Source organism: Lycorma delicatula, chromosome 11 (assembly GCF_047948215.1).
Source record: "Lycorma delicatula isolate Av1 chromosome 11, ASM4794821v1, whole genome shotgun sequence".
In the NCBI taxonomy this organism is placed as follows: Eukaryota; Metazoa; Arthropoda; class Insecta; order Hemiptera; family Fulgoridae; genus Lycorma; species Lycorma delicatula.
The window spans coordinates 76136819-76383901 of NC_134465.1; the positions used below are offsets into that span (position 1 = coordinate 76136819).

At 30.1% G+C, this 247083-nt stretch overlaps 1 protein-coding gene and 1 long non-coding RNA gene across 7 annotated transcripts; one reads left to right on the forward strand and one right to left on the reverse strand.

The window, feature by feature from the left end:
• The first annotated feature begins 12768 nt into the window (after positions 1–12768).
• Positions 12769–113207, forward strand: LOC142332058 (uncharacterized). Of its 4 annotated transcripts, XR_012758139.1 has the most exons (7): positions 12769–12947; positions 30241–30371; positions 33794–33980; positions 35594–35734; positions 61357–61559; positions 98332–98592; positions 113098–113207. It is a non-coding gene; the product is annotated as an uncharacterized LOC142332058 (long non-coding RNA). The 4 variants fall into 4 exon arrangements; XR_012758140.1 differs by lacking the exon at positions 113098–113207 and having other exon boundaries at positions 35594–35728; positions 98332–98871; XR_012758138.1 differs by lacking the exon at positions 113098–113207 and having other exon boundaries at positions 98332–98870.
• yl (Putative vitellogenin receptor yl) lies at positions 45651–190216 on the reverse strand. 3 transcript variants are annotated; one of them, XM_075378232.1, is made up of 32 exons: positions 190086–190216; positions 177148–177281; positions 171854–171985; positions 166478–166602; positions 166261–166386; positions 162140–162254; positions 154597–154746; positions 151378–151488; positions 150137–150262; positions 144994–145209; positions 142278–142452; positions 139990–140191; positions 138956–139153; positions 135155–135434; positions 132225–132486; positions 128980–129179; positions 124330–124482; positions 104596–104723; positions 103370–103709; positions 99198–99419; positions 94460–94700; positions 89320–89513; positions 85566–85679; positions 83058–83300; positions 79557–79715; positions 74395–74858; positions 71557–71776; positions 67662–67783; positions 63703–63923; positions 61343–61469; positions 50158–50245; positions 46456–46549 (listed from the first exon to the last, which is right to left on the reverse strand). In XM_075378232.1, the coding sequence occupies exons 2-31, from the start codon at positions 177260–177262 to the stop codon at positions 50195–50197; spliced, it is 5532 nt and encodes a 1843-aa protein (XP_075234347.1). In that variant the 5' UTR covers positions 177263–177281; positions 190086–190216; the 3' UTR covers positions 46456–46549; positions 50158–50194. The 3 variants fall into 3 exon arrangements, with proteins under 3 accessions (XP_075234345.1, XP_075234346.1, XP_075234347.1); XM_075378230.1 differs by lacking the exon at positions 50158–50245 and having other exon boundaries at positions 45651–46549; XM_075378231.1 differs by lacking the exons at positions 50158–50245; positions 190086–190216 and adding an exon at positions 177486–177572 and having other exon boundaries at positions 45651–46549.
• Between the last annotated feature and the right edge of the window lie 56867 nt (positions 190217–247083).

The following is a 247083-nucleotide window of genomic DNA, read 5'->3' on the forward strand; positions in this document are numbered from 1 at the left end:
AAAATTAAAAAAAAATATGAAAAAATCATTAGTTATTAGTGAAATAAAATTTTACATACTTTTAAAAATGTGTATATGTAATTTAATAGGCGTACAAGGAAGTCATGTGGTATCCACATCAGATTTTTTTATTTCAGCTGTAGTTAAATTTGAATATAAAATGTATACAATGCATAATATTATAATTGCAAGTTCTATGGTATATGGTAATAATTAAATATACTGTAAATAAATGTAAAACTTGTAATACTTCACAGTTAATTGTATTCTACAAAAACAAACTATAGCAAATTTCTGCTTTCCAATAGTAATACAGATTACTTGTGTAAGGCAGAAATCTATGAACTTATGTTTAAAAAAAATTTGATTTTGTTAGTTGAAAACGTACCTTTCTCTCAGTCTAGTGAGTCTGCGCTCATTTTTTAATTGCAAATCAGGCCACCAGGTAAACATTTTGATTGTGGTAGAGGAGAAATTAGTTTGTATTAACTAAGGATTTGTTTTTGTTTGATTTTTTGTTTAACTGTTGATGTCATACAGTTAGATAGTGTTCATTTGCCTGCGAATCTTTTAAGTTTTGACAAATACAGAAAATACTCTCATTTGCATATGATAGCATAACAACAGACCAACATATTTTTTCTTTGAAAATGTTTAGTCTCTTTTACATTATTTAAATCATTCACAAAGAGTGATTGAAAAATTCAAAATTTAAGAAGATATAAAGATATTTCTTTCCAATTATTAACAGAACAAATCAATATAAAAATTCAATGAGCTTCAACGTCTGGTAATAGGGAAGATCATATATTTATCAATTTTGGGCTATTTAGCAAAATTTAGAAATATACATAGGCTAGTCTCTAATTGTAGTGCTTTTAGAGTTGTTTTTTTCTACCTCTTATACTTGCTATTTGTGTAAAAAGGACTCTAGTATAAAAAAAAATCAGTAAGTGAATCATTTACTCTTTAACAGGATAATTTTAAATGATATTACAAACAAATCTGACCATAGAATCAAACAGTTTACTAGATAAATTTATTCTGTTAACTGGAATGAGTCATTTTACAACAGAAGCACATTTAAAAAACAAAGTATCAATACCAGTTAAGCATTTTTTCTGTTACTTTAAACAATTATGTTCTCTGGACTAAGGTTATTGCAACTAAATTATATTTTCAATAGATTACTTTTTCAAAAAAAACAATGTGATACAGCAATCGTCTTTTATATGATCAGCAAAAACAGGTACCAGGTCCAGGCCTAATAAGATCTTCACTATGATCGATGTAATGAATTTTGTAGCATGTGAAAACTGGCATGCCTGACCAAGACTTGTATCTGGAAACCCCAGACAAAAGGTAGATACTACCACTATGCCACACAAAACCCACGGTTGTTAAGATAATAATGAATTTAAAAAAATATAATATTGATTGTCGACTGATGAAAAAGTGACACATATGGGATAATAGAAAAAGTTAAAATAAGTGTTAGAAGATATAAAAGTTGGATGAAGAAAGTAAGAAAGTCAGAGTCAGCTGAATATGAAAATGGAAGGAAAATCTTGGTTAAATATTTAATTTAAGAAAATTTTAATATCTGGAAAACCGAGAAAGATATAACTTGCAAAAAATAAAAAATAAACCTTGCTAAAGAGATGTATAATCTCTCATACATATATAAGTCTATATTTAGACTGTTATGTCTAAATTGCAAATAAACTATCGAAAATATGTATAAATGGTAATGATTTTGATGAAGGTGAAATTAATATTTTTTTAATAAATACTTTGTTGAATTACTTAATGAAGTTATCAGTAGTGCTGGTAATGAGAATGATAGAACAATGCAGAATTATCATGATCACTTTAATTCTCCCATTTCACTTAAATCCATCTTTTAAATCCTATTACATATTATAAGCTAGCTATATGTATATATAGTCTCTAAAACCAGATAAATGTCCAGGTATCAATAAGATCTCTTCTGCTCGTGTTAGAATTTCTGTTCAAGAAATCCCTATCTTATCTACTATATACAATAATAGTCTTGCTATGGGTAAATTTCCTTCCACCCTGAAATCGGCAGAAATTATTCCAGTTCATAAATCAGGATCTTTAGATGTGGTTGGCAACTATCAGTCCATTTTACTACTTTCAGTTTTTTAAATTGCTATTAAAAGCAATTAAAAAAAGTTGGTTAGTTATCCAAAAATAATTTTTTTAATCATGTCAATTTGAGTTACAGGGGAGTGAGCATTTGGTACAGTTGGTCATCAAATTTACATTTATTTAAAAGGTATAGCACTGAAATTAGAGGCTTAGCTTTACAATGGTTTGCGTATTATCTGGAAGACAGAAGTAAGTGCATAATTGTGGGAGATTGTGTAAGCAATAACCTTAAGGTGAATTGTATAATTCCCAGGTAGTTGTTATTAAGGACCTATTCTAGTTAAAATGAGCTATTTCACTTAAATTTTATGGTAAGAAAAAGCTATATATACATATTTTGCAGATGTTACTCTAGTACATTTGTCTAAGAATATTGATAGGTTGCAAACTGATCTGGAATGCTTTAAAAATCAAATATCTCATTTTTTCTTTATCATCTGCTTCCAGGTTATTAACTCCATTAATATATCACACTGTTAATTATGCTTGTATTCAACTACAATGTCACTTTTCAGTTATTTCTTGGGTGAATTCTATTAAATAATTATGCTTGTATTCAACTACAATGTCACTTTTCAGTTATTTCTTGGGTGAATTCTATTAAATACTTAGGTTTGATGGGCGATGGAAAATGATCAAGGAATTTACATACATATGTACAGATTTTTGAAGAGATATTTGTTTACATGGATTAAAAAGTGTTCAGTAATGTTCATCAAATCTATTTTGCTCTTTCATTCAAAATTAAACTATGGATTGCATTGCTGGGGGATAAACTTATTGGCTATCTTCAACTGATTATAATTTTGCAAAAGCTATTGTACAGGTAATGTGTGGTACGAGTAGGAAAACAATCTTTCCCTTTTTTCAGCAAATATCTGTATTTTGCATTAGATCCGTTTGTTTATAAGGTCTTCTAACCTTTTAAAAATGAAGTGGTAATGTCTAGGTGGTGATCGCTAAGGATGAAAGCTATTATATAACTAAGCAGACTTTTACACAAAATGTTACAGTTCCAAGGCCTTATTGTACATTGTTCCAAAAACCTTTCTTTTTCTACACTTAAGCTGTTTAACTAGCTGCTGGATAGTGTAAGAAGTACCAGAATCTTAATTTAAATTTTAACTTAAAAGAGTGGATTTTCTACTTTACAATTGATCGGATGGAAGCACTGTATTCAATGGTGATTTAGTCTAAATGAATCAGTAGTGAATTTTAAATTTAGATGTTACGTGTGAGTGAGTGTGCGTGTATGTATGTGTGTGTGTGTGTGTGTGTGTGTGTGTGTGTGTGTGTGTGTGTGTGTGTGTGTGTGTGTGTGTGTGTGTGTGTGTGTGTGTGTGTGTGTGTGTGTGTGTGTGTGTGTGTGTGTGTGTGTGAGTGAGGAAGATAACTGGATGTGTGTAAAAAAACGTTTTTTATTTTAATGTGTTTCTAACTACAATTGCTGATTTGGTACTATTATCTATGGACATGCTTTTGCTTTGTAGGTAAACTATTACCATATGCAACTACAGTAATATCCAAAAAACTGAGCTAAATTTATCGACATATTAATACGATTAAGTGTGGTACATTAACACTACCTTGCTTGAAATTTGACATAACCTACAAATGTCACCTGAACTTTAAAACAAGCACTTTCTTCTACATTAACACGTGCTTTTTTCATCACTTCCTGAACGAGTTTTTAAACTATATATTTGGTTTCTCGAGGTCTTTTTGTAGTTAACAACAAAAAAAAACAACAAACGAACGATCATCTCAAACTACTTACAGACATTCACACCCAGTGCTCACTTGAAACTGCAATAATAATTCTAGCAATGAGGCCAGAAAAAAAATTGTTTAACATAAAATACCCATCTGAAAGCCAGTATTAAAAATTATAAAAGTATTATTAATTTTTCAGAGATAATACTAAAATACGTGCAAGATAATCTTTCGGAGGAACAAAAATTCACCAACTGTGATACTAAGGGTGTAATCTGGGTCTTACCTGTAAAATTATACTTGAATTAGGGGGAAAAAAGGAAAATCAAAATAAACTACTAAATTTTGTGTACTACCTCCCTTTAAACCACAAGGTAAATTTGAAAGGAGACAGTAGTTGTAAAACTGCTTGACTTCTAAGCGGTATACTTATAATGTCATAAATCTATTGCAAAGATAAACTTGCAGTATCTAAAATATAAAATAACATGACTGTAAAAAAACTGCCTCTTTTTTTCAAAAATATATATATATATAGACAATGACACTCCCGGTAAAATAAGTATTCCAACTTTGGTTCATACGTCTAAACTGGCTCAACTGTTGAGCTGCTACGGTGGAACAAACCGACATACATCCTAAATACATTACCTCCTTTTTGGACAGTGTAAAAATACATACAGATATACACCAATATTCAATTTTCTTTCACAAAATGGATTTTACTTTCAGAAAACTAAAAATATCATCTAGTAGAGAGAAATTCAAATCCCTTCTTGCTCCATTAATTCTGTACCCTCCCTCCTACACCCGTATCTTCATATCCAACTTTACTGACGTTTCACACCCACTTACTGTTATATTCCAGTTTTGGATATTTCATTAATAAGAAAGCATTAATTCAAGCATTATTTCATTAATAAGTTTCCTTTTTGTTTATTTTGATATGTCAACATCGTTATTGAGTATCTGAATAATTCTAGGAAAATAAAATTGCTGTAGAAACACAAAAGACAGCATAAACCAGTTAAGATTAATTAATAACATTTGATGACAGTAATATTCGCAGTCACCGCAAAAAAGAAGACAAGGCAGCTCCAATTTGTGATCTGTGAACAATGCTCAATGCAAATTTATCTCAGATGTATAAGCCTATGGAGAATTTAATGATTTATGAGCAGCTATAGCATTTTTGAGGTCGCACAGGATTTACCAAATACATGCCTTCGAAGCCATGTATATGGAATCAAAATTTGATGGATTTGCGATGCTGAAAAACGCATATCCTTTGCACGGCATAATTTACACTGGCAAAGCGAATAACAACAGAGCAAAATATCAGGGAGAGAATGGTAAATGAACTTGCGTCCGCGTACCGAGAAAACATCTACATGGACAATTTTTTCATAACTTTGCTCCTTGCCAAGCACTTTCTATCGTAGAATCTCACCATTCATGGCACAATAAAATTTATATACCTAGTATCATGGCTCCGAGAGAGCAATACCAGACTGTTTTTGGTTTTCACGACATACTGACTATATGCTCTTACGTCCCAAAGAAAAATAAAGCTGCAATTTTTATAACAACCATGTATTCGAATATGGCCGAGTATCGATTTCAAAAAGAAACCCGATTTCATCAGTTACTACAACAAATATAAAACTGGCGTTGACACTATGGACTAAATGCTAATAAGATATACCATTAAACGTCGATGTTAAAGATGGCCGATGGCCGTGTTCAACATGCAATACATAAGTTCACTCGCGGCATTAATGTGAAAATAATAAAATGATATTGCAAAAAAACGTGATTTTACACGGCAATTGAGTGAATAACTAGCCAAATCAATGACTAAAGCTAGCACATTGAATGCTCAACTACACTACATCTACAAAAATTTCAATTGAGTCCATCAAATAGTATCTACAGAAGTTGCTGGTCCCCCTCTGTTGAGCGAGACACAGCAGGGAGGAAAAGGTTCTAAAATAGCGGATATAAATTGTGGAATAGCACAGGCGAAACGAGCCTTCTGTCAGAAATATAATTTGTTTACATCAAAAATTAATTTAAATGTCAGGAAAAGATTTTTGAAAATATATGTTTGGAGTGTCGCTTTATATGGAAGTGAAACTTGGACGATCGCAGTACCTGAGAAGAAAAGATTAGAAGACTAGAAGCTAGTCATGCATCAAAAATCTTAACTAGAATTCTATACAGAAGAATTGAGAGGAGAGTGGAAGAAGTGTTAGGAGAAGACCAATTTGGTTTCAGGAAAAGTATAGGGACAAGGGAAGCAATTTTAGGCCTCAGATTAATAGTAGCCATTTTTATTATAAAATTGTAAAACCAGTCAAATGACTGAAGACAAAAAAAAAAATTATGGAAATGTATATGCATTTAAAAAAGAGATGGCTTATTTGACTACAAAGAAAGAAACAAAGATTGTACAGCCTTTCTTAAAATAAACCATTATCAGTTTTATATCAACTATTCTAAACCTATCAGATTCAGGAGAGCCACTTAATTTTTTCTTTTCCCATTTATTTTCCCTTTCTCAGTCTCACAGTGTTCTCGATTTGAAAACAGTGATTGAATATGAAAACAGTTTTTACACTGGAATCTAAAACATCTTCAGTAAAAAGTAGCAGAAATGATGTCTTGTTTGTCTCTTTTGCTTTAGATTCATTGTATATATATGTTGCTAAATCTTCTCTTTTTGCTGAATAAAAACACTGATTAAATACCCACAATTGTCGGCTATAAAATATTTCTACAACTGGTAGAACATGCAAACAAATTCTGTTTATGGAAAGTTTTAATGTGAAACCTTCGATGTTAGATGATGGCACGGGGGTTGCACTTTCACAAATCGGTTAATTTTATAGTTGTGGGTTGTAAGTTATACTAATTGTGGTTGGAAGAGGACATATTAAGGCGATAGTAGATTGTGTAAATATACTGATCGAAATGTCTGCCAAGGCATTTGCATCGGTGGCATCCTGACAGAAGCCAAACTGATGACTGTGTTGTGTTATCAAGTTTAGAGGGTCTAAAATATGACCTCCAGTAAATCAACCTATGGCTCGGAATGGAGGGAGTGGTGTGGTGACCGGGATCGTTGGGTACCTTCTCCTTCGAGGGTTAGGATGTTGAAAGTACATAATATTGCCAATGTAGCATTTCAACAATGATACTGTTAATTACATACGGTGTACTCTACGTAAAATAAAGTTTACTGCACACTACGGTTTATTAATAGTTTTTCATTAAGAGCTTGACAACATCAATTACCAATCTGCTTTTTTATTGATAAATCTATTTTAAATGATTTTATAGGAAATAAATTATGATTATATGCATACTCTAGGCCAAAAATGTTTGTTGAATAACAAAACTGCCCTGGTTCCATTATACTAATATTAATTCATTGGTTCAAACACTAATAAATAGAGACATTGTTCAATTTATCTGATGTCCTATTAATATAGTCAATGAATAACACCTTTACCATAATTCTTGTTTTTACATTAACTGATGTAGTTGTATAATTTTTAGAAGCAGTGAGAGAATTGATAATCAGGTAGTTTATCAAAATTAGGAAAGCTATTAAACAATTTCCAATCTAAAAATGTGCAAATGATAAAAGGTTTAGTTCATTAAATTCCCATAATTACTGCTTACCAAACCTAACTTTGTAATTAATATTAACATACATGCAAATCACATTATTTACTTGCGTACTACTTGTCTTAATATAAAATATTATTATTGAAAGAACTTACCTAGTTTACATGTAGAATTCTTTTCTAAACGGTTGTTTAGATTCATATAAAATACTCCTGGATACGCTAATTATAAATAATCAAGTAACAATATTACTACTGATTCGACAACGTTAATGATTAATAATAATTAGATTAAGTTACCAGAAAAAATATTACTATGTAAGTTTTGTTTATTTTCATTACATCGCTTTATACAATGGAATAAGCTAATAATATTATAAAAAGATATAATTTTTCATCAATGCAATACACATTTTGACACACATAGTTGTTTTGACGAATTCGGCGCGAACCAGGTGGATGGACGAGTAAATCGAATACATACAGCAATTACGCTATCTGTTCCATTCTCTGTACACAATCACCACTATGTACAAAGTACCACAGTTTCAATTTTTTTTCACTATCGTTCAGAAGCTATTTTATACTGTTAGGTTTTTTTTTACTATTATTACCTTATTAATCTGAATTAATTAGTTTTAATTTTCAAGTTAATAGTTTTTATATTAAAATATTTTTAAACTATTTTCATATAATATATTTAAAAATGTATTTTTTAAATGTAATTAATAATTTTATCACACAAAAACAAAAAAATAATAGGATTTATAACTGACAGTTCGATTTGGTTCGCTTTTAATCTTTATCTATTAGAATTGCATTATCTTAAATAAATTTTAATGGTTTTCTGAGGAAAAGAAATTATGACTATTAAAAAAGTAATCAGGTATACTTAACTTTGTTGCTTTACAAGTTACAAGCTGTTAACTGCCACCTTGACTGGAATTAAGTAGCGTTTGATGATTTTGTAGTCTAGGAACTCTTTATAACCTTATTTGAAAATATATAATTTCACATAATAAGTAAATATCCTCGATGAATCGGGAGCTAAAAAAAAAATTAATTGGTTCTGAAACTTTTTCAAAATTTGTTGAAAAACAAAATGTTAAATTTCTCAGTAAACAAAACCTATCCATATTTAATTTATTCTGTAGTAAAAAGATTACTTAAATAATGACAATCTACCATCGTTTACGCTGTACTAAATATTTTACGATTCCATTTCAGTGTTTCCGATATGTAGTCCGATATAAACTAAAAAAGCTACTGGACCGATTTATGCGCGGGGAAAAAGGGAGAAAGAGAAGAATAGGAAAAGGGAAAATCGGGAAAGGAAAAAATCAAAAAAAGGGGAAAACGGGAAAAGAAAATTGAAATGAGTAAAAGAAAAGGAAATAAGGGAAAGAGAAACGGGGAAAATGGAAAAAGAACGTGATAAAATGAAAATGGGGTAAAGGAAATGGGGAAGGGAAGGGGAAAAGGATAAAATGGAAAGGTTAAATTTTGTGAAGTTCCGTAATGGTCATTTTAACTTTCTGTAATGCTTTATCTAACTTTCAATTGTGTTCATTTAATCTATATTTACTCAAATCTAGCATAGTGAAGCATGCGAGTGTGCTAGTTCAAATAATTAAATTATTTAAGATAAAATACATAAAGAATACTTGTTTTAATGCGGGATGAAGATAAAAGTTGTTGCCGCACTAGCCAGCGTGTCTTTGCTGACACAGTTATTTTGTAAACATTCCTCACTCCAACCGACTACGACGTTCAAGGTTAACAGAGTCTATCACTTTTATAGATCCCTTACGCAGTAGCAGGATTGACTGTTATCTTATAAAACAAATTAAATAAAGTCAAAAATATAAAATAAAGCATGCAACTTTACACTGTACTTTTTATTTATTTTATTATTATTTGAATTATTTTTGAATTTGTTGTCGCCTTAAGAATTATTTTTATGTGCAAACTAAGAATGAAATATTAAAAAACCCTCTAATTCAAAGCGGAACCCAGTATCTTCAGTTTTTTTAATCTGATTAACCTTTTAATTTTTTTGTTTAACCTCCGGGACTACCGTCAGGTATTTCTTTAGAGGATGAAACGAATGATTTGCAGCCTGTGTGAAAACGGCATGCCTGACCGGGATTCGAACCCGGGACCTCCAGATGAAAGGCGGAGACGCTACCACTCGCGCCACGGAGGCCGACAATTGCGAGGTTAACCTGTAGATTTATAAGATTACGTCTAAACTGAGAAACGAGCCTCAGACTTCCAGCGTATCCAATTGGTTCTTTTTAAAAATTTGTATTATCAACTTATTTACAGATGATTCTTACGTAAGTAAAATTTAACTGTGTGAGGAGTAAATCGATTCCGTATCTAGTATTTATATGAATATAAGCGATCTGAAACAGAAGCATTACGCAAGTAATTCTGTGCGTCAACTAAGAGTCAATCACAGTCTTAACGTTATGAACATTCTAAAATGATACTCGCGTAACCATATTATGCTACAAAGCTGCGACCTTTCTCCAAGCTGAGTAAAACTCTTCAGACTATGATTAACGTTTTTTAATTGACAATATCCAAATAAGCATTTAACATATGAGCTAGCGTCCAAGCCAAGAATCGAACCCAAAACCCTCAGTATATCATTCGGTTGTTCTATTACGGAGGTGACAAAATAGATTAAAAAAACCAAAAAAATCCGAGATCCGAGAAAATTTAATTCCATGTCACTTAATGACTTTAAATATAATTTTTGGATTAAATTGTTTCATTCATTGAGAGCCAAGTATTATTTAAAAACAACGAAATATATTGTACAAGATCTAAATAAAATTAAATTAGGCTTTACATCTATAATAAAGTGTATTAATAAATAGATCTGTGAGTGTATGTACGCGCGTACAACATACATTTATTTGAATATTGTAGACGGGCTTAACCGTAAAATATGGAGGTCGACTAGATATAACTTTGAAATTTAGATATAATACTAATCATTACCTCCTTACGTACCATTCCTGGTTTCTATAATCTATATCATAAAAAATGTGGGTGGCTCTGTTATTTACCTTTTTCAACTGATGACCTTATGACAAGTCATAAGGGACTGCGTTGTTACAAAATTTTCCAGATCCTAACCGGGTAGCGAATTCGAAACTTTTAGTCTGGCAGGTAAGAAGCTACCTCTGTAACAGAGTGGAGGTCATGTTACATCTAAAAAATTAATATACATCTTTTTAATCCCGGATTTGATCTTTAAACAAATAGAGTAATAATTACACAATTGTATATGCGCGCGCATATATAATATAATTTGTGCAAAATTAATAATAAATTTAAAAAATCTGATGTGGACACCACATGACTTCCTTGTACGCCTATTAAATTACATATACATATTTTTTGCTGCACTTCATATAAACTTATTTCATTTGAAAGTGAGTACGATCCTCTAATTTATTAATAAAGTGTTACACAATTGCTGAAATATTCGTTTTTATTCACATAAAATATTTATACAATTATTAATTCAACAATCTTACATGAAATAATAGAACAGAGTAAAATTCCTTTTATTATTCGTATTACTAGATCAGTATTATTAGTATCTTCGTGAGTTGCTGATTAACAAAAATTTTAGATTTCTGTTGTGTCGTATAAACAAAAGTTAATAATAATTAAACTATTCCGTTTAGTGAACTCCTGTATACTGGTTACAAATGTTAATTTCGACCTAGCTGTGTAAATTATTCACATTTTATTATTGGATTATTTGCTGAATAATCAAAAATAAAAAAGAAATAATCATACAGGAAAAAGAAAGATAACATGAAGAAATATATTTCAAAAAAAGAGGAAGAAAATGAATATGAAGGGGAAGAAAATGTTTAGAATACGGTAAGAATAAGAAAAATTAGGAGAAGATGAAAGATATAAAGAGGAAGAAAATGTTAAAACCAAATAAACAATAAAAAAAAAAAAAAAATATTGAGAGATGGTAAATATGAAGAGGAAGAAAACGTTAAGACAAGGAAAGAATAAAAATATTAAGAGGGATGATGAATATAGAGAGAAAATTTGAAAAATAGAGAACGTGTACACTAATTAAGAGCGGAAAAATTATATAAAACGATAGAGCGATTAAATGATTATCAACAAAAACAATTAAACGAAATGACGATCAACTCCGACTTAAGGAGAATATTGTCCGATAATATCAGAGGAGCAATGAACTAAGAGATAAGAATTTTTTGCAATTTATTAAAGATCGGGTATGCCTCAGTGTATATGTTGTTCTTGTGAGGGACTATTTTTCAGTCACTCTGTAGTTAACTTTAATGTGGATAAAATTAAACAGAAAATTCCAGAATAATTAAACAGAAATTAAACTAGAAAATCCAAAAAATAATACGATTTTAAATTATATTTTCAATTAATATTAAATAATCAGTTGTTTCACCAACATCTATTCATATACAAATACGAGTATTGTGTATATGTACGTATACGTATACATGTATATATATCGTATGTAATTCCTATTAAATTATATTTACACATTTTTAAAGTACATAACATTTATTTCACTAATAATTTTTGTCACTTTTTTTTATTATCACTGAATTATTATGTATTGTAATTTTTTTTTACAATCACGGGTTAATTATATATTAAATCAATATATTTAAATTAAAAAAAAGAAAAGGTAAAAAAAAAACAAATGGAGATGAAGTCTGATTCAAACCGATGTGTCTTCCCTTTAAGATCAAAATATTTTATTAATTAAAATTTTATTTTTAATTTCGATGGCAATCAAAAAGGGAGGTGCACAACTAGTTGTTACAACGTGCTAAATCCAAAATTTCAACATTCTACGACTAATCGTTTTTGAGTTATGCGATATACATTCGCACATACATACGTACTCGTACAGACGTCACGACGAAACTAGTCAAAATGGATTCAGGGATGGTTAAAAAGGATATGTCCGTTGAAATCTGAAAACCGAAACGTATCGCAATTACAATACTTCCTTTACTTCGCACAATAAAGTAAAAATAATTTAATATTAGACAACGTATAATGGATGGTCTGTAAAAAAAAAAAATAATGGTGAATGAATAGTTTGCGAACCAAATTTTAAATGGAATAATCTTTCATGATAATTTTGTTGTATAAAAGTAGCGGTGGAAGAAGTCTGTCGCTGACGATCGTTGCCGTAGTGAGGCGAGGCATAATGAGAAAAAAATTGATGAAATCCGGCAACACTGTTGTACTTGTCGGCGGGAAGTCATGGTAGATTACTTATACGCAGTACAATTAGAGCATCGATGGAACAGTGGTTTAACCTAACCCACTTGTAACGTCGTCGAATTTGCATATTTCTATAGAGATATTTGTTATTACTGTTTAAGGGTGAGTTTTATTTTATATTTTTAATATTATTAATTTTTATATTATTACAATTTTTTATACTATAATTTGCATTTGTTTTATCCTTTGTTTGTATTATTCAAATAAAATACGAGTAAATTAAATAATCTTTTTAACAGAAATTCTTTAGTAAAAAGATTAGAATTACTGAAAAGAAACGTACTTCAGTATAACGTAAATGTAATTCAAGCTACCTTAAATAAAATTTCAGACACCCAAGATTTTATTAAGTGCAATATTACATCCGAAACCGGTATTTATTCCGTTCTTTACACACAATAAACAAACTGCATGTCATTGTACTTACTGAATTAATGTCTACTCAAATATTCTAATTTTAAAATATTTATTAGATTAAAAATGTTAGAACCCAGTTTACACTCATTTGTACAATGAGATATATACAACAAATAATTCATTATCAGTTTTTATATTGTATCATTTTCCATATTTAATTTATCTGTTTTTAAGAATTAAAAAGAAAATCATAAAATTGTTGGAAATGTATATCCATAATTTTTTTAGAGGAAAATGATTTTTAACAAAAATTTAATGACCTTCCTTAGATCGATCGGTTGGTAAATTAATCGACTGATATACTGATAATTCTGGGTTGGAATCCTAGCATCATTCGGCATTCCTTATCAGTCACAAAATATCTCATAACTACTCATAAGTAATAATGTAAACAGAAATTACTCGTAAATTATACGAAGATTAATTTTTCCTTGAAAATATTCGGAACGAGCGTTAAAATATTTTAAATTTTATTCAACATATTATTATTTTATTCAACATTTACAATTTTTAGCTATATCTACGTATACCTCTCTCTCTCTTTCTCTCCCTCTCTCTCCTTCTATCTCTCTCCGTATACCCACACACCATCACACACACACACACACACACACACACATATATATATAGAGAGAGAGAGAATAAAAATAATTTTTCCACTTCATGATGGTAAAGCCTTTACTTTTTCATTAATATATATTTTTCTTAATTGTAGAGAATTTTAATTTTTCAGTAGGAAAAGAGCAGAGCTACCAATACAATTTTAAGGAAGTTTATAAAAAAAATGAGAAAATGTTATCAGTCTTTATTTTTATATTACAAAGGTTTTGCTAAAACAGACTTCGAGTGAGAAAAAAAATTATATATATATATATATATATATATATATATATATAATATATATTTTTATTATATATATATAATAATTTATAGAAAGACGTCTGATTCAGACGTGACGTCTGAACGTACATATATATCTGGCATAACTCAAAAACGATTAGCCGTAGGATGTTGAAATTTTGGATTTAGGACTTTTGTAACATCTAGATGTGCACTTACCCTTTTGATTGCAAACAACTGAACCGAAAGTGTCCAAAAAAGCCTAAAATTCAAAGAAATTTGGATTTTGGACATTTTTTTAACTGTAATAATAAGCCCTCATTGAGAGCTTTTCAATGACATATCATAAGTGGTACTTATTTTTATTCGTTCCAGAGTTATAGTTAAATATAGGTTTAGTTAGTGAAATATTTGGATCTTACAAGGGGAAGGCACATCGGTTCGAATCAGACATCATCTCCCTTTTTTTTAACTTATTTTTATTTAAATATATTGATTTATTAATAATTATTAACCACTATGATTGTGATTATAAAAAAAATTACAATAAATAATTCAATAATAACAAAAAATATATATATTTATATGAAAAAAATTCTTTATTAAAGAATTAGAGGATCGTATCTCACTTTCAAATGAAATAAGTTTAAATAAAGTGCAGCAAAAAATGTGTATATGTAATTTAATAGACGTGAAAGGAAGTCATGTTGTGTCCACATCAGATTTCTTTTTTAAATATGACAGTGAGGTGGTTTAATATTTTCGTACGTAAAAATTAACTGGATGCGGATCCAGAACCTTTTGGATATAAGTCAATTTCGTGATACATTTAATCTGATAAAGTAAAATGAAATTTACATTGTTTTGTCAACCAGAACGGTAGTAATTAAAAAAACCCAGAAAATTGAGTCCTGCTGCCATTTCAATATGTATTATGCGTTGACTGTTAGGTAAGCATGTCAATTGACCTGACAATTTCTAATGCAGTAAATTTTCTCCAAAAAAAGTACTCTCCCGTACGTTTTTTGGGTCGGTGAAATCAAAGAATGGATCTGTGATGTACAACAAGTATTTTGTTAAGTTTTGAGTCTGTTGTGTAATTAAGGAATAATGGAGGGCGCGCGTGCGCACGCGCACACACACAATATTTTTATGTAACACTTACTCGTATTTATTGTTAAAATGGGTGACGTTGCATCTGAAGTTCGTTTGAATTCCGTTCTTTTTATACAGTAAATAATTCTAGGTTCGATTTCCGGTTACGCTTGGCATTTATTATCAAAATTCATAACATGAAAAAATAAAAAAAAAAAACAATGTAAAAAATGCGTGATAGTAACTGACGTTTGTCGGCCTCCGTAGTGATCGTGTCTCGGCCTTTTATCCGGAGGTCCCGGGTTCGAATCCCGGTTAGGCATGTCATTTTCACACGCTACAAAATTACCATTTGATCTCATCCTGTGAAGCAATACATACCCTGAGTAAATGAAAAAAAAAATGTATACTTTGTATGTTGTCAATACGAGTAAAATAGATTAATTAAAAAAAAAAACTAGTTGTAAATATTCGTTTAATTTAGTGTGAGATAACTTTTTAAATCATACTGCAATCATAGACAGAACTGCTCGCCGACGCGCTGTCTACAATTCCCGCCTTCTAATGACACGTACAAGGTTAAACTGAGTTCAAGGTTAAACTATAATGCCGTCCCTTACACCACTGCGTAAAGCACATTTTAACTATAATAATTATTTACGAGTTTATAACGCTGAATAAAATAAACCGTTCGATTCATTTCTTTCTCATACACCGGCTTTTTATTTATTTATTTTTTTTTTTAATTTTTTTTTATTTTTGTTTTTAATTAATTTTTATTTATTTATTTTTTTATTTATTTTATATTTTAAATACACGTATAAGCAGCATGGATGTAAGATGGGTCGAAGCCGATAATATCGAACCTTGGTTCTTCAATATGTTTTTTTTTTTTTAAGTAGGTTTAAATAAATTTAACTGTTTGGAGACCAAATTGATTCTAAAGAAGTATTTTATAAATATTACAAATGCAATTGTGTTTTGAAATGTGATCATGTTATGAAAGTCGAACCCAGGATCTTCCACTTAAGCTGTTTTTAATAGTGATACTCGGATATTCATTACGAATAGAACTACAGCTTCTGTAGATATACAGCCTTCGCTGCGGTGAAAGAAGTGAAGGTGTCATTTGTACGACTGAACTTCATTTCCGTTTCGACACAATATTTTGTATTTATCTGGCCGTCTGATACTTTTATTTACTAGAACCTTAAATGTAATCGAATTAATTACGAATTTTCAGATTTTTTTTTTATCCTTATTGCTTTATTTCATTTTATATAAATTAGTTTACAACATTCTATCATATTAAAAACTGGCCGATATAGTTGTTAGCTTCTAAATCTGCTGGTCTCGGGTTTGATTCTGGGTAAGAATTTGGCTTTTTTTAAAGTATCTCACTAATATCATCTACCTCATATTTCTCGCTCGTTAAAATACACGTGTAGGATAATTCGAGGTCGTATTGTAAATAAAGTTGGAAAAAATAGATCTGTTATTATTTAATATTATGTTTGTTTATATATTACTTTACAAAACGGATAAACGTTATCGTAATATTTTTATTATACCTATTGAAATTAAAAGAAATTAATTAGTATTTTAATAAAATGTAATTCGTATAAAATAATGGACTAATCTTTATTTAATTTAATTATGTCAGATGTATATATAAGAAAAGGACTAATTTTTACCTCGCATACCAATAATGACCGTTATGTTTAGGGTTATATTTGAATTGCATCACGCGTGATGTCCGACGCTAGCCACCAGCCAGATGCGAAGAAAGACAGCTGGCCGTTCTGTTCACCATCATCCCCCCTCTCTAGACTCACACCATCTTCGCATTAGTCATCGACTGACAAATCTTTTCACTTGACATACCACAAAAAATTAAACAAAAAAAAAAATAATCACCTCTAAAATTCGTCTTTACAAAATACTCCTCCCATCAGCGTATGATCTATACAATTTTATAAATTATAATATTTATCATCGGCTATTGAACTATTTTTTTTTTGTATTTATTAAAATATTTATTACTATAAAAAAAATATTTTATTACATTTATTTATCATCAAACAATTTGTTTTAATCACAATCTTTTTATTTATTTAAATTAGCGCAAATAATGTATTTTCAATAAATTAAATAAAATTCTACCTTCAAAACTAGATTAAACTAATATACCGACGGTACACAAGAGTGATGAAGCTTTCTATTATTTAATCAAATGTAATGTTTCATCTTGATAGAACTATACGTGTACTGTCTTCATCAGTAATCCAAGAATTCACAGGTACATGTACATGCACGCGCAAAGGGAGAAATCTGTTACCAGATAATTACAATTTTTAATTTTTATTAAAATAACGTTTACTTCTTAACAAATGTTATATATTCATAAATAAATGCATGGAAACATCAGAATATTTAATTTACTAAACAATTTACACGAATCTCATTTACCGGTACAAAACAAAGTTCTGGTAGCCCATTTTAGTATATTTTTTTTACTTTTTCCTTCACTCATTCTGTAAATACGGCAAAAAAACTCATTCTTCTTTTCCGCTTATCCATTCCTAAAGCTTTCATTTCTTGATAAATTTCTTTGTTAGATTTTAGTCCGTAACCTTTCTCTGTTCTTTTGGGTCCAAAAATCTTCCTTAAGATTCTTCTTTTAAAAGATTTCTTACGTTAAACTTTCCTAAACACTCCCTTTTGCATATAAGGCTTCTGGGCAAATCGCTGTTTTGTAGCGTCGTAGTTTAACTTTATAGGTTCAGAATTTCATATTGTAAATTTCCACAGTCTAAGCTGTTCTCATTTTATGAATCCTACTTTTATTTCCTTCTTTTTTGAATACATTTGGTGATACTTAAATTTAAATTTGGTAAGATACTTTAATTTGCTTACTTTGTCTATTTTTTTTAATATTCATTTAAATACATTTCTCACTCGCATTGGAGGACTCTAAATGAATCTATTTATTGAGATATCAATTTCATTTTCTGATTTATACGTTTCACTATTGTAATCAGCTCGGCTAAAACAAAACATAGAGAGATTGCAATTTATATCTAATGCGCTGTAAAATTGATAAAATATTGACATTGAACATTTGATATTTCTTCCTGTAAAAATCTACATTACAAATAAATATTTTGAAAAATTTGTCTCTATTGAAATGTTTCATAATTAAATGCTTAAAATTATTCTATAAAAAAATAAATTGTTGTAAAACAAATTTCTTAACGCAAATGAATATACCTTATAGCACTTATTCAGTTTATGGACTGTTATTGTAAGTCATTACTTATTTAAATTCCTCAATTTGCTCTTTTAGTAGATTTTTTCTTTAAAAACCTTAGGTAACTAAAATCCTACATCTTAATAATTCAAGGGGAAGGATCTTCTCTTGACGCTTAACAAGCCTCACTTATATTTTAACTCGACTCCATAATTCTGTTACCCGGCTAAAATTTTATTGTTATTCTAATTAACGGCAATTAATGACCTTAAAATTAAGAAAATACAGCAAACTACATTTACTGCACAAATAAGAGACACAGATGTCTGAACTGCAATTCAACAAGACTACAAAAGAGTCAGGAAATTTTTGCTATTTCATATCAAGATTATTTTGTTACTCTTCCTTTCTTCTTATCAAACTTAATTTTCTGTTAACTTTTTGAAATCGTATTACTTTTCAATAGCGTTTTCAGAATTCAGTTATTTTTAAGTTAAAAATGTAGTAGCAGTAAATGCCAACATTAAAAGTTTTTTCTTACTTCTGTAATTTCCTTATTGCTTTATACGGTACGTGTTATAAAGAAGTGGGATTTACAGTTAATCAGATCTGCAATTTACTGTGAATTTTTATTAATAGTTGTAAATAATCCTTCTATCACGATCACCGTGTTATCTTATAAAAGCAGAATGGAATTAAATGAAAAATCTGCATTTGTCAGTGTCAAATGTGAAAAACAATGAGATAATTTATTTGTTATTACAGGATGAGTGTTTTTTATTAAAACAATATTTAATTATTTTTTACATTAAAAATCTTTCGCTTTGTTTTTTTTGTGTGTGTTCCATGTTAGAAAAGCATATCTTTATTGTACATTAGCAGGTATATATATGATCACCACACAGTTTTCATCTGATTGCTGATCATGTATCACCTGTTCAGAGGAATAGTAAATATTATTCCGGCACAAAAACTTATTAGCCAGTAGTTTTATTATGCACTGAAGTTTAGTTTTGTTCAAAATTAAGAAAAAATGTTTTCTAATGTTACCTTCTTTATTTTTCCCACTGAAATCAGAAAAACAATTGTTTTAATAAATCAAAGGATGTAGATTATATTTGTGGTTTTATTTTTTTATCTTTTGTTTTGATAATTCTAAAGAAATGTAATTGAAAAAATTGTTACGAGAGAATTGCTTACTGTATAACCTTCAGAAGTAAAATTCATTAAAATCAGTATCGATGATGTTATACGATGAGGAATTTTCCTTATCATTACTGAAATAATTCATATTAACTACTTAACAAGGGCCTATTTAAACAATTTTTTTTTTAACGCTAAGCCATGAATTGTATTGTAAGAACTTATATTTATTTTATATGTAATTTTTTTTATAATCGATCGGGATGGCAAGGAGAGCTTAAGTTGAAATGTGTTAAGTTTTTTCATATCCATAAAAAATAATGTTTCTTCAAAATCTGTACGCTAATGTCATGAAATTTGAATATTTCAGAATTAAAATTTTTTAAAGAGGCTAAGGGAGTTAGGTACCTTATCCCTTAAAAAAATTTGATCGCTACATAATTTATCGCACTTGAATTTTTTACCTGCCCGTGAAGGTACATCAAAATATTTAAATTTAGTAGTTTATTTATAGCTATTTGAGCTTACTAAGGGCCTTGAAACCTTTGACACTGTTATATGCGTCTTGTTTATCCTTTTAAACGATACGCGTTTTGAAAAACCATTCGTTCAAATCATTAATCGCAATATTTATTTTAAGTGAAAAGTGAGGTACTGTTACCTAGGAGGCAATTTTGATTTTTGTTAGTTCAGGAGATAGTAGGTCTTAGGAATGATTTTAAAATACCTTATCGGAATATTTTTTACTTTTCATTAAAAGTAGAACGCGATTTGAAAATCCAAATAATTTCAGTTTTTTTAGTTCACTATAAGTAAATTGCGTTTGGATATTTTTGTTAACTAAGGGGTGTTAGTAATAACTTCTTTTTTTTTTGCTTGATGTCGCTACATAAGCTTGAAGCTTATGTATGGGATATGGAAAATGGAATTTTGTAGCGTATGAAAAATGCCATGCGTGACCGGGATTTGAACCCGAAACCTCCAGATGTAAAGCTGAGTCGCTACCGCTCCATCACAGAGAACAGAGTTGTTTTCCAAATTCTATAATGCCGTGTGTTCTACTCTGCTTACTGAAAGTAAAATATTTTAAAAAATTTCATTTGAAATTTTTGTTAATCGGGGGCTTGCTCCCAAAAAATATTGCAATATTTCAGTATTTGTCGAGGGCTAGAGCAATTCACTAAAGGATAGGTCTTGAAACTTTCTGAACGATAATATTTTTTTTATTTTTTCCTTAAAGGAAACAGCAGGATTTGAAATAGAATAGTCTGAATATCAAAATAATTAATTTTCAATCGTTAATGGGAGTCGGTGGGGCTAAAGCACAGATGAGGGAAGACGTAAACCGTGAAGTGCTTACTTACCTGCCCGTGAAAAGCAATTATTACTCTTGAATAAGTAGTTTGAATATTTCATTTTTATATATTACGGGGACTGTGGACTACACAGACCGGGAAAACTACATTTTTTAACATTAAACTTCCTTTTTTTTTTTACTTCAGGGCAGAGTGCAATATGCGCAAGAACAGTTTAAATAATTATATTTTATTTTCAATTTAGGGGTCTAAGGGAGTTCGGTAAACTTGGACGGTATTTAGTTTCTTGCACGATCCAGAAGCTAGATGCGTATCATAAAAGAGAGAACAGCATGAACCGAATGTAATTTTAAATTTTGGTCGGTTGAAGCGACCAAGGAGAGCTATTAATTAGAACATTCCAGATATTATTAATTTTCACGCTTTCCTCTGAAAGTAGAATGCATTTAGAAAATAAAATTACTCGAATATATGTATCGTTTAATAATTAAAGGAGACCACGAGGGTTAGGATATCTGGAAGTAAAGGAGTTCTAAATCTATTCGTTGTACTTAAGTTTTTTGGCTCCTTGAACCGAAACTGTTATTTTTCCTCTTAATAATCTAAATTTTACCGGTATTACATTTTTAATCGAGGGGAACAGAGTGGCTAAAATTTTTTGAGAGTTTCTTCTTTGAAAGTTATTTAAAAAAAGAGCGCTTCAAATACTACAATATTTCATTTTTTCCCAATATTTATTGTGCAGAGTGGTTTTGGGAGAGAGGGTTCAAGGGATTTCAGACACCGTATCGGTCGATGATCTGCTTCTGGAGATCTCAACATTTTTGTGATAAACAGGCTCAGTAGATTTTGAGATTATCTTAGACAAACATAATAACTCTGTATTTGTATAACAGGGGGCATATATTAAATACCTTTATCAAAGTTCATGTTTTTTATTACGGTTATATTGTACGGAGATATTTAACATACTCGTAAACTGTGTATAGAAACACGAACAAGCGGCAGACTTTATTTTTGTTATTTCAGATACGGTTTATCTGTACAGTTGATAGTGAAAATTGTATAAAACTATCAATTTTTAACGGCAAATTGATAAAAATTATTTCAGAATAGTCTATTCAAAAGCAGCAATAAAACTTTACTTCTGTTTAAAAGTCGTGAAGAAAAACAGAAATTGTTCATTACTGTATTTAGTTAGTTAGAAATACGATGCTAACGGTTACCGTTACCAAAAGGCTTAAAATAAACACAAAATTACTTTAAATATCATTAAAACTAATGAAAATGCATAGTAAAGTACTATTATGTCCTTATAAAATTTTTTTCTGATCTCTTAGCGGGTCATCCCTTTTTAACATCCAGATTTATCACTGCTTTTAACTTCTTCATCATAAATCCACTATATTTTTATTTAGAATATCAACTCGAATTTCATACGTGAAAAAAATCTGTTGTTTATTTAAACAATTTTACAAAATGATCCTTTATAAGGGTAATAAGAGTTTCACTTATAAACACCAGTTAATGATCAGACAGCACAATTTTCTATCTTAAAAGCTCAATCTGACTTTGATGGAGTGCCAAGATTTGATATTAAACTTTATAGAGGAATTTACGTAGACGTAATAAACATTTCCTACAAACTTAATACTTCCTATCGACTGCAAAAACAAATCAATCTCTACCAGTCGGTATACAGATCAAGAATAAATGACTGAATGAAAACGACAGTAATTGTTTTGTGTTTTGTTGTCATAAACATTGTTTCATGCCGATCTCCGTGGCACATTAGTTAACTTTTATCACTCCTGATAAAAGTTAACTAAAGTTCTGGGCTCGAATACTGGTCAAGCATGTCATTTTACAACTATGCTATTTTGTAGCATGTCATGCTACAAATTCATTATCATCCATGAGTAAATGTAAGCAGCATAAGCTTGTGGTTACTGTAGAAATAAAGATTAATAAATAGTATATGATTATACCATGCCGTATTAATATTTTTAAATTTTGTGTACATTTTTTAACTACGTTAACCGTGTATAAATTATGAACATTTTTCAGAACTAATATAAACCGTACTTTTCTAAATTTCCCTTTTATTATTACTACATTATATAATACTCTAAAAAATTTCTTATGATATTTAATCAGCAGTTTAAAAAACTAACAATAACATACAGGAAATTAATGAAACTGAAAAATTCAAATACCCTGGGGAGATTATTGAAGTCAACATCCCTGAGAAACAAGCCATTAGGTCCAAAATCAGTAAAATGGCAAGCCTATCGATTAACAAAGAACACTTGCGGTAAAAAGTTAATATCACTGAATGCTAATCTATAGTACTACTGTACAGTCATTTCATCAGAACCTCTACATCCAACCGAATGTCTGACGTTTGACAAACTTCTAATCGACAAAAAAACAAAGAATACTCAAAAAAAAAAAGTATTTAAGTCCATCAAACACAGAAAAGAAGACAATAATGAACTTTACGTGGAGAAAATATCAGATTTAATCAGAAAAATAAGAATCACCTTTTATGGTAATCTACAAAGAATGAACCCCCTATTTATACACTTTAAAAATCTAAAAACTAATAACAAATGAAACAGAGACTGAAAAAGACATAGAAGAAATGAAAATAACACATCAAGTCATCAAAGAACACTTACTATAAGAAAGAATCGCAAAATATTTCAGGTTTCCAGGAGAAAAAACACTGAAGAAATATTTATCCGGACAGAAGAAAAAAGTAAAATACAGGAAAATTGTACATAAAAGCAATTTGATTACAGCAACATCAAAACTACAATTTAACCAAACACAAATTGTGTAAACCTATGACACCAAATACTGATACTAATTGTAGTTATTTACCCCTTAACAATTTTTGACAAAATAACTAGTCATCAACTACCTTGATAAAGGTTCCATTTTTACTCTAATTTAAAGCTGAAGTGCTAATAACACATTGTTTGTCTATTTTATATGTCTAAGAGCTGTTACTATATATTTGTTTTCATAGTTTTGATTGCTCCGTAAGTTGAGTTTGCGTTAATTTTATTATTTCTTTGTATAATCTATTATTCTCTAGTAACATTATTTCCCTTGTTCAAAGTTACAATATATAATTAGTAAACATAATACCTACAATTTTTAAATAAAACAGTTGTAACTAAAGGTTTCTACAAAATAAGTGAAAGTTCTTAAACAAAAAAAATGAATTGTTAAAGACCGAGATCAATTAAAATTTGAACTTACCATCTTAGAAAATGACAAAACAATAAAATTAATTAAACATAATACTACAACAAATGAACACTCGTACTAGTGCATTCAAATTCAATATTCTAGATTTAGTAATATCAAAAAGATACAAGAATATGAAGATGATGTAAATAATGTTTATATTGTAGTATGGAATATTCTATCACCTTGAAATTATATTCAAAACTCTTCGGTTCGTACAAGCCTGTATGGGTGTGTGTGTGTATGTGTAAAAAAATTATTTATCTAATGGTTGAAAGTGGCCTGATACGACACGAGTCACAAGTCGCTTATGAAAACAACGCAACCGACTTAAGAATAACAAGTCTCATGCCAGGCTTACAAGGAAAACTGAAGACTGGAAATAAATGGTTTCCCAAAATGCAGATAATATTCAGCCGTGTAAGAACTTCATATAGTGAACATTATCACTCTCAGAGAAAGTAATTCTGGCCGTTACATTCATAAAATAATGAACTATAACCAAAAATCCTTTTCGACACGCCGGAAAGCGGAGTAGATTTCAACGGTGTTAAGTAGGGGATAAAAAAAGATTTCCACCTTAAATTTAAGAAAAACTTCAAATTTACTCAACGGTTACATGTGAAAAAAAGTTTTATCTTCTTACAATTCTAGCAACATTTTGTTCATCTCTTGCCGTAATGGTTGGTCATATCAAAAATTGTTTCTTACAAAAGTTTTAGGTAATGTTTAGAGGACTAACGATTACTTTAACCGATTCCACACTGCGCCTATTACGGGAGATATATGATATTTTGTCTTCAAAACCTCATTTTTTCACCCCCTGGGCCAACGGTTGGTTATATCAAGAAACTTTACTAAGATAAGTTTTAGGCCCTTATCCGATGAATAGTAGGAACTTAAAACGAATTCGATATTTTACTTAATAAGAAAGTTATAACGATATTTTTTTTTTTTCGAAAAATCCCCCCATTTCCACTTCCATGGTCCGATTTTGCCAATTAAAAAACTTGACCAAAATTTTGAGTCGTTATACTTTATGTATCAATTTGAAAGTGATTGGCGCAAAATTACAGCAGTTATCGTGTCCACAAGAAAGTGAAATATATATATATATATATAAACTATTGAATTGACGATGGTTTTGGGGTCTGGGGGATGTGAATCGCGAAGATATGTCGAAATTTTCGGGAAGTTGAATCATGGTACCCATTACAATAGGAAGCATTCTTCTGAAATCTACCTAAAAGTAGGCACCGGAATGTACCGATCACTAGCTGAAAATCCCGATTAGTTAGTATCAATTCCTACAGTTAAATTTCTAAGAGCTAATCAATTTTTGACACCTAATAATGCCATTCCAAGATGCCGCCCGCTAGGGCAAACCGCCCAAAGGGCCTAGCCACGGAGACGTGCCTGAGGCATGCCCTGCAGCTAGTGAATATACAAGAATGAAGTATAAAATGTCTAAACAAATATAGATTAAACTTCACACATTACTTTATGTTGTTATTAATAAAAAATAGATGTCTCTCTCTCTCTCTCTGCGCACGCGCGTGTGTGTGTGAGGGGGTGCGCGCGCATTTGCATTGTAGATGTGCTTACTTTATACGTAGTAATCACCGTTTTTTTTTGTCTTCAGTCATTTAACTGGTTTGATGCAGCTCTCCAAGATTCCCTATCTAGTGCTAGTCGTTTCATTTCAGTATACCCTCTACATCCTACATCCCTAACAATTTGTTTTACATATTCCAAACATGGCCTTCCTACACAATTTTTTCCTGCTACCTGTCCTACCAATATTAAAGCGACTATTCCAGGATGCCTTAGTATGTGGCCTATAAGTGTCTCTTCTTTTAACTATATTTTTCCAAATGCTTCTTCCTACATCTATTTGCCGCAATACCTCTTCATTTGTCACTTTATCCACCCATCTGATTTTTAACATTCTCTTATAGCACCGCATTTCAAAAGCTTCTAATCTTTTCTTCTCAGATACTCCGATCGTCCAAGTTTCACTTCCATATAAAGCGACACTCCAAACATATATTTTCAAAAATCTTTTCCTGACATTTAAATTAATTTTTGATGTAAACAAATTATATTTCTTATTGAAAGCTCGTTTCGCTTGTGCTATTCGGCATTTTATATCGCTCCTGCTTCGTCCATTTTTAGTAATTCTACTTCCCAAATAACAAAATTCTTCTACCTCCATTATCTTTTCTCCTCCTATTTTCAGATTCAGCGGTCCATCTTTGTTATTTCTACTACATTTCATTACTTTTGTTTTGTTTTTGTTTATTTTCTTGCGTAGGACTTCATCTATGCCATTCATTATTTCTTCTAAATCCATTTTACTCTCGGCTAAAATTACTATATCATCAGCAAATCGTAGCATTTCATCTTTTCACCTTGTACTGTTACTCCGAATCTAAATTGTTCTTTAACATCATTAACTGCTAGTTCCATGTAAAGATTAAAAAGTAACGGAGATAGGGAACATCCTTGTCGGACTCCCTTTCTTATTACGGCTTCTTTCTTATGTTCTTCGATTATTACTGTTGCTGTTTGGTTCCTGTACATGTTAGCAATTGTTCTTCTATCTCTGTATTTGAACCCTAATTTTTTTTAAATGCTGAACATTTTATTCCAGTCTACGTTATCGAATGCCTTTCCTAGGTCTATAAACGCCAAGTATGTTGGTTTGTTTTTCTTTAATCTTCCTTCTACTATTAATCTGAGGCCTAAAATTGCTTCCCTTGTCCCTATACTTTTCCTGAAACCAAATCGGTCTTCTCCTAACACTTCTTCCACTCTCCTCTCAATTCTTCTGTATAGAATTCTAGTTAAGATTTTTGATGCATGACTAGTTAAACTAATTGTTCTGTATTCTTCACATTTATCTGCCCCTGCTTTCTTTGGTATCATTATTATAACACTTTTTTTGAAGTCTTGACGGAAATTCCCCTTTTTCATAAATATTACACACCAGTTTGTATAATCTATCAATCGCTTCCTCACCTGCACTGCGCAGTAATTCTATAGGTATTCCGTCTATTCTAGGAGCCTTTCTGCCATTTAAATCTTTTAATGCTCTCTTAAATTCAGATTTCAGTATTGTTTCTCCCATTTCATCTTCCTCAACTTCCTCTTCTTCCTCTATAACACCATTTTCTAATTCATTTCCTCCGTATAACTCTTCAATATATTCCACCCATCTATCGACTTTACCTTTCGTATTATATATTTGTGTACCATCTTTGTTTAACACATTATTAGATTTTAATTTATTTACCCCAAAATTTTCCTTAACTTTCCTGTATGCTCCGTCTATTTTACCAATGTTCATTTCGCTTTCCACTTCTGAACACTTTTCTTTAATCCACTCTTCTTTCGCCAGTTTGCACTTCATGTTTATAGCATTTCTTAATTGTCGTTTGTTCCTTTTACTTTCTTCATCACTAGCATTCTTATATTTTCTACATTCATCCATCAGCTGCTATATATCGTCTGAAACCCAAGGTTTTCTACCAGTTCTCTTTATTCCGCCTAAGTTTGCTTCTGCTGATTTAAGAATTTCCTTTTTAACATTCTCCCATTCTTCTTCTACATTTTCTACCTTATCTTTTTTACTCAGACCTCTTGCGATGTTCTCCTAAAAAATCTTCTTTACCTCCTCTTCCTCAAGCTTCTCTAAATTCCACCGATTTATCTGACACCTTTTCTTCAGGTTTTTAAACCCCAATCTACATTTCATTATCACCAAATTATGGTTGCTATCAATGTCTGCTCCAGGGTAAGTTTTGCAGTCAACGAGTTGATTTCTAAATCTTTGCTTAACCATGATATAATCTATCTGATACCTTGCAGTATCGCCTGGCTTTTTCCAAGTGTATATTCTTCTATTATGATTTTTAAATTGGGTGTTGGCAATTACTAAATTATACTTCATGCAAAACTCTATAAGTCGGTCCCCTCTTTCATTCCTTTTGCCCAGCCCGTATTCACCCACTATATTTCCTTCCTTGCCTTTTCCAATGTTGCATTCCAATCTCCTACTATTATTACAATTTCATCTACTTTTACGTGTTTAATTGCTTCATCAATCTCTTCGTATACACACTCTACTTCATCATCATCATCGGTGCTTGTAGGCATATAGACGTTAACAATCGTTGTCGATTTAGGTTTTAATTTTATCCTTATTACAATGATTCTATCGCTATGCGTTTTGAAATACTCGACTCTCTTCCCTATCTTCTTGTTCATTATGAAACCTACTCCTGCCTGCCCATTATTTGAAGCTGAGTTAATTATTCTAAATTCACCTGACCAAAAGTCGCCTTCCTCTTCCCACCGAACCTCACTAATTCCTACTACATTCACATTTATCCTATCCATTTCCCTTTTTAAATTTTCTAGCCTACCAACCTTTTTTAAACTTCTAACATTCCACGCTCCGACTCGTAGAATGTTATTTTTTAATTTTCTGGTGACCCCTTCCTTAGTAGTCCCCACCCGGAGATCCGAACGGGGGACTAGTTTACCTTTGGAATATTTTACCAAGGAAGGCGCCTCCATCATTGCTATATGAAAATGCAGAGAGCCACATTTTCTTGGAAAAAAGCAGCTGTAGTTTTCCATTGCTTTCAGCTGCGCAGTACTCAGAGGACTGAGTGATGTTGATATGGCCGTTTAAGTCATTCTGACTCACGCCCCTAACAACTACTGAAAGAGCTGCTGCCCTCTTTCAGGAATCATTCCTTAGTCTGGCTCTCAACAGATACCTCTCCGATATGGTTGCAACTTCGGTCCAGCTACTCTGTATCCCTGAGCACTCAAGCTCCCTCACCAACGGCAAGGTCTCATGATTCATAGAGTAGAAGTCTCCTTCTACCCACTGTAAATGCTTTAAAAACAAACAGGAAAATGATAATTATTTATACTAATGAAGGTTGTATTTTAGAGGATCATAACCGAATAAATGTTCATAAACTGTTCAAAACTAAATTTATGGAACTAAAGTAAAATCAGTAAAGAGTTATGTAACTCTGGCTACCGAGGGCTTTTCCCTTGACAGACTACCCCTTAGGAGGAAAATTAAATGGGAGATTAAAGTATACACGCATCCAAGTAAAAATTTATTCTACTTATTCTGAGATTTAGGATCCTTGGTGACCATATTTCCCCACTCTATGATCATTTGTAATCAAAATGAAATGGCATCAATGAATTCAGAAGTCTTCATACAAAATTTCATAAACATCAGTTAATCCAATCTGAATTATCAAGACTACACTTCATTTACGCTCATACATATCATCCTCATTCATCCTCTGAAGAATTATCTAAACGGTAGTTACCGGAGGCTAAACAGTAAAGAAAGAATTATCAAGCAAATGATAACTGATGAAAAAACAAAAGAATTAGGCCTCTTATTCCTTACCTCTATGAAATTGCTTAAACACATAACCAAAGTGACATACTAATGTAATGAAATAATAAAATTCAATATTAAAAAAAAAAACAAGATTAAAAATTAAAATATAACTTATGCAGTATCCAAGAAATTTATGGCAGTTGTAGAGTTAAACTAAACTTGAATATAACTTATTGTTGTGATATGAAAATAATTTATTGTGATTTAATTGACCAAACATTTTATACACATTTAGAATTACTTTTATCTTTGCCTGAAGACTGGACTTCAATTATTTGCTGATTAAAAATAGTAACAAGAAGCAACAACCTCTTAAATCTTTTCATTTTTTAAACATAAATACTGTTTATAATCTCAGGCTCATGCCCTTTTTTAACCCAAATTGAAATGGTAAATTTTCTAATTATCTGGATGTATTTTACATTGTCTACTATACATATTTCAAAAAATGAACACTTATCAACATTTCAAATACTGTGTTACTTACTCGTATGTAATCTATATATTTTTTTCTCTCAATATTAATATACTATAGTTTTGCAACAAATTTTACTAAATACTAAATGTTAATAAAACGTTTTCATTATGTAACTCATTTGTTGATCCTAACATCATTTTACATCTTTTTTTTTTAAGAATAAAAACCTAAAAACACAGATGGAAAGTTTAGAAATATGCAAGGTATGATGACAAATATGGAACCAGTTATAGAATTTTATTACAGAAGGGAACCAAGTAGTAGCTGCTCTCATTATTTGCACAGTTTGGTAAGACTTCAATTTTTCATGATGATTTATTTCTGAATATATATTTTTATTGACATATATATTATAAATAGTGCATTAACATTCTAAAAAATAATGTAACATTTTACAATATAGCAACATTTATAATCCAGTTCAATAAACACTATAAATAAATAAACATATTATTAACTAACCTCAACATCTGGCAGTAGAAGGACATGAATAAAAAAAGCATATTTTTTTTATAGCTCCAGGTGTACATTAACTACTTCCTAAATATTACTGAATGGAAAACTCTGATCAAACAAATAAAATTCATAGGCTGATAATTTTATTTATTTAATCTATTCAGTAACTATACAAGCTTTTATTTAATTATAGCTACTCTTCCTATTTCTTTTTCATTTTTTTTAAAGAAAAATATACCTTAGTGGGATTCCAACCCAGAACTTCTGGATGAAAGTGAGAGTTAGATTCCTCTACCATGAAGGTTAACACAACTATGAATTAATTTATTATTGCTACAGTCTATTAGAAAAAACAACTGTTTGAATTTTTTAATACACTCAAATGAAACAATGTTATATTTGCTACAAAATCTTAATTTATTTTTTCACATAGTCACCAATACACTTTCTTCCTACCGTGAAAAAGTTTTTTCATTCTGTCAATGAAGAACACTATTGATCTTTCCTTGAACTAATACCTTACGCCTACTTCAGTTCATAATCAAAGGTGAAATAACCCCTAAAATCACTTTTTAATAGCAAAAAGAAGTGAAAATTGCAGGCAAGAAATCTGTTAAGTATGAAAGATGTGGGGTAGGTTCAAATTTCAAATTTACAAGAACCTCGGCGCTTTGCACACCATGTGTATGAACATTATTATGTTGCAGAATTTTCAGCTCCATGGATTACCAAACATGACACATTCATTTCCTAAGGTGTTTTAATGTCTGTATGTCACATATATTCCAAGTAGTCCAGTCACGTACATGTGTTTGAAATCCCAAAAACTGTAACCGAGCTCTGCTGTTTTACTTCTGTGTCTTAATGTTGTAACAAACTTTTGTATCCTGTTACGATGTTGAAAATGAAGTCATCTTCTTCATCATAATAAATTTTCAGAAGCTGTTCACAACATTGCTTTCATTGTTGTTTGTTCCTTTTGATGCTTCTCATCGATCACAGAAACTGGTCAACCACTGTGAAGTTCATCCTCATTATTTATTTTATCAGATTCTAATGTTCAAAGTTTTTATTGCCCCCCCCCAAGTTTTACATTAAACTGTAAATACAGAAATTGAAATAAATAAATACTAGCTGTTATGGCTTGTATAAACAAAACCACCAAACTTGAATATTTACTACTATATTATTGTAAATTGAAGAGCTAAAGGATGAAAGTTGCTGGACTTGGTTGAACCATATTATCTTGTGCTGGGTTGGCATTACCTGTTTCTGAGTGAAACTTACATTTTAATTGAGAGCAATTAAACCGCATAATTAATCATATTTAGAAATATTTTTATTAAAGTTGCTTTCAAAAAAATTACAATTTTAGCTATATAGTTATTTAACAATAATAGTGATAACATATTCAATATAACAATTCAATAATTAAAACAAAGCTTTCAATTGAATTTTTTGTACTAGTGTAGTAGGTATTTAAAAACATTAAAACAGTAACATACAACTCTGAATGAGTTCTTAAATGTAATATATTGTTTGTTTTGAAAAAGCCATTAGAGTTATAGTTTAGTTAAGTTATTAAAAAAAGTTATAATTTCAGAAAAATATAAATTAAAAATTCTTGAGAAAATTGTTGATTTTTTGATCAAGTTATTTTAATTTGGCATCCTAATCTGAATGAAATTATAAAATGAATCTGTCTAACATCTTTTATTTTGATGTTCCTGATAAATTTGGTAATTACAATCATTTGATTAGGGTGGTTCAATGTATGTATGTGTGAATCCTATTGTCAGTGCAAAAAATAAGTGAACTAATAAATAAAATGTGCAGAATCAGTAGCCGTCAGTGTTGTAACAGATAGATTCAGTTTTGCTTCTGATAAGCTAGAGTAAATTTCAAAAGTTTATAAACATATGTTATTGTTATTTTATTTATTCATTTTTTTTTTGCACTCGGACCATCCATGCATAGTTCCGAGTTCTTTCTTATCCAGATTCTTTAATTTTTTCCCTAAACTTGTCTCTTCTTTCTTTGGTCCATTCCTTTGGTGTTTCCTTTTCTGTTTCTCTAGTAATGTAGATTTATCCACTAGTTTTCAGAAAGATTTCATCAAAAATTATTTCTTTGGAAGTATTTAATAATATTTTTTTGAACTAGCTTATTTGCTTTTCCTTTTTTAAAAAAAGTTAAATACTTGTTTTATTAATTTAATTTCATTCATTCCATTCAAGTGACCATAAAATTTGAGTTCTTTTTCTAATTGTATGGTTTCAACATTTTGGTAAATTTCTTCCGATTTGCTTAATTTATAAATATTATCTTTGAGTTTTAGTGGTAGTTTTCTTAAATTAATTTTTTCGACAATTACTAGTTTTTCCTAAGAAATGCTGTAGGCCTTCCATACTATATAAAGTAACAGTGGTAAAGCTATGGTTTTTTGTAGTGTCTTATGTGTTTTTAATAAAAAATTTTTATTTTTATGTTTAAGATGAAAGCCACTTTGATTTTTTGTGTTCTGGCTTTTATTTATTTATTTTTTTCTAAAACATTAGGGGTAATTATTTAACTTAAATATTTAAATTCGACTCTCTTGATTGAATGTTATTCTGAAATTTTCATGGTTTGGATTCTACTTTTATTGTTGAATCCATTATATGAAATTTGTAGCTTGATTTTGTTTGAACATTTTTCGAATTCTTTAATTTTCATTCTCTATCTAAAGTCTTTTACCAAAGTTGCTAGATCATCAGCTAATGGTAAAATGTTTACATTTAAACATTTAGATATTGTGCCCCCATATTTATAATTTCATTTTTATTAAGTATTTGTATTTTCCTATTCTATTCTTCAATTAATTTTTCCAGAGCACAATTGAGCAATATTGTGAGAGACCATCACCTTGTTTTTATTTGAAAGGGTTTGGAAATTCCACTCAAAAATTTGACTTCTGAGTATGTTTATTTTATGTTTCAGTATTATTGACATAAATTCTTTCAATATTTTAACCAAAGATTGTCGTTTGAATCGTATGCTTTTAGGAATTTTTGAAAATAAATACAGATTCTGGTTTTGTATGATTATTGTTTTATAATTAATTTTTTTTGCAAATACAAAAAAAATGTGTTAGAGATTTTTATGTTATTTATTTTCAAACTATCTAGTGGAAATATGTGAATCTTTTGAAGCTCAGCTCTATCAAACCAGTTGATATTTTAAATTTAACATGTGTTTTCAATTTTTTATTTTCAGTAAAGAATTGTTTTTAATCGGCTTTTAAAATTAACTCAAACTGAGTGGTACTACGTTTTTATCCGGAAAAAAATTAGATTTTTAGATTTTCTAATTTTTTACAAATGGACATAAAGTACCACAGTCACTTCTGAAAACGGTGTAGTAATTCTCAAAAATACATTTTTTAAAGGCAAAGATATTCCGTGTAAGTATATTGCAACTAGTATTTCAGTTACACTAAATAAATTTAAATTAAGAATTATTTAGACAATTAAGTAAAACTTATGAAAAACCTATACCTTTGTTTTCCTTTTGAAAAACTCAACATATTTTTTTTTCTTTTAACCTTGTACCATATGTCCATAAAGAACGTCCATAAAGAATGCCGCTTGTGCTATTCGGCATTTTATATCGCTCCTGCTTCGTCCATCTTTAGTAATTCTACTTCCCAAATAACAAAATTCTTCTACCTCCATTATCTTTTCTCCTCCTATTTTCAGATTCAGCGGTCCATCTTTGTTATTTCTACTACATTTCATTACTTTTGTTTTGTTTTTGTTTATTTTCTTGCGTAGGACTTCATCTATGCCATTCATTGTTTCTTCTAAATCCATTTTACTCTCGGCTAAAATTACTATATCATCAGCAAATCGTAGCATCTTCATCTTTTCACCTTGTACTGTTACTCCGAATCTAAATTGTTCTTTAACATCATTAACTGCTAGTTCCATGTAAAGATTAAAAAGTAACGGAGATAGGGAACATCCTTGTCGGACTCCCTTTCTTATTACGGCTTCTTTCTTATGTTCTTCGATTATTACTGTTGCTGTTTGGTTCCTGTACATGTTAGCAATTGTTCTTCTATCTCTGTATTTGAACCCTAACTTTTTTTAAATGCTGAACATTTTATTCCAGTCTACGTTATCGAATGCCTTTCCTAGGTCTATAAACGCCAAGTATGTTGGTTTGTTTTTCTTTAATCTTCCTTCTACTATTAATCTGAGGCCTAAAATTGCTTCCCTTGTCCCTATACTTTTCCTGAAACCAAATCGGTCTTCTCCTAACACTTCTTCCACTCTCCTCTCAATTCTTCCGTATAGAATTCTAGTTAAGATTTTTGATGCATGACTAGTTAAACTAATTGTTCTGTATTCTTCACATTTATCTGCCCCTGCTTTCTTTGGTATCATTATTATAACACTTTTTTTAAAGTCTTGACGGAAATTCCCCTTTTTCATAAATATTACACACCAGTTTGTATAATCTATCAATCATGTAGATGTTATGACATCCCTAAATCCAAAATTTCAACATCCTGCGGCTAATTGTTTTTGAGTTTTGCGAGATATATACGTATGTACGGACATCATGCCAAAACTAGTCAAATTGGATTCAGGGATGGTCAAAATAAATATTTCCATTGAAATCTGAAAAGTGAAATTTTTCATGATCACAATACTTCGTTTACATCATACAAGCAAGTAAAAAGAAAAAAAAAGAAAAATCACATACTTTACTAAGATTCAAAGAATCAGTGAGCCAAGGTCTGTGTGACATGGTCTCACAGACAAATTTAATGTGAGCCACATGGCAATCAATATGTTAATATTATTTGCCTGTTCTTATATTTTTAATAAAGAAAGCTTGCATTAGTATCAAGTATAACCTCATTCAAGCTACCATAAAGCATAAACCAGGGCAATCATTAAGGAATTACAAGTGAGATGCTTATGAACATTCTTTTTTTATACATATGTATTTTTTTATTATGGATGTTTATTTTAATCTTTATTTCTGTTTTTTGCCTTTTTTGTACAGATAATGGAATGGGCCTGAAAATAATACTTTTATTAATAAATCTATTCCTCTTAACAAAGATATTAAATTAGAGACTGATCAGCAGAAATGATATGCTTTTATTTACCACATCACACAACTGAAACTGATGCATCTGTGCGTGTAAGCTTTTTTAATTTTTTTTGTATGTTTTGCTGACTGAGGACCATGAAGTAGTATTTTGCATTCATTTCTTATTCTTCTGTATATTTTCATTTCTTGTTTTCTAAGAGTTCTTCATTCTTTTGCTTTAAAGAAGTCAAACAATTCTTTATCTAAATCATTAATTTATTATTTCTCCCACGTATATTTAAATTTTACTTATTGATTTTTCCATATTTTGTTTTTTGGGTCCTGGGGGGGATCTTGGCCGGTTACAAATTCTGCCTTTTTGAAATAAATTTTTAGCCTTATTTTCCGTGCAATTTATTTTAGCTGGTTTTCTTGTTCTGCTGCCTTTTTGAGGTTCTCCAAGAAAATTGTAACATCATCGGCTAAGGTTAAGCAGTTAATTGCAATTTCTTTCTATTTCCAATCCGATTCTATTTAGGTTGTCTCAACTTTTTTCATGTTCTTATCCCATTCTATTATTACTTTCTCTAGGACACAGATAAAAAGAGTTAAACCGATTTGTTGTCTTCTGTTTTAATTTCCATTTATCCTGATATTTCTAACATGAATTTTACTTCTGAAGTTCAGCTTTTTTTTTTGGCTGTTTTCATGATTTTTTCTGTAATTCTGCTGCAATCAAGCTTGCTACCTTGTTTATTTTCTGGATGATTTTGTCTATTTATATTTCATTAGGTGGTTTGGATTTTTTAGTTCATATTGCTGAATTTGGAATTGAAATCTAACCTAGGATTCTTGATAGTTTAATAATTTTCAAAGTACTTGTTAGAATTTTGTGATTGTTGTTTTTCCTAAACCAAAGGCTGGTTGTTTGGCATTTGGTAAGTGTTGTTAATTTTAATTCAGATAGACAAGCATAAATCCCATCGATACAAGATCACATTAAAAAAATAAAAAACATAAGTACATAACAAAATTAACATTCATCAGCTAGGATAGCTCTGTATAATGTATTACAGAATGTCCAAAATTCTGCCAGATATAGCCAGATGGACCGTATTTAGGTGCAACTCAATTTTGGTGAAGTTATTGCGTTTGGAACTTCAAATTTTTAATTCAGTTTGCAAACTTTTTCCATCCAGGATATATTACTCACACATTACAAACGTATGCAGGTGTGTACATATGCACGCTCAAACATTTGCAGATTTTTCATAACATATACAAAACTTTACACAGTAAGCTTTATAATTTTACCTACACACAAAATATTTCCATAATAATACATTTATATACTGGTATATTTATACATAATTTCACTTTATACAATATAATACACATATATACACATTTGTATAAATATATACACACACACACACATATATATATATATATATATATACATACATATGTGTGTATATATATACACATGAAAATATGTCATTTTATACTGTAATAAACAAACAGCTGGTGTTATCTATTATTGCAGAAAACTACCAAAAAAAAAAAAAAATTATGAAATGGTGAATTATTATGACAGAGAACGAATTGTCACCAGACAAAAAGTAGACGTCACATAGTTCCAATAAACACTTCAATTGTACTAATCAGCTACGTCAGAATATTCCGTCAAAGAGTGGTAAGGGGTTAATAATAGCGATTATAAGTACACTAGAAAAACACTTTGAAAATTGTGTTTTTTTGTAAGTACTTTTTGGTGCAGGACAATCAAGAATATTTTTAATACATTGTTGCAATTCATCTGCAAAAATTTCTATTTGAATATAAAGTCCCAGTCAAGCGTGGCAATTTTCTTTCGCTGCAAAATTCCATTTCCACGTTCCATTCAAAAGCTTCATGTTTAAGTGGCTGTAAAAAAATTAATATTATTTAGAACCAAACTCATCAAGGAAATTTGGTATCTTCCAAAATTTATATTTTTATAATCTGGTATATATTTTTAGATATAAGATAAGAATTCAAATTATGGTCAATGTGGTAAATGACATTTATCACGATAAAAAATTTCACCATAAGCAATATTAACACTAATGTCAGTAAGATTAGAAAAAACTAAATCAGGAGAATTATTGCAACAGTTTAACACTTATTTGATTGTGTCAAAACTATCAACTTGACACAAAGGTTCAAAATCTTTGTGTTTTGGGAAAAGTTTACATGGGAATACCTCTGGCAATGTGTCGTTCATTTTGCAGATTTTATTCATTAATTGAATAAATTCAGTCAACGCCAAACTTGCGTTTCGAGTTTTTTAATACTAGCAGGTATGTGGGAAAAATGAGTGCTAATCACAGCTGTTTTTTTATACTAGAATCGTTAAATGCTTCTTTGAACTGACAACTGTCAAAGCCTCCGCACCAACGAAGTCGTTTACTATACCTTTGACGGCGTCAAAATGTTCATTGTAAAACAGTACTGCTTCAATCCATGTTTCCCCATCGAGTTAACTACTTGTTCGAAAGGTAAAGACACATTTGGCAGTTTTTTTTTATAGACCTTATTGCAAGCAGGTGTCTTAAGAAACTCTTTCTTTGTTGATGAAACCAGTTTATTTACATTCCCAAATTTGGATTGTACTTCTTCAGCGAGTCGATGCACATCCGTGAGCAAAGCACGTCACATAAACCAAATTGAGATAAAATACTCAGAAGGCTTTGGCTGCCTTGAACATACAGGGAGCAGCATCTGAGAGAAATATGAACATTATTTCATCTGCAGAAAATTCAGGAAATATTTTTTTAATACCCTCAATCACAAATCTGGTGTTCGTAGAATAATTTGTCTTTTCAAGGTCTTTGTATGCCAATAGTAAGAAGGCGGCTCTAATTTTAATGCACGGACAATTAAATTGTAACGGTCACAACTGTCAGCAGTTTCATCAACTAAAATCCAAATAATTCTGTCTGAGTTTATTGCATATTTCTTCCAGAATATGTAGGTAAATTGTTTGTATATAATTTTTACACAATGTTGATTCATCTGCTATATTTTGATTCAAGAAATATTTTTGCAGAAAGTCTTTGAAATAGCATTTGTAAGTTTGTGAAGAAGAATATTACTTGTAAGCAATGTTTCACATAAAACCATGTGCTAAAGTGGGTTTTTTGTTTACCTTTGGAAGTAAAAATCATTGCTACTTGCTGCTGTTACAAGTTGTTGTAATGGGCCTTTCTTTCCTGCAATATGAAGACTTGTCTTGACATGCTGGTCTATTTGAAATTTTTTGATGCGCGAAATATTTTTCTCGCAAACCTGACAATATAAAACATTTCTGTCATATGTAAATATTCCAGGATAGTCAGATATTCAATAAGACTTTTTTTTGGGAAGCATGGTACACAATAACTTTGTACAAATAAATTAGACTGATGCACTGAGTGCATCAACAATGACACGCGTAATTTAATTGCCTAGTGGGAGTGCTGCAGCAGACTCACGCGACGCATGAACAGTATCGTCCATACTTGTCTCGCATGAGTCTGTATCTTACTTGACCTTATAATAATATTATCCTACAAAAACAATAAACATGTGGCTGCTAAGAGCCGTGTGGTTAATAGGTTTGCCCGGCTACAACGTAAGATTTCATTTATTAACTAGGTACCTACCGAAAAATATGCAATAACCAGTGAGAATGGGCTTAATTCTCACTGATTATATGCATTAAAATGCGTATAATCCGGTCTCTACTGATCACATTGGTCAAAGTAACATCAGAGAGACTGATTTAAGAACTGTGATTCTCTGCTGAATGTGTAACGTTAGGATAATTTTTAGAGATATTAATTTTTTAGAGTGCACAACCTAAATACTACAAATTAAATTCTGACAACATTCTTGTAATTATCTGAAAATGTGTAACAAAATAATTACAAAAGAGCACATAATAAATTTTCTGATAACTTATGTAACAAACAAAAAAAGATAATTCTGGCTGGTAAGAGACCCTACAAACATAAAAATAAAGTAAAAACCAAACTTTTATTATACCATAATAAGAATTACCATTGCCATTTATTGTTATCTAAATGATTAAAGTTTCAGTTGCTTAAAAATAATATTTAAATGGCGACCGTCATTGTCTATACACGACTGAAGCCTCACTCGGAAATTGTGCATTACTCTCGTCATCATCTCTTGTGGAATTTCCGCGATTTCGTGTCGGATAGCAGCTTTGAGTTCGTCGGTTGTCCTCGGTTTGTTTTTGTAGACTTTACTCTTTAAGTAGCCCCATAGAAAGAAGTTACAAGCAGCAAGATCGGGTGAACGAGCTGGCCACGGCATGTTACCTCGCAGTGAGATTAAACGCCCTTGAAACATTTGTCTTAGGAATTCCTTAGATTGTCTTGCTGTGTGAGCAGTTGCACTATCCTGTTGATACCATACAACACGATTTCCAATTTCATTCGGTTTCGGCTTCAGGAAGTTGTTTAGCATGTGTACATAACGTCGAGACGTAACTGTAACTGTTCGCCCTTCCTCCTCAAAAAAATACGGGCCTATGATTCCAAAGTCTGCTACAGCACACCAAACTGTAACATGTTGACTATGGAGAGGTCGCTCATGCAGTTGTCTAGGATTACTTTTTTTGCCCGATAACGAAAATTTTGCTTATTGACATAACCTGATAAATGAAAATGCGCTTCGTCAGATGAGAGTACGACTGCATTGTTTGGAACATTTTCAAGAATAGCGTGACAAGATGCGATACGACTGGCCCGATCACGTTCACTAAGTTCCTGCACAACCATTATTTTATACGGGTGGAAGTACAGGTCTTGGTGTAAAATTCTTCTCGCTGTTCCATCAGATATTCCCAAAGCTGGCAGCGTGCCTACAGGCTGGACGCCTTGGAGATCGTGTAACTGCTTGCTGGAGTAGTTGAACGTTCTGTGGAGTTCTACCTGGCGGGGGTTTTTTCATAGCCGAACTCTAAATTCTAAAATTTAAATCTCAACTCTAAAATTTCTAACCCATGTTAGAATGGTTTTCCTGTCAGGGATTGCACAGTGTCGACTTATCCCGAAGTGTGTACGAAATAATCGCTGCGTACAGATTACAGAATCACAATTTTTAAAATGAAGTTACGATGACGAACGCATGATGTTCACCGCTCCAAAATTGCACAGTGCTGAAAATTGCAACACCAGACATGCACTATGGAACCAGTCCGGACCCGCCTACTACCACTAGCGCTGAGCTACGACGGTGGCAAATTCGGGAGTTATTTCTGCCGCTCCCTGTATAAGAAAATATTTTAAATATTTTATTTATAAATATTAATACATACAATTAAATATGTAAATTAATATATAAATAGACAGGCGCACGCGCGCGCACACAGAGAGAGAGAGAGAAAGAGCAAGAGCGAGTGAGGGAGGTGATGTGAAGAGCTTGAGCATTAGAGAAATAGATTTTATGAAATTAAATAAATTTTGCCAAAATATCAATAATTTTAATGACATATTCAAGTCATATAACGTGCACAGTCAAGAATATGACAGACAATAACAATAATCCGAAGGGCATTCTGCCATATCATCTCATATATGAGATGATATGAAGAATCCATGCCTTAATCTGGTATATTCAAACGACCACTTCCTAACAACAATCATCTTAATGACTATCATGGGATTACATAGGGTTCATTTTAACAAAAAATGTTTCAAAAAGCAGGCATAATCAGAACAGACCTACAAAATTTGGCGAATTCTAAACTTCCTTAGTAATTACATCAGCTTTTGCCTGAGTTTCCTAAAGGGAACCCACCCACATATGTGGACTATTTACAGTAAATAAACCTCCAGTCGAGTAATAAAAATAAACTAAATAATTTGAAAAAAATTTTGTATATGAAAAAGTTACATTGATAATTATGTTACTTCTTGACATTGAATTTGAGAACAAACTGTCATACTATGACCTCAGCTTGTCTATTCCCTGCTCAAAGTACAGTGCCACCAAGTACCTACCCTTCTCTTTATACAAGAGTTCATCATTGTTTTTTAAGTGCTATATGTAGCCAATCAATTCCTCAATTCTGAGAACATATGAAAATCAAATGGTGCTAAATCAGAGCTGTAAGTGGGATAGCAAAACATCTACCACTAATAACTTGTTTAGCATACCATTAATTCTAACGATGTAAGGCTATGCATTGTCATAAAAAAAAACTAATCCCTTGCCATATTCTGTATCGTTCTCCTAAGCTTTTCAACATTTCACAAAAACTGACAATGAGTATTATCAATCCAGGTTCATAAATTCTGCCAACTAAATTCCTTTTCGATCCCAAACATGGTAGCCATCATTTTTTCTTTGTTAGAATTTGTTTTTTTTTATTTTCTGGGGTTGTTGAGTGGGCTTGTGTGTACATCACTCTTTAAACTCTTGTCTCAAAAACTATGAACCGAATCTAATGTCTCATCCCCAGTAATAATATTTTTTAAGATATAACTTTGGAATTAATTAAGAAGAAGCTTGGGAATTATTAAAATATAATTTTATTTATATAAAATCATAATTAACTTATCAGTAAAAAAAAATGTAGTTATTAATTATAGATTAACATATACTTTACATGTTTTTATTTTTTTTTCAACGTGTATTACAATATTATAAAGACATAAATTAAAGACATTAATTACAATAATCTGACTAGAATTACAAATTTTAAGAGTACAAAAATTTAACATAACTCATACTTTATGTCAGATACAATATATAATATTAATTAACAATAAATTACTTGAAAACTAATAAAAATGTATTATTTTTTAGTTTACAACAGTTAAAATTAATATCTAAAATAAAAAAAAAACAATAATATTATTATGATATTCTTCTTGTTAACTAAAGTCATTAACCGAGGTGGAAAATTAGTAATTATTTAACAATGATATAGAAATAAAGAAATAATTTTTTTTTGTAAATTATGCAATATGAAAATAACTGAACACAAAAGCGATAAGTTATTTTTGTAATATTGGAAGTCATTTCTGTATTTAAGATTTAATAATACTTAACCTCCATCCAGACTTATAATAAGTTCCAATGCAAAATCATTTCCAGGGATTTTCATACCACTTTAATTTAAGAAAACCTCACTTGCTATTTCTTATTTCAAAATATCACATAAAACTGATTATTTTATGAGGGGTAAGGAACGGGTATGTAGTTCAGTAGTACTCCTTACCTTGCATTATTGTTAATTTTTTACAGCAACTGCTATTTAACATTGCTGATATAAATATTTACATCCTGTATGAGTACAAATATCAAATAAAGGTGCATCAATGAATTTTTCTCTCTTTAAGTGAACCATTTTCTCCTTCTGACACATATTTATCAGAGATAAACCCTCAAATAAAAAAATAAAACAAAGATTAAAAATGCTGATAATAAAAATGTAATACTTTCCTGGCATCAGGTATTGATTCTTATCTAGTGGAAACATAATGATACATGAAAAAGTTACCTAAGGTTTCTTTTTTAAGTTTATAGTAAAATTGTCATTATATGTTTAAAGAAAATTTAAAAAAGTTTCAATTTTTGGGGATGATGGAATTTTTGGGAAAAATTATTTTAAAAAATAAGAAAGTATGCATGCATGTACTAAGCTTAATAATAAAGTGGGTTATGTTTGCAAAATTTTGAGAAAATTGGCCCCAAAAAATTATCTACCCCATCCCCAGGAGATATTGACTCCAAAATTTAATAACAAATTGCCCCATATACACGAGTCTCTGTACAAAATTTCATCGAAGTCGGTTTATCCAGTCAAAAGTTCTTCTTGCAACATAGTCTTAAAAGTTACGATGCCAGGAAAGTAAAAATATTAAGTCTAAGATTTTTAATTACAGGTTATTAAATTTTCTTAAGGTTAAATTTAAAAAAAAAACTCCATATTTTACTTTTTGTAAAAATATCTGAAATATTTTTTTATAATCAAACTAAATTTATTTAATAAAACATTTTAAAATGCTGTAATGCTGTCATTAATTTTTGTATCTATATAATTGTCTGGTTTAATAGTTAGTTATATACTCTGATATCAGTTGACAGTTCAAGTGATTATTTTTTTGGCAGTTATGATCTAAATGTATTAAAACATTATATTAAATAAATTTACTAAGATGTCCAAAAAAAAAAAAACTTTATTTGATTATTTTTATACCTGTGTACTTCTGATGATAAAAGTGTCTCACTATGGTGAAACTGTTACACAATCAATGTGTTTTCCCCTCTTAAACCACTTATTTTCAGTAAAATCAAACAAAATTTATGTATTGTTTTATATACAGATGGGAAATGACTGTATATGATATCTAAGAAGCAAACCTGAATAATATTTCAGTAGAAAAATCTGTGCATTCATATTAGAATTTTTTTTCAGTTCATTAATTTTATTGCTTAAGGAAGACAAATAATAAAGGTTTGGTATTACTTCAGGAACTTAAAGAATTTTCCAAGCTTTCCCTCATAGAAGATCCCTTCCTTGACTTTTTCAATAATGTTTTCTGTTTTGACATACCAAATTTTGAAAACCCTGTTAATAATTTCCAGATATTCTTGATTCTTTATATATTCAATTCTGTTATTTAGAAATGCTATTTTCAGAAATTATTAATCCTACTAGCCTTAAAAACAATAAAAAAATGATTACACTATCATTATTTTTTTAGGGTATATGAGTATTTATTAGAATTGTGATCTATTTGAATTGATTTTGTAATATATATATATATATATATATATATATATATATGTATGTATGTATATTAAATCTGATGTCAAAAAACAGACAGAAAGCTTTAATATATACAACAACAAAAATCCTTATTGTAAATACTTCTATCATTATGTTAAGTTATAATTTAACTTACACATTTAATGAAAATTCAGTTCAATGTAACTGTTTGGAACAATCGATAACATCGATCAGCTAAATATACTCTTAACGTAATGCATCATATAAATAACTAGAAAAAATACTAACAAGTTAGGTGAAGACAAATAATTATAATCTGCCATTAAAATACTAAATAAGTTTACATTTATGAGGCTACATTATGAATATAAATAAAAAAACAATGTTACCAAAAATTAATGTAAAATAATTAAAACTATTTTTAATACTTTAAAAATAAAATATATAAATGCTACATCAAATAATTACTAAATATGAACAACAGAAAATATAAAGTATAAACAATATTTGTTTCAACATTGTATCTATATGTAATTAAATATATATGTAATTAGAAAATAATTAAATTATAATGTTATAATAAATAATTTATAATAAATAAATTATAATTTATGTTGTAATTAAGTAATTATAATCATTGAAACAAAATATGCAAATGCTTCAATCGCACAATTAATTTTATCACAGAAGTTAAATTAACTGACCCGAGTTGATTTTTTGATTTAAAAGTAACTATTAAGATAAAATAAATACAATGATAAATTTGAATTCTTTTACTAAAAACTAGTTCGTAAAAATTATAACTAATTTGAAATTTATTATAATTAAAAGATAAAGAGAAAAGTTTGTTATTTAAACCGATATATCTGTACAAAATATTTGCCAATGTTATGAAAATGATTTCCTGAAATGAATTAATCACCATAAAAAAACAAATACCCATATGTACCTTGGATAATAGTACATATTAAGTAATAGTTCTTAAAGAACAAAAGAAAATTAATATGAAATAAAATTATAAATTAATTTTTATAATTGATTTTACATAATTTTACTGTTTGTTTTAAATTCTATTTTATTTTTTACATCGGTACTACTTTAAATAATAGCAAATGCAACATGACAAAAAAAATATCTAAACATAAGATCTAATCTATTTAAGGTACATTACAAATGACTTTTAAAGAAATATTTTGTAACTCCAGAGTGAATTATAAACTTAAAAGTTTATCTAAGTTTGAAAATAAAAGTTATTTCAAGTACAGAATATTTAAGTCATATGTACATTATAAACTTCCTTACCGTTATTATTATAGCACAAATATGTTTCATACGTAAACTATCACTCATCAAAATTTAGAAAATGTAAATGCATAGATGTGCAGAAAGAATCACACGAGTACAGTCATTAGTTCAGTAATCCAGCCCTACTCTAGTCATTAATTTACGTTCTCTGAACTTTGATGAGTAATACATAAATTAATATAAGTATTTTTAATCAGTCTATTTATAATCTTATACAGTAAATTTATATTCAAATCAGGAAAAAATTCATCAAAATTACTAAAAACCTTTAAAAAGTATTTCAATAACTGCTAATTATTTATTCATTTTAACATTACTTTATATAAATTTTAATTATAAAATAAACTGGCAAAGGCTAATATTTTTTTTTAATATAAAATGAAAAGGAATATAAAAATGTTTTTCCTAATAAAAAAAAGTTAGAAAATATTACCAACATTTAAATTAGGATTTTTATTATATTCAATTAAAAAACAGTAACACAAATATCAATTATCTTATTAATAAATACATTTATTAAAATATTCTATTAAAAATTTTTGCAACATTTATAAATAATAATATTACCAACAAAATTATAAATTAACTATATAATTATTAAATAAAATTAATAAACAAATTGTTATTATTTACAAACAACTTTATGAACTTAATAACAATGGCTCTTTTTGTTGGTCTAATTTTACATCTGTATATTCAATAGAAGATGTTTCTGATCCACTATCTTCCACTATTTCCACCGCATTTGACCAAAAAACACTATCATTATTACCTTTTATTATTTCTATATTATTAGCATTATTGCTATTTACTTCTCCATCTTTAGGCAACTGAAAAAAGATTATAAAACATAATTATTATTTTAAATTATATTTTTTCTACGATTCAACACACATAACCTTGTGCATCTGGAATAGACTGGACCAGCAAATGTAAAAAATTACATTTTGACGAGTAAATAAAAAATGTAGAAAGTTCTTACATCAGTAATAATTAAAAAACCTTAAGTGTCGGGTTGTCTGAGCATTCTGATCTCGGATAACAGGGTTGACAAGAGCTCACTAGGTTCACTAGTTGACCCTGCTACATTTCAGAGTCTGCGTAAGAAGAAGAAGTGGCCCAAAGGAAATCTCATTTCTCAAAATGATTCAAGAATTTTATTCAATAAACAACCTGGAGAATGAATGTATATTATGTAATTTCACAAAATAAATACATTTTATCTTATATCTTACTGGCCAAAATGGCTTAAGGATCCTGGCAGCTGATGTCAATAAGCCAATTAAAAAAATTGTTTTAATAAATTTCAGAGTATTTAAGTACAATAAATAATCGCAATGTCATTATTAATTACGTTAATGTGTTTCCATAATGTACATCGTTAACGTACAATTCTCACTGAAGATACAATATCTCTGTGTGCATTTTTTGTTCAAAGAAAATAAAAATTTTATTTATGTGTATGACAAATTATGTCATCTCTTAACAGATTAATTTTACTTCATAAAAAAATATAAATTTCAATTTTATATCATTACGACATCATAAAATTAAATTAAATCAAAATATTGTTAATATAACATTTTTATTTAACAACATTAGCTTAACGTGAGAATAATGTGTTATGTATTACACCGGGTGACCAACCTATAACCATAGCTCTATACTAAGCACAGGTTGCAACATGTAATGAATGAAATGAATGACTTTATGAATGAAATGAAAACATAAATTAAAATAAGTTCTGTTTTTTTTTTTTGGCTTGATGATATTGCCACATAAGCTTGAAGCTTATGGGGTATGGAAATGAAATTTTGTAGCGTATGAAAAGCGCCATGCCTGACTGTGATTTAAACCGGGGACCTTTGAATCAAAGATTGAGATGCTACCACTCCACCATGGAGATCGATGTATTTACATTAGCAAAGGTTATAATTTCTTTTCAATAAATAAATTATTATTTTCAATTTGATTCTACAAAAATAAATTTTAATACACATTTTTGTATATTTTAAGTTTCTCAAATTTAAAGAGTACGATATTACATTTATATGATTGCTATTTAATAATAATAAAAAAAATGAGATTTAAAATAATTTTATCACTAATATATTTATATCCAAAATAATCAAACTTAGTTAAAAAAAAATGGCCTCCATTTTGTGCATGTAAGTATACTGGACAAAAACTAGATCTATTAGTTTGGTGGCTCAGTCAAGATTAAATTAAAATAATAATAAAAAAATAATATAATTTTAAAAAATGCACTAAAAGTAAAGATTAATACTTTTTCAATTAAAATTTAATTTCAACTTTTTGAACTAAGCACACAATTAAAAACAAATGTCTATAAACTCTTAAATAATGACTAACTTCAAAATCAAAATAAAATGTATAGAAAAATTATTATATTTTACATTCTATTTTGTATCATAAAAATCTTTTTTTCTTTTTCTTCCGACCACTACGGATCATGTTTACATAATTTTTGACTTTTTTTTCCCAAAAGGTTTTCATTCTTTTACTCTGTTGTTGCCTTTCTTCTATCGATCTATTCAGGTTTATACTGTTCTTTTTCTTTCTCTTTGGAAATTTAGACTTTCAAATTACTTTTCTAAATTTATCTCTGTCTTTACACAGATACTTAGAAATGTTTTTAGAACCAGTCGGTCTTTGTGGCTCTGTTTATGTAGAAATTAAATATTTGTTTTCTCAATCTGTGGTTGTTCATTCTGCATAAATGTCCATAAAATTGTAATCTTCTTTTCCGGATTAAGTCCCTACTTTTTCTGTATATTTGTAAATGTTTTTTCACTTTTCAATTAGTAAATTCCATCTTCATTTTGGTCCTTAAATTTTTCTTAAAATCCTTTTTTCTGCTTTTCCTATTTCTTGTTCTGGAAAAACTACAGTTGCTGCCCCATACAGTGCTCTGTTAGGATTACAATTTTATAATACCTCAATTTGGAGTTATATGACAGGGATTTTTTATTATAAATGTCCTAGTGAGATGACAGGTAGTTTTCATTTTTTGTCCTCTATTCTTCATCCCATTTTAAAAAATTACATTTAGCATTATGATTTCTCCCAAATATTTAAATTTTTGAACTCTACTTATTTCTTTATCGTTGAGAATTTTAAGCGTTTGAGTTTTGCTCTCTTTGTCATTAAAAAAATCAGTTAATTTTTACATGACATTTGAAAAACAGCTTTGCTTGCACATTTGATTGAATTTTGGACGTTTTTGAATTTTTATTTTGGCCTCATCTATATCTCTTGCAAAAATTGCAACTCTTCTACTAAGGCCAGAATGTTTGTTTTTATGAATTTAGTTTTATACCCATTTTTTGGTTAAACATTATAAAAATATTTTATTAAATATAATTTTTTTTTAACTGTGGCATATAAGCCTAACCATTAATAACAATAAATAAAAGAGACAAATAGACACAGAAGAATAACTATTTAATAGAATAAATTAAAACTGTGAAATTCAACTGGCACCCCTGAAATAAGCAACAGAGAAGTAAGAACCTGCCCCTTGATAAAAATATGAAAAGAAATGACATAAGATTACTTACTATAAAGTGTGAACTAAAAATGGCTGAAATGCAAAAATATGTTCAATTTTAACTAAACTTTTTAACATTTCATTTGAAAATATTTTTACACGTAAAAGAATTATGAAAGAAAATTGTATACACTGACAATATAATTTATCTTTTAATAACTTATAAATGAATCACTGTAAGAAGTTTCTCTTTAAAATTAAAAAATAATAATTGAAAAATCCTAAGTCCTTAACTTACATTTAAAAATACACATATCAGAATTTGAGAACATTAACTTTTTTTTCTTAAGAATGGTTAAAAATAAAAATAAAAATTATTAATTTATTAATCTCAACAAAATTTTTTATAAAAAAAAAACAAATTCTAAAAAAATATATAAACTTTAATTTGTATAACATTTCATGTCATGAAGATAAAATGTGAAATCAGAATTAAGCTCTTTTTACCAAAGACATCTTATCTGAACCAACTAATCAACAGACCTGTGTTTTAATGCAAATAAAATAATCAAATATGAAGAAAATCAAGAAATTACACAAATCTTAATCACATTAATATAAATGGTTTATTATACACATTTTTGACACGTAAAGAAGTTGAAAAATTTATAATAAAAATATTCTGGAAAATATTCCAGTCATAAATTATAAACTTTGGGGAAGTAATAAATGAAATCTTTTGTTGTCCAGAATTATAAGAAAAGATCCTACTGTTAAATCGAAGTGAGCAATGTATTCAAGGAAAAAAATACTGGAGAAAAAATTTAATATATATATGAATATATAAATCTAGTTTGGATTAATGAAAATATTAATTTAGAAACTGTATGCTCAATTAAGGCAGCGCTATGATGAAAAAGTACTAACCTATATAGAGCATCAGCCACAGAATATTCCAACTGAATTAATGTGCATAGTTAATACGCATGATTGCACTGTGTGGAATCACGTCAAACTAAAACAAAAGAAAATTAATGACGTCTTCAAAATAAATTTGAATAGATTACCTACATTATTTTGTGTTATCATTAAATTAGTTTTTTGTTTTCTTCAGTTTAACCATTACTTTTGAAATTCTTCAGTTATTTTGTGCAGATATAAAAATTGAAGTTCATATGGATAAATTCAGTAACAGCAAATAATTAAAATAAAAAATTTATACAATGTAAAACAAAATTACTGTTTTTCAATTCTTATTTAACATGTTGGATGTGGTTTTTAATGTGTTTAATTTCGCTGTACTATAAGTCCCCATTCCCCAGTATTCACATTTCCACTGGTATGTTACAGGTTATCCAGGTTTGGAACGAACTTATTCCTTCTAATGTCAAAATTTAATTTTTAGAATTACTAAGTATGACAAAAAAATCAGTACGATAGGAAAAAATATACTTGCCACACAGAAGGGAAATTGAGGAAAGAATAGGACCATAAATGCTATTACAGGAGATATGTAATTGGTACCAAAGCCAACGTGTTTCTAATCACTGCCACGGATATGTGAATGTGTGAAGCATTCTGGCAAAGCCAGAAAGTTTTTGAAATTCTAACATCTTTTTATAAAACAATTATGAAATAATTCTTTTTAATTTTTCTGAATTTTTTATTATTTAAGGGGGCCTGTTTTATTGATTTTAATGATTATAAAAAAAAAAATTTAAGCAACAAAAATTCCAAAATTTCATAAAAAAAATTTTCAACTTTAGGGGCTTTTTTATTCTATAGTAAAAATTGAGTTAAGATTAATTTATAAGAAATAATCCCTAACAAAAAACTATGACCATACTTTCCCCTTTAATATTTACTATTCTAGCTATATATTCATTATGAAAGTAAAAATTAAGTCAAAAGAGAATTGTTTAAAAATATTGAAAAAATGAAGCATAACTTTTATGAAAGTAATGAAAAAAATTAATTCTCATTTTCAGTTCAGAATGTAATACAGTTAACTTTATTATTTATGCGATGAAAAAAAAATATGAAACAGTTTTATAATAAAAATTAGAGGTTAGCGCAAAAAAAAATTAGAGGAGGGGAATAAATTCTAAGAAACATTTTTCTAGAAATATCGGTATATTGGTTAGAGCTGTTTAAAACAGTGAGAGGTTGTGTTTATTTTTACACTTGATTTTATATTTTTATGGCATTTTAATATTATATCAAGAATTTACTATTGTGACTATTCAAAAGGATATTGTATTACAAAACTACTTTTTGTATATTTATTTAATTTCCATATTTGCCGGCTTTTAATTTAATTTTCAGATTAACCTACAGCCTGTAGTGAGAGATTAAATATGGATCAGCTACCAATCATTCCAATGTTGAGAATAAAACAAATGATTCTTATCAACTAAATTCTAGAAAATGTGAACCCTTAGCACCATCAATAGGGATCCCAGGAAACAATCTTGTCTTAAAATAATTAGAGATAAAGTTGTATTCGATCTGGAAGCGAGACAGATTGCAGATTCACAGTCAACTCCTACACCATAGCAGACAGTGCCAGTCTTGTGTACCCTAAAGAAATGCAACCTCCTGCTGCTGTCACTCCTGAATTACCTGTATCAAAATGTTACAAGGGCCTCCCGATGACAAATGATAACACTGAGACTTCTTGAAAGTTCACCATTAGGCCCCCACTGATAGTACTATACAGCATTACTGATGTTATGTAACTCTGAGTTGCTAGAAACGATGATTAGTAAATGTGACTATAGTATAAATATAATTAGCCCTAAGCAACTATGTATGATCGCAAAATATGTTAACATGTGCAAGAGGATAATTGATTTGTTTCGAGAACACAATTTGATTGGTCATACCTTCACAAGGAAAAATGAAGGCATTTCACACTGTTCTGAGGAACTTACACTTATTGGTTTCAATAGATATCATCAAGGGAGAACTTGAGGAACAAGGACACATCCGACTCTAAGAGGAATTCATGGACGAAATACGTGAGCACTATCTCACGCACTACTCCCACGTCTACTGTATGGAAGAAAATTCATGCAATTTTCGGATCACCAAAACAATCTATTCTCGGCCTTATTGATGAAGGAGAACCCCTTTCATCACCCTCAGAAGTGGAAATAGTCTAGCAAAATCTTTCCGCTCGGTGTCTCTCACCTCATCATATAATAACGATTTTCAACGGTACAAGATACAAATAGAAGTATTATCGTTAAACATTGGTGATTCGGTTGGTGAATTAAACACTCCGTTTGTATTTAAGGAATTGTTACATGCACTTAAAAACTCATGGGACACTTCCCCTGGACCGGACACATTCGCCTTTCCATGCTTTCACACCTTCCTAATTCGACACTACAACAACTTTTGAATATTTTCAACGGTTATTCTCCGAACAAGTCTTCCCACCCGGCTGGTCAGAAGCATTTATTATACCAGTACTAAAACCTGGTAAAGACCAAATCAACCCCTCAAGCTACCGCCCTATTTCATTAACAAGCGTTTTGTGTAAAATAATGGATAGAATGGTAAACCGCAGACTTACATGGTACTTGGAGAAACATGGCTTTCTATCTCCAGAACAGTGTGGTTTTCGACAAGGTGTGGTGTGGTTTTCTATTGACCATTTAGTGTCACTAGAAACAGCCATACAAAACGCTTTCCTAAATCGCCAGCACCTCATCACTATCTTCTTCGATATAAAAAAGGCGTATGACACAGCCTGGCCACGTGGTATTCTTAACACTCTCAAAGAATGGGGAATCAAGGGCAATATGCTTGCTTTTATCCGGGGATTCTTAAATCACCGAACGGCTCGTTTTCGTGTGGATGATTCGCTCTGATAGTGTCATCTTGGAGAATGGAGTGCCCCAAGGTAGTATATTAAGTGCCACCTTATTTTCTGTATTTTACATTAAAAATTGATTAAAAATTGTTGTCTGGCCTTAAAAGGGTTAATAAATATATTCTTACTCCAAGTTTTCAGTTATTGTAATAAATATTAATTGCTGTTTATTGTAGTTATAATATAAATTTCTTATCCTATATGTGGTTGTTTGAAAAAACATATGAGCTCCTTAATATGTTTTTAAATAAAATCAATTAAATATATATGAGGCGTAATTATAAATAACTGTGTAAAAACTAATTGCTACACAAATTTCATTTAACAGTAAAGTTAATAACATTTACAATTATTTATTTTTGATTTAAAAAAATTTCAGAATTAGAATAAACAATTCACACAAAAAACCAAAACCAATTAAAATGAAAACAATTCACACGCACAAACATATATTAAATAAAAACTGTCCAATTAAAGTTAAATTTTAAAAAACAAACGATTAAAAATATATTTTTTAATACCATTTTAATACATGCACAGATTAAGTTTTAACTCTAAAATTTACCATAACTGATCAATATCTAATAAATAAAATGATAAAAACAGAATATAATATATTATATTAGAAACAATATATTAAAAGTAGAAAAAATATATATATATTAAATATTAGACTATATTCGTAGGATGAAAAATAAGATGCATATGGTTTACTGAGGATAGGTTATTCTAGCTGATTGGACAGACACCCTTGAAAGACTGTTAACATACAAGAGCATTTGGCTTCATAAGAGCCAAACACTCTTGTGTGGAAGTGAAGCACGGACAATGACAAAGATTGAGAGGAACTGAATTGAGGCTTTTGAGATGTGGATATGAAGAAAGTAAGGAATAAGGAAGTAATGAACAGGATTAAAAAAGAAAGCGTACTTATGCAGGAAGTACACAAAAGAAAAGGAAACTGGTTAGGATATATGGTTAGTTAGACGAAGTGGAAGCTTTACGACTGCAGTGAAAGAGTTAGTAAAAGGAGAAAGTAAGGGAGGAAGAAGTTAATATATGAAGTGAAGACTGGAAACTACAAGAGGATGAAGAAGAAACCTTTGATGGATGTAGGTAGTGGTGCCACAGGCTTTAATGTTCAATTTTTATTTAAACTGAAAACAATGAAAAGCTCAAAAATTGTAACATATATATATATATATATATATATATATATATATATATATATATATATATATATATATATATATATATATATATACCTACAACATATATTCAATATTTTTATGAAAACTACATAGCTTTTTAAGAATGTCATATTCTGAATTAATTTGTCTATTAAGAATGATCAAAATTGCCTTAATTTTTTATATTTTTTGACAAAAAAATCTCTAAACTCCTAATGTGAAGAAATGAGAAAATAATAAATAAGTAGGTAGTAATTATTTTTTATTTACAATACTTAGATAAGCTACCTGTCTGTGTCTGGTGTTGAGGTATGTAAACAAGCACATTCTTATATTTTCAAACAAAAAGGGAACACTTGTATCACTCAAGTCAGACTGATTTTGTTATTTATTGGTCTGCGATTGCTATAAAATATTATTGGCTCAATAATGAAGTTGATACTAAAATATTAGGGATGCTGAAAGGACTGACTTTCTAGTAAAGAAAGAAAGTAGTACTTCGTTTATTGGTCCTGAAGCTATTTGTGGAGTCAACATAAACCTTGGATAGAACAGTAGTTAAACAATACATTTTTTTTTAAAAACAGACATCAGAAAACCCGAGCAATAATGAAAATTTGTAGACCTCTCTGAATTTTTATCAAGACTGAATAAATTTAGTCTTAAAAAAGTTATTTGTTTTCTAACTGCAAGTGTTATGTTTAGATATCATTTAAAATATTATAAAATTCTATAAAGAAAAATCTGTTTGTAGACTTGGCAAACAATTCAATGAGGTTTCTAGGCATATTTCCTACAATAAAAGTGGCTTCAATATAAAATAATTTTTTTTTAGTGTTCCTCCTTCCATGTGTAGGATCTCTACTAATAAGTCAGCCTTTCATCTGTTTAAAGATGTAAGTAATAACTAGGATTAGAATAGTAAGAAGTTAACAAACATTCTTTCAGGTTAAGACCATTGCTTTACCTGATTGATCAAAATATTTTTAAAGTCAGCGTTTTATAAATGCACATATAGTTTTTTACACAAATTGATAACATATTTTTTATTTTACTGCCAAAATATTAATACATATACATTTACTCATCATCTACCCTAACACTAATTACAGTTTTATATATATATTTTTTTTAAATAATGCCAATAAGAAATGAATTTTGTAATGTGTGGAAAATGACACCTAAAATATACACCCTTAAGAATCTCAAATTTTTATTGGTATATGATGTTAATTATAAAAATCACACAAATTACCATTTTACTACAGAGTTTACTATTAATTACAATTCATTATCACAAACAAATATGGTTAATACATATGAGTTAATTACATAAGTCACAGGCAGTAATTAAAATAAAAGTTAAAAACAACTGCAGTAAATTGTAAAATTATATAACAAAAAAAAATGAACGTACAGGTGTAATGATTTGTAATGAGGAATTTCACATGTAATGGATAATATGTAACGAATGAAAAACTTTACTTTAGCACTTTCACGAATCTAATCAAAGATTTATAATTTCTTTTTGAAAAAAATTATGATATTTAGTAAAAGTAAGAACAAAAAATCAATAATTAGTTAAAATAATTTAATCACATAGGACCTTCAAATTGCTGTTACTAAATGCATTTAAGATTAACAGAGAATAGATTAAATGCATATATTTTTTCAATTATGACCATTCTAGTGTGAAATATAAAATTATTACCGTTAGAAAATAGAAAATAAACTTCAACAATATGTATAATGAAAGATGAACCATGACTTTAGAAACTTGATAGTAAAATCATAATTTAATTTAATTCATGCTTTAAAAACTATCTCATATATAATAAACTTCATAAAATATATTTGAAAACCTTACAAATGTTAATAAATGAAGAAAATACATAATCTTTCACCCATTTTTTTTTTTTATATAATTCATTTTAAAGGTCATGCACACATGTTACTTCCAATAGACAAAATCCATTTTAGGAGGAGATATTTTAGAAACTATTTTCCTTACAGTGTAAAAAAATACAAAAATTACCTGTGTTTTTATAAAAAAATAAAAAAGCTATTATATTCTTCTCTAAAATGTTCAGTTAATGAAGTGAGGAACAAATTAAAAAAACCATTTGGTGAAAACTTAAAAAATCTAAATTTAAAAAAGTAATATTTTTTTATTTATTTAAATATACATAACATAGAAAAAAACTGCTCGAATGAAAATAACATACTTACAAAGATGTCACTACTGAGTGTGAGCTAAGATTTTTGAAATATATAAAAATATATATTATTCTTTTTATCCCAAAATTTACAATTATTTCTCTTAATTTTTTTGAAAATTTAAGAGAAATAAATTTATTTATTTTTTTTCAAAAAATATTTTGAATATTATAACATCAGACTATCATCATCATTACAAAGTAATATTGATGACAAAAAAAATTTAAATATTTTTCACTTAAGTTATCTGGATCGAAAATGTATAATGGGATCGCCACAAAAAAATAATACATCTGTCCATTTAGATAAGGATTGAATATAAATCTAAAACAATTTTTAAAAAAAGGGTTGAATTAAGGACATTCTTTATTTTGTTAAAAAAAAAATTACTTTGTCTACTAGAAAAATATCACTTTTAACCCTGAAAGAGTTATGAAAAACAGTTAAAATATTGCCATCCTTAATTAAACACATTAGTAAAAATAATCCTAATAAAAATACAATGCATGTGAGCATCTTACAAAACTGGAGAAAAAAAAAATTTTAGAACAAATTTTTGGGGTGTATTAGATCAGTAAAAGATCAAGTATAATTTAGTTCAAATGACTCAATGCAAAACCAAGATACTATGATGTTAATAGGCTAATTATAACCTGTTTAATCTTTTTTTTAATTATCTATTACTTTATGTGAACAATCAAAAAACATTTGTGTTGTCTTTCAATGCAAATATGAATAAACATTTAAAATAAATACATCTAATAAAACAATAAATTTTATTGCATAATTTATTCAAATCTTGTCTTAGAAGATAAATCTTCTCATGAACTACTCAATGGAAATACGGTATACTTTTATACCATATAAGCATTATCCTTTGCTACAATATTTGAAATTAAACTTAATTTAAATAAAAATTAAGATAAATTCTGTATTGAAGTTATTTGCTTATTACTTGATAATGTAATTTCAATATTACATAATTCTACTAGAAATTAAATTAAAGAATTCATATTTAAGAACAATGTCAGATAGGTTTTTTCTTATTTATCTTCTTATTTAGTCTTCAAAATCTTGTAGTCAGATTCAATGTGGCAGATATTTTAAGAAAGTTGTATTTTGATTTTCAATAAAGGTAAGAGATTTTCTTTTGTAATAAAGTTCGTGTTTTAATGTTACTATTGAGCAGTCATAGTTTCATTGTTTAATTAATCGCTGAATAAAAAAGGTAAAGAATAATTTCTGTTAATACAGGAGAAATTTTTTGGTTATTTGTTAAAAATGTTTCGTCACTTCACATAAGCATACAGAATAATAAAAACCTCTACTTATCTGTACAGCTGTTTCACTGTGGAGGGATGTGAAGAAACTATTTTCTCTATCGACAATAGAGATTCTCTCCCATTTTAATGGAAACATTATTTTCTTTCCCAACCCTTTATCCAAATCGCTGTTAATTAAAAAAATGAAAGTGTACATATACACACACTACATAGCATTCCTACAAAAACAGTTCACTGCAAATAGAAAATTTTTACCTTTAGTCTTAACTTAAACTTTTTTTTAATGACAACGTATTGAAACCGAAAAGCAGAAAAAACTTACAGATATCACTTCTTAAATAAACCTAATATACATTCATTTATAAATAGTCTTAATATTCACTTGATAAATACAATCTCTATGTTTAAATTATTGAATGTTATGTTTATTATTGAATAGTATTTGAAAGTATTGAATGTTGAAATCACACAATCGGGAAAGCATATAAAAAATGGGTTATTTTTTCCTTTTAGACAATTATTTACTATATAAGCTCCAGACTTATGCATGGGAATATGATATGAACTATTTTTAATATATAAAAAATATGAAGCCTGACTGGAATTGAACCCAAAACTTTTCAGATGAAAAACAAAGACACTACCCACTCTGCTGAGAAGGTCACCATTTCATGTAAAATTTACCATACAATTCCTACAGATTTCTTAGTAAATGAAAAGCTAAAGGACAGCATAAAAATAAGATAAAGGACAGCATAAAAATAAATTCAATTTTTTCATCTAGCAGTTCATAAGAAATGACTTTTCAGTCATGCAAGTTTTTTCTTTTGTGATGCATACTACGAAATTCTTTGCTCTGTTTAACACACTACATGTACACAATTACACATTGTTTACACAAGTTGTAAACACATTTGGTTTGTATCATCAGCTCACTAGAAAATTCTACGCATTTCTTCTAAAACATTAATGCAAATCTGTGTAGTTTTCCTTAACATTCTTTATGTAAAAACAGAAAATCCTTGCATTCAATTAATTTTTATTTATAATTTTTTTTTATTTCTTTATCAATATTAAGATAACATTAAAACAGGGGTCTTGGGGCACAGAAAAATTTTATTTTAAAATTCTGAGTCCTATGTAGTAGTAGGCAGAGTCAACGTGCTCAAAACTTATATGAAAATATCTTGATTGAAAGTCAATTATTAGAAATTAGATGGTCTTGGAGACCAGTAAAAGACCTGAACTAAAGACCAGTCCTTATATAAAAAAATTGTTGAAAAACCATTTTTTTTTTAAATTATAAAGTTTCCAACTTAAGTATTAAATAAAAAATTTAAATCATACTGTGAATGAATAAACTCAATAAGGAACAATCTTTAAATAACACAGGTCAACAAAAAAAAAAGTAATTTGGAACTGAGATAAAAGTAGGTGAATTATAATGTATTTTTTATGCTAAATCTTAAAATGAAATCAGCTTTTTTCATCAGCATCAAATTTTTAGTTATGACCCCCCTGATCCTTTAAAGTATTGAGATGAATGAAAAAATACTAAATAATAGAATAATAGAAAGGCAAAAAGGCTCTTTTTTCCTTTTAACTACTGGGTTAGTTTAACGTAGTACTTGGTGCATGCTATATGTGGAGCTCAGGATTTATCTTGGTCTTCCAAGGGATAGTCAAAAATTGTTTGTAAGCAGTTTTCAGCAGATTTGATACTGATTTTCATTGATTTTTCATAGAGAATTCTTCACAAACATAACAAAAATTATTTGAAGAATTTTTACAAGCCCAATTTTTATTTATCATAAAATTCAAAATGTTTTAATGAATGAAAATAAACTGAAATATTACAGAAATACTTACTTATAAAAATAATTAAGTTTAATTTATAAATACTTAATTACTTAAAATACTTCATAAGATTGTTTCATCATGGAGTGCAATAAAACAGAGCGCAAAACACACACATACACACAACCTAGCAGATCTTGATGTTCAATAAAATAATATCAAAAGTTGTTCTGTCATAAAAATCTTTCACTAAATTTATGGTATCACTTATGAAACAATCTTTATAATATGTGTATGATAAAACCACTACCACAACTAAAGAACACAGCAAGTCATATCAAGAGCTTAACATATAATGAAGAAAATTTCATCACATTGAATTACTCATTACTTGACACACTGATATGTCTACACATGTCTGGCTTGACATGAAATGACATCAATCGACTGTTATGTATCGAATATAGATCTACAGCATGCATCACAATATAAATCAGATGTGAATAAGCAAACATACAGATGTACTTTGTTTTGTTTACTCCATGAATGATGGAACAAATAAATTGTTACATGATTGGTTGTTTCAGAATACGTATTCAAATTCAGCATATCTTATACTATATAGAACACCTACTCCCTTTTCAGTTCCAAATGTTATGTTGACCAGTGTACTCTACATATTAATTTTTTTTAAAATGAACTTATGACCAACATTATTTTTAAAGCCTGACTTATTATTTTTTTACACACAACTATCTATAACTGAATATTAATTAAAATATTACTATACTGTTTCTAAGGGATAGAAGTGAAAAAATATTATACTATTAAACTATATATAAAATAAGAAATCTCATAAGAAAAAAGATAGAAGGATGATATATATATATATATGCATTCACCTTTGGATTGTTTAGTAACATTTGCCAGAGATAGGAAAATAAATTACCAAGAGTAGTGATGAAATGAGTATCATCAGAGAAGAGAAACAGATCATGTCCTAGGGGTAGATTTTTGGACAATACAAACAAGAAAATGGCAGCACGATGACTAACATAGTTCAATGTTATCTGAAAACGTTTGTCTTATGACTTCCTTGATGTTCTGGCAACCAGTTGTGATTCCTTTATCACATATATGTGTATATACATATATGTGTGTGTGTGTGTGCATACTAATGTAGAAATTATAATTAGTAAATTAATAAATATTTAGTAGGATTCTTTTAATTGATACCAACGGACCGGTAAACTGCCTGAAGACAATATACTAATCAGAGATGCTTACTTACTTATACAATGTGCAGATGTTCTGTAAAATTCAAAATAAATAATAACTGTAATGTTTTAGAACAATTAAGGAGTACATGTGATGATTAGTTGTCCATGTCGGCAAGTATTTTTGCTTAGGTAATGTGTTTATAAAAAAAGAGATCACCTGGTTCATGTGCAAGTAACACCATCCATTATTGTTAATTAAAATTAATGTAATATTATTAATCAACAGTAAAAGGTAATAGTAAAAAGATAAGAAATTCTAAAAAATAGGGATCTACCTTAAAAAGAAAAAAACTATTTTTAGTAATACATATAACAAGCAGCAGTACATGTTTGTTAGTGTTAAAAAACCAATAAGCTACTTCACAAAATTATTTTACAAATAAAATTATAAATGTAACTCATTATACTGTTAATTAGTAAATAAATATAACCAACAAATTAAACAGTAACATTAACTGTATTTACTTCTATATTTATAGGATTCTCATATTGATGTTCTCCTGGACTTAATTTTGTATGATGAAACTGTGATTTGGCATGAGAATTATTAATGACTGGTGAAAGTCCATAAGTTGTATTGTCAAAATGCATTCTGAAAAAAAAGAAAAACAAATTCAACAACACACAGCGTTAATCTCGTAACACAAGGAGGCTTGTATATCAATGATACTTTGTAATAAAAGTTAGTGGGATCTTATTTAATAACTTAAAGATGTTCAAATAACTTGTATTGCTGTTCCATGGCATCAAATCCCTTCTTCACATTACTTTTTTTTATGTTAATGTACTATAAAAAAGAAATAATAAAATCTATTAAAAGACATAATGGATATAAATTATGCTGGGAAAAAGGTTCTTCGTGTTTTAATGCACAAGTAAAATGCACAAGTTTTTTTTATATTTCAAATGAGTTTAAATGAATTTAACCAAGTATGTACAGTTTTGATTGACCATTATTTTTCCTTTTTGAGGTAAAATCATAAACCCGAGTCACCAAAGATATGTGGGGGTCTAGTAGAGTTGTCAGAACAGAAGAAAATACTTTTTCTATCGATCAATTCTGTTCATTTTATCTTGACTGTTTGGCACACTCTTTCTGGTTGTTGACAGCAGAGGTTAGAATAATCATTTGACAGCAGCTAACTGTAAACAATTCTTTTCCAATCTCATCACACACACACACACACACACACACAGTATCACTTTTCTTGGTGTCAATTGACTTTGCCACCATTTATGGAGCTTCAACTTGCCTCAGCTGCCATCTTTACCGTACATTATTATCACACATGATCCATTTTTCATTGCTCGTAAAGATCTGTTTAAAAAATTGTTTGATTTCGTTCCATTTTAGCGATGATAGGGGATGGAATTCAATCCATCAAATTTTTCATTATTAAATCAAGTGGCACCAAAATACAGAGTTTTTTTGTGTCCACTCTTCTTCAAACAACTTAAAACTCTTTTTTAGCTGAGGTTTAGTCTATTAACTGTATCATGATCGCTGATGTGCTGATTTTCCTCAATTTTTTTCATTATTTCATTGACTTTTTCAATCATTAGCAGACCAAAGTAAGGTGCACTAATGATATCAAAATATCTGAACCATCTTTGGAGCACATGCACTGATACTGCATCATGTAGATAAACGTAACATTTTTTTAGTATCTGAATTGGATTCTTCCCTTTTTTATAATAAAATTTTTAAATGTATTGAATTTCTTCTTTGATTTCACTTATTTTCAAAACACAATAACTTTTAAATAAATAAATTTGTATAATAAAAGAAAATCATAACCTTTCTGTCATGTCACCTTTCAAAAGCACACAAGTGTTGCCTGATTTAATAAGTATTATCAAAGTTATGTGATCCTAAAACCACCTACCAGGAGAATTTTCCTATAAAAACATTGTAGGAATATACAGCAGAAAAATCAATGAATAAAGTTTTATAGGGAGAAAAAGAAATTGATCGTGATTTCAGAGGAGAACCTATATTACTATTTGACTTTGAAATAGCTGTGAAAGATTTAAATAGGAATTAAGCAGTATGAACTGATGATATATTATCTGAATAACTGCGCTGTCTGGTAGAAGGAGTTCTAAATAAGCTTTACATATTAGTAGAAAAATACATGAGACTGAAGAAACACCTCAATTAAGAGAACAATTGTTACCGTACCAAAAAAAAAGCAGAAGCAGATGAATGTAAGCATGATCGCAGTATTAGTTTTACATCTAATGCATTGAAAATACTCAGTAGGGCAATTCACAGGTGAATAGAATGTGTAAATGGATGATGACCAATTTAGTTGCAAAGAAAGTAATTATGGCACAAAGAATAGTGCAAAGAAAAAACAGGTTTTAGAAGAATAAATCCATCTACAAGGTATTCATAGATCTTGAATTTATAATGTAGAATAATATTTCTAAATTTTGCAGAAAACTGGATTGTAATGTAAGGAAAGAAGATACATACAATTTGCATAAGAATCGGCTAGCAGTGATAAGAGTATACAAAGAAAGCCACGCTTTGATTCAGAAAGAAGTAATACAAGGATGTAGTCTGTTTTTACTCTTTTCAATTAAATATAAGGAAGAAACACAAGAATTGAAGTGCAAATGTAAGAGAAGAATTATCAAAGGAGAAAAAAAAATGAGATTCATTGATGAAATTCTTTTGGTAGAAACAAGAAATGAGTTACAGAAATTCTGAAGGCTTACTATCAGGTGAGAAATTAAATTTGAAAATAAAGATTAGCACAGAACAGAAACAAATGGAAATTAGTATTAAATAAATGTAAAGAAAATAACATGATACTTACGAATGAAATGATAATCTTTTTCTGCAAAATTGTGGTAAATAACAACTAGTTAACGCTCTGCTGTAATACAGGAACACAATAACGGATGGTACAGCCAAACATATGATTGCGATTAACAACCACCATAAATTGCTTTTCTCGTTTGCATTATTTAAAGTATTAAGTTTATTAATTTCTGATAATATACCTGTATTACCTTCAAAAAATACAACTCTAGTTTCCTAAAAACAATTAAATAAAGATGAATTAACATTTATTATTCTACATTGTTCCAAATTATTAATATTTAAAAACACAAAATTGATCTTTTCTATTATCATTAATATTAAATTGTTGACTACTATTCCGTAGATGCTAATAATTAAATTTTAACTATAGCATAAAGCTTTAGTTTTAATCTCAGTTGATATGTTAATCTCACACTTCTCCCTTCTAACTACTTTGCTACTCCTACTACAACCAGCAGCCAAAAGAACTTACGCACTGCTACATACATATATATATAGTATATTCAATACATATATGAAATAAATACAAAAATTGAGAGAGGTCCTTAAATCATTTTCAGTTTTAATTATAAATATTATGTTGTTTGTTTATTTTTCCAAATAGCTTACCAGCTATTGCCAGGTCTGGGTGTGTGTTTATATAGGCAAATGCAATTACAGTTACCAGCTTGCAAGGCCTGATGTAGCTGCAGACGTAATGCAATGTAATTGTAAACATACCGGTAAACATGTAGTCTGGAACAGACTCAGGTCGACCTCTTCTGAGACATGTACTTAATTGAAATCCACCCACCAAAGAACACCGGCATCCATAGTCTGACATTCAAATCTATATAAAAGCTATTGACTTCACAAGGACTTAAACTTTAGAATTCTCGACTTCAAAAATCAGCTGATTTTGTGATAAGTGTAAACAGTAAAATTACCCGGTGGGTTAAATACTATGTAATTAATATATTAGTAGGTAAAAATGTAGCATCTGATTACTTTTGGATTTTATCATAGATTGAGAATAATAAAATTTTAATGACCTCTTACAACTACTTTGAGTACATTGACTACTTATGAATATTATTATGATTCCTTTGAAGCAGTCCTTACAAATCCATAATATGAAAAAACTTACTAAATGCCCTTTCAGACAGAGAATTCCATCCTACCCAAATTCCTCATGAATTAAGGGTATCTTAACTCGGGATGAAAATGGCACATTATTGATTAACAATTTTTTGTCGATCAGCTCAATTATATATTTTAATACCTTACAGGTTCAGGCTTCCAAACTGAAAATCATCATCCATCAGTGGAATTGCATGATATTTCGATGTATCCAACCGAACTGTATGAATGAACGGTTAAATGAAATCCTTAATGAAGGATTAGAATCTTCTTATTCACCTGATGTAGACTAGCAGACTAGTTTATTCCTCAAATTATATGAAACTGAAGTTAAAAATGTAATATCCTTGATGTTATGTCTACAGTTCCTCAATGATACGAGTTCTTACTACTTTCTAGGCTTGTAAATCTGCCATCTCGAATTCCACTCCTTTGAATATAGAAAGTCAAGACAAAATATAAGTGCTTTTGTTGTTGCTAAAAAGTTTTGAAAGATCCAGTTTTTTTATAATGAAATTTGTGAATTTTGTATATAAATATTTTCATTTTAATAAAGTTGATAATTCATAATACAGATCTTTCATTAAAACATAATTTATTTATAATAAATACACTTTGATGCGATTTTTCTTTTTTTTTGCATACTTGAAATTTTATCATAAGAAATAAGTACCGCAATAATTGAAATATTGTTATAACTTAGAAATTCTTTTAACAATTTTCATGTGTTATAATTTAATATAAATTTTAAAATTAATGTGAAAATGGGAGTACTGTGATGGTGAATTATAAAAAATTTATACCTGTGTTTGTTCATTTTGAAAAGGAGGGTGGATTATCTTTTTCTATTGTGTACCTTATGCTACTTCTCTGCTTTATTAGGATTAATAAGCTTTTTAAATTTATTCTGATTTTTATTTTATTATTAAGCTGATGCATTTACTCAATCATTCAACTTGAAATTATTTTCCTACTTTATTCCTAGATGGACTGGATCAAAGTAACAAACAAGGTCTGTTCAGAAAATATTTTAATTAACATTTCAGAAAATATTTTTAACTACATGCCAACGTATTTAGTGACATGCAGTTGGCAGCATTGTATTCCACATAACTTTCTCTGTAACCACATGTTCTTGGATTGTTGATATCTTGTTTTTTTGTTATTATTATTTGAGTGCAATGTGTTGGTATTGATTTTTATAATGTGTGATTTTTGGTAACAATGATACAACGTAAAACTTTGCATGAAACGGGGGAAAACTTTCACAGAAACGTTTTAACTTTTGAAACAAGCATATGTAGATGATGCTCTGGGTTGTGCGCAATGTTACGAATGGTTTTCATGATTAAAAGTGGTCATCAGTTGATTGAAGGTGACCTTTGATCAGGAAGGCCTTCGACTTCCTGATCAATGATGATACTCGCATTCAGAAAATCGACGATCTGGTGCATGCAAATCGCCGATTGACTGTCAGAGAACTTGCAAGTGAGCATCTTAATTGGATCATGCCATGACATTTTGACTGAAAGACAGAATACGCATCGAGTTGCAGCTAAGTTTGTTCCTCGTTTGATGACCGACGAACAGCAGAAAGAACATCAAGTGGACATTTGCTGGCAACTTCTTGAACGAGCTGATGATGATGAAACATTCATGCAAAGGATCATAATGGGAGACAAAAGCCATGTTTACGGCTATGATATTTAGTGATGAACGGTTGACAGCATTTTGTTTCACATAACCTCCTCTGTAACCACATGTTCTTGAATTGTTGATATCTTGTTTATTTTTTGTGTTATTGTTATTTGAGTGTAACATTTTAAGTGTTAGTAGCGGTACATTTTTTGGGAGCAATAATACAACATAAAATTTTGTGTGATACTGTGAAAAACAGTCACAGAAACTTTTCAAGTTTTGAAACAAGCTTATGGAGATGGTGCTCTGGGTCATACACAATATTGTGAATGGTTTTCATGATTTAAAAGTGGTTGTCAGTCAATTGAAGATGACCTTTGACCAAGAAGGCCTTCGACTTCAACTGATGACATACACATTCAGAAAATCAACAATCTAGTGCATGCAAATCGCCGATTAACTGTCAGAGAACTTGCAGAAAGAGTTAGCATCTCAATTGGATCATGCCATGATATTTTGATTGAAAAACTGAACACGCATCAAGTTGTAGCAAAGTTTGTTCCTCGTTTGATGACCGAACAGTAGGAAGAACATCATGTGGACAATTGCTGGCAACTCCTTGAACAAGCCGATGACAATGAAACCATGCAAAGGATCGTAGTGAGAGACGAAAGCTGGGTTTAGGGCTATGACATCAAGACAAAAAGTTCATATGACTATGACATTGAAACAAAAAGTTCAATCATCAAAAAGTGGCACACTGCAAAAATCGCTCTACTAATACTTAAATAAGTTGCACTCAAATAACAATAACGTGAAAACTAAGCAAGATATCAACAATCCAAGAACATGTGGTTACAGAGGAGGTTATGCAGAACACAATGCTGCCAATGGCACATCACTAGATAACTCTGTTGGTGTGTAATTAAAAACAATCTGTCTATTTTTGAACAAACCTCATATAACTGTTTAATTTCCTAAAAAAGGAACCTTTGAAATGTATGTGGCAAGCAAAAACATAAACAGTAACAATACATTTTTTCACATATTCCTGAATGTGTTTTAAAATATATTTTTAATGATGAAATTCTGGCTGTGAAAAAAATTCTCTTTCAGTGTTCAATCCAATCAAACCTGAGAATAAGCTTAAAATATTTATAAAGAATAGAATTAATTGATAAAAGTAATACTTACAGAATTGAATGGGCAGTCTTCATTGTATGCTACTTTTTTCCCATCTTGACAAAGACAAACTGGTCCAGTTGCACTAAGAACACATAGTTCTGAACAATTTGCTCTTTTACAATAATTTGGATCTATAATTTTAAAAACAAACAAAAAAACTAATGTATTATATAAAGTTACATGAAGTTATACCGTGAGATAAAAATTCTATTGGATTTAAAAGTATGGAGAATAATTAATTAAAATTATATTACCTTACTCCCATTTAAAATATTAACAAAATACAACAATACTAATAAAAAAATAATCATCATTTCTTAGTGTCCATATTTTTGTTTTTACTAATGTCCTTAACTCAAGAATTACTGAATTGATCTTAATGATTTTTTTACCAATATATTTATTTAAATTGAAGATTTTAAGGGAAATTTATTTCAATAATATTGTTATGTTCCACTTTTAGTCGTCTGGTGCTCTTACCTAGCGAAATCTAGAGCTTCCCAGTAAGCTCTCATCATACAATAAGTTCTACATCATGATGCTGCGAGGAGCGGTCATGATCGTATAAGTAACCTGTATTCATTCGGCGCCATATTTTTCATTTTGTCCGGATGGAAAATTAGTGTTACTAGTAGTATACTTGATAATGTTCAAATCTAGTTATGTTAGAATTTATTATTGTCAGTTTAGTTTGTCATGTTAGTTATTATGTCAAGAGTAACAACATATTAAACATAACAATTCAAAGGCAACAAGGAGCTGTTTTATTTCTTCATCATCAAATAAGTCCATATTCGCTCTAAAATCTACCACAACATTTCATGGTACTCCGGGCCAAACAGTTAAGTCGCCGGATCATACCAAATACATTTATTGGATGAGTTGAAAAGTATATGGTAACAGAAAATCACATTTAAGTTACTTTTTGTAAAATAATATTTTATTTAAGTTGGTCTAATATTAGAAATTTAAGAAAGTTATTCTTAAAATATTTTTTTTAATAAGAAAAATGTTATGCTGAAAAATGTTACGTTAGAGTATTATGCTGAATGGAAACCAAATTTCTTTGAAAGTGAGTTGCATACAAGAGATTTCAAGAAAACTCCAAAAATGATTCTAAATTAACATGTTGAACTGTGCACCATTATTTTTCTACTCGTTTTTATTCTGTCTGCTATTTTGTGTTTTTTAAAGAAAAATTTATCTGATGGAGAAATCACTGAATTTATCAGTATATAATCAATATAATAATATTCAATGTATGAGGGGTCTAGATGCAAAATATAATGAGGTTAAGAAAGGATGATTACTATTAAAAAGGTTTACACCAAATAGTAAACGTGCTTTATTGCAAAACTTGACATTTCATATCAATTTACGTGTATGAATGTCTGCATTAGATACAAAGGTGGACATTTCCTACCTTCAGTGAGGAATGTTATGAAATTCAGTTTTGATCGTCAAAAAAACATGCCACTACCAAGGATACTTGACCAAGCTACATACTACTCAAGACAAAATTTACATTTATAATTTTAAAATAGTTCAAGTTTCTTCAAAAAGCGACCTGACCAAAGATAACGCTTTTTGTTATACATGGTCAGAACTTGATCATTCAAAAGGTTCTAGCGAAATCCTGACCCCATAGGGGGAGATACCCTCCATGTGGCAATTTTGGTCACCATGTCACCCCCTCTGTATCTAGCCCTTACGGGCTTTACTGGAGGTCATCTTCAAAACCTCAGCAAAAAACATCATTCAGCCTTGATCTACCCTGAGTCAGGATGCCACCGATGTGAATGTCACGTGTGACCTTCCCATGGTTCTTCTTAAATTGCGTTTTCTTGACTAGAAAAACCCCAAGGTACTTTTGAACCTGAATGTATTTTATGCGCTAGCCTGGCATCTAAACTTGGACTCGCTGACTCACTGCCAAACTGTCTTTGAGAAGCATCATCATTGTCATCTCCGGGCTGAATGTCATCTTACGCTGATGACCCCACAGGTCGAGTAACCTGGCAAAATATCTTCAGCAGTTTATCACAGATTAAAAAATTCAGAATTTACCCCAGAAATAGATGCAATTCAACTGGTCTCCAGTGGATGTAGGGCCAGAACAAAAATTCAACACTGTTATAATGTGCCAAAAGTGGCTTGCTCATGATGCTCCTACTAATATCAATACAGTAGAACTTGTGTTTCTTGTAACAGGACAAATTTACTTGCCAGCAGACCATGTTTTTGACCTAATAGAAATGGAAGTTCATCGAAAACCAGTATAATCCAACCGGATGACTATTTAGAAACTTTTAGTCATTACAGTATTGTGATTAATATTTCTGAGTTTCAGGTATGTGATTAGAAAACTGAGAAATAAAATATCCTGAAAATTTTGTCCAACTGGCATTTTCAAATAAGTAAATGCTTAAGAATCATAATAACATGTAAAAAGCTTTCACAAGATTACAAAGTTCTTAATAGAGGAGAGCCTATAAATCAGACATCAGCAAAACATTATCTCTGATGAAACAAAATAGAACATTAGCTGATATTAATCCATTGACATTACAAAAGGGAGTGAAAATAAAACAGTCAAAGCTAGATTTGTTGCTGTCAAAGCACTATAAGCCATTATGGACTGAGATAGCTGATTTTTGATTTTATTCATAATCAGTATTTAAACACAATGACACAGCTTGTGGAACAAAAGATTAACCCAGTCTATTCATACATTTCATTTACATTCATACATATCATCCTCATTAATCCTCTGAAATAATACGTTATGATGGTTCTGGAGGCTAAACAGAAAAAGGAAGACAGAGAGGTGTGTACCTGGACATTTCCAAATTTTAAACCAAAATAACCAATTTACATTGATTATTAAAATATTTATTTCATGTTCAAAAAATAAATTTGGCTGAAGAATTATTAGAAAAAATTTTATCAAGCTAGATTAAAAACTGTTTGTTTAGGAAGTTCTTTTTTAGCTTGTAGAAAATGGTGTGAAAGGGAAATGTCCAGTTTTGCATCTAGACCCCTCATATAATGAATATTCAGTAATATCAGCATATGCTTACACCTACATTCTCTTGTAAATAAAGAATTATGGTGTAAAAAGATTCACAAATCTCAAAATCACATCCACATTAATTATTATTAATCTTCTACATCTGGTTTATCATTAGATCTATCAAAACACATTTTATTACTGAAAATGTTAAAATTTTTATTATTAACATAGTGATTCTTAATTTCTGCAAATCAGTCAACAAACTACCAAGTTACTGCAGAAATTTGATGACATAATTTTCAGTCGGATTTTACCTCCACCACTAATAAATAATTATTAATATGAAATTAATGCATACACACATGTAACATTTTTTATCATTAATTTTTACAAAGGTCCTTTTAAAGTCCCTACAGCCCAAAATGCAAAAGTTGTTCAGAGGTCAACTTTTTTGATCAAAAGTAATATTTTCTTTTGCCGTAGTTAACAGTGAAAAAAGAAATTAATTGAAAATTTCATTAAATTGCTTTAAAAGTACAATTGGAAAACAATATTAGTAAATAAATCTGGATGAACTCTCCTGGCTTTATACTTTATATAAATGTATATTAATAAATTTAAGGTAAAAAATAATATGTATAAATCTGTACATTCCATACAGTTTCAGCTAATAATCCATGGCTTTACACTGATCCTTTACATACTTTTCTTAATTTTATTAAGATGAACAGGAATTTTTACCTCATAAGGTATAAGCTATTTATAGTAGCCTATTTGACGTTAAATAGTTGCTAATTTGTAGCCTGTTTCTATTATACGACAACAAACAAAACAAAAATAATTTTTATTTCTTTTTCAAATAACTTATAAAAAAATCATTTTTTTATTTACCCTTTATTTGAAGAGCTTCATGCATTATTTCAAGATGATATGGAATACCATAATTTTTTGGTGCTATGCGTTTTAATTCACATCTCCAGTTGACAGAACCATGTATACCACATCTCCAGACATTACCGTGTGATTCTAAGTAATGAAGTGTTACGGGATTATTTGATTCAACTAAGAAATAAGCATAATCTTCAAATATAGCCATATCCACAGGTTTATGCTAGATTAGATTAAAAAAAAAAGTAAAATTAATAAACATATTCGAAATGATGTGTATGTTAAGTGCCATAATTAATGATTGTAGATGACCTGACACGACTAGCAAGTTATTACTGAAAATGACATAGCCATTCCCAAGAGTAACAATGATTCTGCATTAGGTTCACTAGGGGAAAATGAAAAGTGAAATGGTTTCCTGTTGCCTTTTTACATCAAATCAAATCAAATATATGGTCACATATGTGCAGGTCTACTTAAATGAATATGAATTCAACCGTGGTAAGTGTTTCTTCGTTCTTTTACATCACAGAGTCCAAGTACACGATGAACATCATTGAACTCAACAAAGCAATTCTGCCTCTAGCACTTCAAATGTCTTATCTGTCACAGCCTCAAGAAAAATCAAGTCAGATAGTATGAAGCAAAAAATTAATAGACCCATTTCATTGGGAAAAAATGTGTTATATAAATACTGCCTCAACCCAGAGATGGAATCTAAAATAATAATAGTTTTTTTAATTAAATACAATAAACAATCTAGAAATAGATTTTTGTTTTGCCTTTGTGGATGATCTGGCAATAATTGCAAAAAAAAATTAAAAGTAATAACAGAATATAAGATGAATAACAAGAACAAAACAAAAGTAATGAAATGTAGTAGAAATAACAAAGATGGACCGCTGAATGTGAAAATAGGAGGAGAAAAGATTATGGAGGTAGAAGAATTTTGTTATTTGGGAAGTAAAATTACTAAAGATGGACGAAGCAGGAGCGATATAAAATGCCGAATAGCACAAGCTAAACGAGCCTTCAGTAAGAAATATAATTTGTTTACATCAAAAATGAATTTAAATGTCAGGAAAAGATTTTTGAAAGTGTATGTTTGGAGTGTCGCTTTATATGGAAGTGAAACTTGGACAATCGGAGTATCTGAGAAGAAAAGATTAGAAGCTTTTGAAATGTGGTGCTATAGGAGAATGTTAAAAATCAGATGGGTGGATAAAGTGACAAATGAAGAGGTATTGCGGCAAATAGATGAAGAAAGAAGCATTTGGAAAAATATAGTTAAAAGAAGAGACAGACTTATAGGCCACATACTAAGGCATCGTGGAATAGTCGCCTTAATATTGGAAGGACAGGTAGAAGGGAAAAATTGTGTAGGCAGGCCACGTTTGGAGTATGTAAAACAAATTGTTGGGGATGTAGGATGTAGAGGGTATACTGAAATGAAACGACTAGCACTAGATAGGGAATCTTGGAGAGCTGCATCAAACCAGTCAAATGACTGAAGACAAAAAAAAAAAAAAAAAAAAGATGAATATTAAAAATAAAAATAAACTGAAATTTCTAAAAAAGAAGTAATACATTATGACTCTCTGGAAAGATGCAACTCCAAAATGAAATCAAATAAAATGGAACTAGATTGATTATAAACTAACAAAATAAAGCTTTATTTTTAACATAGAATTTTACAGTATAACACAACCATAAAACTAGAATGCTAATATGCAGCAGAAACAATGATAACAGGACAGTCAAAGAATTTTAACTGAAAAAGCATAATTAAAAAGAAAGAAAAAATTTTAAGAAATTTAGAACCTAAATGTAAAAATAATCAAAGATCAAATAATCAAGATCAAATGCAGAAATTAGCCAGAAATTTGAAAAAATAAAAAACTAAGAAAAAGTAGAGGCTTTTATACACTTAAAAAGAATAGAGGACAACGGATTAACAAAAAACGATTTTTAATTATCTTTCTAAATTAAACTGGTTAGAAATGGAAAAAAAGATCTAAAGGCTTTAAATATATTTAAAACAAAAAGAAACTTTGGACTGAAATATTTTCAAAAATAAGATTAAAATTTCAAGAAAAAGAGAGAGAGAGAAAATTACTCAAAGAATGAAATAGTACTGACAGAGAAGGAAACAAATGCAAAATAAAGTTGTTTTTTTAATGTGATCTACAGACGGCTCAAACAAGAGAAAAGAAAGTTGGCATGCTTAGTCCTTCTTGTCTGCAGATGTTAATTTGCCTTACCAGAGATATTCAAACCAAAAGATAACAGATAAACCCACCAAATACATATATAGCTAACCCCTCCACAACCTTTTTATGCAACATAGCAACATCAACTGATGCCATGGTGAGAATATCATTTCACTGTAAATGGTTACAAAGATGAGTTAACAAATTTTGAAGTAAGCAACTGAAAATGTTTTATCACAAAATTTGGTTTGGTTTGTGGTTATTAAAGTTTATTTTAAAATTATTATCAGTCTCCCCATCATGAAAAAACACAGCAGAAGCAGAATAATTAATAGCAGTAATAAAAAACATCACAGAGAAGTGAATGTAAATGGCTTAATCGTATTTTAAAAACAGTTATATACAAAAAAGAAAAATAATAATAAAAAAATGAACACTTAATACTTTTCATAATTTATGAATATTAAAATTAAGTATTAATACAATTGCTATACTAGTGAGTATTCCAACATAATTTAATATAATGACAGTAATACAATAGCAAACAATGGATAATAAATTGTTTTCTTTTAAACAAATAAGATTATCAACAAAATATTTTATCAAAATTGCTACCACACTGAATACTTACAGGAGACAAAAAAGCAAGCTGTCTATGAGTTCCAATGAATGTAGCTCTTTCAATTTTCTGTGTAACATAATCAGTCCAGTAAATATGATTATGAATTGAATCAATAAATAGATCAGAAATGATTCCTAAATCTTTATCTATAACAACCGTTACATTAAAACCAGACAAATCAGACTTACATATTTTAGTAAATGTTTGATTTAATTTATATCTTTCGGTCCAAAACATTGTTTTGGTTACTGGATCAACTTTCAAAGCATCAATTTTCATATTAGATTTAATCGTATATATGGGTGCACACATTTTAATCTGAAAATTGCAAATGATTATTCGTGTATCATCTTCAACAACATAAATATTTCCAGTTATCCAGTCAACTGATATTTTAGATGGACGTGTTAACGTTGCATTTTGTATAAAATTGTGATTATCTGTGTTCAAACGGAATAAGGCACCGTTTACTTCTGAAAAAGAAAAAAATATAAATTAAATTGGCAGTTATAAACATAAAATCTTATCTCAAACTGCTAATTTATTTGAATTTTACCTATTTCAGTGATTTCTGGTTTACTCGATTCACTTTTTTAGCTATCTTGTTGTAAACAAATGGCATGGCGTTGTAATAGACTGTCTCAAAAGTTACGCATTCAAATAAGTAATTAACAGAAAATAATGTAAAAATGATTCATTTATTATTTGATGTTTTCATCTGGCGCTGACTGAATCGAGTTAATACAATTTTTTTTTTATTATATTTTATTGATAAAATACAATAAAAATAAAATAAAATAAATAAAATATAATGAATACTAGTAAGGATTAATAAATAGTCATTCTGTACATTACTACACAATTGCACATGCTGCAGTAAAATCTCACTACTACAAACAACAACTAGCATACACTGAACAAAGTGTAAACAACACGTATTTTTCAGAATAAAATTTAAAAATACAGGATGTAAAGATTTAACAAAAAACTTGCATTAAAACCAATTTTTATTTTATAAAAAATTATTATTTTCATTATGAAAAAAAAATAAGAGAAGTAAACTATTTTTACTGATAAAGTAATTCTTTAATCTAGAATAGGAGCTTTTTAAAGACTAAGTTATATTTTAAACAGACTTCTAAAAAAAGGGGGTTCAACCTGTATCTAGGTTCAAGCTTTACTGTTTACCAATCTAACCAATTTTACATAATTTTAAAAAGAAAGAGAGTCTGACAAGGATGTTCCCTATTCCCGTTACTTTTTAATTTTTACATACAACTAGCAGTTAATGATGTTAAAGAACAATTTAGATACAAAGTAACAGTGCAAGGTGAAAAGATAAAGTTGCTATGATTTGCTGATGATATAGTAACTCTAGCTGAGAGTAAAAAAGATTTAAAAGAAACAATGAACGGCATGGATAAAGTTCTACGCAAGAACTATCGCAAGAAAATAAACAAGAACAAAAAGAAAGTAATGATTGTAGTAGAAATAGTGTAGATAGACCACTGAATATAAAATATGAAGAGAAATGTTTATGGAGGTGGAACAATTTGTTATTTGGAAAGTAGAATTACAAAAAATGGATGAAACATGAGCGATATAAAATGCCAGATAGCACAGGCAAAACAAGCTTTCAGTCAAAAATATGATTTGCTTATATCAAAAATTAATTTAAACGTTAGGAAAACATTTTTGAAAGTATATATTTAGAGTGTAGCTCCAAACATATACTAAAACGTATGTACAACTACAAAGTTAGATGATAAAACAAATTGTTGGATGTAGGGATTTTATATCAAAATGAAATGACTGGCACTAGATAGGGAATCTTGGAGAGCTGCTCAAACCAGTCAAATAACTGAAGAAAAAAAAAGAAGAGAATGTTTCTCTAGTAACCCTACTGTATGTTTGTTAGGTAACATCACTGAATGACTGTTTAAATGAAAAATATTGTCTATTTAATATGACCTGAAAATATTTTGGTATTACTTATCTATTATTCCGACCTATCCTCCTTTACTTGACGTGCAATCCTATCCGTTTCAATTTTCTTTCCATATAAGAAATAATTAACTGATAAAATAATATAATATAAAACTATACTAGTCTTCTAGAATTAATTAATATTAGCAGTATTAACCAATAAATGGAATTTTTCATGGTCATTTGGTTGTTAAGTTTGATCGTATTTTGAAATTTTAGAGATTCAGTCTAAAATTGTGTAAAGTTAACAAAAATTAGGTATTGGTAACTAACTGCTTGGAAGGATGATGAATCTCTCTCAGAACTGCACATTTTAAACACTGTTAGATAAAATGACTAACATCATTAAAAAATCTGCATCAGGTAACTGAATGCCTGTATGGAAGCAATAATTGACCAAACTATGTATTTAAGCTAGGTTTTTGCTGTGTTTGTCCACAGATGAATCAAAAAATTGGTGGAAAAGGGCTATCATAGAGGTAGACAAGACTATTTACTCAACACAATCATTAGCCAGGAAAAATGGATTTTTGATGATACATACAAAGAAAAATCCAAATGTTCATTGTAAAAGTTCCTGATACACATCGTACTTAAAATGAAAGGGGGTCGAGCTAAGAGACAAATACTAATTTTTTTTTTTTTTTTTTTTTTTTTTTTGTATTTGATACACTTATTTTCCTTTAGAAAGTAATGATATATTACTTGATGTTATTGTAACATTTCAACTAGTTTTGGATTAAAATTCCACAAAGATTAGTCAGAAAGGGATAAGGCAAATAAAGATAATATCTTGTTCAAGAATTCCTGTATTCCGAGAGCCTTAGCCTACATTCAGTAGCAGAAACTTTTCCATTATTTTTTTGAACGTCTTTATTGATTTCAAAATATCAACAAAATATAGATGTATTACCTTTGAAATTCTTTCAGATTTTTTTTTTTAGAAGGTTACCCCCAATAATGCACACCAGCTTACACCTCACTTCTTACCTGCCATAATCTGACAAACACTGGACAACTATTGTACCCCCATCCACCCTACTACCCAGACTTGGTCCCAGCACTTTTTTTTGTTTCCAAAAATTTAAGCTAACCTTGAAAAGATGTCAAACCAAAAATGAGATTCAGGAAATACAAGAGATTACTGAAATTTAATGCTCATTGGGACATAATGTTAAAACAAAATGTCACAAAAAGCAACAGATGCTGCCATAATCTAGTTTCATATTGGTGTTTCTGGTGATTGTAGTATTTTGATATTGTAGTACTATGAGTAGATTAGAAAATAAAATTTTGGGCATCATAGCGTCTAATGCTTCTAAAACAAACACTGAAGATAAACTTTGCAACGCTCAACCAATCTCTGTCTCATGAGAAACACCAAAAGGAAGTGGATAAATCGATTCAAAATGACTGTCGCATCACATGACAATGCATCACCATCCGCATAGGCAAATCAAAATTAGTAAGACATGTTACTGCACAATTGGGCTACTGAAAAATCTGTTTATGGTGTTTCACCAGAAAAAAGAACTAACGGCAAAAGGAATATTGTGGACATCTTCTGAAACATTATTATGATGAAGATGATATTGTGTGATAGGAGACAAAACGCGGGTTCATAATTACAACCCAAAAAAAAAAAATGACTAAGAATATTGGCACTATGATTCAACACAATCAAAAAAGTTCAAAACACAAAAATCTGAAAAGGTTTTCTTAAAAGTGTTCTGGTATTCCAAATGTACAAATGACTTGGAACCCAGCTCGACTGTAAATTCTGTGCGACTCATAGAAACATTAAAACCCCTTAGGAGACGTGTATCATGTTTGACAATTCACAGAACCAGAGCCGATAATTCTCAGCACAATAATGCTTGACCACAAACATCGTGTGCAACCGCCAAGGCTAATATGATGTTAAAATCTGAATGTATTATCACACTCTTTCCTTATCAGATTTGATGCCCTGCGATTTTCACTTTTTCCACAATTAAAGAGGGTTATTAGGGGTATTCATTTCATCATGAATTATGAACTGCTATAATCCATGATGAAATCATGGATTATAGCTGTAAATGATGACTATGAGAAAAAAATAGAGTAAGTTTTTGTACCGAATAAAATTTACTTTTATGCTATATTTGTTTCGTTCGACTTCCTCTTTTCATTTGCAAATTATGAGCAATTGAGCATTACATTTCAGCAACCACTCATATGATGCAACAGCTGCATACTACTTCCAAAAACACATTACAGGAAACATTCCAAAAATGGAAGAAATGTTGGAAACAGTTTATTGCAGCAACAAAGACTATTCTGAAGATGACAACCTATATAAAGTTGTAAATACGTTAATAAAGTTCTTATTATACAAGTTTGGTATTTTTTTGGACATGTTTAATATATATATGGATGTTATTCATTCATATAATTTAATATTATTTGCTAAATTGTAATGAATAGAAAAGAGATCCACCATAATGCACAATGTTTCATAAAGTGGCATGTTAAGTGCTCCAATCTACAAACAGATATAATAAAAAGCTAAGACTATACTTCAGCACCACAAAGTACAATTCTAATAGTCTTGTGACAATATAAAAATTGCATAAAGCAATGATGACTGTTATAGGAACTAAACTAAAACTTCCATCCAAACAAAAGTACAGCTTCAATTTCCCATACATATAAATTACATATAATAAATTAAAAGTAATATTTATTATTTTCATTCAATATACTTCTTCCACACAGTGATTACTTTTACAACATATTGATTATCTAAAAAAACCACTTCCTTTGTAATCCCCTTCAGTTTGCTTGCAGGTCATCTGAATTTTTAAGAAATCCTCAAATTTATTGCTATTTCAATTAAGGAAGATTTTTGAAATTGTTTAGAGTGAATAAAACTTTATGGAAGCAATTTTTATACTAAAATATTTCAGACAATTATTAATAACTTACTTGCTAAATCTATTTTTATTTCACAGAAAAATATTCTTCACATACTGTACGTGAAAAATATTCACAGAGTACAGAGACTATCTCATATATACAGAGAACATATGTATCTCATATATACATGTGTACAGGAACTACAGAGTACTATCTCATATATAATCAACTTATTTAATTGCGTTCTATAATTATACTATGACTAATTTGTAAATGAAATATCTTACCTGAAGTCCAATAAATATATTTCCTTCGTACATCAACAGCCAATCCAGATAATCGGAAATTAAAATCCTTATTCATATACAGAATACCTAAATGTGAATGTGAATCCCACAGTGTACGTATCTGATTTTGATAGGCAAATAAATACTGCATTTCAGTCCCTGTAAAACAGCAGAAACCAGATTTCTGTATATAATTTCATAAGAAAATCTGCTGTAATAAAAAATGTGAGAAAATGGTTGAAAGAAGTTTTACAAGTGACCAAATATCTATAGCTTTATGGTACGAGGATTATGGAAAAAATCAAATTCAAAAAGCTCTCAAGCATAATTTGCACAAAAAAGAAGAAAAAGATTCTTAGTTTTAATGAATTGCTCATATAGCATCACTGAATGTACAATGGAAAATTAATATACAGCAATTAATTCATTACTGTTTGCTGACAACATGGTAATACTTTAGGAAACTGAAGACGAGTTGCAATATTCCATCTTAAAACTTAATAAGTTATGTCAAGATTACAATAGACAAATATCAACTACTGTAAGAAATGTAATGCCTTTCAAAGGAAGATATCACGTCAGATCTAAGATTGTTGTTGAAAATTTCATTATCAAGCACTAATATTTTTTAAATGTCTTAGTTGTCCTACCACATATGAGTGATTTGAAGATATAAATATGAAACTTGGAAAATTTAAAGCACTGTTTGGAACTATACAAAGAACTATAATAAACCAGCTTTAAAAGAGACAAACATTGGTGTTTAATAAAACAATGGCAGGGAAGCCTGGATTCAGGCATCCAAAAAGTGCTTTTAAAACTGGTTAAGGAATGTTTTGATCGTAGTAGAATATGTATCTTCATAGATAATCTTAACAGAGAGGAAATTTTAAAAATATTCTCAATTAACAAAAAATAAAAAATTATAAAAGTCTTGATAACAAGAAGTTCAAAAAATTAGAGAATATACTTTGCTTTATGATCCAGTTGATATCCATGATTAGGCTGGCTTCTGAGAAGTTGTACTGATTCTATCATATTAATAGTTTTTGTGGATTGGAAAAGGCTATGCTAAGGGTTAAGGTACAGCACTGTGGAAGTTATTTGAAGTTTGTAATAAATTTACTTAAATACCAGAAATGGTTTATGAAAACCTAATTTAAAACATTTTTTGAAATAGTAAGTAGCTCTGTGTAATCAATAATTGTTTATTTTTGAACAATTACAGGCTAAAGCATTATTTTTGGCATAAATTTTAATTAAACTTCTTGGAACTCTTTGGTCATTCAGGAAGTGTATCTTTTAACTTTTCCTTTAATAATGCAATCCAACTTTTCCCCTCACTCTGCACCATCAGAGATTTTTTAAATTTATTGTGTATGAAATGGAATTTTTGAGTTATTTCTAAAGTAATTTATGTTCCCTACTTTGTTACAGTATTTACCAAATCCCTTCCATTTACAGTTATGAAGTTGAAAGATTTTATTTCTTTCATATTATATGTAACTGTCTGTAACTGTACGAACTAGTGTAAGAAGGTCAGCTTTTTGTATCAAAAGTGTCAGACTCAATTTCTGATGTAAAAGGTGGGTTGCCATCAGTATAAGGTTTTTAATAGTTTCTGTACTGAGCTTGAAATTTAACCAGAATGAAGGTGGTTTTATATAAATTTTGTAAGTGAAATAAACTGCCACATATTTTACCGGCCAATCTCTACGGAATATTTAATTTTTTTGCTGCTTTTTCTACATTTTTGCAATTTGATTTTTTGTTCATGTCACTTTGAAGGCAAACAAGATGCCAAAATATGTTTGATTCTCACACTGCAAAATAGGTTTATTATCATTCCATAAATTTAAGCCAGGAGTTCTGCAAGTCAAACAGAAAATCATGGTATTAAAATATTTCTCTGTGTTGATTATAATCATAATTCTTTATACCACTTTCTCAAAACAACAAGCTTATTCATTTCTACTGAAATCTGACTAACATTACATTCCTTTCTGGCACTAAGATCCCCTAATGATATGACGAACTTAACTGGTAAGGGTGTAATGTAGATTGCCTCCATTTGGTAACACTAAATGCTAAACTTGCTGCTCTATTGCTCTGTGTGGTAACACTAAATGTACTAACTTTGATGTAATTAAAGATGACATGTCAAGTAAACAAAAAATTATGGGTGTTTATAAAACAAATTGTCATAAAAAAAATAAAAGAATCTTTTTATTCTATATGCTATCTTTCCGACTGAGTTCATATTTTTTCCATGCGATGACAACACTATAACACTCATGCATAACAATATTTTCCACTATATTTTGGATGTATAATTAAATTTGATAGCCGAGTAATTAGGATGTGCAGCAATCTAGTTTGAAAATGACAGAACAAGGGATTTACATTAAAATTTGCATTAAAAATGGAATAAAGTGCATTGAAGTGATGAAAACGTTAGAGAAGGCTTTCGACAAAGATGTTAAGTCAACACCAAGTATTTATAGGTGATGTAATCATTCCAAGAGGGCCGTGAAGACAATATTGTTGGATGTCCTTACAAATCAACAAAAGATGAAAACACTGACAAAATAGACTATGTTTGTGATTAATGATCATCAAATTACTATAAGAAAAGTTGCTGAAGAGGTGGGAATCTCTTATAACTCACGTGAAATATTTTACGCTTTGCTAATTTGATTATTTAGCTACAACTAACACAATACAAATGCTACAGCCACCAGACGTGGTACCCAGAGACTTTTTCTTGTTCCTACTGATTAAAAGAACAGGATGAACTGTGGCAATAGATAAAATAAAGAAAAATATCGCTAAATGAATTTAAGGCTTCAGAAAAAACCGCTTTCACAAATGTTTTGAGGACTGAAAGAAATGCTTTTAGCAACAGCAGGTCACATCACTAAGGACAACTTTGAAGGGAATAATATTAATACAAAACAATAAGTAAATTCTTTTTGATATAACTAAAACAGTTAATTTTTTATTACACCTTGTATACTAAAAATAATCAACATTTCTAGCAGAAAAAATGGCCACCAGCTTTAAAAGGAAACTTACAAATATTGCTGGAACTAGCAGTGCTATGGTAATGGAAAATTCAATATTAATGAACTCAACTACTTAAGAGTTTCAGATCATATTTTTTATAACTCAACTGCTAATAAATCCTGATCAACTTTAACTGAAATGTCCATTTCACTGTTATTTGTACTAGTTTTTTTAATATCTGCTGAAATTAGTTCGTATCTTTGAGAAAGCTGTACTCAAATTTTGTCAAGTAGTCCTGTTAGCTATTAATAACACAAATCTAACTGTTTCAAGTTTAAAAATTGTTAATTTTTAAATTTTTGAATATAAAAAACTCACAAACCTTTAAAAAATGAATGATAAACATAATTTGTCAGGAAACTAGGTTAACATACAAAATTAGGTAAATTCGGTGCTAAGAAAGAATCTTAGCAACTTTATTTTTAAATTACTTACCTTTTGCTTTACAACCCTTTCCATCAATTTTCAAAGCATATTCAGGATGTTTGCATGAACACTGAAATCCGCCCAATGTATTAACACAATACTGTGAACAGATTTGACCCATAAGGCACTCATTAATATCTGTACAAGTTTTAGAATCTCCCATTAACATATAATTTTCCGGACATTCACATTTAGGACCTGTTGGTGTATTGCGACATTTATCTGAACATCCTGCATTAATACAGCCATCATCTGAAAAAAAATTGAAGTAAATATTAATTTCTAATTAAAGTAGAATACGTAGAATGCAATGAAAAAACCTAATCTTCAAAAGATCATACATTACATTCATTATTATTAGACTTTCAACATAACACACCATCAAGATCATCAATACCGTCTTCTGCCCATGCGTACTTGGTTGGTATGACTGTGGTCATGCATCTGAAATTTGATTTCGATCATGTCATCCACCTTCCAGCTATTACAGTGTAAATATGTCTGCACCGCCAACAGTTTGCACCAAGGAGGAACAACAAGCAGTGATTGATTTCTCTGGTCGAAGTGAATAAAAGGGGCTGAAATTCATTGTGTTTTTTCATGGATTGAGAAGTTTAAAAGCGGCCGGATGAGTGTGATTCATGTAAACGGAGCAGGACATCTGTCAACCTCCACCATGAATGACAAAATTCAGCAAAATCTTGAGAGATGGTTCTGGTGAATAGGTGAGTTACCATCGATAAAGTAGTTTCATCTTTGAACATCAGTCAGATTCAATTGTGCCCAGTTCAGTCAATTCAGTTCATCAGTTCTCCCATCAAATCATCCACAATGAGCTTGGCTTTTGTAAAGTGTATGTTGAAAAAAGTATTGTTGCATGACAACACCTGCCCTCACTGTAAAAAATCATAGGATACTTTGCGAGATCATCGATTTTTTACAGACTTAAACATGCAAGGAAACAGTGCAAAAGTGGTGTCACAATCAACCAATAATCTTCTTCTTAAAGGAATATACAAACTTGTGAACTGCTGAACCAAGTGCATTGACAAGGGAGGTGACTGTGAAGAAAAATGATACGTGTTGAACTGCCAAACTTTATGTAAATAAGTTGTGGAATGAAAAGTATAGATAATTTTTGTCTCATCCTCGTAAATAGGACACAATTTAGTTTTGCACTCTTTGCTAATGAAAAACTTAGAAACTGTGTAATCGCACACAGCAACTTTCAACTCATTGAGTCATACCTTAAATGTAAATAAACAGTGGAAATTTAATCTTTTAATATGAAAATGTAAAATATGAATTGTATCAGTAAGTTTATCAAACGTGCCCTTTTTCTTAATATTTATAAATGGTCCCCTCAAAATAACAAACTGATCACTTTTAATTTACTCTCTTAAAAATTTCTGTGGTAGCATCTCAGCTTTTCATCTGGATCACAGGTTGAAATTCCAATCAGGTATGGATTTTTCATACGCTAAAATGTTTGCTATTCATATTCCTATGCAGAAGCTTAAAGAAGCTTACAAGGTGAATTAGTCATCTACTAAATGTTTTAATTAAAATTTGCAATGTATTTCTCAGGTAGATGTTCGATTACAAACTACTTGGATAGTAATGACATTAAAGATAATAGTGTACTTATAATTTCTGTACTTAGTGTAATTTTTTGCCCGTAAATTTGGATGATAAATAGTGAGTTGATGAAACTGATCTCATTTGTAACAAGATTGAACAATATTATTTCACTTTAAATGTCAAAATCAGTTACTAAATTGTCCTGATTATCAAATAATTGTTTATTACAGTTTATTCTCCTGCCTAAAATATAATATTACATTTTGGATCTATTTCAAAAGTTAGAATGAATTTTTCAAGACAAAATTGGGCTGATTGATCTTAGTTTGGTGTCAGTAAATGTAATTCATGGAGATAACAGATTTTTTATAATTTAAAAATTTTGATATTTTCATCTATTTATAAAAGTCACCATCAATTAAAAAAAAAAACCCCACCACTGGCCAATGAGAATGAGTCTTATGTTTTAAAATCTATTTTTAATAATAACAATACTTAGTAATCTAGAAGGTGTTCTGACAAAATTTACAACTAAATTAAAAGTTCAGATAAAACTGAATTTTTTTTCATAGTTGTTCCAACAAGTAATTAAATAAGTACTTAGATTTACTTAGCAATTACTTTATTCTGTACAGATTTTATTTATTTATCTTCCACATAGTTGCAAAGCTATAATTATATATATTAATCTTGATTATAACAATTTCCTGTTTATTCAATAACTTTACACTTTTTTTAATACCATTCTGATCATGATATCCATGGTTTCCCTTGATTATTCCAAGAAAATCCTTGGCAGATTTTCTATTTATGAGTATTACTATTAGTACAACTACATTTAAAATTTTAATTAGAAAGTTTGTCTCTATAAAACATAACTGATGCTGAGCTAAATAAATACAATTTAAAAAAATTAAGCAGCCAGCTTTCACTTACCACATCTTCCTCCTTCATCACTTCTATCATCACAATCATCTTTAATGTCACAGACACTATCTAAAGAAATACACTGGTTTTTGTTAGCACACAAGAAACCATCACATAAATCCTCTGAAAAAAATATAATTCAAATAATATATGGCATTATTATGACTGAAAAGAAACAAATAATAATTATTACAGTGAAACCCCTATAACAAGACACCTTTGACTTGCAGACAGTTTTACAATCTCCATTTTGAGGAAATGTAGATCTCTGAACAACAGTGAAAAAGCATGCCACTAAACATAATTTGTTTTAATTATTTGCACTAATAATACAAACACAATTTACTGTAATCAATGTGTTTATATTTCTTATTCATGATTTACATTTATTGTACTTCTCACATTCTTATTTATAAATAGACGCCTTTATTCTTTATGATCATTCATTCTTTATTTGTAGAAGATAGAGAATTATGTTGCTTACTGTATGAATCATCATATGAAAATTATAGTTAATGTTTGTTCAATATTCAATCAAATATGCAGCCACCAGTGTTAAATTTTAATTCAATACATTTTGCATTCATTCAAAATTAAATCTTCATAAATTGGCATTCTTAAAAGGAACCCAGGTAGAAAATAAAGAATACACCAGGAATACTGATATATTTCTAATGTAAATACAGTAAGTTGGCAATGCTTATGAATACTGTACATCCTAAGTTATAACAACATATAAGTAAACAATTTTGTTAATACTGTTAGAAATCTACATAAATAAATATAAATCTTTTAAATTTTATACCTTGCACCTTACAATAAAACTATAAGAACAGTTAAGTGTACTGTGTACTAAAGCAATCCTTATATATTATAACCAAAAAAAAGGGACTGGAATAAAAAAAGGGCTTCACTGATTTTAAGATGTTACATAATTACTTTAACCCACCACGTTTAGTGGTTAAACTTGTCAATGCAAAATTCAGGTCCTTGTGAAGGCAGATGCTTTTATATGATTTGAATGGTAGACTGAGGATACCGGTGTTCTTTGATGGCTGGGTTTCAATTAACCATACATCTCAGAAGTGGTAAGTCTGTTCCAGACTATATCTTTACCAGTACATTTACACTTACATTGCACTAAATCTGCAGCTACATCAGGCCTGGCAAACCAGTAGCGTAATTACATTTGCCTATATACATACAACCAGATCTGGCAGTAGCTGGTTGGAGAAAACAACATAATACTTTAATACAACAACATAATACTTTCTCTGGCAATTTTTCTGCTTCACTAGGAGATTTATCTAGCTCTGGCTCTAGCAGGCAGCGTATTGCTGAGAACATATGCAGACAGCTGGCTTACCTGATAACATACCATGACATACATGGTATGACTGCATACATTACATGGTGTGCAGTAGCTTACCATGTATATGGAGCTATACAAGATGTTTTCATAAAGGAATGACCATCTAACTGTTCCAACCGTCCTATCAGTTTATCTCTCTCGCATGTAATGTGCACAGATATATACCATTGCCTTACCAATAGCCTTGACAGACTACTACTTAGGAAAATTAAATAGAACATTAAAATACATATTTAAGTAAAGAATTATGGAAAAGAATTATTCTACTCTGAGTAGAATTTTGAATTACAGAATTCATAGTGACTGAACTTAACACTATCTGAAGCAATTGTAACTAAAATTAAATGGTCTTAATGACCCATACTCAGAAGTCATAGCAAAAAATTTCATAAAAAAAATGGCTATCATTAATCAACTTTAGATATCAAACAAAATAATGGATCAAAAAAGCAAAAAAAAATTAACCTTATTATTCCCCACACCTGAATGTAATCACCCAAATACAAAACCAAAATGGTAAAATAATGTAATGCGACCATCTAGTTCATAAAAGAAAGTGAAAGTTTGTACAGTAGAATGGTATGAGTAGCACAGTGGAATGGTGTGAGTAGCTTTTTATTAAATATTATAGGAACAACATAAAAACACTGACAATGGCACTTCTGTATGATAAGCAAGAGTTATTAGCTAAGGAAGCTTATGTAGAAAAATTAAAAATATATTAATAAGTTTACTTGGCATAACTTTTTATTTTATCTGTATTTCCAAACAATTTCAAATTAAAAATTTCTTATGAGTCTTGCTGCTAATATAAAGTACATAGACATAGAGAGTACGTCTATGTACTTTATATTATATGATTACTTTATATTTATCTATGTACAATATATAAACATTCATTTACTATTTCAGATTAAAATTAAATGTAAACGAGGTCTGTAAATAAAGTAATGAGGCTAGTTTTTTTTTTGGCAATTTAAGTGGCAACACTGTAAAGTTACTAGTAAACGTATGGTTATATTAACAGCTGATTTATATTAAATATTAATATTTTTAGTCTATTGTTGCCACGTGAGACAAAAACAAACTTTTCGTGCAACGAGTTTTTGTTGGGCGTTACAAAAATGAGCGATACTTGTGCAATCAAGATAAGCAACTTGTGCAATCAAGTTTTGTGTTTAACTTGGTGAGAATGCTACACAAACTTTTTCAAAATTTAAAGGGCATATGGAGATGACACTCTGTCATGAGCCCAAGTTTTTAGATAGTTTAAAGCATTTCAGATAGCCAGGAATCAGTTGCAGATGATCCACGCTCTAGAAGATCATTAAAGTCAAAAAGTGACGACAATGTTAGCAAATCAAAGACTTGATACACTACAACCAATGATTAATTGTCAGAGTGACTGCAGAATAACTGAATTTGAATCATACCACAGTCCATCAAATTTTGACAAATGAAATTGGACATGAAAAACGTTTGTGCAAAATTGGTCCCAATAAAACCTCACTGTTGAATAGAAAAAACACAGGATGGAAGTGTGCCGCGGTCTTCTAGGGCAAATTAAAACTGATCCTGATTTTCTAAAAAATGATTTTACTGGTGATGAATCTTGGATATTTGAGTTCAATCCAGAAACAAAACACCAGAGCAAGGAGTGGCACACTTCAAACTCGTGTCCCAAAAAAGTAAAAATGAACAAATAAAAAATCAAAACCATGCTAATTTGTTTCTTCGATAGTAATGGCATAGTCCATAAGAGGTTTTGCCTATAGGACAGACTGTAAATCGATATGTTTACCGAATAATCCTTGAAAGACTGCATAAAACAGTTGCTTGTGTGAGACTAGCCATCAAAGACAACTGGATGCAGCATCATGACAATGCACTCTCAGTTAATGAGTTTTTGGCAGAGAAAAACATTCCTGTAGTTTCTCAACCACCTTATTCACCCAACTTGAGTTCCTGTGACTTTTTCCTGTTCCTGACTTTAAAAAAACACCTCAAAGGACACCATTTTGGAACAGTAGAAAACATTTTTAAAAATGTAACCGACCATGTGAAGGATTCGGTCTCTGAGTTCCAACACTGCTATAAAGAGTGGATAAACCATTTTAAGCATTGCATGGCTTCCCAAGGGAACTATTTCGAAAGTCCATATATAATTGGATTGCAAATAAAAAGTTTTTCTGAACCAGTCTCATTACTTTATTAACAGAACTCGTATAATGTTAAAACTTTGTAAAAATGTATTAAAACAATTAATAATGACAGTTTTGAACTTCTTAAATACTAGATAAATAAAAATTCAGTAGTAATGGCATTTTGCAATAAAAAATTTCTGAACAATTACTACTTTACAACAAATTTTGACTGTACTAATTAAATTACCTGGTTTGTTCTTTAGTGTGTGTGGATGACATAATATAACTGCTTCATCAGACTCATCATCACAATCATCTTTACCATCACAAGTCCATTCAGTCGGAATACACTTACCATTATCACACTCAAATTCATTATTTTTACATATATTACAACCAATTTCATCTTCAGAACCCTGGCATTCAGCTGTGCCATTACATCTGAAAATGAAATAAGACTTATTAAAAAAAATCTATTAATGGAACAAAAACTATTTTTTTTTTCTTGTAGCACTATGAACTTGTGTAGGTATTTAGAAACTGAATTAGAAAACCTGAGTTTACCTGATAGGCAACTCACCTCCAGGATTAATTGTAATAGACCTTTTTTTTCTTCCTCAAAGCAGATGGATTTTTGTACAGCTAGCTGATAGAAAACAGAATGTCCCTGGATACATCCGTAAGAAGTCACCACTTGACACTAATAATATGAGGGTGCAGCAACTCAAATAAGTCCCTATATCATTAATTGTTGGACATAGAGTAAAAAATCTGCAGAATAGCACAAGGATGAAGGAAATACACATTGAGACACAGACAATCGACCAAAGATCAGTCCATAAAATAAGATAAATAAATTCTTTTAAGTAGTATTCAAGGCCTCTCCAGTAGTGAATATTTATCCCACTCACAATTCCTTGGGAGAAAGGGATTTTTTTACATAGACTGGGAGCAGTATGTTATTCATCAATGATTTCCACAAGAGTTTTTTGTTAAGTGAAAACACCTGCTACTCTATGAAAACATACACTAACATAGATAATAAAAAATTATAAGATAAAAATAGTTAAGATAAATATAATAAGATATATATTAATATAATACGATAAAAATAACACAATAAACTGTCAAATTACATTTGTAACATATCTACATGTAGAACACCTCATGAAGAAATTCCAGATTATACCCAGGCAATTGTATCTCTCAATTCCAAATGATCTTTCTATTCTACTCCTATACGTGAGATATATCCATGAGTTTCCATTTCCAACAACTATTGTAAAGTAAGTCAGTGTTAGTATTGTAATAGGTACCCATCGGGTTGGTCTAGTGGTTAACACGTCTTCCCAAATCAGCTGATTTGGAAAGTCGAGAGTTACAGCGTTCAAGTCCTAGTAAAGCCAGTTATTTTTACACGGATTTGAATTGTAGATCGTGGATACCGGTGTTCTTTGGTGGTTGGGTTTCAATTAACCACACATCTCAAGAATGGTCGAACTGAGAATTTACAAGACTACACTTCATTTACAATCATACATATCATCCTCATTCATCCTCTGAAGAATTATCTAAATGGTAGTTACCGGAGGCTAAACAGGAAAAAAGAGAGTATTGTAATAGGTAACAGGTGTATAATTACTTTTTGAGCACTATATAACTGTACAAACTGTATAACAAAAGAAACTACTTATTCTAGGAGGGACAAGGACCATTACATCCCAGATAAATCCCAACTAATTTTATCTAGTAAGTTATGTTTTTAACAGATGTCAAGTAATAATAAATAAAATTTTAAGATAATCTAATCATTTGTGTTCTCAGTGATTTTTTACTACCACAGTCTGTATACAGCCATTCATAATAACTTTGATGGGGCAAATATTTATTTTCTTAATATATTTCTTTTACACTTTTTATCACTTCTATGCAGAAGATAAGTATCTTACCTTTATATTTCAAACCCTAAACCTATATTACAAGCCTGTGATAGTTGTGTTTTTTAGTTTTTGATAGCATTGGTCAACATGCTTTTTGTCACACGAGTACCAATAGGTATACTTAAGGTTTTTTATCCTGTTTTCAAATATGTATTCAGAATTTCTCCATTACCCGAAGTCTTTTTATTTTAATTATTTTAAAACTTTATTCATCCATTTATCCATTGTCAAGTAAAACCTCCCAGAGCATTGTAAATATGATGGAACCAAATGAGCCAGCCAGCTCAAAGGATAGCGTTTTCAAAGATAGCATCAAAGGATGCCACTATTGTGTAGGTTCAGATAGACATTAACAAACATGATCTAGTGTAGCACACATTCATCAAAATGATGCCAGTTGTGAGATATTAGTGAACCAGTAAACATATCATTGTGAGTGCTTTTTGTATCTGAATTATTGTGTATTACATATTTACAACTTTATTTCTTCTAATTAGTTGTTAGTTACAAAATGCCTAGAGTTTGTTTAAATCATCCAAATAATTTTTTTTATGTATATGGTACAGTGATGCTCAAGTTTCAAAGGCAAAACCTTACTCAATTAGTAAAAAAGTGTTATGAACTTTATTTTGGGTATAAAGTCGGAGACCAAACAAGAGCCTGAGCCCCCCACATATCTGTTGTTTATCATGTTCTAGGCTTCTCACTGCATGGAAAAATGGCACACGCCACATGCCATTTGCTATCGCTACGATTTGGAGGGCCCAAAGATCATTCCTCTGACTGTTATTTCTACTTAACAATCATTAAAGGATTACATCAAAATCAAAACATACAGCAGTGTACCCTACTTGCAATCTGCAATGAGACCAGTTCCATACTGGGAAGAATTGCCCATACTAAAGCCTCCAAAACATGTGACATTAGATGAAGAGAGCTCAGAGTCTGTTGGAAGCAAGGAAGAAAAAGAAACAGATTCTGGTGATACAACTTTTGAACAAAGCAGTTCATCTGAGCCTCATTTATTTCATCAAAATGAAAATCAAAATCATATGAAAATATCAAAATCTCAAGAAAATCTTAATCTCATATGAGATTTAAAATTATCCAAAAAACAATCAAATACCTGCTTCACAGCTAAAAGGATGGAATCTTCTTCAAAAGAATACAAAGATATGTATTTATCGTAATCGTCATTCTGAATTTAAAGACTATTTTTCTGAAGAAAATGGCTTAGTGTTTTGTAATGACATTTCTTCTCTTATGGAGACACTTTGTAGTGAACATAACCTAAAAGAATGGCGTTTGTTCATCGATTCCTCTAAAGTTAGTTTAAAAGCTGTGCTTCTGCATAATGTTAATAAATTCCTATCAGTACTTGTGGCTCACTCTGCTAGTATGAAAGAAACATATGAATACTTTAATTTATATTGGAAAAGCTTCAATATGTTGTGTATGAATGGAATATTTGTGGTGATTTGAAGGTAATTGCAATTATTCTTGGTCTGCAGCTTGGTTACACAAACCAAGTTTTTTTTCTTCTTTCTTTTGTAAATGGGATAGTAAGGACAGAAAAAACCATTTCATTAGAAAAGAATGGCCTAATGCAAATCACTCATTCCTGAACAGAAAAATGTGAAACATGACCCATTGTGTAATCCTAAAAATGTGTACCTCCGTTACATATCAAACTAGGATTAATGAAGAATTTCATCAAGGCCATGGACAATACTCCTGGTTTCATGTACTTAAAAAAGAAGTTTCCTAAAATTAGTGATGCAAAAATTAAAGAAGGAATGTTTATGCATCCACAAATACGATCGCTAATCCATGATGAAAAGTTTTGGAGAAAGCAGCTAGGCAAGCATTAAAAAATGTTAATCAGAGTTTTTTTGGGAAATCGAAGGATGGAAAATTACCATGATATTGTCAACGATTTTATAACAACTAATAAAAATTTGGGTTGTAATATGTCCTTAAAAGTACACTTCCTGCACTCACACCTAGATTTCTTCCCGGAAAATCTTGGCACAATGAGCGATGAGCACGGGAAACATTTTCATCAGGAGATAAAAGCTATGGAAAAGAGGTATCAAGGCAAATAGAATCCTAATATGCTGGGCAATTATTATCGGACCATCAAGAGGAATGCTCTAAAGGTGAAATATTGAAGAAAATCGTCATTTCTTACTTTCTAGGCGAGTCAAATGTTTGAATATTGAAAGAACGCAGAAAGTATTAAAATGTTTGAAATTATAAATGCCTGTCTCTCGGAAACCTTGCTTGATGAGGAAAAACCTATATCATATTTGAATTCAGGAGAAAAAAATACTATCAGAATCACATATTTTGTTTGCTGAGACAAAAAAAATTATTTTTTGTTCCCCATTGTAATTGATTCTTACATAATTTTTTTAGCGCTGAATCCAAAAATAACCTTCATTTTTTCCATCACCTTAAGGATTTCTTGCAAATCGAATACTTCAAAATTTTTAAAGTTGAAAAATTGCAAAAATGTGATACAATAAGAGATGCTTTTTTTACTGTATGAAATAGAAAGAAGGTATTAAGGAAAATGAACTACTACGATGATAGCAGACTATTCCTGGATATTACACCGAGATGAACCCTACAGAGAACATAGAAATAAAAGCACGAAGGAGAGTATAAGTGGTTCAAAAAAAATTTGACATATGGAATAAAATTTTTAAGTATTTTACAAACTTCGTTATTAATGTTGGGTGAAGAGGGTATGACGTAAGGGTGAGTTTCCAAAGGTATGAAAAATTAATTAAATAAATAAAAATAAATTAATTTAAAAATGCACTATAATAGAAATTAGGCTTATTTTGTGACAATTTTCATTAAAAATTAAGATGTCAATGACCTCCCCACACTCTCCTCTTCTGACCACTCAACTATCTAGTTATAAGAATGCATAGTATAAGCCAAAAAAGTGAATATATTATATTAATTTATTATAAAAAGAAAAGTTTTATGTCTATTTTATAATATCACATTTTTACAATTTTTCAACTTTACAAATTTTGAAATTTGCAATTTTAAAAAAATCCTGACGGAAAAAATGAAGGTTATTTTCGGATTCAGTGTTCAAAAATACATAGGAACCGATTATCACAAGTTAAAAAACATTCCACATTTTTTTGAAATTTTGCAGGCTTGTTATTTTTTCCCTATTATTCCTTGCAATATACAAATAATATTTTAAATGCTCTATTACTTTCTACTGTATTATTTATATTAATTTTTTAAAATCATATTTGTAAGTATTTTTTGTAATCACAACACAGTCCGCTACTCCGCCAACATAATGTAAGTAGAAATTACATCTTAAGTTTGTAATAACATTCTTTAAAATAAAATACATCTGAACAGATGACAATTTTTTTTTCATAAATCAGAAGGCAAAATAAATAGTATTATTACCTTGCACTTTTGGGTACACACGATCCAGGCGGTGTATAACACAAAAATTCATATACATCATGACAATGTCTAGTTCGATTAATTTTAGGAATTAATCCATACCCTACAGTTGGAGCTACATTTTCACAATCTTCTTCATCAGATTCATCTTCACAGTCAGCAGCTTCATTACATTTTAATATTTCATCAATACACTGTCCATTACTACAGGTAAACTGATCTGGTCCACATGTTTTAATATCTATAATAATGTTAAAACAAAAATAACAGTAATCACTTAGCTTTAAACAAATAGCATGCTAGAGTATAAAATTTTGTTTACCATAAAAAAACAATGTGATCCACAAAAAAAAAAAACAGTATAACATGTAAGAATAGGGAGAAAACACAGACGGTAATAAAATAAAGAAATTTCAGGAATGTAATCTTTATACACACATATACATACAAAAATAACTTGATCCACCAAGTACACTATAAAATTAAATTAGGTAGGATGACACTTACCTTATATCATTATTTATACACAAGAGTACTTTCACAATTTTCTCACATCTTCAGTTGATCCTATATTTTAACTGTTAACGTAACATTACATATTATAAATATAAACATTAACAAAATATTTTGATACTTACGAGAAAATTGTGAAAGTACTCTTATGTGTATATAATGGTATAAGGTAAGTGTTGTTTGACTAAATATGGATTGTTCAAAATTCGAACTGCGTGAAATAAATAAAAAAAATTAAAAAATAAATATTCATAATTTAGACTAGAAACATATTTATTTAAACAATGAGTGGACTGTAAAAGAGTAAAATATGAATTTATAAATGTTCATAAAAAGACTTGCTTTGAAATGAAAATAAGTTACATAAAATTTACAAGTAAGATATAAAATTGTTAATGAAATTAAAATTATTAATTTTAGAAATTAAAATTTTAGCAAAAGTCTCCACTCTTTGTGAGATTTTCAGCATTTAATCACTCTAGATGCAAAGAAACTTTGAAATTTCAAACAGTGTTCTTTCCCCAAACTTATAGTGAAAACTTTTGCTTTACATTCTGCAAATGAGTTTTAGTAAAAGAATTCAGGGGAACAAGAATTACAGCAAGTAAATAATAGGATGTATCTAAGTTTGATCGATAAGGAATCTGGTAATTTCCGGTAAGACATCGGGTATTCAACTTGAAAGGTAAAAATGAAGATTTTAAAAATCATGGCAAAAAATGGTCAATTTATTTGGTCATCAATAGAATTGAATGTAAATTAGTCATAAGAATTTAATTCATATCAAACCAAGACATGCTGTTTAAAGTATTGGACTACATTGATTATTACTATATATATATATATATATATATATATATATATATGTCATCCAAAAATAAATGGGGCACGAAGATACAGTAATGAAATTGTGCCTTTACTCTGCCTTTCAAAGTACAGTCAAAACAAGAGTTTATCTAATTATTGCTGTTAAAACTGTAATTTCCTGTAAGAAATTATTTATATAATGCATGTGGTTATTAGTTATATGATCATTTCGTTAATTAATTGTACCTATCTGTAACAGTTGTTAATAGTTTTAAAAAATCTTGAATTTTAATATTTATCTCTCATAATTCATAATTTTTTTTTTTTTAGTAATGCGCTTAATCTATTTAAATTAGTAATTAAATCTCTTAAAGTCAAAATAGCAAGTAAGTGTTAAAACATTCACAGGCAGGAAAACTGATTATATCTTATGTAAATTGGAATGCACTACAAGAGCTAACAATGTTTTAAAAAGAAATGTTCAAAAAATAAAAAATTAGATGCAGCAAACCTTACAATTCATCACTAATCTGTAAGTTTCTTTTCTACCATAAAAAATTGGCATGTAATAATGAAAAAGGAAGTACGTACATAATATCTGTCTAGTTTACATTGAGGCCTGAAGTAAACAAAACAGATGCCCAGCAAGGCAGTATGAACCGAGTGTACACAAAATTGCATGATAGCTACTGTGATTTAGTTTTTACCGTAATAATACATAAATAGTTGCCTATCGCTCGATATATTCTAAAACATTTAATGTTTATTAAATTAAGAAAAGTTTATAAATTATTAAATACACTAAAGTTATCTTCGATGGTAATTGTGTTTTACCACTGCACACAGTTAGTACCTATACAAAATAATAATGGTTGAATGAAATGATAAACATTAATATGTTTGTAAATATGTTAAGTGCTTTATATAAATCCTGAAATACTATTTACATCCGTAAAATAAATTAAAAAAATATATTTTATAATTTATAACCATTTTTGTTTTGGTTTTTTCTGAGTTTCTTATGGTGAATCACTTTATAAATAATCACATCCACTCAACACCTCATCTTCATCTTAACTAACATTAGATACCAAGGAGTCATTTTCAAAAGTAATAATAACGTTTATTTTTTGAAAAAATAATAAGGTTATTATTTAAAATATTTAAAATTATATAAAATAATAAGGTTTTGTTTTTCGAAAATAATAATGAGGTTTATCCACCTTGACATCAACAGTATAATCCATCTCCACATTTTTTCTTCTTCTTGCAGCACATGTTTGACACACTTCAGCCACTTATTTGCTATTACCTCAGTGATATCGTTTTCAAGTAAAACCTTTACATCCACTAATTTATAGGTTTTGTTATTCTGCACTACAAATCCTTTTACTTGACTCCAAATCTGTTCTTCTATTGGATTCAGATTTCAGTGGTATGGTGTAAACCGTAATACTGTATGTCAATTTGTATCAGCTATATCAATGATTACAAATTTGTTAAATTTTTGCTTATTCTTTTTAACTTCTTGCAAGAGTTCAACCTTTAAAAATGTAAAAACAAATAGGATTTGTTTTTCCCTCAACCATGATACTACATCCACTTCTTTGTGGTAATCGCCCTTTTTATTGGAATCAAAAACTAATAATGCATAGTTAACAAATCCGTTTTCCTTTGTTACTTGCCGATTTTATACTGGTACTTAAACCAGACAGAAAAGTCTGTTTAGGTGTTTTAATGGAAGTGTCACACCAAAATTTATTGACTGAATGACCTTTGTTAACCCAAGTTTCATCCAGATAAAAAATCTTTTTTCCCGTTTTTCTAAACTCTTAATTTAAAGAGACGGTATCACCAACACAACTAATAAAAGAAGAAATTTAAAAAAGATGGTGGTGGTGAGAAAGCTGTTAACTGGAAAGATTACGCCAAGCCATCGATATAAAGCTACAATATTTGATCAATAGGAAAGGTGTCATCTTCAGTTATGACAACTCCAAACCCCACATTTCTTTGGTGAACCATAAAAAATTATGAGTTTGGCCAGGAAGTTTTAAAGCATCAACTGTATAGTTCTGATCTAGCACAGTCAAGACTACTTAATTTTTTCTCTATAGAACTCTCTTTACAATATAAACTTGTCTTCATAAGATCAAAGATTTTGTCCACAAAAGACAAACGTTTTATTTACAGTATCACAATTATAATTTTACCTTAAAAAGTAGCAAAAGGTGGTTAATCAAAATGGCACACATCGGTTTAATAAACTTTATTTGAAATACGTAAAACATTGTTTTACTTTTGCATTAAAATATGAAGAAACTTTTTCTCCAATCCTATATTTTAAATAAATTGATAAAAAGAATTTTTAAACGGTTCAGTAATTTATTAAAATTGGCAACAGAAGCGAAGTAAGACCCTTTCTTGAAAGCCAAAGTATTGTGTTGAGTTACTTTATACATTATACATGAATTTTACTTAATAATGAAGAGACTATTTCATTTGTTCTTACATTTTATAAGTAATTTCTTACTCATTTTTCATTCTTTCAGTGACAACAAACATTGTATAGCAGAGTTATGTCAACTAATATTGTTTGAAAATTTAATGCTGTATTATTGATAAAATGGCATCTTCTCTTTTACATTTGCAAACATATTTTTACAGAGAACAAAACAATTTTTTATGAAAATTGAAAGAAATATATCAGGAATTATCAAGAACCGAAAACATATCAATGGATGCTTAATATAATGGGGAAAAATATGGAACTAACACTACAAACAGAAAAGAAATCACTGCTTATGTCAAAAGTAAGTCAAACAGTCAAAGTAGACCTAGAAGAAATTACAGATAAAGTGTGAATTTTGTCTGGGGAATAAATAGAAGAGTAAATAATAACCCACATCTTCAAAAAATAAATAAGTATTAATTTATGAACAAATCTTCTTTTAGTTATTTTTTTAACACATTTACAAGAAAACATTTATTTTTTTAATTTCTTACATAAACCTTAATATATTTTGTGTTCTTCAGTTGAAAAAAAAACCATTTAACAAACTTATCTCAGTCAATCTATCCTATTGCAAATATAATTATAACAAAATTTGATGTTTTCTGCAACATAATATAATAATGTTACATCTCTCTAACATTTGTTTTTTTTTATCAAATATGGTATTATGAACATTCATGAATTCAGAAATTTGTCATTTTCCTTATTTCATCATCCCTTTTATTCGAATAAAAAATAAATTATGGAAGTTCTATTGTAGTTACAAAAAAAGGATGTTTATCTCGTTAATAAAAAAAGGGACGTAAATAAAGTACATTTTTTATGCAGTTTAAAAAACTAAATTACAACTTTAAATTTTAATCCTGAATGTAGTAAATTAATTTAAATTTTAATAATAATTACCACATCCTGGAAGTTCATCAGATGAATCAAAGCAATCTATCTGACCATCACACATCCACGTAGCTGGTATACAAGAACCTGAAGTACACCGAAATTCTTCCCCAGGTTTACATGTCCTTGATGAACAATTTTTTTCATCACTACCATCTTCACAGTCTATTTGAGTATCACAACGCTTCAAAATACTGATACATTCTCCAGATGAACAGTTAAATTCATTGTCTGCAAACAAATAAGATAAATGAATAAATCTTACCGGTATTTTGTTCAACAGTACATAATGCATTACTTCATGATAAAAAAAAAGTACAATCATTTTCTGCTTAACAAACCCTTTTATTTTACTTGGCTCAATGAAGAAGAAAATTATTTTATTCCTCACTTTTCCAAGGACATAAAATGCTGGTTATCAATGGAAATGAATTATCAGAAGTATCTTCTGTCAAATTGCTTATGAACAAATTGTTGTAATTGATAGTGGGTGTTAAAAGGCAGTAAAAGGAGAGGCAAGGAAAAGGACAATGAATAAAAAATTAACTTTTATTAACCAGTCTTATACAATCTTATAACAAGATTTTTGTTATAAGCATCAATTACAGCATCTTAAATATAGTTATCTAAACATAAATTATTTGTTATATATAATAGGTTGTTATCTGCCTTTTTTCAAATCTATTCCATTCCCCACTGTTTTATGTTTTTAAACACAAAATGGTGTCTAATAATTCACATAGCATGATCATGTTGAATGAACGATCAACGAAATTGAATTATTTTTCTTTGATTCCAATTCAGAATTAGCTGATAGTGATATTAAATTTCATGTAGCTGAAAAAGATAATAATACTAGTGAATATTATTTAAAAGAGCAGTGTAGTGTGATTGAACCTCCAACCAAACAAAAATTTAATTTTTTTATATTATTTTTCTCAATTCTGGGAAAAACTGTTAAAAATATACCAATAGCTAAAATCCAACTTGCAGTAATTCTTGAGAGGTATAACACCAAAAGATGGTACGAGTTAACTACTGATATCATTCCACTTCACCTGACTCAACAAGTCTTTCTCAACCTAATACCCACAACAGAAAGAAAAAACTTAACCGGGCAATTTAATTAATGTGTACATCAACACAACAGTAAGATAAAGAAAGAGAAAAAATCTTGTTATAAGATTTTATAAGACTACGGTTAATAAAAGTTCAATTTTTATTCATTGTCCTTCTTCCTTGCCTCTCCTTTTAGTGCCTTTTAACACCCACTATCATACAATGAACAGCTCGTGATATGATATACTAGTCTACTCTGTATATCAAACCAATAAGACTGAATTGGAAATATCTAAGTCTATATCTGTGACCTCTACACATTTTCTTAATTGTATTTAAGTATCCCTCTTCACACCCCATTTCACTCATTTCTACTCACTACTTTCTATTCACAGAAGCAGTTATAATTTATTATTTCACAAAATTACATATTTATACAAGCTGTATCCAATAAACTATTTATCAGACAGACTAAAACAGTTCAATAAAAGTAGCACGACAGAACCTCATATAATGTTCGGAAATGTTTTTAATTGCTTAGATAAACTGTATTTAAAAAAAAGTTAAATATAAAGATATAAATGGAAGTGTAAAGTATAATGTAACAACAAAATATTATGAATTAAAACAGAATTACACCAAATCAAACTGCGCAAACATAATATTATGGCAGTAGAACTTCTTGACAAATGAACATATTGTATTAATATATCACAAATCATTAAGGGGTTAAATATGTCAAACATCTGGTCAGAACAGAAAAAGAAACAATTTAGTGAGAGAATACAGAGAAGAGAATAAGAATCACTTAAGTTATTTCACGAGATCTAAGTGCTCAAAACTGGCAGTAGAATAAGAAAACCAAAGTATATATTGTAAAAGAAAAATGCAAACATCTGTGAATGGTTGAATAGAAAAGTAGGATAAAGAAAAACGAAAAACATCTGATATTTACAAACTTAATTAAATTGTTTGGGAATAGTTTGTACATGAACAAAACAAGAATGTTTATTTCAGGAAAAATTATTCAAAACATCAAAGGCTGCATTGTATAATTTTAAAAATTACAGAGGATTGTTTGAAATGAAGTTAACAATCAGTGACATTGATGCAATTATAGAATTAAAATGAAGAGCAAGGATGGAAGTTTGTTTCTGATTAAGGATAAAATACAAAGAACACACACAATGGAAAAGAAACTGGGATATTTTTCAGATTACTGAAGACAAAATCTTTGGGTTAATATGGTTAAAAAGATATATAGAGTAATTTTATATTCAATTTACTACGTTTGTTGAAATTAACACTATATTTTTTATGTTCATTAAAAAGTGTTTTATCTAAATTTGACTGGTCGTTTCTACTTATAAACTGTTTAAACTGCAGTGATTTTTTTTTTATAAAACAATCTCTCTTCATCCAAATAATTATGGCTAATAAGACAAACATGTTTTCCAAATTCTTTATAGGTGTATGGCTGTACGACTCTTACACTCTGTGCAAGCTTATATCTGCTGCCATCTATTAATTTTTACTCTAACACTGTAAGGGTAATTTCATCATATTCTCTTTTATTTTAATATGAAATATGCTGATATATTGATTTCTTAATGGATTTCTTTAACGATTAATCTAAAATATATAAATCTACGGTTATGTATGATGAAGTAAAACTATTTATTGCATTAATTTGTTTTTTTTTGGAATTTTATATAAATCTTACTAGTAGACTGTACTGTGTTTAGCTATTATTTATAACTAAATGCTGCTGTAAGTTTTTCATTTTATGTTTTAGTTCTACTTCTTGAATTAGTTGGATATTATGATACCAGACCATAGGAATAAAAATTTATTAGATTCAGTTATTCAATTCTGTAAGTTCCTGAAATTTTTATTTTACACTAGTTCTTTAGGAAATTAATAATTAAAAGGGATTTCGTGACACAAGGTAATGTAGGGGAAAAAATTGCCTCCCAAAAGTAAAAATAGGCTAAAAATCAAAACAAACTGTCTTGCTTTTGCTGACGACTTGTAACCACTAGCAAAGCAACATCGACGAAGCTAAATCACAGATATTACAACTTCAAAACATTGCAAATAAAACTGGCCTAAGAATATTATTAGAAAATACAGAAATTATGCCGCCCCAAACACCAACACTATTAAAAGAAGTAAGCACAAATGGTAATAAAATTAAAATAGTAACCCGATTTAAATAACTCAGAAAAATAATAACAAACAACCCAAATGAAAAAACCTCGATCCAAATAAGAAGAAACAAACTAGCTAAATCACAAAAATTAACACAGTAAGCTTACAATAACAAATGCCTTTATAAAAATGCAAAAATAAAACACTACAATACAGTTAATAAAACCAGAATCCACTTACGCAGCAGAAGCATTCTTCTACCTGAATGAACAAACAGACACACTCCAGAAAACAAAATAATTGGAAGAACCTGCATCAATAAGAAGTACCAGAAAGAAAGGCAGCGGTGGATCGTGCCCAACAAAGGACAAATCATGAAGGTTCAAGATTCAAGACTTCTGAAATGGCTAGCACAGTACAATCTTGACTCGAAAAACATTCAAGTTTTCTGAAATGACTAGCATAGTACAATCTCGACTCGAAAAATACAGAGACAGGATGCAGATGCATCGGAGAAATAAGAGATCTGAAGGAAGTCGGTCTTACACCAGAAGACAACACAGACATGATAAAATAAAACAAGAAATCAAGAACAAAAACACTCACTTCATACTCACAACATGAACATTTTCAACACTACAAAGGGCACAAAGATTGGAACGTATGAAAAAGTACTAGGAAGACTACACGACCCAAACAGTCTCATTGAAGAGACTTGGATAAGGGACTGACTAAAGTGATCCTTTGCAATCATAAAAGATAATAATATTAGGAAAAAATTGGCTAAATTGAGTCTCAACACTGGAAATTGGTTTGTTAGATTAAAAACAGGCTTAAGGCGGGGAATTTAAGTGGAAATGTTTAGATTTCCCCACGGTTTCTGCTTTAGACACATTTCACTGCAATTAAATAATATAAATAAAAGAAAAATAAACAAGTAAATTATGTTTGATAAAAATGATTAAAGTTACCTTCATCACATTTAGGTCCAAAACAGTTCAACTCATCAGAATGATCAGGACAATCAACAACTGAATCGCATTTCTTTTTTAAATCGATACATTGTGAACCATCATGACAAGATATTTTACCACGTGGACAAGCCGGTGTTCTTTTTTCACAATTTTTTTCATCTTCACCATGCAAACAATCTTTAATACCATCGCACTGACTTGTAAGAGGTATACAATGTTTTGCAATACCGCTTACAGAACTAAGGTGACACTGAAATTCTGTTATCTCACAATGCGGTATTTCTATACACTGTAATCCACCTCTTTTTAACAACATGCCATTTGGACAAGCACACGTCTAAAAAAAAGTAAAACAACATAACAATTCTAATATATTTATAAAATTATTCTTATGAATACAGTTAACATTTATAATTTTAAAAACAGACTGACAACAAAAAATTTAATTTTTAATTGCTTTTTAAATTTAAATAACTTTTACAACAATAAGCTTTTAAAATATATTTTATGAGAAAACCTTAGAAAATTACTTAAAAATTGTTGAAAAAGGTTTTAATAAAATAAGAGCAACTTTCATGTTTGAAATGATTGTTTTTTAACTATTTATATTTATCAGTGGTCTGCCCCCTCTCTGATCATAAACAAATTTCTGAAGTTCACTTGCCCAGAATATATATATTTTATTAAATAAATAAATCTGCTTCTCTGTCGTAACATTTTTATTTTTAAGCTCGGGATGGATTTCAGTAACAAAAAGGTTTTTACTCTGGGAAAGTTTTTACTATTTCAGCGGGAAAGTTTTGTAAACTTCCCCACAAAAATATTTTCCATTTTTAAGAAAAATAAGGATTCCAAAACCGGTAAAAGTATTGTTTTTATTTTTACAACCGGGAATACATTTTACTGAAAATGTCCCAAGATGAAAATTAAACTAATAGAATTATTGATATTTTCACAGAAACTTTATTGAAATTTTAAGTAAGCGTTCATCCATCATTTTTTTTTAAGTGATTTATTTGTTTTAGATATTTCAATAAAAGATTTCAGGACGACAAAAGTAAGAGCAAATACAACTTGTTACGATTATCATTAAAGATTTTTTTTTGGGAATTCCATCTGAGGACTCCCTTAAAAATAAATATGATCTGACAACTAGACAAAAACTGAGTAGTTCAGCTTGTATTAAATGAAATAATTTATACGATTAAAAATTTCAAAGATACCTTATTCTTTTTATCTAAAAGACAAATGTGGCTACAGTTCCCATTATTTACTCTACACGGATGACGAATATCATTTACTTTGGCAGTAACAACAGTTAATTTCAAAACTTCATCTGCAGCTCCATGACCTGAAAAACATAATTAAATTTATATTACTCTATCAAATAACTTAAATCTTACAGAATTTTATTCAAAATATTATGCAACCGGCAGAAAAAACAAATATAAAAATAGCAGTTCTGATAAAAGTAAATCTCATATATCTTTATGGAACAAATATAAGTATTTAAAGAATATTAAATATAGATTTAGGTAATATATATGTAGAAATAGATTTTATTAACCGTATTAGGCAATGGTACAATCTAAAGCAAGTAATTTTTTAGGTTTGTGCAAGAATTTTAAAAAAAGAACACAAAAGATTCTATTTTCAGATAATATTTAATAGATCAAAAAATTTGAAATATTGCATCATTTTAAAATAATATATATTATATTTATTAATAACATTGTTTGAATCTTTTGATACTCTTTCTTCACCAACTCTGCAATAGTTGCCCTGATCCTGTAATGAAATCTCTGTACTACGCTTTAATCGAAAGCAGATTGCAATATGGCATAAAAATACGGGGTGGTGCTTACCACAGTGTGATGCACCCCTTGATCGTGGGAAAAAAGTATATAATCAGGACAACCACTAAGAAACCTCATCTTGTGTATTCGTTACAGATTTTTCAACAATGGGACTTACTACCGCTCTTAAGATACCTGTATTTTTAGTCTTAAAAATATTTTTTATCAAAAGAGGACAAAAACAATGAAATTACTGTTGGCGAGTATACAACCTATGATCTTTACATCGGGAACTTTATACCACCGAGACCAAATAAAGAGATATTATGAAATAAAGAACCTGATGAAATAAAGAACTTTACTTATACAAAATTTATATTTAGTATTAAGCGTTGGCTTTTAGGAAAAAATAATGTTGAATGTTCATTTGCTTAAGCTGACATGATGTGTCTTCTCTATACAGATATATTCTACAAACATATTCTTTATCAATAAACATTTGAACAAATAAAATAAATGAAATTTATGTTGGAGCGTTAAAATACTCGAAACTTATTATATTGTTATTCAATTCTAATGGTAACAGGGTTTATTGGCATAGGCTGGATGTTAATTCTTATTGTAAATAATAAGTATGAGTATTATTTTATTTACTTTTATTATAGGTAGCACAGTGCCTTTATGTTATTTATATATTTTTTTATTCATTTAATGCAATTAAAATATGCGATGGTAGCTCCCACACAAGTTTTTTCTTGGGAAAAAACTTTTATATCTCTTCACCTTTAAAAGAAATTGTAACAACAAAATTGTGTTAGAACTATATTTAACAGAAACTTTAATAATGTTACTAGTTTTTACATACAATTAAGGTGATATAAGGTTTTTTTTGTATGAAAATATAATGTAGCTATGAAATTATGTAAAAAGGAGGAGAGGAGAAATAATAAAATGTGATTAGAAGATACAAACAGAATTATAGTGCTAATATCCTCCTCTATGAATCATGAGACCTTGCCGTTGGTGAGGGGGCTTGAGTGCTCAGGGATACAGAGTAGCTGGACCGAAGGTGCAACCATATCGGAGAGGTATCTGTTGAGAGCCAGACTAAGGAATGATTCCTGAAAGAGGGCAGCAGCTCTTTCAGTAGTTGTTAGGGGCGTGAGTCACAATGACTTAAACGGCCGTATCAACATCACTCAGTCCTCTGAGTACTGCGCAGCTGAAAGCAATGGAAAACTACAGCTGCTTTTTTTCCAAGAAAATGTGGCTCTCTGCATTTTCACATAGCAATAATGGAGGCGCCTTCCTTGGTAAAATATTCCGGAGGTAAAATAGTCCCCCGTTCGGATCTCCGGGTGGGGACTACTTAGGAAGGGGTCACCAGAAAATTAAAAAATAACATTCTACGAGTCGGAGCGTGGAATGTTAGAAGCTTAAAAAAGGTTGGAAGGCTAGAAAATTTAAAAAGGGAAATGGATAGGGTGAATGTGGATATACTAGGAATTAGTGAGGTTAGGTGGGAAGAGGAAGGTGACTTTTGGTCAGGTGATTTTAGAGTAATTAACTCAGCGTCAAATAATGGGCAGGCAGGAGTAGGTTTCGTGATGAACAAGAAGATAGGGAGGAGAGTGGAGTATTTCAAAATGCATAGCGATAGAATCATTGTAATAAGGATAAAATCAAAACCTAAACCGACAACGATTGTTAACGTTTATATGCCTACAAGCGCCCATGATGATGATGAGGTAGAGTGTGTATACGAAGAGATTGATGAAGCAATTAAACACGTAAAAGGAGATGAAAATTTAATAATAGTTGGAGACTGGAATGCAAGCATTGGAAAAGGCAAGGAAGGAAATATAGTGGGTGAATACGGGCTGGGCAGAAGGAATGAAAGAGGGGACCGACTTATAGAGTTTTGCACGAAGTATAATTTAGTAATTGCCAACACCCAATTTAAAAATCATAATAGAAGAATATACACTTGGAAAAAGCCAGGCGATACTGCAAGGTATCAGATAGATTATATCATGGTTAAGCAAAGATTTAGAAATCAACTCGTTGACTGCAAAACTTACCCTGGAGCAGACATTGATAGCGACCATAATTTGGTGATAATGAAATGTAGACTGGGGTTTAAAAACCTGAAGAAAAGTTGTCGGATGAATCGGTGGAATTTAGAGAAGCTTGAGGAAGAGGAGGTAAAGAAGATTTTTGAGGAGGACATCGCAAGAGGTCTGAGTAAAAAAGATAAGGTAGAAAATGTAGAAGAAGAATGGGAGAATGTTAAAAAGGAAATTCTTAAATCAGCAGAAGCAAACTTAGGCAGAATAAAGAGAACTGGTAGAAAACCTTGGGTTTCAGACGATATATTGCAGCTGATGGATGAACGTAGAAAATATAAGAATGCTAATGATGAAGAAAGTAAAAGGAACTATCGGCAATTAAGAAATGCTATAAATAGGAAGTGCAAACTGGCGAAAGAAGAGTGGATTAAAGAAAAGTGTTCAGAAGTGGAAAGAGAAATGAACATTGGTAAAATAGACGGAGCATACAGGAAAGTTAAGGAAAACTTTGGGGTACATAAATTAAAATCTAATAATGTGTTAAACAAAGATGGTACACCAATATATAATACGAAAGGTAAAGTCGACAGATGGGTGGAATATATTGAAGAGTTATACGGAGGAAATGAATTAGAAAATGGTTTTATAGAGGAAGAAGAGGAAGTTGAGGAGGATGAAATGGGAGAAACAATACTGAGATCTGAATTTAAGAGAGCATTAAAAGATTTAATGGCAGAAAGGCTCCTGGAATAGACGGAATACCTATAGAATTACTGCGCAGTGCAGGTGAGGAAGCGATTGATAGATTATACAAACTGGTGTGTAATATTTATGAAAAAGGGGAATTTCCGTCAGACTTCAAAAAAAGTGTTATAGTTATGATACCAAAGAAAGCAGGGGCAGATAAATGTGAAGAATATAGAACAATTAGTTTAACTAGTCATGCATCAAAAATCTTAACTAGAATTTTATACAGAAGAATTGAGAGGAGAGTGGAAGAAGTGTTAGGAGAAGACCAATTTGGTTTCAGGAAAAGTATAGGGACAAGGGAAGCAATTTTAGGCCTCAGATTAATAGTAGAAGGAAGATTAAAGAAAAACAAACCAACATACTTGGCGTTTATAGACCTAGAAAAGGCTATCGATAACGTAGATTGGAATAAAATGTTCAGCATTTTAAAAAAATTAGGGTTCAAATACAGAGATAGAAGAACAATTGCTAACATGTACAGGAACCAAACAGCAACAATAACAATTGAAGAACATAAGAAAGAAGCCCTAATAAGAAAGGGAGTCCGACAAGGATGTTCCCTATCTCCGTTACTTTTTAATCTTTACATGGAACTAGCAGTTAATGATGTTAAAGAACAATTTAGATTCGGAGTAACAGTACAAGGTGAAAAGATGAAGATGCTACGATTTGCTGATGATATAGTAATTTTAGCCGAGAGTAAAATGGATTTAGAAGAAACAATGAATGGCATAGATGAAGTCCTACGCAAGAAAATAAACAAAAACAAAACAAAAGTAATGAAATGTAGTAGAAATAACAAAGATGGACCGCTGAATCTGAAAATAGGAGGAGAAAAGATAATGGAGGTAGAAGAATTTTGTTATTTGGGAAGTAGAATTACTAAAGATGGACGAAGCAGGAGCGATATAAAATGCCGAATAGCACAAGCGAAACGAGCCTTCAGTAAGAAATATAATTTGTTTACATCAAAAATTAATTTAAATCTCAGGAAAAGATTTTTGAAAGTGTATGTTTGGAGTGTCGCTTTATATGGAAGTGAAACTTGGACAATCGGAGTATCTGAGAAGAAAAGATTAGAAGCTTTTGAAATGTGGTGCTATAGGAGAATGTTAAAAATCAGATGGGTGGATAAAGTGACAAATGAAGAGGTATTGCGGCAAATAGATGAAGAAAGAAGCATTTGGAAAAATATAGTTAAAAGAAGAGACAGACTTATAGGCCACATACTAAGGCATCCTGGAATAGTCGCTTTAATATTGGAAGGACAGGTAGAAGGGAAAAATTGTGTAGGCAGGCCACGTTTGGAGTATGTAAAACAAATTGTTGGGGATGTAGGATGTAGAGGGTATACTGAAATGAAACGACTAGCACTAGATAGGGAATCTTGGAGAGCTGCATCAAACCAGTCAAATGACTGAAGACAAAAAAAAAAGTGCTAATATTTCTGGTTGCTGCTAACAGTCCTTTTTTATTAATTTTCACAATATTGTCACACTTTACAAAAAAAAATTAGTTAAGTTACACAAAAAACTACATCCAAAATATTTCAAATGAACTGCAAAAGAGAATAAATAAACAACAAATGTATGTAAGAGTAAGTAAATGGAACCAAAAAATGTCAATTTATTAAGACAAAAAGGGGTTTTTTAAAACTAAAATACAAAGTAAATATTCTAAAAGGTATTTTGGAATATGCAGTAAAGTACATAAATAAGCACTAGTGAAAAGCACAAATAATGTGAATAAAAAGAACCGAGTCAACTCTTACACATAACTTTCTAAATATGATAATACCACCACAGCCACATTTATCGATAACATGGCGTGACATTTATCACTATTAGAAGCGTGCAAGTAACAGTTTTTTCTACTGAATAATATTTTCTAACTACCCATTACATAAAATATAATTTATTTTTCATATGAATGGTTTTACTGCAAAGCTAATTAAAAGAAAGGCCACTAATTCCTCAGAGTTCAGTATGAATTACTTACAGGGTCTGTAAATAAAGTAATGAGACTAGTTTTTTTTTTGGCAGTCAAAGTGGCAACACTGTAAAGTTACTAGTAAACATATGGTTATATGAACAGCTGATTTATTTTAGTATTAATATTTTTAGTCTATTGTTGCCATGTGAGACATTAACAAACTTTTTGTGAAACAAGTTTTAGTTTTGCATTACAAATCAAGTTTTGTGTTAAACTCTGTGAGAATGCTACTGAAACTTTTTTTAAATTTAAAAGAGCATATGGAGATGACACTCTGTCATGAGCCCAAGTTTTTAGGTGGTTTAAAGCATTTTCAGATGGGAATCAGTTGCGGGTGAAAAAAAGTAATGCGGGTCAAAAAGTAATGACAATCTTGAGCAAATCAGACTTGATACAGTACGACCAGCAACTAACTGTCAGAATGATTGCAGAACAAGTGAATTTGAACCACACCACAGTCCATCAGATTTTGACAAGCAAACAGGACATGAAAAAAATTTATGCAAATTTGGTCCCAAAAAACCTCATTGTTGAAAAGAAAAACAACACGATGGAAGTATGCTGCTATCTTCTAGGGTGAATAAAAACTGATCCTGATTTTCTAAAAAATGTTCTTACCGGTGATGAATCTTGGATATTTGAGTATAATCCAGAAACAAAATGCCAGGGCAAGGAGTGACACACTTCAAACTCACCACATCCCAGAAAAGCAAAAATGAACAAATAAAAAATCAAAATCATGCCAATTAGTTTCTTCGACAGTAATGACACTGTCCATAAGGACTTTTTGCCTACAGGACAAACTATAAATCAATATGTTTACAGAGAAATTCTTCAAAGACTACAGAATGGAGTTACCCGCATGAGACCAGCCATCAAAGACAACTGGATGCTGCATCATGACAATGCATCTTGTCACACTGCAATCTCAGTTAATGAGTATTTGTCAAAAAAAATCATTCCTGTAGTTCCTCAACCATCTGACATGACTCTCTGCGACTTTTTCTTGTTCCAGACTTTAAAAAAACACCTCAAAGGACACCATTTTGGAACAGTAGAAAACATTAAAAAAATTAAACCAACCATGCGAAGGATATTCCGGTTTCTGAGTTCCAACACTGCTATGAAGAGTGGGAAAACCATTTTAAGCTTTGCATGGCTTCCCCAGAGAACTATTTCAAAGGTGATAGAGTCCATGTATAATTGGATTACAAATAAAAAGTTTGGATAAGTACGATGTCTGAATTTTGAACATACATCTCCTATATAAGAGCACAAACAAAAATGTACTCATTTATAAAAAATTTGCTAAAAGGCAGTAAAAAAGATATAATTAAATATTTTTATTAAAAATTATATGGAATAATTCTTAATTATGCATTATATTTGATTTATGTGTTCATAGAGATTGTTTGATAGTAAAGAAAATTATAAAAAAATTAATAATAAGCAAAGTAAGTAACATTTTTCAGTCGCTGATTGTATTGTGAAATAAAAGAATTGTCAGGGCAAATCTCAGTTCAAAATATTGAAAGCATGTGGTTAAGAAAAAAGTTAAAAACAGCATTATAAAGGCATAGCATAATAAGAAAACAGTTATCAAATTACTAAATTTTGTGATTTACAAGCATAGGAAAACGAATTATTGATACCAGATGATTAACTTTATGATGAAAAATGTTTAGAATAAACAGGAATTGCAACAATTTATTTGTGGACATTAAAAATTTCTTTTTTGTTTTGGTTTCTTCTTAGAAATTTTTTTTATTAATTTAATTCCCTTAAAATCTTTTAAATTTTATTCTTCTTTAAATTATGGATGGACCGACAAAAAATGTTGCACATTAGAAAGGCAGTTACAAAAAAGATAAATTTAATATACTTGCATCTCAAGAAAGATAAAAAAAAAGCTGACAACACTGTTGTAGGAATTTCCCACCACATGGCTTTTTTCTAAAAAATGACTGACACACACATCTAAATTGAAATATATATAATTTTATTTAAATATAATATTTTTTTACTTGATTCAATGATTCTAACTAAAGCGTACGCGCACACCATATTTCATTTGGATGGATGTGGCGATACTAGCAGTCATTTTAATTAATTTTTTATTCTCTAAATACTATTCATTTATTTAATTCTACCGCTCATCTGTGACGTTACAACACAGGTGGTGCCAGAGGCTAAACAGAAAAAGAAAGAAAGACGACTTCAGCAGCTGTACATCAATGCTACATTAGTACTCCTTGTTGTGAGAGGTACTAATGACACACTCTACCCACTTAGTCACTAGTTTATTTGGTGCATTTTTTGGGGTGTGTGCGATTTTGTAAAAATTTTTTTGGAAATATTATTTTCTAATTGTTAACAAATGTGTCTAAGAAAAATAAGACTTTAATTAGGTGAAATCCTGAGATGCTGATGGTGACCTTGCTCTACAGCCTCACCCCCTTGATCTTTTACATTGAAAATTTAATGACATCAATGACTCACATATAGAAGTAATCTGACCAAGTTTGGTCAAAATCGGTCAAGTAGTTCTAGAAATATAAGATGATTTAGGGTGTGACACCTAATACCAAACACACACACACACACACACACACAAACACCTGAAAAATTTCCATCCAATTTTTTTGAATTCCTTAGGTGTCAAAACGTAAAGATCTTGTGAAAACCGCATATGCCAAAATTGGGCTGATTACCACACTTTTTCTTTTATAGCACTAGATCTGCTATCACAATAGGCAGGAAAGTAAAAGAAGTAAACAAAAGTTCTAGGTGTATGAACTAAAGTTTTCTGAAATATGTTTACTGTGGCTTGATAAAAATAATAAAAAATGTATAAAAGTGACAAAAATATGGTAACTGGGATGAGCTAAGGCCCTCTGGAATGTAATTAGCTGAAAACGCTATGTTTTCAAACAAAGTTTCATGAATTTTTACGTGTAAACTCCTTAATATTAAAATTATATCAGGCTTTGAAGCAAATACTAGGTGATGGATTAAAAAAATAATGTAATTTTTTTAATTACAAGAACTTCCATTAGAGGGACTTGCATGGTAAGAGATTGTTGATGTTTGTTTTTTATTTCATATTATATTCTTTCAGATTTTCTATTTAAAAATATATAACTTAAAAGGTCATGGACTGCACATCACTTTTGAGAGTAAACATTTCATGAAGAACATTACATCAGCCACCCAAAAAACTAATATCACATGGGAAAATTAAAAAAACCTAAATTCAAATGCATAGAGCAGATAATTGAAGTCTCAACATCTCTAAAAAGGAAGTCATCAGGTCAATAATCAATAAAATGTTACTTGCCTATTGTTTTTTTTTTTTTTAACCTCCGGGGCCAATGTTAGGTATTTCTTCAGAGGATGAGATGAATGACAATTTTTGTAGCGTGTGAAAATGCCATGCCTGACTGGGATTCAAACCCGGAACCTTTAGATGAAAGGCCAAGATGCTACCACTCACACCACGGAGGCCGGCCAGCCTATTGATTAATGAAAGCTAAACTAAAACACTACTGTATGGTTATTTATTCAAGTGTAATATTTCAGCTGAATGGCTTACATTTAACAAGAAATATTTAATCGATAAACTACAAACAAAAAACAAAGAATACTCAGAAAGTTTTTAGAGCCTCTGAAAAACAGAGAAAACTATAAAATTAGACATAATAATAAACTGTACCTGAACGTAGAGAAATTATCAGATGTAGTCAGAAAAATAAGATTCAGCTTCCAGGGTTATCGATAACCCTAACAAGCTGGCAAACAGGCTATTTATATACTTTGAAAATTTGGAAACAAATAACAATTAGATCAGAGAAACAAAGAGATGTGGAAGAATTGAAAATAAAACAAGACATGAAGGAATATTCACCACTGAGAAAGAAATTACAAAACAATACATGTTTCCAAGAAAAACAAAAACAAAAATATAACTGGACAGAATAAAGAACAGAAAAACACTGGAAAATGATGAAGGAGATCTAGGAGAAAAGCAAACAGAAAAGAAAATTATTTAAAATAAAGTAGTCCATTATTAAAATAATAATTACTATTATTTTTTCTCCTAAGATCACTATAGTTTCTATGTTTAGTACTCCTTACCTTTCTTAGCTTCAGTCTTTTTCCACTTGTTGACATGTTTTGGAACCAATCCATTGTCAAAACTTATTGTACTGGTACTAATTGAGTACCAGTTGAAGCTAAGAAAGGTAAGTAGTACTCAACATAGAAAACATAGTCCATAATGGCTAAGATGGAAAAAAGATTATGGAATAAAATATTTATTTACTACTTTTTTCATCTTGAAGGAAGTTAAATCAGTTTTTCAACATTTATCAAATTCAATATTCTTTTCAAAAAAATATATTCACAAAATGGCAATTACTAACCACAAATGATTCAACAAATAATATTATTTTTGATCATGGGTAAAAAAAAAAAAAAAAAAAAAAAAAAAAAAAATCTGTAAAAAATATAATAGTTTTCAAAAAGATAATATATATACATATATATTTAATTCACAAAAGATAACAGCAACTAGACCATGTCTTCATAGACAAATACCATCACTAAGAGAACAAAAAAGTCCTAAAGGCCTCCAGGGAGTTGACAGGCTCAGACTATGTAGTCAAAATTAAAATTAAATTTACTCCCCAAAGAAAGCAACCAAGCCCAAAAAATTAAAAGAAAAATGGACCCTACCCAACCAATCAAGAATGAAAATTACCAAAAAGCAACCGAAAAAATAATCACAGATAACTCTAAGATCTAGTCAACAACCTTAAACAAATCACAAAAGAACTTGCCCCGATAAAAATCCTGTAAAAAACACCAAATGTCACAAAACAGTGAACGGTGGAACAGCAAATGTCACAAAACAGTGGAGAAAAGATATCAACCATGGTTATTTCACCAATCCCAAAAATATTAAACATTCTTTCAGAATCTAGTAAAACAAAGAAAAGAAACCACCCAAATCCTAAGCAGAATAAAAAGGCAACATCATAAAGACACAATGAAATCGATAGAATTCAATAAAAAAAACAGTCAAGAGTCTACTACAAAACCTTCAAAAATCAGCTCCAACAATGCAAACCCCCAACAATAATAATAAAGAATGAAAATGGTAAACTGGTTTGTAACAATAAAGACAACACACAAATCCTTCCTAGACAACTCCTAAACTTCAAGACCATACCCCAATAAGAACACAATCAGAAAACATCAACTATCCCACAATAAAAGAAGTCTACCACGCACTGGGTGAGATGAATTACAAGCTGGAAAAGATCAGACTTTTGTAGAAATCTGGAAATATACAGGAAGATTGCCCTTCACCAACAACTTATCAGTAACTGAATTAACAAAGAACCAGAACATTGGACGACAGCCCTTATCCATCCGCTATACAAAAATGGGAACAAAACAGACCCTAGCAATTACAGGGAATCTCACTCCTAGATACAATATTCTTTCAAGAATCATCCTCAACATGATCGGTTCACAACTCGGGAAAGAACTAGTAGAATACCACATACTTTCAGACCTTGGGGTTGTCCAGACCAGATCATGAGTCTCAAGCTAATAATAATGGATTACAACAAGAAAAGAAATAGACATGGTGATAACATTTGTAGATTTCAAGAAAACTTATGACTGCATCCATAGAGAATCCCTTCTAAAAATTCTAAGTCACCTCAGACTAAATATCATATTAATTAATATGATAAAACTGACCCTAACAAACATAAGTTGAAAGTAAAACTCTCAGAACCCTTTGAGATCAAAACAGGACTTCATCAAGGCTCTCACCACTATTGTTAATCTGTGCTCTAGAAATGGTAATGAGGGGATGGCCCCAAAAATGCCCCCAAAGTAAAAACAGATAGAAAAATCAAAACAAACTGTCTTTGTTCGTCGATGACTTGGCACTGCTAGCTAACGAACATTTTCAACATTAGAAAGGACACAAAGATCAGAACATGTGAAACAGTACTGGAAGGACCAGAAAGCCCAAACAGTTCCATCGATGAGACTTGGTTAATGGATTTACTACAGTGATCCTATGTGGTCATAAAAGATAATAATAATATACATGTGTATAAGGAAATAGATTCGCTTAATATGAAGAACTTAGTGTATTAACTTTGTAAAACATTGGTTTATAATTGGCTTCAGCTACATTTTTTAGGAACAGAAGAAAATTTATGAAATCAATATCAATTAAACTGAGAAAGCAATCCTTGAAACAGAAAACAAAATACTGTAAAAGTTAATTAAGCAAAACAACAATTGTATATTAAATATGAAGAACCAGAGGATTATCATCAACAGACATATGGTGGGTGGTCTTTGTATGTCTTGAAGCAGATTTACATCAATAAATATAAAATATATATTTATATTATTAAAAAAATATAATTTATAAATATAATTATTTAAATCTACAGTGGATTTTGGAGAATATTTCAAAGAGCAGAACATTAATCAGCAGTTTCTTTACTCATTTCTTTACTCATCATTTACTCCTCAAAAAAGTGATAAATATAATATACATCTAAAGACATCAATTTATCTAGTTTAAACATAAATTACTTCTTTTAACTTCAGGTACACATCTTTAAAATATTAATAATATAATGTTTTTATTTTAGAAAATCTCCACTATATAACCGTGTAATAGTATTTTTAGTGATCTAATACTAAAGTTTTAGTTTAAATTTTGTTGGAATGTAATTCCAACATTTTACAGTGCAACATCAAAAATTTACACAACTTTTTTAATATTTTTTAGGTTAAGTGAGAATATAAAATAAACGTTAACAATGAAGTAATAGTAAATAAATATTTAATATGAAAATAATAAATATTTGTATTTATTTACGTAACAACTATAAATTATACATGTAAAATATTACAAATTCCTTATATTTTCACAAAATTAACGTTTGATAATGTAATATATCATAAATGCACTACTAATCAATGTAAAAACAAATAAAATTATCCATAAAACTATTAAATACATCACAATATAATTACAAAAATTAAAAATATGCATAGAGAAATGCAAAAAATAAACCATAAGAAAGTAGTGTTTTTTCTTTATATAATAATAAGCAACTATTGCTGAACATTTGTTTTATACTTCATTTGTTTTAATGTTCTTCTTTTTCACACAACAGAAAATATACAGATCCCACATGTCAATACTCAGTTTTGATCTAAAGTTATGTACTAGTAATCTAGAATAAATTGTACATTTGAATAAACAAGATTAAAATAAATAATAAATATTTTGCACAATTCTAACTGATCACAAAATATCTTAAATTCAAACTGTCATAATTAAAATGACATCTTTAGCAAAGTAGAAGAATGAAATAAACTTATAAATAAAATCATCTTTCAAAAAAATTACCTAAAAACTAAAAAATAATATCTTTTTTAATTTTTAGTGCCTCAAATTAAAACAACTACACAACAATTAACTTAAGATTAAATTAAATTCATCCCAAATTAAAAAAATTGCAATTCAGAAACTGAAAAAAATGAATTTTTTGGTACATTGTGTCGTTATACATAGTTTACTAAAAAATTGGAGGAACTTGTCTATATGTAATCACTCTTACTGTGCATTATAGCATTATCACAATTTCTTTATATACACATACTAACTTCCCATTGCAGATTTGCTCGTTCCATATGGTAACTTGCATTTCCAATAGCGGTCAATCTTTTTAATTTATGTTTTTTGTCACATAACCAGAGGCAGGTGCAACCAGTCAAATATAGAGTAGCAATGGCAGTGGCTGTTTGGTTGAACCACAGCACCGTGTATACCTTTGCAACCCTTAAAAAATCAGAATTCAAAAAATTGTTTTTAAATATTTATCTGAAGCGTACTTGCAAGCCCAAATCTACTGAATATCTCGTTTAGTATAATCAGCATTGGGAAAGTTTACAATCATTGTTCAAAATCAATGTTATTCTTCACCTCCTTTCAAGCTCAAATTTAAAAAATCTAGAAATTGGTTTATTCACATGAAGATTACACCCACCAAAAATCATGTTAATTTCTTCATTTGTTACTGAGAAATTAAAAAAAAATAGCAGGGTTTCAAAAATCCATTTTAACTCTTGAAACTCAGAATTTCAAAAAATCTAGAAACTGGTTTTTAGATGTTTACATGAAGCACAAACAAAAAAAAATCAAGCTGATATCTTCATTTGTTACCAAGAAATTAAAAAAAATAGTAAATTTTGTTGTTTACATTATCACTCTAGCCTCACACACAGTCCCCATGGGAAGCCCATTATTGATAAATAGAAATGTTTTTTTATTTTATTTAATGTAAATTTAATTCTATTATTTTTGTAATATTTATTCATCTAATCGATTTGAATCATTCAGTTCAAAACCAGCTCACACTAATGATAAAATTGTGTTCACAATACATTACATTAAAGTTTGTGCTTCAACCAGCAAATTTCCACTACTAGTATATATATATATATATATATATATATATATATATATATATATATATATATATTTTTTAGAGATTTTTCAAGATGAAACATCAACTCAAAAACCTTCTCAGTTACGCCAAGAAATATGGATAAAAATTTGTGATTGATCAAGTAATTTTTTTGTTTATCCCGAACAAATAAAAACGCTATTCCTTTTTATATAATCTTATAGATATAGATTATTTTATTTAATGTAAATTTAATTTTATTATTAAGTAATATTATTCATTAGATTGATTTGAATCATTCAGTTCAAACCCTGTTCATAGTTCATTAATTCAATTAATTAAAAGTTTGTGCTTCAACCAGCATATATCCACTACTATATATATATATATATATATATATATATATATATATATAGATCGATTTTTCAAGAAAAACCTTCTCAGTTATGCCAAGAAACATGGATAAAAATTTGGTTGCGATTGATCAGGTAGTTTTTTGTTTATACCTAACAAAAAAAAACCCTTTTCCTTTTATATAATAGTATAGATAAATTCAAAAAGTTCATTAAAATTTTGACCGCTGTGTTAATAAAATTTAATATTACATGATATACACCACCAAAAAACAATCAAATAAGTTAAACTTACTGTATCAATTTCCAATAACCGGTTTTCATACTATCCCGCATCTTCAGTTTATATTAAATTCTATATTTATTAAAACATATTGTTTTTAATGATGTCTTTTTTCCAAAATTATGTTTTCTTTTGGCAAATTTTAAATGATATTATAAGCATACATGAAACTGTGGTAAGTTTAACTTATCTAATTACTGTGTTCTGGTGGTTTATATTTTATATATTTATACGTACACTGTTGTGACAAGTTAGTCAACTATGCTAGATTCAAAAATACCAAATTTTTTTTTCATTCCACTCATACATTTAATAAATTTTCAAAGAAATAATAATAAAACTGCATAAGATTGGTAATTTACCCATTCTCCTGATACAAAATTACTATTCATTTTTTCAAGAATCATTTTTTAAATTTAATTGATCAAAAAAAAATCTTGAAATAATCACTTCTTACAATATAATAATGCCTTCTACGTTAATACTTTTGTAAAATATTTTTTCACATTCATCTATTTACATTATGTCTTATGTATATATATATATATATGCACACACACACACACACACACGTTTTCAAACACTTACCATTATTTCAATTAGGTTACATATGAAGTGAGAAGAAAAAAAATCAATGAACAAACAAAAAATTAGCATTCTTAAATTGAGCATACATGAAAAATTTCTGCACATAGGTTAAAATGTTGAACATAAAATATTAAAATAATCAGGGTTTGACTTATATGCCACAATTTAAATTAAAACTTCTTTAAGCTAATTTATTAAAACTAAAATATTTTATAACAAATTAAAAAAATATATAATTTAGTAGAATACTTTTAAAAGGTAAAATATATATATGAAAAGAGCATTAAAAAACTATTAAAAGTTTAAGCACTTATATCTGAGAAAGAATGTGTTAGTAATAAAGCACAGATAACAGAAGAATTTTACGTTATTGTTAAAAGTTTAATTTAGGATAAGGAAGCTTCAGTGAAATTTATTATTTATAACTAAAAAATCATCTATAAATTAGTGTCTAAGTTTTCATAGTTTTGCCTATTTTAGTTTTTTGTTTTATGAACTGAACAATAGCATATCATGGAGAAACTCGATAATTTGTTTTTGCCACTTCCTATTGAAAAAGTTTAAAATGATTAAAAATTGTGAATAACATGATCTTAACAATACTTGACATTCCAAACTCTAAGCTACCAATTGCAGTGAAGTTTCACGTGGTACTGCTTAAGTACTATTAAGTTGAAGTTACAGTAATTGTAAATGAAGTATTTCACAATTTTTATTTTTTATTATGTTTTGTCATATTAAATGAGTTTCTACCTCAAGTAGTAATTAAATATGTACAAGAGAAATTAACACTTCAACATCACAGAACATAAAATAAAAATTTCAACAAAGTAAATGTTTTTAAAAGTAATGTTTTAACATTCTAAATGTACGATAGTAACACAACAATGTGCAATTTTCGTAAAACTAAGGCCAAATTTAAATTTTTATATTTCAAATAAATTCATTTTATGAAAATAAGGAATAGAAAATCAATGAATTTATAGACAATACTAGTATTTTATATGTTTGATGTAGGAATTACATCTGCAAACAAAATAGTGCATGCTTTCTCTCTCTCTCTCTCTCTCTCTCTCTCTCTATATATATATATATATATATATATATACAGAACATCTTTTGATACAGATTTCAGGTTTTCTTGAAAAGCACAATATACTCACTACAGTATCCTTACATTAAATGTAAGGATATTCTAAATTTATATAGCATTCTTTAGAAAAACCATCACATAGATAAATGTAAAAAAAAATGCTAGCAAAAAAAAAATTGTGTATTTTAAAACGTTATTTCCTGTAATGTAATGTTTCAAGAGAAACAAAATAATCAGGTCGTACAGAATGCAGTTTACCATCTTGTCATGACTTAGATAAAAATAAAATTTAAATAATGAATCACTAAATTGTAATTAAAAATAAATGACTACATAAATACAAGCAAAATTTTTAATCAAACTAAGAAAAATAAAATCACTAGAATAAATAAAAAAATATATATTAACCATTTGTTAAATGTTTGTTTTTATTAATCACAAGCTGGATAAACAAATAAATAATATATTACAAAAATATTAAAAATTAATATTAACACAGACAATGTTACACACACAACAATTAATAACATTACAAAAACTTTAAAAGAACATTACATATATTTAAAAAGGTTAGACAAAATAAAAAGAAAAAACATTTGAATAGAAGAAGTAAAGATTTAATATTTAATAGAAATGCAACCAACTGTAAAATGTTTAAATCAATATATATAAACCCAGAATTATAAATTTGGTTAAAAAAAAGAAGAAATTACAAACCATTTAATTTAATTAATACTTATTTTTAACCAGGCTACACCAGTAGTTCTTATTTTCTAAAATAGCATGCATGACTGATTTTATGAAATATCTATTAGAAAAATGTCTCAATTGTAGAGCATCATCATTGTATTAAACTTTCATAAAAAAATTTTGAAGAAATTTTTCCTCTTCAAATTATAACCTTCGAAGAGGAAACATTTCTTCAAAAAGAAACCACACAAAAAAAATAGTTAAATTATTCTATCCAGATTCTTAAATCTCATGAACAAGTAAAATTTACAAGGAACTTTAAATGGGCGTCAATTTTTGACTGTCTATCTTCAAGTAACACTATACTAGTATTTCACGGATGGTGTAAATTTATTCTTATAAATTAAATTAAATTGTTTAATAATTAAATTATTTGTCAATAATAAAATTATCTTTAATTTTGGATTTTTTAAGTTATAATAATTTTTCCTAAATTTCTTATTCGATGTAGGAGATAATGAATGCTGTTATTGCATTGACTATTGTTTTCTTTTGATGTTCGAATAAGAAATCTAGGATTCATCTCCAGTATCAAACCGATCAAACAATTACATTGCCTTCATTTTCATAACTACAAAAATTCAAAATTGTTTTCCTTGTGTTTGTCATTAACATCTTAAGCACCCATGTGGCAAAAAATATTTTATGGGCCAATTTTTCTATCAAAACTTAATAAATCAAAAATCATGAGACATCAACACATTATGACCAGTGAAACACCAGTTTTCTCAAATTTTTTATGTTTTTGTTTTTTTTCAATCAAAATCATCTGTTACCACAACCACTACAGTCTTCATCAAAAACTTCTGTTTGTCCTTTTCAAAATAAATAGCATCACTGTATTACTTTACTGATTTAATAACCCATAAGTCACAGATTTGCCTGAAAATTTCAGCTGCAGATTTTTTGCCACCAAAAATTGGATTACTCTTCACATTTCACGGGATTACAAATTTTAGCATTCTAATTATAGCATAAATGGATGGATATAAAAAACTAAAAAAAAAAAATGGCTAAACTATGTTAACAGTTGACTACTATTGACTGCTATGAAAGTGTCACATCATATATATATAGGTTATTAATTCAAAATTGACACTTACTATAAAAAGTGTGGGTGTAGGTATATTATATATATATATATATATATATATATATATATATATATATATATATATATATATATATATAAAATTACTATGGATTTCAGAGACCTGAAAATGCTGTTTCAAATTGACCGATTTCCTTTCTAAGGTCATCACAAATGATGAAATTAGATTAAAATGGATGTGACTCTGAAAGTAAGCAGCAATCATTCCAGTGGAATGTGCCCATCTTCAACTCAGCCAAAAAATAAGGCCATCAAGTCAAGAGTAACATCAAATCCTTATTAGTCTGTTTCTTCAATACTGATGGGATTAGCCACAAAGAGTTCATAGAGGTCAATCAATAGAGAATTCTGTTCTGCTATCTTCAGGTAACTAAGGGAGAGTATGAGAAGGAAACATCCAGACAAGTAACGCAAGAATAACTGGGTCATTCACCACAACAATGCAAGGCCACACATTTCACTGTGTAGCAGTTTTTGTCATAAAACAACATGGCAATTGTTTCTCGTCGCTAATACAGTGGAAACAATACGGCTCTGTGCAAGTTCTTTCTCTTTCCCAAGTTAAGTCAAGAAAAGAGGAAAAAAGGAAAAGTTTTGACATGATAGAGAAGATTCAAGGGGAATGGAGGTGAAGTTTAATACACACAAAAAAACAATGCCTTTCAATCATGGCAGAAGCTGTGGGTTGAGTGTCTGAGTTCTCAAGGAGGCTATATTGATCCAAACAATGATGGCAAACAAGATCCAGATATGATATAATTTTATTTAATATTATATTACTGGAACTCTTAGATACAATTATCTAAGAAACTTGTAAATACAATTTATCAGTATTTTATTAAAATATACCATAGCACCAAAAACCACAATTATTTTTTTTCTGAAGCATTATATTAGTGAACAATTAATTATTGACTACAAAAATACAAGATTATTAAAAAAAAACCTTTAAAAAATCTTTAATGAAAAAAGTTTAGCTGCTAAAGTTTTACTTTTTTTCAAGTCTATAACAAATAGAGTAAATTCTTGTTCTAAAGTAAGTAAAAATTTAAAGAACTCAAGAAATCTTCCTCCAGAACAGTTTTTATTGAGTTACTTTATTATTTAGATTTAATTTTCCAAGCATTTGGCACAGTTGCTATAAATACAATTGTATAAATTAAGATAATAGATAATTAGATAACAGTCGTAAACATCTTATAGGTATGACATTACAGTCTTATTGATGTATAAATTATTTTTTATTTCTTGATGACCGACTGAACGTAACAATTTTAATTTAAATATAATTATACATATGACATATGAATATTGAATTAACATCTTATAAGAAATCCCTGATGATGGAATAGCAACTTTGAAAGTACTCGGAAATATATTTTAGAATTGTTGGTAAGTGGAACTTTAATTTATATAATTGCAATATAAATATATATTAGTTATAATTTTATTTTAAATATGAATAATGAATAAGCCAATTCAGATAAGACACAAAAGTAAGAAATTTTCATCTTTATAAAGCTGGAAAATGACACAGAAGATTATATAAAATCTATTAAGCTCGAGTTAGCTCATCCCAACCATTAATTATGAAGATGTATAGAAAATAAGAAATCAATAAAACGTTTAACATAAATCAATACATAACTTTATACATACCAAGATTTATCATTTTATTTCCAATTGAATCATCTACAGTGTCTGCCCAATAAAGGTAATTTGAATTAAGACTGGTCCAAAATAGATCTGAATCGATCGATGCCAAAGAAATCGGAGATGTTGACAACAATCTGAATAAATGCAATTGAAGACCTATTTAAATAAAAGAAAAGAAAAATTAATAGTAATAATAAAAAAATGGATGGCAAGAGGAAGTGCTATTCTAAACAATAATAATCTACCAGTACTTTGTGCTCTATAAGTTAGAAAACTCAAATCAGTTTAGCTAAATTCACAGTATAATCAAAACCAATTGTATTAAATCACATCTTAGCATAACAAAAAAAAACTTATAAAAAATATAGAGCATGAAGAAAAAAATAGAATAGAAATAAAAGGAATTTATAGAATAGAAATAAATAGAGAAACAAAAATAGAAGAAGAAAAAAAGCAAAAGGAAACAAGTAGATTTCGCTTCAAAACCTCATTTGTTTTACATTCACAAATTTTAAAAGTTAACAGTTTCTGTCCTATTTTCTTTTATAATTTGTATAACAAATAGAATATAATTTAAAAATAATTTTCAAAACATCTCCAAGTTATTTTAAAGAAAGATCTTCATTATGATAATAATTATTTTCTACAAATTATGTCAAGCTGCAACCATAATTTTAATTTCAATGATAATAGCTCTATACTACATAAACAATAGTAATGCAAGTAATATAACTTTTATATTAAATTTATACTGATCTATTTAATAACAACAGTATTACTGTGTATTGCACTTACTTACAGCATCTGCTATACATCAGGCTGCTATACAATTCAGTTATCATGTTAATTTTTATTACTTTTATAAATGCATATTTATTACAGTATATTATTCATTTATAACTTTATGACATAACATAACTTTAGGTAACATATTAAAACTAACATTATATTATTAATTCCAGCTGTAATAATTATTTTACATGTTATTTTATTATTAAAATAGCATATATAACAATAAATAAAATACCTTACACTTTGTTAGGTACCATAGCAAAAAACATTATACAGACACACTAGTCACTGGTTATTCATAAAACTGATGCAATCGTTCTCAAGATAAAGCATTCCGTGGCCAGTTAAATAAGAAAAATTGATGAGCAAATTGTCCTGCTGTTTTCACACAACTGTTGTACGTCAACATGCCGAGAGAAAATAATGAGATATTAAGCCCTGTACCAGACACTTTGTATAAGAAAATCTGACTATAGCAAACATCATTGCTCTAAGAGAAAGCAAGTCTTTTTGTAGTTAGATGTTTTGTAAGTGCACAACCAAAAGAAAAATTGAAGTATATAGTACAAAGGAACAAATAATAAACCTCTTCCTGTTTTGATGCAATGCATTATGTATATTGCCTTTACTCAGTAGGGAAGAGTTCTTTACATTTTATTTATGTATTTTTAAAAAATATATTGTGATATATTCTTTTTAATGTTTTGAAAATGTTTCCAGGGAGGAGGGAAAGTGCTTTAAACGCTTCTATTTATTAATTATAACTGAAACTTATAATTTTTGTCTATTTTGGTTATTAATTTAATCTATATACATGTACATAGTGAACACAAATTATTCAGCACACTTCAGGGGTTAAAAAAAATTGAACTAAGTAGTGTAGCGCGTGATCTTTTTTTTCAAACATTAGTGTAGGTACTAGTTACCAATTACCTTGAATGAACAGGTCGGCATGATGTAACAACAGGAGAGATCATTAATTGAGCAATGGCTACCGTGCAGGAGAAGGTTATGTGCGTACTATGGTTTCATGAACGCAGATCTCTTACTATTGCTCATAGACATTTTCGTTCATAGTAAGGCTGTGATCTTCCTAATAAAGACAATAAACGTAGGTATCAGCAGTTTAAGGATAGAGGAAGAGTAATGCACAAAAAAGAGGCTGGCAGACCTACCTTCTCTAAGGAAGTTGTGGCTCAGGCAAGAAAAACTTTTCAGAGAAGCCTGGGTAGATCGACTCGTCATGCGAGTTTACAACTGGAAATATCACAGTTGACATTGTGAAGGTTCTACACAAGAGGCTAAAACTTCATGTATACAAAATTCAGATGGTGTATGACTGAAGATGATGATAAATAATACAGTTACAGTTTTTCCAATAACATTTTTGATAAAGTGAATGACGATAATCCGACTTTAGAGAAAACTAACCTTCTCTGACAAAGCTACCTTTCATGTTCCTCGTCATTCTAACTGTCATAATTGTTGGATCTGGGGTGAGAGTACTCTCATGCCATTTGGCAAACACAACATGAAAGCACAAAAATTAACATTTGGTGTGTGTTGACTGCTTGTGAGGTGATCGGATCATTCTTCTTCACCGAGCCAACAGTTACTAGCACTGGTTATCTAGATATGTTACAGAAGTAGGTGGAACCATAAACTGAACATCAGCCACCTGACGTTTACTTCCAGAAGACAATGCACCTCCACACTGAGGTTTAAATCTTAGATCTACCTACATGAACAAATCCTCAACAATGTATCAGCCATGATGGACCAATTCCCTGGCCACCTCGATCGCCAGATATTATACCGCTTGCCTTCTTTCTTTGAGGGTTTGTCAATGACACGGTGTATGCAACAAAGGTTGTCAGCATGAGTAATCATGAATTAACCAGATATTCTTCATAATGGGTGGCATGCAATTAAATATCATCTAAACATTTTATGTGCCACAAAAGGTGTTCATGAGAAACCTGTTTGAAGTTAATAAGTATTCTATTTAAAACTGTTTGAAATGCCCTGTTCAAAAATAAAGCATGCATGTAAGTAATATATTGCTTTGTTATTTCTTTTATTAACACCTAAAATACGCTGAATTTATGATCACTCTGTATTATAAAACAAATTAAAATATTTGCCATAGAAACTAATTTCATTTCCTTTTCTCATTAAATATATGGCAAATACGTGATTTCCTTTGTTAGAAGTTGTATTAATATAATTCTATTGTTTGTGGCCATGATGATGTACCATTATTTTTATTATACGTATTTAATAACAAATACTAGAAATGTTAAAGTGACTGCTCATTCCATCTGTATCGAAATATCTTTTGAAAAGAAAGAATTTTTTGTATGTAAGTTTGTATCGAAGTAGTTCTATTGTTATTGAAATAGCTGGTCAGTTTGCAGAAAAAATTAGAACAAACAAGAGTGTTAGACAGGGTTAATATTTATATATATATATATATATATATATATATATATATATATAAATTTAACTATTATTAATTATAAGTGTGTCACATAGAAAAAACGGTGGAAATAATAATTTTTTATACTCTCTCAGATATCAACATGCCTATTTCTTTTAATTTAGATGATAAAAAATGAATATTTTAGTTTGTGGAAAAAAGCTAAGTCTGATCTGATACAGTATATATACAAATATACACTGGGCATGTTCCTGGCTATTCTTGTTAGTTGTACCATGTCCATTTTCTGGATGGCATTGGTCATGTTTGTCTTCAATTCTTGCTGGATGCGTGGATTGCTCCTGTAAACAATTTTTTTTAATTAACCTTACAGAAAAATGTCTGGACTAGCAGAAATTGGGGAATTATGGTGGCCACAATCCTTCAAAAATGATTCTTCTACCGAAAAAACCCTGTAACATCTCCATAGTAGAGCGAGCTGTACAGCAAGTGGCACTGTCCTCCTGCAACCAGCTGTCATACTCGTCCTCTATAAGTACGGCTATGAACTGTTGAATAATGTTCTGGTAGACAGCAGCTTTTACAGTTCTTTCAAACAACAAGGGTTCTATTATTCCATCACCTTGCACCACACACCACATGCCAATTCGTTGTGGGTATACAGAAGAAAATGTGTGGGTTTTTAGTACCCCAGATCCAGTAGTTATGACTATTAACATACCCACCAAGGTAAATCACACTTCATCTGTGAAAAACACTTGATTTAAAATGCTAATATTGCCTCTAATAAAGTTCTTGAACCGTTGATACTAGTGAACCCTTTTAGCATAATCAGCATTAGTTAGCCGACGGAAAACCTGCATTCAATACAGATAACATTTCAGCATCACCCTGACTGCAGTCTGGGCTGAACCCAGCAAAATGTTCTTTTCCCAGCTTAAAAAGATTTATGAGAGGATCTTGTAACTGTATGTCCTGTATGACCCGTGTTGTTAAAACTGACCTGTCAGGCAAGTTTCATGATGAAATTTTTTAACTAACTTTTTTTTTAACACTTATTTAATTTCTCCCTGTACTTTCACCAGCACAAAACATGACATTTCATCTCCAAATAGATTTTCATCATGAATACACATTCTTCAACAGTAACAGCCAATGCTTGATACAGACTCAAATATGCAGGCAATAAACACTTCTCCCCACTCCAGCGCCAGTCATACCAACATCTTCCACATTATTTTACCCATCTCACACCAATATATGCATTTAGTATAAATTACTGACTGAGTATTGGGGCCTCTTAAGTTGAACATTGTCTATATATAAAAGTTAAAAATCATATCATGCCAACCTTAAACATTTTAAATAATTGAAAAACTAAATGAAAAATAATTTAAATATAAAACCAATATAATAAATACCTTCTACATCAATGTTATTAATACGTCTTGTATCTGAATCTGCCCAGAATACTCTATGTAAAAAAGAACTGTAATGTAGTGGCAAATATGGACCATAAAGATTATTTTCTATAACATGAGATCTTGACTCAAGATTACCACTCATTGAAAATCTATCAATATGTGATCCCAGAGAATTAAAGAATGATACGTACATCACTCTAAAAATAAAATAAAAAATAAAAAACCATTATAATACTTCAAACATGAAAAATTCATAAATACATTTAAAAAAATTAAAATAAAGTTACATACTTAGTACAGATTTCATAAATTTAGATCCATAACTGACCTGATTATTGCAGCAAAATTACCGATGTAAAAGAACTGGAAATTAAATAAGATTTGGTAATGGTGTTTAAAGAAGAAACATGATAACATGACAAGGAAATTAAAGCCCTTCTTATTAAAGGATTTTTTTCTATAAAGAAAGGTTGTAGTGAAAGATAGTAATGAGAATGATCAAACTGATCTAACAAAAATATGAGAGCTATATGAAAATAAAAGTGAGATTATCAGAATAGTCTGACATCAGTTGTCATCAATTATTTTTATAATATTGAAAGGTGGAATTTGCAAAAAAAAAGTAGGACTGAAGGAGAGTTAGGTATTTTTCTGATATTTCTTATTGGGTAAAATTGAAAAAACATAAATAAAAATAAAATCTACTTGAACATAAACAATTATAAAATAATTCTTTTTAATTATTATGACTTTTATAAGTCATCACCAAACTAAGGGTAAGTAAGTAATAAGTTATTTTATTCAAGTTATTGATACTTTTTCATTCCCCCCCCCCCCAAAAGTTAGCAAGTTTCTCACCTGGAAATAACAAAATAGCAGAAAATATTGATATTAACAACCTGGTTGGAGAAATTACCCGATAACATACTGGTCATTTTAAACACTCTGAATAGTATCATATTAAAAATATAAGCATTATTGCTTATAATTATACATATCCCTTATAAATATAATCTAACCAAAAATAACCTACACTCACTTTGCTCACTAACCTTAACTATTTAACAGTAATGTTTTGAGTGTTAAATGATAAATTCAGTAATTATTGCAATGATTTATTATTAACGAAGGTTAAGTTTGGTTAGATTACATTTATAAAATAAATATAAATGGTTATAAAAACAGTAATACTAATGGTTATATCGGGTTATTTCTCCAACCTGGTTATTGTTAATATCAATATTTCCTGCTATTTTGAGTAATTTACAGGTGAAAAACTTACAAACTTATTTTTGGGGGAAGAAATGAAAAAGTACCAAAATGTTTTTTATTTTCAGAAAATATCATAATACAAGACAAAAATCTAATACTACAGAACAATTTCCAACATTCTCCTAGCATAACTCATAGGTACAACCCAGGAAATAAAATTATACAAAAATTCTAAAAACAACAAATAGAGTTATTAAAACAAAGAAAAAATTTAAATAAAGGCTGAATGAAAATAATACTTAGAATCCAGCAATACAAGATTAATTTGTCAGAAATTAATGAAATGAAATGAAAAATTAAAACATATAAAATGCCTTATCTGTACATCTATACTAGTATACAAAGCGGAAGAGAGTTTTTGTTTGTTCGGGATAAACAAAAAACTCCTCTATCAATCACAACCAAATTTTTACCCATGTTTCTTGGCGTAACTGAGAAGGTTTTTTTTAGATAAAGATATATGTATAGTAGTGGAGATTTGCCGATTGAAGCACAGATTTTAATGAATTAAATTAATGAACTGAGAATTGTGAGTATCTATCACTGTGTGAGCTGGGTTTGAACTGAATGATTCAAATGAATCAATGAATAATATTAAAGAAAATAATAGAATTAAACTTAAATTAAATAAAATAACGTTAAAAAAATTAAAAAAATTTCTGTTTAACAATAATGGTCTTCTCATAAGGACTGCATGTGAGGCTAGAGTAGTGAGCTATGCAAGCACCTCGTGAGAGCCTAGACCAATCATCACCATCAATTGGTAACAAACAGGGTACTCCTGAGGTGCTTTTTTGGGAAGTGCAATGGGATGCTCTTATATTGCTGCAAACAATCGTCCAATTTTCAAAATTCAAACCGGTATTTGTTAGTAGGTTGAAGGCCAAATTTTGCCAGCATTGCTATCTACCAGATTACAGTTATTCAGAAATATATATAAGGTTTGTCTGTTTGTTATCGCATCACACGAGAACCAAACGACTTGATTACTTTCAAATTTGTAGGATAAATTTGTGTTATCCTAGGGAAGGTTTTAAGCCATCAACCGAGGCCCTAACTGCCTTGAAGGTTAAGATATTAAAAACATCCATTATTTCTTTGCCCCCAAGAAAGGTGAAGTTGTGAATTAAAATAGATTTAAAAAAAATAGATTAATCCTTTTACGTCATTATTACATTTCTGCCACCATGGTAAAGAAATAAGTTATGAATTTTTCATTGTCAAAAATGTGTATATTTTATTTATTATAGTTACTATTATTCTATTTTTTAAATTAGTTCCTTTTTCAGGTTTCTATAAAGCCTGAATACTATAATTATTATTAATCAGTATTATTCTTACAACCATGAGTGTAATGTACAGTGTGAGAGACCAGGGGTGGAGTCCTCTGAGTAGATGGGAATAGCGACTGAAGCAAGCTCTGCGTGTGTTCAGGGTCCTGGTTCCCCTGGCAAATTGGGAATGGCGAGCTCTGCAGTCATGAGGCAGGCTCCTTGGCCCCAAGGAGCCCCTGAATTGACTCCAATTTTCACCTGAGGTGACATGAGCCCCGACGGTCCAGGTTCGGGCTGAACAGGCCAGCTAGTAAAATATAAATCTAGGACTAGCCAATTTCAGTAAAACTCACCGACAAAGATACACCAAAATACTGATTAAAACATTAAATTGACATAAAGTACCATAGTATGAGTCTTTACATCAGGCTTTAATTGCAACTAAACAATCTGTATCCCTGATTACAGGTCAATAATTTATGTTGTCAACAACCAGTCTTAGGACAGTCATGAGACAATGCAGTTAAATGAAACCCAGCTAAGGTTAACCTTTAACCGTATTCCAAACAGGTTAATAGCTTAATTAATACTAGGTATAATAAATATATTAATTGTGTATGTACTTTTTCTAAGAAAATTATTTAAATTGTGCATACATGTATACATGTAGGCACACGTATATGAATCTTTACTTACCCCTCAGCAGGTATAACGGCGATATCAGAAGGTACATCACCTCCAAGACGTTGAAGAAGTGTTTTACGTTTTCTTAAATGAAAACTAAATACTTCTACTTTACCGAAATCAGAATCAGTAAAATATAAATTATTACCGTAATCATCAAATGACATGCCTTCAACACTTCCCAAATCACCATTGATAATGACTGATAATTGTAATGTATCCATTTCCAATGAAAGTATTTCTTTTTTAGCCTTGTCGCTCAGTAAGATACTCCCTATAAATAAAAAATCAATTATAATACCCAAATTTTTCAAAAATATTTATTTATATTTTTCAAACAGACGGATGGGGAAGAGATAACCCTTTACATTGTACTGCTCAAGAAAAGTCAACGCACTGCCTAAATGTTTGGTTTTGTGCACCTTAGTCAACATTTTCGGTACCTAGCGCGAGTACAATTTTCAATAATTTAAGCGCTCAGTCACAATTTCAAAGATAACACTTCTTGAAACCTGAGAAAACTCTTCAGATAGCAAATAAATCGTAAAGCGTCTGTTCTCTCTCACTTTTTCATCAACTTTCTGCATCAAATCTTCAGTAATGACAGAAGGTTGTCCATTCCGTTCCGTTCCTCATCATGAACATCCTGGCAGCAATCTTTAAAAGCTCTAACCCATTTTTGTACCGTTCCATCGTCCATAATGTTTTCTCCATATACTTCACTGAGCTGAAGATGAATTTCAGCCACTTTCACACCTTTAGCACTAAGAAAACAAATCACACCATGTATTTCATAGTCGGCGGGATTCTCGATCAGCAAAGGTATTTTAAATACTCACAAACAAACATAAACGCAGTTGAATATTTCCAGAATGGCATCTGTGACTTCCAACAGATGCAAGTACACAGTGTGCATGTGTGGAATGCCAACTGCAGTGTAGTAGTGGCAGAATTTTAAAACTGTACTTACTTTAAAAACATGCATTGTACATTCTTTCCCACAGTTTTTCTAACATTTACAAAGATTCCATAAATGTCAAGCCAAATTTGAAATAAAATTTCACAAATACACATTGCAATTTAAGAGAATCTTTAGTTATTTTACATCAGAAGATCACGCTGAACACAAAACACAATTTCATATGCATATTTGCACACTAGAAATGAAATGATGTAAAGTGACAAGGAAAATGAAATATTACTTCTAGAGTCCCAATATACATCAATATTTACTGAATTGATACATCAGTGTATTATTTCAAAAGTTTTGATTTCTTTTAGACAAATCCTATGTTTCACATGAGTATTATTAAAGAAATCTGAATTTTCTTTAATTTGTAAAAATCTACTTACTCTGGAGGTATGAGACAATCAGCAATAAATGTTATAACTTCACATCTTTTATACTAGGCAAATGAAGAATTGGAAAAAAGGAAATGCGGTTATGCAATCACGACAGAAATATGTCAATCATATGCTCGTGAAATCGCTAAATCATTGAATAAAGTTGATTTTAAAGCAAGCCGTGGATGGATAATATGATTTTTTGCACGAAATTATTTGTCAATAAGACAAAAGATGACCATTTCTCAAAAAATGAAATAATGAACAAAAAATATTACATTTTCACAAATACATAACAAATCTTAGAACACATAAAGACTATTTGCCTTCTCAAATAGGAAACGCTGATCAAACCCCCGTATATTTTGAAATGCCATTTGAAAAAAACCGTAAACAAAAACGGTGAAAAAAGTGTTACAAAGGTGTAGTGTTATACTTTGCATTACTTCTGACGGATCAACATTACCTCCGTACATTGTTTTTAAAAGAAAAACTCTTCCTACTGTACAGGTAAATGGAGTTATTATCAGAGCACAGGAATCAGGTTGGATGGATGAAACCTTAACTTTAAATCGGATCAGGTGTGTATGGCAAAAGCAATCAGGAAATTTACTTAATAAAAAAAAATACCGGTATGCTTGTAATGGATAGTTATCGGCAGCATACGACTGATAAAGTGAAAGACATTTTAAAAAAGGGTACGACAGACCAAGTAATAATTCCAGGCAGATTGGCATCTCTATTGCAACCACTAGATGTCTGCATTAATAAACCGTTCAAATCTGCATTAAAACAACTGTACAGTAAATGGATGGCTGATGAAAATTTCTTTCTCACGCCTACAGGAAGAATCAAACGCCCAGATTTTAACCGGATTTGTGTTTGGATAAAAGATGCTTGGGAAGGTATTTCCACGAATTAGTAATTTTTTTTCTGCAAAAAAAATGCAGAATATCTAATGAACTTGATGGTAGTGAAGACGATCACCTTTGGCAGAGCGATGTGGAGACTACCGGTAACTCTTCTACAGACATTGACAGTGACAGTGATTAATTAAAAATAAAATCCCATATTAAAAAGTGTATTGAAATGATCCTTTTCAACATGATACTTTCTTTTTGTTTTACTAACCTACTGATTCTGAACTAAACTAGTACTTACAGTAATTAATTATTAATGTAATTTAAATGAACAAATTAAATGCTTTACTTTCTGAATATTTTCGTATTTACGTATTTTTTTATCATATCTGCTGTACTTTAAAATACCGGTATATACTCTATTTTTTTTTTAGATTTTCGGTCTGGAAAATCAAGGTGTGGGGGGTACTCAAATAAATATGGTATATTGGTTAAATAATATTATGTACTATTATTCATGTATAAATTTTAGATATTTATAAATTTTTTATCGTGAACCAAGCAGTTTATTAATTTGTTTAAAGTAATGATTTCACTGAATGTATCAGACTTTATTTTACAATAGTTAATTCTTCACATTTTTAACAGTTTAATATTAAACAGTTTTCCATTTGTATTCTCTCCTGTAAGACAGTCTTAATAATTAGTAATAATAACGTAAAAAATAAAATGATTTACCTGTGATTGGGTTATAAGTTATGGCACCCAATTCACCAATACTCTTCATTGCTATTGCAGTAACAGTTTGGTTACCTAATATATTATGATCCAACTGATATAATGCGTGGCTAGTTCCAATGATTAATGATTTTTTCATATCAGAATAAGTACACCAGTTATCATTATTTTTTAATACCTTATCTTCACGGCATGCACATTTGTAACCTTTTGGGTTTGTACGTTTAGGTGATAAAAGGCAAATGTCACTGCAAGGAGAATCTCTACACGGATTAACTATCTGTAACGATAATAACCATAAAATTAATCTTCTTTCCATATAAATTTCAAAAACGTGCTAGTTACATGTAGCAATGTACAAGTTAGCATGTACAACTTATAGTAGCAACACATTCATAAAACAAAATTAAGGATATTACATACAACAGTATTACATTAAATTTTGAGAAAACAGTTCATTCTGACAAAAACAGTTTTTGCAGCATCAATGGGTAATTTTTTTCCATAAAATATAACAAAAAAATAATTTTCTATAAATCTGGGTTTTATCTGAATGCACAATGAATTTTATTACTTGAATATTTTTTAAACAAAGAAATAAATGGGATCATTTTAAATTACTGTATTTCCTACAAATAATAACAATAATAATACAGTTTACACTTAACAAATTATTACAGTGAATGATATAAAAATAAGACCTCACATTGAACAAGCCTAAATGTTTGAGAAACGTGTGATAGCTTAATATTAATAGGCAAAAACAAAAATATCCAGTAAGTAATCATAATCACAAATCATAACAATTAAACAGAGAAAATAAAAAGGTATGTATTATACAAGAACAAGCTTGCTTTATAAAATTAATAAATGTGGAACCACACATTTTTGGTCACAAGATTGTGACCAAAAATTCATATTTTCATTTACAGTGAATTTAATTTAAAAGCTTGTAAGTTTATAATATATTACAATCAACAGCAAATCCAATTTTTAATAACATGTCAGTAGTGCTATATTTAGTTCATTACGCGATTCCTGCAATTAAAAAAATAAAACAAATTCAATATGAATAAATAAAAATACCGCCACATTAAATTTTACACTATAAAAGTTTTTAAAACAATAATAAAGGAAAAATATTAATTTAATTTAGAGGCATCAAATTACTTCCCTAAAATTAAAAAAAGCTACCACAATGAGCAAAATTTTGAGAAGCAGGGACCACAGTGACTGTAACTCCCCACCCCTTTTACTAATTGTAACTAAAATTAAGTTGCATCAAAAACCCACATTCAGAAGTCATCGTACAAAATTTCATAATGATTGGTTAATCCAGCCAAGATATTAACCAAAATAATAACTAATAAAAAAACAACAAATCTGGCTTACTACCCCCTTCAATGAGAATGCCCAAATACAAATCAATGTGACATTCTAATGTAATGGAATCACGTAATTAGTACAAGAATATAACTTTCGAGTCCAGAAATGACAGAAAAAGTATTTTTTGGCTACTGTCCCTTTATGGGGGTTTGAGTGATGTAAATGACTATCAGAAATTCTCTTAGCTCTAAAGTGTACGTAAAAAAATTTACTTACCCTTTGAGTAAATTTTGAGATATGGGACTGTAAGATCACCCATAAAAATTTAATTCTTTGGGAAAAACTAAACAGTATTTCTAAAGATAATTCTCAAATAACTAATCCAAGTGTTTCAGATTCAATTATAGCAAATAGAAATTTACTCTTAATTTTCAAAGAAAAACATTTCTGTAATTTATATGTTTACAAAACAACAAAAATGTTAGGCTAAAAATATGTTAGCAACTTACATAAGAAAAAGCTAAACATATCTGTTTAATTTTCATTTCAAGTATATTTTCAGCAAAAATCTTAAATAATATATGTTCTTTGGAAGCAATAATTAATTTATTTTGCTATTTTACACTCGTACATATATCTTATGAAGTACATATATCTTATGAAGTACCATTTGAACACCATTTGGTGTTCAAATGGTAGAAGCTTGTGAAGTAGAAGCAAACAAGCATATGAATTTATATAAATCTTGTCTTCAAACAACTCCCTTTAACTTTAATTCTAAAAGTTATAGTTAATATTTATTATTGTTGATATTTCTTGAAAACTGCATTTAATACAAATAGAGGTATCTCTACTACTATAAGAATTAACTATAAACTGTATATATTTTTAATTTTCTGGCATCACAGCTTTAGAGGTATGCTGCAAGAAGGAAAGCATGGTAATCAAAGAGCGGGGTATGGGTTTTTTTAATTTTTTGATGTTTCAATACCCAGGGACACCAAAAAACGAAAACAAAAAAAATGGGAGCTAATGCTCATATGTATGAATTAAAAAAATACATGTATGTACGAATGTTTTGGGGGTCAATTTTTTTTCAAAATTTTGCAAATATAGCCCCTTTTTATATTAAGCTCAGTACACGTGTGCATGCTTTCTTACCATGTAAAAAAAATTTGCTGCAAAATTCCCCAAAAATCAAAAAAGCAATCTTTCTATTGACTGCATATTCTTTAACAAAGTTTTTTTGTCTTCTTACTTTGGGAAAATATTAAGGGTGGAGAAGGCCAATCAAAGTTTAAAAATATCAATTTTCAGAATTTTTCAAAATTTTTTCAGATCTAAACTTTTAATAGTATAAAAAGATTAAATAATAACCTTTTAGTAATAACATTGTAATAAAATTTCATAATTCATCTCCCACCCTCAAAAAATAAATTTAAGGTAACTTTTTATCAGTTTACATTTTTTGTGGAATTTGTTAAATGGAAGAATCTAAAAAAAACTTTACTAAAAAATTTGTAACCGATAAAAAGTTATCCAAGATTTCCTCTTGGAAGGTGATTTTGGATGTGAGGAAGCAGAAAAAAATTAAAAAGTACCAATTTTTAAAACTTTTTTTGTTGTTTATTTAAACATATAATTATAATAAAACTTAGAATAAAAACTTTATGCATGTATAATTATTTTTCCACTACATAAAAATAAATAACCAATCCCAGGAAAGTACTACAATCTGTCAGATTTTTTGTAGGAATATTTTTTCATGTAAAAATAGCACAATGGTATTTTAGCAAAGCTAAGTTTATAGTACAAATCATAAAATACAAGTGACTTAGCTGCATATTACCAAGAGAAATTTAATCACGCAGGAACAAGATATTTAATAAACAACACTGAGCGAGTCGAAGAGAATTGTACAATATTTAATAGAATAGTTTGGGCCAAAATATGTGTTGCAGTTAATTTAAAATCTATATTATTAAAGTAAGGTATTTTAAAGATATTGTAATATCTATACTGACAACTATACAAATAATTTATCTTTTGTCATTATTCACTGAACATTTGTATAAACAACAATAACGTTTTTATTAACTGAAGAAAAAATGAATGATTTAAATTTAACTCGTGAATAATAATAATAATAAAGAAAAGACTCATTGATGAAGAAATATCAGATTTCTTTACTAGAATTAAAAATATTTAAGAAAAACTGTACCCAAAAACCACTAATGAATTGTAATGTAATAAAAACTGGATTGTACTGAATGTTATATCATAACACAAAAAATGAGCAAGTTATAACTTGCTCATGAGAAATATCTGAATTGGCATATATGTAGGAATAGCAAGTTGAAAGGTTCCATCTCACCCGAAGAATTACAGAACAGCAGCAAATCCGTAATCTGATACTTAGTAAATAGGACACACAAATATTAATAACCTAAAAATAAATAAAAAATTAAAACTTACATTTTTATTTTGAATAGCTGGATGAAATACGTGTATGCCATAGATAAGACTTTTATTTTCATGTATAATTGATCTCTTATGTTTACCAGTAAATTTATTACATGTTTCTATTACTTTACCATCCCAGTCACTCCAGTACAGTGAATCTTCAAAAACAGCTATTGAAAATGGGTGTTTTATTTCCTCCTGTAATACTTTCTATAAAAATAATAAAACAGATAAATAAAATAATAAAAACTTTGTATTAACACAAAAAACAATTACCAAACTTATATTAAATGTTTTAAGACTTAAGCTGCTTATATTCTGCCTCCATCCTCTGTTTGAAGTAATCTTTGAAGACCTTAAGCAATGATCTCCTAACTTTTAGCCATCATTCAAACACTCCCCTAATTCTTTTATTTAAGTCTAGCACATCAAGTTTTCTTCCACCGTATGAGGAAACCATTCTTTAACCTGCGTTAAGGATTCTTAACAAATTTTAAGGTTATCAATCCTTAACAATCTGACTGCAATATGAAATCCTAGAGAATCCTGCATAGGTACTGCCAAACTGACAGCTCTGTTTTCCCTTCATCCGGCATGTTGTAGTTAGAATATTTAAACAATTTTTCTAGTACATATAGCAGTCAAATAATGACTACTTCTTAAAAAAGCTCACAGTATTTAGAATCTGATTACACACAATCACAAATGTATTTATGTTTGTAGAAATTACGTTGAAAAATGAACTGAGATATGAACCATACTTGAAATAATAAAATTGTTTAAAAATAAACCATTATTTTTTATATTTTTTAGTAGTATTTATTTTTAAACAAGCCTTACACGAACAAACTTATAAATTATATTTACATTTTAATTATCTTGTAAGTAGAACATACTAATTTGGTTTTAATATAAAACCAAATTGTGTATATTCATTAAATATACACAAACACATATTTTCTAAAATAATGAGACTTTGCTATTCACAGTAAATCACTGGAACGTATTCCCTATGAACAATGAAGTTCAACTACAATAATACATACCCTACGATCAGTTGCATCCAATTTAATAGATTCTATACTAGCAAGTTTTGCATCTACCCAGTACAAACGATCATTAGAATAATCAATAGCAATGCCATTTGGCCAATGTAAACTGTCATTAACAAAATCAATAACTTCAGAACCGTCCATCCCAGAGCGACCAATAACTGGATGATCACCCCAGTCGGACCAATACATCAAACTGAAAAATAAAAAGAATTAATTACAACCCTTACTTGTAAATGTGAAAATCTCTTAAGTTTTTTATTAATTAATTAAACAGATCTGAATACAATTTTTGACATAAAACTCAGGACTAAGATTAAAACACAGTCTACATTTTATCATCATCATCAAAATATGAATATAGATCCCAACAGCATGCACTATTGTTTTATTTTAATGTAGTGGAAGTAATCAGTCGACCCTACGCAAGATTTAATGGGGCTTGAAAATATGGCTCATGTCTGATCATATGTCTGGTTATTATGGACTCCTTACCCTATATAGGACTGCCAGGTCATCAAAGTATCAAAGAACAGACTTCTGGGTGTTAAAAACTTTTAACAAGTAAGATCTTAATAAGGAAAATCATTAATAAAAGGTTTGAATATACATTTTAATACCTTCAAACAAAAAATATAAAGATATGCTGCATATCTGGTAGAGAAAAATATTACGAAATATATATGAACCGGTATGTAAAAGTTGGGAGTGGAGAATATATACCAGTCAGGAAATGAAGGAAATTTTTGGAGAATTGTTAGCAAGATTAAGATGAGAGATAGAGTTGATTGGGACAGTTGGAGCAGATATGCAGTGGCAGGGATATGAAGAGAATTTTTAAAGGAGATCCAGGGGGACAGATTGATGGGAAGATCAAGGAGGCAATGGAAAGATGTATATTAGAGGATGGAGACAAAAAGTGGCGGATAGGGAGGAGTGGAATGGCATCTTGATGGAGACCAAGGCCCTATACGGACTTTAGAATCAAGGAGTAAATAAAAAGTATATACATTTTAAACATAGTGTTAAAAAATTAATTAAAAAAAGGTCATTTTATAAACAAAAAAACTTCTTTTATTAAAAGAAAGGCAAAAAGATATTTCTAGCGTTCTTTTTACCTTTACAAAGATTTAATTCCATTCTTAATTAAATATTTATATTTAATAATATATTCTAGTATAATAGTATATTCTAGTATAATAGTATATTCTCATATAAAGTATATCTTCTCTTGTGGTTCCCTCAAAAAGTCAAAAGGAATTTGTACGATACAAAAATAGGCTGTCAGATCATTATCTGGCACCCATAAATATGAATCATGCAGACCTACATTTAGAAAATTTAATAGTTAATTTATACTTATGTTTATACGAAATGCGACAATGAAGCAAGCGATTCTGGAACACCGTTTTTTACAGAGATGGAATTGAGATGGGATGAAACCGCCACTATTATGTTGGTTACAAAAAGCATTTTATTGCATTCGAACAGTGGAGTGGACTGCCTTTGCTATGAAAGTATTTTACAAAGACAGTGACAGACTGACAGTAACATAATCAGTCAGTGTGAATTTCATAAACATTACACAACTGATCACAATCGTGCTGTTTCATCATCCCAACTCTGTAGGGGGAAGACACCCATTTTGTGACTTTACCGGTCGCCACACCACCCCTTCCATTCCAAGCCTGGAGGGGCTTCACCGGTGGTCATCTTTAGACCCTCTAACAGATTACATCTCATAGTCATCAGCCAGGTCTCGGTCAGGATGCCATAGATGAAAATGCCTCAGCAGACATTTGCATCGGTAAAATACATATCAAATTTCACCTTCACACAGGCTTCAAACGAACATCTTCACATCCAACCAAACATTATTCCCTCAAACTAACTGATCACAACCGCAGAAGCGCAAACTAGTAAAGATTTGAAAGTCATTAAAAATTTTAGTTCATTAAAACATAATTAAACACCAACTTTCCAAATATTTCAAAAAGGAACATAAGCAGTTCATTTTTTTTTTTTACAAACCCAGAAATCAATATATAATATGCATATAATGTAAATATAAAGTAGATAACCCAAACAATAAATTTTAATTTTCTACGGTTTAATTTATTGAGAATTTATAAAATGAGGATTCAGATTAAATATGTTAAACTTTCTTATGTGAAACTCAGTTAGACCGACCTGAGTATTTTAAATGCTGGTACAAAAAAGTAGATAATCATAAAGGCACAAAAGATTAATTGTATATATATTTTTTTAAATAGATTATTTACCCTTCTGCTGGATGTAGTGCAATCCCACGTGGTTTGTCTAAGTTTCTTGCATGGATAACAGTACAAACCGATGATCCATCAGTAACACAAATACCGATCCTTTGATATTTTGAATCCGTAAAATATAAATTATTTGTAACCCAATCAATAGCTAAATCTTCAGGAATACCTAAACCTGTTTTGATAAAAACGAAAAATATTATTATTACTCCACTCATTACACAGTTCAGATAATTTTGGCTGGTTCACACTGCTTAATATAACAATTATACAATTAATTGAGCTTATTTCTTTATCTTTCATTAAAATAAATACTGAAAAAAATAATAAATTCCTTCCTAAGGATCTTACTATGCTTTATTCCAAAATAATTCTTATCTTCATATTTCTGTACTCTGTGTGGATCAGCAATTCCATATTTAATTATTCTTTATCATTCCTTTATCTTGGCCTTTCTTATTCTTCAAACCCCCTCTCTCTCTAGTCCTCTGCTTATTTTTCTAAATTAGTTTGTTTTCAAAAAAAAATAACTATTTACCCTTTCTGCTGGATATAGTGCAATTTCATATGGTCTGTCTAAGTTTCTTGGATAACAGTACAAACCGATCTATCATTAATACAAATATCAATCCTTTGATACTTTGAATCAGTAAAATACAAATTATTAGTTAACCGATTGGAAAAAAACATTAAAAATTATTAATCAAAAAATACAAGAAAAAGAAATCTGTTTTCTTATAGCCATCTGATAAACAATGATGGCTTTTCCAATAAAATAATTAGAAAACTTCTGATGAATTAACAAAACAATTAATTTTATATGAAGTAAAGACCTCTATAAAAATGCTCATGAATGCACTTAGAAATTAAAATGTTATAAGGTGAGTTATTATTAAAATAATTTTGGTACTATACTACTGATAGTATGCTTTAGTATTAACTATTTGTTAAGATGTATTCATCAAGTTATACCAAGCTTATAAATACAAATATTCAGTCTCTTCCAATCAGAAAAATAATTTATTTAACACATATGAAGATCATATGAATGATAGCAACATATGTTTTTAATCAAGGTGGCTGCACTACCATAATATTGCCACATATAATGGAATGCAATAGGTAACTTGGCATAACTCTACTGTAACAAATAGGGCAAGCTATTTACTTTTTTCTTTATACAACACTAGAGTTTTTTATTCTTCTCAGTTATTATTGTAACTGAAATTTAATTATACTACCACTTTAATTATACAAATTAAATTTAATACCACTTTGTAAATTTGCAAACTAAACTATTGGATATTTGCTGCCAATTAGCTAAAATTAAAAATGTTTGCCTCTAGTTAAATCTTTTTCAATGAATTAAGGGCTATATAATTAAGCAATATAGAAGTCACTTTATTTTTCAGTGATCCTCTAATTACAGAACATTAGTAATTTCTAACAAAAAATATAAAGTATCTAAAAATAATTAAAACATTAAACCTTATGAAAAGGAACAATAAAATTATATATAAATAAAGTATATAAAAAGGGTGGCTGAAATGGAAAGGGTGAACAAAATATCACACAAAGCTGAAGTTGCTGTCATTTTGTACTTTCACTTCCCTACTGTCAATCGCTGTTATTATGAAGTCGAGTACACTTGCTACATCAACACATCTAAAACAACATACAGTGACTGAATTAAACAGCAGAAAAGTGAACACTGCTGACATTCATCATTGTCTAAAAGTTGTTTATGTTGATGAAAATGTTGATCAAAGTACTGTGAGTAGGTAGGCAACAAAATTTTGTGCATCAGAAGCTGGTAAAGTGAATATACAGAAAAAAATCTTGAGGTGGTTTACCAGTTTCTGTAACTGATGAGAAACACCGAAAGGAGGTGGATGAACTGATTCAAAATAAGTGTATACCATCACCCAGATAAGTATACCGAAAGGTCGAGTCAGACATATTAGTACATAACCAGGCTTCTCTAAAATCTATTCACAGAGGATGCCATGCACTCATAGAAAGAACAAACTGCAATGAAAGGAATGATGTATATAAACAACTTCTGAAATATTATTGTGGATGTGGGAGGGTTTTTCAATGTTGTGAAAGGAGATGAAACTTGGATGCAACATTACAATCCAGAAAAAAAAACAGCAGAACATGGAATACTGGTACTACAGTAAACAACAAACAAGAATTTCAAAACACAATCTTCTGAAAAAAATTCTCTGGACAACATTCAGGAATTCCATACACCTGAAACAATCCACAGAGCCATTAATTCTGCAACACAATTACATTTGGCCAAATGCAACCAGTAAAGTTCTTAGGAAATTAAGATTTGAACTAATTTCATACCCTCCATAGTCACTACATTTGGTACCTTGTGATTTTCACTTCATTCTCCAATTAAAGAGGGTTATTAAATGTGTTCATCTTATCATGGATGATAAACTAAGGACACAGTAAGATGGTGAATCGAGTAGAGACCACCAGCATTCTTTATTAACAGAATGAGAAAACAGATTCATACTTAGGGAAAAATATGTGGCTGTAAATAGCGATTATGTAGAAAAATAAATGTATGTTTTTACAGAAAATAAAATGTACTTTTATGTTTCATTTGACTATTCCTTTTCATTTTTTAGTAATGAGTGACTGTGTATTACATTTTAACCACCCTTTGACTGAGTGTGTGTGTGTAAATATGCTTCACCTGCAGAAACAATAACTTCCATACTGGTTCCCTTTTTTTCTGATCTAATAATTGCTTCTTCTCCGCGTTGTACTTCAGTCCAATATAGATGATTTCCATCATATGCAACACCTACAACATGCTTCTGTTCACTAGTAACTGGCCAATAAATGTTTTGGTTAAGAAGAAATACTCTAACTTCTGTTGTCGATGAAAAAATTAACATCGCTTCATCATCTGTGATCACAAGAATATTTTAATAATATTAAAAATATATTATAATATTGTAATAATATTTTTATTACAATATTTTAATAAGAAATTAAACCCTTATACCGCCTGGTTGGTCATCATACACAACAGAATGATTTATTATAAATTCAATCATTCTGCTGTGAATGATGACCATCCAGGCGGTATAAGGGTTTAATTTACAAAACAAATTATAAGGAAAAACTAAAACACATTTTAGAAAATTTATTCCATAAAGTAAAAAATATAATACTTTGTTAATTCTTATTTAAATTAGGATCTATTGAAGTCTGTCAAAAAGTTGTCAAGTTGTTCTTTTGTAGTCTTAAATTTGGCACTCTTAACTTCATCAAAAAAAAACTGATAATTACTAATATTTAATTTTTAGTAGTTTTTTTAAGTTGTTTCTTTTTTAAAGTTAAATTAATTTCCATTTTTTAGTTTTTTTTTTTTTTTAAAGTTGAGAAACAACCTAGACAAAAGTAAGAAAATATATATAAAGATGCCACTATCAACTGGAGCTCTTTGAAATTTGGAAATACAAAAATTTTAGGTTAGAGACATGACATAGAATAGCTTAAACATCAGCTACAATTCTCTACAAGTATGAATGTGTATTATTTTTTAATCCATTTTTATGATAAATTTTCTTGATTTTTGGCATGAAAATACCAGAATTACATCAAATTATATATCACTGTATTACAAAAATGCAATTCTAAGCAATGACCACGACAAAAAAAAATTCTTTAAATCATCTATACTGACAATACCATTTTTCTTTTAAAACTCTACCACTCAAGCTACCCACAAAACAATATGAGTATCTGACAGACTTCCACTATGTAATTAAAAAAGGGAATCATCAAAATCAGCCAGTTTGATGAAGAAAAAAAATGAATTTGATTTTACTCTTTTACTTGAATAAACAAATGAATAGAAATAAGAATTTCCTTTTTGCAAGTCTGTTTAAGAAAAAATAAGCAGTGCTTGGCATTAACTTACACAGGACCTATTTTATAGAAGATCAAACAGTAAATTAACTATATTTTTCACACATTTTTCTACAATAAAAAAGCATGGTGCATTGGTTTGTTTGCTGTATGCGCTCACATTTTTATTTTTAATGCAGCACATGAACAATTTGCTTGAATGATTTATACTTATTGATATGAATGATTATTCATTTAACAAAATCAAGAATAATAAGAGCATCAGAATCCAGCGGGCTAAGCCCTCTGTCTTGACTGGCTAGTTAGTAAATCACCGACAATAACTAGCGTTTAAATGTAATTGAATAATTGAAGGCAGCCATTGATTTTTTAGTTTAACATCCAAAACCAAATCATTGGTCTTTATTCATAAGCTACATTAATTCAAGTGAGACCAATTCATGAAATATATAAAACGGTGTAAAGCATCATTAATTTAGTTTGAGATAATAAAGTAAATGCACCATAGGATTGAAATAATCATACTTTAAAAAGTAAAAATTTGTAAAAATTAAAATTGTTGAAATTCAAATACAAGTAATTTGGACCATTTTATTTTCATATTCTACCTTTTGGAAAAACAGAAAAGTATAATAATTAGATTTGTTGTTATGAAGCTAAGAAACAAGATTTTTATATTTCACAATTCCTGTCCATGGTGGAGTGGTAGTATTTCTGTCTGTCATACAAAACGCTAATGGTTTGACTCCCAATCAGACTTGACATTTTCATATGCTACAAAATTTATTTAGCATGATCGTACATTATAACAGTACCCTCTTATACAGGTGTACAACATAAAACCAAACCCATAATGAAACCACTACCAAACACTATTTATAAAAGACTCTCAAACAACTAGTGTGACTAGGGGATGTATATGTTACTACCGATTGTTGCTGCTGTTTGTCAGGTGGTTACATATCAGTGCTATACATTTTTTGTTGCAGTGCAGTATTGTGTGAGTGCAGTTGTGTTTGTGAAAATCCTGGTTGGTCTAGTGGTTAAACATCTCATCGCAAATCAGCTGATTTCGAAGTCAAGAGTTCTAAGGTTGAAATTCTAGTACAGGCAGTTACTTTTTTACGGATTTGAATACTGTATCATGAATACCAGTGTTCTATGATGGTTGGGTTTCAATTAACCACATATCTCAGGAATGGTCGACCCGAGACTGTACAAGACTACACTTCAGTTACATTCATACATATCATCCTCACTCATCCTCTGAAGTAATACTTTACGGTGGTCCAGAGGCTAAACGAAAAAGAAAAGAGTTTGTTAGTGTAAAATGCCTTATTCAATCCAAGAGAGGATAGCTGCAGTTGAGGCCTATATTCATCCTGGATCGTTTGAAGAATCACGTCAAGTATTCATAGCTGGCCTACATGGCACAAGTGGTAGCATCTCGGCCTTTCATCCGGAGGTCCTGAGTTTGAATCCCAGTCAGGCATGGAATTTTCACACATACTACAAATCATTCATCTCATCCTCTGTTATAATACCTAATGGTAGACCCGGAGGTTAAAAAAAAAGAAATAAAAAGTATTTGTAGAAAAATTTCTGAATACCTGTCTCCCAGCAAAGGGTAGCTTACACAATTTAGTTAAAAATGGCATACAACAAGTTCAGTTTCAAATGCAAAACAAAATAGGCAACCTTGCATTAGGACTCCACAGCCAATACTCCATTGCCAATACTGAAAGGGGAATTACTGCCAATCAAAAAAAAATCACTACGCAAGTTATCCCAACAATCTGGTGTTAAATACACATCTTGTCATAAAATTCTTCATGAATTAAAATTGAAACCATACCACGTTACAACTGTGCAACAACTGAAGGAGACAGACTATGGCTGACAATAACAACAGAGGACGGTGGCCTCCAAGTTCCCCAGAGTTGTCTACTTGCAATTTTTTCTTTTGGAGCTACTTAAATGAGAGAGTTTATGCATCTAATCCCCACAATATTGTTGAAGTGAAGGTGAACATTCAACGAGAAACCAACACAATTGACAAAAACATTTTGCATTAGACTCTCAATATGATCAATCGAGCACAAACGTGCATCAATGAACAGGATGGTCAATTTGAACATGTTTTGTAGCAATAAGGTAAATAAATGCAACATTTAAATTACATTTTATGTTTTTCTTATTTAATTTATCCATATCATTCATAAAATTTCATTCTAACATAACTTACCGATCTGCAGCAATTATGTTATGGGTTTGATTTTATGTTGCTCACCCTGTATAATGCTATATGCAGGTACCTTGAATATAACATTATTTTTCTTAATTCCAGTGAAAAGCAATATAATAAAATTCAGTTATATTATATAAGAAAATGCCTTCTTTTGCAAAGTCCTAATTAATAAAGATGTGGCTTCTAAATTTATCCGATAAATTAATTTTATCAAATTAATAACAGTAAAATTAATGAATACACCACAAGAACAAATAAATGAAATAAAAAAAGCTGCTAATATATATGAGCAATTTTGTAAACAACAGACTTCAATTATTTAGTGTTGGATTTAATAATAATAATGAACTGTCTAGAAGAAAATTAAATCTAGTAAAAATTAAATAAGATAAAATGGAATCGTTGATTATAATTTGTTGTAGAAGATTTAGACAATACCAAAACAGTCTTCCTGTAGCTGCAATATTTTAAGACTGTTTCCAAACCACCAGACATCACTGATTGATGGCAGTCAAGGAAGAATTTATTCTATTATACCCTCGTTTTTTTTCTAATTTTTTTCACAGCATAATATAAAAAACAAAGATTAATAATTAAAAAATAGTATATACAAAGAACATCTGTGAGATGGTGATCAAATGAGTTATGATTAGTGTCTGTATTTTCCAAACTGTTGTTTGGCATTTTGAAATGGAGAATTTTAAGAAAAATTGTTATATACGCATCATTTTACCTAATAGCAAAGTATGTTATTGAAAAATTTCATAACAATCAGAAATTCGGCCTTACAAACATGCTAGCAATATCCAAGGGTGAAGTTAAAACAAAATCTTGCTTCACTCAATTACATTTTCTTAGATGAATTATCTGACAGGTAATTTATTAAATTTTTATAGTCAACTAGAACTATAAGAACCCAATAAACTGGGCTGTAATTAATTGTATTAAAATTTTAACCAGACAGATTAAAGTGCCAACTTCTGGAATAGAAATTTAATCCTCTACCAGAAAATTTATCTGCAATCCAACAATTACTCTTCTATTTAAAAAGTTTTATTTCATCTATAAAATAAAGAAGGTAGTTAAACAAAACATTTTCTTGTAAATGCAACCTTCATCAATTTAAATACAGTAGTTTACATCAGAATTAAGTAATAGTATGTGTGATTAATAAGTCCTGTACAGGACATGCCCCACTGCACAGTCTAAAAGGTTGGTATGATCATTACTTTGATTTCAACCATAAAAATCTATCCTATAAAACTTGTCCCATGCACGTTTCTTTGTCAGTTTCTATGGTGAATTAATTCTTCAGTCAAAAAAAAATTTGTGACAGGTATAAAAAAAATCTTGTAAATTATTCATTACAAATCTCTCCTTACCTCGTTTTCTAACTTTTATAATACACACTACATTAATTTACTGCATAAGTACATTCACTTGAAAACAAACAGATAAACTAAAAAAAACTAAGACATGAGAAGACTTAACATAGGTCACAATTGGTTAGTTTTTGACATTTGGAAAAGGCATTTTATAATGTAACATGTACCAAATTGGTTAAGGAAAATTGGAGTAAAATAGAGAAAGGAGACATGAAAACTGCATCATTTCGATTTCTTAAAAAATAATCTAATAACCAATATATAAAATCAGAGTTAATTACGTATACCATATTGTAAAACAAACATTAAAAGATTGAAAATAATACCTTCAACTTTGCATCTTCTACGATCCCGTTGCAATGCATATCCTGGATCACAAAGACAATTGTAAGAACCAGGAAGATTCTGACACTTTTGATAACATTTACCAAATTCCTGGCATTCATCAACATCTGTTGGAAAAAAGGCAATCAGTTAATCAAATATAAAATACTAAAACAATATGCCAATATTATTATAACAGAGCTATAAAATATCAACATTCTCTAGCCATTGCACAGTTATCATTATGGTGCAGAAAAGAGATGTCTTTCAAATGACCCCATAATCTCAATGTATATATTTCAAACTATTAGGAACTCTGATTTTACATATTTAGGACCTCAGCCTAAATTTATTACACCCATAGGATTGAAAAGCATATACAGCCACATCTATATACACAACCGTCACCAGCAAACTATAAAAAATACCAGACATGCAACTTACTCTGCAGATATCTGCATCCTCAGAAAAAAATCAAGCAACTAACTGCTTAAAATCAAACGACTGAGGGAAATTGGATCATCTACGATGTGGGAAATCAATAGACAAAACTAGAAACCAATAAAGAGCAACTGTGCTCACCCAAGAATGATAAAATGATTAACTCATTCAAAGTGCTTAAAAACTGTTTCCTCAGTTCTAAACGGCAGATACCACTCATAATACCTCAGGAGACTGAGGAATCATAATCCATGACATGAAAATCTGCTGCTCCCATCCCATGATCAATGATTTCTTTTCACTGACCAACTAAAATATGGGTCACGAAAAATTATTTTACCTAGATGAACAAAATAAAACAGCTTTACCTACTTGAGAATAAGTTCAGGATTTCATAACAAAAGCCCTTGCCATTTCCTAGAACTAAGTGGAAGGAAAGTAGTAGACTGACCAACAAACTATTCAGTTACTGAAAGGTTTTTATATTAAATATTTTAATATACAATCAAACAAAAAATAATAAGAAGACATTTCTAATTTTACTCATTTGTCATTGAGTCAAACAAATTGACTACATAACATTTGATAACGGAATTTTAAAAGGAAAGAAGTGTTACCATGTGTTAAAAAAGTCAACTCACTTTTTTAATTCTATTTTTTCTCAGATCTTATCTGAAAATTACCAAGCACTAGAACCCATTTCCTAGTATTGATCCAAGGAAGAAGAGATTCAAAGACATAAAAATAGAATAAGATGATTATCAAGTATGTAATTTTTTTTATTATAAAGGATTACTACTACCTTCACATAATCCATTTCTACGTCTATAGCCTTGCTTGCAGACACAAATAGGACCACTTGGAGAAGGGAAACAATCTGTTTCATAATCCTTACATTTACCATGGCACAATCCTGTAAATTTAAATTCAAAAAAATAAATTAAGTTATATATTTACACATGATTAAAGTTATATGTTTACACATTTTTCATGACAGCTAATGGGTTTAATTTCGTTTAATTAGGAAAATTATACATATATATCAAGCAAAAATCCAGTAAGGATCCATTGATAACAAAAAGTGATCGACAACTCTGAAGCTGTCTTCCTCTAAATTACTTTTATCTACATTGATCTAGGTAAAAGTGATTGTTGCATATGCATAATAGCTTCCACTCAATCAATATATAGTTGTCAAGCCACTTTAACAGCAGTCACTGTTGTATGGTTTCCCATGGCTGGGAAAGTGATGCCTGCAACAATAAACAAACCTACAGGTGTGAGGTCTGGACTGTAATCTGATTTTTCAATAATTATTAATTCTCTTACTTAATCTTTTTCTACCCTTTGCAAGTAGAAGACTTAAAAGAGTTCACAATCATGTTCACCCTTCTCTCTGGAGTGGGTGCAAGTCATTTCTCCTCTTTTCCCTGCAATATGTATTTCCTCCCACATTGCTAAAAGCCTTTCTTTTGGTTTATTTTTTTCCATTCTCTATTCCCACATTCCCTTTAGTTTCTTTTCATCCCTTAATCTATTTAAAAGCCCAAAAGTCACCTTGATTTCAAATTAATAATATTCCCTAGAGAGTTTTCATGGTAGTAAGAGTTTCTGATTCATTCTCTCTCAATTTTCCTTAAAGAGAGCCTCCCTCTTTTGCACCTGTTTGCTAATTCACAACAGTATACGGACATAAATTTAAATACAGCTACTTTTTTCCTTTCTTATTTCTCTCTCACTAAGAAAATTCTCTATTATTTGTCCAGAAATACCAACAAGTAGTCAAAACAGGTGGTGTCTGAATACAAAGGTCTTAATACTGCCAAAACTTACAAGTTGTATAAAATTTATAGGTCTACACTAGCAAATGTAGGGAAAATAAGGCAGTGGTGTCATGAGTTGAACGAATAAGGCAGTGGTGAACGCATGACAAAAGTCATGCAAACACAATGAAAAGAGGAATGAAAGATATAGAGATCAAGTAGAGTGGCCTTGATGAATAACTTAGTATAGAAATTTGAGAAAATTGATACTTCACAGTTAATACTTTTTCCCTGGGATTTCCTTATATGTATCTTAGAATACAAAGTACTTAATTGTTAATGAAAGTACTTGGCAGTTGGCAATACTTGTTAGTGTCATTCTAATTACCAAAACCATCAAAAACAGAGAAATCTCAACAAACCCAACTACACAAAAGGTACAGTTCTTTGGGTCCAAAAATACTGAAAGGTATCTTGTGATTGTTTACAAGCTAAGAAGCTTAATCAACATACACCAGTAACACAAGTATCCAAAACTGGATCTTAAAAGGATGTGCATCATAAACAATCATATCAGCTGATCAAAGATGAAGCTTACACAATTTTCAATGTACATTAAGGAAGCAAAAATATATTTAAGGATTTAACAACTGTTAATTTATGTCAATGATTTAATTCTGGTTATAACTTTAAGAACTAAAAAAGGCTCTGATATATAGTAAATAATGACTTAGGCTACGTTGCACTATGAACAAAAGCGATGTACTGCCTAATATAACAGAAAATTGGAAGATCATTGGAAAGTAAAATAGTTATTTCTATTTACTAATATGTAAAAATAAGAAAAATTATATTATTAAAAAAATTAAACAATCAAAATTTAACAGATTATACTGAATACATGAATAGTATCATAGACTTTCAAGCAAAGAAAATTTTATGAAGACGATTATTGTAAATAAACATTTTATTCATTATTAGTTCAGAACATTACTGTAGATTATACAGCCTTATTAAAATACATGGGTCTGCTGGTTCATAGGTAACAGCATGGAACTGCCACTTTACTGTTTGCCAGGAAGATTAAGGAAAATTGTAGTAAAACCTCAATCAGATCTGCATTACAAAATGAATGGACAAAAAGTAGTTATGGTCTATACCAAACACAGAAATTATTATGTAACTGCATATTACGGTACATACACATTTAACAATGAATTGTGCACACTTCTGTATAAATCTCAAACAAGACAATTATAAAAAACTAAAAACCGCGACTGCCAAAAAAAAAAACATTGCTCTTTAATATAGGATAATTACTAACATAAGATAATTATAGAGCGTGCGGTAACAATCGGTTCTGCCGTTGAACTGCTACGGTGGAACAAACATCACACACCACAAGTACTTTTAGGACAGTTGTGTAAAAACACTATTAAAAAACAAATTCACATAAATCAGATACGATGTTTCCAAATCGTTCAAAATGAAGATGTGAATTATTCAAAAACGATTCATTCATACGATAGACTTTTTCAATTTTTTAAAATTTATTTAAAAGTATACATTATATATATATATATATATATATATATATATATATATATATATATATATATATGTGTGTGTGTTTATTTATTTATTTATATAGCCTATGACAATCCTGGTAATGCAAGGATTCAAAAGTGGAGTCATACATCTCATACGGTTCAGCCGTTGAGTCGCTACGGCGGAGCATATACACCCTAAATAAATTACACCCTTTTTAGGCAGTCGTACAAAAAATAGAATTATTTCTGTCAGAATAAATTTTTTTACTTTTTTTTCTGGATGATCCTTTACGATCCTTAAGATCGTTAAAAATAGAAAATGAAGAGTCAGGGATCATAAAAATCTCCTTCTTTTAATGACTGAGTAACCATGAAAATAGCTTGATTTAACAAGCATGCTTGATTTAACAAGTAAATAATGTTATTTTTTTAGGAATAAATTAAATTACCTTTTTTCTTTTTCAAAATAAATTTCTTGATTTAATGAATTATAACATAAATGATAATTGAATTGATGGCTTCATAAAACAATAAATCCTAAAATAACTGAAAAAAACTTTATAACTATGTATGGATATTTAAGCGCGCGCGCGCACGCACAACTAATTAAATAAAGATCCACAGTAAAAAAAAATATAAAATAAATGAAAAGTACAGTATTTTGTTGGTGCACAGTGCATGTGGATGAGTAAGAGTTATAATATTTACCTGTATCTGAGCAGTTTCCACCTTCATCAGATCCATCAGAACAGATGGTAACATTGTTACATACTTCAAAGAAATTTAAGCATCGTGATTTATCTTTGCATAAAAAGTATCTATTATCTAGTGTACATTCTTCTGGAGGAACTCTAACTGCTACAGAAAACAAACAAAAAAATTAAGCTAATAGATAAGTAATAATACATTTTCATTAACAAAATAGCAAAAATTAACCGTATAAGTAAAAAATCTTACTCATTTTTAAAAAATGTTATTATGATGTCAATAATATACCATGCTCGAGTCGGCCGATAACAGTAGCGGCTCGTAGTTAAAATTAGTAGGGGTGCTGCTCCAGAAAATTTTTTCTGGGCCTTTTAAAGGTTAAAGTTTTCTGTAAAATAAAAGAACCGTAAAAAATGAATCAAATAGAATAGCTGGAAGCAGGATAATAATCTAATTCTACACTTTATTACATTCAAAACATGGTACACGAATACATATTTCCGTATTAGGTTTAACCGAATACGAAATAACCGAATAAAATGTCAATATAGATAATACTTTTTAGTATTATTAGATAATAACTTAATAAAATGTCGCTTAAAAACAATATAGTCCAATGGTGCTTAATTTTAATTTCTATATACACAGAAAAAAATGCGTAATTAGTTTTTACTAATTACCTTCTCTTTCGCCTTTCCAGCGTGTTTTTGGAGAGATTTAGCAATCAAAGAGCCCTTGCTTTCTGTCATCTTCTGATCGCTACTGAAAAAACAACTAAACCGCTTTCATATGCCTTCCACCGACTAAATTAGAAAAGGGAACGAACAAGAATGTTCCATACACACGCGAAGTAAAAAAAAAACTACCTTCCACCAGCACGCCCGAGTCGACATTGCGGGAGAGACATGCTCTCTCTCCTCGTAGCCTTGCGTGCAGTTTCCTATGTGCGCATGCGCAAAACATCCAAACACCATGCCGCTGGAACTGTGAAGCGCACAGTTCCATACAAAGAGTTTTGTATCTTTTTCATAAACTGGGGGATGGCTATTGACATTAAACTTAAGGATTATATATTGAACAAGTATAAAGAAAGAATTAAAGAAAAGAGGACTCATTATATTAAATGTTATCGATAATCAAGTAGAAATAGGGAGTGCTGCAGTTCTACAGTGCCTGTACGCGAGCCGCCACTCGCCGATAACTGAAAAAAATCAATGAAATCATGGAAAAAAGTGAGCAAAACTTACACATTAGCAGTTGTGGTATCAATTGCAAACTAAATATTGACCGCAAAACAGTTTTAAACTATTTGGAAAAGGCTGGATAAACAAAAAGTTCCATGTTTGGGTCTCATAGGATTTAACAATAAAAAATTTAATGGATGGAATTTCCAGTTACAAATCATTATTATAATGAAATAAAATCAAACCGTTTTTTAACAGATCAATACAAGCGGTGAAAAATGGATCGCATACAACAACAATGAACGGAAGAGAGTAATCGAAGCGAGTTGAAGCTCCACAAACGGTGGCAAAGACAGGAAAGACACCAAGAAAGTGATGCTGTTTATGTGTTGTGGGATTGGAAAGAAATTATTCACTATGAGGTGATGCCGCTAAGTCAGATGTTTGTTTCTAACCTTTACTATCAAAAACTGGAAATTTTACACCAAGCGATCAAGATAAAGATACCAAAACCATCGATAGGAAAAACCATTATCAGTCATCATGACAATGTCAGACTCAATTTCAGTTTTTCATCTTTCGTCAGCTTTAAAATTGAGGGAATTTGGCTGTGAAGTTTTGATACATGCGACACCGACACAGTATGTACGTTTTTTGTAGACTCCGCGAAATCTGTATTTTGTTTACGACTTTTACAGCTTATGTCATTTATCCTTATTGGATGTTTTTTTGAACAGGATGGATTTGTGTTTTATGCTAATAATTTAGAGTGTGACTAGGATTTCTTAAATATTAAAGGATTTTTACTGGTGGGTAGCCTATAGGCTATCCTAATCATCAGGTTAGTAAGCGGTTGCTTTGTTTAATCACTCTTACTGGGCTTGTGCTGTATTATACTTTATTTGTTTGTCTGCGTTGTTTTATTACTTATTTGTGCTATTTCGTTCCTTTGTTTAATTTTTTTTTTTCAGAAAAAAAATAATAAATATCTGTTGCTAGGCAGACTTCTTGTTTGTTGATAGCCTGTCATTAGCTCTTTGGTGGCTGTGGTTTGTTTATGTTTATTATACTTACTTGATTTTTTTTTTAATACTACAAAGATGTCTGACAGGGGTAAGACCACGTTCTGGTAACGTGGTATCCGAGATTCAGCACGATGATTCTTCGTCGTAGTCTGCTGTTGAGGGGTTGAGGGCTGGACCGTCAGGGGTCCCTGCTCATGGGAATAAGGACTATGTGGTCCAAGATTTCCAGAGGGTTATTGGGAGTGCTGGGAGCTCCAGTTCTGTTTTAAGAGAAGCCACTGGTTTGGTCTGTGGTTACACTCGTCATTGCAAATCAGCTGATTTTCAAGTCAACAGTTCTAAAGTTCAAATCCTAGTAAAGGCAGTTACTTTTATACGAATTTGAATACTAGATCGTGGATACCGGTGTTCTTTGGCGGTTGGGTTTCAATTAAACACACATCTCAGGAATGTTCGACCTGAGACTGTACAAACCTACACTTCATTTACATTCATACATATCAAACTCATTCATCCTGTGAAGCAAGATTCCAGAGGCTAAATAGAAAAAGATGATTCCTCTTTTAAGGGCTTTTGATGAACATTATGCGACAGCATTGCATGTGTTAGAGGGTTCCAGCAGGACCAGTAAAAAGACCTTACATGAGTTGGTTGAGAGAGTTAAAGGAACTTAAAGTGATCATGAATGCTTTGGTGAACGGTTAAGAAGTTTTTCGGCTTTCTACGGTTAAGAACTTTTAAGGAGGTGATTAATGTTATTACTCGGGTACCACAGTAAGCGCAACCACAGCGATGGAGTGAAGTACTTAAAGGAAAGCATGAGGCTATTTTATATCTCGTCAGCAACCCGAGGTCCTGTTCGTAAATTTAAAAGAAGGGTCTGCGGAAAAGACTAGCAATCAGACGAAAAATGACTTTCAAGTCGTCCTGCGTGACAAGAGATCTAACTTGAGGATTCGGAATATCAGAGAGACTCTAAAGGGGTTGGTCGTTGTCGCAGATGACAAGGAGACTGTGAAGGTTATTTCGGACTCTCTAACGGGTTGGTACATCCGACATGAGAGTTGCCCCAAAACGACTATTTCAATAGTCGATATACAATAATTATAATTAATTAATTATAATTTTGATATACAATATCGATTGACGGCTATCTGAGGACTCATCCTCAGATAACCGTCCTAAAGAGTCAACAGCTCACTGTTGACTCTTTTGAGGCAGCACAATACTCAGATGGATGAGGCCACTTTCAATGCCAGATGCTATTTAAATCGGGTAGGCGTGAAGCAGAGGTTTATCACGGCGTATTCGAGGTATTCCTGAGATTCTTGATAGCTTAGTGAAACAAGGCAGGTTGTTCGCGATTTATCTTCGTGCAGGATTAGAGAATACTTAGTTGTCCGGTACTGCCTCAAGTGCTGCCAATATGGTTTTATGGTCAAGAATTGTAAGCAATTGGCAGTGATCTGTGCACATCGTGGAGATAATAAGCATCAGCGTGAAGGGTGCCCTAAGAGGCCTAAAGGTCTTATTTACATTAATTGGAAGCGTTTTCGCAAGGACCATAAGCACTCTGTGAAAAGCAAGGTGTATCCGTCTTATCAGAGAGCTGTCAATATGTACTGTAAGTCGGTAGGTTTACATGGTTAGTTTCGGTAGTTGAACGCACTGAGTGCATACATTGATCAGGTAGAGCTTGGTGAGGTTACTCTTCGTAGGAATTTGGATCTTGTTTTATTGCAACATATTTCTGGTGATCTGCCACCTTTTCTCGTTGGAAAAGTTTTCTTATGGTTCTAATAGTATGTCCGCTGTTCTGTGCAGAAGAGAGTTAGATCGTGTTTCTCTTCGACAGTTCTCAATCTGCAGATTCATATAGAATGTTGCAAGTTCATATTTTCAGTACCGTGACCCTGCAGATCATCATCTTGAGGTTTGGAATAGGATCCTCATTGGTACGGATGTCAACGCTAAGTCACATTTGTGGCATGGTGGACTTTCACCGATGTTAGTGGTGAGTTAGTTGAGGGCTTTATATCTCTACATGGTATCAGTTTTTTAATGAACATGACGAGTTGCTCACCTACGCGGATATGGTGGATGGGCGTCGGTTGTTTAGTGGAACGAATACTAATGTTATCGTTGGTAGGTATATTCCTACCAATGTTTGCAACTGCAGAGTGGTTGACGATTCCCAAGCGATCATCGGTTAATTGTTTATGAGATCGTTGGTGGTTTGCGTGATCGTTACCGATGTAACGTTCCGGTTGAACGGGATCGGCTTCTGCACACGCATGCGGATCGGAAGAAGTTTGTCGATCTTTTGTCAGCCAGACTTTGCGTTTTAGATCAGGGTCTAGACACTATTGGCCTAGAGAACCTGGTAGAGGGTTAACAGCGGCTTTTATGGATGCCGCTGACTATTCGATTCCCCGCAGTTCTGGTAAAGAGAGATTGGCTCCTTAGTGGAATACGGAGTCATATAATATGAAGAAAGCTGTCTGTCGCTTACGGAGGGCCTCTCAATGTGAGGGTGATCCTGAGCGGCGGACAGTTCTTATTGGCGAATACAGGGATCGAAGATCCAACTATTTTCATAAAGTCCGGACGGCCAACAGGGACTCGTGGCGTTTCTTTGCGGACGACCAAGGAAACAAGGATCCCTAGGAAGTTGTGTATAGAGTTCTAGGACATAAACATAAAAAGGATGTTCTTCTGCCCGCTCTATCGACCTGGCAGAGTGTGATTTGGGATATCTCCGGAATTTTACGCAGACTACTCGACGATCTTCTCCCTGGTGATAGCAAAGCTGGAGAAACCGCATACCATCTTTGGATACGGCGTGAGATCACTCTGTTTCGCGGGGATACATTATCTGTGGAAGTTACCGAGGTCGAGGTACGTCGGACTATTCTGTAGTCTTGGTAGAGGTAAGGCGACTGGCTTTGATGGACTGACGGCTGAGCTCCTTGTTCGTTCGGTTGGAGTTAACGTGAGAATTATCACACGCGTATTTAATAAATTATTGTTTGGCGGGTTCTTCCTAGTGTGCTGGAAGAAAGGGATTCTAAAATTGTTGTTTAAGGGGGGCGACAAGAATCTGGCTGTTAGTTCATAATATCTGCCCCTGACGTTGCTACCGGTTATCGGCAAGGTCTTTGAGGTATTGTATCTTCGTATAAATGAGAGGTTGGCTTCGCGTGGGTTGCCAACGGAAAACCCGTAAGGGTTTCGCCCCAGAAAAGCCACCGAGAATGCCACACTTCGTGCAATCTGTGTGGTGTTGGACAGTGAAGCGGAATATATCTTGGGTATCTTTCTAGACATTTCCGGAGCGTTTTACAGTGTGTGGTGGCCCTCTGCCATTTTCCAGTTACAGAGGCGAGGATGCACTGAAAATGAACGGCAGGTGCTGAAACGTTCTTTGAATCATCGGAATGTATTGCTCCGCGAGGGCAGCCATGAAGTAGGGAAGACGCTGTTTAAGGGTTGTACCCAAGGGAGTGTGTTGGGTGTTCGCTTGTAAGTGGTGAAGTTTGACTCTTCTTCTGCGGCTGAGACTGCCCAGTGAGTGTCTTGCTATGGCTTATGCGAACAACGGGCTCCTGCTGGTCGAAGGATGATCGCGAAGGGAGGTCGAGCTCAGAGCCACTCGTGCGTGCAGGGTACTTGAGCTGTGGGCTCATCAACACAAGATGATTTTCAGACCGGATGATGAATTTTCAGACCGGCACCAGATGATGCCCCTCAAAGGCCGTTTTGCGGATAGTCGACGAGTTCGAGTGTAGATTTCAGGCTATCGAATAAAGTACACTCAGGTTCAGAAGTACCTGGGGACGTATCTTGATGGAAATTTCAGTTCAAGAGACACCTTCAATACGTCGCAAAAAAGACTTATAGTGCCTTTTTTGGGATCCGACATGTGGTCAATCCGGATTAGGGTCATAAGCTTCTTACCGGTCACGGGGTCTTCAGGGGTAGACTGGCTGGGTTCGACCTGGTGGATCCGGGTCTGTGCCCGCAGTGTGGGGTGCAGGACGATACTTTCCATGTGTTCTACGAGTGCGCCAAATACGATCTGGAGCGCACCGCAGTAATTTATCGACTAGATACCGTCGAAGCAATGCTTGACATTAAGTCAAAACTGGAAGGACCGACCTGTGTGGTCAGTGGTTGTAGAATTTTTGCACTATTTGGCTAGGGAACGGATTGCAGAGCGAATCTATGGTGCTGCATCTTGTTCCTGCATACTTTGTTTTGTTACAATTTCTTGTTAGTATTGTTTTTGTTTTGATAGTGTTATATAAGTTTTGGTTGTTTTGTTGTTAGTTTTATTTTCGTGTTTTTGTTTTAGTGTTTTTCACATTTACCTTAGTGTAAACTCATTTTACTTTTCAGGTAGGTAGGTGATTCAGTTCCTTCGACAACTGTTCAGTTTTGCTTGAGACTAGAGATGTGTTTTGTTATTCGCATCAGTGGCATCCTAGGCTGAGGCGACTGAGAGATGTCATATGCCGAGATTTAAAAGATGACCTCCAGTAAAGCCCATAAGGGCTAGGTACAAAGGAGGGTGTCCTTCCCTAGGGGATCAATATGTGAAGTTTTGATGCATCCACCATACACTCCTAACCTTGCAATATTACACTAGCATTTGTTTTGGTATCTACAGAACTCTCTTAACATTATAAAGGTGGCTTCAAAAGAGACTTTTGAAAATCTTTTTTGTCTGGAAAACACAAAAGTCACTAGAACTTTATGATTTCACCAGTTGATTATGATCAGTCAAAACAGCACATATTTTATTAAATAAACTTCATTTAAAATATAAAAAACCTTGTTTTACTTTTGCATTAAAATACAGAATCTTTTTCCTCAACCCATTATACTTTTTTAACTTTGGATTTTTTTTTTTTTTAATTCTTAGTAGTTGTTTTGCGTAAACATGCGTAACTTTCAAAAAGATAAAGTTTCATTAAATCTTACATTGATCTAAATTAATTTCAATTTAATTTTTTTTTAATTACACAGCATTATTTTGCTACATCATATATGTTATTATTTAATGAATGGAAAAAAAAACAGTGAATAAAGAATACATTAATAAAAGATTAATACTAAATGAAATAAAATCACAGTATATTCTTTTCATTACAAAAAATAAATAATAATAATATTAAAAAAAGCTATAAAAACATAATGAATTACATGTTTAAATGCAGTAAAAAAAATTTCTGGCCAGTCTTTACAATAATTGCTGGATATCATCACAGGTTTTATCATCCCTACTTTAATTTTCTATGAAAGGAGACAAAAATATTTTCAGAAAAAACTTACAACATTTTTCTTCATCCGAGCCATCATCGCAATCACTTTCATCATCACAAAGCCATTTTTTCGGAATACATTTATTGGGACATTGAAATTCATTTTCTTCACAAGCTTGAGGACTCTTGAAAGAAAAAATGTTAAGTTTAAGACATTTGAAATAAAATGTTTAACAAGAATTATAATAAAACAACATAATCAGGAGTTAAACAAAATAGACACAACACAGAATGTATGTAAACTATGGTTGACTGTATAATTATAGAAATAAACATAAATTAAAGGAATTAGCATATGAAAAAAAAACCTTGTTGGGGCTTATTAAGACATTTAAATTTTATTAATTAAAATGAGATGGTAAAAATTAAAAGGAGGTTAAAGATGAAAAAATACTCATACAAAAATTCTCTCTCTCTCTCTCTCTCTCTCTCTCTCTCTCTCTCTCTCTCTCTCTCTCTCTCTGTGTGTGTGTGTGTGTGTGTGTGTGTGTGTGTGTGTACAGAGAGAGAGAGAGGGTGTGTGTGTTTCTAAAATGGTGGGCTGGGTATACTTTTTTGGATTCTATTTGTAAAACTAAACAAAAAATAACCTTAGGAAAAATGGCAATTTCTCCTTCATTCTCCCCTGTCTGTCATTTTTTTATTTTTATATAAAAATTTATATCTTAAGTTTGGATAAACGAATCACATTAACATTTGGTAAGTGTCTTTGTAACAAAGTTTTAAAATTAACATAAAAATCAGGATTTCAATACCTTTGAAAATTACAAAATGGTGACCATGTTATTTTTCAAACAGATATATCTTCTTAAATATTAGTATCTAAATTTATGTTATGCTAAAATATTAGGCCTTTCATTTTGAACAAAATGACATTTTATTTTTTTTAAATCGGTTAAATAAGTAGCTATTTATGCCATATAAATAGCCATTTTTTTCTGCCATAAATAGCCTATTTATGGCAGAAAATTGATGTTTATATATGATTGATCAAAGATAGAGAGAAAGTTTAGAGATTGATAGAGATTTAGAATGATAGGTATTGTAATACGTTGTATGAGATTTTTTATGGAGAGAATGATAGATTTAAACAAAGTTTTGTAAATATGTTTCACTGACTGGTACAAGGCCTTTGATTGGGTTAAGTGGGATAAATAAATGAGAATCTTGAAGTAAATAGAATTGGATTGGAGGAATAGAAGATTTATTAAGGAATTATATGTAGGACAAAGGGTATAGGTATGAATAGAAAGAGAAAAAACAGAAGCAGTAAATATGGGAAGAGGAGGGCAGGGATGCTATATGTCACCAATCCTTTTAACATTTATGGAGACCAACTAAATGAAGAAGCTTTGAGTGATTTAAAGAAAGGCAATTATATGACAGTAGTAGAAGAAAAAATAAAGACAATTAAGAATGCAGATGACATAGTAGTATCGGCTACAAATGAACAAAAGCTACAACAAATGATGGATAGAATCAGCAAGGTAGGATAAAAATGTGGATTGAGAATTAACTCTGACAAATCCAAAGTAATGAGGATATCGAGGGAATACTGTGTGACAAAGATTACTGTTGAGGGGAAACAATTGGAACAGGTAGTAGTTTTAAATACCTTAGAAAAGAAAAACAACAGAGTTTGATAGAAGTTGCCTTGCTGCTGTATCTTTCTATTATCGGGCGGGTTTCATTGGTTATTTAGTGGCGGTTATAAATTTTTAGTTTTATTTATGGACGGGTTTGGTAATTTGTGTTCCTATCCGTATGGACCAACGTGAAATTTATTTACTGGTTCTGTTTTTGAGCCTAGTAATCCCGGCGTGATTCCCCTTCAGTCCATCCGCTGAAGTCCCTTCGGTACCAGCACCTATGGGCTAGCAGGAATACACCTACCGGGGCCCAAGTTATCTGGAGGGAGAAATGCGCCCCATTTTAATATGCGACTCCCTCGCATATGCGAGGGAGTCACATATGCTGACTAAATGAAATTGTGGTCTCTTTCATGGGCGGAATTTTCACGCGGTTTCCATTTATGGGTTAGGCGATATAAAGGCTCCTAAGACTGGTTTGTCATTTTTTGACTCTCGTACCGCCTCTTTGCAGTAGTTTGTTAAATTCGGCATGAGGTTGTTTTCTTATACCCTTGTGGAGTACGGTCCTCTCGGCAGATGTCTCGGAGATGGCTGTATTCGGACACGGCCGCTCTCCCAAACAGTCTGCGTGCCTGCGCCAACCTCGAATATGGTGTGTAGTCCTGCATCGTAGCGAAGTGTGATGTTTCTGACGAACCACGGTGCTCTAAATATCATCTGCAATGCTATGTTTTGGAAAGAGCTTAAGCAGATTTATAGCTATTGATCTGATAAAGAAATTTTCAAGCTATTTTGTTTGGAGTGTGGTATTGTATGTGCAGAAACATGGACAATAAAAGAGAAATTCAAAATCTGGCAAGTTTTTGAATTTAAATTCAAAAACATATTGTGACTATGGAGGAAAATACAAGGTATCAACTGGGGAGACAGAGAGTTACTAACGATCAGGTCTTGACAAATATAAATGAGAGTAGGAATATAATTAAGACAATACAATGAAGAAAAGCTAATTGTTTAGACCACACACTAAGACATAACTGTATTCAAAATGTAACAATTGAAGGAAAGATTGAGGGTGTGAGGGGAAGAGGAAGAAGGAGGATAGGAATGTTGTTGCTGAAAGGAAGAAAAGGATACTATAATTTAAAAGAAAAAGTTCAGGACAGACCGTCATGGAGAATGTAGTTTCTTGATATCTGTTAATAGACATTTTCATTGAAAATAAAGAAAAAATTTTGTAAAGGTTCTTATATAGTACTTCTTGCCACCAACAGATCTACCTCATTTGAGGAACAGGATTAAAGCAGCTGTCACTTCCATTACTCCAGACATATTGGTTAAGTATAGAATGAACTCTCCTATCCATCGGATGTGTGCCACATGAAGAAAGTTTTCACACAGAACACTTGTAGGGAAAAACTGCTAGTTACCTTTTTCTTTATTTATGATTCATTATTGCAAGTCAAAGTTAAGAGAACTTTCCCTATATTCTTTTTTGTACAGTCTGTATATTAAAATAATAAAATGAAAACAATTAAAAATTGAAACTGAAAGTAAAACGGCCAGCACATAGAAGTTGAGGGGAAGCTGGAAAGTTGAACTGTACATCTGTTAATTTCACACACACTAGCATGTGCATGCATGCATGTGCTAAGAAAACTTACAATTATTAACAAGCCTTAAACAAACCAAAATTTAGTCCATATCAAGATACAGGTTTCAAATTTAGAAACAAACTGGTTAAGAAGAGTCAAAGCTTAATGAACTAAGAAATAATTTTTCAGTAAATCAGTCAGTATTGATTTCTCATGATCCAAGAAATCTTACAATTTAGCAATTTGTATAAACTTATTTTGCAAAAATTAATTATTAATAGTTACTACTTTTTTCCATTATTCCTGATAAAATCTTCCACAGAAATCCTGCTTCTTCAGAATTATTTTTAATGCAAAATAATTAAAAACGATAGAGATAAATATCATCGGTAATTTTTAATTAATTTATTAATTTCAATAAAATAATTATATCCTGTTGGTGGAATGAACTTGTTAATATATTTATTTCTATTTGTAAATAATTATACTAGATACCATAACCAGTTAAAGACAATCTTACAATGGTAAAATATGCCTGATGAAAATGATATGATCATTCCCAAGAACAAGCTCTGCATTTCCGGGTTACTAAGGAAAATGAGGAATGAAGTGGTGTTCCACTGTCTTTATCATCGAGCTGAATGTTTTGTTCCATAATATAACTTAATGCTAAATCCTCTGAGATTCACATGGTATTCAGTCATACAAGCGACAGCTTCACTCTGTTCAACACAAGGCTTGGCCATATAATGAACATCGATACTCTCAGAAAAAGCAACAACAGATAGTTGCACTTAACCTAATATTTTTTTAGATGCATCATAGCCATAAGAAAGACAGACAGATAATGTAAAGTAACAAATTAATATGGCCCGTTTGGCAGGAAACAATGCAATTATGAAAGGTTATTTAGCTAATTAAGAATAAAAATAAAATATACATACTGGACAAACTGCTTCATCACTTCCATCAAAACAATCCTTTTTACGATCACACACGAACTTAAACGGTATACATGACATATCTTCACATCTGAATTCACCGGTTTTACACGACTTTAATGATTCAGACTGAAAAGAATTGTTTAATTTTAATTTTAAAAAATGGTAATTAAAATATATTTTATTGAAAAGTTAAAAGTAAAACTGTTATAAATCTTACCTCAGGTTGATGACAATTTTCTTCATCGGACTTATCATTACAATCATCTTCACCATTACATAGCAGTTTAGTATGAACACAACGACGATTTGCACATCTGAAGAATTCAGGTGGCAAACAGAGATCTAAAAAAAATCATAAAAAGGCAGTAATGTATAACCCTTAAAAATAATAATCAATAAAATATAGTATTAATAAAATATTCCCAAAATTAGTGAAATAAAGTTAAATAGAGTAAATGTACTTACTTGGTTACCAAAATCTCCAGAGGATGTATTAAGATATTGGTTAAGGCTTATTAAATGATACTCTCACTTTTTTCAAACCTTGAACACTACCGGAATTTCCTTTACTTGTAGACCATTAAGCACCAGCAGTAAGTAATTCACTTAGATTTTCTTTTGATGAGTCAACACAATACACACAGTTTGAAATTAATTTTTTTAACTTTGATAAATTTATAATAGTTCATAAAAAACAATGAAAGTGTTATTCATCATTAATAACATTCTCAAGAAAATATGAATGGATTCATTGTTATCGTACAAAGCCCAATTGTAATTTTAATATTTTCAATCTTTACCTAATATATTTTTTCACATAATATCCTCAAGGTTTGCTGTAAAGTTTTAAAATCTTATTCCACAGCATTAATAAATTTGTAACTCATAAAGCTTAAATTTTTGAAAAAAAATGTGGTACAGGACTACTATGACTTCTTTAACAATTGCCTCTAGTTCATACCTATAAATGTAACTTTTAATAGCTGTGATAACTATAGAAATGAATGTTCTCAAATAGTTTCTCAAAATTCCCAGGATACGTCCAGGTACTTCTGCTTCAGCTAAAATAGGAGTCTTGGGGCAAACTCTACAATAAATCAACGTACAATAAAACTGAACGTAAAGATATGTTGGGAAATCCCGTACATCTGTAATGTAAAAAAAAAATATATATATATTTATTGTAATTCTGTTGTAAGTGATTTTGGGATCCTATATCAACCACATTAAACTGGACACTGTTAACCACATTTAACTGTTCTTGATGCCACCAACACAATGTATGAGGGTTTGATCTCCAAAAGCTTGAGAAAGTATTTTGTGATTGTCACCAATTTACTATGCTATAATAACAATTTACAGAATATTGTTTGTTAGTAGTAGATTACACAGGTTGCGAGATAAGTTGTACTACAATAAAAAAATGACAGGTTTTTATGTACAATACAATAACTTAAGGCCTATAAATATTTACTCCTAATAGCAAACCTTCCAAACTCTTCTTAAGTAATACAGCGCGTTTGGAAAGTAGATGTGCAGTATGCTTTAGAATATGTGGTACATTCAGTTCTTTCGGAGTTAGGTTGGTTGCCTTGGGTTCGTTGGGCGTTGCTCAGTAATAAACCAAGATGTCTGTTGTAAAGTTGTGATTGAACGTGATTCCTTTCGTTTTGTGTTGTTTGGTTTATCGGAATTAATAGTTGCGAGAAACATAACGGTTCTTTCGGTAGAGGAATGCTTTTTTCTCATTTAACACCTCTTTCTTGAAGGTGATAAGTATACTGATTTAGAGAAGCAAAAGTTTTCAAGTACTGTTCCTCACCGCAATGGAGTTGAAACTCTTACCGAAAAATTTCGGGCAACAGACTCTGTTGAAGTCGCTGGTCGAAGTGGAAGACCACCTAAATTAAAAGAACCGAAGCAGCTTTATATTTCGAATGCTGGACCGGAAGTCCATCAAAATCGATGCGTAAGTTAGCACAGCAGCAAGATATCGGACTTGCTACCGCACACAAAGCTGTAAGAAAAGAAATGAAACTTTTCTCCAACAAAGTAATGTGAAATCTACAAATCATACCAAAATACTACATTATCGTCAACGTTTTTTCGACCAAAATAGGTATCCTCGACATTCCGTCTTTTACAAATGAAGCGTGTTTTTATCTAGGAGGATATATTAATTCATAAAATACACGACTTTAGTCGACAATACACGAACAATCTTTATACGAAGCTAAAATTGGAGTCTTTTTTTTAGCTGCGCACGCAGCTAACAGGTCAATGATTTTTTTACGAAATGTCTTTGGTGAAGGAATTATTTCGAGAGATATGTAGCCTGCACGATTGCCCGATCTGATTCTCCATATTACGTGCTATAGGAGACAACAAAACAAGTAGTTTATCACAACAGCCTCGCACGACTGACGAACTAAAAAACGCCTTAACGGAATACGGCGAACCATTCCAGTATATCAGCCGGTTAAAGCGTTTGAAAACAAATCGAAACGTGAGCAATTCTTTACTGATGTTGGAAGAGGTCATTTTCAACACCTTTTGTAAACTATTCCAGTTATTGTAATATCTGTTTCTATAAAATAACGAAATAAAAATACAAAGTAATAATTAAGACACTTTCATTACACTTCCATAATTCCAGTGCACAGAAACTTTCCTAACGATCGGTATCATCAGTTCAGAAAATTTTCAACACCACCCGAAAACAGACAGACAATACATTTTGTATTCATAGTAATCACAATATTTTTTATCAGAAATTTATCAATAATCAAGGCATTCACATTATTTTTTCCCGAATGCAATCTTTCAAGAAATGTGCATTCTTTATCATAAGCACGATATATCCATATAGTACACAAGCTTATACACTATAACAATAACTTATCGTGATTCGACTTTTACGACTTCTATAAAAACATACTTGGTACTCAAGTGCGATTAAAAGAAACTGTTGCAATTATATCAAGAAACAGCCAATTAAAATTAACACTACCGATCTTTGAAGACAGTAGTTTTTATTAGATGTGAATTTTAACGAGCTTATACAAATAACAATAAAAAACAGGATAAAAATAACTGCAAAGATATAATAAAAGGCTAAAAATACCTCAATAATGGCATTTAATGAGTATTAGTAACATTGTTATCCGAAATAAAACATTCTGCAGCTGATAACAGTACATCAGATGGAAGAGATAATTATTTAATGAATATAAATCTGATTTAACAAATGTAATTATTACCGTCTAAATTAAAACACTCGCGCCAAAAACCACCTCCTTTGTACTTTGCTGATAGGTAACAGGAGAAGTTATTATTTCCGTCTTTTACTAGAAGGTAACGTGTGTAACGAAAATCCATAGGACTGATCGATAACGACACTAGTTTCTTAAAAAGACACTTCCTTCCTTCTTTTACCTGTTTAGCCTCCGGTAATTACCGTTCAGATATTACTTCAGAGGATGGTATATATGAGTGTAAATGAAGTGTAGTCTTGTACAGTCTCAGTTCGACCGTTCCTGAGATGTGTGGTTAATTGAAACCCAACCAACAAAGAACACCGGTATCCACGATCTAGTATTCAAATTCGTGTAATAATAACTGGCTTCACTAGGACTTGAACGCTGGAACTCTCGACTTCCAAATCAGCTGATTTGGGAAGACGCGTTAACCACTAGACCAAATCGGTGGGTAATTAATAAGAAAATAAGACTGCACTTATCGATTATGTAGAACCATTCTGTAACTGCAGTTAGGATTTGAACTATTGCAATTAAAAAAAAAAACTTTGGTAAAAAATAATTTTATTTACCAAATTAAACCCCATTTCGTTAAATAAATTAAATTAAAGTTGCACTCGTTAATCAAATGACACTAACATTACACACTGTATTATTACTGCTGACAAATGATAACTTCTCTTACGAAGCTGAGTAAAAAGATCTACATGAAGATTTCAGAAGAGTATCTCTATTTATTTGAAAACAGGAAGATAATATTTTTGAATCTTAAAACATTATACAACTTTTGTCTTTAAGTTTATACCATTAACCAAGACGATATATCCATATAGTGCACAACTTATGCTAGTCAACGATACAAAATCAATATGTACCGTTGACAGAAATATTACTGAATTTTAACTTTTTAACTTAAAAATAAGCCTAAAAATATTAGTTATAACTGGTTATCCGTACGAAATACGGGTAAAAATGTATTTTTTCCGGTTTTTATCGTTACTCGATAAACATCATTAGGTGGTGACAGTACTTCGTTTCTAATGTTGTTTTGTGTTTTTTTTTTTTTTTTTTTTTTTAATCAAGTAACAGGAGGCAGATGCACCAGTCGTGTCTCACATATGCGAATAGTATAGTGCCCGTGTTGGTTGAACCGTCGTGCCGTACACCGTCGTATTCTTAAAAAGTGGAAATTAAAAATACCCGAAAATGGCTTTTAGATATTAATCTGAAGAGTAATCGCATAACCTAATCAAGTGAATACCTCGTTTAATATAATCGGAAACGGGTAAAATTTGCAGTCATTGTTCAAAAGTTTTTTTACCTTTCTTCCCCCCCTTACAAGGTCGAGTCTCGAAAAATCTAGAAATTGGCTTTTAGATATCTACATGAAAATTACACACATTAAAAATTAAGTTGATATCTTTATTATTTACCGAGACATTAAAAAAAAATAACCAGGTTTAAAAAATAAATCAAAATCTATTTTAACCTTTTAAACGTGAAATTTAAAAAATTCTAAAAATTAGTTTTTAGATATTCACATGAAGATTAGACACGCCAAAAATCAAGAAGATATCTTCATTTGTTACCGACAAATTCAAAAAATTGTAAATTTCATTGTTACTCCATTTTAACCCTTTAAACTCGGAAATTCAAAAAATCCTTTCTTACTGTGCACTTACACTGTAAGAAGAACATGTATACAAATTTTAATCAATTAATCTTCATAGTTTTTGCTGGGTGTTGATTATGAATCGGCCACTCAGGACATGTTATATATATATATAAAATTTAATTTAAGTTTATTTTCCTGTTGATTGGACAGAATAAGAAATAATAAAAAGACATATTTTACTTAAAAATAATACCTTTATTAATTTCTTGGGTTAGAGATTTCTAAGTGAAACATTGTATATTTAATTTATAAGTTTGTATAGTTGATCGGTTAACTCAAGAAATTAATAAAGGTATAAAAGATATTAAAAATGTACGTAGCCTAAATCATAAGTTTAATTAATAACTGAGAATCATGTTAATTGATTTCTTTCTTTTTCCTGTACAGCCTCCGGTAATTACCATTCAGATAATACTTCAGAGGATGAATGAGGATGACATGTACGAGTGTAAATGAAATGTACTCTTGCACAGTCTCGGTTCGACCTTTACTTAGATGTGCGGTTAATTGAAACCCGATCGCCGAAGAACACAGGTATCCACGATCTAGTATTCAAATCTGTGTAAAAATAACTGGCTTTAGTAGGACATGAACACTGGAACTCTCGACTTCCAAATCGGCTGAAATTTTAATTAATTTAGACTTATATTAATACACTTACTGCAACCGTGTTCATCATCACCATCAGCACAGTCTTCTTTTCCATTGCATTTTAGTCTCATCGGTATACATTCTCCATCTTTGCAGCGGAAATAATCATGGGGACAATGTTGCGACTGAAAATAACTAGTTACTGTAAAAAAAAAATAATTAAGTTGAATTATTCTTAAAAGTAAGTAATGCCTTTGCGGTATATGTAATATCATAGATACAGATTGAAATAAATTTGGAAAACAGATTAATTTTTAATTACCGATTTCATTTTAGTGTGGAATATGTAGATGAATTTTAGATTAGATATTATATTTGTGAGATAAAATATGTTAGTCTTTATATTAAACATGAAATTTAAAAAAAATTACCAATTTTAATTTTATTTTAATTTAAAAAAATCCGTAACTTGATACCAAGTCGGCAGGACACTTAAAGAAACTAGTTACATTACGGTTACAAAAATCTTAGTTTATTATGTTTGTTTTTAACATAAATGATCCGTATTATAACCATATTGAAGATCATTTATCACAGTTTTTCATCCAGAAAACACAGAAATTTAACGGCGACAGGATTATGATTTTACCTCAAAAATGACAAAAGATGATTACTAAAAAAAAAACATATTTTGTTTATAAACTTCATTCAAAATACAAAAAAAAACACATTTTCTTTTACAATAAAATAAGCAGAAACTTTTCCCAAACCGTAACTTAAAAAGTTAATTAAACATTAAATAAATTCAATTTTGATAGCTATCTTCAGCGACTGGCTTTTACTTTGGAGTAAACTAAAATCATTTTTAGAAGCTTTAGAATGTGTCAAAAAGAATAAGATTTGAATTGTATCTGTTCATCCGATAAGATCAGTGCTGTGTGTCGGTATAATTTATAATGAGTAATGAAGTCTATTAAGATCTATTCATTTTTGTGAATACATATAATATCAAGCTTGACGGTGTTATTGTGATTTGTTTCTGTGAAACGGTCGGTAAATGTCGATTTTATTTTACTATGGAGTATCTTTGTACTCATTATAGCTTTTTATTCTTAGTCGTGTAAATTTGTGCAATTAAAGCAGTTTAGTTATAACTATAACTAATTAATAGCAAGTCTGAGGGTAAACTTACTAGTTTATATAAAAAGTTGTCTTTGATTCATCATCGGTTATTTAAAAACTATCTCGTAAAATGTATTAGTCGATTAAAACCGATAGTTTTCATAATCAACTCAATTTTTGAATACTTTTTATATAAATTCTTAAGTTTACATCGAGTTTATTACTAACTTTGTATCGACGGTAGTTTTTGGAAGTAATTATTAATTACAACACGCTGGAAACATGTTTAATAAAAATTACATACCTACCCAAAAAGGAGTCTTCTATTTATTTAATGTGGATGTTTTGCGTACCGTGATTTCATTTTTGAACTGTTGATCTGAATTTTTGTTTATAAATGTAATATTCGATTAAATTTTATGAGAAATGGGTTGTCTGATCGACTTTATCCGGTAACTGATCTTTTACACCAACAGATAGAAATCAGAGATTTATAAAACAGTTTCACAAGCGAGATGACTTAACCAAAAAGAGATCTTAACCGTTAAGACTGAATAAAAAAATAGTTGCTCTATCGGCTTTTACAGGATGCTAGTTTGATACCGCAGGTGGAACCGCTAGGGTGATGACCGATACAATTGCTATGGCACTCGTCCAAGAAAGAAGGAATAAAAAAAAAATAAGAAAACAAAATTTGTGGGAGTAATCGACCTACAGGGAGACTGCCTCTGATCTAGGTAGATTCATTTATGTTAGTGTGATTTATTTTTTGCTTTTATTTTTATGTATTTCTGTTCTATTATAAAAATCTACATGATAATATAATCTATATTATAAATATATTTATTAAATCTATTATATAGATTTGTTTATGTGTACACATGTGCACGCACTAAATATTTTGCAGTTTTTAGTTCTGTGTGATTTTCAGATAATATAAGTGTATTTAATTTATGGAACATTCTTCTAAACGCTGACAGTTTATATGAAGTCAGATAGTTTGAAGTGTTATGAATGAATGGTTCCATTTTTATTAATTCCTTTTATATTTTGAAGTACGTTTTCAAAATTTTCTATTTGAATAATGAGGTCAAGAAAATATATTTGTTAATTGTGTCAATATTTAGTAAATAAATGTAATTTACGAGATCATAAACAAAGTATCTACTTTGTTTATGTATGTTAATAATTAATTTTTAAACTTTAATTGTCGTGTGTCACTGGTGCAAATATTATTAGCACATCTATTCAAGTATATTATTAACATGTATATGTAACATATGTTATTTTTCGTTGTAATTTTTTTTCATAAGTGCTTAATATTGCTTTTAATATCTCTTAAGTTATCACACCCTTACTTACGTAGAGTAGTTTCATATCCTCTTAAAAAAATGTTAAAAACCGATAAAAATATGTAGAAGAAAAATAGATATCAGGGATTTTAAAAGTACATAGTAACAATTGATTAATGACTAATATTACTCCGAATGAAGGGAGCAATTTTTTAATGCTTAATTAATCAGTTTTGTTGCAGCTAAACTAATTCTTTAAACACAATTTGTTATTTGGTACAATTTTTTTTATGTAACCGGCATAAACATAAAATTAAAATAATATTGTAATTAAATTTACTATTTAATCCTTCAACAGGTGCTATAATTATTTTAACACAAGTAAACACATGGGATATTCTGATCTCCGCACATAATGTCCTGTTTTTCAGATATACAATACATATTCTTAAAAAAATTTCAAATGATTCATTATTACTTTTATTTTCCAGCAAATATAGCTCTATAATAGCTAAATTAAAAAGGAAAGTATTGGATATCATATCAAAAAGTAAATCATTATGTTTGGATCCAGCTGTTAAACCAAAAAACATATATATATATGTGTGTGTGTGTGTGTATGTGTATGTGTTTGCATATCTATGTATACATATATGTAATGAACTTATACCTCAGGACTGACCAAACCAATATTCTTCAAATTTACCTCAAATATAGCTCAAAAATTAAGGGATTGAAGGATACCGTGAAAAAACCAATTGGAATTTTCTTCACAGGTATTTCAAACGGAATTTTATTGATGCAAGTTCATTACATACAATGCATATACAAATAATTCAAAAAGATATTTTTTTAAAAAAATCAACTCCTTAAAATATTGTGTTTTTTATTCTTCTGTTCTATCTCCCTTCAGTTTAATTTTTTTTTTTAATTTTTTGATAATTTATATTTCATATATAGAACTATCAAGAAATTTCTACAATTTTTTTTTTAAATTTTAGACCCCAGACTTAAAATGCAGAAAGGTTTTTGAAATTTTATTTTTCTTATTTTAGCTCTTATTGAAGGGGGTGTTATAGAAAACTTTACTTAAGTAGATTTGTTAAGTTTAACCGATATATGAATATTTTTAGAAAAATCGTTCTTAAAGTTTATTTCCTACCTCTAAAAAATATATATTCATTTTTTTTGTTTTTTGTCTTTAACTCTTTTAATTTTATTATTAATAGCTGGAAAAGTCATGCAATATTTTGCCAGTTTTTTTTATACATGAACACAATTTTATACAGCACTTTTTTAAAAATCAGAACAATAATTGTTTCAATAATGTTACGTATCTATTATTTTGTGATAAATATTAGATAAAACTGCACCGACCTTGGCATGACACACAAGTTTTCATCCGCTTAACTGTACTTGCAAAAAGCTAAAAGAGAGAATTTTTATATGCATTCACTTACAATAAAAATTCTGTTTATAAATTTTTATAAGCAATATTAAAAATTATGAAAATGATTACTACCACCTTAATTATGTTTTTACATCTATAGACATGTTGATGTCAAGTCATATATCTTAGGAAAAAAAATAATTAAATTTAATAGAACTCATGAAAAGATTCACTTTTACTTTTCCATCTAGTACTATAGGAAAGCTATAGCAGTAGAAGGAGAAAGTATTGCAATCTCTCCAATTTGGGCATAAGCAGTTTTCTGGATCTTTACGTTTAGATACCTAAGGATCCCAAAAAACCAGATAGAAATTTTCCTGTTATTAATGTGTTTGTATATACGTGTGTGTGTGTGGGGGGGGGGGGGTTTATAATAAATTTAATTATTTTATAATAAATAAAAAATTATGAGCAAAATCAAAGCTTCCTCTGAAGTCCCTTAATAAAAGATACGGCAAAATCAACGAATACGATAAATTAAGATATCTGGGAAAAATAATCCAAATCATTGGTTTAGGAAAAGAGGCCAATCAAACCAGAACGTGAAAAATGGGATTGGATTACCAACTAACAAAAGATATTTACAAAAAAATGAACATCTTAATAAAAACCAGAATCAATTACAATACAATAATCCAACCAAAACACCTGTTCCCATCAGAATGAATTCCCATTACATTTATTTCATCAGATGAAATAAATGTAATACAAAGAAAGAAAAGAAATCTCAAGAAAAATTCTAGGACCAATAAAAATAGATCATAATGAATACAGATTCAGAAGCCCACCTTATGAGAATAAATGATAATTGGCTCAAAACAAATTTTCAACCACATTTGCATTAAAAAAAATGAAGCTCAATGAAGCTCAGCGGTTCAAAAAGACCTAAAAGAAGTGAAAATGTCTGAAGAAATAGTACAAGATTTCACCGGTTTTGAAGAGAAGGAAAGAAAGAGACTGGTCAGAAAAGAGAAGGTAAAACCAAAAAAAAAGAAGAATTATCAGAAGAACAGGAAAGAAAACACAAAGAAAAAGGAGATGATATAAATGCAAAATGTTGCTTCATGTGGTCCTCGGTTAACCAGCTCAAAAAAAAACTATTATTTATTATTGTCAACATAAACAAGCATTAAAAAGAGATAACAATTAAATGCACATCACGATATAGAATACCCACAACTAAACTGAAATATCGCTTATTTCATTTCAAACAAAAACAATATTGTATAATACTGTATGAGCTATTAAGACTCATTAAACGATTTTAAGAAGACGATAAGAGCTACAAATGCTTACCCGTCTTTTTAAAAAATCTATATTCGAGTTACTGACCGGTGCATCTGCTAAGGACTGAGAAAAATTAATAAAAGAACTGAAAATACTCAAAGATTTACAAGACATTAGATTATGTCAATTGAATAGATCTGTGAATATTATAATTTCATAGAGAATGCATTACTATATTTGCAATTTATGAGGATAAAATTTTTGTATACTTACTATTAAAATCTTCTTCTTCTGCTTCTTCACATGAAATATTGTGAATTAGGAGAGATAGGAGATATAAATGAAGCCATATTAATGGCAATATCTTAAATCGTCGCCTCCAAAACATTTAAAACTTTTATTAAAACCTAGAAAAAAAATTAGTCGCAAATATAAATTGATTAGGCTAAATACTAATGGTTATTCGTATAAGTATATATTAATATATTAAGTCGATTTATCTGTTAAGTCAGTTATATTAACAAATATCACTATAATGATATCAAATAGATACTGGAATATTCTTAAAAAATTTACAAAAACAAAAATAATGATACATGTGTTAAACATACTTATTTGAATTGAAATACAACAGTAACTGTTAGTAGATTCTGAATACTGATAATACTCTTGAGTATCCTATTTTCACAATTTACAAAAAGAATTCAAAATTTATTTTATTTATTTTTTTTTTTTTATCTTATCAACATAAGTATTTATATTTATGATGCATAATGATACACACATCGCATGATGATACATATCACATCTGAATGTGACTAATTCATGATAAAAAAAAAACAGGACAAGTTTTTTTTTATTAAAGAGATGGTTTATTTAAAAATGTAATATATATGTAATTATATAAACTAAACGCACAACTGATTAGAAATCATAATAGTTTTAATCAAACTTATTTAACTATTAAACACAATATGTTTTTTAATCGTTATCTATATATAAAAAAAAATATATACAAATACCCAAAAATAAAATAAAAGACCTTGGCATTTAATTCTTGGAAATTAAAATGATTTAATAAATAATATTAACTGAAATTATAACATGTTAACTAAAATATTACACACATAAGTTTACAAAATAAGTATCACTCCTCTGAGTGATACTTATTTTGTAAACAAATTTTTTCTTTTATATTTTAAAAAAGTAATCTAAGCAATATTAATTGTTTGATTTTAAATGGATAAATAAAAACGATACATTTATGTTTAATAAATGTTAGACAATCTTATATTAAAATAGTATATTTTATGATTAATGTAATAAGATTTTTAACAATTTTTCTTTTTTTTGTTATCATTTAAGACATTTTGTAATAATGCAATAACATTTATTATTATTTTGAACTTTAACATCATCAATTATAACGAACTTCAGAAATCATAAAAATTAAAAAAAAAAAAATTATATAATTTTAAAAAAGGATACTTTTATAAATTTAGATAAAATATAATAAATACCAAATTCAAGAATTAAAAAAAAATTTTAATAAATAATAAAATTTACTTTAAAACATGTTTAAAAGTAAAATAGTCTGGAAAATTATGATTTGGAGATTGTCACCTTCCACAGACTACTACTTAGAAAGAAAATTAAGAAGAACATAAAATTATGTAAGTGTGCAAGCAAAAAATTATGAACAAAAATGATTCTCTTCTTTGGAAAACTGAGATAAGGTTGATCTATGATAACCATATCTCTCCACCCCGTTGAACAATTATAACCAAGATTAAATGACATCAATGGTTCATAAAAATCAGTTAATCCAGTCTGATAAATCGAGTAAAACAATAACTGAAAAAAAACAAAAAACTATTCCCTACCCTGAATTAAATTGCCCAAATATAACATAATCAACTATATAATCATCCAAAGTGACATGTTATTGTAATGAAATCATTTAATTAGTACTAGAATATGGCTTTAAGTCCAGAAATGACAAGAAAGAAAAAAACTTTTTTTGTCCCTACTACTTTACAGGGTTGAATATGCTCAATACCATTAGAACATATCTTAGCCGTTTAAAAAGTATTAAATTATGCAAAAAAATTTGCCTCCCCTTTAAGTAAAATTTGAGAAACCATACCCGTAAGTTCCAACCCTCTCTGCCTCCTTGACTGATTGCAACCAAGATTAAATGACATCAATACCAAATACATTAAATCATTGCGCCAAATTCTATTCAGATTCGTCCATCCAGTAGAGATATCAAGCAAAAAACAGGCCAATGTAAATACATCCTTTTGGAAATTTTTAATACAAAATTGTGTCTTTTAGACACACTTAGATGGGTTCATGAAACATCAATATCTCCAAAAACTCAATTTCCATTATACAGTATACTATACATCTATACAATAACTGAATAGCCAGAATATTGTTATCCGTAAACTACCAAAATAAACTGCTACAGGATTTGCATGGAAGAATCAACTTCAACAACTGTGGAATAACCTTGATCAGAGCACTATTGCAAATGAAAAAAAATTAATGAATAAAAATAGTAAGTTTTTTAATTTAAAATAATTTTTTATCTATCTATCTCATATGAGCCAAAAACCAAAAGATTGTAGTCAAACTGTTATGACATAAAAATCACTCCTGAACTACGAAACCGCTATTTCATATCAGGCTTACTTTGGAAAATAAACAGAGAAGTGGTTTGCCATCACCTTCTCCACTGGACTAAACATATTGTCGTACATCAGCATGTCAAGTCTGCTGATACCCTGGAGATGTTCAGTAGGTCAACTTACCTCATAAGAGGCAAGTTACAATCGGTTCACCACAGGGAATGGCTGTTTAGTTACATTCCAAGAAAGTAACTTTGACTGGCGAACTGCCAAGAGCGCAGTAGCTGTCTCAAATGCGGGAGCCACGAACATCGAACAGGGGGCTGGACGTGCTCAAAAAATCTAAATGCTTAGGGTTCTCCTAGTTAACGCCAATCGAACTTCAATGTCGCATGGACAAGGAGAGGAATTTGGAGGACGGGGGGTATTCCCTTGTTCATCACATTGGATGTGAAAAACGCATTTGGGACCATAAGATGGGTTTCTATTATCGAAGCGATTGTTGAGAAGGGTATAAGCCTATATCTGTAAAAACAAATTAGGGAATATCTCTCGGATAGAAGGTGCCTGGTGGAAGCACAGGAAGAGATATTGAGGTTCGACTTGTATGGCGGGGTGCGACAGGGCTCAATATCGGGTCCTTTATTATGGGTTCTGGCCTTTGATGGTATATTGCAAATGAGGTATCCATGTGGAGTGCAGGTGATGGCCTATGCCGATGATTTGGCGGTAATGGTAGAGGATAAGACAATCAACGGGGTCCAGGAGAAGGTGAACATAACTTTATAAGTGATATTGGATAGCAGAACGAGGGCTAGAGATAGCCACGGATAAAAGCAGATTTCTATTGTTCACAGGCAGGAGACAATTAGAATCGCCGCTCATCACTCTAAATGGCCAGGCAATAGCAGAATCCTGTACTGTTAAATACTTGGGCATTACTCTAGACAAAAGTTGCCGTTTTACGCAACACATCATAAATGTATGTAACAGAGCGGAGATAATGACTAAGAGTCTCAATGTCATTATGTCTACTAAGAGAGCTCCTAGGCCTTCAAAAAGGAGCGTTATTGCTTCCACAATCGTCTCATCAATATTGTATGCAGTACCAGTGCGGTGGCCTTCGGTGAAAATAAAGAGGAATCTTAGCAGACTTACTGGTGTGCACAGGAGACTGTTGCTGGGGATGGTCTCAGCCTACAGAACAGTCTCCTACGAATCACTGTGTGTTTTATCTGAGGTCCCCCGATAGACTTGATGGCATTGAGTAGGATAGAGAGGATGCAGGGAATAGAGGTGCAGGAAACTAGAAATAGATTAAGAACAAGGTGGTAAAATAGATGGCGGGAGCAGGGGCCTGCCAAACGAACAAAAGATCTAATCTCAGATTTAATTGGATGGTCGGATAGAAGATTCGGAGAGGTTGATTTCTATTTAACTCGGTTTTTTACAGACCACGGGAACTTTAATGAGTACCTGCATAAAATTGGAAGAAGGCCGGAACCGGACTGCATGTATTGTGGAACAAACGATAGTGATGAACACACCTTTTTTAAGTGTAATAAATGGACCGCGCTCAGGTTCACCTCCAGAATTGAAGGAAAGAACCCCACAGAAATATTCAGATACACGATGGAGAATGAGAACAACTGGAGAAAGGTGGCGGACTACGCGAGGAGGGTCGTATCCCATAAGGACGTAGATGAGAGGTCTATGGGATATTAGAGTCAATTTAGGGAAGGGTGGACAACCCCAGTGGTGAGAGTCGGCATGCTGAGGTGTGCCGGCTTCACGATCCACTGGGGACTCCATGGGAAATAGATTATAGAATTTAAAAGTGAAAAGACCCGACACCACGTCAAGACAAACCAAGGTATGGCGTGGTGTAAGAAAAGGGCAAATTAGATGATAAACACTCAAAAGAGCTGACCGGCGAGCCGACCTGCCGTACCGGACAAACAGCCGGTAGGCGGGAAAGCTCATTAGAGTACAACAGACACTCCCCTGGGAGGCGTAATACCAACCATTCGGACCGGCCCAGGAGAGTAGAGTGAAAAAAAAAGAAAAAAAGTAAGACATAAATGATGTGTAGCGTGTGTGAAAATGCCATACCTGACCGGGATTCGAATCCGGGAACTCCGGGTGAAAGGCCGAGACGCTACCACCCGCGCCACGGAGGCCGGCTGAAAGAAAATACTTGGAAACCTACTATAATTCCTGTTTTTATAGATGGAGAGAATGGTTTAAAATAAGCATAGCTATTGATCCATTTATATTGATAGATTAACATACAAAATCACTCTGAAAACGTACAGTATATAAAAAAAAAATAGTTCTATTTTTAAAAATTAAAATTCTTTTGAACGGGTTAATATAGTAGAATTATGATGGGTCATTATGGGAATTTACATAGAATTTATTTTACGGGTAAATGAATGTTTACTTTTTAATGAGTAGAATTAAATTCAGAAGTTTGAGGTATAATTTCAAATTTGTTTTTGAGAAAATGGCTTCAAATCAAAATTGTTAAAATAACTGTATATCTTCAATTCAGAAATATTTGAAAAAAATAATAGGGATACATCTATGAAGACTGCTTGCTGGTGGAGATAAAATCAGATGAAAATACGAAGTTTAGTCCGACTTATACAGTAACTTATTATATACACCATGATCATGTGTCATGAATAGAGATAGGTGTGTACAATAAACAAAACAACTTCCCCACTATCTGCCTGGTTGGATCAGGGAAAACTATGGTAAAACCTTGATTATAGTAGTATCATAAAATATACAATTATAAAAAAAAAGTATATGTAACATTACACCTTGAAAATTTGTTACAGGAACGAATATCATCAGCATTTTAGTAACGTTAGTTTGGTGATATACAATAGTATATTCAACTCACGGCAATAGAAAACAAAATCACTTCTCAGTTACTTTGAAGCCTGGATGCTTTTTATTAATTTCCTGTCTAGATAGCCCTATAGCAGACCTGTAGCTATAGAAGGGAAGTATTGTAATCGATCTAATTTGGGCATATGCGGTTTCACTAGATCTTGATGTTTTGACACCTGAAGAACCCAAAAAACCGGGTGGATTTTTTCAGATTTTAATATTCATATGTACGCGCGCGCGCGTGTGTGTGTGTTCGGTGTTGGCCTCTAATCACCTTCAGAACTACTGGACCGATTTTTTTGCCTAATTAAGGTTATATTTTTCTAAGGAACATTTGTTAATTAAAAAATAACAATATTTGAAAAATCGCCGCCGCACCCCAAAAAATGCAGTAAACTAGCGGCTAATTGAGCATATTGCGTCAACAGTCCTACTTGTCACCACAAGGAGCATTAGTATCGCAGTCTATCTTGGAATTTTCCATTTTCCCTATGGGAAATTCCCTTTTCTCTCGTTCTCTTGGACTGGGAAATTTGAAACTCCACACGGTTGCCGACATAATTATTTTTTACATTTTTTTTTAAATATTAATTACTTATTTTATTTTATTTAGTTAATATTTCAAAGTTTGGCGCATCTGTTGTAGTCGTCTGATATGTTGACGTCACAGGTGACCGGCAAAATTAAATAAATTAATAATAATTTAAAGTGTAAAAAAGTAACTCGGTCTGTCTAGGTCTCGAACTGGATCGCTCGGTTGATTTGATACCTAGTGCGTTAAGTTTCGCGGCTACACCAGTTGCCGACCGTATAAGCGAAATTTGTTGTATTTAAGTTGCAAATTACATTATTTAGTTAGTGGCGACCGTCGCCGCTAGTACCGCCACACCCGCGCAAATTAAATACGCTATGCGCGCGCGCTTTAGTTAGAATCATTGAATTAAATAAACGAAAAAATATTATATTTAAATAAAATAATAAATATTTCAAATTAAGTTGTTGTGTAAGCCGTGCATCAGAAACAACCCACAACTGTAGTACTTTCCAGGAACACAGCTAAAGCTGTGTTCCGAGGAAAGTCCTACAACTGTGCCGTCAGCTTTTTTTTTTTTATATAATAAACGTATAATTTTAGAGATATCAAAATGTCTCCTATCAGATCAGCTACAACCATTTGTACCTATTGTGTATACACACATGAAGCGGCATAAAAATATCATTAACAAAATTCAGTAATCTTTGTAGATTAGTTTTAAAAGAAAATATATTTTTACTATTTTGCGTAACGAACATCTAAAATCGCATAATTAATTTTCAAAGAATATCAGAATTAATTCTTACCGATTTACGATATTAGTTTATTTATTTATTCACTTCGGTAACTACAATTTGATGTCCAGTTATAGCTCCCTTTATTTACTTCCTTTTTTTTATGAGAAATGAGTTTTGTAGGATGTAAAAGATGTCTGTCCTGAACGGGATTTGAACCAGAACCTTTCAGAAGAACGGTAAGGTTGCTACCACTCCACCTCAGGTATATTATTTTAATTTTAAGTACATGACATATCCCTTTGGGAAAGAAATCAGTTCACCAAAAATGTTTGAATAAAAAATAAGAAAAATAATAATCGACAACAGTTTGATTAAACTGTTTTTTATATACTTTTTTTATTTTGTGATATAAATTAACACTTTACTTGTTGATTAAAAAACTTATTGCTTGTGGAAAAAACAATTAAAAAACTAATATAAAAAAATATTATTGCCAGTAATATAATATATAATATTGCCAGTAATATATAATATATGCCAGTAACACAACCATTAGTAGCACTTCTATTCACAAACGATTATACAGTTCACTAACAAGGAAATACATTTATAAAAGTTTTTTTTTTTTAAATCTTTAAAAAGTATTAAAATGTATATTTAAAAAAAATTATTAAATTAAAAAATAAACTTCATCGTGAAAAATCACAGCTTAGGCATTGGGCCTACACAACTTCAAATTTATCAATTCTCTACGGAAAACAAAAAAAGTCATTCGTTAAATTAAAAATCTTATTTTGCATAAGTCATTCTTTTACTAAGATTTGGAACTTAGGAAACTTATTGCTTCTGAGGCGGACCAATATTCTATTGATCCAGATACACATAATTATACATACCCAAAGGAACGGGGACTTATCGGCATCCGTATTAAGCGATTGTACCAGAATTTACTGTAATCAAGATTAATAACCGTAACGTTCAGAATATCATCAGCTGCCAACATGATCTTTTCTCTTTAGCCGGATCAAGTTCAATTGCGACTAAAGAATTTCAGTACTCTTCAAGCAGGATATCTCCCTGATTGAAAAAGTACAGTTCTCCGACTCGTTTTTTTTTAAAACTGGAACGACTAAATTTTCATAAAGTTTTCTTATTGTATTTGGCTCGATAGTAATTTTCTTCAAAAGTTCTGTCGATCTGATTCTTGGGCAATGTTATCTCCATATCCTTGGACTTCAAACACCACAGCTCAGAACTAAAATAGTGATCTCTTGACCTGTTAATTTATAACAATGTTTGCTCTAAGAGGGTCCTAACATCACTTTTGTTTTAATTGGAGAGATATGTATCGTACCTGCTAGTAGTGTGAAATAATGCAAAACCGGTCTCTTTAGATTAATTTCATAATCTTCATAAAACACCAGGTATTCGCAAAAGCGAGTAATTTACGGGCGTTATTGCGGTTGAAACTTAAAAATCGGTGATACGAATCACGGATTATATCTTGTCAATGAATATATTAAACGGTAAACACGATAGACAACACTTTTTCCGTACACTTATTAATTTTATCTCTCTGATCAGCATTATAATTCACAAGACAGACCGACAAATGTTATCAAAAGCCTTTAGCAAACAATAAAAACTATAAAATTAGAAACATTTATAATTTTTATGCCTCCCAGTCTCACTTTTGAAGTATCAGTTGATAGAGAAAATATACTTAAAAATTAGTAATATTTAATAAATAATATCGATTTAGAAATTTATAATATTTGCCAACCGCTGTGACAAAGTGGTAGCATCTTGCCTTTCGTTCAGAAGATTCTGAGTTCAAATCTTGCTGAGCTTAATTCTTCATACTCTATAAAATTCATCTAACATTAAGAAAGTCTAAACGGTTGTCGACGTGTTATTTCTAGAAGAAATGAATATTTGAATACAAAAAATTCAAAATTTATCTACCGCTACGTAATTAATTTATAAAAGTTTTAATTTTAGTCTAGCAAAATATTCTTAAATTGTATATTAGAATTTATTGATAAATGAAAATTTTTGATAGGAAGTTTTAAGATACAAAGATAAAATTAATGATAAAGATTCAATAAATATTTTACTTATTCCTTATAAATCAATATAATTAATTATATACAACATATAACAAAGCAAGACTTTTGAGAATAACTAATTGTAAATGAAACATGAGTATTTTTGCAAATATAATCATGTGATAACATGAAAATAAATCGCCAATTCATATAAAAACTATCGAATAAAAAAAATATTTATTAAGGGCGAGCTGATTATCATAATTTTTTTTTGAATGCACAAACATTCAAAAATTTTTTAATGGCAAATTTTATAGCGTTTTTGGTTGTGATTTTACATTGAAATTTGAGAACACTGAAAGTTTTTAAGTAACGACCTAGTAATTACCCTTATGAATTTGAAATTTTTACTTTGTTAGTTTTTTGCTTTGAAACTAACAAGCTGAAGATGAAGAATCATGAGAGTAGCATTATTAAATTAATTTATTTAAAAGTTTTAATAGATTCTCCCAATAACCATGACGGTAGTAATGTCTCAGACTTACATTTGTAAAGTTTCAGATTCAAATCTTGGACAAAGTTGAAATATTTAATAAGCTATAACATTTCCATTCGATATTCCTATGCGCAAGCTTTAATAAGCTTATTTTTGGTAAATCATAAAAAATGTACAAAGTTGTAACAGGTTCCATTGGAACTATAATGACTACCAACTCGGCTGAATCTTAATCGGTTTCTAGAAGCGATCTAGAAGTTTCTTTTTAACTGGGACTCAGCAGGTTTGTCGCTCCTTAAAACCCTTGAGTAGAAAACACGACTGTGTTTTCTACTCAAGGGTTTTAGCCCAAATAGTCTGAATTTTCTATCGTGTAAAACTAACCTAAAATGTATGTACTTGTATCAAGACAATTTTAAACATGTCGATCAGCATTATACGTAGAAACACGTTTCAAATAAATAAGAAATCGGTTAATTTCCTTCAAAACTAAAAGTAATTTATTACTATTTTTTTCTTTTTAACTTATTTTTTATGTAGTATCAATCTATACAGATCATTAAGAAGTACTTTGCGGTTGTCTTCTCATCAATTTTCCAGACCCTAGCCAGGAAACAAACCTAGGAACTTCATCTTAATAGTCAATATCACATCGCTTTCAAAATTTTGATTTATTTTATAGTTAAATTAAAAATTACTATCTTCAAATATTTACTTTAATATTATTTCAAGCGCTCTATTTTAATTAACCAATATGAAATTAAATTGCATTTGGTATTTATTTTATAATTAATTATATACTTTGCCATTCTTTCTGTCATCAAGATTTTTGCCGTGGTTTCCCTTGAGCTATCCAGGCAAAAGACTGGAGCAGTTCCTTTCTTCTTCTAGGAATAGCATACCTACTCATTTCTGATTCATTTTAAATAATATATAATTATGTAGGGAGCAGTATGAAGATTTATTTACTTATACTACCAGGTATTTTTTCTTTTTTTTTTGAGTCGATTGCTTTTTGGGTCATATTTTTTTTTTAATATTGTAGTATTATAAAAAAAGGTAGGGGCCATTTTCAAGGAATAATCTCATTAATAGTTTTAATAATCTGACACCATTTTTTTTTTTAATTATTTAAAATTACATACAACTAACTCGCTTTCAATCGTGTAGAAATAGCTCTTCCACAAATTTTTTCAAGGTAAATTGTCAACCGCTTTCCTTTAGTGGAGTTTCTAGTATTACAGTTATTATGGATGTTCTTAAAAAAGGGCTCCAGTCCCTAAACTTATTAAGGTAAATAAATTCTAATAAGAACAATTCTACCGGAAGTTCCACTGAAGAATGTAATAATTAGCTTCATAAAACCTTTAGAAGAGTTATTTATATATAATATAAATATTGATAATTAAAAAAAATTATTTTTATATTAATATATCAAATTTATTTTAAATTTTCACTAAATTATTCTTAAAAAAGAGGTAAAGTAGTTAAATTGTAATAAATAATATGTGTGTGTGTGTGTGTGTGTGTGTGTGTGTGTGTGTGTGTGTGTGTGTGTGTGTGTGTGTGTGTGTGTGTGTGTGTGTGTGTGTGTGTGTGTGTGTGTGTGTGTGTGTGTGTGTGTGTGTGTGTGTGTGTGTGTGTGTGTGTGTGTGTGTGAACAAATTTCATAATATTTCTTTCTTCATAATTATTAATGTAGATAAATGAAGCTATAATAAATATATTTTAGCATTAGTATATTAAAATTAATTGCTATTTGAAATGGCCAGTAAATAAACAGGTTAATTATTCATTAACATTATCTGCTATTGATAGTTCTCCAGAGTTCACTGTTATCAGAAAGGGCACCGATTATAAAAATCCTTCCGATCTGACCTAAGTCCAGATAAAATAATTTTATTAAATATATAAAATAAACTTAAAAAAATAATAATTTTTTTCAGATTTTATTCTAAATTTTGATTTGTTGAAATTAGTGGACAAATCAAAAATTAGAATCAACATAATTTGTCTCCAACTTAAATAAGTCCAAATTTAAAGAAGATTTGGAAAGTTATTCATTTTTGCGGATTAAAAAAACAAACTGATTTCAAATAAAAATCACTTAAACTGTTTAGTTTTATTTAAGGCAAGAAACCTATATCTCTAAAGAAAAACCTATATCTAAGTAAAGAAAAAACATAATGAGACTGAGCTTGAACTAAGGCTGTTCCAAATGCAAGAAAATGTATTATTTTTTACCTCGTGTTTTTTTTAAGTACTTTTCAATGAAAATAATTTGGTATCATGGATGAGATCAGACTATACACTGTTATACAATAAATAATATAGCTCTCTCTTTTTCTGTTAACCCTCTGGCACAACCGTAAGATATTACTTCAGAGGATGAATGAAGATGATATGTAATAATGTAAATGAAGTGTAGTCTTTTACAGTCTCAGGTCGACCGTTCCTGAGACTAGCGGTTAATTGAAACCCAACCGCCAGAGAAGATTGGTATTCACTTTCTAGTGTTCAAATCCATTTAAAAGTAACTGCCTTTACTGGGATTTGAACCTTGGAACTCTCAACTTTGAAATCGGCTGATTTGCGATGACGAGTTCACCGCTAGACCAACCCGGTGGGTTCCAAAAAATATCAGTAAATACTAAAATATAATATCAATAAAATAAATTCTTCAAATTGTCTACAATGATCGTAGAATTTTTTATTTAAAAAATGAATAGTCTCTTAGTCATTTCCGAGAAACTTTATTGTGGACTACCGTAGGAATTACCTCGGTAAAATTTAAAAAAAGAATCATCAAATCAATACGTTTGGTAAAAAGTAAGGCACTTACTTATTATTGATAGTAAGATTTTTATAGATGAAAAAAATAGATAAAAAATTATATATATGTATAAAATCGAGTATTTCCTTTTATATTCAAAGTTAATTAAAAATAGGGAAAAATTGATGCAAAAAATCTCTTCTTATACATCCGTTTAAAACATCAACCTTGGCATTATGTTATTCCACCAAAGAAAATCGAGTACTTGCTCAGAATAATTCAGGCACCCAAAATAAATAAACCTAGATATTAATTTATATGAAACATGTTGAATCATGACAGGTTGGTTAAAGATTGCACCGATAAATTCTATACGCGTACTGGAATAGCACCCGCTGAGATTAATAGATTCTACTTTTTTAATAAAAAAAAATTTAAAAAAACAACAAATTCAAACAATCATTAAAATTATAAAACACCAACCCGGTTGTTGAGAAATTAAAAAATAGTTTCTTATGAACCGTTACAGTACTTATAAAAACCAATTAAAAAAGGCATGTGCAAATGAATAGAAACGAATCGCTAACAACTTGTTGTTGAATCATTGTTGAATCTTACAGTAATAAACTGGTGTGACCTTACAGAAAGTTTTTGAATAAATTATTATAAAAAATCAGGAAATGTAAAATAAACTTGCCAAAATGGGAAATAAAAAATGATGGCACAAACAGTACAAATTGTGACTGACAACAGAATATGAATCATTCCCTTTGTTTTCCAGACATGAATATTCAGCACAATAAAGAAGTCAAGTTATTACACAATAATAGAAGTCAAGTTAAAACAATAATACTGAAGAAATTGTAAAATTTTAGAAAAAAAAATTGTTAATTGATTTATAAGAATTTATACTTTTTTTTTTTAATAAATAATGCATGTTTCAAAATATTATCATAGATTATAAAAAATTTCCACATAAAATTATTTCTATATACAAAATAATAAGATAAAATCTCAAACAAATAAATACTTAGAATTAAAAACTAATTAAGTAAAAAACTAATTGCAACAGATTTAAATTAATTTACCTTTTGTTATTAAAAAAATAAATGAAGCTATTTAAAAAAGAAATCCAGGAACTAATGGTAGGTTTTATAAATCCAGAATGGTAGCTTTTACTACTATATTCATTTATGTTTTGATGCAGACTGTTCTAGACTTAACGGCAGACAAAAGAAATTAGGCAAAGTAAAACATGAAATTGATTGAGATTAAAATGCATGTATAATCCACTACAAAGTTAACAATTTGATAAAATAAAAGTTAGTAACATTGTCTGATAAAGGCAACATGTTGGCAAATAGTATTTTGAAATAATATAGAAAAGATTGTGGAATAGTCAGGGTATGTATATATATATATATATATATATATATGAAGCTTCCATTTTTCCTGTTTGTATGTTTACACACACACACACACATAAATAAAATTGATAATTTACTGTTATATTAAAAAGAAATAAATTTATTAAATTAAAATTCATAAACTACAAACTATATCCCAGAATAATAAAAAATAATAGTTTATTACTAAAATAAAAACTAATCTTCATAATAAAATAATAACAAATGGAATTTAAGAATCTATAATCTCATTTACAAAATACATAAAACTTTTAAAATACATATATGTTCTTTCAAGAATGATTTTTTTTTCAGATATCATAAATAAATATTTCATTCAGATCATATGACATGAATATTGTTCACATTATATTAAAATGTAAGTTTTTGTTTAATTATTAATATTATTGTAAGATCATGTCAGGAATGGTAGGTTTTTTATTTTATGAGATAACAAAGGGAATGATCCAGCATTTACGTGGAAGTACTAAGAGAAACTATAGAGAAACTGAAACAAATTTTTAAGTAGTAGTACAAAACGGTAAGTTAATATAATTTTTACACGATTTTGTTTAGGGTGTATGTATGTATGTATGTATGTTCATTCGTTTGTTTGTTTGGTTGTTTGTTCCACTGTAGCAGCTCAACAAGCCGATATAGATGTATGATCCCAAGTCGGAATCCTTATGTTACCGGGAGTGTCAAAGGTTATATAAATATTTATATTTAGATATATATGTAAGATATATATATATATATATATATATATAGGGAGAATTGCCAGTTGAGGCATATAAACTTTAATGAATTGACTGAATGAATTGTGAACTGTGAGCCTCAATCAAAGTGTTAGTTGGATTTGAATTGAATGATTCAAATCAATCAAATTAATAATATTACAAAAATAATAGAATTAAATTTCCATTAAATAAAATAAAATTAATTTTAAAAATCTCTGTTTAATAAAAATCTGAGTAAAATAATAATGGGCTTCCTGTGTGTGTGAGGCTAGAATGGTGAGGTGATGTGAGGCTGCACCAATCACCACCATCAACTGATAACAAAGGGGTGCCCCAGGGGCGTTGTTTTGGGAGGTGCATGAGGTGTTCTTATCATATCTCTGCAAACAATCGTCCGATTTTCAAAATGCAAATGGAATATTTGTTAGTATGTTGAAGGCTAACTTTAGCATGCATCAGGTACACTCCTGATGAAACAGATCACGGTTGTTCGGAATTGTTGTTATATCTTTGCAACCGATCTTCCGGTTTTCAAAATTCAAACGGAATATTTGCTAGTATAATACAAAATCACGATGGAACCAAACCAGAACAAAAATTAACCGATATACTTAAGGAGACCAGCTAGAGCTCGACAAGCCCCACAAACGGCCTTTGTAGATTTTGATGACAGCACGATTACAGGTAATGCTGTCGGCATCGGATTGAGCCCATTATTGCTGAATTTGACAATAATGATGACCAGGGCAAAGTGGAATGGCATATGCTGCCACAAATATTGTGCGGGCTGTGACGCTGCATAAAGTATAAGGGATTACCCTAGATAGAGCTGTCATAGATCTGAGCACTCACATCTTTGCCACGCTTATTCCACTCACGCTTTTAGGTTAGGTCTATGAGCTACAGAGTAACCCATATAAAACGCAACCCAATCAATCACTCATCCATGAAATTTCAAAAGTCAAGCTTACTCCCCTACTCGTTACTGAAATGGACTCGTCCAACATCTGAAAATCGCGGCGACACAGTAGAACACTACCGATAGTAACAACAATGCGATCATAACGTTCAGTGTATCGCTAGAGACGAGATGGTGTTTTCGCTAGACGAACGTGTTTTCATTGTCGAGTCGTACTTCAGTACGAAATCAGCGGTTGCAGTGCAAGATTTGTTTCGCCATAAGTACCCGGATAAACCGGCTCCTAACAAAACATCAGTATTAAGGTTAGTCGCAAAATTTAGAGAGACCGGTTCTGTTAATAACAAGGAACACAAAAGATCTGCGTCGGTGTTGAATACAGATACAGTCGCCGAAATCAAAGACCGATTACTCGCCTCGCCAAATAAATCGATCAGACGTTTGTCTGCTGAAATTAATTTGTCTAAATCGACTGTTCATCGGGCGACCAAACAATTACAATTACGACCTTATCGCATTCAAACGGTTCATCAAATTCTTGAGCCCGACAAAGAAAAACGGCTACAATATTGTCAACGGTTCCGTCGATTTCTGCGCGAGGAAATTAATGTTATGGATTCGTTATTTTTCACAGATGAAGCACGGTTTCATTCGGATGGCTACGTAAACAGCCAAAACAGTAGAATTTGGAGCGCTGAAAATCCTCATGTTTATCACGAAAAACAATTACACCCGCAGAAGTCGGGCGTGTGGTGCGCGATATCACGGAAGAAAATAATCGGTCCTATTTTTTTCGAGTACACCATTAATGCAGAACGATATCAGGATATTTTATTTCAGTTCATCGCACTCTTGGAATAGGAAGACACTGCCGGCTACAACATGACGGTGCGACATCGCACTACGCAGGTTCAACTTCTGATTTCGTCGAGGAATTCTTTGGTAATCGTGTTATCGGTCGAGGCTTGTGGCCACCAAGATCTCTAGATTTGACTGCGGCGGATTTTTTTCTACGGGGTTACCTCAAAGAAAAAGCCTACAGCAACAAACCACGAACACTTGAACGATTGAAAGTCAATATTAAACAAGCTGTATTAAATATCCGGCCACAAACTTTGAAAAAAGTTGCAAGAAACGCTGTAAAAAGAATTGAAGCTTGTATTCAAGAAGATGGCGGCCACTTCCAACATTTACTCTAAATGTAAGGTACTGGATGGAAATAATAAAAATTACATTTACATTTACACATGCCTTTTTATTATTTCAATACCTACCAATATAAGGTTGGGTTGCGTTTTATATGGGACACCCTGTAGTTAGGACACTGGTCGCTAAACTGTTTCGAGGCTCAGTTTGTAGCACAAACATTCGGTCTTGTGCTTTAGGGCGACCGAATGGAGTAGTGGCGGGAGAAACGCCAAGCAAACCGATCGTCTAAAGACATCTTTGACTTGGCCCAAGTCTACATGGCATTGAATCGTGTGAGACAATTAAGGAGTTTAACCATTACTTATTTGGATCCCAGAAAATTTCTGTATGATCCGCACGATAAAGTCTCTCGAGAAACTTAATCACTTGAGAAAACTGTAAGTTTAGATTGGTATTCACCAATTAAATAAATAGATTGAAATGTTTACAGTTTCTTCATTTGGCTCAGTACGTTAAATACGTTATATTCATAAGTTATCGAATCTTGAAATTTTCTCGATAATCACTAAAAGTCATTAAAAAACAAAAACATTATGAAAATAAAAAAAAAACACGATTACTAAAAAATAAATAAATTGAACAAAAGACAATAATCGAACTAAAAAAAGAAAACAAGGTACGGAAACAAAGGACTAAACATCGTTATGCAGCATTTAATTAAACAAATTAAATTGGCCGGCCTCCGTGGCGCGATTGGTAGCGTCTCGGTCCTTCATCCGGAAGTCCCGGATTCGATTTCCGGTCAGGCATGACATTTTTTTTCACACACTACAAAACATTCTTCTCATCCTCCGAAGCAATACTTAACAGTCCCGGCGGTAAAAAAAATAATAACCGGTGAACTTTCAGACAGTTTTAATTTGTTTAAATATATTTTTCATGTTGCAGACATAGCAGGCATTTAAGGTAATGATTAAGTTCTCACCAGGTCTTACACCGATAAGAAAATTTTGTCCTTCAACGAAAATACTTAAATTCAGTCGGAGGATTCTTAAATATAAAATAATTACTAATTATTTAATTATTCAGAGTTCTTTAATATAGGACAATTACTATCAGCGCGTGCTGGGGGTACCCGTAGTAATTTATATAATTAAAAAAAAAGAAATAATCGTAAATATTAACTTAAGAAATATATTATCAAAATCTTTTAGTAAACAGAATAAAAGCGTATTTATAATCATTTCGTCGAACTTAGTACTTATTTACACAAATAACTGATAAATTAAATATAATAAAAATATTTCTTAGAACGAATAATTCTACGTAATCAATTCTTTTCACCGACAATCAAAACACACTGCATCTAAACATAAATACAAGGAAAATCTTATTCTTAAAAAAAAAAAAACAAAGAAATAATAGTGTACTCGTAACTTTTTACTTCCTTGTACGAAGTATAAGTATTGTGATCGTGAAAAATTTCGGTTTTCAGATTTCAACGGAATATCCATTTTGACTACTTTCGGCGTGACGTTTGTACGTATGAATCTCGCAAAAACGATTTGTCGTAGTATGTTAAAATTTTGAACTTAGGACTGTTGACATTTAGTTGTGTGCCTCCCCTTTTGATTGCAATCGACTGAACCAAAAAAAACCCTAAATCTAAAAAAAATTAGATTTTGGACTTTTACTTAAGTGCAGTAAGAAGATTGATAGATTTTCAACGATATATCATAAGTGGGACTTATTTTATTGGTTTCAGAGTTATAGTCAAATGAAATTTTAATTAATTAAATATTTGGATCTATAAGGGGAAGGCACATCGGTCTGAATCAGACTTCATCTCTTTTACATTTTTTTAACTTTTTTTTTTTAATTTATTTCTTTAACATTTTTTTTTTTTTGAAATGATATATATATATTGATTTATTAGTAATTATTAACCCACGATTGTAAAAAATGTACCAATAAATAATTATTTAATAATAACAATAAAAAAAAATTAGAAGTTATTAGTGAAATAAAATTTGTAAATGTGTATAGTAATTTAATACGAATTATTACATGTGTGTATATGAAACATCTGATTATTTAATATTAATTGAAAATTATAATTTAGAATTGTATTAATTTTGGATTTTCTAGTTTAATTTCTGTTTAATTTTAAGTTACCTAAAGAGCGACTGAAAAATAGACCCTCGCAAGAACAACATGTACACTGAGGCATTCATGCCTGATCTGTAATAAATTGCAAAAGATTCTTATCTTTTAGTTCATTACAACTCTGATATTGTTGGGCAATATTCTCCCTAAGTCGTACAAGGAAGTCATGTGGTGTCCGCATCAGATATTTTAGGTAGAGGATATACAGTTGAACATTAAACTGTATAACAAAAATTATTTATTTCTAAAAGTTCGTCATTGGTGTATCAAGAGATGCAGCTGCCCCCTTCCAAGATAAAAACATTTTTAAAAATGTATAACAAATTTTTGAAAAATTTACAATTAAAGATTTTTTTTTAACCTCATAGACTACCGTTAGGTATTGCTTCAGAGGACGAGTTGAATGATTTGTAGCGTGTGTGAAAAATGACATGCCTGACCGAGATTCGAATCCGGGACCTCCGGATGAAAGGCCGAGACGCTACAACTCGCACCATCTATGAGAAGATGAAAGAACTATAGTTACACGCCGGCACCATCTTACTAGTGGCAACAAGAATTTTCTAGAATAGTGTCGTCCAGTGACGGCTCGTAGCTAAAATTAGTGGGGGTGGTACTTCAGAAAATTCTTTCTGGGCCTTTTCAAGGCCACGGTTAAAGTTTTCTATAAAATAAAATAACCGAAAAAAAGGATTCGAATAGAAAAACTGAAAGCAGGATAATAATCTAATTCTACACTTTATCACATTCAAGAATACGGTACACGGTTTTATCGTGCTTAAAAACCGTATTCGGTTTAACCGAATAAATAATAAAATGTCAATACGGATAATATTTTTTACTATTATTAGATAATAGCTTAATAAAATATCCGCTTAAAAACACTGTAATCCAACGGTACTTAATTTAAATTTCTATGTAGACAGAAAGAAATTAGTTTTTACTAATTGCCTTTTATTTCGTCTTTCCAGTGTTCAAAGAGCCCTTGCTTTCCGCCATCTTTTGATGATTACTAAAAAAGCAACCAAACCACGAACAAGGAACGAACCGTATACAAGCGGAGTAAAAAAAAACTATCTTCCACCAGCACGCCAGGGTCAGCACTACCTTCCCTATCTTCCTATCAATTTAGGAACTTTAAACGAATTCGATATTCTACTTAATAAAAAAGTTATAGCGATATTTTGTTTTTACTGGTTTTTTTTTGTTTTGGTCATCCCTTGCCTTAAAAGTTGGTCATATCAAAAATTGTTTCAGACCAAATTTTTAGGTAATATTTAGAGAACTAACGACACTTTAAATTGATTTGATTGTGTGCCTATTAAGGGAGGTATGATTTTTTTGTCTTCGGACCCCCATTTTTTCCACCCCCTGAGCCAATGGTTGGTGATATCAAAAAACTTAAGTTAGATAAATTTTAGGCTTTTATCCAAAGAATAGAAGGAACGTTAAACGAATTCGATATTTTACTTACTAAAAATGTTACAGCGATATTTTGGTTTTTTTTTTTTAAAACCACCCATTTCCACCCCCAGGATTTGATTTTTCCCATTAACGAACTCCACCGTAATTTTTGGTCGTTATATTTTATGTATCAATTTGAGAGTGATTGGCGCAAAATTACGGCAGTTATCATGTCCACAAAAAAGTGAAATGTATAAACTTATGAGCTGACGGTGGTTTTGGGGTCTGGGGGATGTAAAACGCGAAGATATGTCGAAATTTTCCGGAAGTCGAACCATGGTACCCATTATAATAGGTAGCTTTCTTATGAAATCTACCCAAAAAAGAAATATATACTCATAATAATATGAAATACATATTACAACAGGTGTGTATAAGTAGTGTACTAATTAACAAGCCGAGGTGCATATTCGGTGAGTTTACGAACTACTCCTATGTATAGTCACGTTCCAGTAGTACTAGATCATGGCCGCCGATGTTCTTTGGCGGTTGGGTTTCAATTAACTACACAACTCAGGAATGGTCGACCTGAGGCATGTAATATGAGTATGTAATATGTAATAAATATTACATATTAATACATTATCAATATGTATTAATACATATTGATATTTTAACAGGTGTGTTAATTTAGAAGAGAATTAATTTTTTAAATGTTTCGAATTCTTAATTTAAATTTAACGCTAAATTTATTTCATTTATGAATACAGTAATGTAAATTAATTTTTTTAATTGTGTTATTACCGTAATCAGAAAGAAATTGCAGGTTCCAAAAAAATACAGTAATCATTTTAAACGGACAACATTTCTTGTTTAGAACGGATTGACAAGCATGTCCCTTTGTTCAGTAGTACTAAGCCCAGACTGTACTATTGTGTTATATCTCCATCTCTGCCTATAGCCAAACAAAACAACAGTGCTGCAGTCCTCTACGAATATTAACTTCGCCTTGTTGACTTGTACGTATGCCGTTATGAGATTTTTAGTTCGTCAATAATGCATGGTCTGCTTGTTTCACTGCCTTCTGCCTTTTTTTTTTTTAAAGAGGTGGGGAATCCCATTTACGGACGTCTAAGCAGAGTCGGGCTCTCCAAAAGGTGCCGCACGATGTAATAATTATGCGTATGTAAACCTGCGCACTACCGACTAAACCACCACCCCTGGCTACCACCCTTCCTGGAACCGCTAGCGAAGCATTCCATCTGGAAGGGGGGTTACACGCCCACTCACACATTCACACACTCATACGTCATAGTGCAATTGCATCATAATAGGAAAATAAACAGAAAAACATTGTTACAGCAAAACAACAGCAAACAAGATACATCACCATACGGCAAGATAAAGAAAACAGATTATGAAACTACACACAAAGAAAAAAAGTCACAAAATATATACAAATACAAGAGAAGAAAAACTCAAGAAAAAAAGTCTCACAACAATATAAACGTAGAAAAATCATCAAAAAAACAGCAAAAACATAAAAAAAAACGCCTGAAAAGAGACATTCATTAATATTACACGATCAGTGCAACAACACAACACTAAAATGCATACATCGGACAGAATAATAAAAAAAAAAGTTCTGAAGCCGAACAACAAAACTTCACAGAATGCAGAAGATACAAAATACTACATACTACAATAAGGCCCCAAGAAAAAGGGAATTGGCCCAAAATCAGGAAGACATAATATACATCAAAAGCAAAATACTCAATATATACGTAAAAAAAAAATTACATCAGAATATCAGTACAGCAAACTTACATCATAATCTAAACAGGGACATACATATACATATCCCTTATACTTACTACCTGCGGACGCCATCAGATAAGGGAGCACAGTGTCCGCGGCCTGTTCACGTCAAGGCGATCCCCACATGTACAGGAGACCTCCAAGTCGCTCACCCGCGAACCTGTCCGCCCCCGCACTCTCCGACTCCGCCTATTGTTTCGTGACTCCTCCTATGCTTGGAGGTCTCTCATCATGATTTTCACATACGTTGTGATCGCTTTCCAGTTTTCTTCCTTTCTTATCATTATGTCCATCAGCTCCTCAGTCTGGAACATCACTTCCCCGCCAAGTACGTCGAGTAGCTCTGTTCTAGGTCCTTCGTATCTCAGACGGTTGAAGAATACGCGGTACGGCGTTTCCTCCTCCTCGCACACCGGGCAGTTCTGATCATCGTCGAGGCCGTACTTATGAAGGTACGCTCTGTATCCTCCATGATCCGCCGTAAACCGGGTAAGACAGTAATCCAGCGAGCCATGAGCTTTCCCTCGTCAGCGCCTTACATCTCTCACCAGGCGGTTTGTCCATCTGTCTTTTGTGCTACCGTCCTACCGTTCTTGCCACTTGTTCTCCATCTCCTCTGTCAGTGTGCGTATCCAGCTTCTTCTGTCTGCGGGAGAGAGGGCACAGCACAATACGCTTCATCTGTAAAAAACCCTAATGGCAAGGATACCTACGAAAGTTTGGTTAATAAAACGTTTAAGCCGTTGACAATAATTAAGTCATTCGGCACGATCTGTAGTTTTCAGTCCTTTTTTACAGCATTGTGTGCGGTAGCAAGTCCGATATCTTGTGCTGTGTTAACTTACACATTGACTTTGATGAACTTAGCATCCGAAATGTTCAGCTTCTGCCGGTTTAGTTTAGGTAGTCTTTCACGGCCGATAAGATTTTGAACTGCTACGCGATGACTACATATTTTCAACAAAAAAATTTACATCGGTCGCTAGTGATAATTTTTTATAAATATAAGTAATAAAATACGCAGTAAATAAAGAAGTGTATTAAAATCAAACAACCATAACAATTAGAAAATCATTATTAATAGCACACATCAAAAAAATAATAATAATTTGGAACTGAGAAAAGTAGGTGAATTGAATGTATTTTTTATGCAGAATCTTAAAATAAATCAGTTTTTCTTCATTACCCTCAGTTATTTAATTATGGTCCTTTAAAATATTAAGAAATTTCATAAATAATAGAATACAAAAATAATAAAAATTACAATTAAAATTCCTTCCTTTATTTTTCAGAAATTTACGTTTATCTTAAATTGTTTCTTATTTTTCTTTTGTAATCAGGGAAGTCTTCTCTTTTTATCGTCCAGTAGTAGTTACACATCATAGATTCATCCCACCTGCCTTTACAGCATTGATCCCTCTGCAGTATATGCTGGTGGAACCTTTCTCCTTGTTCATCGCTAATGTCACCTAAGTTTAAAGTAAAAAATACAGCACTGCTTTTAACCTTCATTTTGATGAGTCTATAAATAAATGCCGATCATGAATAACAACATATTCAATGTCCAGTCCGGACATTAGCCCCCTAACATCATAGCAGGAGCAAATCAAACCATCTGTTCTGAGTATTTCAGTAGATTTTTGTTTCGATTTCTATATACTGAAATTTTGGTATCCTTGTTTAATAAATTCCATTCTTTAAAACGTAAACCTAGGAGTTCAACATGTTGTTTCGGCAAATACAAATCACGAATTATGTCGCTCAGTTCAGCTTGTGAGATTTAGTATTTGATTCTTCTGGAATGTAATTAATATCTATTAAAGTTGAGGATTGATCGGTCGAATCTTTTGGGGAATCAGAAATCTCTTTTCAAGAAGTTAGAGCATTCGGAATCAATAAATCGACACCACGAAGTTCCGGTCTCATAACTGAACAAACATTTAGGTATACGATACTGCTTTTATTGTTTGAATTGAACCGGCAACATTTGTTAAGAAAACAGTCATCATACGGTTAATAGGCTCTCACCAGATCATAGGTACGCCAAAGACAAATGCTTTTTTTTCCTTTTAACCACCGGGTTAGCTTAACGTAGCACTTGATGTATGCTACATGTGGAGCCTGGGATTTATGTTGATCTCCCAAAGGATAATCAAAATAATGTTTGTTAACAGTTTTCAACAGATACTGGTTTTCGTCGATTTTTCGTGGTGAATTCTCCACAAACGTAATAAAAAATATTTGGAGAATTTTTACAAGCCCAATTTTTATTCATTGTAAAATTGAAAATGTTTTGATGAATGAAAGTAAACTGAAATATTACAGAAATACTTAATTATAAATATAATTAAGTTTTAATTTATAAATACTTAATATAATTGTTGCACCGTGGAGTGCAATGAAAGAAACCGCGAAACGCATACAACTTAACAAACTCTTGGCAGTCTCATCGGTCTGTCGGAGAATTTAATGGAAATTTTTTCAAGCCTGATTTTTATTCAGTGTAAAATTCAAAATGTTTTTACTATCCAAAGTAAACTAAAATAATCCAGAAATACTTGCTTAATTATAAAAATAATGAGTTTTAATTTAATAAATTACTTAAAATACTTCAAAATTGTTTCACCACGCAGTACAATAAAACACAGCGCAATATACACACCTCACATAACTTAACGTATCTTGGTGTTCGATAAAATAAAACCAAAAGTTGTTCTATCGTGAAAATTTTTCATTAAATTTATTGCAACACTTGCGAAACAATCTTTATAATATGCGTACGATAAAACCACTACCGCAACTAAAGAACACAGAGAGCTGAACTCAAACTGAAAAAAATTCACGTTGAATTACTCATCGCTTGACTTGTCTATACGTGTCTGGCATCAAAATATAAATCAGATGCGAATAAGCAAACATACAGATGTATTACCTTATTTGTATCGTCTGTTCCACGAATGATGGAACAAATAAATTTAAGGGATCGTAACTTAAGAATATTTTGCGACGGGTTGTTTCTTTTGGAATACATATTCAGATTCAGCACACGAGTATACTACGTAAAATACTAAATAGAACACCTACTCCCTTTTCAGTTCCAAATGTTAATCGACCGGTGTAACAAACAGATTATATATGAACATGTTACATTCTATTAATTTAACGACTAAGTCGTTAACTAAAATAAGTTCATAACCGCAATCAACACGCTAAAACGTATCTAAATCTTATCGAGTCAACAGAGAACAAAACCGATCGTGTTAGAGAAATAGTATTGATGCGATCAGGTAATCGACTATTTTTAATTATATGACGTTCTAAATTACATTGATATTTTAAATTATATGATAATTTCATTTTAGAGTGTAATTATTTTTTTCTAAAACACTTAATCGGCTTAAAACTTCTGTAAAGAACAAAGGTTTGAACGTTCAAACATAAATTCATGATTTACAATGAATAAGTCATGTTCTCTCGCTTTATTTGTCTGTGCACATGATTTATACCCGAAATAAAAATGTTAATGCCCGAGTATAGTAAGTTTTAAGATTTTCTGTCAGTCATTCCCATCATCATCTCATTTTCAAACACGGGGACATGTTTATATCAAAATGTCACCTACCTTGGTCGGCAGTCAGAATTTATTGAAAATTAGATTTTTGCATATTTTGATTCCTCTCTCTTGGTTTCTAAGTTCTATAACGATAGTAACTTATTTTCTGATCGGTAGCACGTTCTGCGGGAAGTTTAAAAAACTGCTATGTCCTACCGTCTTTTATAAGATTGTATGATACTGCTAAGTTTGGTATACGGTATACTGTTCTTTACACGGTGATAAATGTTTTTCCTAATTAAGAAATTTGATTATTCTTATAGTTTATTTTGGTATCGTTAAACAAGCTCAAACAAATATACAACATTATTAAAAGGTATTTTGCTTTTTTTAACTACATTTTGCATTAAAATAGTATACTCTAAATGCGTTTAAATATAGCAGCGTTTGAGTGTTCTCTTGGTTATCCTTTAGACTTAGCGGGTTTTGACTGATTTAGAATTAAATCTTAAGAATTTTTACTGGTTTTTTTTCTGAATTTTTACTTTGTCGCTGAGAATATAATAAGGTAAGGTGTTGCATATAATAATATAATAAGATAAGTATTGTAGCTGCAGTTTCATAGGCTAAAGTAATAAAGTCCTCATCAGTCGGTTTCATAAGTACTGTCAATTTTAAATCTGTAGTTATCAGCAGTGATTTAAAAACTTACTATTTTACAAGACATAGCAGATTTTTTTCCCGTATTTATTATATTCTGTAAAATTGTCTTTCCTTCTTTTGTATTTTAAAGATTAATCGCCGGTTGCAATTTTCAGTTTATTATGTTCTTCCGTTACAGGATGGATCATCCATTAAATGCGAGTAGCCGATGTAAAAAAATTAGTTGAAGTAGCAAAAAAATGTTAGCGAAAGAGAATTCTGTTCAAAATGAAATAAGAGGAAGAGAAAACATCGAACATTTAGATATAAGTAACACGCCTGTTTGAATTGTTGTGGATAGGGAACATTTTCTAGATATTTCAGCCAGCATGACAGATCCAAGTAACAGTGCGGTAGATGAAACATTAACCGAATCGAATGATAATCTTAACCCGGCTACTGTTTATTTAGTTTATGTCGCTGTTACTAATAATGACGTAACATAACTCTGACTCGCTTAAACGATCCTGTATCGACCGATTAATCCAATATGGAAATCTCTGAAGATTTAAATATTTCTACAGCCGTCTTTGATCATACTTATGCAAAAAATAGTGCCGTTTTCTCTGAAAATGAGTTAAAAGATATTGATTGCTTTGAGATACCGATAAGCAGAGAATATAAAAATTGAAAATTTAACGTCAAATATCGAAGAAGTTCAAGATCGGCCGCCTGTTGTAATATTGAAAAGTTGAAGATGGTTCAGAAACGCTGGAAGAATCGTAGAATTCTGTACCGAGTAATTGTTCGTACAAACCGCGGTCTTGGAAAAGAAATGTACGTAAAAGTAGTAGAGAGAAAGGACTTAATTATAAAAGTTTAAAAAAAGATAACGTTTCAGGAAAATGGGAGTACAGTCAAGAAAAAGTACCAAGAAAACCGAAACGATCTTGCGACTGTAAATTGAGTTTACAAAACTGAAGCGTAGAAGTATCGGAGAACACGATAGAAAAATAATTTTTGAACAAATCTTGACCAGAACGGAAAGAAAATGTCGCCGCGTTAGTAGATGTATACCTGGGAAAAGATAAGAAAAATAAATTGAATGAAGTTTCTCGAACAACATACGTCTATAATTTTCACTTACAAGCTGAACGACTAAGAAAAAGAGTTTGTAGAACTTTGTTTTTAAACGCTTTAGGATTGGGAAAACGGTCAGCCTCATCGTGGATTCAAAATAACAAAACTTTGCCCGCAAACCGGGTTTCGAATTGCGACTCAGATGGTTGAGGTTGATGAACCCTCTTGTTTGTCTAAAAAATCTAAATGAATTTGTCTTGTGTCTGATAAGAAATTTATAGAACAAAAAAATCATCAGGAAGAATTTTTGAAAGTCTTGCCCAAAATGGAATCCCATTATATCCGTCACGATACTGAGAAACTATACTTTGAAACGGTTTGGAACTCAAAGGTGGAATCGTTCAAATACAAAGAAATGTGTCGTTGACAAGAAAAAACACCTTTGAGATTGGGCAAATGTCGAAAAAGCTTAGATTTGTCAAGTGAAAAAGGATTAGTGCCATCTGTATACCGATATAAACACGACTAAAGAGGATTATAAAAACTACATAAAACATAAAAGGGACGCTAAGAAAGAGAAAGAACAAGATAATTTGAGTTAACAAGGTTAACGTGTTCACAGCGGATCTAGAAAAAGCGCTTCCGGAACCAAACCGTAAAGTTTCAGCCCTTTATTACAAACTGAAACTTTGTGCGCGTAATTTTACATTTTATAGTTATAAAACAAAGAATTGCTATTTATTGCGCGAATCAGAAGGCGGTTTCACCTCCCAAGAATTTTCTTTTGTCGTTTGCAATTTTATTTTTTAACAGATCGGTGTAAAATCAGGCGAAACCGTCACGTTATTTAGCGACGGTTGCACCTATCAGAATAGGAATTTGACATTATCTAACGCTTTGTTTCATCCTAGTCAAAAGCTGAATATTGTAGTTATTCAAAAATTTTGTGGGAAAGGTCAGGGGGTTAAATTATGTATTTTTTATTAGGCCAGGACGTAGCGCAGGAGATCCAAACGTAACCGATATCAGATCTACGGGATACAGTTCTGATGGAATTTTTTATAAATTAAAATACGACGATGCGTGGAAACTTCTTTAGGCGTTTCAGCAAATGTGGCGATGAAAATTCAAAGTTTTTGAAAGCATTGTACTCGCAGACTAGAAAAATTACAAACAAAAGTACAACCGTTTTTCAATAGCTTAAATTGTTCGTTCCAGCCGATTGCAATTCATTTTACGACAGCTTAAATCACGAGTAATAATTATATTCAAGGAGTTCAAATTCTCATATTTTTGCAAGTTCTGCTACCTCTGTTTCTAATATTTTTTCCATTATTCTTTTTATTTTGTTTAATTGAAGTTTTTGATATGCGTTTGGTATATTAAGTTCGGTATAAGAAGAAATGTTTAAAAAGTTATTATACGAGTATGCAATTTTCTTCTTTATACGCCTGTAATTTTTAACGATAAACAATTTTACTGCTATTATCATCTTTTATCGGCTAAATTTCCTTCTTAGAGTGCATCGGAAAAAACTGTTACGTCTGCTTTAGGTGCCGTTGCAAAATCTGCTAAGTTTTATTTACGAAGAAAAAACGGGTATTAACACGGTTTTATAATATTTGAGACCGTTACAACTTAAAATTATGAATATACGCTGTAACATGTTAACAGCAAAGCCGCATTAATAATGAGGATAACTTTTAACTCTCCTAGTAAAAAGACAGCAGGTTTTGACTGCCAGCCAACAATATGTAAAATAAAAAAATATATACAATAAATATATATATATGTAATTTAAATATATATATGTATATGTTTCCAGTACTGGACAGCAAAATTTACACATGCACTCATAATATCGTTCAGAATAGAAAACAGACTTCAAATAAAATGAAAAATTATTAAAATAATACGTTTTAATGTAACAGATATAGAATTTAATACCGACTGAAGATGCGGATACTGTGAAAACCAATCGTTGGAAATTATTACGGTAAATATTGAAAAAAGTAAAACGGGTTCGTATGAAAAGTATCTTATCAGCCTTAAAATAAGCCCGCATTAGACATTCTAGCCCTAAAATGTCAGAAGAAAATCGCTTTCAATGATTCAAACAGCTGTTCTCCCAATAAAAAAAAAAAATTTATCAGTTTCTCCCATCAGAATGAAATGTTGAGAAAATCATTACTGTGTTGCATTACAGAAGTAGATTTTACACATGTTTTTGTTTAATTCAAATGAATGACCGTGATATAATTTCGTACTACTTAAACAATCAAATTAATAGATCTGTAATGTTTTAAAATCAATTCTATTAAACAGATTAGATGATTTTTTTAAAAATAAATGTTGAGTGACATTTTTTATCACGGCATCATTATTCACTATTAAATCTCAACGGTGCAAAGAGTTTGTTTAATCTTAAATCTTAATTTGTTAAAATTGATTTTGTTAATCGAAGGATACGGGAAACATCCTGTGATTCATCAGAACGGGACGTAATCGATTAATTGTAACTTAAATTTATAAATTAAATCGCTGTTTATTCTATGGATCACCGTTTCAATGTAAACACGTGTCAAATACGACCTAGAGGGCTCCCTACCGCGAAACTAAATAAATGAAACAGCTATTGTCGCCAATAAACGTCCTAGCAGCGGTAGGCTGAAAGTAGTAAAAATTATAATTAAAAACTCGCAAATAATGGAGATAATCGACAAAAAATTGTAATTAACAACGAAAATAACTAAACGCAAGATAAAAGTGAGTACAGGTAATCAAAGCGACAGAAAATATCAAATCAAAAATTATGCAGCGGCTCATTATTGAATTATTATTTATTAAATTTTATTTTTTTACAATTAGAGATTAATATCTATATATATAAAAATGAATGTTTGTCTGTCTGTATGTCTCTTATGCCTTCCTAAACCGTTCGTCCGATAGCGATGAAACTTTGGGGAATGGTTGGACGCATCCCAGGGAAGGTTTCTGATTTAGTTTGCACCCGCTAGATGGCGCTGGGGTTGAGATATTTAGAAAAATTATATTTACGGAACTATTTGGTTCGTATTCAGAATATGAATATTAGTTACGTGAAAAGAAATATTTTTGCAAAAACTGTACCCGCTAGGTGGGGCCGGTGTCAAGATATTTACGAAACAAACAAACAAATATACAGACTTTTTTATTCTACATATATATATATATATAAATAAAAGACATGTTCGTATATGTGTCCGCTAAAGACCAAAAAACTAATGGACCGATTTACGCGCGTGCAAAAGTGAAAACGGGGAAAAAGTGGAAAGAGAAAAAGGGAAAACGGAAAAGGGTAAAAAGGAAACTGGCAGAGGGGTACGGGAGAAGGGAGATGTTGCAAAGGGAAAAGGGGAAGGAGAATAAGTGGGTAAAATTTACCTTTTATCATAAAATTTATGAAGTTCAGTTCATAAATTTTAATTTTTTTATCAAATTTTCAATTGTGTTTATTAAAACTCTCTTCTCCCACTCTCTCTTTATATATATATATCTTTATATATATATATATATCTTTATATATATATATATATATATATATATATATATAGAAAGAACATACAGAAAACATGGCATATTTTTAATGACTCATAAAAGATAATTACAAAAAATACGGTAAATAGTAATAATTCTTGAGTAAGATTATTTATTACAAATTTTTCAAATAAAACTACAGTCGAGCAAATTAGCTGAATCAGATTGTTTCTATTATGCAAGTTAACATGGATTAAGAGAATAATTTTCATTATAATTATAAATTCTACAGATAGAGAATAATTTTCATTATAATTATAAAGTCTATAGATAAAACTTAATAGACATAAAAATAAAACGAGCTGGGTTAGCTACAGAACTTAACTTATTGAATACAAATTTTATTATTCTTGTTTTAGTAATGTCTTTAAAAAAATTGTATAACAATTGTGTAACTGTGTAAAAAAAACAACAATCCATTGTATAATACATTTTTTTAATGAAATTTTGTCGATTATAGTCAGAATTGAAAATACATGGATATTGGGTATTTAAAATAGACATAAAAAATATTTTAAATAGATATTTAAAATAGTCATGGATATTAAAACATTTCTTTGGTTACGTTTATTACATGCTTTTATTTAACTTGCAATGGATGTACTGTAAATTTACATAAGCGCGACTCTTGCTTTAAAAGCGTGTAACTTAAAATTTGTTATTTTTCATTTTTTGATTATCTTTCTATGTTAGCAGTGTTATGCTACTAGGGATTCTTTTGGAACATTCAACATAAAATAGTTTCATATTAGCCTAAGTTTGTAATTGTTAAATTTTTCTAAATATTCAAACTTTTGATGAACAATTAAAAATAATTTAAAACGTAGCCTAATTATCAATATTGCTTTTGGCAATTTCTATTTCTCGGTTTTTAGATCAATAAAATCGGCTCGCTTCTATTTTATCTTGAATTCGTCAGTAAAGAAAGGAAAACATTTAACTACCTTGTGACAATTTACGATTATGATGTGGATGTATGAAAACATCCATTTTGGAATCTGAGTCGAAAAAAGTGGTTTTAACAAAATGTCTATAAGTCTGATAAACTTTCTATTGATAATTCTTCCATAAGTCTGTTGATTGAATTTTATCTTGTTAACGCATTAGAGACCTTAGTTGAAAAGGGAAATCCAACATAAAAAAAAAATGCAAGCAGATCTTCATTTCTTGTGTCAGTAGCAGTAATTGCTAAGTATTCCGCTACACTGGAACCCGTTGCAAATGACTTCAGTTGAAGACACTTGAAATAGTCAAAGCCAACCAACACATTCAAACTATTCTTGACATGCAACAAGTTCATCAGTAAGCAGCAGAGAATGTCACAACTGCCATTTTAAAAGAAGCAGGCAACATTACAATGCATTTGAATGCTGATATAACTCCCATTGCTGGCCAACAGAAACATAGAAGCAATCATCCAGACAAAAATCCATCTCATATTTGGTGAAGTAAGGAATAATTCCTTATTTGGATTCCATCATATCATCTTTAGTCAGATTTTCTGCAGAGAAATCGCCTGCATTTTCATTGATAAATTTCCATCCGAGTAACATGAGAGGTGTTTCACTGGAGGAATAGAGTGAAAGTACTTCATCTTGAGCAACTTTCTACAATTTAGAAGGCATTGAAGGAGAAAGTAAATTGTGGTTCAAAATGTAGAATGAGGTACAGGAAACACCAAACATAATAAATTGAGGTTTAAAAAACAGCTAATTAGAAAATAGACTATTAGAAAGGCTCTGTTTAGCAAATACTATCGAGCGCTCATTTAGCTCGCTTCATCGAATTAAAACATGACTAAGAAACACCATGGTGAAACCAATGGGTTAACTACATTAAGAATTCACTGAGAATGGGTTCTCACTAACAAGAAGCAATTAGTTGAAGCTGTAGTTAGACAATTTGCATCTAATCCTCCCACACTAGTTACAAAATTAGCTTTTTTTTAAGTAAATATTTTTTTCTTCCCTTTTTATTGTTTATTACTGCATATCACCCCCTCATGGACTACCCTTCCACCATGAAAGAAGTTAATGGAGGTCTCTACTTTCTTAGAAGTTCATGTATGTGTGGTGTTTACAAGGGCATAAAAACTAGAATCAAGAAAATTCAGTGAGCAGCAAAGTATTTCATTGCGCCGCACACAATTTAAACTTAGTATTGATCCATGCTAAATTAAATATTGAAGAAGACATTGCTTTTTTTGATATTGTTGTAAAACTACATCCTTTTTGGTTAACGTAAGACGGGAACTTCTCAGCAGCTGAACTTGCTACACTCTAAAACGTTTCAGACTTGACTCCTTAAAAGCTTTAAGATACAACTATGTTACTATCATGAATGTTTAAATAAAAGTAATGAGTTCCTCTAAATCAGATAAAAAGGCAGCGGCTACCTCTTTGAGAACAAATATGGAAAGCTTTGAATTTTTTATTTCACGTTGTTATACAATCGATAAAATTTGTACCAACAAATATTATTCAAAGTTCTTCAAAAACCAGATATAAATCTTGATAAAGCAAATGTTCTGCTAAACAATGCTAAAGAAGAGATAAGCGACATGTACAATAATTATGATATGCATTTGTAACTGTCAACAGTTACTATTGACAAACAAGAGCGGGGAGTCAACACAGAATCAAAAACAAAAGAAAATGCAAGGTAAAAATCATTTTGAAAACTTACCTGAGGATTAATAGATTTTTAACCTTAACATCTACTTCAAATCTGTCATATTTTATCGTACATTAGATATTATTATAACCACAGATTTGAAGGTGTGACAAGTATATCCAACACTTCTGGAATCCTCACTCCAGAAGTCCTCTCGTCAGTCTCTGACCAACAGTTGAACAAAAAAGTGACTCGACTCAATGAAGAATATAACGAGGACTTCAGTTAAGATTTTGCTGCTGAAATGTTAAGCTTCAGAATACTGAAAGAAGAAATCAAGAAAAAATCCATCAACGTAATCACTGAACTTTTATTTACTGTTAATTTCTCAGCGACTTATAGCATCCCAAATGTATGGACAGTTTTTTGCTGTTCCTTATATTGCCGGTGGCTTCAGCCAAGTCAAACTTTCTCAAAACTTCAATCAATCATAAAATATCTGCATAGCACGTTGCAAGACTAAGTGTTAAGTGTGGGAGATGAAATAACAGGATCAACTGATATCAGTGAAATAATAAACACTTTCACTGCTCAAAACGCATTTGATCGGAGAAGTTTTTGCAATGAACCTAAAAATTTAATAGTTTTTAATTTCACTGTTTCGGACAAACATTTTTTTAGATAATAATAGGATCAGTGGTGTAATATTTTTTTCAACTATACAAAACCATTTTTAAATTACCTTAAACAAAGTAGTGTTTTTAAATATAAAATATTATAATTATAAATTTTCTTTCAGCCAGAATGTTATTTATTCACAGTTCCGAATATATCAAGGGGAAAATGTTTTTATCATTTTATAATAATGTTTAACTTAATTTTAGCAGATAATTTTTTGAAAGTAATTAGTTCTTATTTGTTCAAAAGAAAATAACTAGTACGATATGAAATTTAATATGACACTGTCTTTTAGTGTAGTAGATTTTGTTTCTTTTTGTAATTATATATAGGTTCAGTAACTACATTTTATTTGGAATGATGTTTTGATATCTGAATTCGTCTGAGTTTTCATTTAATGAAAGAGTTTAAAGACTATGAATAGATATAACCTAAACTATTGATTGAAATAATTCTTTCATCAATTACAACAAATAACTGTGTGTGTGTGTGACAACCATCTGCTAGATATATACAAAATTTGAACGAAATAGAGCTGTAAGCTATGCTATCATCGATGCCGCACCTCTATTATTTGGACATGTCATGTAAATATAAGGGAAGGGCAATTTCCTGTAATTTGACATTATTGTATAAAATATTTTACCAATTTACAGGAAAAGCTTTCAATACAATTTTACAAAGCATGAATTTTTCAAACATTGAAATTATTGACTGCTTAAGGGAATATTTCTAATATGTGTTGCTCTCCCCCAAGAACCTTAGTGCCGGCACCAATTATGTAGATGGGGAGGGGGGCCTAAAGGCATAATCTGCATTAGATCCAAAAAATAGTTATGCCATTGACAACAAAACATGTATATTGTTAAGGCTGATATCATTTGAATGATATTTTTAATATAAATTATAAGATGATTCCAAAAATTTCACTACAGCTCTTTATAAAGAATTTCATCATGAAAAAATTACAAAAGTATTCTTTCGTATTAGTATATCAAGATTACTGGATTCTATCATTTAAAGACTCCAAAATACACTAATCTGGTATATGTAAAATTTTTCTTCAGGGGGCCATGTGCATCTTTGTCTGTAATCCATGAGAAACCATTACTCTATAGTAATTACTCTATAGTAATGGTTTCCCACAGATTGCATGCAACAAAGTTGGACCATTTTTTTTTTAAAGCAATGTAACTCTAAAACTCAGATATCATTTCTCAATGTTTTTACTAGCTCTAAAGATATGAAGAGGCCTTGATAACATCTGATTTCAATTTTTTTTTCTTTTTACTTTATAAACAATACATCATCTTTTTTGATGCTGGTTACTTAGAACTGAGAGTTCAGAGTACATTGTGTAATGTCAAAAATTTAACTTCAATCTAATCGTAAACCTACAACCAAACAAATTAAGGGAATACTTCGCAAGAAAAACTTTTTTTGGATAAAACAAAATTGCTTTAGTCTTATAAAAGATTTTTACATTACCAAAAGCATTGTTGTATGGTGATTTTTTCAAAAACTCTGGTTTTATGTAAGGTAGCTTATGAACTTTCACAAGTTAGATGTGCCTCATCTTGTATTTCAGTTATTCAAAAAAGCTTATGTGGTAGGTATCAATCAATTTATATGCTGAAAAATATAAATATATATTTCAACATATAAATTGATTTTGATAGTTAAAGTGTTAGTTCTGGGAAATCATCAATAAATTCTTTAGTACAGACTCATCAGGAAAGTATTTAAAAGGCAAAAAAAATGAACTTGAGAAGATTTTTCCCCTTTCCTGGAAGAGATTTTCCCATTGATTCTGAAGAATAACATTTTTTTTATTACTTTGATCACCATTTATATTATTCATTTATAAAATAACAATTTGACAAAAAATTCCTTTTTCCAAAACTTTTCCACAATCAACTGGAAAATAAATGTGATCTCGCTGCTTTAAATAATAATTAATTATTCTAAAATAATGGTAGTATTTTAAGCAGCTGTGCCCATGAACTAGGAAAAACTACTGCACCTTCTCAAATTTTTTCACAACTTAAAAATATTAACATATGTTATGCAGATCTATTTTAATGTAAAGCTCCAGGTATATTTTAACCTGCAAAAATGCTTTTTCATGCAGCGAGATATATAATGAACTAGCCAACCCATCTAGCCAGAACCTGGACCCTAAGGGCTCAGGTCAGTCCAGGCAAATCCTGGAGCCAACTCAGAGCCTCCTGGAGCCAAGAGGCCTACCCCATGGCTGCAGGGTTGCTTTGCTCGCCATTCCCAATTTGACAGGGGGAACAGCATCCTGGACACCCACACAGCTCGCTTCAATCGCCATTCCGAGAGAGCTCCACCCCCTTGACTCCCACACTGTACGTTATCCTCATGGTTATGAAAATAATACTTATAGTATTCAGGCTTTATAGAAAACTGAAAAAGAAACTAAACTACAAAAGATAGAATAATAGTAATTAGAGTAACTAAAAAGTGCACGCACCTTAGACAATGAAAAATTCAAAACTTATTTCTTTGCCGTGGTGGCAGAAATATAATAATAAAGTAAAAGGATTAATCTATTTTTTTCTTAATGAATAACTTTAATTCTCAACTTCACTCTCCTTGGGGATGAAGAAAAATTAATATTTTTAATATCTTAACCTTCAAAGGAGCTAGGGCCTCGGTCAATGGCTTAAAACCTTCCCTGGAATAACACAAATATATCCTGCAAATTTGAAAGTATTAGGTCAGTTGGTTTTCGCGTGATGCAATAACAAAGAGACAAACATTGTATACATATATACAATTTCTGAAAAACCATGATCTGTTAGATTGCAAGTATACCTGATGCATGCAAAACTAGCCTTCAACCTACTAACAAAAACCTTCATTTGAATTTTCAAAATTGGATTCTCTGCAGAGATTTTATAAGAGCACCCAACTGGATCTCCCAAAATAGAACCCCATTGTTACCAGTTGATGGTGACGACTGGTCAAGCCTCCCACGAGGTGGCCGCATACCTCACCACTCAAGCCTCACATGCAGTTCCCACAGGAAGCCCATTAATCTTAACAGAAATTTTTTAATTTATTTAATGTAAATTTAATTCCATTAATTTTGTAATATTATTCAATCAATTGATTCAAATCAAACCCAGCTCACACAGTGATAGAGATTCACAGTTCACGAATTCAATTTATTAAAGTTTGTGCTTCAACCAGCAAATCTCCACTACTACATATATATTTTCTTTTTTTCGAGAAAAAATATACCTAAACAACTTCTCAGTTATTCCAAGAAACGTGGGTAAAAATTTAGAAGCAACAGATTGGGTAGTATTTTTTGTTTACCCTGAACAAACAAACACCCTCTTCTCTTTATATAATAGTATAGATATATATATAAAGCTCTTTTGCATTTATAATGAAATCATTTAATAAATAAATAATGAAATGTTTTTAATAAAATCACATACATGTAACTTATTAATTAAAATAATTTTTCCAAATAATGGTCAATTTAACAATCAACTAAAAACTGTCTAGAGTAAAAAATTTCTTGAATATGAATATGTGGTAGGGGAAAATTCTGCAAACAACCAATAATACTGGTCAATGTAAAATTTGGAACTGAAAAGGGTGTAGATGTTCTATATAGTTTTACTTCCTTGTATGAAGTAAAGATAGAATTGTGATCGCGAAAAATTTTGGTTTTCAGATTTCAAAGGAAATATCCATTTTGACTAATTTCAGCGTGACTGTAAGTACGTATATATGTATCTCGTACAACTCAAAAACAATTAGCCATAAGATGTGAAATTTTAGATTTAGGACTGTTGTAACATCTAGTTGTGCACTTCCCCTTTTGATTGCAATCGACTGGACCAAAAAATCCCAAATTCAAAGACATTTGGATTTTTTACTTTTTCTTTACTGCAGTAAAAAGCCCTCATTGAGAGCTTCTCAACAGTATATCATAAGTGGTACTTATTTTCATTGGCTCCAGAGTTATAGCCAAATAAAATTTTAATTAATGAAATATTTGGATCTTATAAGGGGAAGGCACATCAGATCAAATCTGACTTCATCTCCTTTTTTTTTAATTTAATATATTTATTTAATAATTATTAACCCTCTGATGGTCAAAAAATTTATAGTATAAATAATAACAATAAAAAATGTATATGAAAAAGTATCAGAAGTTATTAATGAAATAAAATTTTATGTACTTTTCATTTAAAAAAAAATGTGTATATGTAATTTAATAGGTGTACAAGGAAGTCATGTGATAACCACATCACATTTTTTCATATGCTGAATCTGAATACGCATTCCGAAATAACCTATTACATAACGTTCTTAAGTTACAACCCCTTAAATTTATTTCTTCCATCATTCGTGGAACAAACAATGCAAATAAGTTAGTACGTCTGTATGTTTGCTTATTCATATCCGATTTATATTTTGATGCATGCTGTAGGCCTACATTTGATACATAACAGTCAAAGATGTCTATTCATGTCAGATCAGACATGTCGGTAAGTCAAGTAATGAGTAATTCAATGTGATGAAATTTTCTTCAGCAGAGTTCAGCTCTTGGTATGACCTGCTGTGTTCTTTAGTAGCGGTAGTGGTCTTATCATACCCATATTATAAAGATTGTTTCATAAGTGATGCCATAAATTTAGTGAAAGATTTTTATGACAGAACACTTTTGGTATTATTTTATTGAACACCAAGATTTGTTAAGTTGTGTGTGTTTCACGCTACGTTTCATTGCACTGCATGGTGAAATAATTTTATTAAGTATTTATAAATTAAAACTTAATTATGTTTATAATTAAGTAAGTATTTCTGTAATATTTCAGTTTACTTGAATTCATTAAAACATTTTGAATTTTACAATGAATTTGGGCTTGAAAATTCTCCAAATATATTTTGTTGGAGAATTCACCACAAAAAAGTCAATGAAAACCAGTATCAAATCTGCTGAAAACTGTTAAACATTATTTTGACCATTCCTTGGGAGACCAGAATAAATCCTGGGCTCCACATGTAGCATACATCAAGTGCTATGTTAAACTAACCCGGTGGTTAGAAGGAAAAAAAGAGCACTTGCCTTTTGACGTACCTATGATTTGGCGAGAGCCTACTAACCATTATGATGCTGCTATTTTTCTTAACAAATGTTACCAGTTTTAATTCAAATAAAAGTAGTATTGCATATCCAAATGTTCATTCAGCTATGAAACCTGTACTTCGTGTTGTCGATTTACAGATTCCCATTGCTTTAACTTATTGGAAAGAGATTTCCGATTCCCCAAAAGGCTCGACCAATGAATCCTCAACTTTAATAGATATTAATTACGTTCCAGAAGAATCAAATACTAAATCTCACAAGCTAAATGAGCGACTTAATTCATGATTTGTATTTGTATTTGTTGCAGAACTCCTAAGTTTGTTTTAAAGAATGGAATTTATTAAACAAGGATACAAAAATTTCAGTATATAGAAATCGAAACGAAAATCTACTGTAATACTCAGAACAGATGGTTTAATTTGTTCCTGCTATGATGTTAGGAAGCTAATGTCCGGACAGCAGTGTTGTTGCATAACTTGAATAAGTTTTCTTCTATACCAGTAGCACATGTAGAAATGAAAGAAACATATGAAAGTACGTCAAAAATTTTAAAAGCTATCCATTATGATAAACACTCATGGCGAATTATCGCTGACCTGAAAGTGGCCAAAAAGAAATCAGTTTACTCCAGGGAAGAAAAATGTTGTCAATATTCCCCTTGTCAAAGCAGATCGTATTATTTTACCACCTCTAACATAAAATTAGGTCTGATTAAGAATTTTCTAAAAGCATTAGATAAAGATGGAGATGGCTTTAAATATTTAGCCGAGGCTTTTTCATGATTAAGTGAAGACAAATTAAAAGAGGCAATATTCATGTGCCACAAATAAGAAAATTAATTCATGAATATATATTTGACAGCAAAGCTGAATCCTAAAGAACTAGCAGCAAGGAAGTCATTCAAAGATGTCGTTACTGGTTTTCTTGGAAACAAAAGAGCTGAAAACCATGTTCAGCTTATAAATGAACGCTTAGTGAACTATGAAAATCTAGGCTGTAGAATGTCACTGAAAATTCATTTTTTACATTCTCATTTGGACTTTTTTTCACTATGGATTATTGTATATGAATATTAATCTTAATACAAACTTACCCACATCATGTGATATTTGGATTCAAGTTTTTCTTGTCTATAGGTGACTGTTCAGATAAAAGAAAATCAAAAACTATTGACGCAGTAAACCCACTTAGCTACTAGTTTCTTTAGAGCCTTTTTTGGGGTGAGGGTGCGATTTTGCAAATATTATTTTTTAATTATTAACAATTGTGCCTAAGAAAAATAAGACCTTAATTAGGCAAAATCTTGAGATGATGACATTGCTGCACAGGTGATCTTGCTGTACAGCCTCACTCCCAACCTTTTAAGTCGAAAATTTAATGGCATCAATGCCTCATATACAGAAGTAATCTGACCAAGTTTGGTCAAAATTGGTCCAGTAGTTCTGGAGATATAAGGAGTGCGATATCAAACACACACGTGCATACAAACATCCGGAAAATTTCCATGGAAAACCGCATATGCCCAAATTGGACTGATTACATTACTTTCCCTTCTAAAGCTATACTGCTAGACAGGAAAGTAAAAAACAGAGGTAACGTGCAAACTAACAACCAAATGATTTTATGCTTTTAGAACTACAACACACGTCATGAGTTTATCTATTTTCAAAATCAAAAATTTTATAAACCGGTAAGTTTTTCTAATCTTCTAAGCACATGTGATATTTTTCATTAAACATCATGATGTACAAACTGTATAACATTGAATGAAGAATGCAAAGCCAACAAAATCTGACCATGTGCACTTTTAATTTTAACTGATTCAAACAAAAGAGATTTCAAGCTTTCTTTCCTTTTGTAGAATTGCAAAATATAAATCAACCTTCAAATCTTATGAAGAAATTGTAAGTTAGTAGGTATATGTATAAAAATTGCAGATAGCATAATTGCTAACTGTATCATATACTGAAAGAAAGTACAATAATAAATATTGAATAATAATATAATTATTCTACTCTATCACAAAAAATTACCACTGATTTCATAATAAAAACATATCATTAAAACATAATATCATCATAAAATACATAATTGTAATTATATATAATAATTTCAGAAAATACATTTAACATTTTTTTAATTAATTATACATTAATAATAAATTAATTACAAAAACAAATTAGTCGATTGATATTATTTGTAATTAAAGCATCATATAATTGTAATATTAATTAACAATATATATATATATATATATAAATAATTACAATTTTTAGTTTAAATGCTACAACTGTATGTATTACAATAATATATAAATAAATTAAAAATACAAATAGGTACTTGAAATATATTATAAAAGTAAAGATATTTTATACACAAACAATAAATATTAATGTTTTTAATAACTGAAATCATAATAACAAAGAGAAAACAATAATTTTTTAAGATAAGAAAAAATAAATTAGATATTTCCCACACACAAGCTTCAAGCTTATGTGATGAAATAAAGCGTAAAAAAAAATACTGTACTTGGCCCTGGTTCACAAAAAGTGGTGTATTTGTGATGTGATGTATATGGGAGTGTTATCATATTCAACTTTATTTCTGCACAGACAATACATTGCATATCTACGGCTCTCACAGGTTTACCGAACAATCTTTAAATTTTGATAAAAAATGGGGATTTTTTTTTAATAAATTATCTTAAATTTTTTGTGAAAGCTCTTTACAAAATGAGCATTTATGAAGTAAGAAAAGAGTAAAAAATCATATAGACAGTTAAAGTTTTTCAAATATATGTATTATAATTTTACAAAATTTGGCATCTTTATGAAGATGTAAAACCTATTAAACATTTATCTTTAATATGAAGTAATATGTTAAATATAGACAGAAAAAACATAATTAAAATCTTCTTTATGGATAGTAATGACATGACAACTTGTACTTAGGCCCTCTAAAAAATTTAACAGAAAAAAACAGCAGCTAACAGACTCAAGTTAAAAACAAAATAATTTTATAATTACTTATAAAACAGTGAATAAATGTAAAGGTTCCTATTTTCAGTCCACCAATATAAAACATGCCAAACTACTAAAAATTCACTAGAGTTATTTTCTTTGTAAACAAACTTTGAGGTAAATTAAAGACATTAATTAACATTAAATACATAAATTCTGAAATTTATTACCATAACTTTGTTTTTTCAACTCGCACAGAGGAATCAACCAGAAATTTCACCTTTGAGATGACCTACATTGTTACACTCTCAGCAACTTTTGGAAGAATCATGTAATGAATTCTGAGGACGTTGGAAAGATCGATAGAGCATGAAAGCTTCTTTTTTTTTCTTTAAGAATATTTTGGCAAACATATTATGTGCAAACCTAGTACATATAAACTTTTACATGTGGATTTGTAAGTCAAAATCAACAGTCTGAGAAAACCTGTATGAAGAAGAATATTGTGGCTAAAAATGTATGATTCTCTTGCAATGCAACATGTACATAGTTGTTTTGAGGAGCACTAGACAAAAATAAAGACTGCCTTATAGACTATCAACACCCATTAAGAGATAGATACAAGAAGAATTTGATTATAATACAAAAAATTACAGTCATTCTTCAATTTAAGATTATTTATTTTCAAAATTAATAATTCTTGGTAAAATAATTTTGCAAGATTTAGGCTACCATTATATTTGTAGGTGTGTGGTAAATATCTACCAATTATAATATTAAATTATAACCTACACCTACCAAATAAAATATTGTAGGACATTTGCACGTGTTAATGGAAGACTACTAAAATGTTACGCAAGATCCGCTTTTGGAAATTCTAATACATTACAAAAAAAAAGGTTTTCTTGGTTTGATTTTACCAATATTGTGTTATAGAAGTTAGTTGAGCCGCCAAAAATATCCACAAATTTATGCACTAAATGTGTTTGTACACAAACTGATAATAATGACAAAATCTTTATAAGGGTAACTGACAAAAGAGTACTATACTCAATGTTGTGTTGTTGCAAAATAGTGCACGTTTACATTATGCAACTGACATATCATACTAAGAAAATTTGAATGTGACTTTTATCTTCATTCAGCATACTATCTGGACTTAGTCGAGTGATTTTGAACCGATTAAATAATTGAATTTTTGGATGGAAAAAATTAATAATGAAGCTACGTTTTGTTTTGATATAGAAATCGTATTTGATAATAATTGTAGACAACAGCATTTTATTTTCATATTAATTTATACAAAGAAATTTGTAAAATTTATACAAACTTTACAATTAAATATCTTAAGAGCTTTTAAACAGATATTACCAACTGCCGCAATCAAATGAGATGGCTATGCAACATTCTAAAACAACTCAGTTCAATACACAAAAATTACCAGGTCTATAGAAGATTTGTGTCAAAAACCTATGAGTAAAAAACTTAGTTGACCACCAGATGAATTACCTCTTAAAAAAATAAATAAAAAATAATAATTGAAAGTGGAGTATTTGGTAAAAAATAAAACTTCAACATATAATAATAATTAAATCTAAAAATTGTACAAAAAGAAATAAATCGTTCATGCACATAAACAACCCTGTTTGTTACAATTAAAAATAATCAATAAATATAATCTACATGCTATTAAAATTAATCATTTTATTTTATGGTCTCCTCACACACCCCTACACAACTGTCTGATTCCTTCCACACCATGGCACGAGATTTAATGATAAGATGATTTAGTAAATAAAATAACATTATCTTAGATATGCTGACATAACAATCAAGCAAATCAATTATTATATACCTGTCAAACAATGTAGTTTTTAAAGAGCAAAAATAAAATTTTATTTTTTCTTTAATCAAACATTCAAAACTTATTATAAAAACACTAATATTTTATAAGTTTTATCTTTATTTTCATAAATACATCAAAATTAGCAGAGATTAACTCTCAGAGATTAATTATCAATAAGAATGCGATAAAGGTGAGTGAAATCACAGTTATGTTTAATTCCTGGCATAACTGACACAACCGTGAATAATATTTTGGAAAACACAATATTTTAAAGATATGCAAGACTTAAGAGATGACGACAGGCAACACTGAAAACTTTCTCCAGTCTTAACAAATCTTCTAAAAAGCAAGATGGCAATAAGTATTCTTTGAATTGCCTCAATATCTGTAAATTGTAATATCCTGTCAATAATTCCATACCATGGAGAGATATTCAAATACGGTCCTAATCACTGTTGAATATAGTCTACAGCTTTAATGTTCAAAATCCTAAGTTATCACTTTATCAATTTGAGATTTCTTTTGGCACAAGACATTTCATTAGTAACGCGATACTTAAATAAAAATCGATAAAAAAAAACAGACCTCAAGATGTGTTATTTCTTATGCACAATATTGTGCAACAATATACTAGTGTAAAGTAAAGAAAGTTTCATTCATGAATGTAGCTGCAAATGCCTTGGAATGAAGATGGATCTGCACCGAGATGGTAAACAACATCAGTATTACTTTGTAAAGTCAGATATTCTTTTAAAGTGTTAGATCTAGGAATTTTTATATCACTGGTATGCATATGCAATGAATTAGTAATCTGATAAAGGAAGCAAAGCTAGTGAATTCATCAGTCTAGTAAGACAACAGATTTTGAAGCAAAAAAGAATGGCCGAAAGAAAAACCAAGGAAAACCGCCTCAGAAGAAAGCAAGTTGTATCTCAGAATATTTTTGAAATATATATTATTTTTTAGGTTTTACTGTTGCAAAAAGTAATTTTAAAAATTGCAAAGAAACTTAATACATGAAGAGGTGTGTGAAGTTTATGAGACCTTATTTGCAAAAAATCAAACAATTTAATGTATAAATTTAACAACGGCTAATGGTCCTAGAAGCCGATGTTTGTTTAAAAAAATATATATATAAATATTAAAATTATGAGTATTACTAAATAATAATTATACAAATATTATATTCACAAGTATATTTTTTTTCTATAATGATAAACAGTAATAGAAAAATGTTAAAAAAATTCTATATACATTATGATATAAAAAATCTATTTACACCCATAGTATTAGCTATTATTTAAATATTATAACTATTTTAATTAATTTACTAATATCAACAAAAGTAATTTGTACAAAAAATATGTATATAAATATTAAAACATATAATAATTTAATATTCAAATATTACAAATATAGTTAAAAACTAGATAAAATATAAAAATATTTATGATAAATTAAAAAAATATTATTTTACTTTGCATAAAAAAAAAGTTGTCATGTAACAATATAACTTTACTAATTCAAAATGTAATCCAGAACCGGTCAGAATTTTGTTTTTATTTTATTATATAACAAACAAAATCAATCATTATGTTAATTTAATTTTCTGTTTTTTCATATGTAGTTGTACTGTTCATTTAACTTTTTTTTATTTTTTATTTTTAATTATATAAAAGATCCATTTTTCGGTTGAAATTTTTTTTGTGAGTGTTAGTTTTTTCTCTCATTTACAGTGTTTAATTATACATATATTATACATACAGTATTTATTATACATATATTGTCACTGTTATATCAAAATGTTGTACGTCTTTTTAAAAAAATATTATTGTTGCAAAATGAGACTACTTAGTGATGTCTCTCTACTCTCAAATTGTAGTTTGTCATCAGTTGATAGTATTCAAGATATAGGTTAATGTTAAAATGTTGTGTTTTGTTAACTCGTTTTTATAACAAATCGTCATATGTTGTTATGACCTGAGTTCACAGAGGTACTGTATAAATTGTGGACATATTTCTGTGTTCAGCTGCTGAAAATACATTGTATTAGTATTCACAGAGTTCATAAAAGTGTATGAAACATGGTCAGAGAAACAAGATTCATAAATTGAAAGAAATAAAGTAAACAGTTAATGAGTCTAATTGAGGTTAAGTTTGCTCTATAATTCAGTTTGTTCCTTCTAGTTTTGATCACAACGACTCATCATCCACCAAGGTAGATGTTTAATTATTATCAGATTTAAAAACTAGAAACAGTATTTCATCCACAATTTAATGTTAAAAATTATACTTCAAAATGTTGCATGTTGAAAAATGGTAAACGTGTTTATACATGAACATAAAAAAGACAAACGTACAAAATTTTGATATTAAAAATTTTACCGGCTTTGTTTCTATATAGAAAAATGTTATCAAGAGGAAAACAACAAGACTCCAATTTTAGTTGTCATAATATCTTGGAAGTAATAAATGTCCAGAGACCTATAGATATCAGTTTTACTGGCACAGCTAGTTAATGCAATAGATCACATTGAAGATATAGAAACAGTTCAAAATATTGATGAAAATAATTATACCCAAATTCACCTAAATCAATTTTTTTTTAACCTCCAGGACCACCGTTAGGTATTGCTTCAAAAGATGAGATGAATGACAAGTAGCATATAAAAATGTCACGCCTGACCAGGATTCGAAACCAGGACCTCTGGATGAAAGGCTGAGACGCTACCACTCTCACCACAGAGGCAGGCATAAATCAACTCACTGAAATCGACTCCTCTGTAATAGATGAGATTGGTTCAAAAATAATGTATGATGATAATGAATTAGAAAATACTTTGAAAAGACCTCACCGGAAAAAGAAAGAAGATTCTTTCTTTCTACTCAATGATACTGTTGTAGAAGACGATTATAAAAGCATCTCTTCCTTCTTTTCTTCTGTCTCTGAAGAATACAATTCAAACTAACCTCTTCTGATGATCCAATTTGACAGTTCTCACAAAAACAAACATAGGCTTAAGATAAAAGTTATATGTTTCTCACCAAAAAAAAAAAGTCTGTCACTCTGAAAAGTAATGTTTTTGATATACAATATACACAATATTTTGATATAAAAGTGACAATATATTATCAATTTCATAGTCTCTATTAATATAATTTATTAAATAAATATTAATTATTTAAACCACTAAGGCTATAAAATAATGATTCTCATTTAAATAGTGCATTTGTTGTTACAATATAACCTATTTTTAAAAATATGTTAAAATAATTCAGTGTAAACCTTGTGAAATGAAAAATTAAAATTAACTACTACATTTAACAATGAGCTCAAGTCAGAATGATTACGATTGGATATAGTTTTATTTTTTCCATTAAATTATTTTACTTTACGAGTATGTACTTAACTGATGATGTTGTGGGTAGCAACAAAAGCATTATTCAGATGTATGCTACATCATTTACCCGATAACATACTTCATATTTTAAATGCAATTTAATCTTGTACTTTAAATAATTAATATATTATAAATTTATACACAGAGTGATATTTAAGCATGGAAATAGCTTTATACTGTATATCTGAGAAGTATTTGGAGAGAGGAAGAAATGGAGTTCTACATAGTTAAAATAAATCTGCATTATGGTGGGTTTTTAATTTTGTTCACCATATTGAATCAAAATTAACTTTTTTAAATAAAAAAGTTAATTTTTACACACGACACATGATTTCAACTTTATTTTAGATGACAATCTTACAGGAGATGCTTACTTCAACTTGTTAGCTGGTAGGATTTTACCAAATATCCAGGAAAATGTTGGACAAGAATTAAACAATAACGTATGGCTTCAGCAAGATGGGATACCACCTCATTATTATCTAAGGGCAGGGCATGGCAAATCTTAAATGAACAATTTCCAAATCGCTAGATAGGTCATAAGAGGAGTCATAGAATGGCCTCCAGGTCCTAGACCTTTCCCCTCTGGACTACTTTTTTTGGGTTTACCTGAAATATAATGTTTACAAAACAAAACCTGCAGACATTGAAGAACTGAAAAGGAGAATAATTGACGAATCTCCTCGTGTACCACAAAACATGATACAAGTTAGAAACGGATATTTCTTGAGATTATCACACTGCCAAGCTGTAGAGGGGAAGCATTTTGAACATTTATTGTAGAATGGTATTCTTTCAAAATTTATTTCATTAGTAATTTACAATCACAAACATTTATTTAAAATAAATATAATATTTTAAAATAAATAAGATCAGTTGATATAGCTATTTAATTTGTAGTTAATTAATTGTTTATTATTATCAATATTATAGCGCTGTCTAAAGTCATTATTGTGTACGTTATATGTAAAATGCAATAAAATTGTTCATGCAGTGCGTTTATCTAATTTTATTGTTAACACAATTTTTCTGTCATTGCAACTTCGAATGCTTAAACTCGATAACGAAGGCATTAACAGAAAAAAGGATTTCACCATTGTTTTTCTTATAAAACATTAAATCGAAATCATGTCATGTCCACCTTCCTATTTAAAAGAATTAAATTTGATTCAAAATGGGAGATCCAAGATGGTGGACAAAAATTATAATCCCACCATAATGCAGATTTATTTTAACTATGTAGAACTCCCATCTCTTTCTGGCTACAAAAGCCTCTCAGATATGCAGTACAATGCTGTTTCCATACTTATATATCACCATACTTATATAATATATAATATACTTATATATATGTATGTTATATATATATATATATCATATATATGTATGTGTATTTTTTTTATTTTTAAAAAGTAATTAACCATTTCTAACATTTATTTTATCTGATTTAATTTTAAAAACAAAATTAATATAGATGCTGGTGATTCAGTATTATTAACACAGGGAATTGTACTGAATTCAAACTCATATGACTTATTCACAAAAGAAATACAATTTTAATTAATTAATTTTATAATTACAACGTGCTCAAAAATAACCTGATGACAGACGGATAATTCCAAAATTCTTACCAAAAAAATAACGCTATTTATAAAGATTTAGTTGACAAAGAAGTGTAAATAGCCAAAGTTATTTCTATTTAACGTAGAAAGACATAAAAATGATTTGATGAGCTAATATTGTCTCATATACTACACACAAGTACTATTTGTACAAGAACTACTACACGAACAAGAAATATTACCATGACATGACCATAACAATAAAAAGCAGATGACTATATAGAAGAAATTAATGAACACAAAAAAACCATTAATATTTAGATGTGAAATCCTCCTGGGCCTGTTTATTTTTATTTAAAATGTTAAAAAATATACATGGATTCAAAATTTCTTTACCTAGACTAAAGAAATACATATAAACTACTTAAGACATGTTATGACCTCTAATTTTGTAAGTAAACTATAGTTCAAGTTAGATTTTCTCATTTAATTATATAATAGTAATTCTGAACAATTATTGTTATAATACATGATATGTATTTAATCTAAACAACTTGAAATCGCCTGATTACTGTTTTTTTTAATGTAAAAGATATGTAAAAAAAAACATCAAACCTGTCACATTTGAACCCAGAATCTTCCATATGAAAGGTAAAGATGCTGGCATCCATCTCAGAGGGAAGCAGCTATAGACAGACCTGAATAAGAGAACATCAAAAACTAGATGTCGCAAATGACATTAAGGCCAACTCTACCAAGCAATAAGATAAACAGATTCCTCAACAGTATTATCTGCACTCTGACATCTTTATTGACATTCAATATTGTCAATATTGACAATCAGCTGTGTCCTTGTCATTAGAAGAATGCTTTGAGTATAAATAAAAGCTTCTGAGAAGCGATTGCGAAAATACCTCACTGAGTTTAACAGAATTACTTTCAAAGTGAAATTACAAGCTTATATTTATAAAAAATCTTATGTTAAACACATCATTAATAAATGAACAGTACTTCATTGCTGTTAATCATTTCAGTTACTTGATTACTGTTATTGAACATTAAACGATGCCCTAGCTGAGGATTTTCAATGACATTTAAATTTTTTTCTTTTCACTGGTATTACGCATAAGAGAAGAACGTTTTTTCTCATAAACATAACATGAATTACTGCTGAATAAACTGAACCTGTCAGATCGTACAGCTGTTGATCAGGACAATATTTAAATGAGGTTTATGTCATAGTAGCATATGAGTATCGATCAATCCATCAGAGGAGAGGGAAAATTATTGAAATATAAAAGTGAAAATAGGAAAGCAAAAATATAATTAGTTGTGGATACATTACTGAACAAATCAAGTATTTAATAGAACTGAAGAGAAGTCAAAAAATTGTTTACTAATGTTGAATGCTGCACTAGAAAATCCTGTTTCCTGTTTTAAAAGATTGCAGCTTGTATAAACAATCATCAGTGTCTCAGAATACACACAGATGTATTCAGTTTGAAGGGATCCCTCATTTAACTCTCAACCAACTATAAAACTTTACAGATTAATATGCTGTGTATGCAGTCGCACAGTATACTAAAAGATTGTGGTAACAGAAAATTTGCCTCAAAATGGCACCACTAAATGTCATCTGATTGCGCATTTAGAAGTTTATGTTCCAATAGGGCAATACGTCAAATACAAGTACTCACAAATTATTCTGGGCTGTTAGAGAAGCATATAGTGATGAAGGCGAGTACAGTGCAGGAAGACAATGGAAGTGACAATAAATAACACATGTTTTTAATTTTTTATGTTTTTTATAGCGTGTTTTACATTTCAATACTACGAGTAGTGCAACAAAATATGAAAAGATTTTAAGCTGAGACAGAAAGTGCTCAGAATTACTCTCATTTCAACAATGTTTATTTAGTTTCTAGCTTTTTTTTTTATTCATAACACAGGTTTTTTGACTACAATGCCCACAGCTTAAGTATAAGGAAGATTTTATTTTTATTTTTTTTAAATCTCATTATACAAGCTAAGAACAACCATCTATGAAGATTTTTCAAAGTAAAACTTCTTAGCATATGCATCAATCCAACAAAATTGTAATAATTGGTAATGATTATCCAATAAAATTATAAACAAACCCTCTGATCATCCTTCATGTTGAAAATATAATCTGTGATTTCATTCAATTATATATTTGATTTCTAAAGAAAGGAGACATCTATGCAATACATAATATTTAATTATAAGGTAAAAAGATTTACCTTAATGTTATTATTATCTTCTCTTTCCAATAACAACGATTGTGTGTTTAAAATAATATGTTTGTCAGTCAAATTAAACTAAATGTATAGTTTTTTGATCTTGTGAAAAATATGAAAATATGCAGTTCCTCTTTCTGTGGTTAGCAATCCATTTAAAAATTTAAAAGATAAAAACTGATGAGAAATTTTTTGAAGAATAAGTGAAAGGAGGTTAAGGTAAAAAAAAAAAAAATAGAAAGGACCTGCAAAGATAATGAAAAGATTAAATTACTGATATCAATGAGCTAAGATACGTGGAGTTTATAATGGAGAAACTTTGTTTGACATGATAGGTAGACTCAGGAAAATGCCCAGGCTAAGAAGGGTTCCTAGCTGAAGTCATAAAGGTAGTAGTGTGGATTTCGTGCCACTTATGGTGCTCAGTCACACTTTGCCGCATGAATGGATGCCTAAGGTTTTGAAAAGCACCAGGCATGTCTTCCTCAAGAATCCTCAATTCAACAATGACAGCCCTTCTGGGTACAGGCCACTCTGCCTTCTTCAACACATATGGAAAACTTTTTGAGGCCTTGATAGCATAATAGAAACTGCAGAAACAAGTCAATGCACATAGTGGGCTTTCAGATTGCCAGTATGGCTTTCGCCAGGGAAAGTCCGCTGTCGATGGCCAAAGATAGTTCTTGGTACCATACATACTAGAAGGAGCCAAGAGTTGTTTCTGGATATTAAGAATGCCTTTAATAGTGCTAAATAGTCAGTAATATTAGAAGAGCTAAAAAGGAGAGGAATCTCTGCATACCTCAGGAAGGCCTACCTATCTGACAAGAGGATTATTGGGCAAAGAGGTAGTTGGGGGGGATCTCTAGGGTCAATGCGATAGCTGAGATGTCCATGACTCCCTGAACCACTTACTGGAGTCCTGTGTGTAGTACAGCATGGTCCCAAGTAATGCCAAATCCTGGGAATTGAAGCATGTTGTATAAGAGGGAGGAATTTTAGCGGTGTGAAAGGCTCACACTACCACTGGTAGTTTTTTTCATGAAAATTAGTTTTATTTTAAAGCTAATATTAACAAATTCAATTAATGTAATCTCAGTAATATCTCCTGATCAAGTGTTTCAGAAATTAACAAGCCAAAATATACTAACAACAAAAATCAAAATACAGCTGCATCAATCAACAAAACTGTACTAGATATCAGAATTCTGGAATATCATATCAATCAAGTGAACTAATAAAGGGATATACACATCACAATGATGAATTAACAAGGAAAATTGGTAATTTACTCAGAAAGATAGAAAAATCTTTGGTAAAAAGTAAGTGAACAACAAATTTAAGCTCCTAGTTTAGTTAGATGTAAGAGCTATCATGCAAATCACGGGTTCAAGATTCTATACAGGTTGAGATATTTATGCCACTCACATATCATTTTATTACTTATGCATAAGTTAAGTATTTATACAAAATTCTTTTTAAAAAAATAAAAGCATTATTTGAACTTACAACAGCGTGATGACAGATAAAATTACTGGAAGAATATATTTTTAAATTATACATACAGGCCGAGTCAAAGTATGAAACCCCTCAACAACTTTAAAACCCTTCCATATAGAATACTGTAACTTTCAGGATATGTTATCAGTCAACTACTTTACCTTTTGACAATAATTCGAATTGGAAGAAATCTGTTCTCGGTGGGGGGGGGGGGGGGGGTATAGCCCAGGGGTTGTAACTCAAATATTCTAAATGGTATCACCCTTTGCATGATAATCATTTTAATGGTCTCTTTAGAACAAGAAAAACTGTATAAATAAGACATTGGTATGATGTCTGCACCCAAAATGGCAGCGGAATAAAGTTTACATTTTGGAAAAAATTACATTGATAATTAAAGAACTGTTATCGCAAATAAACAGATTCATAAAAATTTGATTAAATGGATATTATCAAATAAATTTATTTTAAAAAAATATAACATTTCATTTTAATTAATGTTTGAAATGTCCTCCTTCTGTTATCTGACAATGTGCCAATCAGTTGTAAAAAAATAATATTACATTATTCAATGATTCCCTAGTGATATTTTGTGATGACTACCAAATTACCTTTTAAAAATCTTAAAATAAAAATATCTTGGGGCTTGTGATAAAAAATACTTTTTAAGCGGCCCCATAGAAAGCAAGAAAATGTTGACAAGTTGGATGATCTCAATGGCCATTCTATCCCTTTGGTCAATCCATCTTCCAGGAAAAATTATTTAAAATTTCAAATACCTAAAGACCAAAATGAAGCGGCGCACCATTTTGTTGAAACCAAATATTTTGAATGTTTGGAATGATATGGTAGAGACGCAAAGCATCATATTTCATTGCATTTAAATTTTCATCAATAAATATAGCCCCTATCTATCAACTACCAACCATACGTTTATATAAGCAGCTTTACTTTAAAGCTATAACTACCCATACGTTTATTTTGACTGGATACTGTGTATGTCTGTCACAATACTAGTGTGGATTAGTATCAGTCCAGTATGAACAATTATGATGATTTAGAGTGCCATTTAAATAAATAGTGATCTCACCACTAAAAACTATGCTGTTTAATAAATTAGGATCTGCTACAGAACACAAGTCTTCAATCGTACTTATCTTCATCAAGTTCTTCCACAAGACAAATTTTGAAGGGTTTCACATTGTAATTTTCACATTTTAATGTTTGAATTACTCAACTTTGACTAATGTTATGTTCTCATGCTGCTATTCAAGTCGAGGAATGAGGAATATCAATAAATTCATGCTGATCTATAACAATTTATTATTTATTATAGATTTTGGCCTCCCTGGTTTATCCCTATTATTAATGCTCCTTGTTTCTTCAAACGTTTGAAGGTTTTTGACAGTGTACCTTTTGAAATGGGGTTACGATTATTAAATGTTTGTTGCATTGAACAATTCAAAAACTTCATTACATGACCTAACCTATCACCAAAGCTCCTCACCATTAAAAGAGGAGTGTGATCCTCTCCTCTTCCGTAAGTGCCATGTTGACACCACTGTTAGCAGACAGCACAGAAAAAATTAATTCAGTAAAAAATATTACAAAAAAGATATAAATAACAAAAAAGACTTACAAATATAGTAACAAAATCAGTTAGCCAACCGATCAAAATAATTCTCATAAAAAACTAACAGTGTAGTTTTGAAACACTCTAAATGGAATATTACATAACAATGAAATTCATTTTTGCAAAAATGGTGAGACCATCAATGATCAGCTTATCAGCATGATTAGGTGCAATATTTTTATTTATTTACTTAATTAAATGGAATAAAAACAATATTTTGAGTTAAAAATAATTTTTTTTTTTAATCTTTAAAAATCTAAATTGGATTAAATTTTTATTTAATTCGGTTTAATTTTTTTTATTATTTGAACTTATTAAATTTAGTAAATCCAAACATTATTCCACTACCATTTTGGGTAGAGACATTGCACCAAATTTTTATTTATATAATTTTTGTTGTCTTAAAGAGACCTTTAAAATGATGTTTCAAACAAATGGTGTTACCATTTAAAATATTTCAGTTACAACCTCTAGGCCATCCCTCAAGAAGGAGGTAAAATTTTATTTCTCATCAAAAGGTAAAGTAGTTTAAAGATACCTTATCTTGAAACTTACAGTTTTCTATCTAGAATGGTTTTAAAGTTGTTGAAGGGTTTCCATACTTTCAACTCGATGTATATATATATATATATATATATATATATAAAACAAAAACCACAATTAGACAATTTTTTTTGGAGTTAGCAAAAAGATATTATTACAATCCCAAAAATGTAATAAAACATTAAAATAGAAATTAATATACATTCAATAAAAAAGATAAACTATCAATAAATCTTCTTTTCATGCTTTTACTTCAATAATTTTATTACAAAATAAACTGTGCAATTTCTTCAAGTACTTTTTGGTCATTCATACAAAAACACATAGTATTATTATTATTCTATCACAAAATTTTTTGTACAATTATTGTATCAAGAGTTAACATTTTAATAAATAAATGTCATGATCTAAATATTTAAAATAATGTAAAGAAAAAAAAGAAGTAAACAGTTCATATTTATCTTTATAACCATTCAACACAAAACAACAAAAAATTATAATTTTATGAGTTATGAATGTGTTTAACAAAAGACCAAACAATTTGATTAAAGCATAAATTAGTACACCAAACAGATCACTAGACTGAGGCAATGACTTCATGCAATCATAAGTATATAAAGAACCATATCAATTCACATCTATATTAATTATTTAATAATATTTGGTTGATAAAATGAAAAATAAATCAGATAATTAAAACCTTAACTCTGGAACCAACAGTTTCGATAAAATGACAGTTTTGTTTGACTAGCAGTTTGAATAAATTGGATTTCCTAATTATAACTTTTTTGTATATTTTTTATGATGATCATGGGGTCCATGTACAATTATATTATTTTGTTTCCTTTGCTTATGTTTGTTTTATGCATATATTTAACTTTTCAACATGCAGCCTTAAAATGTTAAAAGATTGTAATAATAAGGCTCTTTCTGGAAGACTTATTTTGGAAGAAGTATATATATATATATATATATATATATATATAATATTTATTTATATAATATATATAGATAACAATATTTATAGATAGTTTAAAGGTTGGAAAGTTGAAATAGCACTATTCATATGCAATGCTTGCCATGATTTTAATTGTTGTCATGTTTTAAATGTTGCCATATTCTAATTGTTACAATCCCTAAATAACAGAGTATTCCACAGTAATAAACATAAAACTACTGTGAACAATAAAGAGAAGAAGAAGAAAGTATTAAAAAAATGTGGTATTAATGACTATGAAACTACAGGACTTGCGATTTGAAAACCATAACTTTTTACAAGAAAAAGTATGCTGTTTCGTGACATTTTATATGTTTTTACATCTGCCACACTGGAATTTCATTTATAATAAGCTCAAAATACTTAGTTAAACCTGTCACCCAATCTTTTTACTTTCGAGTAAATTCTTTTACTTTTCGTGTGTGTTTTCATCATTCAGCAGAATGGTTTAAAGCTAGGAGGGCCAGATAACATAACTGAGGTAGATGAAACAAAATTTAGATGGTGAAAGTACAATTGCAGAGATTTAATTGAAATGAGATGTTAAGTGGATGGATTGAAATATTAGAAATCATCAGCAACTGCTGGGGGGGTCACATAAATGTGTTAATATATAAGAGTTTACTCATCTTACTGTAAACAATAAATAAAATTTTGTGGATCCAGAAACAAATATTCATACACACTCAAAATAAACACTGTGTTGCATGAAGTAAGCTCAAATATACCATATTTTGGAATTTTAATGCCATTTTGTAAGGCATTAGCTGAATTTATCTTTAAAATTATGTACGAGAGATGTTCAATAATTAACGAGACAAACTGATGTAGAGAAAAAACAGTTCATTCAATTACAATGAAACTTTTTGAAGGTCTAGCTGGCAACCTTGGGAACAAGTTTAATCAGCTGTTCAACCATAATTAATCTAAACATAACCTCTTTAGTTGATTTCAGAATGTCAGCTCTGCTTGAAACATGTATGCCAGAAGAGCAACAATCACTATAGATTTTTGCTATCAGAAAGTGTGAAACCAGCGGAAATTTACTCAAGAATGTTAAAACAATATGGTGATACATGTTCAAAACAAACATGTATAAATGTTTGAAACAATTTAATTTGGGCAGAACAGGTATACTGATCTCCATTGCTCTGGAAGACCAGTTGAAGTTTTATCTACCATGCTGCAAAATTACATAATTCAAAGATAGGCGAGTCAAAATTTCCCAAACTGCTAGTTTGTGTAATATTGTGTTGGAACCGCACATTCAATTATTCATGACATACTGAATTATCGTAAATGTGTTCGAGATGGGTTCCAAGACACTGACTCAAATCCATAAGATACCCGGTTTCATATTTGTTCCGAGATCAAAGAACAATTTGAAGCACAAGTTAATAACTTTGTAGATTGTATAATAACCTGTGATGAAATGTGGATACACAATTTCAAGCCCAAATCCAAATGACAAAGTCTTGAGTGGAAACACCCAGATCACTCATGAAAAAAATTCAAAACTCACACATCAGCTGATAAAGTGGTGTTGATGGTCTTCTGGGAGTCGCAAAATCCAATTTTTAGTGACTACTTAGAAGAAAAACATACCGTAAACAGTGAGTACTATTCTAGCATGCTCCAACAGAAAGTGAAACTCACTACAAGGGAAAAACATCAGAAGCTCTCTAAAATGGTATGCAATCCCACACTGCTCAGAGAACACTCAAGAATAGGTGTTCCACCACCTCCAGTTCACCCTTCAATTTTCATTTGTTCGGCCTGCTCAAAGACTTTTTATGCGGCAAGAAGTTTGACAACAATAAGGCAGTCAAAAAAGTGGTACACGAATAGTAGCAAGGTAAAGACTTCTACACTGTGGAAATCAGAAAACTCGCAGAACAGTGGGACAAGTGTGTAAATGTTGCTGGAGACCATGTTGAAAAGTAGGGTAAATTTCATTGTCATTGAATAAATAGTTTTTTCTCATTAATTATTGAACATCCCTCATATATTGAATGGGAAAACAAATATTAATAACATTTTTATAGCAATATCAAAGTTCAACAATTACAATAACAATAATGATTTCATTATCTTTAAAGTATTAAAACTGCAGTATACTTATATGAAGTAAGATTATGTATACAAACAAAATTGCATGTGGCACCCCAGCAGTAAATATATGCAAATTTTCACTCAAACATGGTAAAAATTTCACGGAAACATTTGAACTGCATCATCAAGCATGTAAAAATTAATAACAATGTTTGATAAATTTCAAATTAATAAGAGGATAGAATGATAAAAACTCTACATACTTGAACCAATACACTAGTTCAAATACATTTCTGCTTAATTCACAAAAATTATTATCAATTGTCTGTGAAATTCTGACAAAATGAGTATTATTACAGAACATACCGTATAGCTTAACCACACAGCAAAACAGATCCTTAATGTATGCTATAAAATTATTGAGTTTTAGTCAGTTAAAAACTGTTTAAATATAGAATGACAAAAAAAAGAGATACGTGTAAGAGTTTGATATGAAAAATTAACGGCCATAAATTGTAATAAAATTTTCTTTTTAAAGTAAAATCAAAATTTGCACATGTTGGTCAGATCCCAAGTTGACGTTTATCATTCTAATAAATTGTAAGGTATTATGCATTATAAAACTGTTTCGCATATTCATTCGAGAATAGTTTTTATTTATAAATGATAAAGAGATACTGTTATCTAGGAAGAAGCTTCGGTTTTGGAAGAATGTCTATAAACACACATTAAAGTGTTTTATACACTTTTATACACACATTTTATGAGTTATAAATGTTTTTTAAGACATTAAAAAAAAAACTATCCAACTAGAAACAAAATAATCTGTACTTCAACTCGCTTTACTCCTTGGATTTGGTTGTGACAGACTTTAAACATGTTTCCAAAGTTGAAATCAACCAAAATTTAACATTATTTTAAAATACAAAAGGAAATTCACATCTTGGTAAAGTGATAGTAAACTTCACTCCTTTTTAATCTTGCGATTCTGTAACCTGCTGTATATAAGAATGTAATATCCTGGAAACTTAATGATGTGAAGTAACATAAAATATCATAGCCAAAATTCAGTTCCAGTAGAATTAAAACAGGCATGCTTTAAGCATTTTATTAGCAGTAAATGACTAAATCAGTTAAACAATGCGACTAAAAATTTTCTATTTCTTTAAGAAATTGGACAATCTTTTTTTAAACACCCTTTTCAAACTAGTTTTAATTAACTAAAGAAAACTTATCATACTTTCCAAAAAATATTAATAAGAAAACAAAATGAACATATTAGGATAAACAAAAAAAACTAATATAAAAATATCGGACCTTAAAAAATCAGACTTGTACACAATTATCATTATATAAACATACACATTAAAAAAAACAATATTTTAAATAAAAAAAGATTACCTTTATACATTAATGTTTTAAAGCATAATAAATATATTAAAAAAATTCCAGTCTTCATCAAACATTTTAACCATCTTCATAAACACTAATTTTCCCCATTCAATGATAATTTTAATAAACTTTGTACAACTGTTAGAAAGCAGCGTTAATGTATAAAAATAAATATAGTTACACACAAATCAAATAAACCTCCAGTGTTACATCTAGCTCTAAAAAAATGAAGTATAGAGTGAGTATATGTGTGCACAAGAAGATGGTCCTATTTTTTTGTTTTTAATTTTCATAATTTATAAAAATTAAAATATAAAAAAAAATTAATATAGAGTTCACAACAAATAGTAATAAAATAAATTAAAAACCTATAAATATCAAAAATGTATAAACAATTTTCATTCAATACGATCATTTCTAGTTAAAAGAAAATAAATAATTAAAATGATTTAATTACTTGCTTCCATTAAAAAAAATTAATATTTTTTTAAGATCTATTTATATTTGAAAAATAATTTTTTTAAAAATACAGATGCGGTAATTTAAGTTTAAATACCTGAAAAACCAAGGGCTTTATAAATTTTAAACAAAAAAGATTAGATAAATAAATTCCATTTATTTCCTTATCACCTCATTTATTACAAAAGGAGGTAATAATATAAATATAAAAATGGTTTTTATTTAGCTGAAACCAATTCCAAAGTTAACTCATAAAAAAATCATTATTTATCAGCAAATTATTTCTGTACTTATTTATTTAGTTTTACATACATTTTGTTACGTGCACCCACCCCTTAACAGTTTTTAGTAACTGGGAGGGGTATATCTGATGAAATAGCAATCAAAATAAGAATGTACCTTAATAGCTTCTGCCTTTAGTATCATAACATTAATAATTTACAAATGAGGTCGCATCAACATTTACATCTAAATAAAATAATCACTCAACTTATGTGAGATGCAATAAGTGATGTCACACAAGCTGAATTTCACATTAAACAACACCCTGTTCCGATCTCTGTACTTGATTGGTTTTCCATATTTTGGCGTTTTATTTTTTATACTTTAAAATACACCCTGGTGGTAAGAAGATTTAACATTCTACTGCCAGGCTTGGCGCTGATAGGATCAATTGAACGACTTCCTCAACATGTTAACTAGTCTTGAAAAAGAAAAAAACTTTAGCGTCCAAATGACTAAATAAATAATAATCCTATGAATTATAATTATGTCTTTCACAGCACTTTTGAATTTTGGGATACGGAACGCTAATCATTATTCAGATCAAAGTACTGACATATGAACTCATGAGGATGAATATAGAAATATTATTAATTAAAGAAATACAGGAGACAGACACAGGAAGACTAAAAGTGGAGGAATATGTGTACTTCCAGGGACAAAGTGAAGATAGAACAAACCAGTTCTATCTTCAGACTTTGTCATAAATAAGGCCTACCAAGAATTTGTTGAAAATTTTGAAAGTGACTTTCCTAGTCTTACAATTCAAATGAAGCATCAGAATTTAACCCTAGTTAACTGCCCCGTCCCAACAGAAGAAAAGGATGAGGATATGAAGGATGAATTCTAATTCCTGCAACACACTAATCTTAAAAATGAATAAAAACCATATCAAAATTGTACTTTGCAACTTTAATACCAAAACTGAAAAGAAAAAAGAACTTAATCCAACAATTGATTTCAACTATCCACACCCACCAAGAAACAAACAATGGCTTGCAACTAACAACTCTCTCAAGAAATGGAAATCTAAGGATCAAGATTTCTGCACAAGGATAACCATAAGTATAACTGTTCTAAGTTAAGAAAACGTAAACACACAGATGAGTAGAAACTCAATTAGGATATGTGAAGTGATGTGGGCAATGCTAGTACAGTACAATGATGGTACAATGCATTCAAGGTCCGAGTAGAAGCGGGAATTCAGTTGCCTTCTTGCACTCATGTAGTTAGTTGACCTACCATGTACTATTACAGTATTTATAATCAGTTTTTTCAATACTAATTATTTATGAACAGTCATTTTTTATAAACAGATTTTTTCAATACTAATTTTGTTTCATTAATGGAATTTTTAAATATACTTAATCTTCCTAATGCTTCATCCAAGATGCAATCGTAAATAAGGAAGAGGAATACCACCTCTTCCTTGAATTTGTCACAACCAACAAAATAAAATTGGGGGTATATATGGGTTATAAAAAAATATTCAGAATTCAAATTGTTATGCTCAGGTGAATGAATCGATAATTATAATTTTATAATTTTTTTTTACCTTCAAGAGACTGGTTAAAGATAAAAAAAAATAATAAGCACAAAGCACAGATTAATTAATGTACTTGCTTTTAAATCATATTGAAATTCAGATTTTTCAGGAAAAGTCTTTTCATTGAAAATGTAGTGTAATAAAGGTATGTTACAAGTTAAGTAATCATATTTTTAATGTTCAGCTAATACATTTTTGCATTTCATTTTATAAAATTGTAGTACTTAATGAATGTTATGTGATGCCTTGAAATTAAAATCAATTAACAAATCAAAAATGGTTTTATTTTCAAAATAGACGCCGGATGTACCTGGAGTAAAGATAAATCTGTAAATAATTTAAAGTAGATCAACAAGATAACCAAGCAAAAACGCAAATCTTCTTTTCTGAATACTTTATATTCATCTACACAGGTTGAATTACCAATTTTTTAGTCAAATATGGAATGTAACTGACATCTTCAAATATGACTGCAAGAGCACTTCAATTATTGCTACCTATGTTTATAATGAGCTTAAACCACCCCTATTAAAGAAATAACTTTGTTTATAATTCATTTTATACACTTTTAATGTTTAAGATCCATCGACTATAAAATTTTGTTTATCTATTTTAATGAATACAACTGAAGATTTGTGAAGATTACAATTAAAATACAAAAATATGTTATAATAAATAATCTCCTACGAGTTGTAAAATGCAATCGGTAATTCATTACCTACTGGTGAAAAATAAATCTGTTGCTGATATTCAAAGAGAAATTGTCGATGTTTACAGACACAGTGTTATGTGCGAAGATAAAGTTCGCTGATGGTGTTGTTTGTTTCGAGGAAGGAGAATGAATGTTCACAAAGAACGAAACAGTCGTCCAACTGTCATCACAGATGAATCAACTGAAAATGTGAATGCAAAAATCTTGACAACATACTACTTACAGTTTCTCAATTATCGACTGAGTTTCCTTTTGTTTTGCAATCTGTAATTTACAAAATTTTAACTGAAAAACGGTTACAGAAAGTTGTGTTCCAGATGGGTACCAAAAATGTTGACAGAAACACACAAAGAAAAACACCTAGCTGCAGCTCAAACATTTTTGAGATGCTATGAAAACAAATGTGATGATTTATGGAAACACATTGTGACCGGTGATGAAATATGGATACACGTACCTTATTCAAATGTTGAAACAAAGCAGCAATCCATGCAATGGTGACATTCATCATCCCTGATGCTCAAAAGGTTCAATGAAAAAGCTTATGGCTATGGTTTTTTGGGACGCTGAAGGGATATTGTTAATTGAATTTCTTGAACGTGGAAGAACTGTTAATGCCGAAATGTACTGTGAAATGCTTACAAAACTTAGATGTTCAATTCAAAACAATAAGCACGGGAACCTAACTGACGGGATTTTGTTTCTCCACGATAACACACAATCTTACCCAGCAAACAACACTGAACAATTGCAATGATCTCTTTGGGAAATCTTCCAATATCCACCTTACAGTCCAGATCTTGCACAGAGTGATTATTATCTTTTTCTCCATTTCAAACAATGGCTTGCATCACAGAAGTTCGAAGGTGATGAGGAATTCCAAAACAGAGTAATTAATTGGTTTAAATAACAGGCAGAATTCTTCAGTAACATAATAATGAAGCTGATAAAGCTGATATAAAAAATATATATATATGTTTAATATGAATCAATTAAAAAAATTATAATTCTTAACTTAAGAAAACCTGAGTTTACTGTGACATTTCAGGAATTGTGATCCACTTCTAATTTTATAATATCTTTACATTTTAATTTTCAGTTTTTAAGTATCCTTAATTTTTTTATTTCATTAAGTTAAGCATTTATTTTTCTTTCTAGAAAAACATTCACGGAATAAGAGCTCATAACTCTTTCCCACAAAATCTTTTTTTTTTAATTTAATATATGATTCCTGTTGATTGTTTATAAGATTTAAGTGATATTCGTGGCAAAACTTCTTCCATCACTAAGGCCCAGACTATTTTAATTTTAATAATACTATATAATTACCTGTCAATTAACAGGGAAATAAATAAATGTTTACCAATCCATGAATCATTAATCTGCCTGAATCAATCGAAAAGATTTAATAAAACATTTATAAGAAGGAAAAATGAAAAACATAGTAAAAAACATTAGGAAGTCGCTTTTTTAAAATTAAAGAACTTTTTTCATATTACACAAAATTGTAAAAAATAAATAACACAAATTTGCCTCATTTATAAAATATAAAAAATATTTATCAGTTCCTCAATTTTATGAAATTTTTCCCCTTTTTTATTACCTTATAATTATAATAAGCAAAATATAAATAGAAAAAGATACAAGTAGTTTAAATATATATAAATTATATTACAATATTATTATCATTATTAAAAATATTACCATGCTTTAATTATTTTATCAAACTGATCACTATTATATTTAATTAACATTTATACAATTTTATCATTAGTCATTTAAACATATTATATAAATAAATATTTGAATTATTATTATTGTTTTATTACATAAATATATTTAAATGCATTATGTTACTTTATTATATTATACACGCAAAAGAACTTTATTAATTCAGATGCTCACAATAATTAATTAAGAAAAAAATTACATAAACTGATAAAAAGAATAACATAATTTCATCTTTGTACAAATTATTAACCTTAACAACCTTTTAAACAGAAGACAGCAAGAAAATCTACATAATCTTTGTAAAAGTACAGCATACAAATTTTTTAAAATGATTTTTAACTGGTAATGCATGATATAGTTAAACAAATATTTAATCGCTTACAAAACTGGGTACAATTGGCACATTTTAAATAATTTTTTTTTTTAAATACTGCTGGGTGCAGTCTAAGCATCTCTCTATCAACATGAATCTATTCTATCAAATATTCTACATAAAATTATTATGAAAAAATAATTTATGTAAAAAGTATTATTAGTAAAAAAAAACCTGATAAAATTTGATTATAAATAGATATTTTGCATAAATTCATGTTTTAATAAATTTTATATCAAAATATACAGTAAAAATTAAAATAATAAAAATAGCTCGGTAAATCTTTCCAATGCCAATCTCCATGGTGGAGCGGTAGCATCTCAGCCTTTCATTCAGAGGTCCTAAACTCGAATCTCAGTCAGGCATGGCATTTTCATACGAGACAAATTTTCATTCTCATAGGGCAAAATGACCGATGCCAGCCATCTCAAAAAAAAGAAAAGTTTTCTGAAGAAGACTTTATCAACAATGACTAAATTGTAAATTTCTAAAATTAAATGTATAAAAAATATCAAAAAAATAATTTTGAAAATTTGTTTGACTTCATTGATTTTTTATATATCAGAATCTGAAAATGTAGTATAGACAAATGCCAGTTAATTAACTGTTAATAAAGATAATATGATACAAACTGAGTTCAAAAGATGTAAAACTATTATAATTAAAATTTACCAAAAATTATTTATCAATTTCATTTAAACATATATGGTAAACAATCTGTTTAACCCTTTACACTTGAAATTGCTTGAGCATGTCATCATTCTACTCATATGCTGGGAATGCTGCTACCTGCAGCAGTTAGTTTTGCCTTTGCAAACAAATTTTAGTTATTACATTTTTGAACAATTTAGCAATCTAGTAATTCTTCTTTACAAACTACTTCTACGTTCACACTATCAGCTGGGAAATATTTATATTTTACTGTCTTGACAGTTTCATACCATTTTTGTTTCTTTTTTTCATAATATATTACAATTTGTTTTTATTATACTACAGTTACTATTAATTAACATGTAATAACGTTTTTGGCGGTTTTTAATAGATGATTTAATGACCATTCCAATAAAAAGTAAAATAAGCATGTACAACAAAAAAATATGAAGCAGTTTACAAACTTCAAACTTGGTACCAGACTCTTTCATATCTCCCAACAAAAAACACCATCCCAAAAGTTCTTAGTCACCAAGCAAGGCACAAATGTAGATTTACAACAAGCAATGATGACCATATCACCCCTCTCCCATGGCTGATTGTAACCAAAATTACAGTGGTATTCAGTGGGTAACACTCACTGAACACCATCATCAGAAAGTATCCTATCTACCTCAGGAGCATTGAAAAAAATTATCTCCTTTTGAGTAAAATTTTAGAGAAATGGGACCCATAAGATCCCTATCTCACTGCACCTATGACCAATTCTGAACAAAATTAAATGGCATTACTGACCATATACAGATATCATCATAGCAAATTTCATACAAATCGGTTTATACAGTCTGGACATCAAGCAAAAAGACAAGCCGATATGCATTCACAACATTCTTCCAGAATTCCTCAACACCAATATTGTTTTTTGGTCACAGAGGAAAGTTGAACAAGATCTGTAAAAAATCTTTGTAAAAAATTTGACTCGATTAGCATAGTATCTCTTATACAATATACTGCATAAGGTATACTATACAACCAGAGAAATAAAAATAATAACTAATCATCACATTTTACATATAGTAATACTCTTAGTTACAAAAGCCACATGTACACAGATTGCTAATTTGGTATTCTCCAGCGATTCAATTTGTTGTGTTCTTTACAATCTGATTTTATTACAATCTACTGAAATTGTAATGAGATTTCAATGCTGCTTACTTTCATTTCCATCTTTCTTTCTTTCTTTTTTCTATTTAGCCTCCGGGAATTTCAGATATTACTTCAGAGGATGAATGAGGATGATATGTATGAGTGTAAATGAAGTGTAGTCTTGTACAGTCTTAGTTCAACCATTACTGAGATGTGCGGTTAATTGAAACCCAACCACCAAAGAACAGTGGTATCCATGATCTAGTATTCAAATCCGTATAAAAATAACTGCCTTTACTAGGACTTGAATGCTGAAACTCTTGACTTCCAAATCAGCTGATTTGGGAAGACACGTTCACCACTAGACCAATCCAGTCTGTGTTGAGTTAATGATACTCATTCATTTATCAATACTAAAAATCACTTTTGCAACGTATGACTATTAAGAAAAATAAACTTTTAACATATTTGTCATTTCATTTATTTATAAAATTTATTTAACATAAATTATTCAGATTTGTTAACAGAATTTAGTTTTGCGCTTAAAAATTTTATAGAATATGAAACCAAATACTAAAAATATCTCAGTTCACATTTTCGGTTTTGTTCATTAATTTTTTAATGTCAGCTTCAAATATTAATTTTGTATGTAAAATAGCTTCAATGTTTATATGGAAAAAAATTACTTCTTTGTGATCTATTAAACCTAATAAAATTAAGTTTTACTGTAAAACATGCTCACACCACCCTGGTTTACATTCCACACTTTTTGAATGGAGTAAACTAAATAATATAAGGATTCTGCATAAAAAGTGCAAATATATAAAAATCAAAAAATCTAATGTGGACACCACATGACTTCCTTGTACGCCTATTAAATTACATATAAACAATTTTTTTAAATAAAATTATTTACAATTATTTACATAAAATTTTATTTCAATAGTAACTTATGATATTTTTTCATTTTCTCATTTTATTGTTATTGAATTATTATTTACTGTAATTTTTTTTTTACAATCGAATGTTAATAAAACATTAATCGATCAATATATTTAAATTAAAAAAAAAAAGTTAAAAAAAAAGATGAAGTCAGATTTGAACTAATGTGCCTTCCCCTTGTAAGACCCCAAACAATTTTATAATAAAAATTTTATTTGGCTGTACTCTGGAACCAATGAATATAAGTAATACTTATCATAGAAAAGACTTATCATAGAAAAATTCTGAATGAGGGCTTATTACTGCAGTTAAGAAAAAATCAAAAATCCAAATTTTTGTAATCAAAAATACAAATTTTTCTGATTTTGGGCTTTTTGGTACAGTCGATTGCAATCAAAAGGGTAGGTACATAACTAGATATTAGAATAGTCCTAAATACAAAATTTCAACATCATATGGCAAATCGTTTTTGAGTTATGCGTGATACATACATATGTTATGCCAAAACTAGTCAAAATGGATTCAGGGATGGTCAAAATGGATATTTCTGTTGAAATCTGAAAACCAACATTTTTCACGATCACAATACTTCCTTTACTTTGTACAAGGAAGTAAAAAAGCATAGGATACATCTCTACTATAAAGAATTAATTATTAAAAAAATAAATTTAGCAGTAAAAAAGTACGACAACACTAAGTTATTACTATTTGATAAAATAGAAAAATTATTAATGCAATCATACAGCAACTAGGAAAGCGTAACATCACAATTTAACAGAAAATAAAATAAGCGTAAAGGTAAAAAATAAATTAATTAATTTTTAAAAAATCTGATTCCAAGCAGTTAATACTGTTAAGTTCAGAATAGTTGTATATATAGATAGAAATAGTTTCAAAGAGATGTAATACTTTAATAATATAAATTTGATTAGGTGATTACCCAAAAGTCGCTTTACACTATGAACTTTCAACATAAATACATAAACCTTAAGAATTAAACAGGCAAAGGTATCATAGTGTTTCTTTCTAACAATGTTTATTTATTTATGTCAAATACATAGACATATTTGTTCAAAAAAAAAAATATATATATATATATAAATATATATATATATGTATAGCAGTACTTACTACTTTAATGTTAAAAGTAAAGTAGAAAAAAAATGATGCAGCTGCCATTCTTATAACTAAAATTTATTGTTTTAATTAAGTGTTGAATGTTTCATATTTTGTGCACTTTTATCTTCAATTATCACCTTAAGTGTTCACAGTAAAAACCTTTTACAAGAAAAATGATATGGCTGTTTCTCCCTCATGCATGACAGTACAAAATTTGTGTGAAAAGTTTAAGCGTAAGAGTACTGTAATGGATGTTGTTGCTGCTGACTGTCTTAAAATTACTTTAACAGAAGATATGTTAACAATTTGTTTATCAGTTGATCAAAGTGTGCATTAAAAATCACAGTTTCCATTAATTGAAATCTACAATGAAAACATGTCAACAGAAAATTCAAACGTAAAGAAAATGAATTTGTTTGTACTTGAATAAATATATCATTCTTTCCTTTATACAGTACAATACTTATTCCTTTTAATAGTATTAAAAAAATACCATGATTTTGTGAAAATAAGAGTTTTTCTTAAAAAATAAAGAAATAAATATAAATTATGAAGTTCAGCAAAACAAAAATAAGTTAAAATAAAAACAATGTGTAAATATTTCATATAAACAATACACTGACTGAGCCTGTTGTAATGAATCTTTCCTAAAACAAAATTTTAGTAGAACATTTTCTTAATGGATATTGCATTTTATACCAAAGCATATACATTCATTGATTGCAAACAATTAAAAATTTTATGTTGTTCATCATCTACAAAAATGTATTAAAAACCATTCTTAATCTTTTAATATATATGAAATATAATAGTTTTTTGGATACTGACAATTCACAGTAAACTATATCCAGAACGAATTATGATAATTAAGAGGAATAACTGAATACTAGATATCTGTAAAAAAAAAGGAGAAAAAATGTGACCAAGTATAGGAGTATTTTGACCCAAAAACATTCACAAGAGCCGATCTTCCCTACCCGATGCTCCACATTTATCTCACTGCAATTATTTTCTATTTCAAAAATTAAAGTTACCATTAAAACAGCATTTTTGATAATGTTGAAGACATCTGACAAAATATGAAATTGAGTCTTAAGATCATACCAAAAGACGACTTGCAGAGATCATTCCAGACATTACTTAATAGTATCACCTCTGGCATGATACAAAAAGGATGTTTTGAATAAAATACAGGAAACATCATTTCTAATTAATTTCATGAAATCAATTTCATTATTTAATTGTCAAACTGTGTAAAACAGTTTCTTTATATAAATGCAGTTAAACAAAATATGACTGTATTGATCTTTCATAAAATCGCAGAGTAAGCTGACATTTTTACGGCATTGCATTGGTTAATAGGAGACAGCAACCTATCACAGTACAAGAAAGAAAAATAACCATAAATAAATAGATTTATGAAAACCTAATACATTATCAATACAAAAATATACATATTTATGTACTGCCATTTGACTGAAAAGCATTCACACAAAAATAAAAATAAAATTCAACTAATGTCATGGAAAGATTTTCATCTTTTAGAAACATAGATACAATACCAAAAATAACAAGAAGAAATAAACAAGGCTAACAAAAAAATAAAAATAAAATATTAGTAACATCTTTTAAGGAAAATTAAGCTGCCTTAAATAATACTTGTAAGTAAATAAATTACATAAAGGAAAAATTATTTTATTTAATGAGAAAGATGATTTTAATGAAGAAAAAAAAACACGTACGAAAAATTAATATAGTAAGTGTTAAAACTAGGTAGGTAATAGTGATGTTTTTATTCAACTGATTTATCACACTGATATGCAGATTTTTTCTTTTTTTTAAATCCTACTTTAAAGTCGGTATGGTAAGATCAGTCAATCTTAAGATCATTTTCATGTGATCTTCATACTGCTTCATACTGATCAATTCTTTGTTACAGTTTGTTCTTATAAAACAGTGTTATTATTAACTACTATTCTTACATAAAGGTTACCAGATTATCATAAATTACATTGGCAAACATGAAAAAAAAACTTAATTTGATAAATGACATCGCTTAGTGCTTTCAAAGAAATGACACTTTATATAAACTGCTTAAAA

Bases quoted from the DNA above. Each gene is read 5' to 3' on its own strand.
- yl (XM_075378230.1), bottom strand. From the start codon at position 177,262: ATGTTTTGGAGGCGACGATTTAAGATATTGCCATTAATATGGCTTCAT. The intron at 150,263-151,377 runs GTAGTAGTAATC...TTTTTCCAACAG, and splicing joins TAGAAATGGATTATGTGAAG to ATGTTGATGAATGCCAGGAA. The intron at 61,470-63,702 runs GTAAGTATCATG...CTTTTTTTTCAG, and splicing joins AAAAGATTATCATTTCATTC to AATGCATTTTGACAATACAA.